This window comes from Macaca mulatta, chromosome 9 (assembly GCF_049350105.2).
Source record: "Macaca mulatta isolate MMU2019108-1 chromosome 9, T2T-MMU8v2.0, whole genome shotgun sequence".
Classification (NCBI taxonomy): Eukaryota; Metazoa; Chordata; class Mammalia; order Primates; family Cercopithecidae; genus Macaca; species Macaca mulatta.
In genome coordinates, this window is record NC_133414.1 from 116,125,385 (window position 1) to 116,413,742 (window position 288,358).

The following is a 288,358-nucleotide window of genomic DNA, read 5'->3' on the forward strand; positions in this document are numbered from 1 at the left end:
CAGATCCAGAATGGAGGCAACATCCGCTAGCACAATCAACAGGGTCCTGCCCACGGGGGCCGCTCCACCAAGGTCGTGGACTGACAGGATTTGGGCCTTGGAGGGCAAATGAGAAACAATCGTCAGGGACCAAAGAGCAAATGCGTCCATCACACGAGGCCCCCGCACCCCAAACCCGGTGCTCCGCTCACGCGAACCCTCGGGGACAGCCAGTCTGCGGGACCCAGCGCGCGTGCGCGGGGCCAGAGGGGACGCCCCAACGCGAGCGCGCGGTGAGCAGGGCGCGTGACCGGGCGGGCGCGCAGCCGGGAAAGCGCGCGGGCGCGCTACGGAGTCGGCGTCGGCGCGCGCTCCAGGCCGAGGCTGTGTGGGCTAGGGAGGGAGCCAGGCGGCGGAGGCGGCGGCGGCGCCCTAGACCCGAGGGGACGCGCGGGCCTTGCGCCGCGGGAGCGGACGGCGGCGGAGGAGACCCTAGGCTCGCAGCCCGAGGCGGGAGGGCTCGGCTCCTCGACTGCCCGCCTCCGAGGCCGCCGGCCGCTTCTCTTTCCCGGAGTAGCCGCCGCCCCTGGAGACTCGCCGTGACACGGGCCTAAGCCGCCGCCGCCGCCACGGGCGTCCTGACCGCTCGGACCCGTCGGACCAGGCCGAGTGGGAGCGAGCTTGCGGGCAGGTGCCGCTCCCGGAGGGTGGGCCGGAGGCGAGGTGCCCACCGCGCCGCTCGCGGGCCGGGCTTGGCGGAGGGGCCGCTCGCGCAGCACCCCCACCGCGGGCCGGAGCCCGGGTCGCCGCCCCGCCTTCTCCCGGGACCGCCCGGCCGGAGCTGCGGGGGCCGAGGGACGCCGCGCCCGCCGCCGCCAGCCGGGCTCGCGCGGGAGAGCAGGGAGGAGAAACTTTGCCTTTTATTGTTTTTAGTCCTTAAGTGCAAGGAACTCTGTGTTGGGAGGAAAAATGTCCTTCTTCAATTTCCGTAAGATCTTCAAGTTGGGGAGCGAGAAGAAGAAGAAGCAGTACGAACACGTGAAGAGGGACCTGAATCCCGAAGACTTTTGGGAGATTATAGGAGAATTGGGCGACGGAGCCTTTGGGAAGGTGTACAAGGTAAGAAGGAGAAAACGGGAAGTTGTACTGCGAAGATAAAACAGCCACTGCCCTGGAGTGGCGGGAGGACTTCTGCTCCCCTAGTCCCTTTCCTGTCTCTTGCTCCTTCTTTTGACTGTTATGGTTCGATGCAACTTTACTTGGCTGGTCATCCAAGGAGTAGGTAAGAAGTCGGGTTTACGGAACAAAATGGGGCCTGGATGGAGTTTAAAGAGCGATTGGAAAGGGAGACAGGGTTATAAAGTCTACTCTGTGGAACTTCAAAGGAAATGAGAGTGTTCCTTAATTTATAGGAGGGGTCTGGTTGTGCCCTTCAGGTATTTTAGAATGAGAAACTCATTGCACTTTGCAGTGGATTTGTCTACTGCCTGCATTCGCGTGCATGCTTGTAGTGTAACAGTTCCCTTTTTAGGGTCCAGGGTATTTTTCTGGTTGTATCTAGAGCTAATACAGAACTAGTTGGGATCAAAGTGATTGCTACTTGCGGTCTCTTCTTGAGTTGGTTGCTCTACAGCATACTATAAAATGGAATGGAATTTCTGACAAAATTTCCAAAAGAAGACCTTCATGTGGTACTAGTTTTAAATATATTTATAGTAAGCATTGACTAGAAGTATCAGCGCTTAAGAAATTAAAAACACACACGCATATATTTATTTCAATAGGAAGAAGCTTGGCGTTTCAACCTGAAGGCACTAATGTTAACTGTTTACTATCTCCTAGTAATATGGTCTCCTAGTAATAATATATCTCCTAGACATATGAATGATGTCATTGGAGTATTTTCATCCTGAAGGGCGAATTTTTTATGAGACAGCGTTTAGGGGAAGGACCCACAGGGTTGCCTAGAAGTGAAAACGTAAGAAAATAACTTACGTTTATACAGGGCTTTGAAGTTAAGTACTTTCAAATAATTTGGCCCCCATAAAAATCTTGTGAGGTAGGCAGGTCAGTATTAGTATCCACATTTCACAGATGAAGATATTGAAATTGTTCACAGCCACATGAGTCTCAGCCTAGACTTGAACTCAGGTCTTCTGAGCCCATATTTAGTATTGTTTTTTATTTTAACAGTCACTGGAAGAAATGAGAGCATTTTGCCCACTCCTTTTTTTTTTTTTCGCTCTTTGCCCAGGCTGGAGTGCAATAGCGCGATCTCAGCTCACTGCAACCTCCCCTTCCCGGGTTCAAGCGATTCTCCTGCCTCAGCCTCCGGAGTAGCTGGGCTTACAGGCATGTGCCACCACGCCCGGCTAATTTTTTATTTTTAGTACAAATAGAGTTTCTCTATGTTGGTCAGGCTGGTCTCGAACTCCTGACCTTAGGTGATCCGCCCGCCTCGGCCTCCCAAAGTGGTAGGATTACAGGCGGGAAGCCACCATCCCCGGCTGCCGGCTACTTTCTAAGCACCATTATACTTCTGCCTTTGCCCTGCCTCAAATGCATCATGTCAAAACCCCAGTCCTCATTCTTTATCCAGGCTGAAGTATCTACTCCTCTCTGTGTGCTTTCAGAACACATTGTTCACATGGCTATTATAGCACTCGTCACTTATTACAGTTAATATGTTTATGTTTCTATAATAAAATTAAGGGCCAAAATTTTGATATGTATTTGGGTTCATCCACTGCCTTAGCATATAGTGATGTATCTGTTTACTTGTTGAAATGAAAGAATGTGTTTTATCTACATATGAATGCTATCGTGGAAGCTATCATATGCTGTGGAAGTTGGCAAAATAAGCTTTGTTATTTGTGTGGAGGGTAGAGTATGGGTTTCAGCAAGAGCTACATAAGATGCAAGGCTTCAGTGTAGTGGGAAGATCACTCCTAGGAATCTAGCGTTGTGTTTTAGTGCTGGCTGTCAGAAACCGGCTTTGTAATCCTGGACAAAACACATAACTTCTCTGGGCCTCCGTTTTCTTAGCCATAATACTGACTTTCTTAAGAGTTGAGATTCTTTCACCCATTAAAGTTCTGTGAGTATGTACTTAGCCTGGAAAGGCAAAAATAAATCCTCAAGGCACCTAGAATCTTGTAGTTAGAAGGTGGTAGGTGATTATGGGCAGTTTTCATGGTGTAAATATGTTTTATCGAATATAAACAGTTTAGTAGTAAGAGCACTGGCTCTGAAGTTGGAATATAACAGCTCTCTCACGCAATAGCAGCATATGACCTTGAACAAGTTTCTTATTTGTCCTATACCTAACTTTGCTCATCCGTAAGATATCCTCAGTGTGAGGATTAAAGAAGATAATAAATATAAGGCACATTGAAAGGGCTCAGTAAATGGTAGAAATTACATTTAGAGCTCATAGATGCAAAATATCAGGTGAGATAGGAAAAGGAACCAAGAAGATAATAAACCATTTTGTTGGTTTCTAATGGCATGGGCAGATTGTGTGGAGATACTAAAGCCCTGTGTTATTCTTTCACGACACTTTCTGCAAAATGTGATCTATCTTCCTATACTGAGACATTAATTGAAAATTTTCTGAAAAACAAGAGTCTTATTTCATGTAGTTATTTGAGCACTATAAAATCGTGTCAAGAAGAATTTCTGTGGTCTTGATGACTGTATTTTAGCATGATATTTGAAGAGCGTGGGCTGGCACTATTTTTTCTTTTTTCATTTCACTGCTGTCTGCTTCTAAGGAGTAGGGTGTGAGTTTTTAAAAAAATAAAATTTGAAATTAAAACTTATCTGACTTCTTATGGCCTCTTTTTTCTAAAAGTTTTTGTTTTTCAAGATTCCGTAGAAATTGAGGATTTATAAACTTCCTTATATTTGGGGGAAAAAGCTGTGGAACCTTAACATTGTACATAGTAGTATGTAGTAGAAAACTGTTTATAAACTTGATTCTATCATTTGCTTATGGAAATTGGTAACTTACAAAGATCATATTGTAAATAGAGATGAGGTTGAGTATCCCATTTCCCAAATGCTTGGGACCAGAAGTGTTTCGGATTTTGGAATTTTTTGGATTTTGGAATATTTGCATTATACTTAGTTATTGAACATCTGAAATTGAAAATGCTATAGTGAGCATTTCCTTTGAACATCATGTCATGTTAGCACTCAAAGTTTCAGATTTTGGAGCATTTCAGAGTAGATTTTCAGATTTGGGGTGTGTAACCTATAGGTAATCATGTTGTGTATTTAGTTTGTGTCATTCTTCCATGGTATACTTGTATTCCTTCCACTCAGTCCAGCACTGTACACATTTAGCAGTTACTTCCTTGCCTGAAAAAACTTCACTACTTTAAATTTATTTTCTCTTTTAAAAATAGTATTATTTGATATATAAATGAAGATAGGTCATATCCTTCACAATTTTTTAATCTTTGGATTTCTTTTTTTTTTTTTTTTTTTTTGAGATGGAGTCCCTCTCTGTCGTCCAGGCTGCAGTGCAGTGGCGCAATCTTGGCTTACTGCTATCTCTGCTTCCCAGGTTCAAGCAATTCTCTTGCCTCAGCCTCCAGAGTAGTTGGGACTACAGGTGCATGCCACTGTGCCTGGCTAATTTTTTGTATTTTTAGTAGAGACAGGGTTTCACCATGTTAGCCAGGGTGGTCTTGAACTTCTGACCTCAGGTGATCTGCCTGCCTTGGCCTCCCAGAGTGCTGAGATTACAGGCGTGAGCCACTGCCCCCTGCTCCCCCCACTGGATTTCTTTTGTTTTTAACAGAAAAAAAGAATGACATAAGATATTAATTGAATTGCATTTCTGGAAAGCTATATTATCTATTAAACCAGTTGAAACTAAACTCTTGGCTGTGTGCTGGATGAAAGTGATTTCTGTATGACAACTGATGGCTTTGTGTCTTTTAAAAAATAGTAAAATATATAATCTTTGTATTAAAAAGTATGGAAACATATACATTTAGCAGATAATGAAGTGAATTAATTATTAACAACCATCAGTGTCAAGGAATTCTGCCAACATCCCTGTTGCATCCCGAGAATCCCTGTTGCCTCCTTTCTGTGTCTAATACCTTCTCTCTCCCTAAAGGAAACCACTATCATATCTTTAAATTATTCGTTTTTTTGCTTTTCTTAATCATTTACTGTCTAGGTTTATATCCCTAAATGTTATAAATTTAGTTTTGTATGCACTTGAGCTTTATATGAATGGAATCATATTGAGCATATTCTTTTGTGTCTTGCTTCTTTCAAAGTCAGTATTATGTTTGTGAGGTTCATCTTTATCACATAGAGCTGTAGTTCTTTTTTATTGTAGCATTGTATTCTGTTATATGATGATATCACCAATTATTTACTATTGTACTATTAGTGGATATATTGGTTGCTTTCAGTTTTTGGCTCTTACACAAAATAGTAGTTGCACATATGCATGAGTTTCACTAAGTGTTAATCCAGGAATGGAATTGCTAGGTTATAGGGTAGTGTATCTTTAATTTTACCAGATGATGCCAAACTAATTACACAAGTTTACATTCCCACCAGCAGTTTAAGAATTTCCTTGCCCTGCATCTTTGCTAACATTTAGTGTTGTCAGAATTTTAAACTTTTGACAGCCTGATAATGTGTTACATTTCTTATTGTGTGTTTAATTCACCTTTCACAGATTACTAAAAATAATTCTTTTAATATATTTTTGGTAATCTGAATTTCTTGTGTTCGGGTCTCTTACTCATTTTTCTATTGATGTCTTTTTGTTTATATGTTGAGTGTGTGTGTGTGTGTGTGTGTCTGTACAATATATGTGTTTTGAATTTTAACTGTTTGCTGGTGATAGTTATTGCAAGTATATTCTCATTCTGAGACCTGTCTTTTCATTCTCATTGTAGTGTCTTTTTATGAATTCTTTAACATGGTCCAGTTTGTCAGTTTTTTCCTTTACAGTTGATGCTTTTTGTGTTATGTAAGACATTTTTTCCTAGCCTGTGATCATGAAGATAATTTTCTATATTATCTTCTAAAAGCTTTATGGTTTTGCTTTTCTTTGACAATTAGATCTACAATCTACCTAGATTTTTGTAAATGGTGTGAGGTAGGGGTCCAGTTTCATTTTTTTCCCCATATGGATACACGATTGTCCCAGAACTATTCACTGGAAAGAAAAATATTTCCCCACTGCTCTGCAGTGCTCTGTTGTGTAGCATGTGTCTGTTTCTGCATTCTCTGTTCTCTTCATTGATCTATTTGTCTATTCCTGTACCAGTATCCCACTGTCTTAATTAGAAAAGCATTAAAATAAATGTCTGCTGTTTCTTCAACATAGTTTAGTATTATTCTTGGCCCTCAGGGCTTCTGTGTACATTTTCGAGTTAGCCTGGTTGAGTGCCACAAAAAAAAAAAAACCAAAAAAACAAAAAAACCCTGTTTTTTTGGGAGAGAGCTCATTGAATTTATAAATTAGTTTTGGAAAAATTAACCTCTTTTTGATATTGAGTCTTCCCACCTGTGCATGTTTTATCTCTGTTTAGGTCTTTTTTAGTATCTTAATAATGAGTTACAGTTTTTTCCCTAGAAATTTTGGGAACACCAACTACTTCAAGGATGTTTTAAACACTTTGTTTTTCCTGTTCGTATTTCCTCCTTGTTTTTGTTGTGTACAGCCTTTAGTAGCCTTTTGAGAAAGGATCCATAGAAAACATAGTTTTTAAGAACTTGCCTGTCTAAATATGTCTTTATTATAAGGTCACAACTTAATATATATAATTCTAGTTTAAAAGTAAGTTTTTAAAGAATTTTTAAGATTTAGAGTCTGTTAGTTTTGAAGACTTTCTTCCATTCATTATCTTCTGGCTTCAAGAGTTGCTGTTGAATGTCTGATGCCATTTTGCTTCCTGGATCCTTTGCCATCTTTTTCTCTTAATAGCCTTTAGGATTTTCTTTTATCCTCTGTTCATGGTGATGTACTTTGATGTAGGTCTCGTCATCTTCCTTCGTTTTGCTGGGCTCTTGGTTAGTCCTTTCAATCCAAAGACTTACGTCCTTCAGTTCTGTGACATTTTCTTGTATTATTTATTTGACAACCTCCACCCACCACTTCCCCCAATAATGACTCTTGCCATGGTCTTAAGATTCTTCACGTCCCTAAATTCAGGGTACACTTACCATTCTTACTTGACCTATCAGGACCATTTGAGATACTTGACCATTCTTTCCTTTAAAAAGTTCATCTTTTGGCTTTTAAGTCACCATACTCTTGATTTTCCTTCCACCTCTATGTCTGTTCCTCACATTCCTTTGCTGACTCTTCCTCTTTCTGTCTTTAAGGTGTGGGAATTCCACAGGGCTTAGGTATAGGCCGCCTTCTCCTTTTCTTAAGAGAACCCGCCTTCTCCCATGGCTTCAGTTACCATCTAAATGCAATTTCTGTCTCTACCCTAATACTTCCCTTTTGAACTCTAGATCTACACATCCAACCGTCTGTTAGAGATTTCTGCTTAGATATCTCACAGATACTTTAAACTGCAAGTCCAAAAGATGAACTAATTCAGCTCATGATGTCAGCCACAAATTTGCTCCTTCTGTGTTCCCATTCAGTAATTACCACTTCCATCTACCAGTTGCATAGGCCAGAGACCTAGAGGTCATTTTTAACACCTGTTGCTGCCTTCCCCTCCAAACCTAATTAAGCACCAAGGCCTGTTAATTCTACCTACTAAATATTTCTCAGATCTACTTGTTTCTTTCTTCACTGTCATTTCACTAGTCAAAACTGCTGCAGTCTCTTACTCAGACTACTGCAATCTTATTGGTGTGTTTTTGGGCTTCATATAATCATTTACATGATTCTTTTAATCCTGTAATCATTTAATATATTCCTTTGTATTGGGCTTCTTTTGCTAAACATTATGTGAGTGAGTTTCATCCGTGTCGTTGCATGTAGTAATCATTTGATCTTTTTCTTTGCTTTGGTATTTTATGAAATATTATAATTTATCCATTCTGTAGTATTTGGATTGTTTACACTTTTTGTATATTAAGAATATGATTCATGGCCCGGTGCAGGGGCTCATGCCTGTAATCCCAGCACTTTGGGATGCCAAGGTGGGAGGGTCGCTTGAGCCCAGGAGTTCAAGTACAGCCTGGACAACATAGGGAGATCCCATCTTTATTTGTTTTATTATTATTTTTTTCTTGAGACAGAGTCTCACCTCTGTCATCCAGGCTGGAGTGCAGTGGCGTGATCAACTCCCCGGGCTCAGGTGATCCTCCCACCCCAGCCTCCCAAGTAGCTGGGACTGTAGGTACCTGCCACCATGCCCAGCTAATTTTTGTATTTTTTGTAGAGATGGGATTTTGCCATGTTGCCCAGGCTGGTCTCAAATTCTTAGGCTCAAGAGATCTGCCCACCTTGGCCTCCCAGATTGCTAAGATTACAGGTGTGAGTCACCGTGTCCAGCCTTAAATTTTTTTAGTTAAAAAAAAATACGATTCATGAATATTCTTGTGCATTTTGGTGCACATATGCCATTTTTTCTGTTGGTTATATACTGGGAAGGAATTTTCTAGGTCATAGGTTATATGTATTTTCAGCTTTAGAAGATATTACCAGTCTTCCAAGGTGGTTGTACCAATTTACACTCGTGTCAGTAGGGTATGGGAGTTTTCCCAGTTGCTCTCTGTCTTCACTTACACTTGGTATTGTTACTAATATTATCTTTAATGTTTTTTGTTAGCCATTCTGTTGAGTGTGGTGGTTTTATTTACATTTTCCTGATGACTAATGAAGTTGAGTGCCTTTTTATGTGCTTATTCAATATTTGCGTATCTTTTTTTGTGGAATTCCTGGTTATTTGCCCAATTAAAAAAAAAAAACTATTTTGAGGTATAATTTATATACCACAAAATTCACCCATTTTAAGTATATAATTTTGTGAGTTTTAGTAAATCTGTATAGTTTTTTTTTTTTTTTTTTTTTTTTTTGAGGCGGAGTCTCGCTCTGTCGCCCAGGCTGGAGTGCTATGGCCGGATCTCAGCTCACTGCAAGCTCCGCCTCCTGGGTTCACGCCATTCTCCTGCCTCAGCCTCCCGAGTAGCTGGGACTACAGGCGCCCGCCACCTCGCCCGGCTAGTTTTTGTATTTTTTAGTAGAGACGGGGTTTCACCGTGTTAGCCAGGATGGTCTCGATCTCCTGACCTCGTGATCCGCCCATCTCGGCCTCCCAAAGTGCTGGGATTACAGGCTTGAGCCACCGCGCCCGGCCAAATCTGTATAGTTTTGCAACCATTACTACAATCCAGCTTTGGAACCTTTCTGTCACCCATAGAAAGTTCCCATGTGCCTATTTTGCAGTTAGTTTCTATTCCCACACCAAGCTCAAGATAGTCCTTACTTGCTTTCGAAATGACTCTGTAATTTTGCCTTTTCTAGAATTTTTTAATAAAGGGAGACATAGAATATGTGTTCTTAACATGTGTGACTTTTTGCACTTAGCCTAGGGTTTCTCAGTGTTGGCAGTACAGCCGTTTTGGACAGGATAATTCTTTTTTTATGGAGGGCTGTACTATGCACTGTAGGATGCTTCCCTGACCCTACCTCTTTGTGACAACCTAAAATACCTCCAGACATTGCCAAATGTCTCCTGGATGGCAGAATCAGTACCACTGTTTGAGTGTAATTTTTCAGGATTCATCTGTGTTACTCATTTGTCTATTAACATTTTTGGTTATTTATTTTTTCTTTAATGATTTGTAGGATATGAGGTCCTTTTTCTACAATGTAGATTGCTTTTCATTTATTTAATTCTTTTTCCTGATCCATAGAGGTATTTTAAAATTAGAAAATAAATTTATTAGAAAACAAAGGTTGAAAATAAACAGAGTGAACAAATACTGCTTTTGCTTGCCCCAAAACCTCAGTAAAAACTGTTATCTGGCTAGGTGCAGTGACTGATGCCTATAATCCCAGCACTTTATAAATTTGAGGCAGGAGGATTGCTTGAGCCCAGGAGTTCAAGAATAGCCTGGGCAATATAGCGAGACCCCATGTCTACGGGAAGTAGTAAAAAAAATTAGCTGGGCTTGATGGCACTCGCCTGTGGTCACAGCTGCTGGGGAGGCTGAAGTGGGAGGATCCCTAGAACTTGGTGGAGGCTGCAGTGAGCTGTGATTGTGCCACTGCACTCCAGCCTTGGTGACAGAGCAAGACCTCGTCTCAAACAACCTCAAACAGCTATTATCCCTTAAAATTTTAATATTTTTTCATACGAGTTCTGCATTTCCTTGTTAAATTTTTGCCTTGATATTTTATCTTTTCAGCTACTATTTTGAATGGGATAGTTCTTCCATTATGTTTTGCAATTATTGTTTGGATATAAGAAAGCTATTAATTACTATTCTATAATATCTTAACCTTATTGATTGCTTTTATTGTTTATTTTCCCCTCAACATTGAAATTTTTCAATCCTATAAAAATGTTGACATGTAAAAGAAGTTGTATGGTGAACATACATGTATCCACTACCTAGATTCTACAGGTGTTCATATTTTGCTATACTGACTTTATTACACACATCTATCCATCCATTCATCCATTTATCCATTCATTATCTGTTTCTCTTTTTCATTTTCTTTTCTTAAGGATTTTCTCCTTTCAATTATTTGTACCCTTGTTTTTTTTTACTTGTCTAATTATGTTAATCCTTTCTGAACAATTTTAAATAACCTGACGTTGGAAATGTTAGTAATTTAGTGAATTATTTTATACTATATTTTCTGGCACAATTTTAAGGTTTTAAACTTTCCTTCTTAGTTTTCTGTTTTCAACCAGAAAGTTATTGTTTATGTGCTGACATAGACTTCTAGATAAAGTGACATGCTACTTTATTCCCATGTTTCTTCTTTGTAAATCTGTGTTTAAATTCACACAGATCTTTAACACAACTCTGTAACAGAAGCAGTTAATTCTTATTTTGCCACAGTAGTGTCTCTATGCCAAGGTACACTTCTGCTTGAATATAAGATGCTATTGTTGTCACTGTATGAAATGTTGCCTTTTTATTATAAAAATCTGTCACTTTTATGTACCAAAATGAGAACTGAGATGGTTTTGAAATTTCAGAAAAAATTTTAACGCAAGGAACTAATCGATTCAGTGAATTTTTTTTTTTCTTAAAGAGGAATCATTTTCAGAAGTAGTTTTTAAGTGATAATCTCATCTCAAGATAATGGGAAGAAAAATGTCAAGACCAGGGCAGTTATTTTATATTCCTGTGTTTCTTACTAACCTTCTGTTTTTTATCTGTAAGGATGTAACTACTGAATGTACGTATGGAGTATAAAAACAATATTTTATTGTTCTTCTAATTTATAAGATGATCAACTTTTCCAGCTTACCAGCTTATCAGCCCACACTTCTTCCTATAAATTAATGCTGAAACATTAGTTAATTTGAGTGCTTTCTTTAGAAAGGGAAGGTATTTGAATCATCCCTCCTTCCATCCCTTCCTCCTCTCTTGGAAAGTGTGAGCAAAGTTAATTTCATTTATCTTTGTATGTTGTCATTTTAGCATCTCAATTTTAACGAAATGTACTGGAAATCAAGATATTTTATTTTTTAATTTTAATTTTACTTTTTTTTTGAGACAGGGTCTTGCTCTGTTGCCCAGGCAGAAGTACTGTGCCATGATCTTGGCTCACTGCAACCTCCGCTTCCCAAGTTCAAGTGATTCTCATGCCTCAGCCTCTGAAGTAGCTGGGATTACAGGCATGTGCCACCACACCCGGCTAATTTTTGTATTTTTTAGTAGAGATAGGGTTTCGCCATGTTGGCCAGGCTGGTCCCCAACTCCTGGACTTATGCTATCTGCCGGCCTTGGCCTCCCAAAGTGCTGGGATTATAGGCATGAACCACTGTATCCAGCCAAGATATTTTATCTTTGCTTGTAAAGCATGTTTTATTTCCAGTTGGTATGTTGTATGGCATGAGCTTTATAAAGTCTCTTAAAATTTTAAAGGTCTGTGTTATGGCTTATTAACATTTAAAGATAAAGTAGAGCCAGGTGCGGTGGCTCATGCCCGTAATCCCAGCACTTTGGGAGGCTGAAGCGGGCGGATCACGAGGTCAGGAGATCAGACCATCCTGGCTAACGTGGTGAAACCCCGTCTCTGCTAAAAATACAAAAAATTAGACAGAGCTTGCAGTGAGCCGAGATCACGCCACTGCACTCCAGCCTGGGCGACAGAGCGAGACTCTGTCTCAAAATAAATAAATAAATACAAAGTAATATTACTTAATTTATTTCAGAGTATCCTGTCAAAATTTTATAAAGAACGGCCGAGAAACTACATACCGTGTCTGATTTTGGATCTTTAAATTAACCATGATAGAATCTTTTTTCTGGCTCCCTTTTTTTTGTCTGTGCCCTGATGGATGTGAAGTGGTGTCGTCCCTGATTACTAATGAGGTTGAGTTCCTTTTCATATGTTTATTGGCCATTAAGTCTTTTGGGCTCTCTCTTTTTCTCATTGATTTATGGGGGTCATTATATATTTTGGATTCTTATCCTTTGTCAGTTATAGATGATGTACATATTTTCTTTTGCTTTGTGGTTTGTCTTTAGGATGTTCTTTTTTGCGTAGACATTTTAAGTTTTAATATAGTGAAATTTATTAACTTTTCCCTACGTGGCTAATGTTTTTGTCTTTAGAAATTCTTCCCTACCCAAGATGGTGAAGATATCCTGCTGTGTTATCTTTGTAAAGTTTTATGGTATTGCCTTCTACATTAGGTCTGTAAATAAATGGGTGTTGATTTTTGCTTATAGAGTGAGGTAAGGGCCGAATTTTATTTTTTCTATGTAGATACCCAGTTGTCCCAACACCATGTGCTTTAAAGACTGTCCTTTTCTTACTGCTTTGCAATGCTTCCATCATATAATGGATGTCCATATGCACGTAGTATATTTCCATGACATTCTTTTAGGTTAAATTTTTAGAATTGTTAGAGCAAAACAAACGATTATTAATGCTTAGTTTGAAACTACAAAATTTGTGTGAATTTATTTTCCAATTTTTTAATTGTAGTAAAATACACATAAAATTTACTATCTTGACTATTTTTTAATATCCTATGAAGATTCGCCATCTTCATGATTTTTAAATGTCTAGTTCAATGGTATTAAATACATTCATAATGTGCAACTGTCACCACTGCCCATCCCCATGCCTCTTATGTTTTAAAATGAAACTCTACCCTGTTAAACACTAACTTCCTATTTCTTCCTTCCTCCAGCCCTAGGCAACTGTTCTACTTTTTGATACTATGATTTTGATTCCTCTAAGTACCTCATTAAATGGAATCATACAGTATTTGTCATTTTGTGACTAACTTAGTTCATTTAGTGTAATGAACCTTAAGGTTCATCCATGTCATAGCGTATGTTAGAATTTCCTTCCTTTTTAAGGCTGAATAATATTTATGGTATATATACACATTTTGCTTATCCACTCATCTATTGATGTCACTTGGATTGCTTCCATGTTTTAGCTGTTGTGTGTTTAGCTATGAACGTGGGTGTACAAGTATGTCTTTGAGACCCTGCTGTCATTTTTTTAGGGTATATACCCAGGAGTGGAATTCCTAGATCTTGTAGGAATCTATTTTTAATTTTCAGGGGGAACTGCCATACTGTTTTCTGTAGCTGTACCAATTTTACATTTCCATTGATTTGTGCACAAAACAAGAGTTCTAATTTCTCCATGTCTTTGCCTATACTTGTTCTTTTCATTCTTTTTTAAAATAGTCATCCTAGTGGGTGTAAGGTGGTACTTACTATAGTTTTGACTTATATTTCTCTAATATTAGTGATGTTGAGCATCTTTTCATGTGCTTATTGGCCATTTGTATATCTTCCTTGGAGAAATACCTGTTCAGCTCCTTTGCCCGTTTTTGAATTGGGCTAGTTGTGGTTTTTGTTGTTACTGTTGTTGTTGGGTTTTAGGAGTTCTCTGTATATTCTAGATATTAATCCTCATCAGATATATGATTTATAAAGATTTTCTGTCACACTGTAGGTTGCCATTTTACTCTAATATTGTCTTTTAAAATGTATAACATTTTACAATTTCATCAAGTCCAGTTCTGTGTTTTCTTTTGTTGCCTGTCCTTTGGTGTCATATCTCAGAATTCATTGTCAAATTCAGTAATATAAAGCTTTTGCCTCGTGCTGTCTTCTGAGAGTTTTTTATAGTTTTAGGTCTTACATTTAGGTTTTTCTTTGGTCCATTTTGAGTTAATTTTTGTTTATGGTGTTAGGTAAGGGTCCAACTTCACTGTTTCACATGTGGATATTCAGATTTCCCAGTACCATTTTTTGAAAACACTGCCCTTTTCTCATTAACTGGTCTTGGAACCCATGCCAAAAATCATTAGACCATATATATGCCAGTTTTTCTTTCTGGTCTCTATTCCATTGGTTTATGTTTCAGGACTGCACTGTTTTGATTACTGTAGCTTCTTAGTAAGTTTGAAATCAGGAAGCGTGAGTCTTCAAGCTTTGTTCTTTTTCAAGATTATTTTGGCTATTCAGGGTCCATTGAGATTTCATGTTAATTTTAGGATAGGGTTTTCTATTACTGCAAAAAATGTCATTGAGATTTTGATAGGGATTGCATTGAATCTGTAGATTGCTTTGGGTAGTATTGACATTTTAACAATATTAAGCCTCCAATATATGAGCATGGGATGTGTTTTCATTTATGTCTTTAATTTCTTTCAGCATTGATTTTTTAGTTTTCATTGTACAAGTCTTTCACCTCGTTACTTAAGTTAATTCCCAAGTGTTTTATTCTTTTTGATGCTATTGTAAATGGGATTGTTTTCCTTACTATTTAAAAGTCTTTATTTTTCTTGAATTAATTTCCAGACGTGGTACTTTTTTTTGTCTTATTTTAAAATGTTTTTGAAATTGTCTTTTTGTGTTCTGTTTTTCATCTTTTCCAACTATGTAATCTATGCACATTTCCTCGGCTTCTTTATTACACAGTTGTGTTTGTTTCTGCATATTCATGCTGCTCAGAGTCAATAAGTCCTTGAAATAAGCAGGAAAACTGTGTGATCTGAGAATTGGTAAAACATTTTGGAAACTGCAGACTTAGCCAAGTTTAACTTATTATTGACACCATTGTTGATGTATTTTGACCAATGACTAAATTTTGAATACATAACCAGAACAATATAAATAAAACAGAGTTTGGGAATGTGGAGAAAATATAAGGATAATATAAAGTGTATTTCTTTGTCTTTTGCAGAATTCAGGAAATGACATAATCTTTGGATTTCTGTAATATTTTACAGAAATTATGGAAAGAATATGTACAGTTGATCCTCATTATTTGCAGATTTTGTATTTGTGAATTTGCCTACCTGTTAAAGTTTACTTGTAGTCCTAAAATCTATGCTTGCGGCACTTATTTGGTTATTTGTGTGTGTGCGCAAAGCTGCAAAAAAAAATTGAATCCTCTGACAAGCACGTTCCCAGCCGAACTTGAACAAGGTGACACTGCCTTGATTTCACCTCTCATGGAGAGATGACCAGAGGATGGAGACAGCAGAGGGCAGTGTAGTGAAGTGCAAGAAGGTCTGGCTGTGGGGCCAGTTGGACAGGATTTGAATCCCAAGTCTGACATCTGTTTTTGGGATGACCTTCCACAAGTCAGTTAACACTTAAATACCTCATTTCTCTTTTGTAAAATAAAGAAAGGAGAATCTCCCAGGATGAATTGTTTTCAGGATTTAAGAATATGGTAATCTATGTGAGGGGTGTGTGTATGTGCATGGATTTCCCTATGAACAATGTTTTAGTAGTTGCTAATTCAGTGCTTGCAGCGACTTTATAGAGCATAACTACCACAAATAATGAGAGTTAACTCTGTATCTTTGCTAAATGATGTTGAGTAATTTTATTCTTTTTTAATATTGATACTTGTTCCTACCAAAATCCTAGCAGAACTGAAGAGATCATAATTTGCATGTAATTTAAAACAGGTAACAGTATCAACAGCCTAAAAGTATATGCTTCTTTCAGTGCAGTTTCCCCTCTCTTCATTTAATAGCTTTTTGTAACTTTGGATATTTATTACCCAAACGTTTACTCTACTCTGTACCTTAGCTCTCCCATCTATGTTGCTCGTAGGTTTTAGAAGGATTATGCCAGTTCTTAATCTCAGTTCCAAGTACTCCCTTCTATACTTTACTTTGTGATGCTGGTTCAAAGACTGCAGATCACATTTCTGCCTTGCTAGCAGCTCATTTCTGTTTCAAAAGTATAGAGCACTAGAGGGAGGCTGCAAGGAGAAGGAGGAAGAAATGACTTATACCTTTGTCTTGTTTCCTGTGAACTTCCTGTCTGCTTTCTTGTTACTTTGACCATCACCCTTATAGAAGTTTATTTTTTGCTCCAGCATCAGCAGTTTCTTTCTGTAGCAGCTGTTGAATACAGTTTGTAGGTTTTCCAACACTCACAGAACTAACCTCATCATAAACCTTCGTAACACCAGCACCAGTTAGTTGGTACCCTGTTCCTCAAAAGTTTGGGTTCCAGTCTCACAGGACCCCTCTTCAGAGACAACAGCACCAGCTGAGCAGCACTGTCTCCTCAGAGGTCCGTCTGAGTTTCAGCTCTGTGGAACCCTTCCTCTGAGCTTCTGAGTTTTAATAATTCCAGTCTTTTCCCTTTGTTCCCATAGTCCTAGGGGTGGTAGCTTTTGCCTGTAGTTGTTACCTCCCTGATCCTTTGTATTATTTTTTCAGTTAGCAACAGAGTTAGTAATTGTTTTTATTCAATTTTCTCTATTAAAATAATCAATGTGATTTTCCTCCTGTCTGGACCCTAACTGATACAAGGATTAAATAAGTTATAAAATGGAAAGTGCAGAGATCCATACCTCTTCTAATAGCACGATGGATATTACTATGTAGGATAATATACTTGAAATAATTTGAGATTTTTCTTACTGATATCTTTGTAAAATACTAAAAGTTCCAATTTATATAGCTAAAAACATTAAAATAATCATTGAATTTTATTGATGTTAATATGCTCAAATATCACCTCAGTTAGACCTAACTTGACTACCCTATTTAAGTTGTAAACTCTTGGCTGTGTACTCCCATACCCCATTTCCTCATCTTATTTTATTTTATTTTTTTTGAGATGGAGTCTCACTGTCAACCATGCTGGAGCGCAATGGTACAATCTTGGCTCACTGCAACCCCTCCCTCCCAGGTTCAAGTGATTCGTGTGCCTGAGTCTCCTGAGTAGCTGGAATTACAGGCATGCACCACCACACTCTGCTAATTTTTGTATTTTTTGGTAGAGATGGTGTTTCGGCATTTGTCCGTGCTGGTCTCAAACTCTTGGGCCCAAGTGATCTGCCCACGTTGACCTTCCAAAGTGCTGGGATTCCAGGCATGAGCCACCACTCCCAGCCTCCTCATCTTTCTTATTAGTTTACTTTTTTCCCACAGTACTAATTGCTAATATACTAATTTATTTGTTGAGTGTCCACTCCCCAAAATTGTAAGTACCCCAGCACAGAGATTTTTGTTTGTACATTGTCAGCATCTGGAACAGTGACCTAACATACAGAAGGCACTCAGTAAGTATTTGTTGGAAGAATGAATGGGTTTCAGCAGATCAACTCTTTTGGTCAAGATTTGACCGAGATTTTTAATAGATTTTTATGCAGTAGTTCCCCCTTATCTGAGGTTTCACTTTCCATGGTTTTATCTACCTGCAGTCTGAAAATAGGTGAGTACAGTACAGTAAGATGTATTGAGAGACCACATTCACATAATTTTTATGATAGTATATTGTTACTATTGTTCTATTTTATTATTAGTTATTGTTAATTTCTTACTGTGCCTAGTTTATAAATTAAACTTTATCATAGATATGTATGCAAAGAAAAAACATAGTATACATAGGGTTTAGTACTATTCAAGGTTTCTGGCATCCACTGGGGGTCTTGGGATGTATTCCCTGGGGATAGAGGGGGCGGCTGTATTGCGTTTCTTTTCTAGAGCACATTTCACTGTGTTGTTTGTCTTTGTGTTTTCCACAGCTTGGACCAGTGCCTTGTAGTGGATGTTCATGAACAGCAATTTGAGTTATTTAGTTTTTACATTTTATGGTTAAATGTTCTTACACACTGGACAATTAGGCTCTTCTTCTTTTGGTAGGGGAAGAATACCTCAGCCTTGAGATGAAATCATCCAGATTGACAGAATCAGTCCCAGTGATTATTTTTTCTTTTTATTCCTTGTTTTTTTAGATTCCTTTCATATTTATCTGATGTGTTTTTTGTTTGTTGGTTTGTTTGTTTGCCTTTGATTGACTAACACCTCTTTGGGACTGAAATTATCTCTGTTTTCTGTGCTGGTCTTTCAGTTTCCAGCTGAAAATTTTATTAAAATATATTCTTCACTATGAAATACTATATAATGTTAGAAAATGTAAAAATATAGAAAGAAAATAAATTAAGATTTAAAAATTATTCCTGTACTCACCACGCAGGGAATACCTTCTGTTCAAACAAGAGTAATATGAGGGTGTAATTTTTTTAGGAAGTGAAGCCAGTATGGAACATTGAGACAACTTATGTTTCCCAGAATCCCTCATTTGTTTATGTAATGTGGCCAAGCTCTATTGATGATTCATGAAAATAAACACAGTGATTTTAGGTGATCATGACTGATACTTGAAATCTTTTTATCAACAGAAGTTATATTTTAAAATTAAGATTGGGTATTTGTTATTCCATTCTTGTTTTTAACATTTGTTTAGTTCAGTGGTCCCCATCCTCTTTGGCACCAGGGACTGGTGGTCGTGGAAGACAACTTTTCCACAGACTGGATGTGGGGATGTTTTGGGGATGATTCAAGTGTGTTACGTTTATTGTACACTTTATTTCTATTATTATTACATTGTAATATATAATGAAATAATTATACAACTCACCATAGTATAGAATCAGTGGGAGCTCTGAGCTTGTTTTCCTGCGACTAGATGTTCCCATCTTGGGGTGATGGGAGACAGTGACAGATCATCAGGTGTTAGATTCTCATAAGGAGCGCATAACCTAGATCCCTCGCATATGCAGTTCATGACAGAGTTCACAGTTCACAATAGAGTTCATGCTCCTCTGAGAAGCTAATGCTGCTGCTGATCTGACAGGAGACAGAGCTCAGGTGGTATTGTGAGCAATGGGGAGTGACTGTAAATACAGATGAAGCTTTGCTCACTTACCTTCTGCTCATTTCCTGCTATGCATCCTGGTTTGTAACAGGCCATGGACTGGTACTGGTTTGTGGCCCCGTGGTTGGGGACCCTGGGTTTAGTTATTTCATTAAGCCTTTATGTGAAGATTTTTTTTTTCTTTTCCCTGAGACAGAGTCTTGGTCTGTTGCCCAGGCTGGAGTGCAATGGCATGATCTCGGCTCACTGTGACGTCTGCCTCCTGGGCTTAAGCGATTCTCCTGCCTCAGCCTCCCAAATAGTTGGGTTTACAGGCATCCACCACCATGCCTGGCTAATTTTGTATTTTTAGTAGGAATGGGGTTTCACCATGTTGGCCAAGCTGGTCTTGAACTCCTGCCCTTGTGATCCACCTGCCTTGACCTCCCAAAGTGCTAGGATTACAGGTGTGATCCACCGCGCCTGGCCTATGTGAAGAATTTTTATGCCTTTAGATGTTAGGTAGATAAGCTCTTTTTTTTTTTTTTTTTAAATACTTTATGTCGCAGTTATATTAGTGTAGAGAATAGTGTCACACACTTATAAAAATACTTATTTCAGTTTTGTTTTTTTAGAGTTTTTTAGAACCAGATCCTGATGAGTAATTATTTTCAAGCAACAATTTGAGGGACTATTCTTTCTAATGTAACTTTTATTACTTATATTAAACCAAATGACATCATTGTTGGTATAATCAATATATGATAGAATTTGTTACTGTGAGGAATTTTAGAGATTATCTAGTGTGAATTATTTTTCTTCCTTCATGCCAACCCATTCACAAGTATAAAAGACACATCTTTAAAATCTCTAGGACATCAGTCAATTAATTTTAGTGGCTGCATAATTTTCCATTGTAGAACTGTACTGCATGATTTAAGCAGGTTCCTGTTAATGGACATTTAGGCTGATTCACTTTTTCCCTATTGCAAATGGTGCTTTGATGAGTATTTTTGTATCCGCGTGAGTTCTATTTTATGAAGTTATCTCCTTCTGATAAATTCTCCAAAGTGAGATTTAGACATTTATTTATTGAAACATTTGTTAACTTAAAAAAATTTAGTATCTGTTTTTAATGTAATAAGTACAGTTTTGCTGAAGTGATGTTAACATATATCATATTGAAATGTCTTATAAAAACAACCTAGTTAGCATTTTAAGATATGATTCCTAACGTTAAAAAATGATCCTGGTATCTACTACATATTTGGAAACCTTTCATTTGTAATAAATGGTGGTGAGAAGTTAACCAAAGAAAGAAAACGGGAAAGTTAAAGTACTAAGAACAAGGAAAAATGACCAAATGATAGAAATATGGGGAGACTAGAAAGGGTAAGAGGACACAAAACTTTGCCTCCACCCTCTTAGGGTCCCTGCTGGGCCCAAGAATTAAATTGACACCAGATAGAGTAGAAGAGAAAAGCATAGAAATTTAATATAAGTTTTATGTGACATGGGGGCCCTCAGAAGAAAATGAAGTCATAGAGAAATGGCAAAACCTACATGCTTTTGTGTTAGGTTGAAAGAAGAGAGGCGATTGTGGAAAAGTAGATATGTTATATGGGGAGGCTAAAGGAAGACATTTAATTTAATAAGGTCTGTTTGTACACAATTCTCTTGACTATGACCCCCTATCAAAGAATGTTTCTTTTCTCCTGGGATAGAGAAGACATCTTTCACAGGAACATTTTATTTCCTATTTTCAGGAAGAAAAGGTGGAAGATTAGGATGCCCTTCTTGCATCTGCTGTTTTTCAAGTGCCTTTCACTCAAAGTGATCCTTATGTCAAAGTGGCATGTTTGAAGTGGTGTATTCTGCCACCCTTCATGGGTAATGATTATGCCTAGTGTTCCATTATTGGAGTGCTAAGCTTGTGGGAGTTTTTTATATCCTACTGCCCAAGGTAATTGCCAAGGTCTGATTTTTCACACACAAAAAATTTGCAACCTCCAGCATAAATGGGTTAATTTCACAAAAAAGGTTTTTGCAACCTCTGGCATAAATGGGTTTCATCCTCCAGCAAAAAGGCCTTTGGAAACAAACCTGGATTTAAATTCTGTTTTGGCCTTTTACTAGCTACATGACCTGGGGAAGCCTTTTAACCCCTCAAAGCTCATTTATATCCTCCTTTAGAGATAATAATATATCATGGGGTTGTTGTGAAGATTAAATAGTAATAGAAATTACAGCTAAGATTTTTGAATCCTCCTATATATGCCAGCTACTATATTAAATGTTTATTTGTGTTTTTTTTTTCACTTGGCAGATATATGTTATCTTAATTCTCATGAACTTGTGAGGTGTAGGTATGGGTAACTTTTACTGATGAGGAAACTAAAAGAGGGATTTTGTAAATTGCCCCAAGCAACACAGCCAATAAATGGCAAAACCACCAGAATTTAAATCCTGGTGGTCTGACCCCCCAGAGGCTGTGATTCGAAATGCTGTCCCCTGTGCATGTGAGCGCTTAGTGCAGCGCATAGCCGTAGCATGCACTCATTCATATTTATGTTTAGGCTGTCTTTTAAAAATAGTGTGTCAAGACAATGAGAAGACAAGCCACAGACTGAGGAAATACTTGCAAGACACATATTTGATAAAGGAAAGTTATCCAGAATATGCAAAGAACTCTTGAAACCTAACACTTAGGAAATGAACAGCCCAGTTAAAAAATGGGCAAAAGATTTCAACAGACACCTCGCCAAAGATTTGACAAATAAGTATATGAAAAGATGCTGAACATCATATGTCATTAGGGAATTGTAAATTGAAAAGATACAAGTACTACTATATAGCTGTTAGACTGGTGAAAGCCATGCTTGCTGGCAACCCCAAATGCTGGTGAGGATGTGGAGCAACAGGAACTCATTCATTGCTGGTGTGTATGCAGACTCTTTCAGCCATTTTGGAAGACAGTTTGGCAGTTTCTTAAAAAACTAAACATGCTCTTACCATATGATCCAGCAGTTGTATTCCTTGGTTATTACCCAGATGAGTTGAAAAACATGTCTACACAGAAACCTGCACATACATGTTTATAGAAGCTTTATTCATAATTGCCAAAACTGGGAAACAATCAACATATCCTTAAGTAAGTGAATGGATAAACTGTGGTATATCCAGACAATAGAATATTATTCAGTGCTGAAAAGAAATGAGTTATTAAGCCATGAAGACATTAAGGAACTGTAAATACGTATTACTAAGTGAAAGAAGCTAATCAGAAAGGTCTATACACAGTCTGATTACAAGTATATGACATACCGGAAAAAGCAAACGCAAAACTATGGATGCAGTAAAAAGATCAGTGGTTGCCAGGGGTTGGAGGAAGGAGGGGATGAGTAGGCAGAGCATGGAGGATTTTTAGGGCAGTGAAACTATTCTGTATGATATTATAACGATGGCTACATGCCATTACACATTTGTTGAAACCCATAGATGCAAAAGCAAGCTATAATGTAAACTTTGGACTTGGGGTGATAATGATGTGTTAATGTAGGTTCATCATAGTACCAGATGTATCACTCTGGTATGCAGTGTTGATCGGGGGGGAAGGTTATGCATGGGGTACGAGGGAACTTTCTGTACTTTCCACACAATTTTGCTGCGAACATAAAACTTCCCTTTATCAAATATGTGTCTTGCAAATATTTTCTCAGTCTGTGACTTGTCTTCTCATTCTCTTGACACACTATTTTTAAAAGACAGCCTAAACATAAATATGAATTAAAAATTAAACTCTATTAAAATAATAAAAAATTAGAAAACGATGCATTTGAAGTGTGACACCTCGATACTTTCATTTTCAGGCCCAGAATAAAGAGACCAGTGTTTTAGCTGCTGCAAAAGTGATTGACACTAAATCTGAAGAAGAACTTGAAGATTACATGGTGGAGATTGATATATTAGCATCTTGTGATCACCCAAATATAGTCAAACTTCTAGATGCCTTCTATTATGAGAACAATCTTTGGGTAAGTATTTTCTCTTGATCTAAAGGAGTAGCCAAAATGAGTTAATTGTCCTAAAGAGATGTTTATGAATTGTTAAAACCTATTTTATGTCTTATCTCTTCTATTTAGTTGTGTCACTTGAATGAGAGTTGATCTGCCAATAAGAGAGTAATAACAAAGTTATTCTCAGCTTCAACAGATGTTCAGATTTATGTTTCAGATTGTACAATTTCATCGTGATTGTTTGACATTGGATCCGGGTGGAAACATTTGGTTAAGAATAATAAATTTACTAAAATATGAAATTAGATGTCCTTGTTTATAATTTAAATTTAATCATTTAAAAGTTTTAAAAGTTTCTCTTAGAAATTGTTTATAATTTTTTATCCTAAACTTTTTGTAAATCTTATTTACAGAAATATTTACAGAAATATTTACAAATATTTACAGAAATGTTAAATATTTATCATATTATCAGGTTCAACTTTAGTGCATGATGTGATGGCTAAAGCTGTATGTATAAATTCATTTTCAGAAAATATTAAGGCACGAGTAGATATAGAAATAAAACTTTCATATTCATTGTAATAATCTGTCAATCACTTGTTCCGTACCAACATTAGTTTAACCAAGAGGGACTTTTTAAAACGGAGCTTCAGTCTTTCTTCCTGAAGGAAGAAGCAAAGTTTTATGAGAGAGAAGAGTAAGTAGTATAAGGAATACCTGACTGGATGCCTAAAGGTCTATATTTTTTTATCCTAGTGCTGCCACTTACGGAACTTGGATAAGTCAGTTAACTTTTATGAGTCTGTTTACTCATCTGTAGGATGAGTAATGATCTACCTCCCAAATTATTTTCTGAATAATATAATGAATTTGAAAACAATTTCTAATTGGCAAGCACCTGTAAAAAAAAGTAAAGCATTATGCTGAGGTAAAAAAGGCAGGAAGCTACCTAATTAGTTAAAAATATGTTATTTTTAAAAATTATAGTTATTATTAATGTGGTGTTTTCTGAAATTATTGTTCAGGGCTGTGGCAGAGTATTTCCAAAGTTTATAATGCAAATGAACACCTAGACTAGTTAATAAACAGATAAGACCTTTACTTGGGACTATTGCACAATTAAAATTTAGACAACTGTGAGGGGAAGTTTAGTGGGAGACATAAATGTTAATTAATCAAATAATCACAATAAATATAAAATTACAACTGTGGTAAGGGTTAAGAAGGAAAGGTACATGGTGTTATATCTTACCAGGGAAGTCAAGATAGTCACCTATCAGCAGGTAAAATAATTGAGCTAGGATCTGAAGCTTTTGTATGTATGTATTCTGTTTTTTGTTTTTGTTTTTGTTTTTTTTAGCTAAAAAGTCTCTGTATAAATATTTTCAGAATTTATTCCTATTTAATACAGTTTAAAATAACAAATGTATATTTGTTCACTTAAAGCACAAGTTGCCTTTAAAAATATAAGTAATAAAATCTTTCATTGGTGACCAAATGGCTCTGCAGTACTATACCAAATGAAAATTCTGTACCTGATAATTTTAGAGAAGCAGGGACACTAAACATGTCAATGAACAAAAATGCCCATACTTTCACGATGAGCTTTCTCAAATGTGTATTGTTTGAGATTTGTAACTCTTTTGACAAAATCTTCGTTTAGTATATCGTTTCCGTAACCCAGATTATTTGATAGCTATTTCTTTATCTTTTTTGCTAAGCTGAAGAAAAAATACTGAAACTCAAAACTCAGTGTAGTTTTAGACACACACTTTTGTTTTTGTTTTTTTTTTGCATGCAGATCCTCATTGAATTTTGTGCAGGTGGAGCAGTAGATGCTGTGATGCTTGGTAAATACCTTTTTGTTCTTTATGTTCATATCTTAAACTATACTTAATAAGATTAAAGAATTTCAAACATATATAAATATATTCAACTATATAAGTATTGAGTGAAGTTCAGTAAGTTAAATCAACTCAATTATGTTTTTATATTCTTGGAAATTATAGTAAAATTCTAAAATGAAATGTTGAGCGTGTCAAGAAAGTAATCTTTGTAGATATTTAGTTCTTCTAAAATAAATTCACTGCATATGATCTTTGACAGTGATGATACATACAGAAAGGCATATAGCCTGCTAATACCTTTTCACTGCATAAAAAGCAGATTTTTTTTTACTTTCTCCTTATAGAACTTGAGAGACCATTAACTGAGTCCCAAATACAAGTAGTTTGCAAACAAACTTTAGATGCACTGAACTACTTACATGATAATAAGATCATCCACAGAGATCTAAAGGCTGGCAACATTCTCTTTACCTTAGATGGAGATATCAAATTGGGTAAGTTATTCACTTAAATAAAACATTTGAATTTCTACTCTGAAATTTCCCATCTTTATGTATGTGACTTAATGTGGTTTTATTACTACTTAAATATGTGAAACATGGAGAACTAACTCCATTCTAGTTTTTAAAAAACACTTTCTTGGATAAATACTCATTTTTCTATAATTCCAAAATATCAGCACCTAATTCAATGTTTTAAAAAGAAGATAAGAAAGAATGAATTTTTATTTTCAAAAAGGCAAGCTTTTTAAAGACCAGTTTCAAGTTTGTACCCTTAAATTTTTGTATGTAGACTTAATACTTGTAAATGTTTTATGTTTAGAACATAATATAGTATGTAAAGCTGCTAACTCAGTTTTTTTCTTTATTTCCAAAGCTCACGTCGAGTGAGGTTTTTCCCCTATGTTTAGTTTTCTATTCTATTTTATTGATAATGGTACATTGACTAAACTAACAAAGTAATCTTAGTTCTGAAGAGAATACCTAAATATAAGGACTAGAATTTTTAATTTTACTCTTTATACTGAGGGAAGAAATGTTACCTTCATAAGAAGAATTAGATGTAGGTTTTATGGAAGTTATAGCCCTCTTTAAATTTACCCAAGATAGGAATTTTTTAAAAAGTCTAGAGATGAAGTCCGAATTTGTATATTTTGAAAGGCTATTCAAAGGACAAAATATATTCAAAAGCCAAGTTGATACCAGTGACTATAGTCATTTCACTTTACTTTGTCAAGACATTTAAACAGATGGTGTACTAAATTTTATTCTTTTTAATTTTTATGTTTAATGGAGTCTTGCTCTGTTGCTTAGGCTGGAGTGCAGTGATGTGATCATAGCTTACTGCAGCCTTGAACCCCTGGGCTCCAGGAATCCTTCCACCTTATCCTCCCTAATAGCTGGAACTGCAGACATGCACCACCACGCCTGGCTAAGTTTTAAAATTTTTTTGTAGAGATGAGGTCTTGCTCTGTTGACCAGACTGGTCTTGAATTCCTGGGTGCAAGTGATTCTCCTGTCTTGGGCCTCCCAAAGTGAATTTTAATCTTTTGATTGCGAAATAAATACAGATATAGAAAACCACACCAGAAATTGTGTAGCTTAACTTTAGTACTTTGTAGACATAGCTTTGTAGTCACTACCTAGATCAAAAAGTAGAGCTTCGGCAGGTACCCCAGAAGCTCTTCTGTATGCCCATCTCAGCCACTGCCCTTCTCTTCTCCACATTTTATCCTGACTTTTATATTATTTCCTTCCTTGTGTTTCTTTATGGCTCAGGCACCCAGTATTCATCTCTAGATGTTAGGGTTTAAACTTGCCGATATAAAACTTGGGTTTTTGAAGTCTCTTAACTTACAGGCCTTCCCCCATTCCTTTCTTTTATTTATATTATGGCATGTATAATGGGGGGGATGAGGGCAATATCACCCACATGGGGGCTAAAATTAGTCCTTTAGGGGCAAAAAAATCCTTATACATTACAATGGTTTGTTCCCTTCCAAAGGCCCCAGTACGTGAAGAGATATAACATGTATCTGTGGCATTAAAATTTTATGGGAGGAGGGGCGACTTGAAAACAATGTTTACAATGACTCCTTAGAGGGGCTAATAATGAAAGAAACACTGATCCATGGAACCTGGGCTGTTTGGCCTGTAGTGTTTCCCTCAAACTACATTTTGCTATTGCATACTCCTGATGATTGAGGTTCCTCTCTGTATTTCCTTCAGTTTGGCAGATGAATCCAAAGGCTTGATCATTCTCAAGCCTGATCCTTTGGCAAGACTTACAGGTGGTTTTGCATTCTTTCACTGGGAGGCACACCATGTCTGCTTTGTGCCCCTTTTTGATGTTGCAGCTATTGAGGCTTAATGCCTACACATCTGTCTTTTGGGGTTGCAAAACGAATTCCATTATTTTATTTTCATTATTTTTGATTTTGATATAAACACCAATTATTTCATTATTTTCATTCATTATAAAGTTAGTAATGAAGATAATGACTTGGCTCTCTCTTATCCTCAATTATGACCAATGTTTTAGAAAATATTGTTTGTTTGTGGATTTAGTTTTATTTGGTGGGTTTCAAATCCATTGCAGTTTTTATTCTTATTGAAGCTCACGTTCCATCTTTAGTCAGTGGGGTCTTCTTTGTGTCAGCTTGTTAATCTTCTTAACAGGACTAGTAATCTTTGATAGCCCACTTGACAGTTCTGAGATGTTTCGGGCTCATCTGTGTATTTTCTGTGTCAGACCTGTAATTAACCATTTCTTTTTTCCTTTTTTTTTTTGAGACAGAGTCTCACTCTTGCCCAGGTTGGAGTGCAGTGGCTGATCTCAGCTCACTGCAACCCCCACCTCCTGGGTTCAAGGGATTCTCGTTCCTCAGCCTCCTGAGTAGCTAGGATTACAGGCATGTACCACCATGCCCAGCTAATTTTTGTTTTTTCATAGAGATGAGGTTTCACCATGTTGACCAGGCTGGTCTGGAACTCCTGGCCTGAAGTGATCTGCCCTCCTCAGCCTCCCAAAGGGCTGGAATTATAGGTGTGAGCCACTGCACCCCGCTAGTCAGCCATTTCTTCGAGAAGCCCTGGTTTCTTTTAAGACCACAATCTGGTGTAAGAGATTTCAAGACCACAATCTGTTGTAAGAGATGCTTACAGTTTTCTATATAGGCCATTGTTCTAGGACTTTTCAAAGGACAGAGCTAGACCCCTCATGAGTTCATATATATTTCCTATTCAAATTCGGGATAAAGGTTTTTAAAATCTAACTTCTGTAATACATGTGCATCTCCTTTCTTCTATATTGAGAGTTCTGGTTCTCAAGGACATTGATAGGTTTAGGATACCTCATAATTCATTTTAACTCTCATTTCTGTATTTAATGCTCACCACCACTCCTTATGTTGATGTGTCTTTGGTCGTGTTGGTTATCTGAAGCTCAGCTTTTGGTAGATTCCTCTGAAAGGGCTCTCTGAATTCTTTTTTTTTTTTTTTTTTTTTGAGACGGAGTCTCGCTCTGTCACCCAGGCTGGAGTGCAGTGGCCAGATCTCAGCTCACTGCAAGCTCCGCCTCCCGGGTTCCCGCCATTCTCCTGCCTCAGCCTCCCGAGTAGCTGGGACCACAGGCGCCGCCACCTCGCCCGGCTAATTTTTTGTGTTTTTAGTAGAGACGGGGTTTCGCCGTGTTAGCCAGGATGGTCTCAATCTCCTGACCTAGTGATCCGCCCGTCTCGGCCTCCCAAAGTGCTGGGATTACAGGCTTGAGCCACCGCGCCCGGCCCTGAATTCTTACATAGTGATAACAGTTGTACCATTATACTTCAAGGTTAGTTTTGCTGGATAACAGATCCTTGGCACACATTTCTTTCCTTCAGCATCTGAAATATGTTACTTTGTTTTCTTCAGTCATGAAGTGTTGCTGTTGAAAAGTCTGATAATCTGAATTTCTTCTCCATTGTAAGTCATGTGCTCTTTTTGCTTAGATGCTAAAACTTTTTTTTTTTTTTAAGACCGGTAGTTTGACCAGTCTTTTCTAATAAATATTATGGTCTTATAATATTCAAGTTCTTTCTTCCCCTCCCCCTGCCCCCCCAGGAAGGTTTTCTGGAGTTACAGATCTGAGCATTTGTTCCGTTCCTTTGCATTGACTTGCTTCTTTAGAGACGTTTATTGTTTGTTTGTTGGGTCTTTGCCTATTGCCCATGCTGGTAACTTTTTCTCAAGTCCTTTTTTAGCTTGCTTTGTTTTTTATTGTAGGAAAATATACACAACATAAAATTTACCTTTTTGATCATTTTTAAGTGTATATTTCCATGGTATTAAGTACATTCCCATTATTATACAACCATTACCATCACCTATCTCCATACCTCTTTTCATCTGGCAGCAGTTGAAGTCCATACCCATTAAACACTTAGTCCTCATTTCCCACTCCTCCCGGCTTCTGGCAACCACCATTCTGCTTTCAGTTTCTATGATTTTGACCACTCTAGGTATATATGTATGTGGAATCATACAACATTTGTCCTTTTGTGGCTGGCGTATTTTACTTACCATAATGTTCTCAAGGTTCATCCATGTCGTAGCATATTTCACAATGTCTTCCCCTTTTGAGACTGAATAATATGCCACTGTATGTGTATAACACATTTTGTTTATCCATTCATCCATCAGTGGGCACTTGGGTTGCTTTCACTTTTTGGCTGTCGTGAATAATACTGCTATGAATGTTGGTGTACAAATGTCTGTCCTACTCCCTGCTTTTAATTCTTTTGAGTATGCACCCAGAAGTGGAATTACTGAATCATACGGTAATTCTGTTTAATTTTTTTGAGGGACCGCCATGCTGTTCTGCATAACAACTGCACCATTTTACATTTCTAACAGAAACGTGCAAGGCTTCCAGTTTCTCCACATGCTTGTCAACACTTTTTTTTTTATGCTTTTTAAAAAATAATAGCCATCCTACTGGGTGTGAAGTGGTAATGGGTATGAATTTGTTGTATTATTTGCTCTTGCTTTCCCTAGTTTAGCCTTTGTTTCTAAAGTGATTTTTTTCTTAATTTAAAATTTTTTTCTTGAGTTCTGTCACCTTTCAGAATTTTTCTAATTCTGATTTACATGGCTCTTTTGTTTCATCATTTTTTTTTTTTTTTGAAACGGAGTCTTGGTCTGTCGCCCAGACTGGAGTGCAGTGGTGCAATCTTGGCTCACTGCAAGCTCCGCCTCCCGGGTTCATGCCATTGTCCTGCCTCAGCCTCCCGAGTAGCTGGGACTACAGGCGCCCGCCACCACGCCCGGCTAATTTTTTTGTATTTTTTTAGTAGAGACGGGGTATCACCGTGTTAGCCAGGATGGTCTCGATCTCCTGACCTCGTGATCTGCCCGCCTTGGCCTCCCAAAGTGCTGAGATTACGGGCATGCACCACCATGCCCGGCCTGTTTTTCATCATTTTTAAAAGTCTCCTAGCTTAATTTGAAATAGGATGTTACAGTTTTGATCAATTTTGGGGGCATTTCTTTTTGTAAATATATTGAAATTTTATTTGAATATAGGGACAAACTTATGTAAAATAATGTGTACCTTAAAAATAAATATACTGAAGGTTTAGGAATTCTAAATAATATTTAGTTAGTTGACAATTAAAATATTTGTAATTTCTGTTTTATTAATTTACAAATACATCCAAAGAACCTTCCATTTCTGCAACACAGATATATAGAACAATCTTATCCCTAAGAACCATATAATAGATAAAAGTAATTCAGGCAGAATTGCATGACCTTTAAGAGTTCTGCAACAAAAACAACAAAGGTTAGAATTGTGAATATGGCTAATAGTAGCTACCATTTATTGAGTGTATACTCTGTGCTAGGCATGAGCATCAAATACTGAATTTTTGGTATTCAACTTTGAGAATTGTGGCGTCCAATGTGAAACTTAAAAATTTGTGCATTTATGGCATGAGATAAATTATGCAACAATAGCAATTTTATGTTGCTATTAATGTTGTCTGAACTCCAAGCTGAAAAGGTGAGATTAATAACTGAAAAAGCTGTAATGTTACTGTTCTGTATAATTTAAATCAGAAAACATAAGGTTCCCAGTTTTTTCTTGGCAATATCATTTTATGAGGAAGTTAGCAAGACATACACTGTCATAAAGGTTGCTTTAGTTTAATTTCTATTTTTCACACTATAGAAAAAATGTTAATGACTCTTAATTTCATTGTGCCACATAGCACTAGTTGGCATTTGTTTTGAAGTGGATAGACTGGTCTGCTTTTAGAGTTACCATTTTTTATTTTCAATTTTGAAGGATTTGTCATCTGAAGACATGGTGGTATTAAATGTATTGATAATGGGATCTTTAGCAGGTTTTTTGGGGGGATGATAGAAAGAGATGGTCAAGATTAAGATGGGAGAGACATTTTTTTCTTTCTGTTTTACTTTTTATTATAAGATTGGCCTTATTAAAGACTTAAAATGCTTTTTTCTCCCCATTGAATACAATGAACAATGCTTAAAAGTTCTCATTAATGCTTTTGTGTGATTATTTCAAGCGGATTTTGGAGTATCAGCTAAAAACACGAGGACAATTCAAAGAAGAGATTCCTTTATTGGTACACCATATTGGTATGTATTCAGTTTTATGAATTTATAGTATTAGTCATGTCAGCAGTTATAATAACTCATTAATTTTTCCACATAATTGATTATACCGTGTGGTTTGCAATCACTGTTATTAAACATGTTAACTTTTAATTATCTGTCTTCATAGGATGGCTCCTGAAGTAGTCATGTGTGAAACATCTAAGGACAGACCCTATGACTACAAAGCTGATGTTTGGTCCCTCGGTATCACTTTAATAGAAATGGCTGAGATAGAACCACCTCATCATGAATTAAATCCAATGCGAGTGCTGCTAAAAATAGCAAAATCTGAACCACCTACATTAGCACAGCCATCAAGATGGTAAAAATATTATTTAAAAAGCTTAATAAGAAACAAACGATATTAGGAAGCAAAACCTGATGTTGCATTCTCATAATTTTCCAAGAGTATTTAAAATTGGGTACATGGTACGAAGATTATATGAATTAGAAAAGTGATTTTTGGTATATTTCTCTTAAGGACCATTAAAAATCTTCGAGCTCACTTTTCCCATATATCTGAAAATATGAGTGATTTGAGTTTTGCATGAGAAAGGTATTTTCTGTACTATGAGGAAGTGAGGCATATAGATTGATCTATATTTGTGAAATTTATTAGAAATTTTGTGCTTTTTGGCATACTTGTGAGTATATGGCTATGTCTCAGTGATTATGTACCTACTTACATATATGTCTAACATGTGTTTACAAATGAGTAAGTTTTATAAAATCTTAATAGTCTCATTAACTAGTTTTTTAAATGTTGAATTAATGCTATTACATACATAATGAAACTTAAGCATAACTTATCAAAGAGTTTTGTTTGATTTGATTAACAAGAAAGTAAAATAGAATGTTACTGTTAAAATTTATTTTAAAGGTCTTCAAGTTTTAAGGACTTTCTAAAGAAATGCTTAGAAAAGAATGTGGATGCTAGGTGGACTACCTCTCAGCTACTACAGGTAAAAGAGTATGACAACAGCAAATAATATAATTATTTTAACATCTCTGTAAGAATATAATTTCATATTGAGTGTGCTTTCTTTCCACTTAAGTTTTCCTGTGGAGAGTCAAAATGGCAGTAGTTAGCATTTGCTTTACAAAATAAACGCTGCTGTTACCAACAGGCATTTAGCTTAAACGTTATTCCGCCTGTGCTTTTTTGATTCAGTTTAATTGTTCTTTTCATTTTGGTAGTTATTGCCATTACGTCTCTCCAATTACTAGAAAGCAAGCTCCTTGGGGACAGGGGCCGTGAACTAATTAATTAAAAAATGTCTTACAGTGAGGGTAAATAGTAAATATTGTTGACTTAAAAAAAAATGTTGCTAAAGTGGTTGGGTAAATTTAATTTTGCTTTATAGAAGGACTACTTGTAACATATTAAATAAAAATTTGTCAATTAATTTTATAGGTGGGCAAATAAAATGACAAATCTTGAGGCAGTTGCTGTTAGGTTGAGTTATTATGTAACTCCATCATAGTGTTTTAGGTTGACCTATTTATCTGGGGGAATAAAGCAGGAAAAAAATTGCTTTGTTGTGTGCAGCAAGTATACCCCTGAAACACACTTTCTATTATTTTGTTACCCCACACTTGAAGCCCTGAGTCTGTGACAGACACTGTTAAATGTTGAGTATACAAAGATGAATAAAATGTCTTCTTAGTCTCAAGAATTTTAGAACCATGTCAAGAATACAGGTGTTTGTAAATACTTTTAACAGAACTCTGAAGATTTTTATAATTTTGAGGCTTTGATAGGCTTTATAGAGGTGGATACTTTTTAAGAAGTAATAATGAGGCCGGGTTTAGTGGCTCATGCCTGTAATCCCAGCACTTTGGGAGGCTGAGGCGGGTGGATCACCTGAGGTCACGAGTTCCAGACCAGCCTGGCCAATATAGTGAAACCCTGTCTCTACTAAAAATACAAAAATCAGCTGGGCTTGGTAGTGCATGCCTGTAATCTTACCTACTTGGGAGGCTGAGGCAGGATAATTGCTTGAACCTGGAAGATGGAGATTGCAGTCAGCCAAAATCGTGCCACCGTACTCTAGCCTGAGTGATACAGTGAGACTCTGTCTCAAAAAAAAAAAAAAAAAAAAGGAAGTAATAATTTAGTGACCTGAAGTTTGCTTTAAATTTCAGTTAAAATTTTTGATAATGAAATTTTCAAACATACAGAAGGTACATGTACCTACTACCCAGATATAACAATTCTTATCATTTTTGACAAATTTGCTTCAGATTCTTAAAAATGTACAGATCCAGTTCTAGGCAGTCCCTGCTTTTGCTCAAGCCCCCTCCCCTCTTTCTTTCTCAGATGTAGCATTATCTGAAGTTGTCTGTCGTTTTCCCGCCCACATGTTCGTAATTTTACCACATAAGAATGTGTGTTGTGTGTGTTTGAAACTTAGTTTAGTAGTATTCCAGTTGTTGAGTATGCTGTTTTTAATGTTCAACAGCATCCTTTTGTTACTGTTGATTCCAACAAACCCATCCGAGAATTGATTGCAGAGGCAAAGGCTGAAGTAACAGAAGAAGTTGAAGATGGCAAAGAGGAAGATGAAGAGGAGGAAACAGAAAATTCTCTGGTCAGTATTTAGGAAAGAAATTTCATTTAGTTAATTTTTAGAGTTGGGTTTTGAGGTGTAGTTGTACCTGTATGTAAGGATTGATGGGTGGCAATACAAAATCTTTAAATTTAGACCTGAAGATTAGTAGCAAGGTTTCTCCTTGCTGCACATTTTTGTTACATTTCCTTTTTTTTTTTTTGAGATGGAGCCTCGCTGTGTCACCCAGGTTGGAGTGCAGTGGTCACCACAACTGCTGCCTCCCGGTTTCAAGTGATTCTCTTGCCTCAGCCTCCTGAGTAGCTGGGACTACAGGCGTGTGCCACCATGTCCAGCTAAGTTTTGTATTTTTAGTAGAGATGGGGTTTCACCATGTTGGCTGGGCTAGTCTCGAACTTCTGACCTCAAGTGATCCGCTCTCCTCAGTCTCCCAAAGTGCTGGGATTACAGGTGTGCGACACTGCGCCTGGCCCATTTTTGTTATATTTCTTATGAGAAGAATTGTTAATTCTTTAAATTCAGCAACATTCACTGAATAAAGATCTTAAATCATTGTATGTCTGTAAACATTATTTTGGTCACTCTTAGGGTCATGTTTTAACACTAAAAATATATTAAATCTTTTTTAGCCAATACCTGCAAGTAAACGTGCATCTTCTGACCTTAGTATTGCCAGCTCTGAAGAAGATAAACTTTCACAAAATGCTTGTATTTTGGAATCTGTCTCAGAAAAAACAGAACGTAATAACTCTGAAGATAAACTCAACAGCAAAATTCTTAATGAAAAACCCACCACTGATGAACCTGAAAAGGCTGTGGAGGATGTTAGTGAACATGTTACTGATGATCAGTTAGAAGCAATGACTGAACTCTATGACAGAACAGCAGTAATCAAGGAGAATGAGAGAGAGGAGAAGAGGCCCAAGCTTGAAAATCTGCCTGACACAGAAGACCAAGAAACTGTGGACATTAATTCAGTCAGTGAAGGAAAAGAGAATAATATAATGATAACCTTAGAAACAGATATTGGACATAATCTGAAATCTGAGGAAGAAAAGGATCAGGAAAAGCAACAGATGTTTGAAAATAGGCTTACAAAATCTGAAGAAATTAAAGATACTATTTTGCCAACAGTAGATTTAGTTTCTCAAGAGACTGGAGAAAAAGAGGCAAATATTCAGGCAATTGATAGTGAAGTTGGGCTTCCAAAGGAAGACACCCAAGAGAAATTGGGGGAAGACGACAAAACTCAAAAAGATGTGATCAGCAATATAAGTGATGTGATAGGAACATATGAGGCAGCAGATGTGGCTCAGAAAGCAGATGAAGAGAGTGCTGAGGATACGCAGAGTAATGATGGGAAAGAAGTGGTCGAAGTAGGCCAGAAATTAATTGATAAGCCTATGGTGGGTCCTGAGGCTGGTGGTACTAAGGAAGTTCCTATTAAAGAAATAGTTGAAATGAATGAAATAGAAGAAGGTAAAAATAAGGAACAGGTAATAAACAGTTCAGAGAACATAATGGACATCAGTGAGGAACCAGGAACAACTGAAGTTGAAGCAATTACTGAGTCAAGTGTCACTGAAGAAATGGAGGTCAGAAGTGTGGTAGCTGATACTGACCAAAAGGCTTTAGTAAGTGAAGTCCAGGATGCTTCTAAAGTCACTACTCAGATAGATAAAGAGAAAAAAGAAATTCCAGTGTCAATTAAAACAGAGCCTCAAGTCACTGCAGTTTCACAGCCCAGTGAACCTCAGCCCATTCTAATACCCAGTATTAATATCAACTCTGACGGTGGAGAAAATAAAGAAGAAATAGGTTCTTTATCAAAAACTGAAACTATTCTGCCACCAGAATCTGAGAATCCAAAGGAAAATGATACTGATTCAGGCACTGGTTCCACTGCTGATACTAGCAGCATTGACTTGAATTTATCCATCTCTAGCTTCCTAAGTAAAACTAAAGACAGTGGATCAATATCTTTACAAGTAAGTGTGCATGAGTCATTGTTTGGAATTTCCTTTGTCATTTTCTCAATTCAGAGTTTATGTGAAATTGATGTCTTGAAAATAAAACAGCATTAAATCAATGTAGTATTAACCATATAAATTCTTACAGCCTATGAAAGCAGTTAAAGAACTAAGGAGATTCTGGATGTAATCTTTAAATTTTGTGGTAGGATCTACCTATTTTTGCAAATCTGATGCAGATAAACAGTATAATATGGTTGCTTGGTGTGATTAGGTTCTTTTATTGGACATATCTAGATGCAACATTAGCAAGAGTTAACAATATATGAGAGAATTAGAAATTGAAAGAATGATCTCTTTTTAAGCACATTTAGGGTATAAACAATCCTTGATTTACCATTGGCCCATGCAGTCACAGATATTGCTACTGCCATGAGAACCATTGTGGGGAAAACAAAACAAACACTACAGCCCAGAACATGTGGAGCTTTGAGTGTAATTCTCAAATCTTAGTGTGATTAGGAGTTACTAGGGGCTATGTAGAAGTCTGGAATGGGTCCCAAGAATCAGTATTTGTAACAAAAGATCCCACAGAATTCTGATGCAGGTGATCCATGGGCCACCCCTTGGAAAATACTTCTTTGACCCTCTGGGTTGATAGTAGCAGAAGAGAAGACAGAAAAGCAGGAACAACCTAGGAAAACTGACTTAGATGGATCTCCAGGGCATGAGTGATCAGTCTGCCCATCTGCCCCAAATGGTTACATGTATTCTTCTTTTTTCAGTTTACTTTCTTTCACTGACTGAAGTAACCACCACTCTGAAATTCATTCACTGACTTAATAGCCTCTTTTTAAAATGCAAATAACTTGTATAAGAATGAAGGATATATTAATTATTGAACTTTTAGTAGGAGCTGAAGAAATGTGAAGTTTGGAGGTTAAGGTGTAGGTAGGTGTATTTTTTGGAGTGTGCCATCTTTAGATTTTAGAGGAGTCCTGGGCAGGATACTGTAGTCCTGGACTCAGGAAGAAGAGGATCCTGGAACCCTGGGGAAGAGAACAGTAAGAGGAGAGGATGCAGAAAGGTGATTGGAAGGTGCCAAAGAGAAATATTTAAAGAGAGAAGAGAAATATTTAAAGAGAAAATATTTAAAAATCGGATGCATTTTGAGTTTAGTATTTTCACATTCCATTTTTGCTCCTTCTGCCTTCTAACTCTTTCTTCTATATCAAAACCCAGTAAGTATCTGCCCTGAACACTTAATTTGTTTACCAAAATGTATTTGTAGGAGTCTTATATGTCTGTTATTTCTGTTTGCATTTAAATGTTTTTGGATACCAATTGAGAAATGAAGAGTTTAGTCTTGATAAAGAATTTTAGGCCATAGCTAGCAGCCAAGTCTGGTACTTTTGGGATGCAGTGGAGGCACTGTCTTTGTAGTAACCCTAAAATCATACATGTATCTCTGGCCTTGAGATGGAGGAGGGGGCTGTTGGTATTATTGTTACTGATTAAGTAGATTTTGATTCCCAGTGCTGGCAGTGTTTAAAAATTACTGGAGAGCTTTTTCAAAAAAATAGATTTCCAGCTACCCCCAGACCTGTCAATCTAGATTTTTTTAAGAGATGAGCCCCACAAACTCATTTTTAATTGTTTTGTCAGTGAAAAAGCAGAGATATCTGAGAAACTACAAAGTGAAAAGATGAAAAAAAGAGAACATATGAAAGTTCTACTGATTATGTGAATTGCTCATGATCACTTGTGCCTAATTATAATGTGTCATAAAAGCTATATGTGAACATGATGAAAATGCATGCTTTGAAAAAATTTGATTTCATCTGTGAAGACATGTGTAAGTCAGATGACATTTAAGGTGTTATAACTGGTTCCACAGATGAGTCTGTTGCTTTATATTTATACTTTCTATGTGTAGTCTGCCTGGCTGTTCAGTTGTTTTGTCTTAAGAAAGAAAGAAATGTTAAAAGAAGAAGAAAATGTTTCCTATCTCCAGTATTCCCTGTACAAAGCTTAACTAAAATAAAATCTCTCTCAGGAAACAAGAAGACAAAAGAAAACATTGAAGAAAACACGCAAATTTATTGTTGATGGTGTAGAAGTGAGTGTAACAACATCAAAGATAGTTACAGATAGTGATTCCAAAACTGAAGAATTGCGGTTTCTTAGGTGAGTAGAGAAACAACGTAATAAAAACTGGTTTGTGACTTCTTTTCAGTCTCTGAAAAGTCAGAAGAATAGAGAAACAAAGGTAAATTACTGGCTAATTTTTTATTATTCTTTTACTATTGTTGCACTTGAAAGACAATTTTTAGAGCTTAAAAAAAGTATTTCAGAGGTGTAATTTTTGCTGTCTTCTCTGTCATCACCATTAAATTTTGTCAGACGTCAGGAACTTCGGGAATTAAGATTTCTTCAGAAAGAAGAGCAAAGAGCCCAACAACAGCTCAATAGCAAACTACAGCAACAACGAGAACAAATTTTCCGGCGCTTTGAGCAGGAAATGATGGTAAAGTCTGATTTTTATACCATTTTATACCCTTTTGTGTTAATAATGACATTTAGTGCATTTAAAAAAAAAAAAAAAACACAGGTTACAGAACTTGTTCTCTGATTGCCAGATTTCTCTAGCTTTGTGATTTATTTCTGGCATTTTTATCGTTTTGGTGTTCTGGATGCCTTTTATTGATTTATTCTTTTTTCTTGAAAGGATTTTCTGTCCTAGTCTACCTCAAGCTGTTTATGTTGTGATGTTTTATTTTTCTCTCATGAAAACTTAAAATCATGAAGTCAGTGAACAACGTTCCTAGATTTGCCTATTGCTGGATAATTTTTCAGTGCTCTAATTCGATCTTTCAGATTTGGAATCCAAGATTTTAAGCCAGTTTAGAGCAGTTGCCTTCAAACCTAGCTGAGCAGTAGGACTCCTCAGGGGCTTTTTAAAAATGTGCTTTATTCTCTGGCTTCTACAGTTAAGCCTGCACATCTCTCTTTCCTGCTGCTAGAGGAAATAGTGCTTACTAGTCCCAGGTAGCTGTCACTGAGTCCTTCAGTTTTTGCCTTGTGTCCAAAGTTGGAAAAGGAATTAATAATGTAATATAAATTTTTGTAATTTATGTTGACTATCTGCCTTAATGTAGGTTAGAAAAAGTATCATTTGAAATGTTATAGTACTCCTGTTTTGAATATAGTCCTTGTGTTGACTTGTAATTTTAATTGATAAAGATTGTTTTGTGTAATTAGCCAGGTGAGGTGGCGGGCGCCTGTAGTCCCAGCTACTTGGGAGGCTGAGGCAGGAGAATGGCGTGAACCCGGGAGGCGGAGCTTGCAGTGAGCCGAGATCGCACCACTGCACTCCATCCTGGGCGACAGAGCGGGACTCCGTCTCAAAAAAAAAAAAAAAACTTTTGTGTGTGTGAACTGTGCATTGTTGATTACATGAACTGGATCATAACTGAGATTTCCTAAGAAAATAATGAACTTTTTTTCTCATTGAGTATTTTTATAGTACTTATATTGTTTTCTAAAACCTTATAAAATCTGTATTTCTACCCCACCATACTTTCTAAAATGTTTTACTTTTCAGTTTTTTTAAAAAGAAAATATACATTACAAATAAGTAACTATACCTGTATTCAAAAACAGTGTTACTGAGTATTATATAAACAGGAGTCTTGTTGAAAGCATAGATTTATAATTCCAAAAGATCTATTCCAATAGAATAAGATATTTATTGTAAGAATCTTAATGTGGAAGAGTAAATCTGAAAATGACAAGTAATCTTATTATTAAATAATAGTGATGTTATTAATAGTATTATTTTATTAAAGTAGACTTCAAATAAGCCCTTTGATTTATCAAAAATTTTATTGGATAAATATTGAAATTTTTCTAATTTGCTTTACTACTTCACAACAATTGGCTATTCTTCTGGATAATCTAAAAACTTTGAACATTCTACTAGTATAATAGAAAACAAATTTTGGGTCGGGCTCAGTGCCTTACACCTGTAATCCTGGCACTTTGGGAGGCCGACGTGGGCAGATCACTTGAGGCCAGGAGTTCGAGACCAGCCTGGCAAACATGGTAAAACCCTGTCTCTACTAAAAATACAGAAAACGTAGCTAGGAAGGGTGTCACATGCCTGTAATTCCATCTACTCAGGAGGCTGAGGCATGAGAATCATTTGAATCTGGGAGGCAGAGGTTGTAGTGAGCAGAGATTGCGCCACTGCACTCCAGCCTGGGTGACAGAGGGAGATCCTGTCTCAAAAAGAAAAGAAAACAAACAAAAAACAGAAAAGGAAAAGAAAAAAAAAAAAAGACCAGGCACAGTGGTTCATGCCTGTAATACCAGTATTTTGGGAGGCCAAGGCAGGAGGATTACTTGAGCCCAGAAGTTTAAGACCAACCTAGGCAACATAGTGATAGCCCCATCTCTCCGAAAAAAATAAATAAATAAATAAAAAGATAAGCTGGTCATGATGGCATGCACCTGTAGTCCAAGCTACTTGGGAGGCTGAAGCAGGAGGATTGTTTGAGCCCAGGAGGCCGAGGCTGCAGTCAACTGTGATTGTGCAACTGCACTCCAGCCTGGGTGACAGAATGAGACCCTGTCTAATAAATAAATAAAATAGAAAAAAATTTTCCATATTAGAAAAAAATGAACTCATTTTTTTGAGAATTTTCATAACATATTTTACTGCATTTGACTTTTTATTGTAAAGGTTATAGCACATTACTAAATTTAAATACTAGTTGTGTTCTCTTAGGAAACATCTTTACTATAACGAGTTAATATGAGTGATGGAAAAATTATCATCTTGAGCTGTATTGTTTTACAGAGTAAAAAGCGACAATATGACCAGGAAATTGAGAATCTAGAAAAACAGCAGAAACAGACTATCGAACGCCTGGAACAAGAGCACACAAATCGCTTGCGAGATGAGGCCAAACGCATTAAAGGAGAACAAGAGAAAGAGTTGTCCAAATTTCAGAATATGCTGAAGAACCGAAAGAAGGAGGTAAGTGTACACCACTGTTTTTAATTACTAAAGCTTTTTTTTTTAATTGTTTTAAGACTATCTAAGGAATTAGGAATACTAATAATACTTGATAGTTAAATAGCACTCATTCATTCTTTCATTTGGTCTTCTCAGCAGTCATATAGAGTTGTAATAAGGTCAGTCATTATTCCCATTTTACTGCCAAGAAAACTGGAGTAAGAGAGGTTTTAGTGACCTGTTCACAGACTACCCCTAAATGTCCAGCTAAAACTTGAATCAAGTCTTCAAATTGAGTTTAATCCATTTTCCAGTCTACCATTGTCCTTAATGCAACGCATTTAAGTCCTTATACAAAAGTATTTTTTAGAAAACTTACTATGTTGTGTTTGCCAGTGGCAGCAGTAGTTCATTTTATTATTTATAAGTTGTCATCTTTAATTCATACTTTTAACAATTTTGTTTGTTGATTAGCTTCATTGCCTTTCATGGATATTGTGCCAAACAAAAGCTGAATAACCTGAAATTTGACATGCTACCTATAACCCTCAAATTGTGAGGTACTTTGAAGAACTAGAAGTGGAACATATCTGTAAAGTCATTTGATTAGATTGAGTTTTTTCATTGTTTCCTGAAACTGTTTCATTTTGTTATAGAATCTGTCTGCAGTATAACAGATTGTCATTGCTTCAGAAGGAAGGTTTACATATTAGCATCTCTTTTTGTCCCAAATTAAAACTAAAAGAACTTTACATGTAGGTAATTTTCCAAGATAATTTTATGATTTATTAACATCTTCAGTATAGGAAGATAATTTGCCTTTTCATGATATAAAAGACACCAGAGGCAATGATTATGATCAACTTTATTAGGGTTGGAACAAACAGAAACCTCAGCCAAACTAATAAATGCATTTTCACTTTTGTTATACATCTCAAATACCCAGATTCATTGACTTTAACATTTAAATTGAGAAGAAAATTGAATGTCATATTACTGAATCTTAAGGATTTGCTTTGAAAAGGATAGAGTCAAACATTAATACAGTGATTTTATGATTTCTTTAGATAAAGATGAATGAAATGATATGTAATTTTGTTTGATGTGGCTTCCATTTCTAAAGATCACTATTATTACTATTTCTTATGTTTTATGTAGAATTGCTGTATATACTGTTAGGTATGACATTACTGGGGCTGCATGTTAATTTTCTCACAAATAGTTTTTGAGATATTCTTTATATCAGTTAAATTTTAAAAATTTTACAGATAAATACATGGTTTAATCCTAGATATAAAAGTCTCAGTTATTGTTTTTGTTTGGGAGGTAGGAGGGTTTCAGCCGCTGAACATGTTTGAGATCATGATATGCATATTTTAAATAATTACATTATGTATTTTTTTTCCTTATTGCTAAACTTCTTGCATTTGGCGAGTCTCTTCCTTTTAATGGTGATTTGGTTTCATGAGGGATTACTGATGGGAAATTTTAAATACACGATGTTAAATCAAAATCAGTCTCTTTCACGGACCATCAATAGCATGTGGTGATTTGGAATCTGGTTTCTTTTGGTGCTTCTACTTGTAAACACATGATTGTTTTTCATAGTTGGATTACAGATCTATTGTTAGATGGAATATACTTCTAGGATTTCAAAATGATTAAAAGAAGGAGCTCTGAAATATACTTCTTTCTATATTTTATCTGCTATAATAAATCATAGCTTACTAAACTTACTTTTAAGAGTACTCATATTACCAATTTTTAAGTTGACAGGCTTGGCTTAACTTGTCAGCAAAGGGGAATGTTATCCTAATCCTATTCAGATACATTCATTTTTACCACACCATGTATAAAATGGTGTGCTTATGAAAAACCTTAGTATCCATTTATTTCTCCTTTGTGTGTTCTAAGACTTGCTTTCCTTTTTTCTTTTTGGCCTCATTAAGTAAACTTTATTTAGCATTGTTTCTTTATCATGATTAAGCCAATTATGAAATTTTGCACTTTTATAAATGGCATTAGCTTTCCTTATGTTCAATATTTCCAACTATGTCAGTAGGTACATTTGTAATTTTATGATCTTTCAACAAGGTCAGTTGAGTTTATCCCTTTAGTTCAGCATCAGTGCTGCAAGTAATTCTTCGCTGATTGTCTTTGGACCTTTAAGAGAGAGAATGATGTATAGGGATATTTAGCAACTAATTAACCTTTGTGTGGTGTAATGTCCCTTTCTGCACTGAGATTATGCATGTTCTATTCTTTCATTCTTTTTCACCAGACTAACACCTATGCTAATGCATGTTGAAAGGAACTTTTTAACAACTTTAATATTTGACTTGTAGCTTATCTGCTCTCATAAATGCTTGCTGTGGAGAAAGTATTATTTCCCCACCTCCTGCATGCTTATACACTGTAGGTTATAAATGAAGTGGAGAAAGCACCCAAAGAGCTGAGAAAAGAGCTCATGAAACGCAGGAAAGAGGAGCTTGCACAAAGCCAGCATGCTCAGGTAACAGCAGCAGCTTAATGCTACTAAAAACAGAAAGCACCATTTTCTCACAGCTTGATAAACCATGGTTGAAAGGGTAAATTTTAAGTGTTATTATTATATGATGTTGACTTCTCCCCATTCAAAAACTCCTGGAATCTTCTTTATTTAATACTAAATTCATACTAATGGTGACATTTAAGTTGCTAATATGAAATTAAGTAGAATGTTTGGAAAGTTGACTCCAGATGAAATAAACAAGTATATGAATGTATAATACACTGTTATTGGATTTTAATCTTGATGGGAGGTTAGAGTTTTAAGTAGTAATGCCCATGTTTGATAGAAAACTTTTAGGACATAAAAATAGAGGATGGTATATAAGCTTTGTGCTTACAAAAACTATGCCCATTAAAACGCTATTATTTCTATAAAGTTCAGTTAGAAGAAAAATAGCAAATGGTAACTTTAAATGGTAGTTCAAACATTTATTACTTTTAAGCGTGACAACATACGCAACTTTAAGACCAGATTTTAAATATTAAGTACCTTGTTTTTCTTTTTGGTTCAGAATCAAGCAGTTAAACAAGTAGACTATTTTTTACATATATATAGTTTAAAGCAGCCTGATCTAGGTTATGATAAAGTTGAGCCTTGTCATAAGATGGGTGAATTCTTTTTTTTTTTTTTTTTTTCCAAGTCGGAGTCTCGCTCTGTCTCCAGGCTGGGTGCAGTGGTGCGATCTCAGCTCACTGCAACCTCCACCTCCCGGGTTCAAGCGATTCTCCTGCCTCAGCTTCCCGAGTAGCTGGCACTTACAGGCGTGCGCCACCATGCCCAGCTAATTTTTTGTATTTTTAGTAGAGACGGGGTTTCACCATGTTGGTCAGGATGGTCTTGATCTCTTGACCTCGTGATCTGCCCACCTTGGCCTCCTAAAGTGCTGGGATTACAGGCGTGAGCCACCGCCCTTGGCCGGGTGAATTCTTTACAAAATGAGATAAATTAGTATTTTTAACAGAATTTTCTAGAATTATCTCTCATAAGTCTTTTATATGAAGGAAGATAAATCTTCTGATTAAATTTATCCTAAGCCTGGAGGCAAGGATAAATGAGCTCAATTTTCCATTACATAAGTCAGTGAAAGGAAGAAGAGATGTGCATCATGTATTACTTGTTCCTTTGGATTAGCTTTTTAATGTCGTTTTATGTGGTTTAACAAGTGGTTCCTAGACTTGTGGATTTTATAGACCCATAAAAAGAAACATAGAAACAATAAAAACCACTGGGGACTGTGACATGGGCTGCCATTAAAAATTTTTTTTTTTAATTTTGCTAAGTAAAGATGTTTTAAAACTGCCATTTACTTGTCACCATCATTTCAAAGGAGAGAATATTTTTAACACCATGAAAAATAAGGAAAATATAATCTTAGAATTTAAAACTTAAATCTAGCTTGTCTGAATAAATTTAGTTTGCTTTTGTTTTTTTCTTGCCATGAGCTGTTGAAACATTTTGTCTTGGCGTGGTGTGGGGATTCCTAGTTTAAGGTAGTTAATAGCAAACGCAGCATTTACTATGTGTCAGGCGTTGTTCTAAATGCTCTATGTGTATGAACTTATTTAATCTGAGTTAATTACCCTTGAGGTAGTCTTATTACCCCCATTTTACAGTTGAGGGAACTAAAGCACAGGAAGGCTGAGTGACCCTGCAAAGGTCACACACCTGGGTAATGGTAGAGCCAGGATTCTCATCCAGATAAGTGTGGGTACGTGTTTCACACACAGATTCACTGCACCATACTGCCTCTCATATTTAAGCTACCTACTCGTGCTGCAGCTTAAACTCTCATCAGCTTGACTCAGTGGTTCTTGGCCATGTCTTGTTACCAAGTGAAGAGGAAGTCCTTGCTGGCCACACATGTACTTTTGGTTAATTTGGTTTTCAAACCAGATTAGAATAATATGATTTTTGCCTTGTAAAGGAATATAGATTTTATTAATTCCAAAAGGCCATATATCAAATTCTAAAGTCGAAACTGAGAATTAGTGTTGAATGAATACTATGTTTTAATAAGACTTTGTTGGTAATTATTCGTATAATTTTGGGAATAGGCCAGTATTTTCTGAGTAGAGCTGAAAGTAATCATAAATTCCTTCAGTAAATCTAATGAGGAATTTAATAATCTAACAGATTTTAAAAGTATTTCTGTCTACTGCTTTAAGCGAAGGTACAAAAGCTTTATAACTTTACAGTCTATTTCAAACTTTTTTTGAAAATTCGTAAGTAATGGTCATACAGTCATGCAGCTAGAACATATTTGATCATTTAAGTCCAGTGGTTTTCAAACTATACTGACAGGAACTTTTGAGAAGCAACTCTGGGAGTCCCTAAGAAGGCAGGTACTCTGGGCTGTGAGCCCCTGCTTCTGCTTCAATTCAAGCAGCATCACTTTTGCTGTTTTGTAAACTGGGATATTTTTGGGGTGAGTTTTACAAAAGGAGGTTCTACTTGCTTAAAAAACAAGAGCAACACACTAGAGTTTGGAAACCACTGATCTAGTTCAAATCCTTCATTTTACAGATGAGAAAGAGGTTCCTCTATTAAGTGACTTGTTCCAGGCCTCAAGAAACTGAACATTTGTATAATTATTCTTTTTGTTTACAAAAAGTAATTCAGATATATTCTTACCTGGGAGGTGCATTCTATTCTGATCCACAGGGTGTTGCTCAGGTCATGATTCAGTCTTTTCAGTTGTCATCATGTGCAGTCTTCAACGCCCAAATGCAGGACGTAAGTCCCACGTGCCTGTGGGAGGATGGCTTCTCCTGTTTTACCTGCCTTTTCACATGTGCTTTTTCATTGTTGGCTTATTTGCCAAAATCTAGATGATTGATACATGATAATGTTTGTAATGACAATAGTAGCAATAACCTGACTTTAGAGTACAGTATTCTTCAGAATTTTCACATTTGATTCTCATTGCCACCACCCTAATATAGGGATGGAGTCACATAACCATTTTACAGATGAAGAAATTGAGGCACAGAAGACTGTGATCTGCCTCAAGTCACATAAGAGATTAACAGTAGAGCTGGAACTAGAGCACTTTTAACACAGTGTTCTGTCTACCCCGCCACAAATTCTAATTTGGGATGTTCATATTTTTCAAGAAAATAAAATATCCTCTCAGTAGTATAAGCTTTGCACATGTGAGAAATTGAATGCTGTGATTAGATTTTTATTTTCGTGTGAAGTGACATTTTGATTGCATATATGTTTATGTAGATGTTTTAATTATGGATATGGTCAGAAAAGCCATATTAAAAATAGTGATTTTCATTCCATTTAACTCTATTTTCCATTTATTCAAGTAGTCAATAATGAATAGTGAGTTGCTATTCTCCTTATTGTAGTTTTAAGTTAAGTCTAAAATTCCAAGCTGTATTCTTTCTTGCAGTTTCCATAGGGAAATAACTAGCTCATTTAACACTGTAATTTTTGTTTGTGATGTTTGATATATACAACAGGAGTAGATAGAATACAGCTTGATTTCAACCCCTCCTTTTTTCCTCTGCTGAAATTAGACTTGTTTTTTATTATTGGCAGCTGTTTGACTCTTTTTACAGTTTTCTAAGAGAGTAAGTAAAACACTGATTTTTAAAAGGAGGGGGAGAAATTATGAATTACGATCACTTTTCTGATCATTACCATTTTTAGCCTTTCTTTTCATTTAAAATGATCAAATTCTATACAAATAGCCCAATATATCATAACCCTTTCTTACAGTTTTCTAGACCCCAAAGTTGTATTTTTAATGTTTATAGTTATCTGATTAATATGATAAAATTGTTTATCCAAATTTAAACTTGTACTTTTAAAGGGCACTCATTTTACAATTTATGTGTTTACTTTAAAAAATGATTTTTGGCCTTAATAGTTTAGGTTCTTTTGTTGTTGTCTTTTATTTGTTAATCCAAGTGATTAAGTCCATCTGTTTTATTTTTTTAAGGTGAATGTAGTTTGTGTAATCTTTTTGAAATGTGAGTGCTCTTTTTGTACCTGGAAGTAATTTCTAATTATAAGTTCCATTGTGAATGTTACTGTATTTGGTTTTTGAAGTTAGGAAATTTAGTAAATGTGTAATAACATTAACATGTTGTTTGTTTTGAGGTAATGAAATACATTGATTAGTGTGTAAGGGACCTTTTCAGATAATTTTTAGCTTTAATATAAAAAATTCTTTATACAGTATCTGACTACATAGTTATCCAGATTCTGCTTAATTTTTCAAGTCTATAGCTCTGTAAGGCAGCTGCATTCTTTGCTAATTCTAATTGTTAGGACTTGTATGCATTGGACTTACATCTGCCTATCTTGATTTTTACCTGTTGATCCCTATCTTACTTCTGGAGCCACACAGTGCTAGTTCTGCCTGCTTCAGTATATAGAACAGTCATAGCTCTTCTTTACCCTGTATGAGTAGCTGCTTTAGGAACACTTCTCTGGTTCTTTCAGGCAGTCATTGTGAGGCATGGTTTCTGAACCCTTTATTCCCAGCTTTGAGTTTTCTGTGGTTTACTTTTGAGCTTTTAAAAATGTGATACCAAGGGAAGAGACCCACTACTCTTTATGTGGACTGAGATCAAGACTGTTGATACTTGGGACCAACTGAGTGGAAGCTCCTTGAAGGCAGAACTGTCTTTCATTGATTTTAGGAACCTTCTAAGTAATATAGTGCCCACCATTTACTAAGTGCTTAAAAAAGGTTTTCTTTGAATTGAACTCTTACCTTGTTTAATTTAGACATAAATACAGTAATATGAATGAAAATTGCATAGATGAGAAATTACATTTACTGTTTTAGTGGCACTGGCTTATATTTACCTTTTTTATTTTCCCATAATTATTTATTCACCCCATCCTTTACTTTTGCGTTCAATTTTTTTGTGCCTAAATGTAAGATTTATATTTATGCTAGTTAATTTAGACCCATTGTTTCTGTCTACACAGATTTTTTTTTAATCCTGTATGTAAACCAATGATAAAAATGTTCAACAAAAGAAAACTCTTTGATATTTTTGCAGGTTACGTTGTTTATTGAACAAGTTTGTATATAGAAATTTTACAATTGAAATTAGAGAAACAATTTTGTTATAAATAGTTACTAGGGAAAAGAAAAGCTTGAACAACTTTGTCATAACTTAAAAGATAGGCTTGGAGATTTCATATTTCTTTAAATAAAACTCAGAAGCCTTTATTCTAGATAGTTGAATTTAAATATTCATTGAAAATGTTTTCAATGGTAATTGCCTTAATGATAAAGTTTTACAGGTGATTGTAGCCAAGTTGGTAGTTGTATTTTATAGAGGCATTCATTAGTCTTTTCTTTCTGCTACTATGTATGTATTTATGCTAAAATACAAATGATGATGCAGATGAGACAGCAGCATTTACGACACCAAATTAGTTCACTCTCTGGCATGAACTATGTCACCTCCAGAGATTCAGGATGGTAGCAAGGCAGCCATCCTGAGGAGCGGAGTGAGACTCTCTGTGCATTGAGGAGCTGCCTGGCAGTGAGCCAGATCCCATCAGACTCTAAGGCCTCAAGAATAGTTCCAAAATGCATATTAGGTTTTGATCTTCTCAAGGATGTGCAAGCAGGGAGATTGCAAGTGAAATTCTGCTTCAATTCTAAATTCTAAATCCACACGAAAATTGATTGAATACTCCTTGAGTCAGTCACCACCTGCTGTAACTGCCAAGAGAGGGATGGACAGATCCAAATTTACATTTCTTCAATTTGGATGTTACTCCTTTTCTTCTGTAAATGTATGATTCTAGCAGAAAGACCATCAGTCACTTTAACATTTCTTTTTTTTACACAATAATCGAAGAATGTTTTTCTAAAGCAGAAATTTCGCATTTGGGTATATAGTGTGTACTCAGTAAATATTTGTTGAATGAATTAGTGAATCCCAAACATGTTTATGAATTCTATGATTATACACATTTTCTTGATAGATTTATAGTATGTAACTCACTTTCCTATTCCCAGTTTGCGTTTCTCTAGCAATGCATTACTTCTCATTAATTTCTCAAACTATTGTTCTTCTTTTTAGGCACATGCTGTAGATACAGAAACTATCTTCTTCTGTTAGGATAGCCATGGTATTTCTTCCTAAAATTTATCTCCTAAAATTCTTCCTCCTTAGTTCCCCAAATTCTGGTATCTGTTCTACCTATTAGCTCTTAATTGCCTTTCTTCCTAGAGGACATTTCTTTTCTTTTTCTTTTTTTTTTTTTTTTTTTTTTTGAGATGGAGTCTCGCTCTGTCACCCAGGTTGGAATGCAGTGGCATGATCTCAGCTTACTGCCACCTCCGCCCTCTAGATTCAAGCAGTTCTCCTGCCTCAGCCTCCCTCGTAGCTGGGATTACAGGCGTGTGCTACCATACCTGGCTAATTTTTGTATGCTTAGTAGAGATGGGGTTTCACCACGTTGGCCAGGCTGGTCTTGAACCCCTGACCTCAAGAAAACCACCTGTGTTGGCCTCCCAAAGTGCTGGGATTACAGGCATGAGCCACCACACCCGGCATCTAAAGGGCATTTCTTATTTATCCTTGTTTTAGTCATACCATAGTGGAATGAGTAATCAGTTTTAGAAGCTGCAAATTTATTGTTCTCTCAAAGATGCTAGTCTAATAGGGCACTTTAATTATGAGTGGGCTATATGCTTATTCTGTATGTATCATTCATAGTGAGTTTATAATATTATGTATTCTAATGCTTTTTTCTTAGATTGAATTGGATGACTAAATACATTTGTACTATATAATGTTGGTGATTTTAAAATCCAGCTAACTTTGCAAACTTGGTTTGGAACTCTTGTTAACCACTAATATATACAGTCATATAGATAAATGGATGTTTAGTTCATTAGATACTTGTTAACTGACAATTAACTTTTTAATAGGAACAAGAGTTTGTTCAGAAACAACAGCAAGAATTAGATGGCTCTCTGAAAAAGATCATCCAGCAGCAGAAGGCAGAGTTAGCTAATATTGAGAGAGAGTGCCTGAATAACAAGCAACAGCTCATGAGAGGTAACTTTTTAAAAAATACTGCAAAATGTAGAATTCCTTATGACAGTAGCAGTGAACTTAAACATATAACCTTTAAAATTTCTTCTTGCCCTGATGATGCTGGAAATATATCTGAATAATTTCGTGTACTCGTTATGCCTTATAGTTGTTAGTATACCTGATGGTCTCATGTTAGAATGGGATTTAAAGTACTTATTTTCCCTAACAAATTAGCTTAGACTTTTTTTTCTTTCTTATTAAGATGATTAAATAGAATTTTGGTGTTCAGGGTAGGACATTCTCTGTTTATACGACATTAGAACAGAATGGAAAGAGGTGATAGATATTGCCTTACGTTGGTTAAAATTGCACTTACAGCTCAGAATGTCAATATGTGTGTACAAGTTAGTGTATTTAGAATACTTTTATGTAAATATTAAAATGAAGAGCAAAGTACATTAGTAAAAAGAGCAAAGTGACATTTTGAAAACTGCTGTCTTCTAGCTCGAGAAGCTGCAATTTGGGAGCTCGAAGAACGACACTTACAAGAAAAACACCAGCTGCTCAAACAGCAGCTTAAAGATCAATATTTCATGCAAAGACATCAGCTACTTAAGCGCCACGAGAAGGTTAATGAAAGGAAAATTTCTTCATTTTTTTGTTCGTTTTAAAATTTGCAAAGCTGTTTAGTTTTGAAACTTACTTTTCTTAGACAATGAATTTTAGATGTCCTTTCTGTCTTTTTTTTTTTTTTTTTTTGAGATGGAGTCTCACTCTGTCGCCCAGGCTGGAGTGCAGTGGCACGAACTTGGCTCACTGCAAGCTCCGCCTCCCAGGTTCACGCCATTCTCCTACCTCAGCCTCCCGAGTAGCTGGGACTACAGGCGCCCGCCACCACACCTGGCTAATTTTTTTTGTATTTTTTTAATTGAGATGGAGTTTCACTGTTAGCCAGGATGGTCTCGATCTCCTGACCTCATGATCTGCCCACCTTGGCCTCCAAAAGTGCTGGGATTACAGGCGTGAGCCACCACGCCCGGCCTCCTTTCTGTCTTTTATCCTACAATTTCTTGGATGAAGTTTGGAGTAATTAATTGTATCTTGATCATGATTGCAAATTTCTTTTCTACAGATTATAAGGAAAGTAACTAATTAAAATGCTTAAAGACGTTTTACACATTGTAATCTTCATCTTGGCTCTCAAAGGTAGCTATTTTGGCTCCATTTGTGGTTAAAGTATCTTGAAGTATGGACTCCTTGTGCTTATTAAAAGAGTTTCAATATAAGACTCTTATCACTAATAACTTTCTTTTCTTTTTATTCTTTTGAGACAGAGTCTTGCTCTGTCACCTGGGCTGGAATGCAGTGTCACTCTATCATAGCTCACTTAACCTTGAACTCCTGGGTTCAAGGGATCCTCCTCCCAGACTCCCGAGTGCATTCATGTACCACCACACCCTGCTAATTAAAAAAAAATTTTGTGTGTGGAGACAGGGTCTCACTGTGTTGCACAGGCTGGTCTCAAACTCCTAGGCTCAAGTGATCCTCCTGTGTCAGCCTCCCAAAGTGCTGGGATTACAGGTGTGAGCCACCAGATGTGGCCTAACTTCTTACAAGTTATTTTGTGCCTACTATTTTGCTGGTCACTGCAACAAGGAAAGGGGTAATTATAGGAAACAACAACAACAAAATGACATATTTGAGTATGTGTGTCGGTACTGACTATTGTTTCTATGTCACTGGATTCTATTTAAAACTTTCATAGGAAACAGAGCAAATGCAGCGTTACAATCAGCGACTTATTGAGGAATTGAAAAACAGACAGACTCAAGAAAGAGCAAGACTGCCCAAGATTCAGCGCAGTGAAGCCAAGACTCGAATGGCCATGTTTAAGAAAAGTTTGAGAATTAACTCGACAGCCACACCAGATCAGGACCGTGATAAAATTAAACAGGTAAATATGCAAATTAGTCTGTCCTCTTTTAGGTTTTAAAGTTTTGAATGACCATTAGAAGTGCTATGAAATTCCTTTCTTTCTAAACAATTAGAGCCACCTTAGGCTTGTTGATGTTCACTTTAACTCTGAGGTCTGGGGCTATAGATATGTGGCATATGCCAATTAGTCTTCCCCAGGATGGTGGTCACAGAGAGCGAAGCCCTTCCTCCTATACCCCATACCAGCTCCTGAGCTACACGGGTCCTAAGACCAGCCCTGGGAATGAGATGACTTGGACAACTTTTCAAGTCAAGATATATGACCTCACTGTGATACTTCTGTAGTCACGGTCACACACACAAATTAACTCAGGTCACTAAGCAGATAGAAGGATCAAGGTTTTAATCAGAAGTTCCTGCTCCCCCCTGAAGCTGTGATGTGGGCTCCAGGTTTGAGTCTCAGCATATTATTACTTGTAGTTTCAGTTTATTGTGCCTTATTTTGTTAAATTCCTTTATATCTTCAGAATATATAGAAATCACATGCTTCTAAACTATAATTTATCTTTTTTTCTTATTTATAGTTTGCTGCACAAGAAGAAAAGAGGCAGAAAAATGAGAGAATGGCTCAGCATCAAAAACATGAGAATCAAATGCGGGATCTTCAGTTGCAATGTGAAGCCAATGTCCGCGAACTGCATCAGCTGCAGGTCAGATACAGAAGCTGACAGCAAAGCCCATAGGATGCAGCAGCACAAGTGGCTGCTTTTGAGAGAACGGTAGCTAGCCAAAGTCAACTGCACCTCACTTACGAACATGCTGGGGTTGAGAGGTTCTGTTTCTGTACAGATCCAAATGAAGATCAGTTTAGTATCATAGGTGCTTGTGTAGATTATATATAACCATGATTAATGTAAACATGAAGCTAAATTGTAACCTAAGAAATTGAGTCTTTCAAAAGCAGTATTGAGTATGGTTTTTAGTATATTTTGCGTGAAGATATGGAGAGTTTCAAAATGATGTAGACAGTTTTGTTGTCATATTCTGAATTTTTTGTCAGATTCTAAATTTAAAATTTCTTTTCCTTTTAGAGGGAATAGTTTATTTTCTTCTAGGTTTTTGACATAAGCAATAAGTTAAATATATGGGAATTTTTCTCCTAGGAAATTTAAAGGTTACTTGAGAGAGGGCTGATTTAGGACTTTACATAGAGTGTACAGCCCATCTAAAATGTTTAAGATTTCGGAGTCGTGTATAAATGTGGGTATCTATATATTTGCTTTATTTACTACAGTAGAACAGATCCTAATAGATTGTCCTAATAGGCCAATAGATCTGTTAGAGCAATAGATCTATTAGGCCAACCCGTTAGTACCAGATCCCACATTCTGTACTCACGGGTAAAATGTATGCAAGCTGCCTTCTGAATTGTCAGTTTTATGAGCAGATCTTCTTGAAAGGAAAAACAAAAGCTCAAGCTAGTTCTTTTTAAGTTCTTTTTATATGGTATGTAATAGTTCTAGCTTATAAACTTGTAAAAATGAAGCTGTGATTCATTTCCTAATTCATGGCCCTTGGTTTTTATAGAGAAAAACTTGAATCTCAGTAATAGCATAATATTTGATGAGCAATTTATTATTTTGGAAGGTAATTGTATTTGTGAAAAATTGCTTAGTTGATCTGAAATTTTTTAAAATCCCAACTTTATTTTCAGAATGAAAAATGCCACTTGTTGGTTGAGCATGAGACTCAGAAACTGAAAGAGTTAGATGAGGAACATAGCCAAGAATTAAAGGAGTGGAGAGAGAAATTGAGACCTAGGAAAAAGGTAAATAAAAGCTTTAATTAAAATGGTATGTGTGTACTCGTCCGTCTACCCAGCTATTGGCTCGTTACCTACTGTGTATCAGGTACAGTGTCAGGGGCAGAAAGCATAGAGATGAAAAGACGAAGTTTCTGTCCCCAGAAGGTTTGGAATCTAGTGACAAGCAGTTATAAATTGGTAGGGTCATTGCTCTGAAGGAGGTAAGTACAGGACACAGGGGAAAGGAACAGAATGTATAAGAGAGGAGGAAGAGAGCTTAAATCTGCCTGGGTAAGTCAGGGAAGGTCTTCAAGAAGAGATGCCTTACAAGCCAAGTGAGTCTTGAAGGATGAGTAAGAACTTGCTGAGCGGATGGGCTGATTGGAGTGGAATGGGATGATTTGAGTAGAGAGAAGAGAATGAGTGAAAAGGAAGTGTACAGAGAATTGCAGATCGTTCTGTATCATTAGAGTATAAGAGGGGGTGTGTGCCGGTGTGTAGTCATTAGGGAGGAAGAAAAGGAAGGAAGGAAGCGATGACAGCTGAGTCTGAACAGGTCAACCGCAGCCATATTATAAGGCCCTGGTATTCTGTGTAAATTTGAAATCTGGTAAAATAGGGATGGTGTCTTCTCTGTCTCCCTCCTTTCCCTTGTTTGTACTTGACACCCTATTCACCTGATCTTACCGGCTAACCATGTCACCTGAGTTTTTGCTATCACTATATGATCTCTGACCCATTGCTACTCAAACTTAAACTTTGTTTTGGGGGGTGCTTCCTGCCTACTATACATTTCCACCATTCCTTTCTTCCATCCATCCAATCAGTCAGTCAAGGAAATATGTATTTAGCTATGTGCCAACGGAAGTGAAATGACTAAATGAGTTCATAGTGTGGCTTTTTGTTTGTTTGTTTAGACAGAGTCTCACTCTGTCGCCCAGGCTAGAGTGCAGTGGCGCGATCTCGGCTCACTGCAACCTCCACCTCCTGGGTTCAAGCAGTTCCCCTGCCTCAACCCCCTAGGTTTTTGGGATTACAGGCATCCACCACCACACCTGGCTAATTTTTATATTTTCAGTAGAGACGGGGCTTCGCCATGTTGGCCAGGCTGGTCTCGAACTCCTAACCTTGCGTGATCCACCCACTCCGGCCTCTCGAGGTGCTGGGATTACAGGCCTGAGCCACCATGCCCGGCCCATAGTGTGGCTTTTTAATTTAAATTTTATTTATTGTTAAAATTTTTGAATAGGTAGTGTATTCATGTAGTTTAGAATTCAAAAAGTACAGAATTGTAAACGGTGACAAATCTCCTTTACCTCCTTGCGGCCTAACATCTGCCTCAAACACCCCAGTTGAACTTGTTGACAGTGGTCACAAGTGAGTTGCTAATAATCAAATTCTATGACCTTATCTAACTGTTCTCATTAAAAGTCTTGTTTCTTAAAATTCTCCTCTCACTTGGCTTTTGTGACACAGCTCTGCTCATTCTCTGTGTTCTTTATCCCCTTTTGTCTCCGGAAATGTAGACATTTCTCAGTTTTGCCCCTTTGGTAAAGAACAGTCTTTACCTGGATGATTTTATTGCTAGTCATGGCTTCAACTGTTGCATATAGACAACTCCAAAACTTAAATGGTAGCGGTTGTATAGAGCACGAATTGTGAAGTCATACAGATGTGGGTTCAGATCTCAGCACTGACATTTACTGATTAATTTTCTCACTTTCCATTTCTAGGCCTAGTTTTCCTAATTTGTAAAATGAGAATATACTACCTACCTATTTGGTGTCGTTTATACAGCAGTTATCTAGTGCCTGAGCTATAGTAATGGTTCAGTGAATGATTGCTATTGCTATTATTGTTTCTTGTTTTTATTATCAGTTTGAGCACTAAGTGCCCTTTTTCCATCAGGATGTTCTGTTCCTCCTCATTTCACCTAGGCCTTGTGGTTCCTTTTTTTGGTCACTGAATCTCAGTAGCACCTATACTTAACCTCAGACGTTCTGTATCTGCTCTCCTTTCTTTGTTTTTCTTTGTAACAATTCATCACCACCAGACCCATTTGTTTTTTGTCCCCTCTTGTGACTGAGAATATAAACTCCTTAAAAGCACGCCATGATCGCTTCGTTTATTGATATGTACCCAGTTTCTAGAACAGTTCCTGGCACATTGTACAGATGACTACATACCTGTCAATGTTGACTACGGATTATAAACTCAGTAGAGAGAAAACCAAACTCAGCATCCTTTTCCTTCATCTCCGTCTCACCTTTCCCCGCTCGCTGCAGGCTGCTCACCGCCAGATGTTCTTTTCTACATTCCTGTTCTCTTCACTGACATCTACGCTAGAAACCAGAATTATTTTTCATTTCTGTCACACCCTTCATTCAATCAGATGCCAATTAATTTGGACTGTTTTTCGTAACATGTCTCCTTTCTTTCTCACTGCTATCCTAGTGCTTGCTTAAATTGTTCAGGAATGGCCTAATGGGCCTTGTAGTTTCTAATTCCCTTTCCTTTCTTCCCACTCGCCTACCATCACCAGAGGATTTATCCTCAAGAACATCTCTTGACACTGTCATAGTGATGTTGAGAAATCTTCAGTTCCATCAGAGTAAAATGTAAATTAATGATTCAGTTTGACTGTGAAGCCTTCATAGTGCCACACCTGAGTTACAGTCACCCTTTCTGGCTTCCTCTCCCACTAGCCACTTTGTTCCCAGTCCATGTTCCAGCCTTGGGTATAATGACCAGTCCTCACACCAGCTCCTCAGCTTCCTGCCTTTGTGCTGTGTTTCAGCTCTGTCTGGCATGCCTTTCCCATATTGCCTATCAAATTCTTATCTTTCCTTCAGCACTAAGCTCATGTTCCACCTCTTTTGAGAACCCCTCCTATATCCTTCCTTCTTTTCCTGTGCTTTGTACCTCTACAGCACCACTTATCCCTGAATCACGTCTCCACAAAGTCATTGATACCTATAACAAAATGCCATAAACTGGAGGCTGGGGAGTCTGAGACCAGGGTGCCAACACGGTCACGCTGTGGTGAGGGTTCCAGACTGCCGACTTCTCACTGTGTCCTCACACGGCAGAATAACAGCTCTCTTTAGCCCTTCATGAAGGCACTTACCCATTTGGAGGGCTCCACCTCATGACCTCATCACCTCTCAGAGGTCCCACCTTCTGTGCATAGTGCCGCACATTAGGGATTAGGTTTTTATATGGATTTGGGGAGCACAGACATTCACATCACAACGGTGCCTCTTGTATTTCTCAAGCGCTTACCTTTGCTCTGTATTATGGGGGTTAGAATGATTCTGGTTTAGATTGTGCCTTTAAACAGCTTATCTTACAGCGTAGTGTGAAAGAAAAGACAGGCGCTTCGCAACTCAGATAACAAGCAGGCAGGGTAAGTGCCATGTGGGAGAAACAGATAATAGTTAATAATAGGTACCGTATATTAGAGTGCATAGTATGTGGAAGTACATCATTATCACATTTAGACTTCACATAGCAAATTATCCCTATTTTTACAGCAGAGGAATTGAGGAATTAAATGGTTCTCTAATATAGTGAAGGTAAGTAATGGACCCAAATTGTCCATTTATGTGACTGAGCTGGACTTGCACATAGGGCTCTGCAAAGCTTATGATCTAAAAAAAATTGAGCAGACATGTCTTCTTGAGGATAATACACAAAGAATGTGTTTTGGACAAGCAGTTTTATCTGGACTGTCAGCATAAATTCTATATGTAATACCAGCACATAACAATTTATTTTTCCCTTTCTTTTTAAGACACTGGAAGAAGAGTTTGCCAGGAAACTACAGGAACAGGAAGTATTCTTTAAAATGACTGGGGAGTCTGAATGCCTTAACCCATCAACACAGAGCCGGATTTCCAAATTTTATCCTATTCCCAGCTTGCATTCCACCGGATCATAACAATGGGAAACATTCTGTGCGTGGGTTTGGCTCTTTCAGTGTGTCATTCTGTTCTCATCTTCTGCCACACTCTCTGTCAGATAGCTCACGAAGACAATCACCTGCCTCACCTTCTAGGTGTTTTCCTTTTTTTTTTTTTTTTTTTTTTTTTTAAAAAAAAAAAAAGCAAAGATGAAGGGAAAACAAACTAAGACAGATGCTAGGCCATGTTGGCAAAGTAGCATCTTGGTGACTAAGGTGACTTTGTATATTCTTCTTAAAAATTATGTTCTTTAGACACTGCTACCTGAAAACTGTTGGAGAAATAATGTTTAAAGTTATTTAAGAAAAACTGTTACATCACTAAGTATTAATAAATTCCTTTTACCTGACGTAACTTCTCATTGATGCCTAAATTCTGTAGTTGAAGCTCTGCTGTAGAGCATTGGGATAATTTTCTTTTGGTGGATCAGCTCTCATAAAAAAGCTATGGTTTGCTCAAATATGCTATTGACTCAGTAAATGAATATATTTTTTCTTTAAATAGGAACAACCTCTTTTAAAAGAGAAAAATTATTTCAGTGATTTGTCAAAACGGATGACCTCTTTAGGCATGAGCTAATAATCGAGGGTGCTAATGTTCTTAAGATAGTGCCTGAAACACTACATTTCAGTCAAGTCATAAGTAGGATTTTCTTTTTGATCAACAAGGACAAAAACATCCTTAGAATTACACATGGTTCTTTTGGAATTTTTGCTTCTCTTACCATTTGATAGAAATTTTCATATACAAAGTTTGGAAAGATGAAAAAAAGAGGTAGCTTTTAGATTGCAAATTGGAAATGTAAAACTCATGAAACTTAGGCAGTGTAGGTTTAGCTGTCTCTGTTTATTTTCTAAAATAATACCTGAGCTGGTTAAATGATTTCTCTCCATCTTAGCTAATTCTGTTCAAAACTCTGTCAGAGGCCCGCAGGCTGTGAGTTTTATTTATAAATATATCTTTGGAAATTAATCTTAAAAGAGGCATTTGCTCAAAATACTTTTTTAAAAGTTTAAATATTTAGGCACATGTCAGAAATTACTTTTCCTTATTTTGAAATGAGGCTACTTATGTCTTGGTTTTATTTTGTTCCATGTTTAAATCATTCACTTTGATTTGAGTGGGAAAAGCCTGAAGCCTTTATCATGTGGTTGCTGATGTGTATAATTATTAATGAAATGTTCACTCCTAGTCCCTTTTGAGGCTTAGAATTTCAACCACGTGTCAGGCCAGACAGTATTATAAACTGTGCTTTGCTGTGTGAGACAGCACATTTGTAAATGATGCTTGCTGCCTGCCATTTTCAACCTATTCTCTCTTAAGAGTGCTAGGTACCAAATTGTCAAAGTTTGTTTTTAGTTATATTCCTTTTGAGGCTGGTAAAAAATTTAAATGTAACTTTGTGGGAACCCTGATTCATATTTAGAAAATGTAAATGTCTGTAGCACTTTCTTGCAGTTAATTTGAAAACTTTGGATGCTGAACTTTGTTTTGTCAGTGATTTAGATGATTTAAAAATGCATGTGTGATTTTAATTTTGTAATTGTTTTGACAAGCATAATTTACTTGGACAACTTTGTAGGTAGCCTTAACTTCTGGTCAAGTTTGTTTTTCATATAAATATATATACATATATATATACATGTTATGTATGGTTGTAAATTCATACACTTATTACACGAATGTGTTACTGTATACAAAACTCTTAATGCTTTATTCTCAAATGCTGGGTTGAAAAATGTTTTGAAAGCCTTTTAAAATATATATCTTTATAAAGTAATATTCAGGATGATGATAAAAATTGTTTATATTGTTATGATAAAAATGACAGTATAATGTTGCCCAGTGTATTTAATGATTTATTTGAAGAGGGATTGGGAAGGAACATTTTCATAACACTTTCTCCTTTGAAATTTTCAGTTTATTGACTTAAAAAATGAATACCTCAGGCAGTAGACTTTTTTTTTCCAGTATCATTTAATTGATACCCTGTGTGCTAAATAGTGTGTGGTGCCTGATTAATTTGGTCTGAATATTTGATTCTTTCTGTTCCTTTCAACTTGACATTCAGAGTATTGATTCAAGGAGAGAGGCTCAGAGTAGAATGGTTGACGCTGTGGGTAAGGTTGCAGCAACTCTCGGATCTCCCTCAAAACTGCCTTTTGGATTCAGTGTTCGTGCTTGGGTTCGCTTTCAAGTATGACCATATTCGTGTGGGTGCAAGACTGTGCAGTGACACATATGTAGAGGTAAAGCATTCATTTTAATGCGTAAAGTTATATAAATCTTTTCAAAAAGTGTTTTGTTATAAAATATGCTGTTTGTACCCATACCAGCCCCACCTCTTGTGAGACCCTGTATTCAAATAGATGATAGTGATCTATCTTTCTTGCATGAAGTGTGGGTGGGGAGTAGGCGAGGGGTACAGACTTCTTTGAAATGGAAGAGTACAGTCAAATCTACTCCTGATTTGGCTTTTTGTTGCTGTGGCAGAATATGCCATGAAACACATAAAAACTTCTCCAAACGTGCACCCTTACCAGCCACCTCCTCCCCTCTTTCCCTGAGTGCTGTAAACACAGCAGACCTGCACACTTCTGCAGATCCAGCTCCTAGAGCTTGGGGCACCAGGCTGCCTTTCCTAGTCCTGTCAACAACCATACGGTGTGAATTGCTGAATTAGCTGCTATTCTATGTGGAGTCACAGTAAGCTTTTTCTTATCTTTTTCTATGGGGAAGCTATAGGGTGGGTAAGGAAAAAATGTTGAATGCTTTTACTTTGCTGAAAATATTAGAACTCTCTTGTGACAGGATACAGCAAATTATAATTAAATATAAATTACCAGAACCAGAGCTACCTCTAAGTCATACTTCCTCAAGCACAAAGCTCTCAGGCATATGAGACCCACTTTAATGAAGGGTCTCTGATTTCTTGAGCATCAGCGAGTTTCAGAAGTGACTATTTTTTTGTACTCTTCTAGTTTCCTTGTAACTGTACACTTTTTCCCATTCCACACTGTGCTTAAATGACAAAGACTCTTCTGAGAAGCCAAATTCTTTCTAAGTATTAACTAGAGATATTGTTGATTAAAGAAAATCTAGAACTGAAGTGAAAGAAGAGAGTTCGAGTTCTAATAGTCTTTTGATGAACAATTCTTTTCTGAACAATGCTTTTCTTAAGTTGAAGGCACAACAGTTAATGGCTGTATTGTTGCTGTTCTGTTGCTGACATGTTTTTGATAAAGCTTTAACATTCCTGCTACTAATCTTGGCGGAGAGTGTTTGCCAGGTTTCAGTGTGGGCTGCAGCTTTTTGTGCTCCTTCTCTGGTTTGTAGTGTAATGAGTTCATAAGCTAAATTTTCAGAAATAAGTTTGTTTCAGATTATGTCTCTTGTCTACTTGGGAGCAACATGTCCTTTCAATCATGGGATTGACACATGAAAAATAAAGTTATTTCTTAATCAATTTTGGGAAGCAGTCTTTATTGAGAATCTTTGAAACTGGAGTGTCCTGCCTGAGAAACTTTGCAGTTGTTGGTCCCAGTTATACTGCAAAACTTGCAGTCCCCCAGGTCTTCTGACCCTCCCGGAGTTAGTATTCCTAGCTGTCTGTAGTCCACAGCACACACGCACACACACACACTCAACTGTAGGTTTTAGTGGTAACTGCTGGGGGTTGTCTTTCAGCATGCAAAGCCCTCCTTTGGGAGGTGCTTACAACATTTCTGTCAGCCTATGTATATATGTGTATGTTTTTAATTTCTTTCCCCCTTGGGATAGATGATTTTTCTCGCCAAGCACTTCACAAATCATATGACATCACTTCTGCAGAAATAATCTCTTCGTCATTGATAATGTTCATGCAAGATTCAGTAGACACTAGGCAGCATCACTTGGCATGTGTCCAGCTGGAGGGAGGCATGGAGTGCCATTTTCTAATCTGGGAGCGTTGTGCACTATTGAGCTCATTCTTGACTTAAAAAAAAAAATGAAACAAAAGAGGCTCACATCCATTGCCATCCAGCTGAGGATATAACCTCATATCTGCCCATCCTCCTTCTGAGTTTTGTCCAGAGAAGGTCGTATGTTTGGACTTATACCCTATTTTACTTGAGCATAAAACTTTATGAAGACTTTCGGTGTCTTAGGTAAATCTAGTAACAAGGGAAAAACTCCTATGTCTTGATTAATCAAGATAAGGATCACTATTAAAGGGGATATAATACTTGAACCCCTAAAGCTACTTTTTTAAAAGGGCCAAAACATATTTTCCCCCCCTTTTTTTGGAAGTTACTTTTAATAAGTGTAAAAGCTACAATTAAAAAGTAAAAAATTCAGCCTTTGGGTAAAAATAATTCTAATGAAAAAAATTATTTAAAAGGCACAATTCCTTTATTATACACAATAGTTTTCATTAGACAGTAAAACTCAAGTTGTTTGAAGTCTAGAGGCTGTATGAACTAATTTTTATTTTTACTTTTTGAGATGGAGTCTCGCCGGCTGGAGCGCAGTGGTGCGTTCTTGGCTCACTGCAACCTCCACCTCCCAGGTTCAAGTGATTCTTCAGCCTAAGCCTCCCTAGTAGCTGGGATCACAGGTGCCTGCCACCACGCTGGCTAATTTTTTGTATTTTTAGTAGAGATGGGGTTTTGCCATGTTGCTCAAGCTGGTCTCGAACTCCTGGGCTTACGCAATCTGCCTGCCTCAGCCTCCCAAAATTCTGGGATTACAGGCGTGAGCCACCGCACTCAGCCTCATTTAAAAAAAAATTCTCATTAATTCATAGCAGGCAATTATCAGGATATAATAAAAGAGGCAAAAAGACCATGTAGAGTGTGTAGTGCTTGACTGGTTGTTGCCGTTAGGGGTTGATATAGAGGAAACAAGTGGGGCATTTTTTATGGGATAATATGAGATACTCAACAGAGACCTTATGGAAAATAAACAGTCTTTATAGAAGAGTAGTGGTGTAGAAGTAGATGTAATTTAATCCCATTTTTAATTATCCAGCAATTTGAGACTCACAACTTGTAACAGATTCACAAAGTGGCCAAGTATAGTCTCTTCTGAATTGGAGTGTCTGATTTTACTGTGCATTTCTTTGGGGCATTTGAGATTTGTACATTTTTCTTTAATAGAAGTTTTTATATTCCATATATTACTTACCCTACAATCATAACTCCATTGCCCCAGGATAAAGCACTACCTAATTGCAAATAATCTTCTTGCTCAGTTCTTATTTCAGATAACTTATGCTTAGGGAAAACTTTAATATACTTCGTAAAATCCCCAGATTGAGTTCATAGTTGGCAGGTATCTAAAGATTTGCCTTTAAAGACTTCAGGGATTGAATGAAATACCAGAAGCTGTGCCCCAAAATACAACCATTTTTGCTTTCTTGTGTTTGTAATAAACAGTGTTAGAGTCATACCCAATTAACCCAGACTATTTTTTTGACGTTTCTTTAGTCAGATGAATCACATTAAACATGATATTAAAAAAGAAAAAAAAATTTAATTGGAAATTTTACAATTGAAATGATGTTTCATCTTATGGACCACAAACAAATGTTTTTAGACATTGAAAAGTGGTTAAAGACCAACTGCACCCTGTCCCCCAAGTGCCATTTTCTGAATGCAGAACAGAGGGTGATGTCTTGAGCTGACGCTGTGTCCCCAGCATCAGCTATTCTGTCCCCCCCCCCTTCTTCCTTCCTTATCCATTGCCCTTCACCCTTGTTTTTCTGTTTGCTCTGGCCTGGTTCAGTATAACATATCCATGAACTCTAGCATGGGCCTATGGAAAATCATGGCTGCAATCAGACTTTCTAAGCAAATGGGAATGTGATATACATATATGATAACCATTAGAAACCCTATCACCTCCTAGAGAGGAAGTGAATTTCTTAATTTTTTTTAGTTGCAAGAGTCACTTCTTAGCCAACTGACTACAGAATGCAGAATGAACAGGGGAGGAAGGAGCTGATGATGGCACAGCCTTGCAGCAGTCACCAGAACACACCCCCGTCAAGTGTCACTTCCAGGAAGGCACCCCATCCCCATCCTCCCTTTTCCGGGCTCATATTTAGGCAAAGCTCTAAGACTCCTGAGCCAACTTTTATGTAACTGGCTTTCCTAGGCTGGGGCTTGAACTAAGTAAAGAAGCCAAGGAGTTCAGATCTAGATAGCAGAGAAGTAAATCTCATTCTAAAACATTGCAACTACTCTTACTAGAGTCCACCCCATGAAGCTGTTTCAGATTGTGTATCTTCAACTGAATTCTATAAGTATATGTTGTTCAGACTAAAACAAACGTTGCTAGCTAGGTTGGCTATGCTGTCTCAGTAGGACATTGACAGACTCCAGCTTTCACCCTCTAGAGAGCTTGGACCTAAGTGCCATATGCATGATGACACCTGGTCCAGGAGCTGTCCTGCCATGGCTAGCTCATGGCTTGACAGCAATACTTCTTCTCCTTCTCCGCCCAGCATAGATTTGGTCACCTGAAAGTTAGAAGATCGGGAGGAAGTTAAAACATCTTGTGGCCTGTGGGGATCTTGGCTTGGGCAATTATGGCAACTGTGACTACTGCAAAGATGGCTTCAAAGGTGAAATCTTTTGTAAGACTATACATTTATTTAACTTGTTTGCCCCATTTCACCACCAGCTTGGTTCTCCTTTTCCTCCCTGCTTTGGCACTCCCCTTTTCTTCCTCACTGTGAATGGGATTGTTATGCAAATTCTGCTTTTGGCAGTGTCTGCCTGGAGTAATTGGCATTTGCCTGAATTTCTCAGGCTTGCTCTGGAACAAATCACCTGCTTCTCTACTGAGCGTCAGCCTTGCAGCTCTCCAGAACATGCAAATCATGGAGCAGTCAACACTTACCTTTGTCTCCTTTTTCTCCCTTGTGCCCTCGAGGGCCAGGTGGCCCACGATGACCTGGTGGCCCAGCAGGGCCCCTGTCACCTGGAAGGACAAATGGGGCATAACTAATACATGAGTCTGGGGACTTAGGGCACAGGTAGCTGGTGTGGCACCAGCACAGGAGCTCTTTTCAGTAAGAGGTGGGTGTTACACAGGATCCGGGGACTGGCTCTGCCACCACTTACCTTTGGGTCCTGGAGTACCCATCTCTCCTTTTTGCCCAGGGGGTCCTTGAATGGCTCCATAAGCTGCAAAAGCAGGGAAACACTGGCCTTAGAGTCTTGATTTCCTGGAAGCTTGGGACAGCAAGTCATTTGTTCAGAGTAACACAGAGAGATAGTGATGGAGTTTGGATATATAAGAGGAAACAAAGTTCAGAATTTATAGAATTTGTCTAATTTTGAGCATCTCAAATGTTAATAACTGGAGGTTTCTCATGAGACTAGTGTCTCTGGAGCAGACCCATGGGAACCTATGCAGTGAGGCAGGTGCTGGGGAAGCAGCTGGATGCCCTTACTTCGGAAGAAGTCCATGAGGTCCGCAGTCACGTTGCTGTAGGCAGAGAAGACCTTGCTGATACCGGGTGGCCCCTGCGGCCCAGGCTGGCCTGGTGGGCCCTGGACAGTGTAGGCCATCCCTTGCAGTAGGCCCTGACCTGTAAAACACCAGAGCATGGGCACAGGAAGCAGGGGTCGCCCAGCACCCGCTTCAGCAGGAGCACAGTGCTCTCCGAATATCTAACTCCCAAAGCAGTTGAACTAGATCAAGCCGCAGCAAGGGTGAAGCCCTCCAACTTCCTTTGTATTCCACTGTGTGACCGGCACAGTTCTCTTCCTGCTGCGGGCCGGCATCAAAAGCTTGTTGACTGTGTAACTGTGCTGTTAAGCTGCACAGGGAAAGGACTCTTAGCCAACATCCTTCTCTCAGCCCCAGCAGAAAAACCAGTGTGGTCATATGACTTATCTGGGTCCCACAACGAATTAAGTCTTGGAAAGCAAAGTACAAAGCCCCCGGCGTGCTCTGTTCCCCACAGCTCAGGTCCCAGGGCTGGGGCTCCTTGAGCTGAGCGGGCTGAGAACTAGGCTGGGGCTGCCAGTCCCCTCCAGTCCCTGCCTGCCTGATTCTGTCTTCACAGCCTGGGGGTTCCACAAACAAGAAAGCCAGTCTGGAGATGCTCCCACGCTCCTTCCCCCCAGCACCAAGGCCTAAATGTCCCCACTTACGCTGCATGCTCTCTGACACTCTCACAGCCAGCTCATTGTAATCCAGACCTCCAGCAAAGTCAGCCCCAAATAGTCCGCCATTGCCACCATACATGCCGCCTTCTGCTGCTGCCCCATAGCTTCTGCCTGGGCCGGTGTCAGTGCCATAGGGGCCTCCGTCTCCTGTAGCTGCACCGAAGGCACCCCCTGTACCCAGGGAGCCTGTGCCAGCTCCTGTGCCCGTGGAAGAGCTGTAGGAGCTGCCCCGCCTGACAGACGAGCTGTGTGAGGAGGAGCTGCTACCCCGACTGTGGAAGGCGTCCGTGGACAGGAGGCGGCTGTCCCCAGGGGGTCCCTGCGGCCCAGGAGGGCCTGGGGGGCCAACAATGAAGCTGCGCACATCAGGACCTGCAGGGTGAGAAGCTGCATGAGTGGGAGCTCAGATCTCGGTGGAGAGAAAGACTTGGGAGTTAGGGAGTCTCTCCCAGGGTGTCAATGCCCCTGAGAGACCGGAAGTGAACTTCAGGGTTCTCGTACCCGAGTGGCAGAATGCTGGTGTGGAAGGAAATCGGGCTTACCCCACTAGTGGCTCTCATGTGTGGCCTCCCTGTCCCTTTAAGTGCCTCCCTGCCCCACTTACAGGGAAAAGCAAGCCCTGCGGGGTACCTGGTGGGGCATCACCATCGGGGGCACCTACTTGTGAGGTAGCTGATCAGCTCGCTCCGGAAGCTGTCGCTGTTTTCAGCTGCGTAGGTTGCCAGAGCTCCTGAGACACCCGGGGGCCCTCGAGGACCTGGGGGACCAGGAGGTCCTGGAGGGCCTGGGATGAATGACAAACCTGCAGCTGGGCAGAGGGGGGAGAAAGAAAGGTCAGGGTAGTGCTGCGGAGGAAGGTGAATTTCCAGCTTGTGCTGGGGGCGCTGTGGGCCCCACCTGAAAGGAGGGGATAAGGCTGGGCCTCCCAGGTGATGGGAGGAGAGAAAAGCAGGAGGCCAGAGCCTGCTGTTTCCTGGCATCATCCAGGAATGGCTGTCCCCGTCAGGCCCTCCCACTCCCAATTCTCAGCCTCATTCAACTCAGCCCTCCAGTCACTGAGAGGTGGAGCCCCAGGTCGGCCCTAATCACACACCGGGCTGCACCTGGGAAAGCCATCGCTCCCCATCTCTGTTCCTGCCACAGCTGAAGGCCCCTTGCCAGCACATGTGGTGCTCTCCAGGGCCCCGCACCCAGCCCTGTACAGACTCCAGGAGCACTTGGACTGCCCTTGCTAAAGCCTGTGGGAGCCCCCAAGGCCCAGCTGCATCCCCTGCCCTGCCCATCCCACTCCGCAGTGCCCTACTGTGTAAGTAAGACGAGAGGTCCTCCACGCTGATGCTGGACCACACATTGCCTGGGATCCCTGGTGGACCCGGGGGACCTGGGGGTCCAACGATGCCTCTGAATTCAGACCCTGAGACACCAAGGGAGGGCACGGAGTCAGTCCTGGCCTGTGCCAAGGGATTCTGCTTCCTCCCCAACCACTTGGACAGATGTCCCCTTCTGGGCCTTACCTCGAAGCAAGGAGAGGAGCTCCTCATAGGAGGTTCCCGGCAAGCCAGGGGGCCCCGGGGGACCAGGAAGCCCAATGCTGATCCCAGAACCTAGGGATGTGATGGAATCGGATCAGGCAGGGGGAGGCAGATGGAAACACCCTGTCAGAGAGGAGGTCGGACACAGAAGAGGTTTGGACAGAAGTGGGGTCCAAAAAAGAGAAGAGATGGTGGCAGGGAGAGAGAGAAGAGGGCACCAAGGGAGGAGGGGAGGGGCCCGCGGGGCCGGAGAAGCAGGTCCAGGTGCCCATGTGCTTCATTCTGTGAGCGTGTGTGTGTATGGGAGTGAGTGTATGTGTGAGTACAGGAGTGTGTGTGTATGGGAGTGTATGTATGGGAGTGAGTGTGTGGGAGTGTGTGTGGGAGTGTATGGGAGTGTGTGGTGTGAGAGAATGGGAGTGTATGGGACTGTGTGTGTATGGGAGTGTGTATGTATGGGAGTGTGTGTATGGGAGTGAGAATGGGAGTGTATGGGAATGAGTGTGTGTGTATGTGTATGAGAGAGTGTGTGAGAGAGTATGGGAGTGTGTGTGTGTATGGGAGTGTGTGTGTGGGTGTGTGTGTGTATGGGAGTGTGTGTATGTGTGTGTGTGAGTATGGGAGTGTGTGTGTGTATGGGAGTGTGTGTATGGGAGTATGTATGTGTGTGAGTGTGTGAGAATATGGGAGTGTGTGTGTGGGAGTGTGTGTGTGGGAGTGTGTGAGAGTATGGGAGTGTGTGTTTGAGAGTATGGGAGTGTGTGTATGTGTGTGAGTGTGAGTGGGAGTGTGTGTGTATGGGAGTGTGAGAGTATGGGAGTGTGTGTGTGTGTGTGAGAGAGTATGGGAGTGAGTGTGTGTGTGTGTATGGGAGTGTGTGTGAGTATGGGAGTGTGTGTGTATGTGTGAGTGTGTATGGGAGAGAGTGTGTGTGTATGGGAGTGTGTGAGAGTATGGGAGTGTGTGTGTGTGTGTGTGAGAGTATGGGAGTGAGTGTGTGTGTGTATGGGTGTGTGTGTGTATGGGAGTGTGAGTATGGGGAGCAGATGTGTGTATGGGAGTGTGTGTGTGTGTGTATGTGTGTGTGAGAGAGAGAGAGTTGTATGTAGACGCCACACGAGACTGGGACCTCCGTTTTGGCTTTCCTTGCCATGCTGCTTGAGGCATACAGGTTTACAGGTTTGAACAGCTCTGAGCACTGCTCATTGCTGGGGTTGGTGCAGCCTGGCAGGTGGGGGTCAGTGGGGCAATCACAGGGAAGTTTACGCTGGGAGTCCTCATCCCAGTCATCCCAGGCCCTTCCTAACCAACCCTCCTGCAGACACTTACTCGACATGTAGCTGAGAATGCGACTACTCAGCTCTGCATAGTCCAAAGACAGGAGGGACCCATCTCCACTGGCTCCTGGTGGCCCTGGCGGACCCTGAGGGCCCATCAGGTACTGACGTAGGTACTGACGCACGTCATCCCCTGGAGAGGAGAGGATGTACTAGCAGGACCCACCCAGGACATGGGGGTCCCACCCATGGTCCAGCCACAGCCTGGGTTCCCCTACACAAATTGACTCCGGCATGACATTTGTGAGTTCTGGGTCCGCAGGCCCACAGTGTTCAGGGGGAACACCAGCAAGCTGCCAGGTTCCTGAAGGGACAACTGCCAGCTTGCCTGGCATGGGGGCTTGGGAGGACATTTCCTGCCCCCTTTCCAGCCGGTTTGCTGACTCAGCAAGCAGATCAGCGCCATAAGTGGCTCTTTGTCTAAAGGACTCTGCCTACCTCTTGCAGCCCTCCCCAGGCTCAGATAAGGACAAGGTTTGCCTGACGAGTGAGGCCAGGAGAAAGCAAAGAGAGTCCCACTCTCGATCCCCCAACAGGTGACTCACGCTGCAGCACAGCCAGGATGTCTTCAGAAGAGATGGAGGACGAGAACAAGCCGACGTTGTACCCCGAAGCTGTCGGGAAGAAAACCTCAGGTTACCTGCTTAGCAGGTACTGAAGCACCACTCTCATTATTCCAGAATCTGAAAGGCCCGGTCACCGAGCTCTCTGTCTTTGGGGGAAATGGATGAATGGAGTATTATGAGGGTATTTTGAAAGCATAACAAAGTCAAATATTGTTGTTGGGATTTTTTTTTTTTTTGTGAGAAAGGAAGTTTACTTTCAATAACATGCTTTAGCCTAATGCCTGCCAGATGCTGCCAACCTTCATGCACAGGTAGGAAGAACCTATAACTAGGAACACATCAGTCGATTGCAGGACGGCTCACTCGGTGGCTCTCCAGCGTGGCCGCCCTGAATCTGGACAGACTCTTGTTGACACTGTATCCCAGTGGCCCAATTATTAGGAATTCAGAATTACAACTCATATTCCAGAGAAGGGCAAAGCAAACAGCAAATGAGGAGATGAGGCTCTGGGAGCAGAAGCAGAGCCACAGGAGGAAGGTGCCAGGTGCAGGGCATGGGGAGAGGCTTACTCCGTAAGTAGCTCACAACGTGGTTTGCCAGCTCTGAGTAGTTGAAAGTCTCGCCTGTGATGGTGGTGACAGGTCCTGGGGGACCAGGTGGGCCTGGGGGACCTTGAACTCCGGATAGGTAAGACCTAATACTGTCACCTGCCAACCAAGGAACAAAGCAAAGTCAAGACTGTCCCAAGAGGACATGTTCTCCCCACAGAGGTGACCAGAAGCACATGATAACATGCCTGCCCCACCCCACACATGGGCACAAGGCTGGGCCAGGAGGGAGCCTAGACTCCCCGTCACTGTCATTCCCTTAATTACAGATGGAGAAACTGAGGCAGAGGCCTGAGCTGGGTCAAGTGGCCCATGAGGGCTGTGGGCCAGCAAGACTCCAGCCAGCCACCCATTTGACAAATGAGTACATGCAGGGTGTGGTGTGAAAGCGCGTGTGTGCATGGGAATGAGCGCGCGCCAGCCTCCTCCCAGGGTGTGGGCGAGGGTGAGGTTGTGTCGGGGGCAGCTACGAGAAGGCTGGTGTTGGGGAGCTCACAGGCCTGTAGGCCTGGCTCTGCAGGGGGAAGACCCAGGCCCGGACACACAAACTGTTTTCCTCGATGCGCACACGCGCGCACGCACACACACACACTCTCCCACTGCCCGACATCGTCCCATGTCTCTTAGCACCATTTCTGTGATGATACCACAGCTCCCTTGCACAGAGACTGTATCTCCGTGTTCTTGTCCCCACGGCTTGGGGCGGCCGGCCACTCACTCTGCATGTACTCAGAGATGTACTGCTGAATCTCCCGGCCAGAGCTGCTGATAGAGCCCGGAGGCCCAGGGGGCCCAGGGGGGCCTGGTGGGCCTGACACGTACATGGTGCTCGATGATGATCCCCCTGCAGCAAAGAGAAAGTGTCCTGTGTCGTTTCTCCACCCTACGGTCAGACAAACAGGCCCAGGAATAGCTTCCATGGTCTGAGGAGGGAGGGTCTTCTCAGGGGGAGAAATAGGATAGTGGCAAGGTGAAGGATCCCCAAGAAGAGAAGAAAGGAGAGCCTATAGCAGCCACTGTCTGAAAGTGGCACGGAGCTAGGAAGCTGCCCCAGGCTGAACTACCCTTTCCTTCTGCAACCTGCTGAAGGACCCCCAACATGGCATCCGCCTTCTCTCAACTCCCCAGCACCCAGGGTCTTTCCGTTCTCCATCATGTGGAGTCTGCATTGTTAGTTATCATTATATGTGCCTGGGTCCTTCCCTCAACCCCATATCTCATAACCTCCTTAAAGGCAGCTCATAGGCCCTAGCACATGGAGATAGTCAACAATCAATCATGGAAAAATGAATGAACGAATAGAGCAACATCCTCACTGGAATGATCAGCCTTCACCAGAAGAAGCAGAGAGGAACTTTGGTCACTTTCAGTTCTTACCTTCAGAAGGACCACTAGGAATGCCAAGAGCCCCTGGGACACCTGGATCACCTGCAATCCAAAATGAGAAGTTTGCATCACCTCCTCCAGGAAGCCTTCCCTGGTTAAGCCAAATCACACTTATTAGTGTGTGTCTCAACAATTGTCCCATGGCTCTTGGCCTCATTTTTGTAATAATACCACAGCTCCCTTTCACGGAGGCTATATCTCCATGTCCTTGTCCCTTTCTCCCTCTGGCCTTTCCTTCCTCCAGCCTCTTCTTTCTCCCAAGACTTTACACTGATAAGTACTTGCTGCCATCTCTTCAGGCTCTGGGCTGTGGGTGCCAGGCTCACCCCTACTCCTCATCACCTTCTCGCTGCTCCCTCACTGACCTTTGTCACCTTTGGGTCCCTGGGGGCCAGGTGGGCCTGGTGGTCCCTGAAGGTTGAGTCCGAAAGAACTGGACCCTGGAAGCCAACAACACACACAATGCAGTCAGCCAGGGTTCGGACAGGCTCTGGCCAGAGCCAGAATGGGGCGGGGCTCAGCCCTTACCTGAGGTTGAGAAACCTGGGAGGCCTTGCTCGCCTGAGGAACACATCAAGAGAGGGACAGTCAGTCTCATTTTTCTCACCCACTAACAGCCCCGTAGAGCCTCCCCAAGATCCATGATTGCTGGGGCTGCATTGCCTTTTGGGCAGTACCTAGAGATGCCACACACACACACACACACACAGACTTGCACCACACCCATGCACATACTCAACCATTCCTAGAGACATGCTGCTCTACTCTTGCTTATTTGCACCACGTGCCTTTCTGTCAAGCTCAAAGCTCTTGGAAGGTGAGCTTTTGCCACCCCCACCGCTACCCCAGGTTTTGTTTGATGCCAGCTCTACTGTACCTTGGTGTCCTCTGGGGCCTGGGGGACCTGAGGGAGAAAGGCAGAGAGCTATGAGACAGGTACCAGCCAGGCATTGTGGTTTCAGTGGACCCATGGAGGAGGGGATAGGGGTTCCAATGCTGGAGCTGATATAGAACTTGGGGTTCCTTGTGCCTCTCTTTTCACTAGGCCAATGTTGGGTGGCTATCCTTTGTAGAGTTTCTGACTGTTGTGCGTCCCTGCTACCTTTGCTCCAGGCTGCTGAGCTCCCAATGGGATAAGGCAGAAGGATGCAAAAATGCCCCAGCTCATTCAGCTTCATCCAAACCCTCCTGGCAACCAGCAGGTAAACAGAGGACACATACTGGCTTCTGGGTTCCCTGATACACTGTTCTCACCTTGGTCTCCCTTGGGACCTGGGGGGCCAGGTGGGCCTGGGGGGCCAGAGAGGAAGGTTTCTGCAGAAGAAAGAAATAGTTTGAGTATGGACACTGATGTTTGTGAGGAAGCAGCACTTAGCACAGCACCTGACGACATAGATGCTCAATCAATACTTGTCAAATGGATGGATGGGTGGGTGGATGGATGAATGGGTGGGTGTATGAGTAGGTGGGTGGGTGGATGGATGGATGGATGGATGGATGGATGGATGGATAGGGGGATGGATAGGTGGATGGGTAGATGGGTGGGTAAATGGATGGGTGGATGGATATTCCACTAGGAACAGGTTCTGGCCTAATGCTTGCTTTAAAGTTATTCCCATAAGTTTCTATGTTGTACTGTCAGCACTTATTCATGTGCATGTATCCTGCCTACTTTATCAGACCTGGGCTCCCCAAGGATAGGAACCAGGTCTCCCTGGTTAGGCCAGAAGCTCCCCAAGGGCAGAGCTGGCTCCCTCCCTCAGGCCAGACTACCAGGGTGGTTGGGTTGACATGGTTATTCCCTCCATGTGCAGCAAGCAGGAAGATTATATAAACACATCCCCAAGGAAGTCAGGAGCAGGAACCCTGGTGAGTAGGTTGTGGCCACAAGGCTACAGCCACAGTTCATGGCAGGACAAGGGCTGAGGTGGAGAACAGGTGTGCCTTGACTCCCTGACAAGAGGGGAGGCCCTGTGTCATGGCACAGGAACCTGCAGCACCTCATCTGCTAAGGGTGCCCCCTCACTCAGAGGCAGGGCAAGACCATAGTCAAGTTCCCAGACAGCAGATAAGAGCATGTGGAATGACGGGGATACACTGGATTTTGGTGTCAGAAAGTCTGAGTTCAAACCCCTGCTCCCACATGTCTAGCTGGTGACTTTGGGTAAGTTCTCAACCTCTTTCAGCCTCAGTTTCCTCCTCTGTAAACCAAGGTCAAAAAGATCTACATCACAGGGGTGTTGGGAAGACTCGGTGAAATACTGAAGACCAAGCTCCTAACACAGTGATAGCTCAGAGTGAGCGCCGGACCGGGTGGGCTGAAGCCTTTGCTGTTCTGCACTTCAGATGTCCAGGTGGGAGGCCCGGCAGTCTCCACCTGGGCTCCTTAAAGGGCCTGGGAGTCAGTCCTCTCAGCCTGGGCCTGTGGCCAAGAACCCACAGACCCCTGTCATTGCTCCCTGGGTCAGTGGTGCACTCCTGCCAGATACTCATCTTCAAGGCCAAGTCTGCCCCTGGTCCTCTTGGACTCCCAGAACTTCTATGACAGCTGCCCCAAGCTCCAGGGAATCAGCTTGCAAGACCCTGGTGAAGAGCCCTGGCCCTCTCCTCCTTTTCCAAAACACATCTTTCACGTCATCTAGAACAGAGGGGCCCATGTCCACCCTGAGAGGAAAGTCCTCCCGACCTGGCTCATCGCCTTGCGTTCTTGCAGGGTGTGACCTACCTTGCGGTCCTGGGAGACCAGCTGGGCCGGCAGGGCCTGGAAATGGGGTTGAGGAAGAAAAGGCTAAATCACGCGTGTAGGGTCATAAGAAGAACTAAAGGCATAATTCCTCCCAAGGCATGGAACAGAGACCCAAAGAGGCCACCTTGCTTATTTGAGAGCAATAAGCAATCTGAGACCAGCTCTGTGGTCCAGTTGCGTGAGAACATCTCTGACAGGTACGAGGAGCCCGGGGCAGGCAGGACTGCCCTCTCTGCTGCTGTCCTGTAATGGTTAGGGACTTCTACGTGCCTCTACGTATTCCTTGTCACTGGAGCTTGTCAGGAGGGAAGGCTGGTACATTCTGGCATTGGTTGTGATAAGTTGTGCACTTCATTTGTACACACAAATTTAAAATAATTAAAAATACATATAACAAAAAGGCACTTTGGAAAGGTAGGAAACAAATTGTCCATAACTCTTCAATTTGTGGGCATTTTATTTTATTTTCTTCCAGCATTTTTTCTTTTTTGCATCTTGTAAAAAATACAGTTGAAACCACAGAGCAGGCATTGAGTGTCCTGCTCTCTCAATAAGTATTTGTTTTATCTCCTAACAACTTTGTTCCGAAGTTTTCATATTTTTGTCACCATCCCATTTGGGGATATTTTCTTCAAATAGATACCTAGCATTTTTGTTGCCCTGGATGCAGAATATCAAATCGTTTTCCAGGAGGAAACAAAGGGTTCGAGGACTGGGTCTTCTGAGTGGCCACAGGCTCTGGAGGTAGACTGATCTGGGCCAAATCTTTTGTCCTGCTGCTTATTGGCCGTGGGACCTTGGGCAGGCCATTTACCTGCCCCAAGCCTCAGCTTCCCCTTCTGTAAATGCTGAGAGAACATTCGCCTCCTATGCTGTGAAGTAGGATAACTGATCTAGTTCATTGTCTGACAATGTAAGAGTTTGCTTTTCTCGGGCCAAACTCCTTATTCTGTTTACCAGATTCAGTTCCTGCCCTGGGTCTCAGGATCTGAACAAATAGGGCTAGTCACTACCACCAAGACCTACTGCTGATTTGGGGCAAAGCAAGAAAACAGACTGACCTGGGGCACCTGGAGGTCCCGGGGGTCCCATGGCTCCAGGAGGCCCTGGGGGGCCTGGGACAGTAAGCATTGATGACCCGTCTGAAAGCAGAAGGCACATGGAACATTGAGCCCTACTCTTCTCACTCAGAGGTGCTGGGACTCGAGCCAGGCTGTGGTGGACTGCCTGCCATCTCTTCTCATCACTGCTAAATTTCCCTCCTCCCCCTCTACTGATCCAAAAAGCTGCCTGCCACATCCTGCCCAGAACACTGCGAGCCAAGGTAGGTGCCCAGGATAAGAAAGACACAGAAAAGAGGGTCCCTCTAGGACCTGCCTACCTGAAGTCACGATCTTGCCTGGAGCTCCTGGTTCACCTAGAAAGAGAGGAAAAGGCCGAGAGTGGTTGTTCTGAGGATCAATTAGTGGCTCAATAAGCCATTTTCAAGGCTTCTGATTGCGTTTGGGACCCACTTCTGGGCCTCTCAGCCTCAGGCTAAAGGCATTTTAATGAACTGAAGGCAGGCAAGCAAGATGCATTAAGTCCTTTCAGCCGGAGCCCCTGGAGGCCAGAGCATCCATCTTCATTCAGGGAATTGGCTTCAGTTGAGGATGTGGAAAGCTTGCCTTTCAGTGAGCCCAGAATGAGGCTGACTGGAGAGTCCTTCACGCTCCCACATTCCACCACTCTGCCTGGGAATCGCCTTAGGTGGGAAAATTACTCAAAGGTCAAAGGACAGAGGCAGTGAGCCTCCCAGGCAGAGCAGGATTCCCAGAGTGCTCTGTGGGACAGCTGTAGGGCTGTGCAGGATTAAAGGGGGCTCTGCGGTGGGTAAGTCTGAGAAGGTATGAGTTATGTAAAGGTGAACAAGATCTCTTTTCTGCCTTGTGTCTCAGAGCATTGAAAATGCAAGTGTGCGTGGAGGACTTTTGAGAAGAGGACATTCCCAAACGTATCAACTGGATGCAGTGCTGAGAACTGACACTCCATGGACTCACTTGGGGAAACCATTCTTTAGGGGCCCCTTTTTTTCATTTCCCAAGTTCTGTGAGCAATTCATTCATTCACACAATGAAAGGAGACTATTGCTGTCTCCCGAAGGGAAAGCAGAGGGGATGGTCTCTGCTCACCATCCTTCAGCCAGGGCTCATGAACAAGACAGGAGAAGCACTTGAGTTTGTTTTGTTGGGATACAATCCAACATTGGGTAAAAAGGCCCTCTTGTGCATGTTGTCCAGTCAGGGTCTGAACTCCCCCTTGGACAGGAAGTCATGGGCCCTCAAAAAGGGAGGGTTTCTGTTATCCTTGGGAATTCCAAAACCTATGAGACTCTTACAAAAGGTACCATCCATTTGTGAACAGATCCATGGACCTAGTGTGGTCTGCCTGGGATCTATAAACTCAGTTATCATTATTTTGGAATTACATTTAGTGAGCCCTAAAGAACTCCTTGGCCCAATCAGTCACTGGAAATGATTTCTGGAAAGTGGTTATTTTAGGTTCCCACCAAGAGTGACAGTGACTGCTCATGACACAGCACGGCTCGATAGAATGTCAAAGTTCAGGAGCGTGTTGGGGTCACAGGAACAGAAGGAGAAAGACTGTCCCTGAGCACTGTGGATCCCTGAACTTGCTCGGGGTTGAGGTCTGCTAGGCAGAACTGGACAAGAGGGTCACTGTGTGTATAGGCATCACCACATTGCCCCAGTCAGACCCCTGAGGATGAGCTCCCCTCTGAGTACCCCGACTTGCCCTCTCAGTAGCATCTTAACACTCCTCTCTGCCTGTACTAAAGCCACCTCTCAGGAAAGGTCTGATTTACTCATTCACACTAAGGCTGATGTGAATGATAAGGGCAAAGGGAGCTCCTGCCCCAGGGGAAGAGACTTGTTAGGAGGGGACCAAGCCTACATACCAGGGGGATGAAGCACTAATAGGGGCATTCAGAGGCAAAACAGGGCATGGAAAGGCTCTGGGGAGGGCAGTGCCCTTCCAGAACCTCCTGCAAGGCTCAGGTTGGTGGGGTGGGGAGGTGTCTGGGGAGAGGTCGGGCTTGAGGACTCAGGGCTTGGTTCACAAACCCCTGGGCTCCCAGCCTCATAGCCCTCTGTTGGAACCACTAGATGCCACTGTTGATCCAGGCTCTGGCCAGAGAAAGGCCTCTTCCTGTCCATCCCTTCCTTCCACAAAAATGGCCAGTGAAAAGAAAGAAATCTCATTTGGAAATTTGCTTACCTTTTATTCCTGGTCGGCCAGGGGTACCGGGAAGTCCTGATGTGATTAGAACAAGTAAGTCAGGATGATGAAGACCCAGCACTTCCAGACACCCTTCGGTAGTAACTAGTGCTCTGTCACTCAGCACAGCCACACTGCTGATTGAAACCCTGGGCCGCACCAGCTTTGCCTTCCGCCTTAGTCTAGACAGTCCCTGGGGAGCCTCTTGCTCTGAGCCCTTGTCCCTCTTTGGGAAATGGGGCAACAGCGTGGCTTGGAGCAGGCAGAGGCCCATGGGCTCAGCTTTGGAGGGGTTCCATCCCTTGGGGTTATGAGCCACCTGGAGCCTGCAGAGCAGCCTCTGTCTCCCCTCTCCCCTGCAGGGGCGGGGCTGGGTTTCCTGTGTCCAATGCAGCATCACCCTCTTGCCTTTAACTACTGAACTCCTCTGTGACAGCATCGGAAGCATGTACCTATGCATTCAACTGCTGGGGGGCTGCTGCCTGATTTCATTTTCAATCTTTGCCTAATTTCTTTCAGGAAATTAGGGGATGGATGTAGTAATATGGGGGCACAATGGTCCAACTACAGGACAGGCTTTAACACTGAGGCTGTCCCAGAGAAACTAGACTTTCCTGAACAAGGGTGAGCGCCCATGTGCTGCCATGCCAGTGGGGGAACTTGGGCCTCTGGAATAACAGCTCTCCTGGCTAGCAGGAGCTCTGCTATGAGCTTGGGGTTCCTCTCAGATTCCTGCACCCGAGGGGAACAGGGCACAGGCAGACAGAATTGGTACACAATCTAATCTCATTTCTACTAGAATGGTGTTCTAGATTGTTCTGTGTCTATTTTTCCTTCCTAAGGTGCTTCTCAAGACTCACAGTGAAAGGCAGTGTGTGCCAGGGAGTTGGCAGAGGAGCGAAAACTCTGGTGACTGCAGGAAAAGCCCTGGCCCAAGCAGTTACCCCAGGAGAAGGTAGGAGTGATCCAGCGACTCACCCTGAGGTCCCTGGGGTCCTATGAGACCTGCAGAAAATCAGACACAAGAGGGAACAGTAGAAGGGTTGAGGCCATCCCTGGTAGCCACACCCACACCTGCACAAACCAGTGGACATTGCAGTGGAAGGGTCAGTGGGTACAGAAGGACATGTCTCTTGCCGGGGCAGCCAGCATCCATGGACCTCTCAGCTCTGGATGGAGAGCAGTTCTTTGGGCTTTGCAGTGAAGCGACCCACTGCTTTCTCAGGCAATGGTGCTGAGCCTATTAGGGTTCACAGACCCTTTTGGAATCTGAGGACAGCCACAAACCCAGAATGCTCAACACTCATGGATCCCAATGCTGCCCCAGGTTCCCCCTCTATGGCTCCTGTTTGGGCACCCGCCAAAGGAGACTGAGGAGGCCCCTATACTCTCAGAGGCCCCCGACGAATGCCCACCCGCCTTGACCACACAGCTTTCTTGGCTGGTTTTCATTTGTTCTTCCTGCAGCCCTGAGAAGTTTGCTCTTTGCTCTTGGTGGAGACTCTAACAATGGCTTCCTCCTCTGCCCGGTGGGTGTTGGTGAGGGCCCAGTACAGTCCCAGGAGAGGACAAGAGGGGAAGGGCTCAGAGGAGCAAAATAGTGAGGTGACCTTCAAGTCTGCAGTTTTCAGAGTGTCCTTGCCCCTTTCTAGAATTCCTTGTACTCAGTTGTTAATCCCACTCTTCTGAATTGCCAGACTTAGTTACCCAGAGGTGCCAGGGCCTACAGCCACAGCACACAAAACAACCTAACACTACGGCAGTTCCCTGCCGAGCTGCTGGAGGAAAACGGGATAAGGCACACATGGGTGCATTTGTGCACACCTGCAAGAACACACACACAACCATGCACACATACACCCCTTCCCCCACAACCTGCACACCTGTGCATGCACACGCACACACATGCCTACATCTGCACACACAAAGCACACACACACTAAGCAGGGCCATGGCTCCCTCTTCCGGCTCTGTTACCTGGCTTTCCTGGGTCTCCAGAAGGTCCTGGTGGGCCACGGATTCCAGGCATCCCTGTAAGACCTTGTTCACCTAGGGAGAGAATGGCCAACGTGGAAGTGTTTACATTTAGGAAAGCTAAACTGGTCATCACATCTGAGCTGATAGTTTCTGAGAGTTTTCCTAACTGACTTGCTGGCAGGTGGGAAGGAGAAGGGGAACAGAACTGGACACTGCACACTTCCACATGCCGTACACTCCTCTGCACTATGGTTAAGGGGACTGAGGGCTGCATGCTGGAACATGGGCTGTGATGGGAGTGAGGCTGGGGCAGCAGATCAGTGACCAACCTCTTGGGCCTTGGTGTCCGTCTGGGCCAGCAGGACCTGGTAAAGTAGAAGCAAGGTCTCTCAGTTGCTCCTGGAGTGATTTCTGCGATTCCTCCCTCTCCTGTCCCAGTGTCCTTGAAGCACATTGTCTCCCAGCAGCCCACGCAGGCATGAGCCAGGGGACAGCCTTGTCTGTCACACTCTCTGGATACAGTACTCCCCCTGCCCCTTCTCCTAAACCAGCAATTGTCTCTTTTCCTGTTGAGAATTTTTCGGTGCCTTCCCATTGCATCTCAAGAAGCTTGATGCTCAATGCTTGTCGTATTTACTTGAGGGCCTAGAAGTCAAGGTCCTCCATGTTCTTGTCTCCTCTGCTCTAGGCACTATTTATTGTAACCTCTCTCCAAAACAGTGGCCTTCTGGAACCATATCTTGCTCTTTCCCATTTCTTTGTCTTTCCCTGCTCATGCCGTCATCCCTGCATGGAATTTTCCAAACTGATCATGATTAAAATCTTTCTAACTTTTTGGGACCACTTAAATGCCCCTTCCTCCATCCTTCCTGTTGGAAAAAAATCTCTCCTTTGACTGTATCCTCACAGCACTCTGTACCTCGCATGACACTTGTCACCTCATGCAAGTCTTATCTCCCCTTGAGGGAGGTCAAGCATCTCACTTGCCTAGCAGTGTCAGCACTAACAGCTGGGGAACTAAACGAGCGTGCAGATGCTTCATCTCCACAGGTGAGGTTTAAACCCTTCTTGGGTTTGACCCTCAACACTGGCCTTTATTTTTAGAAATGGATTCTTGCTCTGTCACCCAGACTGTAGCGCAATGGTGTAATCATAGCTCACTGAGCCTCCAACTCCTGGGTTCAAGCGATCATCCTGAGTCCCTGGGATTACAGGCGTGAATCACTGCACCCGGCTACCTCTGAGATTCTTGGTCAGTTTCTGCAGCCAGGCTGACAGGCACCTCAGGTGAGCAAAAGGATAAAAACCTGGATTTGGCCATGAGACTAGCCCTGGGATTCCTGGAGCACTTGAGGTTCCTAAGGACTTCAACACTATCTTCCCCAGGGGAATGGGGAGCTTACAGGCAGCTGTAAGGCCTCTCCCAAAGTGGAAAGAAACCCACAGAGGTAACTGCAGCTCTCTGAGCCCCAGAAAGGATGCCCAGACACAGAAATGACTGGTCAAGGGAGACTCTACCAGGGGTGGGCAGATTAGAGAGCAGGAGAGGCAGTTCTAGAAGACTGCCTCCAGGGTCGTGGTGACCCCTCAAATGGGGAACTCACTGAATCCATTCCTTTGGAACACTTACCCATTGCTCCTTTAGCCCCGGGCTCACCAACAGCACCAGGCAAACCTCTCATGCCAGGCTCGCCTGCAATGGACAAAGAACTAGCTGGTTGGACACTTGCAAGCTGTGTATGCTTCAACAATAGTAGTCTGCTCCCTCCTCCAAGAGGTCAAAGAAGCAGCTTCTGCTTTGATTCCAAGGTCAGGGCCACTTGGTACCCCTGGGCAGTGGCATGGGCTCACCCAGAAACCACACCTAATCAGAACCATGGGCATGTGCATGAGTCTTATCTCCTTGGAAACTGAAAACCACCCCTTAAGTCACAGCTCTATTACTATCAATTTCCTTTATAATCACGCCAGTTGGCAGGAAGTCAGTGGTTGAGAGGATACCAGTGGTGCAAACTTTCTGCTGCTTCGGGAAGAGCTTAATTTTCTCAACTGTATTCCCCAAAATTATCAGAGACAACCCTACACTTTCTTTTTTGCTCCAAACATTTACTGTTTGGACTATATATCTGGATACCTCCTTATCCTCCATTCCAGGCTTTATTTTCTCATCTTGTGTTTTTTCTAGATCACAAGTTCCCTGAAGGGTTTCAAACAGATTCGGTCTCTTACTTCTGGATTTTTTCCAACCTAATGACTGATGGATTTACAAAAGTCATGGATGGATTAAAGTAGATTCCCATGACAGACTGACCTGTGAGGCCTCGAGGTCCTTTCTCACCCTGGTCACCTAAAACAAACAAGGGGGAGGCGGAAAAACCACAGCTGTGAGCAAGGAAAACACCCTCACCCAGTAACAGGCCCCGGCTGCAGGTCAGTTCTCGCTGTACTGTGAGCTCCTGTCAGCGGGTGTCGGTGAGGACACAGCATTAATGCAGCCAAAGGCGCACATCTGATCTTTGGCAGAGTCAGTTCCCCCCACAGACTGAACCCCCAGCCCCTGCTGTTGCACAAATTGGTGCCATGGACACAACAGGTCAGATGCCTTGGAATGCTGTGTCTTCACCACCCCAAGAACCATTCACCACCCCAGAATTCAATGTGACATTAGTGCTTTGTTTCCCTTCTTTGTGCCCTAGTTTCCCTGAGAGTTTGGATGAGAATGAGATCCTGGTCCAGGTCCTGTGCACCCTCAGACCCTGCAGTGAGGGTCCCATCTGGGCTCCCAGGAGTGAGGCAGGCCCTGGTAATGACCGAGCAGCAGTGAGTGGCATACCTTTGGGTCCTGGTGGTCCCATCGGTCCTTTGTCACCTAAAAAGGAAATGGACACCTTGGTGTAAAATGCCCTACAGGGGACAACCAGGAAGGGGCAATGTCTGTCTCTGAAGACAGGCTCCCCCAATCCTGACTTCTCCTTCCCCTCTTGCACTTGTCAGCCTACACAAGCTGTGGGTTGTGTCCATCAGATCCTCACTGTCCCCCAGGTCTCCCTCCAGCTTACCTTTGACACCAGGAAGTCCCACTTCACCTCGGAGCCCTTGGAGACCTACAGGACCTGCCCAGCAGAAGAAACCATGCACAGATGAGTATCCCTAGCTTTGGAATGATGAGACTTGTATGCACACACATGCACACATACAGGCACACACACGCACACACCCTATAGTAAAAGTCAAAGGATGCTTTCCATGGACTCCTTCCCAAGTCCTTTTTAAGTCATTTTGGCCCAGCTTCCTTGCCCCTGCTGATGAACAGGCTTTAGAACACATTGTAGAGCCTTGGCAGAGGCACTGGCCACAGCTCAAGATTTTCAAGACAGCAGGACGAGCTCTGTGGCCACAGGGGACAAGACAGAGGCAGGTGCTTGCTCAGATGGAGGCAGGGTGGGGACTTCCATTTCTGAGGCTGCCGGAGGGTCTCAAGCCTTAAGCCAGGTCAGAAGGGATCTGAACAGGACACATCAGGGAGCCCAGCCTCTGCCATAGAGGACACACAAGCAGACTTGAATTCTGTATCTCTGGGAGGCTTGCTTTATAATTGCTTCTTTGGCTTTAAAAATATTTAGTTTTCCTTTTAACATTGCCACCTTTGCCCCAGAAATACAACCTGTTTACAAGAAGCAGCACACTGACCTGGAGGGCCCTGTGGGCCAGGAGAGCCGCTGGAACCTGAGGAGGACGAGACAGCAGTCAGCAGAGGGGCAGGTACAGGTGGGGACATCTGGCCCCGGTGAAGGGCAGGTGGGGGTTGGGGATGCTGTCTTCCAGGTGAGGGCTGTGTGAGTGTATTGCAGGCCGGGAGTGACCCCAGTGCATGTCCTCCTTAGGGAGGGGGCTGCAGCTGGGTGGGATCAAACTACCCCTTGCTCTTTCCTGCTCAGAGTAGAACATTTGGGCTGGGGCAGTAGAACATTTGGGCTTTGAGAAGGGGCCCACTCTCCCTGGGTTGCCCAGACATGTTACTTTTGATGTGTGCATCTGGGCTGCAGTCAGTCAAGGAAATGGTCTAATTTCCGATTTCCTGAATGATCCATCGACCTGCCTAGGGATCACATAACGGGGCCATTAAAGAGAGATGGAAACATGGCCCCAAGCCCATTATGGGGCTAAACTTACAGCCCCAGTCTTGACTCTCCAGGGACTGCTTTTTTGGGGGATGCTCTTTGGACCCACCCACCACCCCTGCATAGGCCTGGGGCAGGTGGTTAGGGCTGTCTGGGGTCCCAGGGCCTCTTCTCTGTGATCCATCCTGAATGTGCCTTCTCCTCTGGGAAACTGATTCCTCCCTGCACACTGGACTTACCTTTGGGACCCACAGAACCTGGGACACCAGGTGGGCCGTGAGGACCTGGTTCACCAGCGGCCCCTGAAGAGAAATGGAGGGATGAGCACTTTAGGAGAGGCCCCAGTGTGGCTGCCCCCTACCCTGACACTGTCATTTGGAGGGGATGCTTCCCACCCTGCTAGTGGTCTTGGATTCAATTGGTGCCCCAGTGAGGCCACTTATCAGCAAAACTCCTCCAGTTCCTACCCCCAGATACTTTATAGTCTATAGAGTCTGTCACCTAGTAGGCACTCAATAAATTTTATTGTCTGGTTCAGCAATATTTTAAAGAGAAAGTAAAACTGAAAATAAAGCTTCCTGCTCACAGTCTGTTAGCATTAAGAGGATTTCTGGTATCTGTCTTGGTTTCCCCTGACAAAAGCAGTCTAATAGTTAAGGATGGAATTGCAACACCTTCCCCAGTCCCTCCAGCACTGAACCTACATCTGGGGCCTTCCCTACCTCCCTCCTGGCCTCCTTCCAGCCAGGAGAGGTGAAGGGGTGGCCTGCACCTCCACACCTGTGGGTATATCTCATCAGGTGGGACGAGAGACTGAGAAAAGAAATAAGACACAGAAACAAAGTATAGAGAAACAACAGTGGGCCCAGGAGACCGGCACTCAGTGTACCAAGGACCTGCACTGGCACCAGTCTCTGAGTTTTTTCAATTTTTATTGATGATTATTTTCATTATCTCAGAAAGAGGAATGCAGTAGGAGAGCAGGGTGATAATAAGGAGAAGGTCAGCAAAAAAACATGTGAGCAAAAGAATCTATGTCATAATTAAGTTCCAGGGGAGGTACTATGCCTGGATGTGCAGGTAGGCCAGATTTATGCTTCTCTCCGCCCAAACATCTCAGTGGAGTAAAGAATAACAAAGCAGCATTGCTGCCAACATGTCTCACCTCCCGCCATCGAGAATTGAACATATGTACAATCGGGTTTTATACCGAGACTTTCCGTTCCCAGGGGCAGGCAGCAGACAGTGGCCTTCCTCTATCTCAACTGCAAGAGGCTTTTCTCTTTTACTAATCCGCCTCAGCACAGACCCTTTACGGGTGTCTGGCTGGGGGATGGTCAGGTCTTTCTCAACCCACGAGGCCATATTTCAGACTATCACATGGGGAGAAACCTTGGGCAATACTCGGCTTTCCAGGGCAGAGGTCCCTGCGGCTTTTCTCAGTGCATTGTGCCCCTGGTTTATTGAGACTAGAGAATGGCGATGACTTTTACCACGCATACTGCTTGTAAACATTTTGTTAACAAGGTACGTCCTGCACAGCCCTAGATCCCTTAAACCTTGATTCCATACAACACATGTGTTTTTTTGTGAGCTCAAGGTTGGGGCAAAGTGGCTGGGGCAAAGTTACAAATTAACAACATCTCAGCAAAGCAATTGTTTAAGGTATAGATCAAAATGCAATTTCTTATGTCTTCCCTTTCTACATAGACACAGTGTCTGATCTCTCTTTCTTTTCCCTACAGAGAGGCTCAAAGGTCTGTGCACCACTCCACCTTACAATGAACTCTGCTCTGCCCTGCCCCCTGAGCCCCACCCTCCTTACCACCCAACTCTGGGAAGGCTACTGCTCCTATGACCACTTTCCCTGTGGATTCCAGGGGTGTCCGATGGGTCCTCAGCCCTAGGACTGGCCCTGCAGCCCAGCCCAGCCCATGCCGAATGTCTCCGCAGGGCCTAGCACAGACCCTGACTCAGGGTGAGCGCTCAGTAAATGAAGGAAGGAGGGAGAGAGAGACAGAATGAAGGAGGGATGGGTGTTGACACAGAGAAGGAAGCACAGGCATAGCTAACTCTGCCAGGGAAGGAATTGCCTCTTACCTCTTTCCCCTTTCTCTCCAGACCCAGGAGGCCCTGGCTCACCACGAGGTCCCATGGGGCCTTCTCGCCCTCTCTGGCCCATGGGGCCTTCCATGCCGGGATCTCCTAAAGACAAGGATGGCCAGCCTCCAAGTTAGGATCCCGTGCCCCAGCTAAGGGCTCCACAGGCAGCCTTCCACGGCAGACACTTGCCTGGAGCCCTTCCCTGGCCTCCCCGTTTCTCTCCTGGACCCCATAGCCTTGGCTCAACCTGGAAGCCAGAGTGGCTCTTTGAAAATGTGAGTAGATCATGTTCTACCTCTGCCCCAAACCTGCACATGGCTTCTCAGCTCACCCAGAGTCAAAGCCGAAGTCCCCACACTGGCCTCTGAGGCCCCACACAGCCTGCCTCCTCTCGGCCCATCCCTTTGGACTTTCCAGCTCAGAGGTCTGCTCCTCCCTGATGCTCCTTGAAAATTGCCCTGGGGCCTTGGCCTTGGCTGCTCCCTCTGCCTGGAATGATTTCCCTAGATCTCTCCTGCCTGGCTCCTTCTTGCCCTTCAAATCTTTGCTCAAATGGCGGCCTCTCAGAGAGGCCTTCCCTGACTTCCCTGTGTAAAATTACCCTCCCCAGCTCTCATTTGCAAAATCCCTCCAGGCTCTTCTTTCCCGTGTCATTCGTCATCCCAACCTGCTACAGACTTCACTGTTTTTTCACAGTTACTGTCTTTCTCCCCAACCCAGATCTCAGCTCCACAGCAGCAGGGTTTCTCTGTCTGGTTCCCTGATGTCTCTCCAGAGCCTAAAACAGGGCCTCGCATACAGCAGGTGCTTAATGAATGTTTATTAAATGAATGAAAGAATGAGGAATAAATGAATAAAGAAAAATGTGTTTCTTACCCACACTGCCTTTTTGACCTTTTGGTCCTTCTGGACCTGGGTGGCCCAAGGGCCCAGGGATACCTGTGGACACACAAGGGTATCTCAGCCCCTGTTTTCCTCCCAGAAGCCATCAGCTAGGATTGAGCAGCTGCAACACCAGCAGCCCTGGAGGTCATCAGAGAGTACGTACCTGGAGTCCCAGGGAACCCTCGATCTCCTGCAGGAACAAAGGCAAAAGAGAGAGTGGTCAGTCAGAGGACTGTGCCCAATTCCCCAAAGAAGTCACTAGTGGGATTCGGGTAGGGTTGCCAGACTTAGCAAATAAAAATGCAGATGTCCAGTTACATTTGGATTGCAGATAAACAACACATATTTTTAGTTATAAGTATGTCCCATTAAATATTTGGGACAAGTTATAGTGAAAATTATTTGTTGCTTATCTGCAAAGTTAACTGGGAGTCCTGTATTTTATCTGACAACTGCAGGTTCGGGCACTCTGGCAGCATCAGTCCCCATCCCTAACTTGGTCAGGAAGGGTGTGCAGGCTGGAGCCTTGGGGAAGGAGCGCTGCGACAGTGACCCAGGTATATGCGAGGGTGTAGGTGGCAAGGATCTGAAGGGAAAAAAGAGACTCGAGGGCCCCAAAGTGGAAGAGCTGACTTCCTGGACTGGGGTTGCCTAGGAAGTGAGGGGGGAGCTGGAGAGAGGTGGGATTGTGTCATCTTGAACGTGGTGCTCAGTATTCTTCTGGCTGCAGAATCACCGAGGGTGACTAAGATAAAGACTCCTGCCCACATCCATACCCCCTGAGTCAGAGGCTCGGGGAATGGGGCTCAAATTCTTTTGGAGATTCCTGTGCACACGGAAGCTCTCCAACTCCGGTCAGCTGGACCAAGGAGAGCTGCTCTGTGTCCAACCAAAGGTCCCTGGGATTGGAAACCTCTCCTCCTCACACGCCTGTCCCATCTGTTGTCAAATTACTTCTTGGAGTGCAAGGTGGGTTTTCTGACACTTGCTGATTGTTTGAAACAATTAACACTTGCTAATATTTAAGGTAAAAAATGCCCATGTTATAATTACCTTTAGGTCCTGGACTTCCCATGTCACCTGAAACCAGAAAGATATGAAAACTGTGAGACGGGGCAAGAACCCAAAGGCCATACTCTGCCTTGTATGGCAGAGTAAACTGTATTTCAAGGTGAGGCGACATGCAGCATGAGTCCCTCCCAGTCCCAGTCTATGTCACTTGGGCCCATTGCTGGGCTTCTCTTAGATGCTTCCTTATCTAAGATATTCTGACTCTAAAACCAAATCTCAACCCTCCCAACAGATACCATAAGATCATTCAACTCTTCATCCTCCCATTTAGAACAAAGAACCAACAGATACCATGAGATCATTCAGCTCTTCATCCTCCCATTTAAAACAAAGAAAAAGGTTTCTAATCCAACCAGAAAACTCGCTTCCAACTGCAGGAAATGAATCAGAGACAAGGTTCAATCCATGGCAATACCTTTAGGGCCAGGGCTTCCTCGGAGATTTCCTGCAAGAGAAAGCAAATCCTGAGTCAGCTTCACATCTCCTGTCCGTCACACACACACAAGAAGGGGATCATGGTATGGGAAGAAGAAACTGAAGCAAAGACTAGAGATCAGATTCTAAATTTGGCTAGTCCGGTGATCTTGGGCAATTCTTTCCAGAACTCAGTTTTCCCAGGAGTAAAGTGGGACCACAGTCTTGGTCCCACCTACCTCTCAGGGCTATTGAGAGGATTGGAGGAGGAGAGAGGTTGAGAGTGGGCTCGATGATGGTGCCCACAGCACATGCCCACATACCACATAGATGCAAAGAAGAAAGGGACTCAGGGGAGCTGGCCCTCTGCCCGGCGATGCTCTCACCATTTTCCTGTTCCGTCATTAGCTTGTTCCTCACGAACATCCAGAGCACCTCCTGGTCGTTGCTGTTCAGCCCAATTTTGTCCAGGTCTGCTCCCACCGTGGGTGCCATGCCCTGGAGGCGGGCCTTGCTGCTTCTCTCCAGCTTCTCGTCGGACAGCATGCTGCTCCTGAACCTCTCCAGCTCGTCCACACGAGCCTTCAGCTTCCTCACCTCCTCGGCTGCAACAAACAGACACAGACTGTGTCACTGAAGGCCCGGTCCTTCGCCTTTCACACACTCGCTCCTCGTGGGGGGCCTGACACAAGGGACTGGGGCCTGTGGTGACTTCTTCATGCTAGAATACTCATGCAGAGACAATCCGCCGTGGCCACCAGCAGGATTAGCTGCTCAGCATCACAACAGAGCCTTAAAGAAACCTGGCCTGGGAGTCAGTCTTCTCATATGAGCTGGGTGACAAAGCTTGTCCTCACTCTCCCTGTGAGGTGGTGTGAGCGCTGATAGAAATAGATACGGCTGGCCAGGCACGATGGCTCATGCCTGTAATCCCAGCACTTTGGGAGGCCGAGGGGGCCAGATCACGAGGTCAGGAGATCGAGACAATCCTGGCTAACACAGTGAAACCCCATCTCTACTAAAAATACAAAAAATTAGCCAGGCGTGGTGGAATGCGCCTGTAGTCCCAGCTACTTGGGAGGCTGAGGCAGGAGAATCGACTTGAACTCGGGAGGCGGAGGTTGCAGTGAGCCAAGATTGTACCACTGTACTCCAGCCTGGGCGACAGAGTGAGACTCTGTCTCAAAAAAAAAAAAAAAAAGAAAGAAAGAAAGAAAGAAAAAAAAAAAGAAAAGAAATAGATATGGCTGCTTGGAAACAGCAAAAATAAAAAAGACTAAGAAAATCCTGACCTTGTTACTACGGGCAGCCAGGTGCTTAGAGCGGGGCCTACAGGTGCAGCGAGGGTGGGGCTGGGTATCAGGTGCTGCATCCAAATTCAGCTCCACCACTAAGTGGCAGCATGTCCTTGGCCAGGCACCTCCTGGGGCCTCAGATTCCTCATCTGCGGTAACAAGGGTCTGCACCAATGCATTCAGGTCCCCTCGTCCCCTAACACGTGGGCCCACTCACAGATTCCTGCCCTTCTGACTGGCAGTGGGGCTGGCCTGCCTCCTACCATACAGGCTGCCCTGCTGCCTTTGCCACATACCTAGAGCAATGAGGCCGAAGAGCAGCCCCAGGAGGAGCAGCCAGGTGAGCAGCAGGCCCAGCAGCCACTTCCACCAGCTGCAGCAGGAGCCGCAGGGGCACCAGGCTGGCGCCGCTCCCCAAGGGCCACTGCCAGCACCACCAACATTGCCACCTCCTCCAGTGCCACCAACACCACCGCTGCTGTAGCTGTGGATACCTGTGGAAGAGACAGGGAAAATGAAGCAAATGCAGGCGGCTCCTGCCTTTTCCCTCCAGATTCTCTGACTTTTGGTGACTTTCTGACCTGAGTGACTGTGAGTGGGGGCTTTGAAGTTCCTGTGCTGTTCAACATGGGACAGGGTTGGCTCCCGGACTGAGCACAGGGCCTGGCTGGTGCTGACCAGAAGTCTGGCAATCCTGGCTTCAGCTATGTGACCCTGAGAAGGTCACTTCACCTTTGTTTCTGTTTTTATAACATGGGGTTAAAGGATTGCCTACTTCCTGGGAGGGTTGTTGAATGAAAGGGGACAAGGCATGTAAAATAGTAGAGGAGTTAGCAGCATAGCATGAGGCTTAAACATCTTTATTTTGAATATAGCATTGATCTGCATCTGATTGGACCCAAACCTAAAGCATTGCCATCTCCGTGCCTCAGTTCACACAGTGCTTTCTTTAATCCTCACAGCGCCTAGAATTATACTCAGCTCTTCAGGGGTGCCCAGTGAATTAAAACAATGTTTTTTTTGTAATGAAAAGTGTTTTTAGTTCTCTAAAATGGGGTGGTAAGACCTGACCTGCTTCTATCAAAAGGCGGTGGAAGGAAATGAGGAAAGGCTAAGGGGCTGGAGGCGTGCATGGCTTAGTCTCTTCTTGAGCTGCTGTGTAAAGACACAGTCGCACTGTTGTGTTAGGAGACAACCTAATTAGCAAGTGTTAATTAGGGGCAGCTGGGGGTGGGGGGCCTGTTAGCTTCGTCTCCTGAGCTAAGCTCCTTCTGCGGCCACCTCTGACCCACAGCCTGCCACTCCCCTGACCCCCATCCTGCTCCCTTCTGAGCCTTTAGGGAAACTCTTTAGAGTCTGGTGGCTTCTGTGCACTGCTTCCAGGCGAGGGACTGTCATCTGGTCCATTAGCCACAAGCAGCACCATTGGATCCTGTCACTGCAGGGTTCGTGGTTCTCACCTACCTGCAGTGGTGGTCTTGCCCTTTGTGGACACAGTCTTCAGGTCTCCTGAAAGGAAAAACAGGTTTTGATCTGAGTTTTTAAACTGGAGGAGCTGGCTGCTCTGCCTATGGAGTAGCCATTTTTTAATTCCTTTACTTTCTTAATAAACGTGCTTTCAATGACGTGCAGGAACATCCAGCAGCTCAGTCCTCACTAATCTGATGTTTGTGATCATTACATCCATGAAGACATGGCTTGGCAAACAATTAATGGTGGGAGAAAGTACCATGTTTTAATTCTCTTATGACCTTAAACCTTTACACCTCAAAACATTTTTGGAACACCAAGTTATGGGTGCCACTTGCATTCCAACAATAAGCGTGGTTGTGAGAAATGACTCTGATTTCTTGGTTAAGGGACTCTGAACACAAGTTCCCGACCTGGGGTGGAAGGAATCGGGAATGAGAAGGATGAGCTTGGAGGAGGATTGTTCCTCAGTCCGTGATGCTATCTGAAAGTTGAGTGTTTGGCTGGGCACAGTGGCTCACGCCTGTAATCCCAGGACTTTGAGAGGCCGAGGCAGACAGATCACGAGGTCAGAAGTTCGAGACCAGCCTGGCCAACATAGTGAAACCCCATCTCTACTAAAAATACAAAAATATTAGCTGGGTGTGGTGGCATATGCCTGTAGTCCCAGCTACTTGGGAGGCTGAAGCAGAAGAATTGTTTGAACCCAGGAGGCAGAAGTTGCAGTGAGCTGAGATCACGCCATTGCACTCCAGCCTGGGCAACAAAGCGAGACTCCTCAAAAAAAAAAAAGTAAGAAAGTTGAGTGTTTGTGGGCATGTGTAGAATTTACTGGGCAATTTGTTCATACCTTTCATCAGATTCTGAAAAGGATCTTTTGACTCCACAGCCCTAGACCTACCCCTAAAATGTCAGGAACTGCTAACTTTAAAGACTTACAGTCAGGCCGGGGGCGTTGGCTCAGGCCTGTAATCCCAGCACTTTGGGAGGCCGAGGTGGGCGGATCACAAGGTCAGGAGATCGAGACCATCCTGGCTAATACGGTGAAACCCTGTCTCTACTAAAAATCCAAAAAAATAGCTGGGCGTGGTGGCGGGCGCCTGTAGTCCCAGCTGCTCAGGAGGCTGAGGCAGAAGAATGGCGGGAACCTGGGAGGTGGAGCTTGCAGTGAGCTGAGATCACGCCACTGCACTCCAGCCTGGGTGACAGAGCAAGACTCTGTCTCAAAAAAAAGACTTACAGTCAGGTTTCAATCTCTTACCTTGTTAAACTGATAACTGATTTGATTGGCATTTATTTAAAAATGTTCTATGACTTAACATTTTCCTTCCTTTACTGACCTCCCTGAAATCAGTGATTTGGAGAGTCCTACAGGGCATCATGAAGAAATGTGGTTATTGGACAAAGAACGCAGATATTTGGGAAGAAAAAAAATAAAGCTAACAAGTGCTTTGCAAAGCATTTTTCTATTAGTTCTGAAGATTATGGAGAACAAGTAAAATGAGAAAACAGATGCCATCGTAGACGTGGCAGAGGCAGGCCTTTGCTCCAATAATGCGCACACGCAAATCACCTGGGAAGCTTGTTGAAATGCAGCTTCTGACTCAGTAGATCTGAGCTAGGGCTGGGCTCCTGCTTTTCTAACACACTCCCAGGTGTGGCTGATGCTGCTGGCCCGTGGACCACACTTTGAGTAGCAAGGTCTCCAAAGACAATGAAATGAAATGTGGCCTGGCTGAAGTCAAGGTGGACAACAATCATATTTGTTCTTACCATTAGCTTCAGCTTTTAGGCCTGAGTCAGCATTGTAGGCAGCTTGCTTTTCTTTTTTTAGGGTGTCTTCTGAAAAAGAAGCTGTGGACAGAACGCATTATAACGTGGCATATTTTCTTCTCAACCTCTCAACTCTGGCCTATGTTTCCCCGGCCCCCCTCTCACTACCCTGCTTGGGAAGGTCAAGGTTAGACTGGTAAGAAAAGCCCCTCTTTCCTGGGATTCATCTGCCCCAATCTGTGTTTGCCGTTAGGCTTGCTGTCACCCAAATGCCTCTCTGAGAGCTCTTTGCCTGAATTTTCTCAGCTCATCTGCATTAAAGGCAGACCCTGGAACATACTATTCAGACAGGTGCTTTTCATTAGAATGGGATGGCTGTGGTTTCATGACTCATAGGGTCCCAAACCACCATGCTAGGACATTTGTTCTCCTACACTATTTGCCTTTCTTCTGAAACCCAAGCCACACGGGATCTGACGCACTCGCAGCGATGCTGGCGGGGGAGGCTGTAAAGACCTTCCCGCTGTCCTTGGTCATGATCAGCAGCTCCATCTCCTTCTTGGTAGGTGTGTTGTCTTTCTCTAGGATCAGGAACTTGCAGTCCTTGTGCAAAAGGTCATCACTCTGCACACTTGTGGTGCAGGCTGGGGAGGAAGAAAATGGGTGAGAAGGAAGGACATGTGCCAGGAGAAGGGAGAGGGGAGAAAAGACAAGAAGAGGAAGGAGAAGAAAGAGAAGGGGGGTGGAAGGTAAATTAGTAGGTGTGTATGAGGGTCTCCTGTTCTTGCTGACAGTGGTTACTACGAAGCATCTTGGGGACCAAGGACACCCTCTATGCCTGGCTGGGCCTGGCCACCAAGAGTTTGGGTCAATGTCAGAAGCTCTGGATGGCTGGTTTATGGGGGCTGCCTCCCCTCCTGGAGATTACAGGATCTTTATTGAATGGGAAAAAGTCCCCCAGTCAGGCAAGTCCTTCCTTAACTAACTTGGGTTCATTTTTATCCTTTAGGTCTTAAGCATTGCCTTCTTGGGGAGGCTTTAGCTGACCACGCCATCTAAAGCACTTCACCCTCATACACACACTCCTATCTCTACCGCATCACTTATTGCTGTCCTTAAAATCTGTATCCTTTTCCGTAATTATCTTGCATACTTTGTGTGTTTGTCATCTGCCTCCACCACTGACGTCAGCTTAGTGAAGGCAGGAATCTATCCTGTCATGTTCACCGCTGTACTGTCAGCACTTAGAACAGTGTCCATCTGACACAAAGAAGGTTCTCAGTAAAGGCTTTCCAATAAATGAATTGTCAAATGGAAGACAACACACCAGAATTAGAACAATGGAGGAAACAGCTCACTGCATGGTGCTGAAATATGTGGATGAAGTTGATATAGATTCTATAGAAAGTAGGGAGGGTGCCAGCAGCTTCTGAGGGCTCCATGAGCTGCATGTAACAGGTAAGGGCCCAAGGCTTCCAGTCAAGGGCAGTGGCTAATGTGCAAGTGCCTGGCCCTAGGCAGGTATGGAGGGTGGAGCTTCCTGCCGCCTTCCGATAGGAACATTCATGGGAATGTTCAGCTTTATTCACTCATGGAAACATCTAAGAGGCCTTTGGGGCAAGTTGCATTTGCAGGTCTAAGACCACTCATGGGTCCTATTTCCTCTTCCAGTATACCACGTGTATTGGAAGGATACACAGGCAGGATTACTGCAGAATAATCCTCCCTGTGCACCAGCCTGACCCCCGGCAGCTGGGAGCAGCACTCACCGGCAGAGGTGGAAACACCAGTGTTCACAGCCACAGGGCTCTGGGGCATGTTTTTCTTCACCCCATATGCTGCAAGAAAGGAAGCTGGGTCAGCATGGGAGGGTCGTTCCAGGCAACTCAGGAGAAGCCTGGTCACCCCTGGCAGAGAGGTGCCCCCGACCCTCTCCAGTGAGAAGCAGATGATGAATCAACTCTCTCCAGTCATGGGAACAGTAATGAGGGTTTAGATGGAATGTTCTTAGGTATAATCCTTCTCATACTTCTAGCTGCTTCCAGGAAGTCCTCCTAGATCCTCATGCATCTCCTTCTCTCCTGAACTCCTACAGCCCTTAACACCTGCTCTGCATGGCCTATCACTTATTCCCATTGTCTTATAGAGCCTCTCATTGTCTCCTGTGTGTTAGACTTCCTCTGCCAATTAAGTAGCAGGCAAGTTGGGGGCAAAGGCTGACCTAGGTTTCATGTCCCCAGCCACCCCCAGGTTTGCACAGAGGCAGCAACCTGTAGGGGGCGCATCATAAAATCAACCAGATGATTGATTTGCAGTGACAGTGGGTTGTCAAGGAGAGCAGTGAGCTGGCGAGACTACCAACCTAACAGTTCGACTGTGAGAGACACAGGAACATACAAGTGATGCCTCACAAGGTGATGCTGTTGACGGGACAGACTTCCCTGTGTGCTTGACTCATGTCTGAGCCAGTTAATGATCAAGATTGATATCTCAGGGCAGGAGGTATTGTTTCTTTGGTGGGAAAGGTTGACTGATTTTCAGGGACATTTTGGGTCTCCTAATTCAGTGAGTTGTAGCTGCAAAGAGGTGTTGCTTCTCAGCCCTTAAGCTCCAACCCTAGCCTACTGACCTGTGGAGGTTGTGGTGGTACCATGGGACAGGGTAGTCGAGCTGGGGGCCAAATTGTTCTGCATGCCAAATACTGTGAAAGTAACAGAGGTCAGGTGAGTACAGGGAGCACGGGGGATGCCCCCTGGCTTAGGACGGCCCCCAGAGTCCCAAACCACTTTTATGATCAATACTTTTGTTGACAGATTCCAAAACTTCCTCGGTTCCCACGCTCTTTGTAACATAGTAATTTTGTTAATACCCCCACCTACCTACCCCAGGCCAAAAATTACTAACAGTTCTACTTATCACGTAGTTAGGTCCCTCCAAGTTAAAAGCAGTAGTTTGCACAGGGTCTGACAGATGTTGCTGACAGATCTCTCAAAATTTAAAAATATCGTAGGGGTTCCTGTTTCCTGTGGTGCCTTGGTGCACAGTGTGGGAACTGTAAGCATAGGATATGGACACAGACACCTCAGGTGCTGAGAGGCACTAACTTGGCAAACTCCTAGTATTCCAGTTAGCCCTTCCTTCTCCTGACACAAACACATAAAACTCCCTCACCTCCACTATGATTTCAAAGGCTCCTTGTTTATTTGATTGCTTGTTTGTTTGTTTTCAACAACGTGCAGAAACTTATTCCTGCTGGCCAGCAGCTTTGCTATTTGGGGCACAAGATCAAGGATCTGATATCAGCCCACCTTCCCTTGGGGCCTGGTTTTTATCAGGACTTTGCAAAGCAAAATAGCAAAGGCAGAAGAAATAAAACATGTAGCCAATGTCTTCTGGATTTGGTGGGCCTCTAGTTAACTGGAGGAAGGTGCTGAAAATCTGAATGCAAAACTTGTACTTGTCTCTATATCAGTTAAGTAAATAAACAAGGCTCACATCATTATATTTATTAGTCACATTATCACAGGGAGAAGGCAGACTCCTTTAAAAAGAAAAGATGTAGGCTGGTAACATTTACATATAGGCCTTTAAGATGTATGTGGAAACATAGCAAATAAATATTTCTTTAAAATTGTTGTATGTTTGCATTGGAAGCTAAGTAGTAACATTATTTACCCCAGTGTAGTTACTCCAACAAACTTTGTGCTATATTTATAGAAAGATCTGAAAGCATATACTCAATGAATTACTATTTCTCTTTAAAAGATCTGAAATAAAATCCTTCTAAATTAACAATGCCTTTACCCTGAAAATGTCCTACACTATGATTCCATTAGACTCTTCATTTCCAATCCTCCAACTCTTCCAGAAAAGAAAGGTACCACCTTAGAATACGCATGTCAATGTGGGCTCACGTCTCCTCGCCTGAGACCTTTCCCTTGAGGTCTAAGTTCTCCCTGTGGTTGAGGGCAGGCTCTGTGCAGCCCTGTGCCTCTGCTTCTGGGCTGCAGTATGCATAGAAGAAAGTCCTTCATGCTCTTGGGTGAAGCATCCTAACACTTCTATGCAAATAGCCTGGAAAAGTCATCTCAAGATGGTGACACTGACCTGAGGAGGATGTGCTGAGTCCAGGGTGCAAAGTGGATGAGCAGGATGCCATGTTATTTGGAACTCCGAAGACTGCAGGGGCAAGGAGGAAGGCTGGTGAGAGGGACATCTGGCCCAGACAGGGATAGAGATTCGGATACTATAGAAGCACCAGAAGAAATGCCAGGATTGGGTTTTTATATTTTGGGAAATTTTTGTTCTTAGGAAAAACAGGCTCTTGCCTTGCAGCAGAGAATCAAACACTAGCCTGCACTGTACCTTGGGTCATAGCCAACAGGTGATCTCAGGTCTGTAAGACCTGGAGTGGACAGTGGGTCCAGCCAAAGTCTCTCTTGTGAGTGACCCCACTTTACAGAGATGGTCCCTGAAGCTCAGAGAAGTCAAATGACTTATTCAAGGCCCCACTGTCAATTCATATGAAATGAAACTAGATCTTCTACATCCATTTTCAGTGTTCTTTCCAATTTTTCCTGATACACTGTGCTATATGTCCTAAAGGGGACATACCAGAATACCTTCTAGATTGAATTGAACTGAAGTTCCAGGGGGAGTCTCCTGGGATGTTTGGCCACAGAAAGCCTCTCCAGGAGGCCCTGAGGATGGCAAACGTTCTGAGGGTCATTCATCTCTAGGATAGAGGCATGCCGAGTTCAGGGTGACAGAGGGTGTAGGCTGCCCTCCAGGTACCTGATCCTGCAGAGTAGGCATTGGTGTTGAGGAGGGATGAGCTCTGGGTTGTCATGTTGTTGTGATAGGTCCCCATGGAGGACCCCGCTGGTAGGGTGGAGGACCACACATGGGAGGGAAGGTTGGCATCCAGGATCGTTGCATCGTAGGTGCCTGACACTGGAAACAGACACATGCACACACCCCAGTGAGAGACAAGTCAACACTCCCTGCTGGGGAATCTAGTCACCACACTTTTCTGGGACTTTTCTGGTTTGGGCATTGGAAGTTCCACATTTCAGGAACTCTCTCAGTCTGGGAACCTGGGGTAGTTTCCATCCGAAATCTCAGAGCTGGTGAAAACATTATCTCTTGCATTAGAAATTTTTGCTGGCTCCTGGTGAAATTTGAGGTAGCCATATTTTGCCTTGGGGTCCACCCATTTCTCCTTTTAAACCTGGCTCCCCATCTCCTGGTGGGCTGTCCCACCAATGGCCTTCCTCTCCACCTGTTGCTGAGTGCTCCATCTTCAAAGACACTGAGAGAACAGTTCTTTCACGACCAACAAATGAGACCCCGAAGCGAACCTCTTTCAGTAGAATTCCAGGCACCATGGCCATTGCAGGGCGCATGCCTGGGCAGGGGAGCCCTTGGTCTGGGGCCACATGGCATGCATGGCAGCCTTCTCTGGTTCCACCCTCCTTAAACATCCCTATGAACCAGCCAGACACTGTGCCCCCAAGAGGGGATTTTCCTGCTTCTTCATATCTGGGGCCAGTTCTGCTTATTTGTCTGTGAGAGGGAGCCAGTCATGCAGGTCAGAAAGTGCCTTGACATTTTGGTTTTAGGGTGAAAAACAAGAAAGATCACAATCTCTAGGCTTTTCTCCAGTAGTGAATGGGAGGGAAGTTTCCTATCACAGTAGATCTGGCTTTTTCCCTCACCTACCTCCACGACTTTGCTAATTTATATTTCTGCCTCCCACAGAACCTACCTTGCACTTGGGGGGCATGTAATATGGAACTGCTAAACAATGCTCATCCTACTTGACCGGGACATGTTGGTTTTCTGACTTCCTCCAGAGACCCACTGTCCACAAGGGCAGTGACTGTGTCTCTCTGGTCCATTGCTTTTCCTCAATGCCTGGTGCTTGGCATAGAGGAGACATTTAATAAATAGTCACTGAATGAATACATTAAAACTCTACAAATTTCCCCAATATTCTTCATTTGGGGGACCTGGCCAACATACTGTCCTGGGAGACAGTCTCTAGGATTTAGGGCTGGGCTGTGCATGTGGAATAGGTGACCAGCCAGGGGTAGGATAGGTACAGCCCACATTTTTCACTGCTTGAAGAGCAGATGCTCAGTGCTTTTCAAGGTCTCTGGCAAAGCCTGAAAGGCCTGCCAAGACGTGGTTGAATCCCCAGGCCAGGATAGATCTGCCACCTTGATGCCTTCCCTTCTGAAGAAAATAATGTATACAGTGGTCCATTTCCAAGACAAAGTGTCTTAAATTGGCTTAGGTCAGCAAACTACAGAAGAAACAGAATATACTAGGCCCCTGCTTGGATAGCTAATGCCTGCTTATTGGTCTCCCCTCCCTCACCAGTTCCTCCCCGCCCCCCACCCTGCTTAGTTTCCCTCACTCAAACCAAATAAGTTTAGTCTAAGATAAAAGTTTACTCGACTGCAAAATAGCTCATTTTGTCTGTTCTTATCAGCTTGCTCAGCTACTTAGGTCATAAGTCAAAAACTTGAAGAGCCCCTAAGCTAACTAGGATTGCAATGCATTGTGGACTGCAACAAAATGCAGCAAGACAACCCTAAACAAACACCTAGAGCCCCTGCCCAACAAAAGAGGGAACTAAAAATACACCTCTAACATTCCCCCAAATAGTCCATTGGGGAAAATGCTGCAGGGTTTTAAGGGCTAACCCTCGAACCAGGGACAAGGAAAAGCAAAACATGATAAAGCATTACTGTTTTATCTGGGCCAAAGAGCCCATTCATCAGCCTTCAGTCTTTTGGCCTAAGTTTGGCTCAGATGAGGACTGGGTGTGCCAAGCTTTAATTCGCTATGTGAATAATAAAACCCCATCCTCACAAGAGGAGATGGGTTATGCTCTTTGTTAAATTAGTGAATTAACCCCCATACTCCCCCTTCAAGAGGAAAAAAGGAGCATAGTAAAAAGCCCTTGCCCAGTAAAAAGCCCTGGGATCCCATAACACGCTTAGCTCCACCTTACATCTCACAAAATAGAGGACAGGGAGATCAGGGGTTAACAGGAAGGCTGGAGGAAGAGGAATCTGGGGGTCATAAAGAAGCTAAACCCAATGCTCCCGTAAATCCTTATCCAAACTTAAGGAAAGAATTAGAACAACGTAAGAAGGACATTGAGAATTTCCCTAGTCCTTCTAAACAGCAGATGTCTAATATGTACCCTCTTAGAGAAGTCCCTATGGGACAGGGAGAAGTTGGATATGTAAGTGTGCCTCTAACAAGTACTAATGTTAGAAATTTTAAATAGGAAATAAGGCCGCTCTTGGAAAAATTCCTCAGTTTAGCAAAGCAGCTAGATCAATTTTTAGGACCCAATTTTTGTACTTGGGCTAAGATGATGTCAATCATGACTATTCTGTTTACTGGGGAAGAGAGGGGAATAATTAAAAGGGCAACCATGAGCATTTGGGAGAGACAGCACCCTCTCGGGCAAGGAGTCCAGCCAGCTGGGCAGAAATTCCTAAATGCAAATCCCAGATGGAATAACAATAACCCCAAAGATTGGACCCAAATGCAGGACCTAAGGGAAAGAATAATTAAAGGGATTAAAGAGTCCACTTCAAGGACACAGAATGTCTCAAAACCATTCGAGCTCCAACAAGAAAAAGAGGAGACTCCCTCTGCATTTCTGCAGAGGCTCAGGGATCAAATTAAAAAAAAAAAAAAATCAGGATTAGATCCAGAGGACCTAGTAGGGCAAGGCTTTTTAAAGGTTAATTTTATGACCAAAAGCTGGCCTGATATTACCAAGAAACCGCAAAAAAAAAAAAAAAAAAAAAAAAAAAAAAAAAAAAGAAAAAAGAAAAGATGGATGGAATAAAAAGTCAAGTAAGGAATTAGAAGGTTTTTGTTAAAAGTAAGAAACGAAATTAGAAAAAGAGAGAGAAAGCCAAAGCTGTCCATCTTGCAGACAGACAGAGGGGAGCCACAGCATGGCTTATGCTGGTGCCCAGAGAGAAAGAGTTAAGCTGCTGACCCTGAAGGCAAGGGGGAGCCAGCTGTGCAGCTGCAGGTGTGGGGGCGCCAGGAGCCGCAGAACCGAAGCATGAGATAAAGGTGGACAGTGTGAGAGAGCTAACGTAAGTAAGCTGTTAACATGGCGAGTGTGCTGGCGCCCAGAGAAAGAGGAAGAAACTGAGTGTGAGGGAAAGAGGAAACAGGGATGACAGAGACAGAGAGATAAAAAAAAGAAAATAAGCGAGAAAGACACTGGAAAAGACAGAGATCAAAGACACAAAAGGTGAAACTGGGGAGAGAGATAATGTAAAAGGAAAAAAGAGTATGAGAGGAAGAGAGAGAGACAGAGAAAGAGAGAGGGGCCATGGAAGACGGGAGATGGGGAGACAAAGGTGCAGGTAGACAGTGGCTGCCACGGCCCTGCTGGTGGAGGGGAGTCGGAAGCTGATCCTCTGCAGGGCTCTGGTAGTGAGCACCCCACATCAGGTCAGGAATATATTAAATCAAAGAGTTGGGAGATGGTAAACTAATTCCCAAATTTTAAAATATGAAGCCATATTATTAGAAAAGATAATTTAGTCTTGACAACATGTATTTGCTTGAATCCAGCCAGCGTCTTATGAAAAGGAGAGGAGAATAAAGAGGCATCAAATCATAACTGTTTGGATATCATAGAATGTCAAACTAAAGTGAAACCAGACCTTCATATCAAACTAACGTGAAGCTACCCCAGTACATGATGGGATGAGAGTGTTTGTAAATGGGTCATCCCAAGTAATAATTGTGTAAAAACACAATGGCTATGCTGTCATTAATGGAAACAATCCTTATGTGAAAAAGGGAGATTACCCAATAATTGGTCAGCCCAAACCTGTAAATTACATGCTCTTAACCAGGCCCTAAAGCTTCTAGAAGGCCAAAAAGGCACTGTATATACTAATTCCAAATATGCCTATGGAATAGTACACACCTTTAAAAAGATCTGGACAGAGCGGGGCCTAATAAACAGCAGGGAGAAAGAATTTGTACATGGGGAACTGATCAAACAAGTTTTAAAAAGCCCCTTGCTTCCAGTAGAGATAGCCGTAGGAAACACTATAGAAGCTGTAGGGAATAGGCTCACAGATAAAGCTGCTAAGCAAGCTTCCCTGGAGGAAGAAGTTAGATTGTTTAGCCTAATCCCAAATATCCCTAAGGTGATAAATTTTCTAAAGAGGAGGAGGAAGAGCTGGGCAAGATAGGGGCCACTCAAACTGAGGATGGGAGGCGGGTGCTCCCTGGTGAGAGAGAAATGATAAGCAAACCCATGATGAGAAAACTGATGTCCATACTGCATAAAGGAAGTCACTGGGGTCCCCAGGCCATGTGTGATACAATACTCAAAAATGATGGGTGTACAAGTGTGTGGGTGTTGTGTGACCTGCCAGAGAATAAATTAAAAAGTAGTTAGAAAACAGACTACCGGAGGAAGACCTCGTGGGTCAAGGCCGTTTCAAAGCATTCAAGTAAATTTTACAGAAATGCCCAAAATAGGGAGACTGAAGTATCTACTAGTACTGGTAAACCACCTCTCCAGCTGGGTGGAGGAATTCCCCCTCCCAACTGCCACCGCTGGGAACGTGGTCAAAATAATCTTAAAACAAATTATACCTAGATTTGTCTTGGTAAAAAATATTCATTCAGACAATGGGAGCCACTTTACCTCAAAGGTGCTAAGGGGAATTATGGAAAGTTTACACGTTAAATGGGATTACCACACCCCTTGGCATCCCCCTTCCTCTGGAAAAGTAGAAAGAATAAATCAAACTCTCAAAAAGCATATTATTAAACTAATCTTTATAACTAAAATGCCTTTAATGTCTCCCAGTAGCACTCCTTAGGATTAGAACAGGCCCAGGCAAAGACTTGGGACTGTCCCCTTACAAGTTATTATGTGGACTCCCACATTTAGATAGGACTACTGATCTTCCTTCTATGGAAACCAAAAACCAATTTTTAGAAATTATATACTGGCCATACCCTCCACCCTGTCATCCTTTAGGTTAAAAGGACTTCGAACTCAAACCCCGCCTTTTGAATTCACAGTTCACCACTTCCAGCCTGGCAACTGGGTACTAATTAAGACTTTAAAAGAAGATAAGCCCCACCCAAGCTGGCAAGGTCCCTATCAAGTGGTCCTAACCACTGAAACGTCAGTGCAAACAGCTGAACGAGGGTGAACTCATTACTCTCAAGGGACTGGTAAAAGAAACCCCAGAAGGAAGGGAAAAGGACAAATGGAAAGTGTATAAATCACCTAAGTAACATTTAAAGCTAACATTAAGGAAAACCTAGAAGAGAGCTATAAGCAAACCCCTTCATTAGGGGTGGATATGGTTAGGATTAATCTTCACACAAGGGGTAAAAGAAGACCTGAGTATCAGATAGGGCCCAGTACTAGGGGTGGAAAGTAGGGAATATCCAACCAATCTAATAATCAACATAACTAAAACCTCTATCCCCTAAACCATAAAATTCAATGCCTGCCGAGTCTTACATTGTGGGAACTTAGGAAACCAAAGGCAGCTGTCACAAGCAAACAAATATCTATGCCCTAAAACAGGTTGCTATTGGGGAAAGCCCTGTGCTAGCTGGAATGAGGTTTGGTGGGCCCCAATTTCAAGTCTCACTTTCACTATTCTCTGGGTCTCTGAGTCCATTCTTTGGGTTTGGAGGGGTAAGTTTGTTTCTCACACTCCTCAGCAGCTGGGCTGTCAGACTTACCCGACTGGGAGCTCGCTGTCACAATTTTGGTCTCCACAGTGCCTTTCTTGGGGATGGGGAGTGTGTTGGAGGAATTCCGGGTGGGGCTCACACTTGCGGATCGACTCCCTTTGAGCAAACGCTTAACATCATCCAATTCTGTCCCTGTAAAAGAATCCACAGATGTTTCTGTTAAGTCCAGTGTTCTTTCCTGAGTCCCTGTGCAATTTGGGGAACATTTGTGGCATTCTGACTACTAGGGAGAATGGCATCTGTCTCACACATTGGGACTTTTTGCTTGGCTTTATAATATTCACATTTTACTAACGAATAGCACTTATCAACTTGGTACTTTGTCATATTAGCCTCATAAAACTTCTGCATCTCACAGGAGGTCAAGGTGCCTGGGAGATATTTCCTAATTAGACCGCATCAAACATCACAGGAATGATTCTGTGGCTAGAAGACACTATCATCTAGGATCAGGCAGTTAGAGAACCAGGTCCCTTGAAACAGATGCTTCAATAGCAGTCTCATCCCCTGTGCAGGATCCTGGATGTTGGGTCCTTGACCTTGTATGCTTGGGGCTGTCAAAAGGAATTTGTGGTCCATAATTCCTAAACATTATGCTGTGTTCACGTGTAATTTAATTCCAAGTCTGTCTGGCTGATTTAATTTGTAGCAAGGTGAAAAGTGGAGCAAGCTCCCTGTGCCTCCCACACAGGAAGCAGGGAAGCAGGAGAGGTGGGAGACACCATGCATGAGTAGTGCATGAGAGGAGACACAGGTTTGTAGACACCGTATGCTGAAGGAACTCTCAGCCCCAACTCCCTTCGCCTCACCAACCCTAAGCCTGGAAGGATTCAGGTGAGAAGGTGTCAGGCCTGGAGTCAGATTCCACAACCCTAGGTACTGAGCTCTCTGGACAAGCACCCATCTCTGTCCTGAGCCACTGACCCTACTCTTTCTTCTCCTACTCCTTTTACATGATTGCTGTCCTAAAGTTGAGCTCATTTCAAAACATTGTCAAATACCTCTAGCAAGAACATCAGGTATCTAACATATTCCATCGACGGAGACTGGGGGTCTCTGACATTTGAAATAAAGTTTGAATTCTTACACTCTACTACTGACCCTTCTCTAATTTATCCCATTGTGTCCTTACTTTGAACCTTACTTTGAACTGTTCCTTCGATGTCTTGTGCAGGCTCCTCCCTTTGAGCCGAACTGATCCACTCTTCAGTTTCCCTTCAGGTAACACCTATCCCCGGAAGGTTTCTCTGGCCTGATCTCCATGGGCTGCTGTGGAGCTGCTCCTCCCTGTTCCCTCACCACACTGAGTTGTGATGGTTGGCTGACTTACTGTCTCCCTATTAGTCTGTGAACTACTACACAGCAGGAACCACGGTTTACTCAGCAGCTTAACTCCAGCCACCTAGCCCAGAGTCCAATTCACAGAAGGCCCTTAAAGATGTTTTATGATTGCATGCATGCACACACACACGCATGCACACACACACACAGCACTAGCCCTGGATTTCTGGACCCTTTCTTTTCAGCGAGATCATGACCACTTACATCGCGTGGATGGGGACGCACTCTGCAGTCGAACTCGAATTTCGCTCTCTGTACAAGGGAAGAGATAGAGAAGGGTGTGAATGAAGGAGCTTAGATCACAATCCCTGACACTGAACTCCTAGCAGCAGATGACCCTTTAGGCTGCTCTGACATTTCTGAGTTCTGGAAACAGGAAATCTAGGTGTGCCCAAGAAGAGTGCTGCTTAAAAAGGGAGACCTCCGTACCTCCAACAATTCCCCATTCTGCCAACTGCACACCTCCCAGGCAGCTGCAGATGTTCTAATAAAATTCCAGGCTGAGCAAGGAGGTTCCAGTACAATCAGCAGTGATCAACCCTCTCCCCATCATCCACCTCACGGCTGCCACAACCAAGGTTCTCTCCTGCCTCCGTGGTCTCAGGCATTGGCAAAAGATTCTAAAAACCAGTGTTTACTTGCCATTTTGGCTTCTTCAGAGATGGGAGGGGCAGGAAGCTGGTAGTTAACATTATTAGTTAGCTTCAGGTGGAGAATTTGCATCTTTCAACTATCACACTAAAGTTGTGGGTGGTTGGCATACTCCTAACTTCCAAGTTATTGATGATAATAAGGCCCATAGGAAGTCTAGGTGGGTCATTGTGAAGAATTCTGCCTTCAGCTCAGCCCTAACATGCTGCCCCCAACCCTGCCCAAAGTTTAGCAAGGGTTGCTTCTCCCAGGATTATATTTCTCTCCTGTATCATTGTCTAGATGACTAGATTACAAAACTGTCCTGGAGCTGTTTATCTCCTGGATGAATTTCGAAAAAAAAAGGTTGGGGGGATTTTGCTCATCTTTTGATGTGTAAAGGCAATTAGAGCATATCTTGTTAAAGTCAGCCAGGAGACCAGAAGTGAAAGCAGATGTGGTATCTGCATCTTCAGATGATCCACAGCAAGACAAATGATGCTCCACATTGTTATCATGTGTTTTGCTTCCTGCCTCTATGTGCTTGTTAGATTAACGTCAAAAGCTACCCTTCCCCTCCCGATAGAGCCGGGCGGAAGATTCCCAGGATTCTCTCAGCTCCTTGAAAGCAGAAAGCATGCCTTGTTTATTTTTCTGTACCCCTTACACTCCCTGGCTCAAGGCTGGACACACATTAGCTGCTCAGAAAATACTTGTCGAATGAATTGGACTGAACCCAGTGACGGCACTCACCTCGTGTTTGACTCCGTCCTCTGGTTGAAGAAGATGCTGAGAAACAAAGAAATGCAATTTTAGGCATATGTAAGAGGTGGCATGCTAAAGACTTTTGACATGGAGGTAGATATATTTCGTGAGGGGTTACTTTCATAGTGGGTCTAAAGCCAGATAGAGGCTTTTCTGAATAGCAGTTGCTTAATAAATGATGATCACTTAGCAACAGCAGAGAATGTTTTGTAATGCCCTAGTACATTTATGATGTTAAATTAGCTAAATGAATATTAAGTTAGCTAACATTTTGAAAGTTAAGTTAGCTAAGGTAATCTGTTGGGGAGCATGATCCATTTGGACTGGCTGACTACACTGATCAAATGTATCAAAAAGCTCCCAAGTCTTCCCTTTGATTTTTTTATTCGAGACTGCCATGGTTTCCCCACTGTAAGCAAATACATAAAATTATAATCATTGTATAATCAATGATCCTGGTATTAATTCATATGCACAGTGAGATTGCAAGAACATGGAACAAAAACTTAAGGCCAAGTGAAGACACAGCCTGGAGGTTCATGAAGCACACACAGTTCCCTTGAAAGCAAGCAATAGTGGAGGTGCCGGGATGCCTAGCACTTGTGTGTTCTACTCGTTGCTCTGCCTTGTGGGAGGCCTCTGTGCATCTCCTGGAAAGAAGAATCCCTACAATTATTGCTTGGCCTTAGGGGCTTATCTATCCAAGCCTGAGCCTTATATATAGCTTACCATTTCTATAGTGCCACGAGCAAAGGCTTATGACAGCAAGTTTATGTGGTTGAGAGTCCCCTTAATATGCTTCAGGATAAAGAGCAAGGGAAAAATAGGTCAGCAGGGGTCAAACTCCTTTAGAAGAATCCATTTAACTCATGATGTCCCCTACTCCCACCACTTCATCTCCCCCAGGGATTTTCCTAGAGCCTCGTTTGACCATTTCTTTAGAAAATGAGGAGAAGACATACCAAATTCCTTCCGAGGGTACTCCGGAGAAGAGTTGCCACTGGAGCTCCCTGGAGAGGGGATAAAACACTTAGAACAAATGGCCTCTTAGGCCCATAGAGCTTCCAAAAGGGGAGGCAGTGCCTGTTACTTCTTTCCGGACCTCCACAGCCCTCAGTGTTTCAGGGGGGATGAGGTATGCTCTTCAGCATGCATGTCAAAGGAGCCAGGCTCATGATGTAAACACGACCCATCATGGCCCTGGTCGCAGCACTTTACTCTGGTCAAGGACCTACTTCAGATGAGGCAAGGATGAACAAAGGAGAGCAGCAGGTTTTGATTTCTTTCTTTTTTGTTCACTTCCTCCACCGGGCTTGCCCTGTGCCTGTTCTAGAGCAAGTGATCTGCCCTGATCAAGTAACCTGCCCTCAGCACCAGGAACCTCTCTGACCTTGTGAGGCTTGTCCCAAACGTGGACCCAATTAAAATGAAGGTACAAATCCCTGGTCAGGCCCGACCTCAGAAAGCACTGTGATGATGCAATCCACCTCACCTGGATTTGGGGCTTCCCAATGGCCGGTAGCTCTCATCCTGCAGCAGCAGGAGGGAGTCTGCTGTGTGTGTGGGATGCCAGCCTGCTGTAGTCATTCACTAGAGTGTGTGGGCCTTACTCCTGCTTCTCCAATACCAGCACCCATCTCTTCTCACCGTTAAACTCCTTGGCCACCTGGCTGGTCAGTTTCCCACATAAAACTGCTACTGCAGATCACCAGGAACTCCAGGAACCTTAGTAATGGAACCCAGGTGTCTTCTTCTACGACTCCTTCTTGACCCTGAGCACTCTCTTGTGTTGACCTCAGCATTGTTGCATGTTCCTGGTCTCCCCATGTCCCTAAAAGACTCTTCCTCCTCTCTCTGTTCTCTGGCTCTTCTTTCTCCTTATTCCCTCCACTTTATCTTTCTTTGCTTCCTTCAACTTTTATACTCTCCTTCTTGGCAAACTCCTTTAGTCTTCTGATTTCCTCTAACACCTCTCTGCGAATGGCTTCCACCTGGGTATCTGGGCCCTGACTTCTTCCCTGAACTCAAATCCTGCATCACCCACTGCCTGCTTGCTACCCTCGCCAGAGAGCTGGGAAAGTGGCTGTACTTCAGGATGAAATAGCTGGATTCATCAAGTGGAGTCATCCACCTAGTTCCCTGTTTCAGTTGTTGGCACCACCAAGAACCCAACCTGTGTGTGAGGCCTTCTTACATTTAATCTATTGCCAAACCTGTCAATTCCACTTCAGTGATACCTTCCACCACTTGCTCCTCACCTCCATCATTACCAACCTGGTCCCAGCCAAAATGTCCCTTCTCTGGATGACTGAGGAGTTCTTTTTAACTTGTCACTGTGTTTAGTCTCTTTCTCACCAATTTTTCCAACATATGGCTTCCAGAGTTCCAGTCCTGGACCTCAAATATGATTGTTTTGCTAAAAACTGTCTGTGGCTTCCCATTGCATATGGAATAAAGTCTAAACATCTTATCCTAGCACTGAATCTGAGTCCCTCAAACCTTTTGCACATAAGTACCCCTGAATTTCCAACTTAAGCCCTGGGCTCTCCTGGCTGTCTTTGCTTATGCTGCTGCTCTCACAGCTTGGACAGCCCCATCTCTCCATCTTTGGGTAACAAACTCTTACTCATCATGAGGACCCAGCTCAGATGTCACCTCCTCCATAGAATTTTCCCTAATTTCCTCAGCTTAAAATGATAATCTCCATCTGCTTTACACAATTGTATTTTATCTGTCATCTTAACTTGTCTATTAGACTATAGGTCCTGAAGACAAGATCCATGTCTGATTCATTTAAGCATTCATCAAGCCTTTCTACACAGTGTTAAACACATAACAGGTGCTGGATAAAATACTAGTTGGAAAAGTAACTAAATGGGTGAATGAATGAATAAATGAGGTAGTGAATGAATGAATGAAGTCTTCAAGTAATGAAAATCCATAAAAGAAATGAAGGAGGAGTGGGGAGAAAGGTGAGGGGCAGACACAGGTGCCCAGGATGTAAATCTTCAAAGAATGAGTGAAGTTTCTTGGGGAAGAGAATGGTTCTCTTGTATGGTTAGTAGGACTGATACCTTCATACGCATGGCGGGTAACGTGAGTTTTCCTTTCAAAGGTTGAGCCTGGGGAGTTGGGCAGAGTGGAGGCAGGTGAGTGAGCCCTCCTGTAACTAGAGGTGGAGGGATGGCCTCGTGTGCTTCCAGCTGCAAGAGGGGAAAAGCATAAGTTTTCAGTGCTTCAGCAGAGAGGTGAACCAAATGGTTACTGTGACCCAACTATATTAACCAAGTACACTCAGGGAGGGCTTTCGGGAGGGCACAGCTGAAAGGGGCCACCTCAGCATTCCCCCAGCTGTTCATAAATGGAAAGGTGGAATTATTGCCTGGGAAAGTCCTTCCTGTGCATGGTTACCATGCATGGAAATGGAAAGGATTTGGCAGCATTTTTCTTGTAGACACTGCTTGGAAGGACTAGAATATAATCCAGCTTGGAAGTGTGCCTCAACAGGTAAGGGCAGGTGTTTCTGTTGGTCAACCTGGCTGTTCTTATGCCTTGGGGCTTCCTTTTTAGTTTTACTTTCAAGTATTTTAAATGGCTTCAGGGGATATCTGGGTGCTTCTTGTTTTTGTTTTGTTTTGCCTTGCTTTGCTTTGTTTTGTTTTAGTTTGAAAGAGTGCTTCACTGGGAACAATAGGCCTGTGTTGGATGCTTGCCCAGTGGAATCTTGCACAGCATGGGATCGCATGTCACCAGCTTCCCTTAGCACAGTAACCCAATCGTTAAGTTTCTTTTGTTGTTGTTAATTCAAATTGTAAACCCTCAGGCGTGCACATCGTTCTCTAAAGAGATGGCTTAAAGAGAGTGATTTAGTGGGGAAATAGCTATCTACCCATGAAGTCTTCTTAATTAATGATAGTTATTTATATTGTGGACTTAATGAAAATGGATCTGATTTTAAGCAGGCTTCAAATGCTGATGATTTATAATTTACACTCCCATTCTCCACCCCCGCCGTCCATTGGCTGTGTGTTATTTAGGTAACTCTTGGGGGCATTTGGAATGGATGACAGGTGATTGTAATTGTCCCTCTTGTGCACCGATTCAAAATCGTGTCTGCCCTGTGTCCTGTGTAGGACTTTCTTGGTGTCTCTCTCTTTGTCACCCATTCTTCCCTGACCCGTTGCACCAGTGGGCACTCACTTGAGTTTATGTAGCCGCTGCTGCCATGAGTCAGGCTTTGTTTCTCCAGCCGGCTCCCTCCACCAAAAGAGCCTATTTTGGCATAGCCATTGCTGGTCCCGCCTTCTGCCAGGAACAAAAGCAGGTGACAGTTTCAGGGTGGAGTCAGGCCAGAGGATCCCCTGTCCCCCACCATGTGGAAGCCTTCCCTGGTTTTTCACCAGGACCTTCTTAGTTTGGGGTCCCTTTCTCACCTACATTATAAGATGCAAGCTGCCATGCTCCAGTTTCATTGTTTTTTGTTTTGTTTTGTTTTATACAAATATCTAGAGTGAGTATTCCACCTGATTTAAAAGAAAAGTCTCCTGGGTGGAATATAGCAAGTTGCGTATTAGGAAATTTTAAATATTAGAAAAGGCTGAGCGATGAAAGCTCCTTGAGTCCAGGACCTGGTTGGGCTTGCTTTTTCTGAGTGCCTGGTCAGCACCCAGGCATGACAGCCCCTAGAAGTGCTGGAAGGGCGTGTGGCAGCTCTGTGTTGCTGGTGTTCCACCTGGCAGCCCATCACTGCTCCAACTTCACCTGCTGGTGGGTGGGCTCTCCTCATCCCCAGGGAACAAGGCTCCCTGGAGATGGGGGCAGGGGGTAGGTTTTGGGCTCAGATCAATATTACAGGAGTGATAGGAGCTCCTGGACAAAAAAAGTAGCCTCAACAAGAAGCTTGACTGGTAGCCCCCAATCCCTGCTCAGGATAGATGAGATATCCAATATTTTAGCATCTGGAATAGGCAAATCTACAGAGACAGTAGATTTCTGGTTTCCAGGGGCTGAGGAGAGAGGAGGGAGAATAAGGAATGACTGCTAATGGTCACTTCTTTTTGCGGAGCCATGGAAATCTAAAATGGTTCTGTAACCATGGCTGCATAACTTGGCAAATATACTAGCAATTGCTGAATTATACACTTCAAACTGGTGAATTCTGTTGTATAGAAATTAATGTCAATATAGCTGTTAAAAAAGATTTCAAAAATTTTGGAGCTCCCATGGAGAAGGTTAGAAGTGTGGGGCCCTTCAAATGTGACCTACTGAAAAGAAAGCTATTGAGGTAGTTACTTACTTGGTGGTAAGGATGTAAGTCTTGTGGTTACTGTTTCAGTGACAACTAGAAAAAGACAAAGAAAAGGTGAGTTCTTATGTAATGCACTGACACCTCTGGATCTTGGCAAGGTCTAAGCTCTGCCATAGGCTAAGCATATTAAATTAGGTTCGACGTTGATTTTTCTATGCTTGTGCTTTAAGGTATATGATCTGACCCACTGTGCAAAAAGATATGAGCAATAACAATGGGTTTAATATGCTTGGAAAATAAGTTTATATCTCTTTGGAGCCAAAAGAAGTTAGCCACTGTTTGAAACATGAGTAGTTTTGGTATTGATGTCTCTCCTTAGACAATTAGATCCAGTCCAGACCTGGTCTGAGGTTGAAGGAGGACCAGGCCCTCTTGTCTCAAGTCACTCTGTTTCTCTGAATTGCTCCTTCCCCATTGTCTCTCAGTCCAGCTGAGACCAACACCCTGGCTGACTTCACTGTGTACTTCTTCATGAATTTGGAGGTGTTCAAGAATATTATGTTTTGTTCTAAAGTCTTCAGGGCAACCCCTGAAGTTGTGGGAAGGAAGGGGGCTCCTGGTAAGTCACATTTGGGGTTTGGCAAAATCAGTGATCCAGGCGCATCACAGACAAACTTGACGAACCAGCCCCTTGGCCTCTGAAATTTAGTTCCTGTAGTTCTGAGAGATGGTGAATCCATCACTCATGCTCTGACTGTGGCCCTCACTGCTACCTCTGTCTCTGGTGGGTATACAGAAGCCCCTACCTATCTGGGGATTTTGTTCTTTAAAAGCAAGTTTCCAGTGTGCGTGCTTGCATGCATGGATGCATGCATGCATGTGTGTGTGTGTGGCATGCATGGGCACGTATGTGTGGGGAAGGTGGTGAAAGGAGAAAAGAGTAAAGGAAGATGGTGCAGGATCATTTTATGCTACTTTCACCTGTGCCGCTGACACCTGCTCCATCCCACACAACTCTTATTCACACTGTCCTTCTTTATACTGCATTTTGCTAATTAGTTTGGTTGTCCTAGCAAGAAAATGCACTTATGGACATGCCAGAAACAGTACTTAATGCATAAAAGGAAATGTTGGCTGGGCATGGTGGCTCACGCCTATAATCCCAGCACTTTGGGAGGCTGAGGTGGGCGGATCACAAGGTCAGGATTTGAGACCAGCCTGGCCAACATAGTGAAACCCTGTCTCTACTAAAAATACAAAAAATTAGCTGGGTGTGGTGGTGAGCACCTGTAATCCTAGCTGCTAGGGAGGCTGAGGCAGGAGAATGGCTTGAACCTGGGAGGTAGAGGTTGCAGTGAGCCAAGATTGCACCATTGCACTCCAGCCTGGGTGACAGAGCAAGACTCCGTCTCAAAAAAAAAAAAAAAAAAAAAAGGAAATGTTTTTCTAGAGTACAGTGGTAGCTTGATTTGAAAAATAGTCCTTGAGCTTTCACTAAACCTCTCATTGTACAGACCTTTGGTATTCTTTGACACATAAAAATAAATTATTTCCTAACTAAAAGTTTCAAAAGTTTCAAGTCTATGGAGCCAGAATTTTTTTTTTAATTGGAGATATATGAAAGTCATGGAATAAGTGAAAGAGTTTCCTGACTTAAAGTTGGTAGGAGGAGAGTTTAAATGTCTCTGAATTTATTATTTGGGCAGTTTCACTAAATAAATGTATCTGTTTTCAATTTTCAGTGTAGAGGTCAACTATGATATTAGTTTTATTTCAACTTTGTCTCTGCAATAACTAGGATGTTATTCGTTTAGATTTCTGTTGCCCTGTACCCCTAAATTTGGAAATGATAAAATAAATTATGGTGAATTCATTTAGCATAATGCTATCTCATCATTAAAAATGAGGGTTATAAAAACTATACATGGAAATGACAACCTTCATCATTCAAGAAAAAGCAGGACATCTTTTGACATAAAAATCAACAAGAACTATCTTATGAGAAGGATTAAAGTCCATTTAGGAACACATTTAAACATGATACAGCGGTTGTGGTAAAATTATAAATGAATTACTTATTCTGTTTCCAAATTTTTGTTACTTTTATAATAAAACACATAAATTTAAAAATTCTGATGCTCTTACTTCTTTCAGTGACTTCAGTACCATCTCTGTTTTTCATGGTTACATCCATACCATAGCCACCTGCAGGAAAAATCAGAAACCAGGATAGTCATATTTATCATTGTTTTTCGTAAGTATAGGTCCTCACTGTTGAAGCTGATAACCAAAAACATGATTTCAAGAATTTAAAGCATGATTCTTTCATGTGAGTATTTTTTACAAGATCATTCCCATTTCTTATAACACGTATAATAGAGATTAATTTAATAGTTCCACTTTGGATTCTATTTCTTTATGTTGGGATCTTATTTTTCAGTCTCTAGTTGATCAGCCTGCCCCCTGCTGAGCATCAAGAGGCTTACATAGCAGATTAGGTGTCCTGACCTTTGTTTGACTATAAAATCTCCATTCTTTTCCATGGTAATAAATAGCTGAAGGGGATCTGTCAAGGCACTTAGTGCTATCAACTAATTCATTTTAATGTCTCCCATAATGTTCATTGTTCTATATAGAACTCTATGCATATGAGACATTCATGCTTCATTATTTTCGAGTCTGGAGGTAAGAATGGCACTTGATGGATTTAAATCAGGATAAAAATAATTTTATTTGTCGTACTTGTATGGAACTTTACTCTTTCCAAAGTATGAAACATTCACTATAATCAGCTCTTGCATGCTTATCTGCAGACATAAGTATGAAAAACAGTTGAACAAAGCCTGTAAAATCTATAGAAGCATGTAGGAAAATACATATTTGTATTTTTTATATACTCCCTTCATTCTTACTCTGCTTCTGAAAAAGAAAACCAGTGCAATCTTGTCCACCGTGTCCCTCAGCATGGATGGTATGAGGCAGGGCTGTTGCCAGAGGGCAGTGGGAATGAAGGCTCAAGTGTTAAACACACAGGAATGCACAGCAAAGGTTCCATCCCAACTGGGCTCTTCTCTTCTTGCTGTGCTGCCTGGCCGCAGGTTCTGAAAGGACCTGAAATCTGACTTTCCCTGTGATTCTCTCCCTTCCTCTAACTTTCTCTTCCTCCAAAAGTTTATCTTTTGGTTGTAGTTCGAACTGGGTTCTAGAATGCTGAGGCACACTGCTTCTGCCAGGTGCCCCTTGCTTGAAGAGCTCTCCTTCCAGTCTCTGCCTAGTGCCTTCAGGCTTGACTTACCCAGTAGGCAAAGCGGTCACAGTGCCTAGGCCCACAGCACATTTTGGGGCCCACAAAATGTTTACTTTTAACATCAGAAGGAAAAATGAACAGAATCTAATCTGGATTATGTCCTTCTTTATACCAATGCAGTTGTAAAATAGAATTTTAAAAAGTTTTTTGATGGAGGAAGGGGCCTACAAAGGCAAAAGTGTCTAGGGACCATGAAAGTCATACTGTGGCTCTGGGTGACTTCCTTGATGAAAACCAAGACCAAATGAGACCAGCTGATCAACGATCTGGTGGTATAACCAAGATTCGTACACTTAGCTTCAGGGCCTGGTAAATGTGCCAACTTCTTGCTCATTGGTGTTTCTCAAACACAGCTCAAGGCAAGGAATGAGGCATCATGGAAAAAATCCTAGCTGGATCTGAGAAGCCACAGAATGTCTTTATAGGTATGTTTCCTGGAGCTCAGAGGAGGGGCTCCATACACAGTTTAACAAAGGAGTCCAGCCTCATTAAAGGACAAACCTGGCCAGTGAATCTGTCTGCATTCCAGCTATAACCTATATGACTTATGTCATGCAAACCTACGTGCAACTGGACACCTTCTTTGCAATCCTTTGTTTAAGCATTAATTTGATACCTCTGAAACCCTTCTCTGACTTTCTTTTTAAAAAATAGACAATAAGCTGTAGATCAGGAGGCATTTGGGGAGATTAAACCTTTAAATGCACCTGGCAGTCAGTGGGGAGGTGACTAGCTTTCTAGGATGGTACCTGAATTGATATGAAATATTACCATGAAATGAACTGTTTATAACAATCCACAGAAACTTTTACTTCCTATAAGTTATTGCTTATTTTGATCTTTCAGTGAAAGTTGCTGCTGACAGCTATACTTTTGGGATTGGCTGGATGGGTTCCACTTGCAGTCATTTAGGAAGATGGATCATGACTCTGTTTGCTAAGAGTACAGTCTCCAGGCAGCAAACCTGGAAAGTTTTGCTTGTTCTTTCTTTATCCAGAAAAATAGCAGGCATTTCTAGGCCCTCCATCTTTTCCCTGAATCCCGATGACAAAGGATTTCTGCAGTAAAAAGCCAAGGGTTCCCCACCTTCCAGATGGCGTGAAGTGATGACCTACTTAGAAATTAGATGCCTTCCTTCACGGCCTGGGAGCTCCTCATTGGAAGGTACTTTGTGGATGTAACCGGCTCTAGGCAGGTACAGGTAGATGCCTGTCTCTCAATCTGAAGCCACCCCAATGTCTGTGTGTCCCACTGCCAATCTGAGGTGTCAGGTAAGTGTTGGGAGACTGATTCCTTTAAACCAAATATAAGAGGAAACTTTCTATAAGTGAGTTATATTAAATGGAGAATGATGGCGTGGCGCACAAGCCTGGACTAGGATCTTCCCATGGAACCTACAGTATATTCCCAGGACTTCTTTTTTACACATTTTAAGTGCTGATAGTTTTTTAAAAGTGTAACATTAGGAAAAGGAACGTTTCCTGCCCAGGTATGTGCCTGCGCCTGCCTATCCTAGCAGGATTCACCAGTGTGTTCATCTTCCCAAAGCCCTACTTAATGGAAGCACTGTCAAATAACATAATTTTTAACTTCTCAGATAGTTGGGCCACTTCACTAGAACTAAGGATGAGCAGATCATTCAAGCTCTCAATTCCAAAATTATACTAATTTCCATCCATAGTTCTAAAGGGTTGCTTTGTGGTTATTTTATAGTTAATGTTTTTGTGAAGGTGTAAAAATGATCCCATGTCACTTTTCTAGGCAAGAAGACACAATTTTAAATCATTTTTCTACTTTTATGAGCTTTTTCCTTTCTATTTTATTTAAATGATGTCACATCTACCTAAAACTATTCAGACGATGCTGCTGTCTAACATACACACATACACAAGGACAAACCACTGTTAGTGACAGTGAACCATCACGTTAACTGTTTACCATCATATTTGGGTTTAAACCATCACGTTATCTTATTCTAATGACACATGAAACACTTTGTTCTTGATACAACAAAGATAATGAAGAAGCTAAGTATTTTCCTCTCCATCTTTTGTTTTAGGAATGTTTCTATACTCTGTTAGTGAATTGCAAGTATTTTTATAGCTTCTATTACTCCAATCTTTATACACTTTAAGTTTTAAAACAAAACAACAACAAAATTGCCAAAGTATTAGAAAACCATCCACTGGCTATTGACCTGAGAACACAGAAGGGCTCAGCAGTTTCACTCCAGGAAAGCCAATGCCCTGGAGTTGACTGTCTCGGAGGCTTGGCTTTGTCTCTATAACACCCCGGAGATGGGTTTGCCGCTTGCTACAGTTGGCATCCTGGATTGTCATGACTGGGGGTAGGTGGGATAGGGCACCAGCTTTGTGATTATGCTGGTTTGTTTACAGTTGTGTCCTGCCACTGTTAATAATGGCAAATGAAACAAACAATGTAAACACAGACTTCTTTTTGTTTTTCATAATCTGAGAAGGTAGTTAGTTCTTAGTTCTGGTCAGTTTCACCAATCTAAGGAGTTTTTTCCTGTTCTTTTTTTTTTCTTTTTTGAGACAGAGTCTTGCTCTGTCGCCCAGGCGGGAGTGCAGTGGCGCAACCTTGGCCCACCGCAGCCTCCGCCTCCTGGGTTCAAGCAATTCTCCTGCCTCAGCCTCCCAAGTAGCTGGGGTTACAGGCACGCACTGCCACGCCCAGCTAATTTTTGCATTTTTAGTAAAGATGGGGTTTCACCATATTGGCCAGGCTGGTCTCGAACTCCTGACCTCAGGTGATCCACCCACCTCGGCCTCCCAAAGTTCCTATTCTTTTTTAAGACAGAATGTGGCTCTGTTGCCCAGGCCAGAGTGCAATGGTGCCATCACGGCTCACTGCAGCCTCAATCTCCTGGGCTTAGGTGATCCTCCCGCCTCAGCCTCCTAAGTAGCTGGGACTATGAGTGTGCACCACCATGCTTGGCTAATTTTGTATTTTTTGTAGAGTTGGGGTTTTGCCATATTATCCAGGCTGATAAGTTTCTCTGCAAGCTTGAAGCAGAGCTGTTCATTTTAATTTTTCCTGTGTAATCTCTGCTCAGACTCATGTGGATGTTTTGCAGGGCCTAAGAGTAAAGCAGGACCCCTCTGATTCTCTGGAGTACGTCTGTGTGGGGATAGACACCTGTCTTAAGTTAGCTCTGACAGATCTGTGCCTTAGCTCTAAGAGAGAACATATGGAGGTAAGAAGAAACTATTCTGCTTTTCAAATGAATAACTTTTAAAAATCTCACTACGTTTCACAAGTCCACTATTAGACTACTGATTAATTGCTTCTCAAAAAAAGGAATGTGCCAGAGGTTTTGCCTCCACTTCAAAAAGTAAAGTGATAATTTGTCAGTTACCAGTTAACGTCATCCACTTAGGTATCTAAACTGGTAATTCTCATCTCAAAGTGAATTTTTTTTGGCAGGGGGAAACCCAAGTTGACTCGTAAGAGTATATATACAGGAAACAGTTTTCTTCCTTTTTTTTTCTTCTTCTAAGTTTGATCCTGGAAAATTCCTGAATTAATTAGATCATTTCAAAGATCACACTTTTCTTTAGATTAGAGGTAATTTTACAGCATGGTAAACAGCAATGTTTACCATGTATGGCTTAATCAGAGAGGCCCAGTCAGCACAGGGTTGTTTCTAGAAGGCCCCTTACCTATACTTTAACTTCACCTCTGAGTTGTTTTCTTTGTCCAGTGGAGAGAGAGAGACAGAGGGAAGAGGAGAGCAAGATAGCGAGAGGGGAAACTGAGATTGGAAGAGAAGGAATTATAAGGCCGTATCATATTCTAAATAAAACAACACAAGTCATTTTACAATGCTGAAAACAATACAGAAAGATCTTGCCTCTAGACCCCGCTATATTTTAACCAGCCTTCTCCTTTTCCCCACTTATTTCCTTTGAAAGACCTATCCTAAGCAGAATGCATACAACAAAGTCATCTTTTATAACCAATTAATCACTTTAACCAGAATGCTAGAAACTGCAGAACTTCATCTTCTTTTCTCCAATAAACACTTACTTTCTAAACAGCAAACCTTACATCAAAGTCTCAGAGAAAGGCAGAAAGGTCAGTCTTCCTGTTTACTTACCTGGTTTGAGGTTTTGAAGGAATTGGAAACAACTTTGAATAAATCCCCCTCTCTCTTTCTTCCCCTGATGTTTTCTTCTAGAAATTTGCAGTGCTCACTTTTTTTTTATCCAGACCCAGCCAAGGTGTGTTAAAGCTGAGTGATCTTTCAAAAATGTTCACTTCTCTTTCTCTCCACCTTGTTTCTTTCAACTCTTTGCTTCCAAACAAGTCCTGACAAAGGTGTGTCGTGGTTTACAGCGTTACTCCACCCTTCCAATTATCTGACACTTGCTGGATTTAAAAAAAAAAAAAAATCTGCCTGCAGGAATCAAACTTTACTGGAGGCAGAAAGCTTCTCCTTCCAGAATTCCAGATTAACTGTTTATAGGCCCATGGGGAAAAGGAAACAAAAGACCAGCATAAAGGAAATGCTTTTTTATTGCCTACCTTCTATGGCTGGAGAACTGCCACAACTTTGTGGCAGTACCCTTTCTCAGTGCCATGGGTACTGGAATCCCACTGCATGATTCAGGAGTGGTCTAGGCACATGGATGGCCTGTGGTCATAGTGCCCGAGCCCTAGAGAAACTGAAGTTGGCAGGATTTATATTCAAGGTCTCTTTCCCCTATAGATGTCTTTGTCCTCTTTCCACTCTTGTGACTCAAGGCAGGTCAAGCCCATCTGGAGAAAATAGTTGGTGAACTAATTCATAATATGCGAATGACTGAATGTACTGAGCAATTGGTGGGGTAGGGGTTCATTTTACAAAAGAGGCAACCAGATATAGTGATGCTGACCTAAAAGAGTGACATGTTAGTGATGGAATTTTAGGCATTTAGCCACCTAATAATGGAGAGAGGTGCTGTTGGGGAGTGATAAGGACCTTCCTGTCCTTCAAATCAGGTGACCACATAGTGTCCATACACCTAAAGACATGTGTGGGCTTCCAGATGTCCTGCAACTCCAAGTATATCCTGGGGACCTTTAGATTTCCCTAGATGGTCTACTTGCTTCAATCAGGATAATTTTTATGAATACCTGGATAGCATCTGGCTTTCCAGGGGGCCCAAAGACTAGCTTAAGACCCTTGGTGTTGGTAAAATGGGAAGTCTGACCCTGGAACTCACTCAGGCAGTCCTTTGAGGCCATAGCACATTCCTGGCACCCAGCACCACAATGGGATCCCTAGTTCTGAGGCATCATCCTAAGATACTGGAAGGGAGCAGTGGGGCCCCTGCGGCATAGCACTGACGTACGACTGCACCTTGCTATTGTGGGCACTGCATCCCATGGAAGGGTAGCAGACCATGGCAACACCTGCGGGGCTCTTGCTCCTAAGCTGCCCATATTCCACACTGGAGTATGCATTTCAGAACCCTTTCAATGATGCAGAATTTGACACTGCTTTCCCCAAATAAATACTCAACATGTCTTCCATCAGTCCTATAGGAGAAGAACACTGAAGGACCCAGAACACACAAAGCTTTCAGCATAAAATAGACATGACCCTGCATCATTTATTCCTTTATTCATGAGTTCAAGAATTAAACAAAAAGATATTGGCTCCTGCTTGGAGCCAGGCATTAAACTATGTGCTAAGAGTTTGGTGGTGAAATATGGACATATTTCCTGTGCTTATGGAGTTCACAGTCTAATGGAAGAAGACAGGCCTTACATAATATATTAGTCGGTGAGGGTTCCCGTAACAAAATACCACGAACTGAGTGGCTTAAGCAACACAAATTTATTTTTTCACAGTTCTGTGGGCTGGAAGTTGAAGATCAATGTGTCAGGAGGTTTGATTTCTCCTGAGACCCCCTCTCCTTGGCTTGCAGATGGCTGCCTTCTTGCAGTGTCCTCACATGGCCTTTCTCTGTGCATGCACATCCCTGGTGTCTCTCTCTCTGTGTCCTAATCTCCTCTTCTTATAAGGACACAGTCAGATCGAATTAGAGGCCACCCTGATGGGCTCCTTTTTACTTAAATTTAACTACTTCTTTAAAAACCCTATCTTCAAATAAACTCACTGAGACACTAGTGATTAGGGCTTCACATATGAATTTCAGAGGGACGCAATTCAGTCTATAACAGTTATGTACAATATATAATTGCAGATTGTATATATATATATTATAAGAGCAACTGCAAGAATGTGATAACTATTATAAAGAAAGTGTACCGACTTGAGGCCAGGAGTTCAAGACCAGCCTGGGCAGCATAGCAAGACCCTGTCTCTACTGAAAAAAAAAATAGCTGGGTATGATGGCATATACCTGCAGTCCCAGTTACTCGGGTGGTTGAGGCAGGAGAATCACAAGAGCCTAGCTGTTCAAGGTTACAGTGAGCTATGATGGCGCCAATGCACTCTAGCCTGGGTGACAGAGCAAGATCAGAAAGAAAGAGTACTGGGTACTATGAGAGCATAAGAAGAGACATAATCTTGGAGAGGAGTGTTAGGGAAAGTCGTGCTACATAAGTGATAGGTGAAGGTTGAAAAGAGATCAACACAGGTGAAGGGCAGGTTGGAGAGTGTTCTAATATCTAGATGGGGCAAGAGTCTCTGAGACGTCTCTCAGGTGGAAGCTGCATGGTGAGATGGGGGAACAGTGATGAGGCCAATTTGCTCAAAAGCATCAAGTGAAGGGAGGCAAGCAGTGAGCGAGAGGCTGGCAAGGGAGGCAAGACTAGATCACACAGGGCCTCACAGGCTGTGGAGGGACGTGTTTTGGGTTATGTGACAAATGTTCTTAAGTTGACATTAAGGAGCAACTCGCTACGGGCACTGGGTGGGTGTTCGGATTATTGATCCCAGGAAAGAAGAGCAACTGCAACTAATGCTTTCTAGAACTACTGTGAGCCAGATATTTTACATCCATTCTCTAACACAATCCCCACAATGACTCCGAGAGGTATGTACCATTATTATCTTCATTTTATAGCTGAGAAAAGTGAAGTTTGACTGAGTAACAGGCTAAAGGTCTTCCATCTCGTAAGTGGCAGAGTCTAATAGATTCCACTTGACTCTTGAACCTTCATTTCCTGCCTTGTGTATTATTAAAATTTAAGTCTGCTCATAACTGTGAACTGAAAGAAAATAGGCAATATTAGAACAGATCAGGCTGAGAGCAAATTATAACTAAAAAAAAAAAAAAACCCCAAACCATCTGAACAGTGAGGATGTTTTCAGTTAACAGCAGTATGGTATTGGAATAGTTTATTGATAGTTTTAGATAGAAATCTGTTTATAGAACTCAGCAACCACAGACCAATCAATTATTCAGCTATAACAACTATATAAAACCAAACACACAGGCCAGGCATTGTGGCTTATACCTATAATCCCAGCACTCTGGGATGCCAAGGCAGGAGGATCTCTTGAGGCCAGGAGTCTAAGAGTAGCCTGGGCAACATAGTGAGATCCCATCTCTACAAAATAAAAATAAATTAAAAAATAAAATAAAACTAACATGCTAAGCAACCATCAGAATCAGCATGGATGGTATTTTCCTTCCCTTGGGTTCCTATAAAAATATTGGTATTCTCCAGGTACAATAAAACAATCAGATCTATAACAGATAACCCCTGAAGTTAATCAGTCAAGGATCCTCTAAGCTAACTCAACAGCTGATAAGACTGCACGTCTGTGTGTGCACATGCCGGTTCTCACATATTCAGATGTGCATGTGTGAGTAGTGTTTCCAGAGTCCTATATTAGGCACTTTGGGGGAGAAGAAAAAAGAATTCAAGTACTCACATTCTAGTTATTCAGTGTTCATAGTTTATTGTACTTGGCAAATCTGTGAGTAAGACATGGTACATGGAGTGAAAGAAACTTCATTTAACATTTATATATTAAGTTCCTACCATATGCCTGGTAGTAAGGGAGTTGTTTTTTAAATGTTTTTAAATTAACCAGAAAACAACAAAATTCTTGCCAAAATGAAGAAGCAGAGTCAACTTTAGGAAATAGAAGTGACTAAGACACCGGAAAGGTGTTTTTTGCTCTCTGTGTTTGGAGCTGCGTTAATGAGTCACAGTAATCCATTTTTGATGGACTAGAAAGGAAAGTACCTTAAAAGGCAACCTGGAAAAATAGTTATACTTCCAAAATTATCGACTGACTTTTAAATACGCTGGGGAGAAAGAGTGTCTTTTCATGTGTGGCCCAGATTGGCACCAAGTGACCAGACGCATCACTCTCTGAGCAGCGTGAGTACAGGCAGACTCTGCTTTATGTGGCTGATGTGTTTCTGAAAAGGGATTTGTTTTTGGTGACCAGACTGAGTGCTTTTGCCAAGTGACTATTCCCTACCTTATGGAATGTTTGTAGACGCATATTTTCTTTATGTGTTTGGTTTAAAGGGGTGTACCCAATAGGTGGATTTCTACCTACTCTATGATTCTTCTCTCATAAAAACAGTATCACATGATAGTGCCATGATGTATTTATGATACTTTCACCAGGTATCCTATAGCTTTGGGACAAACATTTTGCCCTCCATTCTCAAGAGATAATAAGAAATAAAGTTATCTGAGAAGGAGGTGAGAGAAAACAATTTTATATTTTCTGAGGTAATTCCAGTATCTATAATTGCTGATTCAGCTCTTTTGTTGGACAGTAAATCCACTGATTTTTTAAAAAAAACCTAATTCTTACATATTAAATAAAAATAATACAACAATTATTTGTTACAGTTTTCTACTACTGTTCGAAGACTGGAAGACCATCTTCCTGTTTGGCTTCTTTGCTTAGCATGTGCTACTAGATAAGACTTCTTTATACACAATTATGACAATATCATATGTCATGGTGTGTGGAATTGTTTGGCTTTTGGAAGGACATAGCTGAGTAGTACCAACTCCTGCCCTTCCCATGTGGGCTTGTTGAATTATCGCCAGTTGTGTTCCTTGCTGCCTTGATTATAATAACAAAGCACCCTGGTTTCCTTTTCTTCCATTCCCAACTTCAGATCTATTCATTCATTTTTCCATTCAAAACTCATATTTGTTGAGTGAGTGGACTACCACCTATGGAGTGTCTATCATGAGCAAGGCATGAGGTGTATAAATACAATTGAGGGTGAAATATAAAACCTGCCTTCCAGTAATTTACAACATAAAAAGAAAAAATATATGAACACAGTCACCACATATACCAATAATTACAACATACGGAAGAATATAAACCACAAGAGAACAGTTAAGGACTATGAAAATCCACTCTCAGCTGTGAACATCAGTCAAAGCTTCACAAAAGAGGAGTCATTTGAGCTGGGCCTTAAAGGATCGGGGGTGGTGAGAAGCCAAGGCTGAAGAAGATATTTCAAGCACAGAGTCCAGCACGAGAGGCACAGATGCAGGACAGAGGAAGGCTTGGGTGGAGAGTGGTGGAGCATAGTGTGAGAAAGGAGAGAAGGAGGAGAGGTGGGAAGGGTAGGATGCACCTACCCTTCAGAGAGAGTCTGACGTGCCAGTCTGCAGCATGTCGGTGTCATTCTGAGGGTGAGGGGGAGTTGCCGAAGGTTCAGCTGGGCTGAACAAAGATAAATTCGGTGATAGTGTAGACAGTGGAGTAGAACAGAAAGAGGCAAGATAGACTGATGGGGACGCTCTGGCAGTAGTTTAGTGAAGAGCCTGAGCTTTAGCAAGGCAAAGGTGAAAAAGAAAAAGGAACTGAGCAGCGCAAGATCAGCCAGGTTGGACAGAGACAATGATATTTAGTGGTTGCTGTTAAGATGAGGGAGACTGCAGGGCCTAGGATGATGCTGAGATTTTTCCAAGCCAACCACTAACTACAGCACTTCCCTCCCCTTCTCTGCCAAGTTACCTTTCTCAAAAGTCCCATGTTAGAGATTACTTTCTGGTGGAGGATATAAAAACAATAACAACAACAAAAAGTGTATTCCCTTTGGTTTGCACTCTTCCCTGCTCCCATTTTGTCCTGTGTTCACCAGCTAACATTATCAATGGGAGATGCGTTAAAAAAAAGAAAAAAAAAAAAAGATTCCGTTCTCTGGACTTGAAGAACTTAGACATTAAGAATATAGGATTATATTAGAATATATCACCTATAGATGATGCATTTAATTAAAGCAACCATAGGTTATTTCTAACACATGGCCTACTAAATTATTTCTAACTTATTTCAAGTAATTGAACAATTATAAATTAGCTTTATCAAAAGACAAAAATGAGCCAAAGAAAAATCTGTGCAGTGTTAGCCTTAGCACTTGCTCCCCTTTTGCTAGAGTTTGAATGTGTCCCCCAAAGTTCATGTGTTGGAAACTTAATCCTCAATGCAACAATGTTAAGAGGTGGGACCTTTAAGAGGTGATTAGGTCATGACTCTACCCTCATTAATAGATTAATGGCATTATCTCAAGAGTAGATTTGTTATCTCTGGAGTTGGTTCCTTATAAAAGGATGAGTTTAACCCCCTCCTCTCTCTCTCTCACCCATATGAGGCCTTCTCTTATGTTATGACATAACAAGAAGGCCCTCACCAGATGCCAGCCCCTCAATCTTGGACTTCCCAGCCTCCAGAATTGTGAGAAATATTTTTTAAAATAAATTACTCTCTGGTATTCTGTTATAGCAGCACAAATCAGACTAGGACACCCTTTATAATCAGAGAAAAATATCCTTTTGATTCCAAAAGATTAGCAGAAGAAATGAAAATCTTCCCATCAGGATGGGAAGTGACTTCTAGTTTTATGCTTGGCAGTGTTTACCTACCCACCCTGGTAGAGTTAAGCCTCTCTAAGAACTGGGGCAAGCCAAGTCATCTGCACTTTATTTGCTCAGAAATGACATGGGAGGGATGTCAGGAGCAGCAAGAAGAGGAAGAGTTTAATACTGCTCACAGAAAAAGATAGGCTCTCAAAATCTGATTATTTTATATAAATAGACCAGTTATTTGAAATTTGTGTTAGGCTTGATCCCTATTAGGGGGGCAACAAAAAAATTCAACAAAACAGCTGGAAGCCACCTGATAGATGGATTTGCCAGAGTGCTGAAAAGTCTGCATAAGGATGAGCATTCTCTTATGCTGCAGGCCATGATTCAGGAGATGGGCTTAGTTTTCACAAAACATGTCTACACAGGACTATCTTCATTAATATAAAGACCGCACCCTATTACCTGGCTTGTGGTTGCCACTATTTTCCTCAAGGATATATCTGTAGTACATGAACTCATGCTGAGAATCAGGTCTCATTGCCTGACATACTCACTGACTTAACATTCTACTGATTATAACAGTCATCTAAAAGTTTTTGAACTGTCATTATGCCACTGGTTTCTAATATGTGTTTTTGAGGACCCTGGTGTCAGCAATTTGCCAGAATCAGATGCAAATCAGAGAACTCACATTCCAGTAAAATTCACTTTTTAGTGGTCTAGGAGCTTTGACAAATGCATATAGTCATGTAACCACCACCATATTTAAGATATAGAACAGTCCCATTGCATCGTAAAATTCCTTTATGCTTCATTGTGGTCCACTCCCATTTCCAGCCTCTGGCAGCTATCTCTATAGTTTTACCTTTCCAAAATGTCATATAAGTGGAATCATACAATATGTAACCTTTTGAATCTGGCTTTTTTGATCTAGCATTGAGATTTATTTATGTTGTTGTAAGCATAATAATTTACCTCTTTTTATTACTGAGTAATATTCCATTGTATGGAACTATAATTTTTTTATACATTTATATGTTTATAGACATCTGGATTATTTCCCATTTTGTCAATTATGAATAAAGTTGTTATAAAAATTCATGTACATATTTTATACGAACATAAATTTTCATTTCTCTTAGGTAAATGCCTAGGAGTAAAACGCTTGCCTGAGTAAATGTATGTTTAACTTTATAAGAAACTGGCAGTTTACCAAAGTTTTATACCATTTTGCATCCCTACTAGCAGTGTATAAGAGTTCTAGGTGTTCCACATCCTTGTCAGCTTTTGGCATTATCCATTTGTTTCATTTTAGCAATTCTAATAAGTGTGGAGTGATATTTTATTGTGGTTTTCATTGGCATTTTTCTAGTGACTAATGATGTTGGTCATCTTTTCACATGCTTATTTGCCATTCATATATCTTTTTTGGTAGTATCTGTTCAAATCTTTGCCAATTTTAAAACTGGGTTGTTTTCCTACTGAATTTTGATAGTTCTTTATATATTCTGGATACAAGTCCTTTATCAGATAGGTGTTTTTGCAAATATTTTATCCCAGTCTACAGCTAGATGACTGTTTTCTTAACAAGGTCTTTTAGAGAGGAAGTCCAGTTTGTCATTTTTTTTCCTACTATGAATCATATTATTGATGTCATGTCTAAGGAATCTTTGCCTAACCTGCATTCACAGGATTTTCTTTTCCTTTTTTTTTTTTGAGATGGAGTCTCGCTCTGTCGCCCAAGCTGGAGTGCAGTGGTGCGATCTCGGCTCACTGCAACCTCCCTCTTCCAGAGGTTCAAGCAATTCTCTTGCCTCAGCCTCCCGAGTAGCTGGGACTACAGGCGCGCACCACCATGACTGGCTAATTTTTTATATTTTAGTAGAGATGGGGTTTCACCATGTTGACCAGGCTGGTCTCAAACTCGTGAGCCCTGGCAATCCACATGCCTTGGGCTCCCAAAGTGTAAGTATTACAGGCATGAGCCACCCTTCCCGGCCAAGGATTTTTTAATATTTTTTTTCTAGAAATTTTAATATTTTCAGCTTTACATTTATGCCTATGGACATTTTTGAGCTAATTTGTGTATAAAGTGCAAAGCGTGGACCAAGGTTCATTTCTAAAAATTTAAAAATTTTTTTTAGAAAATGAGATCTTCCTATGTTGCCCAGGTTGGGCTCAAACTCCTGGGCTCAAGTGACCCTCTGTCCTCAGTCTCTCAAGCAGCTGGGAGTAGAGGCATATGCCACTGTACCTGGCTCAAGGTTCATTTTTAAATATAAGACTATCTGTTTGTTCTAAAACCATGTATTTAAAAGATTATCCTTTCTCCATTGAATTATCCTTCCAAATTTGTCAAAAATCAACTACTCACATAAGTAAGGATTTATTAAAATTGATTTATCAACTACTCACGTAAGAAAGAATTTCTTCTTACCTCTGTTATGCTCCATTGATCTGTGTGTCTACCTGTCACCAATACCATACTGCCTTAATTGCTGTAACAATATAATAAGTCTTGAAATCAGAAAGTACAGACCCTATGAATGTTTTCCATTGCATAATGGTGTACATTCTGGACTCTGAATTGAGAAAGTGTAAATCGTTCAACTTTGGGGTTTTGGCTATTCTATTTCCTTCGTTTTTTCATATTAATTTGAGTTCCCCAGAAAATCTTACTTGTAAATATATTGGGATTGCATTGAATTATAGTTCTATTTAGGAAACAAATGGCATCTTAACCACAGTAATTCTTTTAATCCACAAACATGGCATATTTTTCCATTTACCTATATTGTTTTGACTTCTTTTATTAGTGTTATAGTTTTCAGCAAACAGATTTTACACATATTTTGTTATGTTTGTACCAAAGTACTTAATATTTTATGGTGCTATTTAAAATTCTTTTTTTAAAAAAAATCTTATTTTCTAATTTTTTGTCAATGATATATAGAAGTACAGTTAGTTTTTGGCCGGGTGCGGTGGCTCACGCCTGTAATCCCAGCACTTTAGAAGGTGGAGGCAGGTGGATCACCAGGTCAGGAGATCGAGACCATCCTGGCTAACACGGTGAAGCCCTGTCTCTACTAAAAATACAAAAAAAATTATCCCAGCATGGTGGTGGGTGCCTGTAGTCCCAGCTACTTGGGAGGCTGAGGCAGGAGAATGGCGTGAACCTGGGAGGCAGAGCTTGCAGTGAGCTGAGATCGCACCACTGCACTCCAGCCTGGGCAACAGAGCAAGACTCTCTCTCAAAAAAAAAAAAAAAAAAAAGAAAGTACAATTAGTTTTTATATATTGACTTTGTAATATTGCTAAACAATGGTTCTAGTACAATTTTGGATATTCTTTGAAGTTTCTTACATAGACAGTCATGTCATCTGTGAATAGTTCTATTTCTTATTTTCTAATAAAGAAATACCCTTTATTTATTTTTTGCACACTGGCTAGAATCTCCAATGCAATGTTGAATAGAGTAGTAAGAGAGGACATCTTTGATTTATTCCCATCTGGGAAGAGAAGCACTTAGTGTTTCACCATTAAGTATCATGGTAGCTATAGGATTTTTGTAGATCCCCACTATTAGGTTGAGAAAACTCCCTTCATTACTAGTTTCTTGAGAGTTTGGTTTCTTAAAATCATGAATGCATGTTGATTGTCAAATGCTTTTTCTGCATCTATTAAAATAATTACGTTATTTGTCTTCTTTGGTCTGTTGATATGGTGGTTACATTGATTTAAAATTTTCTTTTCTTTTTGTTTCTTTTTAACTATTTACTACTACATCTCACAGAGCTTACAGATCGGCACATTCTTTTTTTATTATTATTTTTTATTTTTTTTGGCTGGACACAGTGGCTCACACCTGTAATCCTAGCACTTTGCAAGGCCAAGGCAGGAAGATCACTTAATTCCAGGTGTTCAAGACCAGCCCAGGCAATGTAAGCAAGACCATGACTCTACAGATAAATTTAAAAATTAACTGGGCATGGTGGTGCACACCTGTAGTCCCAGCTACTCAGGAGGCAAAGGTGGGATGATCACTTGAGCCCAGTTCAGGCTGCAGTGAGTGGTGACCATGCCACTGCACTCCAGTCTGGGTGACAGAGTAAGACTCAGTCTCAAAAATTTTTTTAAAAAGATTTACCATCTTTACTACTTTTAAGTGTACATTTCAGTGATAATAAATACATTTATATCTTTTTTTTTACCTTTATACCCCCTCCCTCAACAGAATTTGGTTCTTTTTCATAATTTCTCTTTGTTGATATTTTCTGTTTGGTGAGTCATTGTACTCATACTTTCTTTTAGTTATTTAGATACGGTTTCTTTTACCTCTTTGAATATATTAAAATAGCTGATTTAAAGTTTGTGTCTAATAAATCTAATGTCTGGACTTTTTCAAAGACAGTTTCTATTAATTGATTTTTAAAACTTTATGTGGGTTATAATTTCTTGTTTCTTTGCATATCTCATAATTATTTTGCTTTTGAAAACTCAACATTTCAAATAATATAATATGGCAACTCTGAAACCAGACTCTCCTCCCTCTGCAGATTTTGTTGTTTTTATTGTTTGCTACTTTTTCTTATATTTTGGCTGTGATTTTCCTGGACTAATTCTGTAAAGTCTGTATTCTTTGTTACATGTGGCCACTAAAGTCTTTGCCCAGTTAGCTCAGGGGTCAGCTAATAATTGGACAGAGATTTCCTTAAATGCCCTGAACCAATAAGTCTCTGAATCTTTGCCAAGGGATTCTGTGTGCATGCAGGGGCACACATTTAAGATTCAGCCAGCCAGTTGACAGCTCTGCCTTGGCCTTTACTTTCTGCTTTCACAGAGCCTCAAAGTCATCCATAGGGCCTTCTTAGGTCTTTCCTGAGCATGCACACAGCCCTAAATATGTACACATGTCTATGCATGTACATGGTCTTCTAGATTCCCAGAAATATGTTAGAACTTTTAAAAGCCACTATGGATATCTTATCCCGAGTTTTTCCTTTTAAGCTTTTTGGTTAGCCTCTTATTTCCCTCAACTGTTATCCATTTCCTTGGGTAGCCACAATGTTAGACAATTGCATTGAATTGTTTTTGACAAATGCCCCACAGAAAAGGCTTTTCACACTGAATGAGCTCCGAGACAGGTCAAATAAAGACAATCTTGTAAGTGGAATCTTCCAAAGAACCACCAGAAGGGTCAAATAGTGACAATGCTCTGTGAATACAGCTTTGAAGGAACTCTGACTTCATTCTGTCCATTCCAGTGGCTGCCAGCCTCCAGCTTCTCACCATGATTGTGGGATGTTGGTTTTCAAAGATACCACAGAGTTGGGAGGGGATGGAATAGGGCAAGTTAAAATGCCACAAAGCTTGCTGCTCTTACTGAGCCATTTTCCTGAATAAATACTTCCCAGGTTGCTACAAGACTTTGGTTAATTTTCAGATTTCTGAAAAAGTTGTTCTATTTTTTCCCAGTTCCCCCATTACTTCATAGAAGAGAAAATATTAAGAGGTCCTTGGCCAGGTGTGGTGGTTCATGCCTATAATCCCAGCACTTTGGGAGGCCAAGGCAGGTGGATCACCTGAGGTCAGGAGTTTGAGACCAGCCTGATCAACATGGTGAAACCCCGTCTCTACTAAAAATACAAAAAATTAGCCAGACGTGGTGGTGAACGCCTGTAATCCCAGCTACCTGGGAGGCTGGGGCAGGAGAATCACTTGAACCTGGGAGGCAGAAGTTGCAGTGAACCGAGATTACACCATTGCACTCCAGCCTGGGCAATAAGAGTGAGACTCTGTCTCAAAAAAAAAAAAAAAAGAGGTTCTCACTCCATCATTTTCACTGATATAACTCCCATTGATTTATTTACTTTGTTTATTTTTATTTTCTGGAGATGAGGCTTGGACATGACATATTTTCCTTTTAATATATTGCTGAATTTTATTATTGATGTTTTACAAAAAACTTTTGTGTCCTTGTTTATGAGAGATATTGTTCTGTAGATTTTTCTTTCTTGTAAAGTTTTTGCCTTATTTTGGTCAGGGTAATAATGGCGTCATAAGATAAGCTGGGAATTGCTCATTTTTCCTTTATTTTCTGGAAGAATTTGTGTAGAATTGGTATTATTTCTTTCTCAAAAGTTTGATAGAATTTTCAGTGAAGCTATTTGAGCATGAAGTTTTATTTTCTAGAAAGATTTGACCTACAAATAAAATTTTCTTAATAGATGTAGAATTATTCAGGTTATCTATTTCTTTTTGAGTGAGCTGTGATGGCTTGTGTCTTTCAAGAGCTCGTCCATTTCACTTAAATTATAGAATTGCATCATATGTTCTATTTGTTGCAATATTTGAGATGTATCCTCTAGGAAAGACATACACACAAGTTAGGGTGATTTACTTCAGAACCATTAATTTCATTTTTTCCCCACAGAATACAAATCACTAGTAGTGAAGCAACAGTAATGGACTTTGGTCTTAGAGTGAGGAATTGGCCAAGAATTTCCAGAATGTTTGGGAGCAGAAGTGTTCAGTACGTGTAGCATCATGGCAAGGAATCTGTGCGCAAGCACTATCTATGGACTACGAAAATATTATATTATACATTATTGCGATCATAGTGGTTACCTTCCCATTCTGTAACCAAAATTAATTTTCACCCATTCCTCTTAGTGGTGGATTTAGGAAGAAATGTGACTCATTTTTTGGCCAATGGTAGATGAGGAAAAGTTTTTTCAGGACTTTTAGGAGAAGTTTATTGCTTCTAAGGAGAAAAAGAAGAAATAGCCATTTTCTTTTTCAGGACATTGGTACTTCTGCATGTGATGTCGACGTGCTAATGTATTTCACTCACAAGGGTATCACCACAGTGAGGAGATGAGGATTGGAAACATCCTTGCTCCTCAATGACAACATTGAGAGCCTGAATGTACCTCTGGATTCTTTGTGTGTGAGAAAATAAACTTCCTTACCGTTTAAGTCAATTTGAGTTGGTATTTTCAGTTATTAAATTCAAAAGCATCCTCACTGGTTCATAATAATAAGTAATAGTATCTCCAAATATATGTAGGCACTGTTATGAATAATAAACAAATTCATTTAAAGTGTTACTGGAGTTGGAGGAGCGCCCTGGTATTGCCTAATTTTTCAATAAATTGATTACAGAAGTACAAGTTACATCAAGTGAAACTGCAAAATATTTTGACTTCATAGAGAGGTATTCACATTTACAAAGGGTGAGAGTGATTCACCCCATATATAAAGACTATAACTTCCTCTTGATAAAGGCCACGTAGACACCCAAGACTTAAAAGTACTATGAAGAGATTACTCTCAGAAGATGGTAGGAGCTTTGAGAGTAATTTTAGTAAAAGTGGGCATAATTCTAATATTAATATCATAAAATCTTAGAGCTCAAGGAGACCTTACAGATTACCTAGTCTGGGTCACCTAGTTTGCAAAATGAGAAGGCAAACTAAATAACTTGCTGAAAGTAGTTAACGGCAGAGTTAACTACTAGTATGCGAAGCTTTTTGTTTGCTTGATTGTTTTTCCTATGCCATTCTGTAAAATTGTTTAAAATAATTTTCCAGGCTCTTAACTATCCTAAATCATGAGGAGCTTAAAGAATTATCAAAAATTTACAGAACAAATCATTGAAAATGCTGTGCAAGTTTCAGCAATTATCAATGAAATGTGATAGTGATGATGAACTTAAATAGAATAACCCTGTTTTGTTTTTTTGTTTGTTTGTTTTTTGTTTTTGAGACAGGGTCTTGCTTTGTCAACCAGGTTGGAGTGCAGTGGTATGATCATGGCTCACTGCAGCCTTGACTGCCTGGGCTCAAGCAATTCTTCTCCCACTTCAGCCTCCTGAGTAGCTGGGACCACAGACCTGTGTCACCATGCCAGCTAATTTTTTAAATTATTTGTAGGGATGAGGACTTGCTATATTGACCAGGCTAGTCTTGAACTCCTGGGCTAAAACGATCCTCTTGCCTTGGCCTCCCAAAGTATTAGGATTACAAGCATGAGCCACTGCACCCAGACAGAATAACCCTATTCTTGATGGTCTTTACCATCCACTCATTCCTCTTGGAAGTAAGAAGTAGGCTCAGCTAGCCTATATACTTATAGAATACTTGGCAGCATAGTTAGGATGGCATGTAATACAATATACTTCATAAGATAATGTTTTTTGCCATATACCATACGTTAATCAGATTGTGTTCATTTCATCAATGTTAGGTGAAACAGCAACAGCAGGAAGAGTACCTGAAATAAGATATTAACATTTAAAAGCAAATGTTATTATTTTGGAATATCTCAAATCTTCCCTCTATTGGCCTGCAGATAGCATGCTTAATTAAATTTTTAAATGAGCTAAAAATCATAAACGTTCAATAAGCAATTCTTCTCTCTTCCTAGAACAAACAAGATGCAACATTAACTTCAAGGTAAGTATTTATAATCATCCTGTGGAACTTGCAAGAATACCCTAAATAAGGTTCAAGAAGTGATTCATACCATATGACCAGAATTTAAATTACACATTTTAAAAGGTAATTTTTTTTTTTTTTTTTTTTTTTTTTTTTTGAGACGGAGTCTCGCTCTGTCGCCCAAGCTGGAGTGCAGTGGCCAGATCTCAGCTCACTGCAAGCTCTGCCTCCCGGGTTTACGCCATTCTCCTGCCTCAGCCTCCCGAGTAGCTGGGAATACAGGCGTCCGCCACCTCGCCCGGGTAGTTTTTTTGTATTTTTTAGTAGAGACGGGGTTTCACCGTGTTAGCCAGGATGGTCTTGATCTCCTGACCTTGTGATCCGCCCACCTCGGCCTCCCAAAGTGCTGGGATTACAGGCTTGAGCCACCGCATCTGGCTTTAAAAGGTAATTTTGAAACCAAGCGAACAATCTAAATTGAAAACCTGGAGAAACAAACCCAGTCATCACTGGGAAAAGATATCCCAGTTGACTGCAGCTGTATAGATTTACCCCATGTGGAATTCCATGCCAATGAGCAAAGCTGTCTGTTTTTTTAGCAATAACTTGTGAGTAGAGGACAATGTCCTTGCCACAGAAAAAGCACAAAAGGGGAGTTTTCCTTTAAAGGGCTAAAAATGCACCAAGTATTTGCCCTTTGGGTTTCCGTTTTTAGTTTGTCTAGGTTAATTCAGGCAGCTGAGAAAGGACTGGGAGAACCAAGTTGTTTTTGTAAATCTTAATTTACTTAATTGGCTTATGAGGATTTTTTAGGCTAGGAGGAATAGACACAAATGGACGCCTGATGAAAAGCATGGGAGTTTTCTCTGATGCTCACACAAATAGAGTTGGGGTGGGGTAAGGTGGGAGAATTTCCATTAGCTCCAAGATCTGATAAGTTAATGGTCAAAGGGATTTCATCATAAAGACTGAAAAGTGTTTCTGAAGTAGAAAGTTAATTTCATTAGATCTCACAAGATGGAAAACTCCATGGCAACGATCTACTTATTCTCTTGGAAAATTTTTGCAGCCAATCAGACTGCCAAATTTATTTATGCCTGTATACTTATCCTAGAACACTCTTGGGTTTATTCTTGGGTCTATAAAATAGGAAGAAATGTAAGAGACCGTGGGCTATTTTGCCAAATCAGCATAATGTTAAGACTCATGGGAAGGAGGCCTTACAGGTAGCCATGGGTTTCCCTTCCCCATCTAGAAATGGAGACTGTTCTGCTAAGGGAAGATCAATATCCAGTTAGAGAAAAGAGAACACAAATCTGAAAAGCTAACACTCCATGGGTAAGCCTGGCTGGAACAATTTAGCATCAACACAGCTAAAGTGCCAATCCCATGCATAATGCCTACAGAGACCTTCCTGGCTGATTGGCTCTATGAAGCCAAGGGACTGGCTGGCTCTTCCCATTCCCTCACTTCAGGTTGATCTGACTGCTTTGCTTTGTATCTCCTCAGCACCTGCCCATGCTTTTATCTGGGCACCTCAAACACTTTAATGCTCTTGCTTGTTTTCTTAAAGCCCTTGGAAAAATTGACAGGTTTTATCTTTTCACTGTATTCCCAACTCCAAACACAGTACATACAGTAGTCAATAAAACTTCCTCTTTCTTGAACTCCTGCTTAGCATTCCCAACCACTATGTCTACCTCCATAGATGTCCAGGAAGTACTTCAAGCTCAACGTGTTAAAAACCAGACCTGTTACTTCTTTCTCCTCCTTCCTCTCCTCCACTTGGCCATGACTCTAATGTTGTAGCCATTTTTGTGTCTGCAGGGCCTCTCTGTAGTGGGCTCACTATAAGTATTCATTGAAGGTGGAATGAGTAGAGACATGAGGAAAGGAAGGACAGGAAAAAAAACGAGAAAAAAACAGTAAAATAAAGAAGTCATGAAGGCCAGAAAGAGGGAAAAGGAGAAGAGGAAGGTGGCTAAGAGTAAGAAGACTATTTTAGGTTGGTTTTCCCCAAACCAGGAGGGGTAGAAAGAATCTAGAGCCCTCCAAACAAGAGTTCGATAGAAAAGAACAATTTTTCATTTCATTCCTCTTCCCTTCCAGTGTTTTCTTAACTGCATGCAGTTTGAGTTAGACTCTGAATGTTTTGTGGGTGTGATGAGAGAAAGGATTTATGGGCACACTTCCACCCTTTTCAGCCACTCCTGCAGATAGTAGCAGCTGAGTTCTTTTTCGCTATGAACTCTTTTTCACTATGAACTATGACTCTTTTTAACAGTGGACAAAGTAAAAAGTATGATCAGACGCCTCATTCCTAAACTCATAGTTCCTGAGATGAGGCTCTGAAATGAGCCTGGGACTGGGGTTCATTTGTCTTTGCCATGGGGAACAATCCCCATTTTGCTTTAGGTAGGTAAAGGGGCAAGCCCTGCCTTGCTCTTCTGGTCCTGGACTTTTTACAATAGTGTTAACTTACTGTATGTTTTCTTTTTGGGGTTCTGTTGCCAGCTTATTTTAAGTTTGATGCTCTAGTCTCCTTGAGTGATGACATGTCATAACTGTAACCCCAAGACATTTTCAGGTAAAAGCAAGGTGTGGGCACTCCTTGATTTTATCTGTGGGAGGAACTTTCTAGCCCATAGGGAAAACTATAAGAAATATTCCGTCATTGTAAGGAGCTTGGCATGCTGACATCTGGTGGTGTGAAAGGGCGCTTAGATCTATGAAAGGAGCATTTTCCAGAGAAATTATCTTTTTCAACACTTGTTCTGAAAAGAAGCTTAGAAGACTCCTGTGATTTTTTTTTTTAACCCAGTGAAAGCCCCTGCTATTCTTAAGTTAGCTGTCGTCACATGCTATCAATCTATACACCACAGCTTCTGGTGTCCTTGGGAGAGCCTTTCCTATTGGAATGAAGAATTATACTAAAATGTAAATGGCAAGAGTTTGTGAACTAACTCCCTCAGTCAGCAACAGGAGGTCTCTTCTTGCCGAAACCTCGGATGACCCAGAGACTTGAGGCATATTCTTTTTTTGCAATCTTTTAAGCAAACAGTACAAGTACTCATAGAAATAAATTATTTACACTGTTCAAACTCTATCAAGACTTTTCTTTAGGTTTCTAGTCTAAATGAATATTAAAAGTACAACACAACTTCAGGCATGGTGCTCACAGGAAATATGGCAACTGTGTAGTTTAGGACACAGCAACCCCATACAACTCAGAGGATTGTCCTAAAACATTGGAGTTCAAAGGCAAGAATTATTTTCATATAAAAACAACATATCCTTTCTTAATAAACCAAACGACACCACAGCAAATAGAATGAGCACAGAGCTCACTTTTACATGGGTCCTGATAGTCCACAAATCATGCTAACCCCATGGATAAACCCTGTATTCCATTGCCAGTGTCGATATTTGTGCAGCTCTATTTACTTAAACATATCTGAGAACTCCACCCTGTAGAAAGCAGCTAACGGCATTTAGAGAGCAGACTCAACTTGGCCTCATAATGGGAAACATGTTGGTATCTCAAAGACCCTTTTAGCTACACCTGAATGCGCAGGTCATGATTTACCATCAGGTAAGACTGTGTTCTGAAAAGAAGGATAATTTTATATATTTACCATTTTAAAACAAGACTTGTGATACGGTGAATGTAAATCTCTACATAACAGCAAAGATGACTGATAGAGGAGGCTACTCTGAGAGCTCCTGTGAGCTTCATGCAGAGAAGTATGATATAGAAGAAGATCTGAATTAACCAAGGTCCAGAGTTTACTTTCTGACTTTCTGTTTTGTAGTAACTGAAACTCAGGTACCACCCACATTGCTTTGGAACACTGTTTTACTGAGTAGGTAATTATCACCATGATTGTAGGTGTATGAATAAGTGTTTAATGATAATTTCATTTTCTTAGAGCTCTATATAATTCTCCATAATCTTATTGTTTGAATATTTCCATGAAGAAAAGCTAATTAAGCCTACGATAAACATCAATCTAACCCTTCCCTTTGATTTAGTAAGGTGCTTTGGTTTAGTAAAGTTAGCATTATGAAGTGACTGTGCTAGTGGTCATTTTGATATCATCTGGTTTAAAATGTTGACAAGCCCATCTCACGACAACTTTGAGCTGCCTTGATGTTTTTCTTGACTTTAGAATTCACAGTTCTATTTATGGACTGTGTTTGTGTGACAAGGTTTTTGGTTGTGGTTTCATTTTGTTTTTGTTTTTGTGATACGGTCTCACTGTTGCCTAGGCTGGAGTTCAGTTTTGGTTGTTTTAAACATCTTTGAGTATATCTGCTTTCTCTTCTTCCAACATATAATCAACACTCCCTGTATGTTGTTATATTTAAGGACTAACAAGTGGGTTTGTCTCTTATCCAGTGCTCATAGTTACAGGTCCAACAGAGTTCACTCTAAGACTAAAATGCAGTCATTAGAGTTTTTTCTTTAGTCTTGAGTATTTATTAGAAGCCACCACTACCTTCTTCTTCTTTGTGAACTAAGACAGGTAAGAATAGCTGTCTTCCTTTCCTTTCATAGTGTTAGTCATTTCTGAGATGCTTCGAATACAGAGTGAGGAACAGGGGAAGAAGTTTGCTGTGAGACCCACTCCAGGTTGGGTGTGGTTGATCTTCGCTTATTAAAGTGTGCTAGGCCTTTTGAGACAACTGTGTTGCAGCAGGACTTATACATCCTGTCCTGAGTCTTATGTTGATTCAGAGCGTGACTCAGTGATCCCTAATGTGGGGGCCAAGGGTAGAATGGCCCATGGCAGGTCTTCCTTGAAGCATTGTAATAGAATCTTTCACTATAATGTTGACACATCTTCTAACTGCCAATGATAAGTGGAAAGTCGGCTATTCTAGAAATTTTAGGCCTGGGCAAATCTTTTGCCCAAGAACTTGGCCTTAAATCCTTATCTTGATGTTACTTGACTTAAGCCATTGGCTAACGGCATAAAAAGAAATGTGCATCCTCTTTCAGAAATAGTACTAATTATAAAGAAGATAAAATCAATCAGTGATGTGAAGGAATAATTATTATGGAAATGGTATGAATTTAGGAAACCAAACACTAACAAATTAAAAATAAATTAGAAACTCATTCAATTGTGATGGTAGATATGTATCATTAGGCATTTGTCAAAACCCAGAGAATGTACAACACAAAGAGTGAACCCTAGTGTAAATTATGGACTTTAGTTAATAATAATATATCAATATTTTCTCACCAGTTGTACCACAGTAATGATGCTAGTTGCTATTAGTAGGGAAAACTGTGTTTGGGGGTAGAGGTAAAGGGGTATATGGGAACGCTTCGTACTTTCTGCTGAATTTTTCTGTAAACCTTAAACTACTGTGCAAAATAAAGCCTATTAACAAAACAAAGAGAAAAACATTTTATATGTAAAATATGTATATAACATATATTATTGTTGCTGCCTCAAAAAACCTAAGTTCAAAAAAGGAATAAATCTTGAGACATTTTAAAAATACTTTTTTAAATATGGAAGAATAATACACATACAGGGAGACATTTTAGTCATAAGTATAGAGTTTTATGAATAATCACAAAGTGAACACACCCACATAACCACCACTTAGGGCAAAAAATAAAACGTTATCAGCACCTCAGAAGCCTACTTTTTAGAAGCATTTAACACCATAAATTAATTTTGTCTGCTTTTGAAATTAATAAAATGGAATCACATAGTGTGTAATCTTTGGTATCTGGCTTCTTTTGCTTCACATTATGTTTAGAGATTCATCCATGTTGTTGTGTGTAATTTATTTTTGTTGCTGTGAAGTTTTCTGCTGTATGAATGTATTACATTAAATTTATTATATATTCTATGTTGTAAACCAAAAGTATCTGAGACAGGTCACAATCAATTTAGAAAGTTTATTTTGCCAAGGTTCAGGATGTGTGCCAGGGAAGTAGGCCTGTACCTTTCTCCAAACATGATTTTCAGGGCATCAATATTTAAAGGGGAAAGGGTGGATACTGAGGAAAGGAAAACATTTGTAAAAGATGCGGGTAGATAAGAGAGATAAATGGTTGCATTCTTTTGAGTCTTTGATCAGCCTTTGACCAAATAACAATTTACATGTGAGAGGTGGGTAGAGAAACAGTCACTTACACATTCACCTAGCTCAGTGCATCTGCATTTTACATTAGAGGAAGCAGTCAGATAATGCATTTGTGTCAGGTGAGCAGAGGGATGATTTCCCAGTTCTGCCCCGCACCTGTGAAGATAAGCAATCAATATACATTGTTAGGGTAAAATTCAACAGAACCATTTTAGGGTAAAGACCTCAGGGCCCACAAGGAATTTCCTAGTGGGCAAAATGTGGGGAAAGCACATAGCTTTTTTTTTTTTTTTAATCTTTATAGCTCTTTTTAGGAACAAAATGGGAGGCAGGTTTGCCCGATGCAGTTCCCAGCTTGACTTTTCCCTTTGGCTTAGTGATTTTGTGGTTTTGAGATTTATTTTGCTTTCACAATGTCGATGGCATTTGAGTTAGTTCCAGACTTTGACTATTATGACAAATGATGCTACAAACATTGTTGGACATGTCTTTTGTTGAATATATGTACGAAATTCTCACTGGATTTATACCTAGGGGTATATTTACTGAATATTAGGGTATATGTATTAACTTTAGTAAATAATGCCAGATTTTCCACAATAGTTCTAGTTGCTCTACATCCACATTAGCACTTGTTATGGTTAATCTTTTTCATTTTTGCCATTTGGTGGGTGTGTAGTGGTATTTATTTGTGGTTTTAACTTGAATCTCCCCGATTATTAATGAGGTTTCCTTTCTTTTCATACATTGATTAGCCATCATTTGGATATTCTCTTTTGTGAAGTGCCTATTCAAGTCTTTTGGCCATTTTAAAGTTGGGATTGTTTGTCTTTTTTTTTTTTTTTAGTAGAGATGGGGTTTCATCGTGTTAGCCAGGATGGTCTTGATCTCCTGACCTCGTGATCCGCCCGTCTCGGCCTCCCAAAGTGCTGGGATTACAGGCTTGAGCCACCGCGCCCAGCCGATTGTTTGTCTTTTTCTTATTCGTTTCTTTTATCAGCTATATATGTGGTAAATACCTTCTCTCAGTCTGTGGCTCCCATTTCAACTTTTAAAAAGGTCTTCAATAAACAGAATTCTTAATTAAAAAAAACTTTTTTAAGATGAGGTCTTGCTATGTCACTTGGGCAGTTCTCAAACTTCTGGCCTCAAGCAATCCTTCTGCCTTGGCCTTGCAAAACACTGGAATTACAAGCGTGAGCCACTGTGCCTGGCCCAGAGTTCTTTATTTTAATACAGTCCACTTAATTAATTCCTTAATGATCAGTGTGTTTTGTGTTCTACTTTAGAAATCCTTCCATCTCCCAAAGTCATGAAGATATTCTTTTGTATACATCTTCTAAGTTGTCACTTAATTTTTTTTTTTCACATTTGGGTCTAAATCCTCTTGGAACTGATTTTTGTGTATGATGTGAGGTATAGGTCAAGTTTCATTTTTTTCCATATGGTTATTCAATTGACGTACAACCATTATAAAAAGATAATTATTTCCCTCATTTCTCTGCAGTGCCACCATTATCACAAACGAAGACCCTACACATGCAAGGGTATGTTACTGGACTCTGTTTGTTTCATTGCTATTCATCGGTCTTTGCTCTAATTCCACACTGCCTAGGTATTAAGATATCTAGTAAAGCAAGTTACTTCTCTTTGTTCATTTTCAAGACACGTTGGCTGTTCTTGGGTCTTTGCATTTTAGTTAAACTTCAGAATCAGCTTGTCAACTGCATATGTATACAGACACACACACACACACACACCTGTCAAGAATTTTTAAAAATTGAAATGGCACAAAATCCATGTATCAATTTGCGGGGAATCAACATTTTTTTTTTTTTTGAGACAGAGTCTCGCTCTGTCGCCCAGGCTGGAGTGCGGGGTGCGATCTCCACTCACTGCAACTTTCGCCTCCTGGGTTCAAACGATTCTCCTGCCTCAGTTTCCTAAGTAGCTGGGTTACAGGTGTGTGCCACCATGCCCGACTAATTTTTTTATTTTTACTAGAGATGGGGGGTTTCACCATGTTGGCCAGGCTGGTCTTGAACTCTTGACCTCAAGTGATCTGCCTGCCTTGGCCTCCCAAAGTGCTGGGATTACAGGCACGAGCCACTGTGCTCGGCTGGAATCAACATCTGTAAAACATAGAGTCTTTCAATTCGTGAACCCTGTCTATGCCTCCATTTATTGGGGTCTATAATTTTTTGTAATAATGTTTTAGTGTTTTATGTATTTTATAGTTTATATGTGTTACAAACATATATTTTACATATTTTAATGTTTATCATTTATATACTTATATGTTTTATAAATACATAGTTTTTATGTTTTATAGTTCATCGTTCATAGTTTTCTGTGTAGAGGTTTTATGTCTTTCCTAGGTATTTCATGTTTTTGATGCTACTGGAAACAACTGTCTTTTGAAATTTTATTTTCTTTTACAAGTCTAATAGTTTTTTTTACTATATTCACCTTGTATGTAGTAAACTTGCTATGCTCATATGTTACTTTGAACAATTTATTTGTATATTCTTTCAGATTTTTTATATACTCAATCATATCTCCTGCAAATAATGAGTTTTATTTTTTCCTTTCCAATTCTTATTCATTTTGTATCTTTTTCTTACCTTACTATAATTTGTAGGAGCTTCAGTACAATGATGAATAGAAATGATAATGACAAGCATCCTTATTATCCTCAAGTTTAGGGGAAAAACTTTCAACATTTCATTACTATGTTTATCGTAGATCTTTTGATTAAATGCTTTATCATATAAAGAAGTTCCTTTTAATCACTAGTTTGCTGTTTCAAAAAACATGAATGAATGTTGAGCTTTATCAATGATTTTTATTAACCATCTATTTGGATAGTCATATAGCTTTCAATTTTTTTATTCTGTTAATATGTCGATAATCAAATATTAAACCAGCCTTGCACTCCTGTAATAAACCCAGTTTGGTCATTCTTTTTATACATTAGAGATTTGACTAGTTTTTTTGTTTAGGAATAAAAAATGTTAAGATTCTAATTCCTTAAGTACAAAGCTGATAAGGTGTAGAAAAAGATTTTGTGGACTTAAGAATTTCTTTGTGGTATATTTAGCAGTATCAGGGTTCACACAACTGCAATAAAGAAGATGAGTCTTCCAGGAAACTTTTCCAAAAGTGTTTTGAATTCTCCTTGTTTCAAACCAGAGCTTACCATCTAGATTTTTAAAAGTGAATCCAACTGTGGTCTAGGTACAGAAGCATTAGGACGATGGGTTGCCATTCCTAGCTTTTGATTGCAGTAAAGCCAACAATTGAGACAAGCAATTAATAAAAATACAAATTAGCTGGTTGAGGGGGCTCACACCTGTAATCCCAGCACTTTGGGAGGCTAGGGTGGGTGGATCACAAGGTCAGGAGATCGAAACCATCCTGGCTAACACAGTGAAACCCTGTCTCTACTAAAAATACAAAAAATTAGCTGGGCGTGGTGGCGGGTGCCTGTAGTCCCAGCTACTTGGGAGGCTGAGGCAGGAGAATGGCATGAACCCGGGAGGCAGAGCTTGCAGTGAGCCAAGATCACGCCACTGCACTCCAGCCTGGGCCACAGAGCGAGACTCTATCTCAAAAACAAACAAACAAACAAATTAAATTTATGACTATGATAGCTTCCTGAATATAAATAACTACTTGCTAGAATGAAACTTCATTTAAACTGAAGTAAGGTTCATCCAGACCCTCAGCAGGGTGAGACTACCTGGAAAAGCTGGACTTGGGTCCAAAAATGTATGTCATGTCCTTTGAGTCTTTCCATTTGTGTCTGGATAATGAGCCTTCCCAATCTCTTATCTTCCATACCTCTGAATAAACATAGAAGACTTACTAGGATAAACACGGAAGAAGTAACACTGAGCCATACCATGATATGAGAGCTGCCCAGGGTCATTTGACAGATTGGCTCCCTACAGTCCTCAGAAATCCGTCAGGCTTGTCAACACATAAAAATGTTCTAGATTCATTCACTTATCAAGAACAAGCAATAGACAAGTTACTCAGAGTCTCAGAGGATTTCTGAGAGGAAGATGAGTCAAGAATTAATCATTTGTGTTTTCCAAACCTTGTTCAACCATTAGCTGTGAACAGCTTGGTTTTCTCTTCTTGGGGATGACTGGTACAGGGTATGGCTGGAGCAGGGCATGTTTTCTATTTCCCATGTCTTCTTATTCCAACTATTTGGAATATCCCAGTGGACAGTGACTCCAGGAGGTATAGATGTACTCTTTTATTCATGGTAGATGGCACAAATAATACAAGTGTGCAGCAACCAAGATTTTCTTTGTTTTTAAAATCTGTATCTGTAAAGAAGTGCTCCTCTAATGTAAGAGGAATGAGGAGAGGAATGATTGGGCTCTCCATAGAAATTGCAATAGAAACTTAAGTATGTCTTAAAAACCAGGGCTCCAAAGCTTCAGACAATGGGATGATGGTTAGCAGATCACATACTCCTGGTCAAGCATGGGGATGTCATGGTGCTCTTTGTAGAACAGCATGAAATGCAGCCATATTTGGTTTTGTTGTATGAACTAGAAGCAATAATACTAGCAAGAAAAATGACCAAACTACATGTGTATGAATCTTTACAAAACAGATACACACACACACAACCTTTTAAAAAATAAATATTTGTTGAATGTTGAACAAATGTTTAAAATAAATCAGGCTAGACATGGTGGTTCACACCTGTAATCCCAGCACTTTGGGAGGCTAAGGAGGGAATATCACTTGAGACCAGGAGTTTGAGACCAGCCTGGACAACATCGTGAGACCCCATCTCTACAAAAATTTTATAAATTAGCTGGCATGGGCCAGGTGTGGTGGCTCATGCCTGTAATTCCAGCACTTTGGGAGGCTGAGGCAGGCAGATCACTAGGTCAGGAGTTCAAGACCAGCCTGGCCAACATGGTGAAACTCTGTCTGTACTAAAAATACAAAAATTGGCTGGGCATGGTGGTGCATGCCTGTAATCCCAGCTATTCAGGAGGCTGAAGCAGGAGAATTGCTTGAGCCAGGACCTGAGAGGCAGAGGAGGCAGTGAGCTGAGATTGCACCACTGCACTCCAGCCTGGGCTACAGAGCGAGACTCTGTCTCCAAAAAAAAAAAAAAAAATTAGCTGACATGGCAGCATGCACCTATAGTCCCAGCTACTTGGAGAGCTGAGGTGGGAGGATTCCTTGAGCCTGGGAGGTTGAGGCTGCAATGAGCCATGATCGTGTCAGTGCAGCCTTGCCTGGGTGAAAGAGTGAGACCCTGTCTCAAGAAAACAAAAACTAAAACTAAATAAATCAGTTTACTGATCTTTCTTCTTAATATTTATTTGTAACCTGTTCATTGTTATCTGCTGTCATCCACTTGCAGACCCTAAAGTTTTAAGGAAAGGACATCAAAAAAAATTAAAATGAAAACATTCTACTTCTTTTTAATTTTTTCTACAAGCCTGGAAAATATCACCTTAATTTTATTTTACCTATAAAACACCTTAGATCAGTTCATAGAACCACTGTGCCCCTGGAGCACAATTTGAAACATTGTGGCTAAATGAAAGAGATAAGAAAACTCTCATCAAGCATTTCTCTCTTGTACTGCCCCATTCACCTGTCTCCATCCCTGGCTTCAAGGTAACCACCATCTCTACCACCATGACCTTCACCACCATTATGTTGAGTGTCACTATATGCCAAGTTCTGTGTTAATCGCGTTATTTGCAGCATCACATTTAATGGAGTAGATATTATTACACTGTTTAATATATGAGGAAACATTTAGGGAGATTATCATCAATAGACTTTATAAGGGCAGAGTTGAGATTTAAATCCAGGTATGTCTAACTCCAGTGTACATTCCCTTAACTGCTATCTTGTGCTTTCTTCTCTATGACCCACCGAGAGTGGAAAATACCAACCTATGATGTCATATATACCTGTCAATCAGCCCTCAGGAAGGTGTTTAAAAAGCTCTCAAGCATAAATCTATTACTATACCACCCAAGGGAGATCTGTGTTCTGTAATCAGGTTTGTATATTCATATAATATATTTGACAGAGTTAGTTTTAACTTTTTTTTAAAAAAAAATGTTGATTGAAAAGCAAAAAGATTCTATCGAGATTGTTGTGAAGACAATAAAATACAACTCAAATACCATTTTTTTCCATGAAGTTTTCGTTGACTCAACTGTCTCTGAACTCTCTTAGCACTTTCCCTGTGTATTCTTAGCACTTCATCTTCTGCTTGAACCCAAACACATCTGCTAAGCTTTTTGTTGTGGGAGTTGCAGATATAGAGATCAAAGACACAGTTCCTGTTCTCAAGTAGCTCATGGTAAGTATATATTATGACACCTATAGGGTACCATGGAAAAGGAAAGGCATCTAACTCTAGCCAGAAGATTCTGAGGAGGAAAGGAATAAAATGAGAATGTGGGCCACTGGGAAGCAAGTGAGAGGGAGTGGGGATTTTGACACAAGATCCTAATCTTGAGATGGGAGTAGACATTAGCCAGGTGATGAAAGCGTGTGTGTGTGCATGCACGCATACACACGTGCACATGCATACACATGCCTGTGTCTTCCAGGCAGAAGGAAGTAGCAAGATGATAAGGAGAGGAGCTTTATCCATTCTGGGAATTTTAAGTACATAATTCAGCAAAGCTGGTGTGCAGGGTGGGTGACAGGGAGTGGCACAAGATGAAGCTGGAAAGATATGTATGAGTGATTTGGTAGGGACTTTGGATTTATCCTAAAGAGAATTGACAGTCATTGGAAGATTTTAATATCTTTAAAAAGATCATTCTAGCAGCAATGTAGAGAATTGATGGGCATGGGAAATGGGATGGTATAGGAAAAGTGGAAGAAAAATCTAGAAGTCAGAAAACCAGTCAGGAAGCTATTGTAGGCAGGCAGGCCAGACCTGAGCTCAAACAGCAGCAGTGATGTTGAAGAGGAGTGAAAGACAGGACATATTCAGGCAAATAAAGTGGAGAAATGAAGCAAATCAAATAGTAACCTCAACTTTTCAGATAAAAAAATTAAACTTATTTACCTTGTTATGTTATCCCTGAAAGGATGCACATTTCTCTACCTTTTTCAGAAGTTGTACTACAGGTATACAGCACAGTTTGCAGAATTAATAAAATCAGGATTCATTTTTAAACTTTCATTTTATTTTAATTGACAATAATTATATATATTTATGGGGTACCATGTGATATTTTGATACATGTATACACTGTGGAATAAAAGTCAGTATTCTTTGTATACCACCCAACATATATCTACTTCCTGCTATAGTATCTGACTTTTTTCCTTAAGCTGAAGTTATGGTTGGTTTCCACAAACTTGATTTACTTTCACTCTATTTCCTGGCTACATAGACTAAAAATTATACTACTTCTCACAGAAGATTTGGGTAAGAGGGAGAAAAGACAAAGCTGTTAAAACCCATTCCGTCGTGAACAAAAGTCACCACTTTCAAAGACGGCCAATATCATCATCTGGAAAGGAACTACATGTTTCGTGTATGTTTCTACTCTGATAAAAGTAATCTTCCTTGGTCCAGTGACAGAATAATACAAAACAATGATAAGAAATAATTAGAAAACATACAGCTGAAAGGTTTATATTAGATTTGAGGAACAGTTTTCCCCTTAGAGAAGCTGTTCCACAAGGTATCAGTTGCATCAAAAATATTCTTCTCTGGAGACTGCTACAGCATCACTTCCTCTTCTTATTTTGTTTGGGATGCTCACTTTCTGAATTACTGATTACATAATTATTCCATTCATTCTGAAATTCATCCATTCAAAACATTTATTGAGCACCAACTCTATGCATCCAATATTAATAAAGATAGGGGCATGAGTTCTGGAAGATGACAGTACAAGTAAGTAAAATAACTTGGAGTATGCCCTGCAATGGCAAGAGGTGGTTGATGAGAGTTAGCCCAAAACCCTGGGCTTGAAAGGGCTGGATTAGGATAATGTGGGAGGCCTGCGAAGAGGAAAGAAAGGTCACTGGAACAAAAAACCAAAAAAACACCTCTGGGTGCTAGTTTTTCCCAGAGCTGACTCTGGTTTAATCAATGTGATAAATACTGGTGTCCACTTGTAAACTCCTAAAGAATATATTTACTTTTCCATCTACAGCACCTAATACATCTTCTATCATATTATCATAATGGTTATTTTTATAGAGAATTTTTACCCGTAACTTTATTTAACAATCTGGTGGGAAGTGGTAATTTCAGGTGTTCCAAAATGACCCCACCTGGAATTGTAGGAACTAACTCAGAGACAGGGAAAGATAACTTTTCTCTTCACAATTTATAGATGAGGAAACTGAATTGAAACCCCCAAAGTCAATACAGCTCGTTAGTTGTTAGTGACAGGGTCAATAAATGACTCAGATGCTCTGACTCAGGCCTATCCCTTGCTGCAGCCATATTTCCAAGAGAATGAATGAATCAGAGAAAAATGTTGTAAACATCAATGAGTGTCATTTTTATTCACTAAAACTTGTATTCAAACAAAAATTCCAAAGATTTCCCCATTTTCCTCAATTTAAACTGACAACCCATGATTATCTCATGTTTAGTACAGATATAAGCAATCTTACCTTCACAGTTTGTGACCACAGCCCATTTCATCCCCAATTGACTCTATACAGCAACAAAACTCAAAAAAGACAAGATTTGGAATGAAAAACAAAAAAGAACCAAAAAAAAAAAACCCAAATAAGTAAGCTCTGTGGCTTTATGGCTTTACCCATTCAAATTTCACCTACTGTAAAATGGCTTATCTAAGTTACAAGGTATAATCAAGTTTAACCTGATCATTATAATATTCCACCAGTGCTAAGAAAGTACACATGTATCTGTAATGCATGCTTATACGTTTATTAAACACAAAATCTTGAACTTCCATAATCCTTTTAATTCAAATGTATCAAAAGGCCTTAAGAACATGAAGAATATATTTCTCATTAAGAAAGAAGTCATGACTTTGTCAGAATTTAGCCCAAATTAAGTGTGCCCAGGATTCTTGATGTTTGAGCTGATGCTTAGGCCTCAAAACACAGGTCAAATCTGCAGAATAACTTTAGTATGGAGTAAACAAGCCTAGTAATCAGTAATTTGTTATGAAAAACATCATTTTGGAGCACTAGTTTTTGTTCTGCTTAAGGGCAAGAAACATGTAGTAAATACAGCTCCCTTCCCTCCCTTCCTTCCCTACTGCCCTACCTCAATTCTTCCCTCTCCTCCTGCATAATTCTTGGCAGAAAATATTTGAACACTCATGACAACTGACTTCAGTTATGAATGCAGTAGTCCAAGAAAGCTTCCTGTAATCTCAGTTTGAGCAGTTACTGATTGGAAGGTGAGGGATTTCTAAGACTTGCCTTGAGAACTGCTATTTAGTATGCAAATGTTTAATTTCAGCTTTGTAAGTGTTCTCATTAGTCCATGTAATTCTTACCTGTAGTGGTTCAAACCTGTGATAACATGCTATTTTTCACCCATCAAAATCAAGTCACTATAGGTACTGGCTTACTGCATCTACTGTTTGATATGTCTGAATTTCTCTTTCTCACATTTGATTTGGGGACTTAATCCCATTCTGAGCATGAAGGAATTTTATCTAGATTGAGGGGAACAATAAAACTGATTCTTCTCAACTATAAAAATGAAAAGTATTCATAGAGATATTGGTGGGCAAATGTGGTTGATTGACTCACTCCAAAAACTAGCGACTGAAAATAAACTGCTATCCTTGCAGACAATTATTGAAATAAAACACAGTCAGCTTTACATCTCTTCAAAACCTGTGGGAAACGGCTCTGAGTGAAAATAATACATACTGGTAAAATGCTTTTTTTAAAAAAGACATCTTGCAAAAGATTCAAACTCATTCTTTTCAGGGCAACTTAATTGCACAAGCTTTATGCTAATTATTGTTACATTAAAGATTTGGCAGCTTTACAAAAATCCTAAACTTGTACATGCAGGTTTGAAATCTCTATTTTAATGCTCCAGAATTAGACTAGGAAAGCATTTCAGACAATGCCAACCTGTAGTAATGCTTGCTTTTTTTTTTTTTTTTTAATCTATGAGTACCTTATAATTTATAGTTTCATAGGAATTTGCTTAACAAATGTGGACGTGATTAGTTGCCTGGCCTCTAAAACCCAAACCTGTATTCTTTGGTATCATGGGATGCTGTTTGCCAAATGACAGGTCTCCAAAAGCCTAACCATGCTAAAGACCATCTTTGCTGGTGAGTGTTATTCCTGTGCTTAGTATGAATTCCCTTCACACCAGACCTTCAGCAACATAGAGGTGTGTTTTCAATATCCAGCGTTCATAGAAGGGTGTAGATCATGTCATATCAGAGCAGAAGAAAGGGAGTAAACAGTAAAATGGAGATGTATTAAGCCATCATTCCCATGTAGTAGGGAGTATTGGAAAACAATTGTTTAAATCACCCTTCTCTTGATTAAAATAATAATAATAAAAGAGAGGTTTGAAAGTGGCTGTAAGAAGAGGACAAGCTGACTCAAAGGTAGGTACTTAAATCAAGTGAAAAATGCTTATATAATGTGCTTGATAGATGATATAACAACCAGAGTGGAACATAAGGGGAAACTTTGTGGGGTGGGACAGTTTGGAAAGGTTTGAATTAAAGGTTTACATTGTTGAAGGAAAAGTATTATCTGTCTTAATCTTGTGCTAATAAAGTCTAAATAGCTGGGTGAAATCTTAGAGGACTATGTCAGAGTGAATGATTTTTTATTCTATAATTCTTTTCCACGATCCTACCTGTAAGAAAGACATATTTTTAGTATCAAAAAGTAATAATATCACTTGCCAATTGAGGATCACCAGCATCATCATTAAACTTTATACATTATTTGTTGGTAGCCACAGATGTGTCATGGAGGTGGAGAGCTGAGTGATGTTGCTGTCACTCACAAGTGGTATAATTTAGACACAGTATGGGGGACATGAGCACTTGACACAATCTTGAAGGTGGAAGGGAGAGGATCCATGAAGAGGTGCCTTTGCTCAAGTCACCTCCCCGATCTTTGATCATGCCTCTCCACCTGGTCCTCACTGGGGTTTCAGACATCCTGGTCAGAGGCTCTGCATTCAGCGGGTTTGATGCTGCTCCTAAAGGTTGATGGCGTTAATGTAATGTTACCTCACCTTTGGGAGTGGAGACTTAGTGTTTTCTCCTGATTGGTAGAGTGGTGGGAAAAGGATTAAATTTCAGTCTAGCTGTCAGCTCCTGATGTGAGCCAGAAAATTTCTGGTTAGGCTAAATTCACAGATTTTTTTCTACTACTATACTTATCATCTAAGTTTGCCAAGAGGTGGAAGAGCAGAAGCACGAAGATCAACGGTATCCTAGAATATGGTCTCTTAATTCCTTATTTTCCTGGTACCCTTAGACACCCTTGCCCCGATCTAAAAAATACCACCAAGAAGAAACCTTTCATACCCTCAAGACTGAAACAGGAATGAGAGGCAAGGGTAGAAAACTGAGTTGACTTGTTTGTCGGCACTTTAAACAGAATTCAATTCTGTGAAATTATCTTGGGGGTTGTTTCTTCAAACGTCAAGGTGGTTAAAGATGATTAAAAGACATGTTCTCTTGCTTAAGGATTTGCTGACATCTAATGCCTTTTTTTTCTCCAAATAAATGCAGGAGTGACATTTTAAAAAGAATATGAGAAGAATGTGGCCCTGAGCAGTACTTTTATTCCCATTACCTTTTAAGAATCTAACTCCTCTGCCACTATCCCTCCCCCTCCACCCACTTGGCCCTACCTTCTCCCTCACCATTACTAATCTAACCTGAATCACTCTATTCTTCTCCAAGGGAACACACCCAGTAATAGCAGTGAATCATAGACACTATTGCCTCTCTAGTCTCTGATGGATTTGACAAAATGCCAGATCTGAGAGAATAAAAGGACAGGAAATTCAGATGAAGAGAGCTTTTTAGGTTCTTGTGTAGTACATTGTCCTGAATATTAGTTATTAGATACATTTACTAGCTGCCTGGTGATGGAAAGGTTTCATTGTGCTAATAATACTGATCCTCTCCTTATCTAAGTAACCATCCTACTCAGTGAGGCAATTACTGTGGCATGCCTAACAGCTATATCAATGGCCCTTTTATCTTGAAGTTAAAATAAAACCCACTCTTGAATATCTTGGCTAAAGAATATGAAATAGTTAAATCATAAAGATCGATGTTTGGTAACAAAGTCTCTACAAGTGCAGGCATTACACATTATGTAATTCCATACGAGATCTTCTAGGTAATAGAGAAAAAAATAGAAATATTTGTCAACTATTCTCAAAGGGAAATTTATGAAATTACAGAGCACTAAAATATCACTTTACCATGGATGGGTCTAAAAGATGCGACTTGAATTCATGGCAAGAGAAACCCAGAGAAGAGTTTTTGAAGGGTATTTTCAACTTATGTACAACTGTCATAAGAAGTGTTGAAAGTCAGCTAAGAGAATTTGGCAGATTTTCCGGTGTTATAAATTTGTATTAAATTTAGTTTGTTTAATTTGTCCTAATGGACATTATAAATCAACTGAATCATGTGGATTTTACACAATTCCTCACCCAAGTGGATGTTAATCCTAGTTTCAGAAGTGTGTATTTTTATCTTTCTTTTTTTTTTTTTTTTTAAGGAGTCTCTGTCGCCCAGGCTGGAGTGTAGTGGCACGATCTCAGATCACCGCAATCTCTGCCTCCTAGGTTCAAGCAATTTTCCTGCCTCAGTCTCCCAAGTAGCTGGGACTACAGGCACCCACCATCAGGCCTGGCTAATTTTTGTATTTTTAGTAGAGACAGGATTTCACTATATTGGCCAGGCTGGTCTCTGACCTTGTGATCAGTCCACCTTGACCTCCCAAAGTGCCGGGATTACAGGCACGAGCCACTGCGCCCGGCCTATGTCTTTGTTTCTTTAAAAAAACCTATGGATACTAGTTATGTCCACATCACACAGAAAATGTTGTCAATACAGAAAAGTCTATGGGAATATAATTTAGGTTACCTTGAGACTATTGTTAAGATTTACAAAATAATACTAAAGCTGAGAATTTAAAAATTAACACGAACATTTTAATTGTGGCTAAAAAGTACGTGTGTTTGTGCGTTTGTGTGTAGGTAGAGAGAGACAGAGAAAGAGAGGCTATTTACTATTCTTTTCTGGCCGTTAGACAAGAATAAGAACAAAAAAAATTAAAAAAAAAAACCTCATAAAGATTTTAGGTCTACATCATCATCCCACCAATAATTACAGACAAGAACGAAGCATTTTACCACTCCCTGATGAGTAACAAAGTAGCCAACAGTAGCCTTGGGGACTGAAGAAATTTTAAAATACATGGAAAGCCTGACTTGAGTTGATATTAATTACTATTATTACTGGATTCTATTGCTTAAATTGTTCTCTGTGGTAGGGTAAGGAGTCTTTACTTCCTGGCTCACTGGGCCAGTATTTTTTCCTTCCTGAAAAGTTTCATAGGAAACATACAATGTCCTGTGTCAGAAACACCAAAGTCTTCACAGGCTAATAGATTTCAAGTCACTAAAGACACTGAAATGTATGATATGCATTATCTAAAGGTACAATTAAAAGTATAGGGGCTATATTCCAGATCTCTGACATGAAACCGAGGAAACTGGGTTTCCAATTTGTGACGTGAAAAGATTAAGTAAAATACAAACTTATGTATAGGGAGATAATTCAGTTCTAACAATGCATGAAAGCCAGAGAGGTAGGTCAACAAATGCACATTTCTGAAATACAGGTTTTTCTGAGTATTTGTTCTGAAGTTCTTTGAAAATCTGGCCAGATAATTCCATTTTAAGATACCAGTTCACATAATAAGCAAGTCAGAACATTTGCAAGGCAAGATGTTGTTTTCCTTTCTGCAGCCAGGAAAAACACAGCTCTAAGCTTAGGTTGTAAAGGTAAAAGGATTTGGGAGCAGCTGATTTTAGCCAGTCATAAAAACATCTCCCCCTTATGCCAGGAGGTATAAAGAATATGCAGAGTCTGCATTGTGCTTCTACTGTCAGGACAAATCATTATGCTTTTTCTTTGAGATTAACTGATGCCAATGAATGAGTAAAGGGAGAAATAAATGTACAGACTGAGACCTGCAGCTTGGTGAGATGAGTAACACCTTTATCACAAAATCATGAGTTCTGTCTTCCACTTTGTAAATTCCTTGGGGTTAACTTATGTAATTTAAAAAATTTTTAGGAGTGAAATATGTATTACTAATCATATGTGAAGCTCTGCATTTTCTGCCATTTATAGTTTACATTGTGTGGGATCTTACAGATAACAGCATCTTTTAAAAATATATGTGCTTTTTCGGGGAATGGGAGCTAAATCAAGGGGTGAAAGGTAAGTGAAGGTGATACATTCCTTTAAATCAGTTAGGGAATGGTGAATACACTTGAATATATAAAATAACTACTGCTTCCTAGATACCTAGCTCTGTTCTAGCTGCCTCTTACCAGTTCTCATTTAATTCTCCAATCCCATATTAAGAGATGAAGAAACTGAGGCACAACATAAAGTAGGGTGCCAGGATTTGAACCTAGACAATTTGACTCTAACGTCTGTGCCCCTAATCATTCCCTTAAGTAGTCCTCAGGTTCTGTAATTATTATACCTGACTGCTTAAGGCTCAGGTAACTCCCTTCTGGCCACTTCTAAGCCATTACTGTCAGATGTTATTAATAGTAAAGAGACGATATCAATGTTTAAAACGGCCATTCAATAAGAGGACTGAAAACACTAGCCCCTGGAAATTCCCAACTTCCACGCGACTCAGAAGTTACACAACTCTTTCCCTAAACCCAGTGCTCCACCCAGTGTAGCTAACTTTGTCGTCGCGTAGCAACAGAACCTCGCCACACTGGAAGCGTGGCGGGGGGTCGGGGGGGTGGATTTTCTCGACTGGGGATGCTGCTGCCCGGTGGCCGGCAAAGGCCCTATCGGTCTCAAACATCTGAATTTTGCACCGACACAATCTCATGTAATGATTGTTCTGTTTCCTGTGTTGCGCCACAACAAACTTCCTTGGGCTACATTTTCCCTCAGATTTGAGTAAAAGATTTGAGGTCACGCTAAGAAGCCTGAATACTGAGGTACAGAAACGGTTGTTTACAAAAAAAAAAAAAAAAAAAACCTAGCGACGGGACCGCCGAGTTTGCGGCAGCCAAAAAAGCTAGCGATGAGCTCAGCTAAAGTGCCAGGACTCTCGGATAGATTTCTAACATGTTTCATTCTCAACAGGCTGGAACCCAACGCTGTTCTTGTGGTCTCTGCCTCTGGGGAGTCCACAAGCTGTAAATCTAACATGCAGCCAGCCGTGCGGCTTCTGGCCGCGCCACATCTGAGGAAAGCCTTTTCTGTGACGAGCGGGGAGAGGAGACTGACTGGAGCCAGAGAATGGAGGCGGCGGGCTGGCGGAGGCAGGGGGAGGCACTTTCAGGCGCACTTCACAGACGCACAAAAACAAGGAAGCCTGAAGGGAAGGCGGTTGAAAATAAGACAAGAGAAGCCGCCAACGGAAGCGCGCCCCCCTCAGGATCGGTTGGTCGTTCCAAAGCTCAGCTTCCCCCGCCCCGAAGACCTGCTGCGGATCACAGCCGCGCGCGCGCACTCCCGCTGCCCTCGGGCGCTGGGCAGGGAGAGCCGCGCGCACCGGTTAATTCTGCCAATCACGCGTTTAGGCCGCCTATCGTGTGGCCAAGCCCCGCCCCAACCGCCGGCTGGCGGAGGCGCGCGCGCAGTCCCGCCGCTCTGAGTCGCTGAGTGAAGCGGCGTCTCGCGCGTTAGTCAGTCTGGCCAATTGCGCGTCTTCTACGCCAGCCGCACGGCCCCGCCCCTGCCACAGGATCGATTTACGGCCGCAGCTGCGCGCGCTTTTTGCTCTCGCTGGGAATGGCGGAGGGAGGTACTCAGCTGAGGGGAAGGGGGTTACCTGAGACCTGGGCTTCCCCGGGAGTGTGCTGTGGAGTCGAGTTGAGCTCCTTTTCCGGGTCTGGGGAACTCAACCTCACCTCATCCATGGGGTCTTCGGGGATCTAGTGGGCTTTCTGCAATGGGGGGAAGGAGGGGACTACTCCCGCCCCTGGTTTGCCTCTCAAAAGTTGATGCCTTTGTCGGAGAAAGCAATTTCAGTCCACTCTCCTTTTCAGTGCCTATTCGCTGCTTAAACTAAAAGGGCGTAAATGCATCTCCGCTGTGTTTCTTATGCCTCGGGCCGGCAGGGTAACGGGTTCTAGTCACAGCTTGTAGAGTTCAGGATGGGTGACATTCAGGTCCTATTGTTTTTGAGTCAAAGTTTCGGCTATATCTTCTTGAATTATGAAGCTGTCATCATAAAGAATTCCTGATTAAAGCTGTTATTCCCTTCTTCCAAGGCAGAATTTGAATATATTTTGGTGGATGAAAAGAAAACAAGGAGAGTTGTGACTATGAGATACTAGCTGGTTGATGTGTCATGAAAATCTTAGTGGTCCCTTTGTGGGAAGGTAAATGGAAAACTGCAAAAAGAGCAATAATGAATTACAAAGTGAAATTAGAAGAAATATCTGGCTTACTTGTGGATGCTTTGTACACCAATAAAATATATTCTTTGATAAAAATCGACTATGGAGAGGTGTGGCTAATTTGATTCTCATTTAATAATTTTTCTTTTTTAGAGAAAAACCAAGATTTCACTTTCAAGATGGAAAGTTCGTCAGACTCAGCTGTGGTTTTACCTAGCACTCCTCAGGCCTCTGCGAATCCATCATCTCCCTATACAAATAGTTCACGAAAACAAGTATGAAAATCTTTGTCCTTCCAGTGGATCCATTGTGTGTTTCTAAGTATTGTGGCAGTGGTGGTTTAAATTCTACTGAAGGTTGTTAATTAACATAATGTGTAGCATAAATAAGTAGACATTTTATTAAACAATTTTATGTTTTTCTTCTAAGGTCACATATATGACACCCACCAGCCCCTTTCCATATTTTCCTCTTGAATCAATTCATTTCAGTTAGTTTCAGATTAATGGAGAAAGTTAGAATCTGTGCAATATTGTGAAGGTCTTTAGTGGCAGGGTCTAGGTCTTTTCCTTACTCTGTAATTCTGAAGCACCTGGAGTACCGTCAGGCATGTGCTTGTTACTGAACAAATGTTCCTTGATTACTGGGATAAACCTTTCAACACTTTTAGAAAGGTGTTGATCTTGCTGAAGTAAAAAGGAAATAGAACAAATGGAGCTTCCAGAAATTAAAGACATTTTGTGATGCCTTCTTTAGATGTGGAGACAGAAAGCCATCTAGTGGTGTCTAGCACAGAAATGTAAGGCCTTTATTTCTGGTGATTTATTGACATCAAGAATGTTTTTCTTGATTCACATTTTTAATGTTTTATGCTCTTTATAGCCTATGAGTGCAACACTTAGAGAAAGATTAAGGAAAACAAGATCTTCATTTAATTCCTGTTACAATGTGGTGAAACGTCTTAAAGTAGAGAGTGAAGAAAATGATCAGACCTTTTCAGACAAACCAGCATCTTCCACAGAGGAAAACTGTTTGGAATTTCAAGAAAGTTTTAAACACATAGATAGTGAATTTGAAGAAAATACAAATTTGAAAAATACTTTGAAGAATCTCAGTGTCTGTGAATCTCAGTCACTTCATTCTGGATCATGCAGTGCTCTCCAAAATGAGTTCATGAATGAGAATCTTCCTAAACAAAGATTAAACGATGAAAAAGCCAAATTGGTGAAGCAGGTTCAGGAGAAAGAAGACCTTCTTCGGAGGCTAAAACTAGTCAAAATGTATAGATCAAAGGTGAGAAGAATTTCGGGACCATTGTATCATTTTTATTTTTACATAAATTGCAGGAAAGTAATTTCAAAAATAGAAAATAAGGTGTGTGTTTGTTTTTTTATCATAATAAGCAATAAGCCAAATATTCAGAAACCTGGCTTCCAACAACTTTAATTCAACTCCAGATTTAGAGTAGAAAAGGCCCTTAAACACCAGGTAAAACTTTTTAAGAATCTCAGCTCTTATTTAATATGCAGTTAAACTTTTCTTTCTAGTTTCTAGCCCACAGCAATATTAGAAGTATTAAATGTTAGATGCAAGTACGACGGGAACAGAAGTGAAAGCTGACAGTCAATTAGTAAAACTAAAAATGGGCTGTAGAGTACAATAAAAGGTATTTTATTTATGATCTTGTGTCTCCCCCAAATAATTAATGTGATTCAGCCATATTATTTGAGAAAAAAACAAATATATATTAGATTTTAGATTTCAACTCATATAGGTTGAATTAAATAGAACTTGAGTACATGGAAGGAGATAACCTTTATTACCTGGAAAATTCATATATATGCAATAGCTCATTTTCCCCCAACTATGTGGAATAAATGATGAGATAGCATATCTCATTTGTTCTCGTGAAATTTTAGGGTTTTTTAAAAATAAAATTTAGGAGTATTGAATGTATTTTAAAATTTAGGAGTAAAAAGTGTATTTTATTTATTCATTCTCTTTTTAGAGACATGGTCTCTGTTACCCAGCCTGGAGTACAGTGGTACAGTCCTAACTTATTGCAGCCTTGAACTCCTGGGCTCAAGTGATCCTCCCACCTCAGCCTCCCTAGTAACTGGGACTACAGGCATGTGCCATCACACCTGGCTAATTTTTTTAAATTATTTTTTTGTAGAGATAGTCTTGTTATTTTGCACAGTCTAGTCTTGAACTCCTAGGCTCAAGCAGTCTTCCCACCTTGGCCTTCCAAAGTACTGGGATCACAGGTGTGAGCCACCATGCCTAGCCTAAAAAAATATTTTTAACTAGAATTTTGTAATTTTAAAGAGCAGTTTTAGGTTCATAGCAAAATTTAGTGCAAAGTACAGTATAGTGTCATTTTTAAAAAGGTACAGTTGTAATAGAGTAGATTTTTCCCTGTATTACTGCTTCTTGACATAGTTTTGGCCCAATTTAATGATTTGATTTTTCCCTTATCATAAGGATGGTCCAGAGCGTGAGCCAACAAAATAGCCATTGAACTCAAGTTGAATGACATTGTAACCATTCTACATATGACCATCCTACTTTTTCCTAGATAGAAGTCCCATTCATCCCAGTGTATGTTAGCCTTTAAACCTGCACATCCACTAATTTAACAACTTTAATTAAGTTGAACTAGCATGACTAGTTATTGACATACATACATGGTTTTTTTTTTTTTCTGTTTCAGAATGATCTGTCTCAGTTACAGTTGTTAATAAAGAAGTGGAGAAGTTGTAGCCAGCTGTTGCTTTATGAGTTGCAGTCAGCTGTGTCTGAAGAGAACAAGAAACTGAGCCTTACTCAATTGATAGACCACTATGGGTTAGATGATAAATTGCTGCACTATAACAGAAGTGAAGAAGAATTTATAGATGTTTAATTCCTGATTTTTGCTCCAGAATATCTTTGAGAATGACAACTTAATTAAAAGATATTTAGACACTTTTTTTTTTTTTTTGGAGACTGAGTCTCGCTCTTGTCACCCAGGCTGGAGTGCGATGGCGTGATCTCAACTCACTGCAACCTCCACGTCCCAGGTTCTAGCAGTTCTCCTGCCTCAGCCTCCAGAGTAGCTGAGATTACAGGCACCTGCTACCACGCCGGGCTAATTTTTGCATTTTTAGTAGAGACTGGGTTTCACCATGTTGGCCAGGCTGGTCTCGAACTCTGGCCTCAGGTGATCCACCCGCCTAGGCTTCCCAAAACCATTAGGGCTCAGAGGAATGTATCCCGATGAACATCAATTAAGGGCACTCTAATATATAAATTATAAACTAACTTCTAAAAGGAAAATTAGTATTTTGGATAGACTTGCCAAAGAAAACTTGACATTTAAATCATGTTTAAAATGTCATTTGGGCAGTTCTGGAAACTAGTTTTAATACATTTGTTTTTTGTGGCAAAAAGTTTTATTTTAAATGTTAAACATTGTCCACTCTGGTAAATGTCTAAACCTAAAGTTTAAAAATTTCTGCCTCCTAAGTTTATGCACCTTGTTTCCATCCATTTACCACATATTTCCATCTGATAATTTAGCAGGTAATTAAACTCATATGTCCAAAACTATATTCTTCCCTGTCTCTTCAAATTTGTTTCTCATACTCATGATTTAGTGAAATAACCATCTATTTGTTCTTTTTTTTTTTTTGAGACAGAGTTTTGCTCCTGTTACCCAGGCTACAGTGCAATGGCACAATCTCAGCTCACTGCAACCTCCACCTCTGGGGTTCAAGCGATTCTCATGCCTCAGCCTCCCGAGTAGCTGGGATTACAGGCATGTGCCACCACCCTGGCTAATTTTGTATTTTTAGTAGAGACGGGGTTTCCCCGTGTTGGTTAGGCTGGTCTTGAACTCCTGACCACGGGTGATCCACCCGCCTCGGCCTCCCGAAGTACTGGGATTACAGGCGTGAGCCACTGCGCCTGGCTAAACCATCTATTTGTTATAAAACTACATTTCCTTATCTCCCGCCCACATCAAGGTATCATGGTATATAAGGTTCTTTACATTTGTTTGCTTTTCTAGCTTCATCTGTGAAATAGATTAAATTTAGATTGTTTATTTTGTTTATAAACCCACCTCCACAGGGGTTGGGTTTCTGCTGCCAAGTTATACAATTGTACCTATCATTTTGGCCATGTATGGAGATAGGACCCAAGCTGGGCCAGTCCCTGAAAATTTGGAATTTAGCTCAGGAAAAGAAAGCCCATCTCTTTTTGTGACTGCAGCTGTTGTATATACACCTGGAAGGAGCAGAGCTGACATGCTTAAGGGCAGTGAGTGTGCTTACGGAGAAAGGCAGAGGTGATAGAATTTTGTGGATCAGTGGCTTCCTGGTTTTAGTTGCTAGTCATTCTTAAGGGCTTTCTGGATTTCTGCTTTTGGGTCCTTTTAAGTGTTAAAACAGCTTTACTTAGCTTTTTCAAAAGCCATTCCCTACTAGTTTAGCACTCCTCTGAACCCCCCTCAAGTACATCCCACTTTCAGCCCAGTCCCTCCCCATAATCTAACCAGTGTTGAATGTTTGGCACAGCAGGAGACGCCAGACCCTGCTTTTGTGTCCATTCTAATTGTTGGTGCCATGCCAGTAAACTCTTCCCCTGCCCACATATACAAATTCCTGTGCCGCTGGCCTTTGTGAATCTGGAGACTGGCCCAGACCTTATCTGAGCCTCCTCTGGCACTGGGATTCCTAGATGGGCACCCCTGTGGACTTGTACTGTTCTAGTGCTTACCAGCCAGCCTCTTATCACTGCTTGCTGCCAACCAGGGGCTTAAACGTGGCAGAGGAAATTGCCCCTTGTGGTGGTGCTGGCATTTTGGTAGGTCATTATGGTACCTCTCCAGATCTCAGAGGCTGCAGCTGCCCACTGCTGACAGGCACATCACCTGGAGCCACCCATATATATCGACTTGTGGGAAACACAGCATCAGTGAGACTGATTCTGGGAAAGCTTAGGGGTGTGGTAATGGGGATTTCCAAGCATTGACTGGGTGCTGAGGTTCCAACAGCACAGCAGCTGCTCTGTTGAATTTAATGTGATGCATTTATTAAAAACCACTGACTACCATAGCTTTATTTATAAAAATGAGGGCTAATACAACATAACACTTGTTTTTAATTTAAAAAAACTAGAATACTAGTTCCAGTTTTAAAGAAGAAATTTAAGATAGTTATTTCAAAATTAGGTGGTTATTTAAAACTCAAGTAGCAGAGCCAAGACTTGAAGCCCAGGAATAGATCCTGTAATTTTAATTCCTATGCATAAAGCCATACTGTGTCTGACCCAGTTAATTATATCATTAGCTGATAATATAGATATTTTAAAGGACTATAAAATATGAATATAATTGCTGTTCAGCAGAAGCTGAGAGGAGTCAATACCATGAACAATATTAAGAGAGGAGTTAGTGTGCATGACCCATGTGTCCTTCCAAAGCCCCAAAACCAGAAGGTACCTCCTGTTGAAAGGGCTTCTGGAATGTGGCTTGACGGCAAAAGGTGCCCACTAAGCCCCACTCCATCCATGCCTCAAAGCAAGGCAGTCGAGCAAGGAGCATTGTGAGAGTCACCAAAGGCTGATGACTAAGAAATAGAAATGATGCCGGCTGTTTGGTTTGTTAAGACCTGGGATCCACAGAGCATTATCTAGTGAAATTTGTGGCACTGACCACTAGCAAGTGGAGTCTCTAGACAGCTAACTTAGGTGAAAATGGAGCTTGTGTCACCAGAAAAGACTAAAAAATCAAGTCTAGTACATCTATGGTTGACTCAAACCAACAGGACAGAGAACTTCTGGCAATACCATCTCAAGTATAAAGTATTTGCACCCCTACCCTAGGGTCTGTCCCTACAACTCTCAGGGATAATTTTGAAGGACCCCAGATGTAGGAAATGGTACCCATGGGCACTTCCCTACTGAATAAGCCAAACTGACTACTTCAGGAGTCAGTGTAGTACAAAGGAGGGGAGTCATCAAAATGTTGGTCCTATCATTTCCCTTACCATCCCCATCCAGCACAGATCACTATGTGGGTGATCAATTACATCTTCTAAAGGTTTTTTCTTTTCGAAATTAGAAGATTTTATAATAGCTCTCTTGCTTTATCTACATCAGTGTATATTGGATATGGTACTGAGGATTAAACTTAACGTTGAGTTCATAAACTGCAGAACAGTGAGACAGTCACACCACTTGGAGACTGTGGTCCATGATCCCTGTGGGCAGCAGTCCACAGGCTATGGAAGGGCAAAGCAGTTTTCTGGCCAATTAGTCATCTCATTATATAATTATCACCATCTACATGGGTAAAGTGATAAACTACTTCATGGAAATAAAGTATTTTTCTGCTTGTTAAACCCTATTGGGTAGAGCACAAAATTGAATTCTATTAAAATATAAAAGAAATGTAGATTATCTTTCTAAAATATATTGTAATTTTTTTTTGAGATGGAATCTCGCTGTGTCGCCTAGGCTGGAGTGCAGTGGCGCGGTCTCGGCTCACTGCAACCTCCGCCTCCCGGGTTCACACCATTCTTCTGCCTCAGCCTACCCAGTAGCTGGGACTACAGGCGCCTACCACCATGCCAGGCTAATTTTTTTACTTTTTATTTTTAGTAGAGATGGGGTTTCACTGTGTTAGCCAGGATGGTCTCGATATCCTGACCTCGTGATCTGCCTGCCTTGGCCTCCGAAAGTGCTGGGATTACAGGCGTGAGCCACCACACCTGGCCAAAATATGTTGTAATTTACAAATGATACAAGGCTTGGAAAAAGCTAACGATTTATCTTGTTCTCATTGGTGAGGCAGGGAATAATCTAAATATTCTTGTAATTTTTTTCTGATTATGAAAGAAATGCTTACTGAAGAAAATGAGAAACAGAAGAGCATAAAGATAAAAATTATCCATAATCTCAAAACTTTTCTGACAGTTTTATAAAATTAGAAATGTTTGGCAAAGAATTTCTTTTTAAGACTTTCTATACCATAACTATGAAAATATCTTTGATCTGACTCAGATTAAATGAGTAAAATAGATATTGAATACTTTCTGACTTCAAGTGTTTATTCTTGAATAAAAATAGCAATTCATGGTATTTTACACATTTATTCATGCAGGACAAAATCTGTATACAATTTAGGCTAAAATTAAACAATTTTTTATCTGAAACATGCAACTAAGAGGACATGCTAATTCAATTTCTCAGTAAGAAAGAAAAGGAAATCATTTTACCCAAATGAAATGATTTTTTAAATGATTGATTTGGCCTTGTGTTTTCCTGCCAGCGTTTTTACATTTGAACAAGAGCAGGAAACGTTTTCATCCTTAATCTTTCAACTTCAGTCTGTAGTATTGAAATCTGTTCAGCTTGTTGTTTTGAAATATGTGTTAACTTCTGCTGTTGCATCATGTTTTCATACCGTTCTTTGACAATCTTTTCGCAAGTCAGTTTAGACCCTATCCCAAAAATGAAGAAGGAATTAGATTATTTATCAATACTTTCAAATACAGAAGCAGCACTCAGAATCAAACATGTGGAAGAAAGGCTGGTAGCAAAAAGGCATATGCACTTGTATGTTTATTGCAGCACTATCACAATAGCAAAGGCATGGAGTCACCCTAGGTGCCCCATCAACAGTGGACTGGAAAAAGAAAATGTGGTACATATACGCCATGGGACACTACATGGCCATAAAAAAAAGAATGAAATAATATCCTTTGCAGCAACATGGATGTAGCTGGAGGCCATTATCCTAAGCAAATTAACACAGGAACAGAAAACCAAATACCACATGTTCTCACTTATAAATGGGAGCTAAACAGTGGGTACTCATGGACATAAAGATGGCAACAGGAAACACTTGGAGGCCAGGTATGCTGGCTCATGCCCGTAATCCCCGCACTTTGGTTAGCTGAGGTGGGTGGATCACTTGAGCTCAGGAGTTCAAGGCCAGCCTGGCCAACATGGCAAAACCTACTCTCTACAAAAAATACAAAAATTAGCCAGGTGTGGTGGTTCCTGCCTGTGGTCCCAGGCACTTGAGGGGGCTGAGGTGGGAGGATCACTTGAGCCCGGGAGGTGGAGGTTGCATTGAGCTGAGATCATGCCACTGCACTCCAGCTTGGGCAGCAGAGGGACACCCTGTCTCAAAAAAAAGGAAAAAAGAAAAACACTGGGGACTACTAGAGGGAGGAGGCAGGGAGGGAGGAAGGGCTGAAAAATTATTGGGTACTATGTTCAATACCTGTGTGACAGAATCATTCCATACCCCAAACCTCAGCATCACACAATATACCCAAGTAACAAACTTGTACATGTACTCCCTGAATCTAAAATAAAAGTTGAAATTATTTTTAAATGATCTATTTTTAAAGAAATGCTGGTAGCTTTTTAACTATTGTATACATTTTAGGATTACTGATTACTTTTAAAGAAACTTACAGTTGGTTAAAGAAAAAAAAACATGCTTACCCATTGCATTACAGATATCTTTTCTCTCTGAGACAGCTACCAACTCTTCTCGTAGATTGCAGCTTAGGGTGTAATTTGCTATATCTTTTTGATTGCTGAACTTTCCAAGTTTTTTGAGTAGTTTCTTGCAGTTTTCCACATTCTTTTTGTGGGTCTGAAATTTTTGTTCCCATGATACCCCACAAAATTAATTTTGAAAAATGTGATTTATCCTATAAAGACATTATTCTTATATTTTAAATACATTATCATCATTAAGATAACATCTTACCACCATATCTGTAGTGCCTGGCATAGTAGGCACTCGAGTTATTTGTTGAAAGGTAGAATGGTAGGTTAATAAAAAATTTTAGAAAAAAATTTTGTATATTCTTAAACTGAGAGAATATTTTAAAAGCTTGAGATTGCTTTGTTTCTAATGTATACTACATAATAAAAACTGACCATTTTTATTCAGTTATGATTAAATAAAACCTTTCCAATGCCAAGGAAAGACTACCAACACTCCCATTACATAAATCCTAACCTAATGTGAAATAGAAAATCCACTTATACTCAGATATGTCCCCAGGGGTTAATTCTAATATTAAAGGAAGTGCTTAATTTTATTTCATTGGTTACGGTTGCAAAGACACTACTTAGCAACTTCGAATTACCTCATGAATACTAGTAAATAACCAAGATTTTATTAGGGTCTAGGTAAATTCATGATTTGAAACACTATTACTTTGCTCAAATGATTTACAACTGTTAGGATATAATAACCAATGTCTTTGAGACTTACCTTATCTAAAACAGCAATGGTTTGTTCCATTATTCCAATCTGAATACTAATCAGAGCCTCATAGTTTGGTTCATTTAGGTACTTTGAGATTAAAAAAAAACAAAAAAACCAGGTAAGGATATTTTTCTCTCTTTCAATAGACAACTTTATAAAGATTGTTTTAGTTTTGAAAATTACTGTTTTTCATAACAAATATCTATGTAAGTTAAGATTGATTTGGCTTGGCTGAGTGTGATGGCATATGCTTGTAATCCCAGCACTTTGGGAGGCTGAGGCAGGTGGATCACCTGAGGTCAGGAGTTCGAGACCAGCCTGACTAACACGGTAAGACCTCATCTCTGCTAAAAAATACAAAAAATTAGCCGGCATGGTAGCACATGCCTGTAATCCCAGCTGCTCAGGAGGGTGAGGCAGGAGAATTGCTTGAACCTAGGAGGTGGAGGTTGCAGTGAACAGAGATCACATCATTGCACTCCGCCTGGGCAAAATGAGCAAAACTCCATCTCAAAAAAAAAAAAAAAAAAAAAAGATTGATTAGGCTTTTGTGCCATAATATTTCCTTGTATTTAGCCATCAATATATTCATGTACACTAATTATTACATCAAAGCACAAATTACAAATGCCTACTTTATTTTCTCATTCATTCAGTCATTTATTCAACTCACCAAACATTTAAGTGTTCCACTTGAGTCCCACATAACAAAGTCCTAGTTAAAGACACTGAGGGAGATACAAAGATAAATAATATGTCCTAGTCTTCATGGGAAGATGATCACATAGATATGATTGGTTGCCAGAAGACATGTAGAGTGTCATGCTAATTCAAAGGTGGTTTGTAATGAGATGGAATTTCTCCAGGCTTGGAAAATCAAGAAAGGTTTTGTGAAGGAGAAGGTGGTATTTAAACTAGACCTTGAAAAGTAGATTTGAGATGTACAAAAAAGGCAAACTAAGAAGAGCTGCTGGGAGGTGAAAACTATAGAAATGGGGCATGGCTTGGAAACCACAGAACTTGCATTAGTTTGTAGAAGTGATCGTTGAAGTTAGAAAAACAGAGGACATCACCCAGGGAGAGGTATGGAAAGAAACACAAACATAGCTAAGGGCAAAATCTTGAAGAATGGCTACATTGAAGTGTTAGAGGCAAAAGAGAAGCCAGCAAAAGAGGCAGAGTGGTATGACATGTTGGAAGAAAAATTAATTTGGGGTGATGAAAGTCAAAGGAATGGGAAATTAAGATGGTTAAATGCTACAGAGAATTGAAGGACCACTGGGTTTGACAGGAAATCCTTAGTGAGCTCTGAGTAGAATGATCCTACTAAATGGGTCATGAAGAACTGGAGGCTGCAAATGTAAACTATTGGAAGAAAAATAACTTACAGATATATTTTGAAACACTCCTGGCTTAGAATATGCTTGGTATCACAGAGGCTTCTTATTAAATACTGGTTAAATGAATAAATACATTAATGAACAAAATTAAAACTATGTAAGGGGCTAGGGAGAATTTACCTTTTGGCGATCTCTTGAAAAAAATAGCATCTGAATATCCCAAGCCTTCTGATTTAGATCTTCCCTTTCCATCTCCATTTTCTTATGTTCCCACTCAATCTGAAGTATTCTTTTGTGTACATCTTTAGTTTCCATCATGCTAGCAATTTTCTTTTGTCCTTGAGTCTTTAAAAAAGCACATTAGATATCCATATAATATGATTCTGTATATAGAACATAGAATATTTGAGGCTGAATGCTATTTTTAGAAAACACTTGGATCACAGAGATAATTCCATCTTCTTTTTAAGAAACAGACATTAAGGCCAGGTGTGGTGGCTCACACCTGTAATCCCAGCACTTTGGGAGGCCGAGGCGGGCGGATCACGAGGTCAGGAGATCGAGACCATCCTGGCGAACACTGTGAAACCCCGTCTCTACTAAAAATGCAAAAAAAATTAGCTGGGCGTGGTGGCGGGCGCCTGTAGTCCCAGCTACTCGGGAGGCTGAGGCAGGAGAATTGCGTGAACCCAGGAGGCGGAGCTTGCAGTGAGTGAAGACTGCACTCCAGCCTGGGTGACAGAGCGAGACTCCGTCACACACACACACACACACACACACACACACACACAGACATTAAAAAATGGCTTCTTGGGCAAAATCTGATCACTATAAAGCATGATACTCATTAAACAGAAGGGATTATAAGATACATTTAAATAGCAGAGCCAATTTACTTTATATGTCAACAATTAGGCAGGAACTTTTTTTTGCTGTCACCCAATCTACCAACCTGTATGCATTTGTATTCCTACTCATTGTCCTCACACCTGATGCTGGGTGTGGTGTCTTATGCCTGTAATCCCACTACCTTGGGAGGTTGAGGCAGGAGGAATGCTTGAGCTCATGAGTTTGAGACCAGCCCAGGCAACAGAGCGAGACCTCAACTCCATGGAAAATCAAAAAATTAGCCTGGAATAGTGGTGCACACCAGTGGTCCCAGCTACTCAGGAGGCTGAGACAGGAGGATCACTTGAGGCCAGAAGGTCAAGGCTGCAGTGAGCCGTGTTCATGCCACTGCACCCCAGCCTGGGTGACAGAGGAAGTGCAGTGGCACTTCCTGTCTGAAAAAAAGGAAGAAAGAAAATAGAAAAACAATAGTCAATCATGAAACCAAAAGTTGGTTCTTTTAAGAAATCAGCAAAATTGACAAACCTTTAGCTAGACTGACTAAGAAAAAAAAAAAGGCTCAAATTGCTAAAATAAGAAATGAAATCAAGAATATTACTACCAATATTACGGAAATTAAAAGGATTATAAGAGAATACTATGAAAATTCTACACCAACAAATTAGATAACATAGATGAAATGGAAAATTCCTAGAAACACACAAACTATAAAAACAGAAAATTTTAATAGACCTAAAACAAGTAAATAATTGAATCAGTTATCAAAAACCTCCCCAAAAAGAAAAGCCCAGGACCAGAAGACTGATGAATTCTATCAAACATTTAAAGAAAAATTACACCAATACTACTCAAACACTTCCAAAAAATAGGAGAGGAGAGAACACTTTCTAATACATAATATGAGGCCAGTAGTACCTTGATACCAAAGCCGGAGAAAGACATCACAAGAAAATTATAGACCAATATCCCTTATGAACACATACACAAAAACAAAAACGTTCAATAAAATACTAGCAAACTGATTCCAGCAGCACATTGAAAGGATTATAACTATGATCAAGTGTCATTTATCCTAGGATTGCAAGAGTAGTCCGCATAATCAAACAATATAATATACCTCATTAATAGAACAAATTTAAAAACCCACATGATCATGTCAATTGATGTAGAAAAAAATTTGACAAAATCCAGCACCATTTAATGATAAAAACAAAATATATGCAACAGACTTGGAATAAAAGGGAACTTCCTCAACATGGTAATGGGAATTTACAGAAAACCCATCATAACTTCATACTCAATGATAAAAGACTGAAAGGTTTCCAACTAAGATCAGGAACAAGACAAGGATGTCCCACTTTTTGTCACTTTGATTCAACACTGTAATAAAAATTCTAGTCATGGCAATTAGGCAAGAAGAAGAACTAAAAGGCACCCAAACTGAAAAGATGTAAAACAATTTCCATTCACAGATTAATGAATCTAAATATAGAGAGAAAGTCATATAGAATCCAAAAACCCTACTAGAGATAATAAATAAATTTGGCAAAGTTGCAGAGTATAAGATCAACATGCAAAAATCAATTGTATTTTTATACATCACCACTGAAAAATGTGGAAAATAATTAATAAATCAATTCCATTTACAATAATATCAAAAAGAAAAAACCTAGAAATAAAGTTAATCTAAAAAGTATGTGTACAAAGAAACCTACAAAATATTGCTGTAAGAATATAAAGATTAAATAAATGGAAGGTCATCCCATGTTCTTGGATCAAAAGACTTAAGACGGTACTCCTCAAAGGAATCTATAGATTTAATGCAATCACTGCCAAAATTTCAATGGCTTTTTTTTTTTTTTTTTCAAATCCTCAAATTCATATGAAGCTGCAAAGGATCATGAATAGCCAAAACAATATTGAACACAAAAAGTTGGATGGCTAACATTTCCCTACTTCACAGAAGAAAACAGGGACTGAGGCCAGGCTCAGTGGCTGATGCCTGTAATCCCAGCGCTTTGGGAGGCTGAGGCAGGTAGATCACCTGAGGTCAGGAGTTTGAGACCAGCCTGGCCAACAAAGTGAAACCTTGTCTCTACTAAAAATACAAAAATTATCTGGGAGTGGTGGTGGGTGCCTGTAAATCCTGGCTACTCGGGAGGCTGAGACAGGAGAATTGCTTGAACCCGGGATGTGGAGGTTGCAGTGAGCCAAGATTATGACACTGCACTCCAGCCTGGGAGACAGAGCGAGACTCCATCTCAAGAAAGAAAAGAAAGAAAAGAAAAGAAGGAAAGAAAAAGAAAAGAAAAGAAAGAAAACAGGGATAAATCTTCATGACTTCAGATTTGATTCTTAGATATTTATTTATTTTATTTTTTGAGACAGAGTCTTACTCTGTCACCCAGGCTGGAGTGCAGTGGTGCCATCTCACCTCACTGCAACCTCTGCCTCCCGGGTTCAAGCGATTCTCCTGCCTCAGTCTCCTGAGTAGCTGGGATTACAGGTGTCTGCCACCATGCCCGGCTAATTTTTGTATTTTTAGTAGAGATGGGGTTTCACATCTTGGCCAGGCTGGTCTTGAACTCCTGACCTCAGGTGATCCACCTGCCTCAGCCTCCCAAAGTGCTGGGATTACAGGCATGAGCTACTGCACATGGCCTGATTCTTAGATTTAACACCAAAAACATGAGACAATCCATAGAAGGGGATAAAATATTTGCAAATTATATAAGGGTTTAATATCCAGAACATATAAAAAACTCTTATAACTCGACAACAAAACCCAATTTAAAAATGGGCAAAAGACTTCAGTAGACATTTGTCCAAAGATATACAAGTGGTCAACAAGCATATGAAAAGATGCTCAATGTCACTAGTCATTAGAGAAATTTACATCAAGAATAAACCCACTAAGATGGCTGTAATTAAAAAGCAAGCAAGCAAAGAACAAAAAAGAGAGAAAATAACAAGTTTTGATAAGGATGCAGAGAAAGTGAAACCCACATGCTTTGCTGGTGGAAATATGAAATGGTACAGCTACTGTGGAAAACAGTTTGCAGCGCCTCAATCAGTTAAACATGCAATGACCATATGATCCAGCAATTCCACTTCTAGGTATATATCCCCAGAGAACTGAAAACAGGTTTTCAAAAACTTGTGCATGAACAGTTATAAGCACCACAATAGCCAAAAGGTGGAAGCAGCCCAAATATTCACCAGCTGATGAATGGATAAACAAAATGTATATCCATAAAATGAAATATGATTTGGTCATAAAAGAAGAATGAAGACTGATACATGCTACAACATGGTTAAATATTAAAAACATGCTAAGTGAAAGAAACCAGAAAACAAAGGCCACATATTGTATGATTCCATTCATACAAAATACTAAGAATAGGCAAATCCATAGAGACAATGCAGATTAGTGGTGTCCAGGGGCTGAGGGAAGAGGTGAATGGGGAATAACTGCTTCATGGGTGTGGGGTTTCCTTTTAGGATGATAAAAAATGTTCTGAGGCCGGGTGGGGTGCCTCACTCCTGTAATTCCAGCACTTTGGGAGGCTAAGGCGGGAGGATTGCTTGAGCCCAGGAGTTTGAGACCAGCCTGGGCAATATGGTGAAACCCCATCTCTACCAAAAAAATATAAAAATTAGCCAGGTGTGGTGGCACATGCCTGTAATTCCAGCTACTGAGGTAGGAGAATGGCTTCAGTCTGGGAGGCGGAGGTTGCAGTGAGCTGAGACCATGCTCTGGCACTCCAACCCAGATGACAGAGCCAGACCCTGTCTCAAAAAACAAAAAACAAAACAAAACAAAAATATTCTGGAACTAGATAGAAGTACTAGCTGCACAGCTCTGTGATGTACTAATTGCCACTGACTTGCACACTTTAAATGGTTACAATAGTACATTTTATGTGATGTGTATTATACCACAATAAAAATAGCTCTAAAAAACTAAGTTACAAAGCAATCAACACACCTAGATCAGAGATGACAGGTGTTAGAACTATCAGATGGGAAATGTAAAATAATTATGACTAATTTCCTTATAAAGAGTAGAGCATGGAACAGTGGAGAAAAGGTAACTTTATAGTAATGAAGCCTGACAAACACTACCTCAATTCAGGTGGTCAAGATTCAATAAACAGTGATGACATGTTGATAGCATGTATCCTTGAAATCATGTGCTGAGAGGGTATTTTACCTCTGTGGTCTCTGTCTCCATACTCCAGGTGAATAGTGATAAATACATCAGAGAAACCACAGTTGAGGCACATTCTACAAAATAACTGACTATTACTCTACAATAAACTGTCAAGGTCATCAAAAACAAGACAAAACTGAGAAACTGTCACTGTCTAGAAAGAAATGACAATTGGCCGGGCGTGGTGGCTCACGCCTGTAATCCCAACACTTTGGGAGGCCGAGGCAGGTGGGTCACCTGAGGTTGGGAGTTCAAGACCAGCCTGACCAACATGGAGAAACCCTGCCTCTACTAAAAATACAAAATTAGCTGGGCGTGGTGGCGCATGCCTGTAATCTCAGCTACTCAGGAGGCTGAGGCAGGAGAATCACTTGAACCTGGGAGGCGGAGGTTGCGGTGAGCTGAGATTGTGTCATTGCACCCCAGCCTGGGCAACAAAAGCAAAACTCAGTCTAAAAAGAAAAGAAAAAAAAAAGGAAAGACATGACAACCAAATAAAATGTATCCTGATGAGATCCTGGAACAGAAAAATGACCTTAAGTAAAAACTAAGGAAGAGTGAATAAAGTTTGTGCTTTAGTTAATAATAATGTATCAATATTACTTCAATAGTTGTGACAAATGTACCATACTGATGGAAAACAATAAAAATATAAGGAACTGGATAAGGAGTATATGAGAATTCTGTGTACTATCTTTACAACTTTTTTAAAACAAAATTTTTGGAAAGGATAGACAACATGCATGAACAAATGGGGAATTTCAGCAGAGGGATGGAAACTGTAAGAGTTAAACAAATACTAAATATAAGTCTATCTATCTATCTACAATAATATGGTAACAGATATTTTGCCTTTGATGGGCTCATTATTAGACTAGACACAGCATAAGAAAGAATGAATGAACTTGAATATAGGGCAACAGAAATTACCCAAACTGAAACATAAAGAGGACAAAGAGTGAAAAAAATGAGTATCGAATATCTAAGAGATGTGGAACAATATCAGACAATCTGACACGTGTGTAATGGGAATCCCAGTAGAAAAAGAGAGAGCAAACAGGGCAGAAGAAATATTCAGAGATAATCAATGAGAATTTTCCAAAGATAATGACAAATATCAAATCACAGATTGAGGAAGCTCAGAGAACCTCAAGAATCTCACGCACACCGCCCACCCCCCACCTAGACACATCGTGTTCAAACTGTTGAAACCAAAGATAAAAAATCTCAATGCCAGACACATTAAATTCTGAAGAACAAAGATAAAAAATATAGCAGAAACCTTATCAGAAACTATATAGATGTTCAGAAGAAAATGAACATCTTTAAAATGAAAAGAGAGAGAACAAATGAACGAACCTGGCAATCCAGTGAATCTAGCAAAATATCTTTCAACAATGAAGGTGATTAAAGACTTCTTCAGATAAAGAAAAACCAAGATAATTCATTACTAGCAGGCTTGTACTTCAATTAAGTTTAAGGAAGTTCTTTAAGCAGAAGGTAAATGATACAAGATGGAAATTTGGATCTAAACAATGAAATAAAGATCTTTTGAAATAGTGAAAATTAAGGTAAATAGAAAATACCTCTTTTCACATTTTTATTATTCTAAAAGATAACTGTCTAAAGCAAAAATAATAGCAATATGTTTTGTGTTTATAGCATTTGTAAAAATAAAATGTACAGTAGTGTTATCATCTAATTCCCAAATAGCACAAAATCCCCAAATATTTAGAAATTAAATAACACACTTTTAAATAACCCGTGAATCAAACAGGAAGTCACAACAGAAATTAGAAAATATTTAAACGAAAATAAAATTAAAACACAAAATATTAAAATTTGTAGAATACAGATAAAATAAAGCTTATAGGGGATATTTTTTTAGGACTCAATTATACCTAAAGCTTATAGGGAAATAACATTAAATGTTAATATTAGAAAAGAAGTAAGGTCTGAAATCAACTAACCAAGCTTATCTAAGATTATCTTTGCCTGAGTAGGCTGGGCCTAACAAAACGATGGCATACTAGAATGGACATTTAGCTCTGTGATCCTTCTTGAACCTTAAAATTATGGAGGGAGCTTTTAAAAAATACTCATCCTGGGGATGGGGTCCGGGAACATTTATAAAGTTCTTCAAATGATTCTAATGTGCAACCATAGTTAGGAAACCACTGACTTAACTGAATTAAAATTACTTATGAAAATGGGAGAATAATGTAAAATATTCAATATAGCAGGCAATATGTTTTGTCTTTAAAAAAGTATAATTGGCCAGGTGCAGTGGCTCACACCTGTAATTCCAGCACTTTGGGAGGCCAGAGCAGGAGGATCACTTGAGCTCAGGAGTTTGAGAACAGCCTGGGCAACATATTAAGACTCTGTTTTTACAAAAAAATAATTTTAAAACAATTAGCCAGGTGTAGTGGTGTGAACCTGTACTCCCAGCTACTCTGGAGGTGAAGGTGGGAGGATGTCTTGAGCCCAACCTTAAGGCTGCAGTGAGCCGTGATTGTGCCACAAGACTCTAGCCTGAGGAACAAAGCAAGACCTTGAATAAAAATAAAAATAAAAAGTATAATTACCCGAATCACAGAATTCAAGTCTTCAATTATGTTCCTGTTGATGAGAATTGCATCAGAATACTCCAGCACTAGCTGGAAATTTTCTAGTTCTACTTGTCCTTGTTTAAGAAGAATTTGGATTGTCAAATTCAACTGGAATCTCACTTTCTCTTCCTGTAATCTAAATTGAAAAGCACTTCAAAGCAAGTAGTTGTAATATATTTCAAATTTCACCTATTATCTGAGAATATAAAAATCAAACATGCTGGAGATTAGTGTGGAGAATATTTTCCTGATGATGAGCTTTCCTAGAGGTCTCTCTGAAACCTCTTCCTATTGATGCAGAATTACACCTGGGTTGCTCAAAGAATGGTATGGACAGAAATACATTTATAGATTTTTACTTTAGGATTAAGAAAAGATTGTATAATTTGGACTGTAATAAAAGTAAAGTAAAAATGAAGAAAATAGAGACACTTTTAAATAACAAATCTGGCCGGGTGCAGTGGCTCATGCCTGCAATCCCAGCATTTTGGGATGCCAAGGTGGGTAGATCATCTGAGGTCAGGAGTTTGAGACTAGCCTGGCCAAAATGGCGAAACCCTATCTCTACTAAAAATACAAAAATTAGTGGTGACAGGCGCCTGTAATCCCAGCTACTTGGGAGGCTGAGGCATGAGAATCTCTTGAACCTGGGAGGTGGAGCTTGCAGTGAGCCAAGATCGTGCCACTACACTCCAGCTTGTGTGACAGAGTGAAGCTCCATTTCAAAATAAATAAATAAATAAATAAATAAATAAATAAATAAATAACTCTATTAAAATTCTGAACTTATTTATTGATTTCTGATACTATATTAAGAATATTTAATATGTAAGTTACTTAACAAATCTATTTCTGGGCAATTCATATTCCTCACTATAGCCTAGATCTAAAAATGATGTGTAACAATGAATTTGGGAACATCAGAGAAGTATTTATCGATGAGGCTATAAATATAGCCAAAAAATGAAGCAAGGACTTAAATATCTTAATCACTTAGTCAACAACAAGTTCCCCTAGAGAAAAATATATCAGTTGGCTGTGTGTCTACATGGAAAGTTCTTAGATGTCTGATTAATTTTCCACACGGTTAGCTTATATGCCTCGAGCCCCAAAGTACTGACTGGAAGAAACAGGTTCTTTGTGTTTTTATGTGGAAGGGGCTGACTTAAAACAATACTAAGATTTTTCTGAAACTTGCTTATTTGTAAGAAGAGCAACAAAACGTGGGAAAGTTCCATCCTGAACCAAGGTCTTATGTAACAAAGCACGCTTTTTAAAATGCAAATTTTAAAGCACAGTGCTGGAAGGGAGATAGCTGTAAAGCAGTCAGTAGGCCTTCTCCCGGGTGATAACACAACCTGACTTAGCCCTAATTAGACTTTGAATAGGTGAACATGAAAGAAAACTTCAAATTACAGGATGAGTTCATGGAACACTCTCTCAATCTCCTGTTGCACCTTCTCTTCCTCCTCAACTCTTTTCCGGAGGAAAGTTGCCATTTCCAATAAGTCAGCTGCTTTCTGCTTTACCTAAAGAAACCGAGCCAGAAACATGTCAGAACATATGGAGCTTCAATTTTAGACAACATACATCTTTTAACTTTTTAAACTTAAAAACCTTAACAGGTCTATCTTTCAAAGAAAGTAATAAACATTTAAATTTAAATGTCTAAAACTTACATGGCATGTAACAATTTGAACAATTTGAAAAGTATCAAATTTGCTTCTTTGTGAAAATCAAGTATGCAAGCAACTATAAATTCTTTTATATCTTATTTTTAAAATTTGTTCTCATCACTTTAAATGAAACTATAGAAACAGGTACTTTAACAAAAATATGCCAGCCTGATGCATGTGGGCACTAAATTTAGGGAATTTGGGGGAGTGGTCAAGAAGCAACAAAAGGAAGGATTCTCTTCCCAAATAAACACACTCTTAAATTTTTACTCATTGCTACATTCTAGCAAAACTATAAAGTTGGCTCTGCTGAGCCAAATATAATTCTAATCTATGCAAAATGAGATAACCTACAACAGTGCTGTCCAAGAAAAATATAATGTGAGCCATAAATGTAAGTCACATATGCAATTTTAAATTCTGTAGTAACCACATAATAAAAAGTGAAATCAAAGAGATGAACTTAATTTTACTAATGTATTTTAATTCATTGTGTCCAGAATATTATCACTTCAACCTACAATCAATATAAAAATATTAATGAGACATATTTCTTTTTGTTCATATTAAGCCTTCTAAATCTGTGTATGTTACAGCACATGTTACAGCACATCTCAATTAGGACTGGCAATATTTATTTCAAGTGCATAGTAACCTTGTGGTTAATGGACACTATTTTGAATGGCACCAGTCTAAAAGCAACAGGCCTACACTTAGCCTTCAATAGCACCAGGGTTAATATAGTATTTCATTATCTTATTACTATGACCAAATACTACCCTAGCAGGGAAACCTAAATAATTAGCTTTTTTGGTTACACTGACCAATGTAAACTATGTATTTGATATTAGTACACTAAAAATTAAATTAAAATAGTATATACTTTCTGTTCATTTTCCACTTTTGCTCGTCTTGTCATGCAGAAGTGATTCCAGACCAAAGGGTTCAAGCCTTCTGGCATGTTACTAATATTGTCCAACTCATCCATGGCTTTCATTAACTGGGCAAAGGCATCCTTACTCAACTTGCCAGATCCTGGTAGTTCTCCAAAAGGGACAGCACTGGTTGTTTCTGAGTGCGTTTTCTGTTTGGAAATCCTGGTATTACCAAGAAAAGCCCATCAACATTTCACATTCTCACAAAAACAGCAATGTGAAACAATTAGGCCCTTAGCACAGGCATAACACATTGTATGACTCTTCCCTTTGGCACGTGAGGGCTGGTAGGTGGGTTATTCCACAGATAAAGGGATCCACTTTGCCCTGCTTCCATACTCTCCAGGTTCTCAGACGTGACCTTGGCTAGACTACAGATGTCTCCAACTACTGTCAGCACTGACAGACAGCTGTACCTGTGCTAGGAGATATTTCCTTTCTGTATACTGTAAGCAGGCAAATAAATCAACCCATCATTTCACCTCAGCCTCCCAAAGTGTTGGGAATACAGTGGTGAGCCACCACCTGGCTAACTCTGTTTCTATCTACATTAATAGATTAGTTTCATTTCCCTTTGTTTCAGCTGGAAAGGGAAAAAGGGTACAAAGATTTGGGCAAGGCACTCACTATCAAGATGCTTTACAATACACTGAGGTTCAAACTATATTATCATCCCCATTCTCTAGATGAGGAAAGTCAGCCTTGGAGAGAAGCTCATGGCCCAAGGCTATCGGTCTGACAGGTGATGGAGTTAGGATTTAGAGTTGATTCTGTATGACATGAAAGCTTGTGCTTTCCCACTGCTGCAGGAGGTCTCACTTCTTTTTCCACAAGGAGAAGGTATATAATTGGGCTAATTATCGCTCACTCTTTTAAAAATAGGAAAACCGCCGGGCGAGGTGGCTCACACCTATAATCCCAACACTTTGGGAGGCTGAGACAGGTGGATCACAAGGTCAGGAGATCGAGATCATCCTGGTCAACATGGTGAAACCCCGTCTCTACTAAAAACACAAAAACTAGCTGGGCGTGGTGGCAAAAGCCTGTAATCCCAGCTACTCAGCAGGCTGAGGCAGGAGAAACGCTTGAACCCGGAAGGCGGAGGTTGCAGTGAGCCGAGATCGTGCCACTGCACTCCAGCCTGGGCGACAGACAGAGACTCCATCTCGAAAAAAAAAAAGAAAACCAAAACAATAGGCATGTTCTAGGTTAAATTTCCTAGGTTGCCTGTAACCTGTCTGAGTCTGTATCTCAAACACAAATTAGCTGACTATATCTTTGTGACAAACTCCATGATTTCTAGATTACATTTGATTGAAAACTATGAAAATCTGCATTTATAATGGTGGAAGTCAGTGATACTTTCTTAGAACTCTTTTCAAATGGCTATTTTCAACCATTTATACTGGCATGTTTCAAACTTTGAGCACAAGCACATGAGATACTCTGAGGAAAAGCAATTTGTGGTCAAATAAGTTTGGAAAACACTGCTTACTCTGTACCTTATACTTGGAGATCCAAAGGCCAACAATAAATTCTGCAGTAAAAGAAAAGCTCCTTAACTTCCATTTTTTAACCCAGTATCTTCCCGAAACTTACTTAGTCCTGGAAGCCTATTACAAGTAGTTCCAATTTATACATCAGGGAACTTGTGTTTGTTTGAATGCACTTTAGAAAAAAACTGTTTTTAAATCTGTGTGCCAACTATGATGTAAGAGGAACTTCCTTAATGTATAAAGCAGAACCTACAATAGCACTATGCTTACACAGATCCTTAACTGTTTTTAAATAATGAAAATAAATCATTATTCTCTACCTTAAGATATAGACTTAATCTCAAAAAATACTGAATTATGATCAAAACCCTTAAACATCTCCACCTAAAAGATATTATACTGAATAATTCCATTTAATTGGGAGAAAAAAGCTGAAATCTAGTAACACTCCTCTTTATTTGCAAACTTTTTTTCTCAGAAACACAATAGTGAAGGAGAAACAAACCTTGGTCGGCGTTTAAAAAGTTTGTACAGTATATCCACTTGATGACCGGGAATTTCAGAAAATTCCTTTTTAAAGCTGCGATCCATAACCTAAGGACAAACATGTCATTCTGAGGATTGCAACTTGGTCTGGAAACCTTTTATTTGCTGACAATACTCTTCAAAATACAGGTGGTAGCACTTTGGTTTTAAAAATCCATGAAACCTTGATTTATAAAGTTGTTAGACATTAACCATTCTCTGTGCGAAGATTTGTTTTGATAAGAAGCATCTAAGTGTATTAAAAATATTATTTCATATAACAGGTCTTAGAAATCATCCATAAGTTTCCCAAAGAAGTGTCCCAAAAGATATTTACCCAAAAAACATGCATGTTACTCTATTTTTTTTCTTTTCTATTCCATTCTGTTCCATCTGTCTTCTTTATGCTAGTCTATCCTATTCTTTTCCATTATAAAACTGCTGGTCATAACCTACTAAATCGATTTCATGGCCAAGTAATGGGGTCCGCAACCTAAAGTTTGAAAAGCCTTAAAGGCTAGATGATTGCCCTGTATTTTGTATAAGAGAAAGCTTAGACCAGAGAAGCTTATAAAAATTCATTTTGGCCGGGCGCGGTGGCTCAAGCCTGTAATCCCAGCACTTTGGGAGGCTGAGACGGGCGGATCACGAGGTCAGGAGATCGAGACTATCCTGGCTAACACTGTGAAACCCTGTCTCTACTAAAAAATACAAAAAATTAACCAGGCGCGGTGGTGGGCACCTGTAGTCCTAGCTACTCGGGAGGCTAAGGCAGGAGAATGGCGTAAACCCGGGAGGCGGAGCTTGCAGTGAGCTGAGATCCGGCCACTGCACTCCAGCCTGGGCGACAGAGCAAGACTCTGTCTCAAAAAAAAAAAAAAAAATTCATTTTACACATGGATTTTCAAAAATATACAATGCCATAGAATGAAGTTCACCCATAGCTGAGAATTAAGTGGGAGAAAAATCTGTGAGAAAATTATATTATATCCCCTTTAACCTTCCTCCAATCCAGGCAGCAACAACTCGACTGCACTGTCGAGTGGGTAAGACAATGACTCTCACTTTATCTTCTGCCAGTAAGTTGTCATAGTGCTCCTTGTACACATCCAGGTCTTCTCTTGATTTCCGAACAGCTTCTGAAGTCTGGCTCTATAACAGCATCAGGAATAGTGGATTGTAACTGGAGACTTTGCAGCATAAACAAAAATCTTGGGGATACTAAAAAGAGCAAGGAATTTCCCAGTACAAGAGAAATATGCCTGTGAAGTATTCATTATAGATAAGATTTATAGAAGAAAATAAACCAATTGGGGACTTTGAAAGAACACCCAATCACCTGTTTCTAAGTACAGCCAACTCTGTGTATGAGTGTGTGAGTGTCTGTGGAGCACACTGCAGTCTTGGTAGGTCAGCGTGGAGGATGAAGGTGCATAGGCTTCGAAATCACATGGACGTGGGTTCTGAGAGACTGGATATACATGCAAACAAGGGCCAGTCCATATGCAACAACAGAACTCTGACGTACAACCTCTACAATCATCAGCTGGGAAACGAAATAACCACAGCCTTCATAAGGATTGGCCTCAGACTTTCAGGGCTTGATCATAACCACCAGCTTCTATAATTTTGTCCCCATTTCCAACCTAGGACCATCCAGAGAAAGACAAATATGTTCCCTAAACCAGTCAAATGAGTTGTCCCGCTTCTAATTGGTTTGCCTCTAGCTTCCTCATGCCAACAACTTCCAATCATGTTGCACCTGAAGCCCTCCCTTCTTTGCACTATAAAGCTTTCCTACTCCTTTCCTGACTTTGAGTCTGCCAAAAGCAACTGACGGTGGACGAGTCCCTTGCTGTGCCAAGCTCTGAATAAACAGTGTCTGCTCATTTGCATTTGGATGGTCTTCATTTATTCCCACAGTTCCAGCTACTGCTCTCTTACACACCAGTGGCTGACTTAGGCATGTTACCCACGCTCTCTGAGATGGTATCCTCATCTGTGAAAGAAATCCAGTATGCTGCAGGGTCGCTATATGTAAAGTTGTATTTAGAACGTGCTTTGCATATACTGTTTAATAGGCTCTTAGAAAAAAAGTTGAGTTCATGTCATTTATAAGTCACACATTCATAAATGCTCTTTACTAATACTACTAATAAAAGCTGACATTTGTTGAAACTTATTATGTGATAAACATTTGGTATTCATTGTCTTTTTGAGCCATATCTATCCATGCTCATATTTAGAGTTTTTCATAATACAACAGTTTTTCATTCCATACGCGAGCCCATTGCTTACATCTTAGTAAATCTTAGCGTGTCAAATGGCCCAGAGAGAAAAACATTCCCTAAATAAGAGCTTGTAAGCAGCTTAAAAGGTTATATGCCTTGTCCAAGGTCCCACAGCCAGTGCTTTCAACCATGAAGCTATATGGCCTCATTTTATAAACCATGTCATACGAAAGCTACACAGTTCTTTTGGCTACATGATTGCCGATGCAGAATCAAATAACTTTATCAAACAGATTGGAATGGTTACTTTCACCTGGCCCTGGAGCAAAGTTGCAGACAGGGAGTCAAGGGATGCACATGGTTACATAGGAATGGTGGAAGGAAGGAAGGGTCTAGACACGTGAGCTCTTGCTAAATGAGGGGCATGTCTATCAGAAAATGCTTGTATTCAGATTTCAGACATATTCTTACTTTCTCGAGCTGTTTCCTTGTAAGGTAGTTGTTCAGGAATTTTTCTCTGGAGCTTAATTCTTCATCCAACAGTAAAGAAAATGCAAGGTTACTTATTTTCAATTCCTCCTGTAGAAATATTTAAGAAAAAGGTTGGTGGAAATACTTCTACCTGAGACAATATTTTCTATAGACTTGGCACTAATCAAGCAAGTTTATGACATACAGATAAGAGAAATATTTCAAAGAAAAAGGGAATACAGCTTATTGAAATAACTTTAGTTATTTTGCCTTTTTCATAATTTCATTGTAAGGTAATCACATATACAAAAAATACATAACATGAACATATAATTTAAGGGATTATTATAATATAAGGCAAACACCCTTGTTAGCACCACTTATCGCAAGAAACAGAACCTTACGACTGCAGTTGCTTCTTCCAGGAGTCCTCATCAAAATCTCAACCCCAGTACTAAACACTGTTTTGACTTTTATCATACATTGTGTTTCTTTGTAGTTTTATTACCCAGGGGTGTATAATGCTGTAGTTTGGATATTTGCCCCATCCAAACTGCATGTTGAAACGTGATCCCTGGTGCTGTAGGTGGGGCCTAATGGGAGGTGTTTGGGTCATGGGGATGGGTCCCTCATGAATAGATCAATTCCCTCCCTCAAGGGTGAGTGAGTTTATACTCTGTTAGTTCCCCTGAGTGCTGATTGTTAAAGAGAGCCTGGCACCCCCCTGCACCCTCTCTTGCTTTCTCTCTGACCATGTGATTTCTGCACACGCCAGCTCCCCCTCACCTGCCATAAATGGAAGCTGCCTGAGGCCCACATCAGATGCCCAATCTTGAACCTTCTAGCCAGCAGAATTATGAGTCAGATAAACCTCTTTTCTTTATAAATTATGCAGCCTCAGGTATTATTTATAGCAACACAAAACAGACTAAGACAGAAACTTAGCCACTACAGTAAAACTTATTCATAATTTTTTTTCGTGTCTTTTAAATCTCTTACTACCTGGATGATGAAATAATTTGTACAACAAACTCCTGTGACTTGAGTTTACCTATATAACAAACCTACACATGTACCCCTGAACTTAAAATAAAGGTTAAAAATAAAATAAATCTTTGATAATCTTCATGTTCCCTTTCATTTCTTTTCCTCACATTTGTAGTTATCAGCAGTCTCTGTAGCATTGCATAGTCTGGTTTTAATGCCTGTATATTCATGGTGTAGTTTATCAAGGCTTTATTCTTTTTATTTATTGAAAAATGGCAGCTGGGTCCAGAGGCCTGATCAAATCTAAACTTGATCCTTTTAACAAGACTATAGGTGGTATTGTGTTCTTTGATCAGGAGACATGTATCATCTGATTGTCTGTCTTTCTGTGATGTCAGCAGCTGCAGGTAGTCAATGCCCGGGTCCATTAATCCGTTGAGAGATGCAAAATGATGAAAATCTGGATTTAGTTTCCCTTTTCACTTATTAATGGAAATAGTTTTATAAAGAGATGCTTCTCATCATCTACTATTTGGTTTCCCAGTGGTACACTTCAGTTCATATGGGAAAGGCAGGCTAAATACTTGATACTTTCCCTTTATCAGTTTTTAGATAATGAATTTGCTGTCATCCTCTGAAAGTGACTGATTGGCACTTCTCTTTTTAAAATATCACAAATTCATAAATTTAAACAAATATGATGGGTTTAATTAATTGCAACTATTATCGTCTTTGAATCTTAAATTGTCTAATTTAAGTGAAATGTTTTAAGTTAGCTCCTGAATTATTTTGATATTACTGAGTAGTCTGATAGTTTCCTCATTATCTTACATGGCGAGAGGATCTCAGCATACCTTTAAAAAAACAATAACTTTGTTGAGATGTAATTTACATACCATACAATTCACCATTTACAGTGTACAATTCAGTGTATTTTAGTATATTTGCAGTGTTGTGTAATATAATCAATTTTAGAACATTTCATCATTCCCTGAAAATCCTTTAGCAGCCATTTCCCATCTGCCCCTCTGTCACCTCCTAGAGGCCTCCACCTCCCCACAAAAGCAACAACTTTCTAATTTCTGTCTTTATAAATTTGCCTGTTCTAGAAACTATATGATTCCACATAAATGGAATCATACAATATGTGGCCTTTGTTGTCTGGCTTCTTTGACTTAGCATGTTTTCAAGGTTCGTCCATGTTGTACCATATATCAGCACATTCCTTTTTATTGTGGGATAATACTCCCTTGTATGGATACACCATATTTTACTCATTTGCGCTCAGCTGTTGGATATTTAGATTGTTTCCACCTTTTGGCTATGACTAATGCTGCTGTTAGGCTGGAGCATTCATTCCCAATCTTCCCCCTCACTCCCAGTATATCCATACATCCCCTCCCTGCCAGGCCAGTGATTACATTCTTCTATCTGTGGCCACAACTCCCGAGAGCAGCCCCTTTCCCAAGGCTACAGGTCTTGCTGGGTTCTGGGAACAGCTCTTTTCCCCTGCCTCTTTAGCTCTAGAGATGGTACTGACCTCCCATTGTTTCTAATTACAACATGTTTGCCACTCTTTGCTGTTTCCCTTAACTCCGCTCATACCTTTGTACAAAGTCCCCTCGCTGAGGGAATTTAAATGTAACCCTTTCAGTGTACCATTCCTGTTGGGATCCTGGGGATATAGTCATCCTCCTGAAGATTCCCTTCCCATCTCTCCAGTGTTGCACTATCTTTTCTCATTAAGCCCCCTGCTTTGGTCAGACACCTCTCAAAACCTCTCATCAAACGAGTGCATGCAAATTTGGGAGACCTGGCATTTCTCAAAATATCATTATTCTTTTTTTTTTTTTTTTTTGAGATGGAGTCTGGCTCTGTCGCCCAGGCTGGAGTGCAGTGGCCGGATCTCAGCTCACTGCAAGCTCCGCCTCCTGGGTTTACGCCATTCTCTTGCCTCAGCCTCCTGAGTAGCTGGGACTACAGGCGCCCGCCACCTCTCCCGGCTAGTTTTTTTGTATTTTTTAGTAGAGACGGGGTTTCACCGTGTTCGCCAGGATGGTCTCGATCTCCTGACCTCGTGATCCGCCCGTCTCGGCCTCCCAAAGTGCTGGGATTACAGACTTGAGCCACCGCGCCCGGCCTCATTATTCTTTTTTTTAACTTTTATTTTAGGTTCAGGGGTACATATGCATGTTTGTTATCTAAGTAAACTCGTGTCATGGGGGTTTGTTGTACAGACTATTTTGTTACCAGGTACTAAGCCTAGTACCCAATAGATATTTTTTCTGATCTTCTCCCTCCTCCCACCCTCCACCCTCAAGAAACCAGACACCCCAGTGTCTGTTGTTCCCCTCTATGTGCCCGTGTGTTCTCATCATTTAGCTCCCACTTACAAGTGAGAGCATATGGCATTTGGTTTTCTGTTCCTGTGTTGGTTTAATAAGGATTATGGCCTCCATCTGTATCCATGTTCCTGCAAAGGACATGATCTCATTCTTTTTGATGGCTGCATAGTATTCCATGGTGTATAATGTACCACATTTTCTCAATCCAGTCTATCATTGCTGGGCACTTAGGTTGATTCCATGTCTTTGCTATTGTGAACAGTACTGCAGTGAACATATGGGTGCATGTGTCTTTATAATAGAACAATTTATATTCCTTTGGGTATATACCCAGTAATGGGATTGCTGGGTTGAATGGTAGTTCTGTTTTTAGCTCTTTAAGGAATTGCCATACTGCTTTCCACAATGGTTGAGCTAATTTACATTCCCACCAACAGTGTATAATAAGCATTCCCTTTTCTCCACAACCTCACCAGTATCTGTAATTTTTTTACTTTTTAGTAGTAGCCATTCTGACTAGTGTGAGATGGTATCTGGTATTTCATTGTGGTTTTGATTTTCATTTATCTAATGATCACTGATGTTGAGCTTTTTTTCATATGTTTGTTGGCCACATGTATGTCTTCTTTTGAAAAGTGTCTGTTAATGTCCTTTGCCCACTTTTTAATGGGGTTGTTTGTTTTTTCTTGTAAATTTAAGTTCCTTGTAGATGCTGGACCTTTGTCAGATGCACAGTTTGCAAATATTTTCTCCCATTCTGTAGGCTGTCTGTTTACTCTGTGGATAGTTTCTTTTGCTGTGCAGAAACTCTTTAGTTTAATTAGATCCTATTTGTCAATTTTTGCTTTTGTTGTGATTGCTTTTGGTATCTTCATCATGAAATCTTTGCCAGTTCCTATGTCCAGAATGATATTGCCTAGTTTGTTTCCCAGGATTTTTACAGTTTGGGGGTTTACATTTACATTTAAGTAAATCATGATTCTCTTCTTAAACTCAATGGATAGTTTGGCTGGGTATAAATCCAAAGCTAGAAATAATTTTTTCCTCAGAATTTAAGGGCATCACTCTTTGATCTTCTTGCTTTTAGTTACTGTGTACTTCATTTTTATTCCTACTGCTGGAGATAATTAAGACAGATTTTTTTCTTCCACCTGATCTTTTGGGACATGAGGATTACTTTTTCATTCCACATACACTTTGAACAAAGCCCTTTGCTATTTGGTGGAGATACAGGGATGAACAAGATGCTCTACCCTCATGGAGCATCTAGTCCTGAAAGCATTAAAAATAATCTCACATAAATTACAATTCAGTAGCAATGAATGGTAGAAAGGAAAAAATACAGTATATAATAGGAAGATATTACCTAGTCTGAGGAACTGGTTTTTGAGCTGGGATCCAAAGGATGAATGTAGTTCAGGAAGCAAAGAAGTGTTGGCAGACAGTATTACTGGCAGAGTTGGCAGAGGCATGAGGAGGGAGGGTATTGGGTGTGTTCAAGATGCTGAAAGAGGAAGTGTGGCAGGTAAAGGGGAAGGTGCACAAGATGAGACTGGAGAGGGACCCAGGGCCCAGAGCATACAAGATCTTCGTACCTGGTAAGGATGTTGATCTTCATCCTAAGAACTATGGAAGGGCCCTGCAAGCTCCTTAAAAGTCACATAAGTAAAGCTTTTATTTACCTGGTTGGTAACCAACTCTGCCTTCACTCTCCTTTCAAAAAGTCTTTTCAAGTGTTCATCAAAGGCCTGTGTGCTTTCTTGAATAGAGTTTTGAAGTTTCTTCAGTTCTGCTTCTAATGACTAAAAGGAAGACAACAGTCAAGTTAACATTTAGGAGTATTAAAGGCTCCTAGGAAGTGATGTTTAAATTTCACCACAAGGCGGGGCAGATGGAGGGCAGCCCTTGCAAGGTGTTCTGGGCCCTGTACTCTCTTAAACCAGAGATAGTCCCACTTGGATCTGTTTAATACACTGTGTGTTGAGATTTTTGCTTAGAAAAGATTACCTTGGGAAAAAAAGCTTAAAATTACTGATCATGGCTAATGATACAGGCAGAAGTAGGATAGGAAAGCAAATTGCAGCAAATCTTTCCAGAAAATCCTCACTCTTTACATAGCACAGCAATCTCCAGACACATGATTTAGTCCAAAAAATTTTTATTTTTTTCAAGCACTGGTCATTTTCACGGCATTATTTCTATTTTAAGGAAGCAAGAAGTCAATATACATATATGTATATTTATATATTTGTACTCTCTTGTTTTCTGTATGTTTTGTCTCTCCAAACAGTTCTATATCAAAAGGAAAATGTTCCCTTGCCCTCTCTTTTAAAAAAATTCCACCAGGACATAGGTGAAAAGCTATAAATTTATATTTTTAAAGAGAACAACATTAAAACATGAGGTATAATTTTGATTGCACAGCAGGGTGACTATAGTCAACAATCACTTAACTGAACATTAAAAAATAACTAAAAGAGTGTAACTGGATTGTTTCTAACACAAAGGATAAAAGCTTGTGAGGATGGATACCCATTCTCCATGTTGTGATTATTTCACATTGCATGCCTGTATCAAAACATCTCATGTAGCCCGCAAATATATACACCTACTTTGTACCTGCAAAATTAAAAATAAAAAAATACAAAGTAAAAAACATGTAAAAAGGAGGTATATTGGTATAAATCATTTTTATCCTTTATTTGTTTGTAACTTTTTATTTTGATATAACTTCAAACTTATAGAAAAGTTGCAAGAATAGTACAAATAATTCCCATATACCTTTTTCAAAGTCACCAACTGTAGACATTCTACCCTATTTGCTTTATCACTTTTCTTTCTCTCTCTTCTTTCTCTCTCTCTCTCCCACCCACTCCCTGCCCCCCACCTATCTACTTTCTTTCCTACACTTTTCTGAACCATTTGAGAATAATTTGCAGACACTTGAGGACAGGCCACTTATTTTGTAGAATGTCATTTTGTTTAGGTTTGTCTGATGTTTTCTCAACTGTACACCCAGGTTACACGTTTTTAGCAGGAAGACTACATAAGTTATGTTATGTGCTTCTGTGTCTACCTCATCAGGAGATACATGATGTTGGTTTGCTTCATTATTGGCGATGTTAACTTGGATCACTTGGTTAAGTAGTGTCTGCCACTTTCTCTATTGTAAAGTTAGTTTTTCCATTTGTAATTTATTAATTTGTGGAAAGATACTTTCAGACTATGTAAATATCTTGTTTCTCATTGCACTTTTATCTACCAGCCTTAGCATCCATTGATAATTCGTATTCAAATTAATTATTACTATGATGGTAATAAATAGTTTAAATATACACCAGTTTAAAAAGCCAAGTTCTCTCTACGCCAGATTAATAAGGAAAGTAACTGATTCTGGGAGGATAATGGAGAAAGAGGTTTAGCAAAAATAATAGAGGCATATGATGCCAGGAGAAAGACCATCCAAATTAAGTTACCTAACAGTGAGGAGATATGAACATAAAACAAACAAATATGAAAAAAACACATCTCAGGGTCATTGGCTTATAATAGTTTATATCACTATCTCATAGGCATGGAAAAGTCTCACAGATTGTGTCCTCCTGGTGGCCCTTTATCAAGTTCACCTGTTCCTAGATGATGAAAACATCAGCAATGGCAAATGGCCACAGACCCAGCTGGCTGAGGCCAGATTGTCTACATGTCTTAGATCCAACCTTCTTTAAAAACATTGAGATTCTGGGCCTTTTGAGGGTCTCTGGTCCAAAAGAATGTTTTTGTAATGTAAAATGGTCCTTTGCCTTTCTTCTTCAAATGCCCCAAATTCTTCCCATTGCAGGTCCTTCTCACATGCTCTTCCGTCTGCCTATGCTTCATTTCCCACTCTTCGGCCTCTTCAGTCTGTCTCACTTTTCCAATGCAAGCATAAATGCCATGTTCTCAAGGAAGAGTTCCTTGGGCCCTGTCTTAAGTCTCAGAAGCAAGGCCTGAAACAAGATTCCAGGGCACATGATTTCTGGAGGGGGCGCTCTTTAGGAGACACCTGTAAGTGGCTGAGGGAAGCAGGACAGGCAAGAGGCAGGAGCTGAGCAATGAAGCCATCTCAGGTGGCCCAGCCTTGGCCTGATTCCCAGGGTTGGTAGAAATGAAAGGGACTCTGCTGAACTGTCTCATTTTGGGGTGAGGAGGCTGGGGTTTTGTACCCCCTTCCCCTTGGGCTCTGTCAGCAGGTCACTGGCTGCCCTGGGTGAGGGCAGTGGTGTAAACTTGGGGATGTCTCTGGACAAGGAGGCTCCCTTGATCATACAAGGGCAATAACATTCCAGAGAAGGTCTCAGGTGTCAGCCTCTACCAGGAACACTCATAGCAGAGAGGGGATGGGCACAGAAGCCTGCAAAGGGGATCTGGTAGGTACCAGTGGCTGATCTAAGTCAGTGCCTGTGTTCACCATCATAGATGGCACCCTGAACTTGCCCTTCTAATTTATCACATTGCAGTTAAATAATTATCTTGCGAATGCACAGTTACTATATAACTGTCTCCACTCCACATAATGGTCATGGTGAAGGGGGTGGGGGAGGAGAGGCTGTGTCTGTCTTATTCATGCACATCCCTCAGGACCTGCCATTGTACCAAGCCCATAGTGGGCACTCAAGGAATATATTTGTAAAAAACATGAATGTCATTTTTCTTCAAACATTCCTAGAAAAGTCTGATTTTGCCTAAAAATGTCTGCATCAGATGCTGAGAAATGAGATGCAAAGTGAAAGACCAAGTAGGAAGTTTATATGAACCACGCAGAAATCCATCACACCTAGAATTTCTCCCAGCTCTGAAACAACAACGACAACAAAATAAATGGTCTGCCATTTAAGAAGGTATTATTTTCGCTGACCAGGCTGGTGAAGGTAAAGGCTTTATCCTTTAATCTATGAATCCCCAGTACTCAGAAGAGTGCCTGGCACATAATAGGTATCAACAGATTCATTCAATAAATTTATTCATTCAATAAATCTTCCCTAAGTGCTTATTATGGATGGAGTATAGTTCTAAAAACTGGGAATATAATATTGAACAAAGACCAGTTCTCCTCCCTCATACTGTATTCTAGTAGAGAAGACTGATAATAAGTCAACAGGTAAAAATGAACTGAGCCAGGTGGTGATAAGTATTATGGAGAACCATAAGTCAGGGAAAAAGGGACACAGGGCAGGATTGAGGAGAAGCAGGGATTTCCACCATCATAGGAAGATGAGGTGACAATTGAGTAGAGATCTCAAAGTCGTGAGAATGTGAGTCATGTAGCTAAATGGGGGAAGAGCGCTCCAGGCCAAGGATACAGTGTGTCAAGGACCTGCAGCGAGAATGAGCTATGGGTGTTTGAGTCAAGAGTTTGCTGGGTATCTGAGGAACAGTAAGGAAATCAGTGGAACTGGAGGGAAAGAATGACAGGAGATGAAATGAGATGGGATATAGGGATTGGGGGAGGAGGCAGGGGGCAGAGGAACTAAGGTAAGAAATCCTGGGAAAGGTAACAGTAGTTTGCATTAGAGTGGTAGCTGTAGAGGTGTCAGAAAAGCAGCTACTTTGAAATAAAAAAGAAGGGACTTAAAAGGGCAGAGGTGTGGTCTCAGGGTACTGCTTTGGGGAGAAAAGGGCAACTCGAAAGAGGGAAGTACCCTGTAGAGACTCGGGAGTAAAGAGAAAGAAGGAAGAGATGGAAATTAGGGGGTCGTGTAGAAACAAAAGAAAAATCATAAAATTGGAAGACACACCAGCCTCTTCCCCATTGCTTAAAGAAGTCAACTGTATATCAAGCTGATAATGTTATCCTCACAGAAAGAGGAAAAAAAGAATTAGTCAAAGTAATTCTTAGCATAATATGTTGGTGTATTCTTAGTGGGATATAGTCTAAAACCAAAAAAGAGCTACTAGGAAATCTGAAAATTGCTATAGTATTTGTTTTGTTTGTTTGTTTGGAGGGACTGATTCTTTATTTCCAAAAAGATACCTATTAATATTCACTATCAAAATGGTTGCACTATTGGTTTCGCTTTCTCCCAACTGGACCCAAAGAGACTATATCAAAAAAGAGTACATTTTAAGCCAATAAGCTTCAGGATGTAAACCTAACAGACCTTACACAAAACACTTACCAAAAGTGGGGATTTAGTAGGGAAAGACTCTTGAAACGATCAGCAAACTGCCAGCCCGCAGACTGTAGAGAGCCCTCACAGCCAAGCAGGGTGGCCCAGATGCCACAAACCCAAAGAAGCAAAGTTCCAAAATAATATAACATTTAAAAGGTCTTGTACATAACCTGTTCAAAATTTCTCCAGGACCAACCGAAACCAAGCACAGTGATATAGAGCTTTAGAGACAGCAGCTTGAAACCCAGAAAAGGGCAAGGAGATGGGGTTTCTATGGCTAAATCGGTGGCACAAACATAATCTTCTTTCTTTCTTTCAAGGAGGCAGGAGAGCAGTTAAGTGATCCCCTCAACATAAGGGGCACATGATCCATCCTGTGAGCAACTTGGAAGCGGATAGGGATGGGACAAAAATTTGGTCTCAGAGGTCTCACCATCTTAATTTTGGTCACTTTTAATGAAAAAAATAAAACAAGTAAAAATAACATTGTCCAAAGATATCTTAAAGCTGAAAACCTGAACTGCACCTTTTTGTTGTTGCTGCTGTTTGGCTAACCCCTCCTGGAATCACCTTTCTGGTTTGGCTGGTACTTTGTAGAGAACAATGTGGTTTCCCACTGGGGAGTCTTTCCCTGGAGTCTGTTTAGTTCTCAGTAAGGCTGGCCCATACCTTTGTCCTTCCTCTACAGAGAGGGCAATGTGCATTAAGATGAAAAGTCACCTTCCAAAAGTGACAAAGGGATTAGATTGCAGAGCTGTAGAAGTATTTGGAATGTTTTACATATGGTTGCTATAAAACAACAAAAAAGGTAATTACAAAATGTGCACATCACAACACGCTTTTAAGGACATTATGCATTGTGCTCATGTTCCCTTAAATGTTGTTACCAAAGGGGCTCAGCCTCTAGCCCAGCTGGAAATCTCTGGGAAGAGGCAGAGACAGTTTGGCGAAAAAAACATAGGCGGTAGATGGGACAGCATGTTTGATAGAGGTATTTTATACACATTGTAGGACTGAGCAAATCAGTAAGTATATTTATATTTTGGGAACGAGAGTTTTCACTGAAAAAAGGAGACCTACATATTTAATGAAGGAAAGAGAAAAGAACCCTGTGCTGTTGAATTGGAATTGAGTTGGAATTGGAGCTAACTGGATGTGTGTGTGTGTGTGTGTGTGTGTGTGTGTGTGAGAGAGAGAGAGAGAGAGAGAGAGAATGACTCCTAACCCCTATAGCAAAGAGCACATCTAGTACCCAGATCTTGGTCTCTAAATACCAATTCCCAGTAAAAGGCATCCAGGATTCTCTAAAAAGAAAAATGGCTGATTCTAGGTGCCTAGAACATCTTGCTGTGTTAGAAAGGGAGAAAGTGCTCAAAAACTGATGAAGACACATGAAAAGGACACAGATAACAACTTGAAGAAGCTCCAAACACTTTGAAAAACAGAAATAATAATGATAGTCATGGATTAAAACACATTAAGTTAGAGTATGCCTCTGGTAGGGCAGAGGAAAAGTTCTTCTTGCAGAAGAATACTAACTAGTAAATATAAAATAAATGATAAAAACTAGAAAGGCACCATCTTGCAATCACTATAGTAATAATTGATTCAGGCAAGGGTCATCAATGGATGCCAAAAGACAGAATGAACAGAGAGTCAGATTCAAAATATCATCCCCCACAAATGAGTTATTACACACTAAGGAGAAAGAGAACTTCTATAATAAAGAAATCTGGAGAAACCTTCTGTCCAGTGATCATACTTAATGTTACCAATAGTGGGACTGACTAAAATCAGGAGCCTCCTGATACGATGCACCGAAGACACAGTATCATCTACTTAGTATGATTGTCAGAAATATTGCACCTAAATCTAATCATTAGGAAACAATCAAATTCAACTTGGGGGACATTCCACAAAAAAATCAGCTTCAATTTTTAAAAAATGTCAATGTCATGGAACACAAACACAAAGTTGTAGAACTGTTCTGGATTAAAGGAGACTAAAAGAACATTAAAAACTAAGTGAAATTGATTAGATTTTTAGATAAACAGCAACAATAAAAGCTATGAAGCACATTACTTGAACAACAGGGTAATCTGAATACGGACTTAATTAGATAATCATATTAATATTAAGCTTATTTTGTATGATAATTTTACTGCGGTTATGTAGAAGAGTATTTTTGTTCTTAAGAGGTTTATGCTGTATTATTTAGGAATATCATGATACCTGTGATTTATCTCTATTCAGGAGAAAAAGAGAACAAACGTGGCAATATAAAAAACTGCTGTGCTCAGGTATATATATAATATAACATATATATAATATATATGCTATTGATACAAATATATGGTATATAGATGGTACTATTCATGTAACATTTATGTACATTTGAATAATTCTAAAATAAAAATTGGTGAAAAAAAATCCAATGTTAGGGAAGTAAGTGGAGGTATAAAATGAATTAAGATTGGCCGTGAGTAGATAATTGTGGAAGCTGGACAAAGGAGTCATTATACTGTTCTCTCTATTTTTATACATGTTTGACATTTTCCACAATACAAGTTTTTTAATTGAGAGAGAGAAATTGAAAACCATCAACACAGATTTTTTTGAGTTTTGCCGTAAAGGAGAGCAGAGACATTGAGTGATCCAGGGGGAAAGACAGGTCAAAGGAGTTGGGTTTCTTCTTTTTACTTTTTGTTTTGAAATAAATTTACACTGACCCAAATATCACAAGAACAGTAGAAAGACTCTAGCATTTCCTTCTAGGAAGTTTTTCTTTAATAAGATGAGAGATATATACAATTATAGCATGTGTCTACACTGATGGGGAAAATCCACAGGGTGGGAAAAATTGATGATGCAGGAAGGAAGAGGGTAAATTGATGAGTAATGACATGGAGTAGGTGAGATGGGATGGCAGCTAGTGCACCAGGAAAGGACCAGGCTTAGGTGGATGCAAGGCCATTTCACCCATAAGAAGCAGAAAGGCAGACACCATGGATTCAGTGCAGGTGGCGGGTGGATGCAGCAGTAGAGGAGTAAGGGAAATCGCTTTTAGTTGTCTCTCTTCTCTTAGTAAAACAGAAAATAAGGTGAGAGTGAGTTGAGGGCATCAGGTGTTGAAAGTTTGGGAGATGAGCAATGGGTGTGAAATGGTACTCTAGGATCCTGCCACTTAAAGTAGGGTCCACTGGCCAGCAATAGCCTGTTTGGAGCGCAAAATCTCAGTGTCCTTCCATTTTCCCAGAGCAACAATGCAGTCAGAACCTGCATTTTTAACAAATCCGCCAGGTGATGCAGACTTGCATTCAAGTGTGAGAGCACTTGGCTAGGGGAAAAATGGGGTAGCATTGCAGAGCAGCTCTAAGGACCCAGTTGAGATTAAGGTTATAATTTTGAGTAAACCCAGTCAGTAGTTTTTCTTTAGCCACTTCATGGGTGTAGGTGCAGAGAAGGCAGAGTACCGGATTTAATCAAGGCTGGGGTTTCAGCAGGTGAGTACGAAGAAGGTGCAGGGACGTGAGGGTGCAGGAAGTGAACTATCTTACAACACAAAACTGTGGAGTAAATGTAGTTGATAGGTCACCAGTCTTTATTCTTTAGGCATCTATACTCCCTAACTCTTTGAAATCTTTACTTCTTTCAGTATTACTGATTTTGGCTTTGAGTAAGAACCATTTTAGGTTAAAATATAAGGGACCCTACAGGGCTGCAGTGAATAAAAATGTGGACAGGTTCACAACAGACTCAAAGAAGCTCTTCATGAGCTATAGTCACTAGTAAGCGGGCAAGTTGTCCCACCCTGAATGATGGTAGGACTTTACTTCCTTCATAGAAGAATAAATATTATTTACTTGACTGCACATCATCATCTTTTATATCTCTACTGTAATTGTGAGCAATTTTAATGTGACAGTGTTTCCTTCCAATGCATGGGGATAAAAGTAGCAGAAGTGCACTGTAAAAACCTTGAATTTGAGTTGTAAATAATGTACTGCATTGACTGTGCCATTTGTTCTTCAAACCCTTTTCTCAAGATGGAGAACAAATCAAGCAAAAGTATCACTGAATTCAAATAAATGTACACAACACAGAGCAATACCTTGCCGTGACTTGAACATGCTGTATTAGGTGTTCATTGAACACCTGAAGAATGAATGAAGGGCCAAATGAATTGTAATGACATGGGAAATGCTGAAATCAATAAGAGCTTTTTAAAAAAACTATTGCTATATGTTTTTTTGCTTTAAAATTGTTTTAACTCCTTAAATTTATCTCCACCTACTTCTCTAAATTCTCTTGAGAATTTAAGCGGAAACACTATTCTTAAACTATTAAAGATATGGGAAAATAGAAAACATTTGAAAAGATATTTAAACAGCACTCTGGATATGGTAGGTTATATTAATTCTTTGCTCTTCTGACCTTTCTATACTTATCTCTTTCTTCATTTAACTCCTTTACTTTTTTCTCATAATCTTTGAATTGTTTTCTTTCTTCTTCAGTCCACACAGCATCAGGTTTTGCCATGAAAGCAGGTTGAGGAATCACCTGAGGATATGAAGAAAAGCATATATTTCAGCTTAAACATAAATGCAGTAGTACAGTAAAAGCTCAGAGGTTTTTTTTAAAAGCCCTTTAAAAGGATACAGTCCTTCACATTGGCAAGGACAATGACCTGACATCTTGGGCGAAAGGCATTTTAAAATTTTACAACAGTTTTTCTGTGACTTAGGTGAAGGTGAGCAGGGCAGGATATACCTGGACTCTTAGGTGACAGACTCAGAGGGGTGTGTTGGGATCTTTATAGCGAGAACTACCCCTGAGCTCCAGGAACACCTATGTCAGGTATCAAAGAAAATGTTTCCTGGTATATCTGGACAATTACCAATGAAGCAGTATTCCTGCCTTCAGTAGAGACCAAAACCACTGTAGTTACTTACTTTTATTGATTTGTTTGTGTCTTGTCAGATTGGAGGGCAAACCTGCATTTTCAAATTTATTATCTGTCTAATGTGGTTCGTTTTTGGTTTTCTGAGACAGGGTCTTGCTCTGTCTCCCAGGCTGGAGTACAGTGGTGTGATCACAGCTCACTGTAGCCTTGAACTCCGGGCCTCCTCACTTAGCCTCCTCAAGTGCTGGGATTACAGGCATAAGCCACCATGACAGGCCCTAATGTGGTAGGTTTATAAGGTACTACGGAGGTTGTATAATATTTGTTGCTGGAGAACTTCTAAAACCCAGGTTTATATAGGACAAAAATGGTAAAACTTAAGTAGCTCTTTCCACCCCATTCCACCTTCCATAAGGATGAACAGAAATATCACCATTCTCAAAATATCTTCCTTCTTGACTTCCAGAACTCCTCCCATCATGTCCATCAGAGCTCGGAGTCTTGTATTGGCACCCTGGGAAAGAGCCAGAATCAGAGAGGAATGCTGAGACAGAGACCTGACATTCCAGTGGCTCCAGAGGCAGCTTCCCACCCAACATTAGAATAACTGCATTTGGGATTGGGGAAGGTGCCTAGAGGAGAGAAGGGGGAAGGAGACCAACTGAGCTTCAAGTGACTTCTGACCATGACAAATGTGTTGATGGGTTATTAAACCAAACTAGGAAGCAGTATCCCTAAAGCAAAGAGGGTCTTAGGTCCTGTGTAAGCAAAGCTGCATGCCTGTATCAGAAGCCAGCGCTCCGTTTCACGATTCACAATCAATTCTTCTCTGGCTTTGTGCCACGGCATAACGTGTTTGTGGGCTGTAATCTGAAAGAGAAAATGTCATTTCCTGCTATTATTCTTACAAAATTCAAACTAAACGTTCCTGCCACATACTGGCAGGAGGCTAGAAGATACTCAGGGGATTAAAGGGACTCTGCAGACTTTGCACCCAATTTTCTGTTTTGGAATAAGATAAGGTCTAAAATGAGAGAGTTGGAAAAATAGATCTTTACTTCTCTATTAACTCTCAAAGCTTATGTTCACCACTAAAAAGATTATAACAGGGAACCTGATAGATTAAGGAGGGGTGGGAGCGGGGCTCAAAGCAGTGCCATCTAAGCCAAATTCTGAAGGATAAGGGGTCCTAAGAGGTTGAGAACTTGGGGCATTCAAGGGACTGTATGAATGAAATTGTGACCAGAATGGAGCCAGGTGGGAGAGCAGTTGGGCAAGAAAGGGGGTGGGGGTGGGCATTCAGGAGGAGGCTTGTAGGCTTTATCCTAAGTGAAGTGAGCAGCCACTGCAAGGGGTGAGGCAGAGAAGGGACATAGTAAGTTTGGCTTGCAGCAAGAGCACTCTCCTAAATGTAGGATGGATTACAGCCCAAGGAGAAGCAGGTACAAAGTGACTGCCCCAAGCAGGGCCCTCCAGAGAGCAGCAGAGTGAGGTCCCTGCTGTCATCTTGCTCCAGAGTTTTAGGTCACATAGTGAAAGTCTGGTTTAGGAAAAACGACCTGCTTAAACAAATACAGCAGAGTGCACAAGTTAAGAGGATGAACTGTAAGGCATGATGGTTTGGGTCCAAACCCCCAACAATGACACTTACTAGCTTTGTAACTGTGGTCAAATTACTCAAACTCTCTGTGTCTCACTTTCCTCATCTGTAAAATGAAATATCAGTACCTACCTTATAAGGACTTACAATGATAAATTCACTTCAATCCAGCCAGCATCCAGCAGAGACTGTAAAAATATTTTCTATTACTTCTAAACACCACTATTATCTTTTGCCCCCAGAAGTCAAGTTGGTTTTATGTGAGAAAAATTCTTTGAATATTCTTTAGCATCTTTTTTTTTACTTTAAAAAAATGAAATATTGTCAGATTTTAATTGTTTTCTTTAGGCATTTATTTTCAACTGCCTCTGTGCCAAAATCTTTAAAGAAGGCTGTCCCGAGAGCCCCTTTCTGTGGGATCCACACTGCCTGAATGACCTAGATCACTACTGGAGCTCCACTGGCCTCGTTCCCGCAATGTGACCCAACCACTCTGGGTACAGGCACTGGACCCAAGCTGGGCCAAGGAGCCCCTTCCCAAATGAACTGGGAATTGGGACTAAGAGATTCTAATTCAGACCAGCTACTTTCTCAAGTGGAGGAGATACAAAGTAGAAATTGCCAGAGGAAGTAGAAATGCAGAGTGATGTGAACTAAGAGATGAAGAAAGAAGGCTTCTGGACCTCCCACGAGGCTCCAGCTTTTGGTTTCTGCTTCTTCCTGGGCTCAGTGTCCGAATCTTCCCTGGACTCCATAGGATTCGTAAAAGAAATTCTCATTATTGCTGAGGCTCTATCACCTCTTTCTGTTATCTGCAACTGAGAGTGCTACCCAGTACAATCACTTCCCATAGAGTAACCAAGGTGAACAAATAGGAGCTGGGGAAAGTCTTCTGAGAAAGAAGGGAAGGGAGAACACAGCTAGCCAGTACCTCCTCATCTTGCACAACAAGCGTTCTCTCTGGCTTCTCACAGTCTTCAAATTCTGGTTGCCAGACTGCTTCTTCCAATTCCAGATCGACAATAATTTCTCGAATTCGAACATTTCTTTCCTTCACGCGTGTAATTTCAAACTCTTTTTGTTTATATGCAGCATCAAACTCATTATTGAAAGCAGTTTTTACCTTGTAAATGATATCCTGAAATATTAACATGTTACTGAAAACACATCACTTCTTATGTCTTTACCGGTAACATGATCCCACAATTATACTTTCCCTCTAAAATCATTCCACAAATTATCTTTTAAGATGGTAAAATGAATCTTTCTAGAATACTACTTACATTAAGTCATTCCTTGGCTCAATAATCTACAGTGGCATCCAAGTATGGGTAGGATTAAGGCTACCACATAATTGTTAGACCATAACCTACTTCCTGAAATGTAAATTGTAACTCCATGTGCAGGTTGACAAATGCTGAAGTGGGTGATGGGTACTTAGAGGCTCATTGGGCTATTCTCTCTACTTTTGTACAAAATCCACTATAAAATATCTAAAAAGCAATATATAGGATTTAAGTTGGCATGTGTCTTTTCTTTGGAACCTGGGTTGGAGTAGATGTGGAAAAGAAGAGATAGTTTGTAGAAAGTATTTGGAGAGCCTGCCAGAGAATCACCACCACACACAATACTCTTCTTCTATACGAACACATCATTCTCAGGTAGGAAAGACAGCTGCGCTAGCCGACTGGAGTATGCAATTCCTAAGGTGCCAGTGGGACCAACTGGATTGCCCCACTCCTGCTGACGGGTCAACCCAAAGTGGCCTTTGAGTTATCATGGGAGTTTAGTCTATATGTCTATCCTACTGAAGACGAAACCATTAAAGCAGGGTGAAAAAATGATCTTAACAGCTAGCATGAGAATTTCTCTTGGGCCGAAATTACCTCCTTGTAGGCAAACACCTTAATTAAAAGCAGCAAGAAGGTGAGACCCTGAAGGCAAAAACTGAGCAACAAATGAGGTAACTAAATAGCCCTGAGTGTTAATGAACAGAAATTTCAGGGGTTAGAGCAGAAAAAGAAAAGGATAGGAAGAGAGAGCTTAAGAACATGGCAGGAGACTAGAACTCAAATAGAAGACGTGGCTGGAGGGCTTTCAGGGCTTTCAGGGATTGCCAGCATTCAATTTCAAACTATCTTCATTGGCACAATCTCAGTCACTGCATTTTCAAAAACCTTCAGTCAGGGTTTCTACATGTATAGACATATTCTGAGACTGTTTGGTGGAAAGTTAAGGAGTAGGAGCTTAGAGCCAGAGGGACCTCACACCTTATCCTTGAACCCCAGAATTTACAGAAATTTAGAGGAAATTGTCTTTCCCCAGGTTAAGCAGATAGATAAACAATAACATCTTGATCTTACAAGGAAATCCTAATTGACATTTGGGTATACTGAGAAAACGAAATTCTAGTGTTTTCTTTTCTCTTTGAGCTTACTGATGTTCAAAGCAGAATGGTTTGTGGTGTCAGCTGTTGTGGAATGCTCTTTAGAAAACTTGGTATCACAGTAACCTAGTCCAAATGGTTGAATGCAACTCTTGTACACAAGATCTGTCTAAAGGACATGGCTATGTATTGTTATTTATTTATTTATTTATTTAATTTATTTATTTAGAGACAGAGTCTCGCTCTGTCGCCAGGCTGGAGTGCAGATCCAGCTCACTGGCATGATCTTGGCTCACTACAATCTCCGCCTCCCCAGTTCGAGCAATTTTCCTGCCTTAGCCTCCCGAGTAGCTGGGATTACAGGCATGTACCACCATGCTCAGCTAATTTTTGTACTTTTAGTAGAGACAGGGTTTCACCATGTTAGCTAGGATGGTCTCGATCTCTTGACCTCATGATCCAACTGCCTCGGCCTCCCAAAGTACTGGGATTACAGGCGTGAGCCAATGCGCCCAGCCTCCTCTATGTATTTTTAAATCATCATTTGATTGGCATTAGTTTTCAATGTGAGGCCTTGAAAGCCACGTAATGTATTCTAGAGATTTTTGAGGATAAAAAGAATTCACCCACTTTCAGTAATATAATTTGGTTGATTTTCTCTTCTCTGGAATGAAGCTGCAATTGGCTTGACAATAAAGAGGTATCTACCCCAAAATCAGTACTCAGACTACCAAGCAGGTAATTGGGCAAATTGCTACATTTTACTGTCTTGTCCTCCTCTTCCTCTTCTTCATCATCCTCTTCATGACGCTTTTTAACCAATATAACTCCAGACTGAGCCTCTACAATTTCCTTCCGTAGCTAAATGTAGAAAAAGATGACACAGAAGTTATGCAATAACAAGAATCCTCTAAAGGGAAATTTTGTGACAACTTAATTATTTCAACAATCATTTTAATTTGTTGAATTGTCTTGCCAACAACTGAAATCAAAGTGACGAATAGATCCCAGAACTGCTGCAGAAGAGATTAAAGCTTCAGAACTGACAAACGATGGATAAATCAAAGGAGTAAAAATTGTCCTTGAGGGTGTGTAATGTTTGTATCTTTCTGTCAGTATGACACCTGCTTGTAAATATTTTGAGTCTTTCTTGGTACTTAAATATTAAGAAATATATATTGTCTTTATATTTTACAAAGAAACCTGTTCACAAAGGACTGGTGGGTGAAGGTTAAGAAGAATTAAGCATGCCTTCTTTTTGTTTCAGAAAAAGAGTGGGTGCACAGTTCTGACCAAAACAAAACTACACTGAAGCAGTGTTTTTTTTTAGTGGTTTGACAGAGATTATTGTTTAAAAAGTGGGATTTAGGAAAACCACAATTCTATCAAAACAAATTCTACTTTATCCTTGATCAATTATCTTAAAAACAATCCCTAGTGACAAGGGAGGATGAAAAGGATATCTGTGGATGAAGACAACCTCTGTGCAGGATAAGAGCAAAACCCCAAATCTCATTTTTTAAGGTATACCCTCATATTTGAGGGCTAGCCAGTGTCGTATAAGATATAGGTTCCTTGATTTATTGTGTGGATACAGGCTCCTATAGTCATTAGAATATATTCTACAAATTAACAAGAAATAAAAATATAAATACATACAATACCTAAACTTAAATTATATCCCAACTCAAATCTGAACAAAGGAGACTCTATAAAATAAAGCACATCACTTATATAAACACACATATATTTAAAATAGTACTTTGAGACACTCTGCTTCAATCTTCTTTTGTTGTAAAACTCTTTCCAACTCTTTCAGCTCTTCAACCGTGCGTGCTTTCATCGGGAAGTTTTCAACCACACAGGGGATATGAAAACACTTGGGGGAAAAAACGCAAGACAAAATAAACTCATTTGTAGAATAATTGTGCATTTCTGGGGTTGAGTAGGGGATGTTTTCTGTGATTAATCATGCATGGGTAAAATTGTCAATGGAAACCTTTTTAAAAATAAAACAATGTATTCCATGAGTATTGGTATAAACTTCATATAAAATACTGTGCTTTTGTGAAGGGCTGATTTTTAGGTCAGTAGTTCTCAACTAGGAGCGATTTTTCTCCCTCCTTCTTTCCCCATCCTTTTCCCCCAAGACATTTGGCAACATTTTTTATCTTAATTAGTGGAGGCAAACAATGCTACCGTCTCCAAATAGAGGCCAGAGATGTTGCTACACATCCTGCAGGGCATAGAGCAGCCCCCACAACAAGAAATGATCCAGCCCAAAATGTATGGCTCATGAGAACCCTGTTTTAGAGCAATACTCAAATCATACAAAATGTAGGGTGGCCGTATACTTCATTGTCTACTTTTGGAGCATATTTGAAAGTGAAAGGGATGCTGATAATAGTTACTCTGGGATCACAGACATGACCTGAGACTTTTGGTCACCCTACACAAACAGGGAAATTTTACTTGAGGGCATTTCAATGAGGAACAGCTCTTTAGAAAATGCGAAGGCAGGCACAGGCAGAAACATGAACCAGATTTCGTCTACCGTTCAATCTGTGTGAAATGTGAGTGAGCAGACATCTATTAAGATCCAGATGCAGAGGGTGTCTGCGAGGAAAGGAGGAAAAGAATGCTAAGACGGATCTTCAGAAATGATGGCTGGGAAGCACATGGGGACTGAGCACAGAGGGAAGGAGCCAAGAGACAGGGACATATCCAGGTGAAATTCAGTATAGGAAGGGGCAAGTCATGCTCTCAGTGCTTTGCTATGCCTGAATTTTCTTAAATTTATTTTTAAAACTTTCCTGAGCTTTTGATGACAATTCTCATCAGGTTTTGTACCTAGGGTTCTATCTGTTACCTTAAGAGCTCGACCTTTCACAGCCATCGAATTCCAACATTCTTCTTTGATAAGTTCAGCCAAATAGCTCTTGGCTAGGTTATGCATCTCTACATCCTTTATCATCTTGAAGAACGCAGACAAAGGGAAAAGATAAAAATGAAAGTGTGGCCTCAGAAATAATAATCTCCATTGTAAACTCATTAACTGCACCTTCAGTGGTAGAGTCTGGTTGTCTTTCTCCAACACTTTGAGCCACCTTGCACTGAGATGCACTTTTGGGAAACACATCTCTGCCTTTGAGAACATCTCCTGAAGTTTATCTGTAGACTTGGATTCTCTTCCTTGAGGACACACAGTACCTCTAAGGATGGTCAGGTTGCATACACAAGTGAAGCGGGGTGTGAGGATGGATGCACTGTAGTGGTGAGCTGCATGGTTAATGTGCACAAAGTCTGCTGGTTGGAACAGCAGTGAAGCAAAACCACTGAGCAAAGTCTTCCTGTTTTATTAGAGAGGTCTGGAATTCATATTTTTATGTGAAACTGCCAGATATTTAAATGTTGGCTTAAATCTCGCCAACACACATTTGAAGTGCGTTTGTGACCTCTGTCTGGGAGTCTTTACTGTACTTAATTATTCTATTATTTACGTCCACAATAAAAAAGAACCCTCTACTACTCTTGGGGATCATACAATTTGTGTTATTTTCCACTTAAAAACATGTTACTTCAGTTAGTTTTACTTGCTTACGTAATCCCATTGCTTATTATTTAAATAATTAAGTATTCCTATTTTAATACAGTTTGCTGAAAGACCTGGTGTGAAAGTGAGACCTAACAATCTTTAGTCCTTAGGATCCTTTTCAGGATCTCTGTGCACTTCTTTTTTTTTGGCAGAATTATTAGCAAACTAGCTAAGAATAATATCTCGTAGATTTAAAATGTCTTTTTTAGTACTTCTTGTGAATTTCTATTTATTTTATTGTCTGATTAAATGACTTTAATTTGCAATTCATTTCTTTTTGATTCTGACCCAGTAAGTTAATAGCTAATATAGTTTTAAATTATTTCTTTCTAAATAGACAGCTGGCTTGGCATATCAGTTGTCAGGACCTGCCTGATTCCCAGCCCACTCGGCCCTCCTCTCTCCACTGCTGAGGCTGTTCATCAACTCCTCCAAACTCAGTCCCTAATACTGTGTCCAGGTTGTCATTATTGGGCTTTGGTCTTTTTCCTATTATTGAGATCCTGGCCGGGGCAGGGTAGTAGCCTAGTCTCTCATTCACATCCTTGACTGGCAGGTGCCACTAACTCCTCCCAAGGACTAGTATTCTGATCCTAAACATGCTGAAAGCTCCTAAACAGCTGAGTTTATGGTGCCATTTGCTAACACTGTTCTCTACTGGACCACTATTGTGCCTAATCTGGTGTTAATATCTCTTCAAAGGCACAGAGCTCAAGAAAAATAATAAACAATATGAGGGAAACTAGCATGTGGAGGGCCTTTCTCTGCACCAAATCCTGCCTCAGAGGATCAAGGAGAACTCTTGAGGGATGAGCATGAATTTGGTAAGTGGCAAGTAGGGGCATCTGGGGCAGAGGCACAGGGTGGCAGTGGGGGAGGTAGGATGAGTTTGGCAATGGTAAATAGTTCAGTGGGCCAGGGGAGCAGGTTCACTGTGTCAAGTAGTCATATACAGCTTGGAAAGAGAAGCAAATATACAGTGAGGGAGGGGGCAGGCACCGAACCCACACACATTGCTGAGTGGTCAAGATGACTTGGCTGGGAGAACCTGGTGCAGAATAGCAGGGGGCATTCTGAGCCTGAGCCAAGCCAGAGCCAAGGAGGAAGAGCCTCCTAGGAGGAACAGCCAGGATCCTCCTGGCTCTGATCTTAGCCAAGTGGCTCTAGCTCTCTAAGCCTCTATCTAAGCCTCAATTTTTTCAAGTGGGGCAAACTATCACCTACTTTTTTGAATTGTGATAATCAAAATAAATAAATTCAAAAAGCTCCTAGATTGGTGCCTACCTCTTGTGATAAGAAAATGGGACTTTTTTCATAGCTTCCTGTTGCACAATCAATAAAAAAGCCAAATTCTTTACCACAATATACAACGTCTTCAGGGGCTAGGCTCTGCCTACCTCCCCTACCTCATTCCATGAGGCTCTCTCCCATCCACCATGCTTCAGCCTTTCTGGCCGTGCTGTTCCTGGAATACTGCAAGTCATTTCTGCCTCTTGTTGCTCCCTGTGCTTGACATTCACTCCCCCCCACATCTTTGCACAGCCAGATGTCTCTCTTCCTTTAGTTCTCAACTGAAATGTCAGCCCTTTGAAGTGGCTTTCTTTGACCACAGAAGTAGATCTCCCACATCTATCAGAGCATCCAGTTTGTTTCCATCATATACTATGTAGAGATTTGTTTACGACCGGTCTTCTTCAGTACATTACCCCATGAAATGTGTCTGTCATCATTATTGTATTCCCAGCACCTAGATTAATGTCCCTGGGACATGAATAAATGTTGCAGAATAAACGAAGGAATGATTATCCCAGGTAAATTTTATTGTACTAAATCAGTCTGTTGAGATACTCTTGTCCTAATTGTTATCCACTACATTTCCTCAACTTCTCAGTCTCATGTCATTCACTAATTTGACAAATCTCCTCATTTCTATATCTTCACCTCAGTCATTAATAAACATGTTTATCAGGACCAAGTCCTGGGGCACATGGTGGAAACCTCCCTCCTAGAGGCATCAGTCAAATAATCAACCTCCTCTTGGTGTAGTTGTTTAATCTATTATAATCCACCTTAACTGTCCTTGAATCCAGCTATCTTTCATTCTCCTGTGTTTTTATATTTGCAGATTCAAAAAATTAACCTGTACTAGCAGGTTGAGAAAGAGGAAGCTTCAGAATATCCTGTGTAAAACACACTTAGGGCTTTTATTTAAAATAAAATCCATATGAGCAAACAATTTGATGTGACTGCCACAAAATAATACAAAGGCTGAATTAATAGAAGTATAGTATGAATGGAAGTTTCAGTTTATGCTTTTCTCTACACTGGACAGAAAATAATTTGAATTCTTCTGTGGGTACAATATGCAAATATAATTAATCTGGAGGAAAAGGGCAAGATGATGACGAGGCTATTGAAACTATAATACATGATGGTCATAGGAGCTGGGATAATTAGCCCAGACAGGAGAAGATCCACAGGGAACATGGAAATTTCTAATCCTCTACCACTCTCAGAGGGGCCATAGAGTAGGAAGTGCTCAAAGAGTAGAAGGATCAGTGAGTACAGGAAGAAAGATTTCCACTCTAATTAAGAAAGGGCTTACTAAACCAGAAGCGTCCAAAGTTGGCATGAGGTGGCTAAGAAGACTTCCAAAAATGTTCAAACATATGGCTGGCAGGAATGTCATGGAGGGGAAGCAAATGTCAGATGTCTGGCTGGCCTAGATGTTCCCCCTGCTCCAAACCCCCAAATTCAGTGACCCTCTGATTCATTACACTTACATGCACTACGTTTGCTTTATTCACATTACACTGGAAAAGGTTTTGCCATATTCACATTATTATGAAGAAGTTCCCTTTCCTATTATCTTTTTACTTCTTTCATCATAACTTTATGATGCTTAAATTACACTTTTTCATACCTTTGCCACTTCTTCCTGACTTTCATCATGAAGCCTTTCTAATTCCTCAAGATCTAGACCAAATTCCTGTTGGTCTAATTTTGCAATATTTTCTAGTTTGTCATTTTCTTCCATCATATTCAGAATCTGAATGTTGAAATAAAAAAGGGTGGTGACAAGTAAAGAATTAAACTGTAATAAGATAATTTTCTTAGTTTCTTTTAGGCAGCAATCAATAAAAAATAGATGTTTTATTTATCTAAATGTACTACTAAGTAAATAATTAGATTATGGGCTTATTGTGGTTATTGTAAGTTTTAAGGTTTCATCCTTAAAAACTCATTCATCTAATAAGAAGAACTACAAAAATATGTAAGCTCATCATTTCATTCTATGATATTAAAGCACTGTTGCTAGTTTGAGGTATACTAACAGCATTGTGGTTATGTGTTTTAAGAGTCTTTATCATTTAAAGATACATACCGAAATAATTAGAGATGATATGGTGTTTGGGATTTACTTCAGAATAATCAGGGAAGGGGTAATGGATGGAAGCATTGGTGAAATGATATTGGCCACTGGATGTATTATATTATTGTCTTCAATTTTGTACAAATTTGAACTTCTATACAATAAAAATTATCTTTAAAAGTTTATAACTTCAAAAAATTCAGGGGCAAAGGATACACACTGCAACACATATGACAAAATATTCATGTCTTTAATATATAAAAAGCACTTACAAATAAACAAAAACGAGGCAGACAACATGATAGAAAAAGTGGGACTTCAGTTTCAAAATGATAGACTGAGAATGAGTTCAACGATTTTTCTTTTTTGCCCCAAAATATAAAAAAGTTAAGAGAAAAGAAGTATAGCATAGATAAATCCATTACTACAATGAAGAGGAAAAAAGAAATAGAATCCTTCAGGAGCATGAAAACTATAACAACTGAAAGATGGAAATCAGATGGATCAGCAGGATGCATCATAGCCCAGAATGCCCTCAGCACAGCACTCAACAACAGGTGGAAGCTACACCAGATACAGGAACAAGGGTTTACCTGCTGGCAGGTTGATTAGTAGGGGCTGCTGCATCAGAAACAGACAGTAGAACCTGCCTGTACCCCAACCTGGTGAAGTTCCCTAGGGTCCAGCAGTAGTAGCTGGAGTGTTTGTCTCCAGGTAGAAGAAATTGGAATGAATATTTGGATGGGAGAAACAAGGCAAGGCAAGACCCAAGGAATCTGTTAGTGGCTAGAAAGAATAGAGAACTCCCCCACCACACAATGGGCTGCCAAGACACTTCCCAACACCACCCACCCCTTCTCTTTTCACTGAGAGCAGACAGAATACCTGCTAAAGTCAGATCTCCTACACTTCTTCCAAAGCAGACTGAGCTGGTATCATGGAATTATAACAGGGAGTTTCAATTATAAAGACAAGCATGAAATAATAACAATAAATCACTAAATATTTGGGGAACAACAAGACCACTGGAGAGAAACAATAAATTCAACAAATAGAAGACTTGTTGCCCAAAGGAAAAGAGTTAATTAAGCAAGAAAGTTATAATTTTACAGCAACTAGGGGTGCAAAATATTGTATTTCATAAAAAGAATCACAAGACAAGAAAAATAAATGAAGGATAACGATTGATAAGAGATAAATATGTTATTTTCAAAAGATATGATAGTCTACCTAGATAATCTAAGACAATCAAGTGACAAAATAGTAGAACTAAAAAGAATTCAACAAGGTGGTCAGAAAAAAATCAATAATATTCACATATACCAATAATATATACCAATATATAACATATACCAGTTGTATTAGTCTGTTTTCATGCAGCTGATAAAGACATACCTGAGACTAGGCAATTTACAAAAGAAAGAGGTTTAATGGGCTTACAGTTCCACATGGCTGGGGAAGCCTTACAATCATGGCAGAAGGTGAAAGGAAAGGCATGTCTCACATGGCAGCAGACAAGAGAAGAGAGCTTGTGTAGGGAAACTCCCCTTTTTAAAACCATCCGATTTCCTGAGACTTATTCACTATCCCAAGAATAGCATGAGAAAGACCCGCTCCCGTGATTCAATTATCTCCCACTAGGTCCCTCCCACAACACATGGGAATTATGGGAGCTACAATTCAAGATGAGATTTGGGTGGGGACACAGCCAAACCGTATCACCAATGTAATAGAAAAATATTCCATTCACAAAAATGGTATAAACTATAAGATACCTAAAATAAACCTAATAAGAAATTTATACAAAGTCACTTTCGGAGAAACTATAAACTTTCACTGGAGATTATATTTTTAAAATTGAATAAAGAAATAAATATATAATATACACATATGTAAATATTACATATTTATTGAAAATATAACTTTCAAAGTTATATATTTTAAAAGAAATAAATACATAGGCCTAGTGCAGTGGCTCATGCCTGTAATCCCAGCACTTTGGGAGGCCAAGGAAGAAGGCTAGGAATTCAAGACCAGCCTGGGCATCATAGGGAGACCCTGTCTCTTCAAAAAACTACAAAAATCAGTTGGGCATGGTGGTGCATGTCTACAGGCCTAGCTTACTTGGAAGGCTGAGGTGAGAGGATTACTTGACTCCAGGAGTTCAAGGCTGCAGTGAGCTACACTTGTGCCACTGCACTCTAGCCTAGGTTACTAAGCAAGATCTTGTCTCTAAATAAATAAATGAAAGATGTAAATATATAAATATACAGATGCTCCTCAACTTATGATGGGGTTATGGCCCAACAAACCCATTGTAAGATGAAAATATCATGTCAAAAGGGGCATTTGTAGACATGATGGGCTGCGAAAACATAAAACACGATATCCAAAAAATGCTGGCAACACAGTACACTTCAGAGTATTCATTGTTTACCTTCATGATTGCATGGCTGACTAGGAGCTGTGGCTTACTGCCACTGCCCAACATTGTGAGAAAGTATGGTACCACATATTGCTACTCTGGGAAAAGACCAAATTCAAAATTTAAATCACAGTTTCTACTGAATGTGCATTGCTTTTGCACCATCATAAGGTCGAAAAATTATAAGTTGAACCACTCTGAGGTGGGGACTGTCTGTATATATCTTAATTCAATTTAAAAAATATTCTTCAGTAAAGTTTTATCATATATATTGATATATATACACTAAAGTTCAGAGCTGGCAGATAAATTCTTCTCCAAATCAAACTATAAGCAATATACTCGCAATCAAAATCAAATCAGAGTTTTTCATGGAGTTTGACAAGCTGATTTTAAAATTCCAATGGAAAAGTAAGTATACATAAAAAGGCCTTTTTTTTAAAAAAAAGAAGGGCAAAAGGAGAATTATTCTCAAGATACAAGAACTATTATAAAGCTATAGTAATTAAAATAGCTTGGTATTGGCTCAAGAAAAGATCAATATTCAATCTTAGAACAGAGTCCAGAAACAATCCTATGTCCAGGGATTGATAGAGGAGACACTGCAAATCAGCAGAGAAAGGATAGTATATTAAATAAAACAGACTTGGGAAATGGGCTATTTGTTTGAAAAAAATAAAATTAGAACCATATGACATACCATTCACAAAAATAAATTATAGGTGAAATCAAAGAGTATTAGAAGAAAATATGTGTGACTTTGAAAGGTCATTTAAAATCAGATGTAAAACCCAAAAGTTATAAAGAAAACGATCAATAACTTGGATCATGCCATAATTTTAAAATTCTGCTTTATAATAAAATTATTTAAAATTTGGCACTTCATAAAAGTTAAAAGACAGAAAGTATTTGTAGTAGGATGAGCCATATATTTTTCTAGAAAATATTTGTAGGTTGAGCCACATAAAACAGCAATTGCATGAAGTTCCACCTAATAATAAGGGCTACCTTTAGATATGTCCCATTCACACTTTCATGCTCTTTACCTTTCCAACTGACTCAGATGAGATCAAACAAGGCAATCTTTGAAGCCCTGAGTTGAAGATAGCAGGGTCTCTGAATGACTGCATGGAACAGAACAGCTGCTGAGCTGAATACCTACCCAGGATGGTTACATGGGAATGAAATAAACTTCTCATCACTGTGCCACTATGTTTTTTTGAGTTTATGTGTTACCATAGGCTAGCTAACTCTAATTATCATAAATACATACGAATAAAAAATAAAAATAAAGAACTCCTATAATCAACAAGAAAATGACCAATTATCCAATAAGGAAATAGGCAAAGAATATAAACAGGAAATTCACAGGAGAAGAAATACAAATACTGTTTAGAGTTATGAAAAGGTGCTCAGTCTTATTAGTAATTAGGAAAATAAAAACAAAGGGCCAAGGAAATGATTTAAGAACTTTTTCTAAAACCGAGAGACAAAGGTTTCCTATTAAAATGCCCATCAAAGTCTAGTACATGAAAGAAGAAAACACCTAGGGTCCTGGTAGGAAAAGGTAACACATTCAAATGGGAAAACTGAAGAGAGAAACTTAAAAAAAAAAGATTTGGCAGAGTAAGGAGAGCCAGCAAGACATGATAAAGCATTAGGCTTCCAACTGCGGGAAGCCATCTCCGCTCCTAGGTCTGAAGGGCAAGAGCTGGGAGTGGTTAACGAACCTGGAGAGACCCATAAATGTAGGAGAGAGATGGCGGTCATTGCCAACTCATAACCCTACAGGGAGGAAACTGGGAGAATGAGGACCCTGGTCTTAGTCTCCTGCCCCGCAATCCATGATCTGAGCCCTACAACAATGGGGTTCTCCTGCTGATGCCACTTATTGCCTAAACCCAAGAGAAAGTCAGAAGGCAAGACAGTGCATTGCTATTATCCATAAAGGCCAGCCTCTTGGGGCTCAAAGAAGAGTGGAAAAGGGAAGAGAGTCTTGGTTTGCACCAGCAAACCAAGAATACCCATTGAACATATCAAGGTGCATACCTGTACATTTCCAAACACTGTGGATAAAGACAAGATCCTATAAGTCTCCAAAGATAAAAATCTGGTTACCTACAAAGAATTGGGAGTCAGGCACTGGAGTCTCTGAAGGAAACACTGGAAGTCAGGAGACAATGGAGCAAGCCTTCAACATTCTGAAGGCAAACCATCAAATGGATATGAGTGTAGGATAATTACATTTTAAGAAAAACGACATCTCACAAAATGTACCTCCCATGTACCCTTTCTCAAGAACAGAGCCAAAGCATCTGGCAGGTCTAGCAGCAGGGCACCATTCACAGTGGTACCACTTGGATGGTACCCCAGAAGCACAGCTATGTTATAAAGGATGTTCCCAAGCATGGTGCAACACAGCAGTCCTGTGTAGGAAGCTACTGAAGGACACACACCAAGAATACAAAGAAAATCAAGTGGGATTCAGGAAATAAGAGCTCCAACTTAAGAGGCAGGTCTCTAGGACAGCAGCCATACACCTGGTCTACAGAGCAAGAGCAAGAACAAGGTGCTTTGACTGGAGCTGGAGGATGGAAAGCTCTAGAAGGGAGGTTGCCCAAAAAATGCACTGACAGATTGATCACTTCAGGTATTTGATTGTATTGAGAAGAATTTGTTAGCATTTTGAGTTTGAATAGGTCATAGAAAGGCTTATCCAAAACAAAGGTTAACTATTAATTCTAAGAAAAATCAAGTTGTAAAAGCAGAAATGTAATAATAATACACCGTGTGGCTCAGCTTTGAAGAATATTCAAATAACTATCATAGTATGTATTCCAAGCATGGATTTATATGTGTGCTATAGTGGGGATGGGGAACAGTAACAAGCATAACTACTCATGTTCCATACCAGGAAGCCCATAGTTAGCATCAAAACAGAAATATCAAGAAATAACAACAGTAGTAAGAAGACTATTTAGACAGAAGTAAACAGACCAAATGAAAAAGTGGAAAGAAGAGAAAACAGTTACCTCAGGAGTACAAGTATCAGTCAAGAGAAGTAGGGCAGTGGCTGCTTAAAAAAATATTATTTTTAACTACACAACTCAGTATTATTTAATCTGTAAAAATATAAATGCATAACTTTGGTAAAAATCAGTATTATAAAAACAATTAAGATGGTAATTTGGGGGAAGATGGGGAAAACCACTGTTGATATGAAGTGGGAATTGGTGAAACTTTTATCTTATTAAAGAACTTCAGAAAACTGAGCTTACAAGCAGAGAAAGGGAGGTATAGTTCCTCAGGGTAGAACAAAATTAAGTTCAAAAAGTAATTTTAGAATAAGAGCCAAATGTATTAGAATATGAAATTACAACACTTACAGTTTTGGAAAGTGATTTGATTCCTTCTTTTATCTCTTTCCTTTTCTTGGAAAACAGATTAACCTCCTTTTTGATGGCCTGAAACAGAACAAGTGTATCACTTAACAAAGCAAGAGAAATCAGAAAGAGAGAGAGAGACAGAGAGATATATAAAGAGATACATAGATAGCAATTCTCTAGAAACAGAAACTAAAATGTGTAAAGAGTAATATAAAGTGTACATGAAGTAATACCACTGCAATACCTTGCTTAAATCTAACTGCTACTATGTAAGTGACATTAAAGCTACATGAAACACATGTCAATTATATGGCCAATGGAAAGAAAATAAGTAGTGAAAAATTAGTGAACAGTTGATTAAGGAAAACCAGTATGCACTTTTATTGGGAACTTGAGACTAGATCAATAGGCTAAATCCAGGCACGAGCTGTAATCAGTCGGTCACCTTTCTGAACAGCTGCAGCCACAGCATCCCTTCCCCTGTTCCTGGTCCACAGGACAGAGGTAGCATCCCCTAAAACTCACTCCACAGTGGAGTACTGCAGTTCATGCTTTGCTGTGGTTTACCTGGACACCATTGTTGGGTTGCATGTCAGCCTACGTACAGTTCTTAAAGCTCATATAACTTGATCTAAATGATTGGGCTGTGTTTAGGGTGTTTATTTGCTTTCAGAAAAGTTACACCTGTATGTTGTAGTGCTCTGCCGAGTGGTGTCTCATTCCATCTTCTAACTTTCCAGTACGTTTCCATAGGAAACTGATCTGTTTGGTGCATCTACAGAGCACTATTTCAAACCTACCCCATGTTTCACAAATACCTCTTGGCTTTTTTGTTGTATCCAAGGAATTTCCTTCTTAACATCAGTTGGAACTAATTCATCCTGCGATGAGTCAATGCTTGCCTTCTGTTTCTGATACACGTTAGAAAAAGACAGACAAGTCTTAAAGTTAAAATTCATCAAGTTTTTCCCCTCCCACCCTACCATATGTAACTGCTTTGAATTCCTTTGCATTTGTTGCATTTTTGAAAATAATCTCAAACATTTTGTCCCCAAGATGTAACATTTTATTCATGTAAGTCCTATCAGTCTGCCGTTATATTAGCCACAGCTTCCACCGAGGAAGCAGAGGTGATCAGACCAGTCACACTGCCACTACTCTTTGCCTTCTTTGTTACTGTGACCCACATGTTTCTGCCCATCAAGGCCTATGCCACCATCTGTGCTTAGGATCTTTTTTCTTCTTTTTGAAGTCTTAGTGCTTAAAATATTTTTTTCAATGCCATCTCCTTCTGTATCATCAATGTCTCCCTTTTACAGGATCTTCACCAACAGTATCCAAACATGCTCTACTATCTCCTGTCTTAGGAAAATTACTCTCACTTGACCATAAGATTCTTCTTCAGCCACCACCCTATTTCTATTTTTTTTTTTTTTTTTTTTTTTTTTTTTGAGACGGAGTCTCACTCTGTCACCCAGGCTGGAGTGCAGTGGTATGATCTTGGCTCACTGCAAGCTCTGCCTCCTGGGTTCACACCATTCTCCTGCCTCAGCCTCCTGAGTAGCTGGGACTACAGGCATGTGCCACCGCAATTGGCTAACCTTTTGTATTTTTAGTAGAGACAGGGTTTCACCATGTTAGCCAGGATGGTCTTGATCTCCTGACCTCGTGATACGCCCACCTCAGCCTCCCAAAGTGCTGGGATTACAGGTGTGTGCCAACCACTGCCCCCGCCAGCCCACCACCCTATTTCTGTGCTCCCCTTTGCAGCAAAATGTCTTGAAAGAGTTTGGGAAGCCACGCTCTCCTGGCTCTCCCGTAACCTCACTGGCTAACCCTCCTCAGGGTCCTCTGCATCCCTGAACTCTTCTCCTGGCTCACCAGAAGTTGCTCTGTCCTGGTCCTCTTCTGCTTCTTGCCATTCATGCTTCCATGATGTCCTTGCCTAGTGTCATGGCTTTAAATCCCATCAGCATGTCCTTGACTCAAATCAACATATCCAGTCCCGACCTCTCCCCAGAACCCAAGGTTCATCTATCCAACAGCTGAACTGGCATCTCCACTTGGGTGTCTAACAGGCTTCTTGAGCTTAGCATGGGTAAAACTGATTTTGAATTCCCTTCATAGCTGCCCCCTTCCCCCACAGTCTACCCTATCTCCATGAATGACACCATCTTCTACATAAATGTTCAAGTAAAACAATCTAGGAGTTCTTGGGCCCTTTCTTTTCCTCTCTCTCTATGTCCAATTCATCAGTGAGTTCTATCAGCCCTACCTCTGAAACCCACCTGGAATCCACCACTTCTCTCCTAGGCACAAGACTCCTCTACCTCCATCATTGCTACCTGAATCTCTGCCTTAGCCTCCTGAACAATGTCCCTGCTTCTTATCCTTCTCATCCCCTACAGGAAACATTCTCCTCACAGCATCAAATAATCATTTCAATAATGTCAATTATACCTTGTTAATCCTCTGTTCAGAACACCTGACTCAGTTCTCATTACATGTAAAATAAAATTCAAGCTCTTTACCTAGTTTACAAAGCCCTTCATTACCCGGTCTCCTCCTGCTTTGAAGACCTCACCTCCCACCACTTTCTCCCTTGCTCACTTCAACAGCACAGGTCTTTTTTAGGTCCTAACATACCACACGCCAAGCTCTTTCTTTCCCCCTTTGCCCTGAATACTCTTGCTACCCTCCCATTGTCTTTGCATGGTGGTGTTCTCTTTTAATTCAGATCTCAGCTTAAATGTCTTCTTGGAGAGGCTATCCAGTCCAATACTATCACATCAACCTATTTTTATTCACTGAGTAGAACTTGTTACTATCTCATTGTTTCCTCTGCATTTGCTTGTTTATCTGTCTCTCCCTGCCCATCCCCAACGCCCAATTAGTATGTAAACTCCACGGAAGCAGAAATTTTTCTATCTTGTTCACAGCTATATCCTCCACAGCCTAGCACTCTGTAGGCACTCTATAAATATTTGTTAATTGAATGAGTGAATGCTGCTCTTTAGCTAGACACTTCCTAAACAACACCTGTAATACGAAAGTATAGAGAGACCATTTTGACCAAGCACGAGTGTGGGTAGAAGATTTTTTTTCCAAGCAAGCCTGGATTTTGTACTATGGTTTAAATGAGATCTGAAATGTACCATGTGCAATTGCTTTGAGAAAGGCTAAATATTTTCTCTCAGACATAGCTTATTCTCTTTTTTAAAATCATGGGATACCTGGAAAAAGAGAAATATTACTAAATATCTGCTTAAAGAAACCACAAGCTGAAAACCTCTGATTTACAAACAAAGAAATGTAAGCAAGCAAGCTAGTCATATAGGAACTCAACTGTGTGTTCAGAATCGGATCCCAAATCTATGCAAACTTTTGGTGTTGTGCTTAAATAATCATTCTCCTCGCCCATGGTGCTGCTCAGGGAAATTAATAGTTTTTGGTAATAGTCCAGAATTTCACTGGCTAGGAGTCCTCCAAACCGCCTATATTAATAAAAAAGAAAACACAGAGGCTGCAAAAATCATAATTTAAAAAAATCACATTTAGCTGTATTATTTTCAGGTAACTAACCATTTCAGTTTATAGATAAGTAACCAAGGAAATATGTGGACAATTCTTCACAGTGCCTTGTGGAAACTTCTTCTTCAGTGCCTACTTCTTTTTTAGAATTTCTTTTTTAAAAATTTTTATTTTTTTAAAGAGAAAGGGTCTTGTTCTGTCACCTAGGCTGGAGTACGGTGATGTAATCACAGCTTACTGCAACCATGAACTCCTGGGCTCAAATGATCCTCCCACCTCAGCCTCCAGAGTAGCTGGGACCACAGGGGTACACCACCATGCATGGCTAAAGGACTCTGCTTCTTACAGGAGAACCTTTCATGGGCTCCAGGCCATGACAAGCTTCTTGACCTTTCTAGGGTGCCCTCTCCTCACACTGTCCTCATACCCTTACTTAACATGCCCTCTGTACCTGCCCTGGCCATTGCACAGAAGAGCCAGTGCACTGGCTGAGCTCTCAGAATACACCAGGCAGTATGCGGCTTCACACACATAATCACATGTGGCCCTCATCACCCCACGCTGCATTGAGAGTGGTATTATTACTTCCACTTAATTCACCAGGGCACTGCAAACTTTGGACGCATCAGCATAACTGAGAGGGTTTAAAAACAGATTCCTGGGCCCCACCTGCAGACATTCTGACTCAGAAAGTCCAGATGGGATCCAAGAATATGCATTTCTAACAAGCTCACAGATGCTACAGATCCCCTACCTTGGGTAACATTGATATAGATGATTTAGAGCGGTTGTCATATGCCAGCGTCACCAAGTCATTAGTCCTAGACCATGGTTTCAAACCCAGCTTTGTTTTGAGTCAGAAGTTTGGGTGATTACCAATGGATCAAAATGTCCTTCTTTTTGAGCTGCATAAATAAGGCTCCAGCACTTGTTTGTTGTTGCCTGAGATAGTATTTGTTTGCTGGTTATAAAGAATATGTTAGGACTTATATAGTGAGATAAAAGTTAATATTCTATTCAGAATCCCATGTATAAAATGGGCATGATGATGCAATCCTCAAATGAGTCTTTGTGATAAATGGCTAGCAAAATTGTTATGATACAAAATCTCCACAACATTGAACATTTTCACAATGTTGCAGAGAAGGCCCATATTTCATTACTGCTTTGATCACAGGAGGTATCATGAAATATTATTTTTTCCAAAATGAAGTGCATGATTGAAACCACCTTTGCAAAGATTACGGCAGTGAAAGAAGTCTAGCATGGCTGACTCCATCTTGTTTCTAGTCTCACAGGCTGGATGTTCTTGTTCATTCCTCCTAACCATGGGAGGAATTTAGTTTATAGCTTAACTTGGAAGCAAGGATGGTAATAGTTCCTCCCTAAAACTGATCCCCTCCTTGTCTGGGGACTGAAACTGTCTTTGATATAATCTAAGCAAAATCTAATTAGGAAAGTATATGTATACATATACACGTGTAGGGGATAAACAGGAGTTTTTAAAGTTATCTGAGGGTCAGAATTGTCCACATTTCTTATGTTATGAGAGATAGGACTGATCACTCTCAGATATATATTAACCCTGTCTTTTTATTTTTATTTTTTGTATTTCGGTGCTCTGGTATCTGGGGCCTTGCTGACTTCTGGAGGCTAGCCAGTCTCTAAAGATAGTAAACAATTTGCTCTGGAGCACGCTTTTCAAATGCAAACCGATCAATCCAGAGACCATATCCCCAACCACTTCCTCTAGTGGGCTTTCACAATCAGGGCCACCATTTCCCCACCCTAATCACCCCAGGGCCAAGTATGAGACGACTACAGCCAGCCCCTATGCCTCAGAACCCACTGATACTAGTCAAACTAGCCAATCCTAAACCTGCCCAATCCTCCCTGTGAAAACCATACGAGAAGATCTCATCTACGTTTTCCTCCCTCTCTCAGCCTCCTGACCCACCCCAGGTCTGCCCCATGTGGTCCCCGAGCATGCAGTGTACTCTTCTCTTGGGATCTGTGAGTATAACAAACTTTCTTTGCACTGGCAGTTGTCTCCCAGCATGTTGGCCTTGCTGTACTTAAATAAAAATAAAATCTCTATTTTAAAACACTATACTACATGGGGTTACTTACTGAATACTGTACATACTTCCACTTTAGGTAGACAAGGGTGCCATCATCTCTCCCATTCACCAGAATGTTTTGTCCATCCATTGAAATTCTCATTGACTGAATCCCACGACCCTGGTGAGAATTACTCCGACACCGAGCAAACGTTTCCTAAATAGTTAAGAAATAAAGCAGAAAAATTACAAACGCAATTCTACCACATGGCTTTTCTAATGGGGTTATATGCCCCTTTTTTGTGGAGAAATCATTTTCTATTTGCTAACAGCATTTTAATTGGTATGGAAGTAGCCAATTGGCAATACATAGCATTTAAAATCCCCAGTCCAAACCACATTCACCAATACTAATTTGTTCTTCCACTACCTTTGTGTAATATGGAAGGACTGGGATTATTATCACCAATTTATAATAGGAAATCAGACACAGAGAAGTGAATGAATTGCAGAAGTCTATAAAGCTAGGGAAGGGGCCTTCAGCAAGCAGAGATGGTGAGTTCCGATGGCTTCAAGAGTCAGGCAGGTTCTATTTATGTGTGAAGTAGCTGAGTGTAATGAGCGAGGGTGACAAGCACTGTGAAGAATGGAAGATAACATGCTCTGAAGGATGCTAACTAAGCCAGTTTGATTGGAACTCAAACAAAATGCCTCACCAATTTGGTATATAGGGCAACAATTTAAAACCTGAGATTTCTGAGTCATACTGGTTCTCAACCATGATGCCTTTTCTCATTTAGTTTTTTAAATAGGCAGTACGTTCAAATGGTTCAAAATTCAAAAATTATGAAGGAGTATTCTGTGAAATCTTCTTGTTCCCATGACCTAATACTTCCAATGGCAAGCAAGGTAATTAGTACCTTCAATATCTTTTCAGAGCTTTTATGCATATATAAGCAAATTTTTATATACATATAAAATGTTTCTCTATATGAGATTAATATATACACCCATAATATTTTTTTAAGAAAACAGCTTACCAAAGTATAAACGTCTCGGATACACAGAATTCCACATTTAGCTATTGTTATGAGCCACAATCCATGTGAAGACAGATAGAGCATTCCAGGTCCATACTGTCTGCTTTGTACTTTTTTGTATGGTTTAAGAATGTAGATACCCATATGTTCCTGCCAATCAAAGAAAATAACCACATTATAGAAAAGATCAGGTAAGCAGCACCTTTGGGTTTGCAGATGTACATGCCTGTTGTACATTGTCATTGTAAATAAACTGATATGCGATAAAGTGGGCACCTGCGTTTGCATCATGTTTCCCATTTTTGCAAATAAAAGTTTGTTTCTGCCAACTAAGTCAAGTCTTCTTTATTTGTTTACTTGCCATTAAAAATCCTAGCCTACACTGATAATCTTTACTTTTACTAATCATTTCATATATCTTCATGCTTAAGTCAATATTCCCCATATGTTTCATGCATTCCCACCTCCAAGCCTCTGCACATGTCCTTCCTTTTGTCTAGAATGCCCTTCTCTGCTCCATCCCCACCAGTCCTGCCCTGCCTCCCTATATGAGCGCTGCCCACCAAAATTGTATGCAATATCTCTCCATGTTTAAATCTGACTTATTTTTCAAAGTCCAGATCAAATATTACTTCCTTCATGAAACTTTTCTTGAATCTCTCTTGTCACTAATCATTTCTTCCTTCTCTGAATTTCTATGTCTAATCCTGGCTACTCTGGCAAAGAAGAGCTTTGACTGAAGAATTTAGAGGAAGGAAGGTAGACCTTATCAAAGTGGGTAGACAGACATCAAGGGAAACTGACAGGTCAACAGGCAGAAAGCAGGAGGGTACTGGGCCATTATGTGCAGCAGGAGGTGACACAATGCATGAGATGTCTGAAGACAGTGTAATGAAAAAAATGCCAGAAACGCAGTTTAATTATTTTTTGCAATTTTTGTTATGGCTTAGATACAAAGTTCCACTGCAAATCAAATCATCTACCTTGTAGCCCTTGGCTTATGTAGAATAGATTTCCTAATGCTAGGTTGTTTTTTAAGGCATTAAACTAATATTGTTATCATCTGCATGTTTATCTGACAAAGATGATGTATGTGGCACAAGTATCAGGTTGCTCAAATATATTGTATGATGGATTAACAAATAACACTATATACCTAGCTCAAGGGAATTATATTAATATAATGAAGGCATTTGTTAATTGAACTATTCTGTTAACGTGGTCAAGAGGATCACATCTAATCAGTACAATGTGTCAATCTTGATTGCTAAGACAAATGAGAGCACACTTAAGTGTTGACATACTTCTTTAGGAAGAAGGTAGCTACAGATGTATGGCACTTGACTACAGAAGCCATATATTTGTTTACTTTGAAAGTCCAAGACTGCAGAGGACAGAGTGTGCTCCAACTCATACAGGTACTTATGAATGATTTCATCTTTCAGCCTTCCTCTTTCATCAGCAAAAATTGTGGAAACTATTAGATTTGGAAAAAGAAGAGAAATCACTTGCACCATATATTAGTTTTGGTTTTTTAAAATTATGAACAATTATGAAAAGCAGAATAAAATTTAAATGCTCAATTAATATTGCGGAAGCTAGTAGGTGACAAAAATGATTTAAAAACACTTGTCTCCCTAGAAATACTTTGAGTATTAAATGACTGATAGTGGGTAAAATATTTCTGTAATGCCTTGATGAAATTTTAATCAATTAACTTAGAGACATATTAAAAGAAACCCATGGTGGTACAGAGACTCTTATAAAAACATAAAAGTACTTTGAGGTTGTCAGCTCTCTTCTGCTCTATAATTATATATTTGTCATTAAAACAAGGAAAGAGTATCTATTTTCTCATACCTTTTTATCCAGAAAACTTTATAATTTTGTCAGTGAAGGGAACTACACTGTAATCTATCTGAATTTAACCATGTCTATTCAAAGCTACAAAACAAGAGACATCACAAAAATAACAAATCAATTTGATGTGTCCATTCATCCTATCTCTTTTCCTATGGTAATAAAGCAGACTCATGAGTCAGGAAGCCCAAAGGAAAAGTCCACACTTCAAACTGTTTAGCATGTTGGTTTTACTCTGTAAAGGCAGACAAAAGGTAGCCATTTTACCTCTTCACATGCCAAGAGAAAAATAAAACAAACCCAAAAAACAATAACAATGATGTATCTGGGCTGAGGAGCAGAATTGGTTGCTTGTGTTTTCTTTACCTTGTGGCAGTAATGTAGGCAGTGTGAACATCTCCAACCTGCTTCTCCCTGCTTCCGGAAGCGAGGAAAGCACCATCACTTCCACTATGTCTGTTTCTGAAAGAGACACTGTGGATATCTGTAAAATGTCTTTGGCCACTTCTGAAAGCAAACAGAAATCAACACCACAAGTGGTCATTGATAAGTTTAAAGAATCTTTTACCTTTCCAATTAAGATATCACCTGTGGACTTGCCTTCACTAAATCTTTAGAATCAAATTATTTGCTGGATATTTAAAGTGACCTTTAAACATAAGTTACAGGGACATTTTTGATGAATGGATGAGGGATTCTCCTGATTAGATGTCTAGACCAGCAGATTCAAACCAGCCCAGTCTGTCTGGGTTTCTTTCCCAGTCAGGGTGGCCCGAGAGTGTATCATCTCCAACCCCTATCCCTCCAAACCAGCACCTGCATGCGCTGGTCCCCAGAAGTCCACTCCAGCCAGGTTACCTGCTCCTAAGATTGGTTAAACTCAGGCATCGGCCTTCTTTGCATCTGTGCCCAAGGACTGTGGGTGTGGTGGAAACATGTGACTTTATGAGCTTGCTCCACTAGAAAGCCAGCTGATCTAACCTCTGCAAGGTGTGCCAGGCCTGGAGCCCACCTTGGATTTGTTCCAGATTCACTCTTCCACTCTTCATGGGACTGTGCTGCAGGTGCCCACTTTCTCAGGCCCTTCCCCAGGCGGTCAGCCGATGACCTTCTGTCTTCCTTAACAACGAAGACCAAGGACATCTACATAAATTCAACCTCAACTTTCTTATCCTGAGACTCACATTTTCCCCCTGTCTGTTTCCATTTTCTCCCTTCATTTCCCGACATTGTTGTAGGAACAAAATGTAATCCCTTCCTGTCTGTGATTTTGAGCCCATTCCTCCAATCTCCTATTAGACTGTACATTATCAATCACCTCTTAGCTTCTTGTGTCCCTTATGGTTCCTTTTATTCAGCCCTCATGACTCCCCTGTCTTCAAATAAGAACCTTACTCCAACTCTGCTGTCCCACAACAGTTACCATCTGATTCTCTTTTCTCTACCGCAAACTTCCTAAAATAGGTTTAGCACTTTCTGACTTAATTTTCTTACCTCTATTCCCTCCCTAACCTTCTTCATTCCAAAGAAGTAGCTCTCTCAGGGATCACCTGCTGACTGGCAAATATATGAGAGCCTGTCCCAGCCCTCACCCTACCCATACTTCAGTGTCAGCCTGTATTTTCATCCACCTTCCTTCTTTAGGCTGTTTCTGGAGAGGATGACTCCCAGTTCTCTTATTACTCTGGCCCAGCCTCAGTTTTCTTCACTGCCTCATCTTCCTCTGTCCACAGCTTCCATATAAAATGTGGACCAGGGTTCTATTCCCAGTTTCTTCCATCCCACCCTCTGGCCAAACAGATACATTAAAAAATGGGGCCAGGAACAGTGGCTTATGTCTGTAATCCCAACACCTTGGGAGGCTGAGGTGGGAGGATCGCTTGACTCCAGGAGATCAAGACCAGCGTGAGCAACACAGGGAGACATTTTCTCTACTAAAAAAGAAAAAAAGAAAAAAAAAGTAAACAAAAACAAAACAGAAAACAAGCCAGGCTTTGGGGCACAAGCCTGTAGTCCCAGCTACTCAGGAGGCTGAAGCAGCAGGATTGCCTGAGCCTAGGAGTTCAAGGCTATAGTGAGCTATGATTGCACCACTGAACTCCAGCCTGGGTGACAGAGTAAGACTCTAGAAAATAAAATAAAATAAATGAAACGGAATATTTAGGCAGGATATACATCCACTCTGAGGTCAGCCACAGGCCCTACCACACTCAGTGCCATCTAATTTGCATATTTAGATGCAAATTGCAACTTTACCTCTTTTGCCCCGTTAAGCATCTAGGTTTACTTCTACTCTTTTGAGCTATGTCATCAGCTTCCATGATTTCAAGATCAGAATTCTATCATTAAGCTTTGAACTACATATCCTGATTTCCAAACTTATGCTAAATATGCCCAAATGAAGAGTTTGTTGGCTTCAAACCTATGGAACTTATCAGCTCAACCTATTCCTCAACCTCTAAAACTTTGTTCTTCAACTAATGACATCGCAAACTTCCAGTACTCAGGCTAGAAATTCTTGGGTCATCGCTGATCCCTTCCTTTCGCATCAAATACCAAGTCCTACCCATTCCATCACTCATGGTTGTGCCCTCTTTTCTCTTTCCATAACTGCAGCATGAGTTTGTGTATTGTGGATAACAGCACACGCCCTGAAACTGGACTTTCTTAATTTGGCTCTGCCACTAACTAGATGTGTGGCCTTGAACAAGTACTTAGCCTTGCTGTGCCTCAATTGCCTCATCTGAAGGGATAACAGTAGTATCAATTTCATGAAAGTTGTCTAAGAATTCAATGGGTGGAGACATGCAGAGGGCTTAGAATACTGGCTACCACATAGTCAGGCATTCCTCAATAAGTGTTGGCTGTTGTTATGATTATGACTATTATCATCTCTTGCCTTGGCTAATATTATAGCTTCCAATCTCATCTTTTTAATTTCTTTCTTTTGCCTTTCTACTCCATCCTTCACACTGGTATCAGAGTCAGTCTCTAAAAACCAAGTCAAATCATGCCAGCTCCATCTTGAAACCATTGACGATGGCTCATTAACCACAGAACAATTCCAGACTCTTTGGAATGATATTCAATGTCCTTCCTCTTTCAGACTTCATTGCCATAGTCATCTTCTAGTGAACTCTTCCATTTACCTGTTATACCAGACTTTTTTTTTTTTCCATTCCAAGTACCTTTGTTTGGGTTATGTTTTGAGCAGGAATACTAATATGTCCTATCCCACACCTATGAAAATCCTTTAAACCCACTACTCTAAGCCCTTGGAAAACTCTCTTCCAATGCTCCACATCCCCTGACCAGTACCCACCTTCACCTCCACTCCTCTCCTCACACCTGGCAGAATGAATTGCTGCTGTATCTGAGCCTACGCACCATTCTGCATTTTCCTCCTCTACTAAATTGTCTCCTTAATATTTTCATCCCCCTACAAGGCCTAGGTTTGGCATTTTGCACCTAATAGGCACTCACTAATTTTTATAAGTCAATGATAAACAAATTAAAAAATTTAGGGGTGAGACTTGGCAAAGTGTGAGGAGCAAAAAAAAAAAAAAAATTTAAGGAGAATTAAAAAAAAATTATGTGTGGGGGGGAAACACATATACAATTGGCATGTAAAGCCAGGGAGAAAACAAAGAGAAAATTCTTTATTAGAGATAAAATATTAAAAAATATTTTTGAGAGAAATCAACCCAACTTCTCTGTATGTTAATATTAGAAATGTTTAGCCATTTCATTAATTTATTCAATAATTGGTTCAAGAAAATTTGTTTAGCATCAACTATGTACCAAGCAGATAACTCTAATATTTCAAATACATCAAAACATAATGTGAGAATTCTCCTAAGTAACTTTAGTTATTTAAAAGTTACTCTTTCAGAAAATATGCCATAAATAATTGTTTCAATATAACTCCATTTTCATAACCTTAAATTCTTTGAAATAAAGAATTTTAAATGTTTTAAATTAATATATTTTAAATTAATCAGCATTCTATGTTGTACCTGTGAATCCAATAATCCGAAATGACCTTGAGGAGCTGGCACAGATAATAAAGACTTTTCCTTCTGATGTTCCAACTAACAGAAATATTCCTCGCTGATCATAACTAGAAAAGAAGAAATCTGATGATCAAATCCCAATTGTTTCACCAGCTAGATGGTGAACAAGTTTATTGAATGGCCACAGAGATATGTTCAAAGCCAGTCATTTTTACGGTTTGCGATTTTTAATATTCTCTGACCTTATAAAAGTGGAGTGATTACATGTAGATATAATCATTGTACTTTAGGCCAATGCTATTTCCAAATTGCAACTTTAATAAATACAGTCAAGAAGATTCAGTAAAGATGGGCAGTTGGTTCATCATAAGTGAATGAAACATGTTGGTAGAGCTTTCTTGATGTTTCAAGTGCAAATAAGCAATTCTCAAATTAGCGGTGGGTGTGACATTTCATTACCCTGTGACTGGTACCTGGCAGTGGGAGGAAGAATGTAGTGAAACATGTCTACAACTTTATCAAATTAGAAAAAGTGGGAAGACGCAAATTAGAATAAGATGATCTGAGAAAGGAAAGGCACAAAAAATGACGGTGCAGAAGGGCAGGGGGTAAGGAGGTTATCCCTCCTTCCCCACTGAGCTAGGGTGATGGAGCTGGGCAGTCCACAGTGGCAGGACCAGCTCCCAAGTGCGCTAGCTGTGTAATGTGTAATCTTGGGCAATGCTTCTCTTCACCTCTCTCACCCTGAATTCCCTAATTTGTCTAATAGGGATAAGAATAACATCTCTCTGACTGGTGTTTTGAGGATCACATTCTACAAGCTACAGTGATCTCAAGCTGTAAAGCAGAATACAAATGTCTGTTCTTATTAATACCTAATAATATAATAAATTAAAAACAGTAATAATGATAGCAACTACAAGTCCAAATCTAATGTCTCTATATTGTCATCTCAAAAGTATTGTTTCGAAAGTTTTGAAATACTCTAAATGTTCATTAATATACTGTTTTTAAAAAATGATAGTATATTCATATAATGGAATACTATGTGGCTATAAAAATAATAAGGCTGGTCTTTATGTATGGATATAAAACATTTTCCAAGATATACCATTAAGTGAAAAAAGAAATGAGGCATTGTACATAGTTTTCTCATTTTAAGAGCAAAGGCAGTGACTCTGGAGCCCAACGACCTGGGTTCAAATCCCAACATTTGCCATTCACTAGCTGTGTACTATTGAGCAAGTTATTTAAAATCTTCGTGCCTCATCTTCCTCACCTGTCAAATAGAGAAAATAAGAGTGTTTACCTCATGGAGTTAATACAGCAGAAGTGCCTGGCACACTATACATACTTGATGGCCATCGATACAAATAAAAAGAAGTGCTTATTATGTTTTGCTTGTTCATGGATAAAACATCTCAGGAGACATGAGAAGTTGGTACCAGGCTGCCTGCAAGGACAGACCTGGGTATGGGGGGTACTTTACTTCACAGCCCTCTGTACCTTTTGAGTGTTGACCTGAGTGAATATATTAACATTCAAAACAAATGAAACATGTAAAACTTAAAATTAAAAGAAGGGATGGCTTCACTAGAATTTTCAACAGACGGTGACACAGAGCCGCTCCTGGAAGCAGAAGGGACTTACGTGACATGCTGCACGGACGATTCCGAGAGAAAGGCTTTGTCCACGACCTGAGGGGATTCCTTATCGTATACGCTGATGAAGTAGACAGAACCACCCTCCGTGCCCACGGCTGCAGAGAGGGAGGATGGACAGCAAGCCAGAACCGTCGCCTGTTTAAAATAAACCCCAGATGCGTATCTCCATTGTGCCTGCTCTCCTGCATGTAAGAATGCTATTATACAATGTATTTGAAAAGCCTACAGGATGAGAAGAGTGGCAAGTGTTGTGTGGTGGGTTCTTTCAAATTATAGCCTCAATGTTCCTGAGCTGATCAACTGCATAAGACGGCACAGGAATCTGTACATCTTATTCTTTTATCCTAAAATTAGAGTAATAAAAATTATAGAGAGATTTCTTGAAATTTAAATCATGGCTTCGTTTTTATCTCTAAATGATGATGAAATGATTATGCCAACAATCTATCTAAGTGATTGTGAAACACTTAGACCAGTAATAGTGAAAAATAAAACAAAAAAAGGTAAAAGAAATTCTTAGCATCTTGTAAACATTTTAAAATATTTATTTATTAGCGATGGAGTCTTGCTCTGTCTTGAACTACTGGAGTGATCCTCCTGTTTCAGCCTGCCTAGTCGCTGGGATTACAAGATCAAACCACCACACCTGGCTTTTAAAACATTTTTATAGATCCTGAGATGCTGGTATGACTAAGGAAGACTTAAGAAAATAACTATATCACTGAAAGATGTATTCAGTCACCAAAGAAATGCATGACAGATTCCCACTTATCTCACAGTGATTTATACAGAATATGATGTCTAAGAGAATAAATTGACTTTCATAATACTATAGAAATTAGTATTCTTTCTCTATAAATACTTTGTAGATTGTTTTGAATAAAATCATGGAACTTAGGGCTGAAAAAGAACGTTAAGAGATCATTTTGCAAAATAGAAAACGCAGGCCAAGGAAGTCCAGCAGCTTACCCAAGGATCCCATATGTGGCGACAAACTTCAGAAGAAGCACCCAGGTGTCCTGCCTCATTAGAATGCACACAGTCTCCCAACTGAGTGGGCTTTTTGTAAAATTGAAAACCTTTATGGGAAGTGTGTGTGTGTGTGTGTGTGTGTGTGTGTGTGTGTGTGTGTTCCCAAAATAAAAATAATCAGCTGAAATTCTCCTTCATTCCAGGGCAATGGTGTGCTAGTCTGAAAATGTACAGTAAGGTCCAGAGGAGTCTTATGTACCCTTGCAGGTACCATCAGGAGACGCTGCTAGTGTCCAGGTATCTTGACACTGTGGTGCTGGACTGGGATCCCCCAGGACCACTGCCTGAAGGAAGGCAACACAGTTCCGGACACAGGCAGAGAGACCTGGCATCAGCATTACTGTATCTGTATCAATTCTCTGTAGGGTAATGGTACCTGTATCCCTCGTTGCCCAAGAGGAACAAGGTATATCCTGATTATATGGGCCCCTGGGTGGTTGTTAAATGTTTGTAAGCCTCTAATGTGTGAAAGGACATGTCATTAAATGCACTTGTAAGATCTCTCCTAGTTTACTATTTCTAATAGAAATGAATACATATAACCTTTTGTCACAGAGATTATGGAGTCTTTTCATATTTCAAGTTTTCTCAGTAAGAAATTTTATCTTTACTTTTGTGGGAGAGTTTTATTTATCACACTGAATTATCTATCTTTTGCATCTTATGTAAAATATGATGCTTAGTCTTCTATAATTGAGATTTTAGTTTTATAAAAGGGAAGGATTGAAACTCCCTACCTAATACCAAGATCCATTTCTCAACTAGAACTGTGTAATGCAGCAAATAATACTACTTTTTTTTAAAAGACAGCATTACCATTGTTTCTTGGTCCTTTTGAAATGTTATTTTATGCAAAATGCACTGTGAACATGGCAGAAATAATGGTATCACATTGTGGTAGGTGTTGCAGGCAGTGTGGTTTGCAATTCAGCATCCATATGTCCTCCTTCTGGAAAATCTCTTGAATATTCACTGAGAAACTATCCTTCCCCTATTTTCAGGGACAAGTGGAATGAATCTAACTCCCATTTCCAGGGCTGAGTTGGTGCATTAATTAGGCACTTAATTGCATTTCTCATCTCCTGTGCATATGATTAGTTCACAGATGTTATTAAGACATTAGAAGACATTTACTGAACCTTCTGGAAAGAAGAAGCATCTTTGTTCTTGCTCCCCCTACAGTAGGAATTTTTCTTCCCTCTCTGACAGTATGATGTGAGGTTGGCACCTGTGGTATCTGGGTGTACCTCAGTGAGGCCTAAGATGAAACTAAAGGCATAGTGTGGAGACAGAAAGACAAGGTCCTTAGTATATCATTTAAACTGATGGACTGAGGCACATATGAGGCCAGACAAGTTCTGTACTTTATAGTTGATTGTGCCAATAACACTCACTTTTTAATTTTTGGCTTAAGCTGGTTAGAGTGGCAACTTTCTTTCATTTCTAATTGATTCCCATTAAATGGGACCATTTAACCAGTTATGGCCAAAGGGATATTTCATTTCTGAGAAAAAGCACTTACTTGCTGATTCAGGAGCACCCCCTCTCCCTCCAAAAGACCTTTCAGCACTCTCTTCCTCTCCTGCACACAGCACAGAGTAAGTATTCTTTGATGGAGCCCCCATCAGCCTGGCTCCCTGAGAGACTGTGCAAGAGGGACCCCTGCCAATCCACAGTGAACTTCGACATGAGATATAAACTACTGGGGTTTCAAAAACAACTGCCGCCATAGAAAACCTACTGCTTTCTATAACCAATATGGTTCTATCTTGTTTTCTATAACCAATGCTATGGTTCCACTCTTGGGGCTGTGGCATATACTTTACACACAGGGATTACTCTAAACCTAGAAGGCAAAAATGCAGTGAGGCTTCTGTAACAAGTATTTCTACAGACTATTGATGTGTGAATATGAAAAGGTAGATTGGATTAGAATTCAATATATTTTTAAAACTCCATTTATCAAGTATACTTACTGGGGTATTCAGATAAATCTTGCTTACACAAGAACAATCCTCCAGCCACCAAACACAAATTTCCCCTGAATGTGTAAGTGTCTGTAACAAAAAGAAAAACAAAAACTCTACATGGAAAATAAGACTTTCCTATGGAAGCATGTTCTGCCTCCCTTTCCAGTGTGTCGATGATTTAGTATAAAATTTCATTTTATTTATGTGGATTATAAATACTTATTTTTATCATTTCAATGCCAATGCTTCATTTCTGAACAAATATTAACTATTATCTTTAATGCAATTTAAGAAATACATAATAACTAATTAGTATTAGAAAAGTAAAACAAAGATTTTTCATGTAACATATTAAAGATAAAAGTTGCTTATAAAAATCAGTAAAACTATTGCCTAATGAACAAATGTAGAAATAGGAAGCTATACATTGTTCTTTTTTAAATTACTAGAATTTATTTTTTTAGAGCAGTTTTAGGATTACAGAAAAACTGAGCAGAAAGCACAGAGAGTTCTCCTTCCCCTTCCCCTCCACACACCTACTACCCTACTATTAACATCTTGCATTAGTGTGGTACATTTGTTACAACTGATGAGCCAATACTGACATATTATTATTGACTCCTTAGACTGAATTAATGTATTGCACATGGCAACTATTTCATTTTCAACCTCAAGTGGTGCTGGTGCATTACACAGAAAAAAGATACTAAATAAATACTAACAGTTTACTGAGTGCTGACGACTCATTAGCAATGAACGTGTTTTAAAATGTGTTAAAGCCTGGCTTGCAGAGCTTGGGTGGTGAAAACCAAAAGATGGCTCCTAAGATCTAAATTGTGTTGGCTGTTTTCAGAAGATGATATTATGAAGTCACAATATGAGGGTATCATTCTAACTGGGGGGTAGATTTGAGGATGGAAGTGTCTAGCATCTCCACCACAGCCTTCAAGGACAGCCTCTGCCTCCTATTCACATTGCTTTGCCCATGAACTTTCAAAGTTACCCAATAACATATAAATAGGGATTTAAATCTCACAACATCATCATATCTTTAGTCCTACTGTGACACAGTAAAATATTCTTTACCATGAAGTGTTGGGTTCCAGGTGTGATAAAGTCAACTGCCTGAAATTTCCCATCACAAGCATCTAGGACTTTATTTAAGGTTGGCTCCTCACCAAAAGTGTAGATATAAACAGATCCCTGATAAATATACAAAAGGAAAGAAACATATTGTAATTGTTGTGTATATAGTTCAACAAATATTTATTAAATGCCTACTGTAACCAAGGCACTGTGTGGAAACAGATGATGGGAAATCACAGATCAACTCAGTAAGACCTTGACCCTGAAGGCCTTAAAATCTAGACACTTGATTTGTTTGTTTGTTTATTGATTGATTGGTTGATTCATTCATTCATTCACTTATTTATCATTTTATTTTAATTAATTAATTTTTCGAGACAAAGTCTTGCTATTGTTGCCCAGGTTGGAGTGCAATGGCACAATCTCAGCTCACTGCAACTCCCACCTCCCAGGTTTAAGCGATTCTCCTGCCTCAGCCTCCTGAGTAGCTGGGATTACAGGCATGCACCACCATGCCCGGCTAATTTTGTATGCTTACTAGAGAGAGGGTTTCAACATGTTGGTTAGGCTGGTTTCAAACTCCTGACCTCAGGTGATCCGCACGCCTCGGCCTCCCAAAGTGCTGGGATGATAGGCGCAAGCCACCATGCCTGGCCTCATCATTTTAAATAACCATAAGACTTTCTTCTTCAATTTCAGACATTCGTGTTTGTTTTGGTTTGTTTTGTTGTTATTGTTTTTGTTTTGTGACTGAGTCTCCCTCTGTTGCCCAGGCTGGAGTGCAATGGCGGGATCTTGGCTCACTGCAACCAACCTCTGCCTCCTGGGTTCAAGAGATTCTCTTGCCTCAGCCTCCTGAGTAGCTGGGATTCCAGGTACCTGCCACCACACTTGGCTAATTTTTGTATTTTTACTAAAGACAGGGTTTCACCATGTTGGCCAGGCCGGTCTCAAACTCCTGACCTCAAGTAATCCACCCTCCTCGACCTCCCAAAGTGCTGGGATTATAGGCATGAGCCACCACACCTGGTCTCCCAGACATTCATTTTTTTAATTTACAAAACATAATAAAACATTTTTTCCTGTTTCAAAAATAATATCTATTTATGTAGAAAATTTGGAAAATGTGGAAAACCCAAAAAGTTGTTAAGATGTACTAAATCCTACCACATGCTAAATATAATGGAAAGAACATTAAACATTTAAACAAGCCTTTGTAGAAATAGTTGAGGTATGGCTGAAGCTGTCACTTCATGCTTATTATTTTCAGCTCTCAAACTCACCTCTAAAAAAAAATCTATTCTGTAATGAATGCATCTCTACCAAGTAGCTGGTAATATAATATGGTCATTTAACCAGCAATAAGAAGTCTGCTTTCAGCTAATCACAAGTTCTTCATGTTTACTTGAGTTAAACATAAATATTTCTGGTCTCATTTATCTAAAAAAATATGACTTTATAGGAGTTCAAAATTTGGTAGGTATTTACAAATTTTATCTTTCTGTCATTTCTTCAATAAATATTAAGTGGATACACAATGCCAGTCACTGCTTTAGATGCTGGGGTTATAGCAGAGGATAAAACAAAATCCCCTGCCCTCACGGAGCTTACCTTCTGCTGGCAGATTCAGATGATAAATAATATAACCAAATAAAACATACTGCAAGTTAGACAGTGATAATTGTAAGAAGAAAAAGAAAATATAACAGAGGAGAACATTATATAGCAAAATAAGAGGGTGAAATTTTAAAGTGTGTGTTTAAGAAAGACTTCAGTGAGAAGGTGTGGCAGGCCAGATCTCACTAACAGCTGAACAGGCAGGCCTCCATGACAACTGTTTCAGCAATGGCTGAGTGATTAAGTTAAATATTAAAAGCTAATAGAGCCAGTGCCCTTATACACATGCTTGAATGTAACAAAACCTCACCAAGAGTTTTGCCTAGGCCTTTCCTGTGCCTTACAAGATAACGAAGATTCCTTGTACATATTTTAAGTATTTATATATTCCTGATAAATTTAATATTTTGTTATTCTGAAATAAGCCCATTTATCTTTAGTAATGATTTTTACCTCAAAGCCTATTTTGTCTAATATTAATATATTTCCACTGGTTTTCTTTGGGTTAATGTTTACATATCTTTTTCTGTCTTTTCATATCTGGGTTTAAACATAGGTTTTAATTTATGCTTTTTGTTTATGTCAGTTGTTTTGCATTTCATTTTCTTTCTCTTTTTTACCTTGTTTTGGGTTAAACTTTTTTATTTAACATTTTACTTTCTCTAGTTTGGAAATTTCGTCTACTGTTCCTATTGTTTTAGTGGCTACCTTTGAAGTTGTAACATGTATACCTAATTTATCAACATCAAAGTTACTTAAAAGCTTTATTCTCCTCCTGGGTCATATGGGATCCTTGGAACACTTTGTTCTATATATCCTGCTCCCCCGCTCCCCCCAACTTATAGTATTGTCATTTGGGATTTTAGTTCAATATTATTTTTAAACCTACTTCCACATTTTTTTTTCCTGCTGTTGTATGCAGTGTTCATTTACTGTACATCTTCTACAATATGTCATTCTCTACCCATTACTACTGCTCTTTGTTTTTGTTGCATCACACACCTTACATCTGGGATAATTTTCCTCTGCCGGAAGTAAATTCTTCAGAATTTTCTCCAGTGATAGTCAGCTGCTGACATACTCTTAACTTTGGAGTGTCTAAAATGTCTTTTTTTACCCACACACTGAAAAGATGTTTTCATTGGGTATAGAATTCTAGGTGGTAATTACTTTTTTTCATTACATCAGGGGTCATCAACCTTTTTCTATAAATAGACTGATAGTAAATATGTTAGGCTTTGCAAACCATGTAGTCTCTGCCACAACTATTTAATGCTGCCATTGTGGTGTGAAAGAAGCCATAAACAATACATAAGTGGGTGTGGCTATGTTCCAATAAAATCTAATTTGAAAAACATGCAGCAGGCTAGTTTTGCCCCATGGAGCTACAGTTTGCTGACCCCTGCAACACATTGAAGGTATTATTCCACTATTTCTTACTTACATTATTGCCACAGAGAAGTCAGCTATTAGTCTAATTGAAATTCCTTAGAAGTAATCTGTCTTTTCTCTCACTGCTTTGAAAATTTTCTCTTTGGTTTTCAACAGTTTCACTTTGGTAAGTCTAAGTGTGGATATCATTTTATGTATTCTGTTTGGGATTCACTGGATCCCTTAAATCTGTAAATTCATGTCTTTAACCAATTCTGGAAAATCCCCAGTCAGTATCTCTTTAATTATTGCCTCTGTCCCACTTTCTCCTCTCTGGACTCTAATCAAACATATGTTAGATCTTTTCACTGTATTGTTCTTATATCTTATGTTCCCTTCTGTATTTTCTACCCTTTTGCTTTTCTAGGTGACATTCTGAATAACTTCTTCTGATCCATCTTCGAATTCATTTATTCTCTCTTTGGTTATGTCCAACATTTTGTCAGACATGTTCATTTAATTTTTACTTTGCTAGTATATTTTTCTTCTTTAGAAGTTCTATTTGGGTCTTTCCTCCTTCTTTTATGGTATCTTTTTCCTAGTTTCCTGTTCTCCATAGATATTTTCAGTTAGTCATTTATTTATTAAAACATAAGTTAGCACAGTTTTTTTTTTAAAAAAAACTTCTGTTAATTATCAGAAACAAAAGTCTGTCCATATTTAAATTTAATTTTCTTTTAGGCAGAAAATCATTGAATTTTATTTGTAATTCATGTAAAATTATTGTATAACAATATAAATATCTGCTAATTTTGATGCCTGATCATTCCATTAATTAGGAATCTTCCTAGCAGTATAATTGAAGTAATAGTTTGTTTTAATCTTGCAATAATTCATTTTTCTTCTTCTCTTATAGAACCCACATTGTCTTTGGAGAACAACCTATGCCCCAATCTCAGTTCTCATTTAAGTCAGTTGACTCTACCCAGCATCCAAGGCTATGCATGTGACTTAGGCCTGGCCAGTCAGAGCTTAGGATTCCTATGGTACAAGTGACACACCCAGGGGAAGACACATGATTCAGTTAGTCCACTGAGTCTATATTCCAAGACTTTTTTTCTAGCTGGTATCTTTCCACCAGGGACATCAAGCAGGCAGAAATATAAGCTAGAGCTGCATATAACTCTTAACACCACAAGGGGAGAGTCAGCATGGAAATGGAGGCAGCAGAGAGGAAACAGAGCCAAGAGATGGAAATAAACAAGGCTTGGTGGCATCATGGCAGCTCTCGTATTCAGATTCACTCCTTGCCCTTTCAGTTACATGCACAAAAATAAACCAATAGCTCTTTGTAATTTAAGCCTTTTAAACTGGGTAGTTTTTCATTTACAACCTAGAGTCTTGACTAGTGGAGTACCACTGTGTAGCACACTCTGCTCCTCATTCCTGTCATGTAATGACGATAATAATATCATCTGAAAATCACATATCAAGAAATTACCATCCAACATACCTTGTCTGTTTGAATCAGCAACATTGTATAATTGGGAGAAAATGTCATATGTTCTACAGGTCTTTCAATCTCAAGAAAATCCTTGATCATGTAACTTCCATCTTTAATAATAAAAGAATACACAAAGCCATCCTAGAGATGAGTGAGATAAATGTAGAAAATCAGTCTTAGTCAATGCATAGTATACTTGACTCATCAGACAAGTTAAGGCTTATTGATTACTTCTACTGTTTATTTGGAGTCATCATCTATGTTTGCATAGATGCACTGTCCTCTCATCTTTATTTAGACGACTTTTAACTATGTTCCCTGGTCAAGCTTCAGTTTGATCTCTTTTGTGATACATTTTTCAATTACCTAAAACTTTACTGATATCTCCTTTTTTTGAGTTTCTCTAGTATCCCTCTTCTTACTACATTCTTCACTACACAGGCGGTAGGAAAAATGAAGTAGAGTTTGTGTGGCTTGTATATAGCAGTTTCTTTGCTTGAAAGGACACTAGCCTTCCTGTATGCTCTTTCATCATTATTATGTGCATTTCTTATCTCCCTAAATGACCCAAGGGTAGGGAGTGTGCCTTTTATTCCTTTGGATCCTCTTTTTCTCTTCCTCACACAGTAGTAGAACATAGCAAGGATCCAATATAAATGGGCTAGTTGATTGGTTGGTTTTGAATAGATTTAGGTTAACTTTATTATTCTCAAGAGAAATTTGAGTTATTTTTACAATAGTGAAAACACTTGGAGGAAATTTATTTATCATTTTCTAGATTAGACATCTCATAACTAAGAGCGGGGACTTCAGGTGGCTGGGTTCAAATGCCTGGGCCCTGGAAGGGAAAGCAGGCAAGGTGCTTTTTTTGAGCTCATCTTTATTCTCCATCACTCACCAGAGCAAATGCTATAATCATTCCCTTAAAGGGGGTTAAATAAACATCAAGGGTGGTCTTGAAGAAGACAAGAGTCATAAAAGCCCACAAATGCAGACTAAATGGAGGAGGAGGGGATAGTCCACTGCAAGGTTGGGGGAGCTAAGTGTAGGTGTATGTGCTCCAGATGGCTTCCTGAGGGTAGAATGTCTCTCACCCTGATGTCACTGCCTAGCTACCCTCAAAGTCCTGCAGATGTCATCTGTGTCAGTGAAACGGACTATGCTAACATCTGGGATAGTTACAACCAGACCTGGATTTTGGTATAGGTCAGTTCCACACCTTAGCATTGTTTACATTGATTATAATGGCATGGAAAAACATGGTCTTGGCCGGGCACGGTGGCTCAAGCCTGTAATCCCAGCACTTTGGGAGGCCAAAGGGGGCGGACCACGAGGTCAGGAGATCTAGACCATCCTGACTAACACGGTGAAACCCCGTCTCTACTAAAAATACAAAAATTAGCTGGGCGTGGTGGCAGGCGCCTGTAGTCCCAGCTACTCTGAAGGCTGAGGCAGGAGAATGGCACGAACCCAGGAGGCGGAGCTTGCAGTAAGCAGAGATTGCGCCACTGCACTCCAGCCAGAGAGACAGTGTGAGACTCCGTCTCAAAAAAAAAAAAAAAATAGAAAAGAAAAGAAACAGAAAAAGAAAAACATGGTCTGACACCTTTTATTACTTACTGAGACTGAGTTCTAATAAATGACAGCAAAGACTTTGGAGTTTAACACACCTATGTTCAAGCCCTAACTCTTCCAATTACTTGCTGGTGAACTCTGTAAGATTAGATTCCTTGTCTGTTAAAGGAGGATGTCAATAGATTCTATTTGATAAGGTTGTTGTAAGGACCTATAAGATAATACAAGTAAAGTACTTAGCTTGGTGCCTGGCACAAAGTAAGCACCAAGGAAATGGAGGCTATTAATACTGATTTAAATATCAACAATAACATTATGATACATGTAAGCTAAATGGGCATTCACCAGAGTCCAAGCTGCAGCTTAGACAAAGGGTTCCAAATTCGTGTCTGATAACCTAATACATTAAGTGTAGAAACAAACATGGAATTGGGTTACAGATATTAGGTAGTTTTTCATTGCAGAAGGGCAATGGATTTTTAAATTCTATTTGTGTTTGTTTGCAGTAATATATGGTAGTTCATTATATTGTTCCCTCTATTTTGTATAGATTTGAAGTTATTCAAAATAAATCTTTTTTAATAGTACCCAAAGAGGAAACCATTTTAATTAATAATGTGACAGATCTGACATCCTAAAATATGGCTCATAATAGTAAATGGCAACACATTGGAATTGTGAATTTTCTTTAAACCAATTAATTTTGAGAAAAAAAATACATTACAATTCCAGAAGCCAGCACGCCCTCCTTCTGATACACCAAGGTTACTGGACTGATAAAATTTCTTCTGCCTTTTGGAAAAGAAAAACAAGGTAAAGCAGGTGACACATAATTAAAAGTACAATGTAACAATGAATAATAAAAGCTGCTTTTACTGATGTAAATCATATAAGTTGTTTTTGAATTCTCTATCATCAGATCTATGTAACTAACATAGATGCTAGATTAGAGGAGCAAGGCTGGAGGGTACAGTAGGAGTAAAGGGAAGAGAGAAAGGGAGTAGGGAGGGAAGTCAAACCTCATGGCCTCAGTTTTACAGGGAAAGTGAGTCAGAGAAAAGGAAAAAAGGCAGATGAGGGACACTGCAATGGGGAAAACTTACTGGAGGGGGTGGTATTGGAGCTGGGAACTGGCAGATTCAGAGACAATAAGTGCCAAGGGAATGGGCTAGAGGCATGTCTGTGAAATGGTGAGAATAAACGACTGGCTCAGAAAACTCATACTAGGGCATAGTTGGAAATAATACCAATGGAGTAGGTAGGATCACATTAGGGAGAGCGTGAAATCAAGGCAGAGCAGTTCTTGAGCTGGGTGTTAAAAGCAGCCTTCAAAAAGGCAATTTGACAGAGATAAGCTGCCTAGTTTGGGTCAGATGTATATTAAGGTCAGTGAAGTCCATCCTAAGGTTGTTACAGAAATCAAGGTGTGAAATAGTAAGAGCAATGGAAATAGAGAATGCTTTGGACAGGTTTGAGGAGCTTGCCCTGGCAAGGCCCCCTCCTCCCAGGGTCTACGTCTACTGCTCAATGAGTAGACAGTGGCTCCTGTGACCCAGGCCCAACCATGGCCACAGCTGATGGGGTCAGGAATAGACACTATATCTAAGGCAGAATAGATCAGGTTCTCTTTCAAATTCTAGCTGAGCAATATGGCAGGGTGTGGTGGCTCCTGCCTGTAATCCCAGCACTTTGGGAGGCCAAGGTAGGCAGATCACTTGAGGTCAGGAGTTCAAGATCAGCCTGGCCAACATGACAAAACCCCACCTCTACTAAAAATACAAAAATTAGCCGGGCGTGGTAGTGTGTGCCTATAATTCCAGGTACTTGGGAGGCTGAAGCATGAGATGGCTTGAACCTGGGAGGCAGAGGTTGCAGTGAGCCAAGATTGCACCACTGCACCCTAGCCTGGGTGACAGAATGAGACTCTGTCTAAAAAAACACACAAAAAAACAACACTTCTAACTGAGCAATAGAAAGGTAATTTTCAAGATGGCTTTTGGGCTTAAGAGATGATCAGCCTGGAGAAAAGGGTTGGGATAGGGGGCAGGAAAGTGTAGGATTAGCAGACTAAGCAGAATGGGCATATGTATAGAAACAGATACAGCACAGTAGCCAAGAACTTGGACTCTGAGGTCTTATTGCCTGGGTTCAGGTGTTAGCTCCACAGTTTATGTGGACTGGGCCGTGTTTCCTAACATATCTCTTCTGTATCATGGAGATTAATGTGTCTCCCCTTACAATGTTGTTCCGAGGATTACATGAAATATGCATATAAAGTGATGGTAGAATGCCAAGAGCATAGTAACAGCCAGAGGATTAAGAAGAAGGAGGAATCAAAGATGTCTCCAGGCAAGAGAAATATAGGGAAAACCAACAAAACCAACACCCATGGCTATACGGGAATATGAAGCAGGACAGTTTCTCACCCAGTGGTGATTCCTCTTCTATCTTATTAAGCACAGTCACTTTCAAGGTGTCTCCATTAATCATTAAAAGATGACCCTCTTCACAGCCAATGTACAAGTCACTTGTTGGAGTCCAGCAATGCATAGTCGGGTGAAGCAAAGGATATAGATCATCTTTAGGCTTCAGGGAGAGAATAAAACCTTGTGTTAAGAAAACATCATGGCTAAGAGCCTAAGAAATGCCCACCAGAACAACTGACAGAAAGGAACCATCCCTAACCCCACAGACACAGAAAACATAGGAACATTGAGCATTCATCATAATAATTTTTTTTAAAGGACAGATTGACTTTAATTTATTATTTGTATATTTCATGCCCTCATAGCCTTAGATAGTTAGAAAATAAATAGTTGGGTAACAATCTGGTCACCCAGTGGATCAAAAAAAAGGAAAATCACCTTTCCCACTCCAAAACATTAAACTACAGCTGAATAATGACACTTCTGTGGTGTCTGATTGAGATTTGACTCACAAGGAAAAGAGTTATTCACTGTTATCACCATTATTGAAAAGTTTCCTGAGTTTTTTTTATGACATCTAACCTTAGAATATAAATCACAAAAAGACAGACTTATCTGGAATGAAAATAGGATCAAAATATTAAACAAAACAACAACAAAAAAACACCATGTCTCTCATTTGCACAATACCAATGAATCTGTGCGTATAAAACAAAATGTGAAGATTAAAATTTGAAATTTTCTGGCCTTGGTATGTTAAACTAGTATTGTATGTGGCTTTTTTTTCTTTAAGACAAACCTCGGCTTGTCTTCCTATTACTTTTTAATCAATAAATATATTTGATGACATTTAAAAATGAATGTGAGTATATGGATTATGTAAGCAGAAACAGCTTATAATTCTGAGATATTTAAAAATAAAAGGTACCAGTAGTGTTTAGAAATGTTTGTTGATAATACCATCTCCTTTTTCAGTCCTCTAGAATCAGAAATAATTTTGATCACATGATGACAAAACATGAAAAATTGCAGTCCAATTTAATTGTGCTTTAGAAAATGTAAAAATCCATATATGTTTCAAAATATTTGAGTTTCTAAAAGAGATTCCTATTTAGCAACATCTGTTTGAAATAATTAAAAAGGTAGATGGAAAAAAGAAATTAGACACTTGAGATTAAGTTCATGATCTTGGATCCAATTTCTGCCAGATAACATCTGCCTTTGATTTCCCCTATGCTATGACTTAAAATTGGATACATTTCTAATGCCCTAAATAAGTTGTGTAATGTGACTCAGGGCTATTTAAAAGCCTGTAATGTACCCTTCTGGCATTACCTATGAATAGATAATGGGATTATTTAATGTTTGTAATTTTTTAAAAGTCCACAACTCATCCATTTTTAAGACCTTATAATCGAATCATTATTGATTCCCTTGCCATTGGTACCCAGATCACAAAAAATGACATTGAAGGAGGGAATAGAATCAAGACATTTGAGATCTATTTTTGGTTATGCTTTCACTCATTGTACAGACATTAATTAATGTTTTAAACATTTTCCTCACTTTATTATGCTACAAAATGAAAAAGTAAACTGCTGGGAAAATGTCTAACTTAAATACAAAATATATGGCTTTATTAATAATCCCTGAATGATTTACAGATGTCAAACTATAATATTACATTTCTGCTTTCAGAAAAATTTAAAATATACTGAGTACACAAGTCCTAGGAAATAAAGATGTCTGCCCAGACAATATATCCACATAGCAAAACTGCATGTGTACCCCTTAAATTTATATAAATAAAAAAGGTTTTAAAATAAAGATGTCTATTATGAGCATTTAAAAATAGTAACTCCATATCTGAGTATTTAAAGAAGGCATTTCATAGCATTTCTCAAATGACAAGGACAATTGCCTGAATTTTAAACGTTTTATGCAGAGTTCATTATGTTTGTACAAAATGTGAAATATAAGGGCTCCTACACATATTTTCTGCCCAGAAAAACCCAATTTGAGATAGTACAAATTTAGGGGCTCTGAGCACCAAATACTAAACACAGAAAAATTGGAGCTACAAACCTTGATGGCTGATCTCTTTGTTCTTACTTTGCTGCCCCACTGTGGCTGAATGCAGTTATATCTCCAAGGTTGAGACCTGTGCTATAAAAGGAACTACAGTATCCACAGGGGATGGGCTCCAGGACCCTCTAGCGATACCAGAATCTGTGGATGCTCAAGTTCCTTATATAAAATGACATAGTATTTCCATATAACCTACATATATCCCCCACATATTTTTTCTTTATTTTCAATGTTTTTATTTTATTTTTTCTCCCATATACTTTTAAGACATCTCTAGGTTACTTATAATACCTAATACAATATAAATGTTTTAGAAATAGTTGTTACACTGTATTGTTTAGGCAATAATGAGAAAAAATAAAAGTGTGTATATATTCAGTACAGATGCAACCATACCACTTTTTTCTGAATATTTTTGATCTGCAGTGGGTTGAATACACAGAAGTGGAACCCATGAATGCAGGAGATTGACTATAATCTCTTTCCATAATTTAAAAAGGTGAATCATTGTGATTCATTAAAGGAAATATTAAGGGCATGTAACCCTTTCTCTTGCTTGCCACAGAGATTTTTTAATGAACTAATCCTCATACTGAATTATTTTTATTTTATTTTATTTTATTTTTGAGACGGAGTCTTGCTCTGTCACCTAGGCTGGTGCGATCTCAGCTCACTGCAACCTCCGCCTCCCAGGTTCAAGTGACTCTCCTACCTCAGCCTCCCAAGTAGCTGGGATTACAGGCATCTGCCATCATGCCCAGCTAATTTTTGTATTTTTGTAGAGATGGGGATTTCACCATGTTGGCCAGGCTGGTCTTGAACCCCTGACCTCAGGTGATCCGCACGCCTTGGCCTCCCAAAGTGCTGGGATTACAGGCATGAGCCACTGTGCCTGGCCCACACTGAATTATTTTTAACAGTCATAGCTTAATTCCATGCAGTAGTCAAAAACATTCAGGAACCTCCACCTCCTCTATCCTCTGCTGAGAATTTAACACAAGGGTAAGCATAGCAGGTTCAAGAGGGCCAAAAAAGTGGAGCTCCTCCCGTCATCCCAAAGGTCTTACAGGTGCTGCCCTCTGCTCCCTGCCTCTCTCTTGAACAGCACCCCACACCTCACTTCCCCTTCATTTATCATGCTCCAGCCATATGCATCTTTTCTCAGTTCCTCACACATACCAATTTCTCTTTTTCCCTTAGGGTCTTTCACATGCAGGTCCTTCCACATGAAACGTTCTTTATCCTGCTTGTAACATGAGTAATGCCTCCTTGTCCTTCAAATCTCAGCTTAAGTGTCATCTCCCCAGAGGCCTTCCTTAACCAGCCCATCCCTTCCTTGCTGCCCTGTCTCCATTTATTCTGTTGCGATAATTATCACATTTTGTAATGATTTAATATATCATTGAAAAATGTGATAATTATTACAAAAGAACAATACTCTTTACTTTTGTTGTTGTTGTTCTGTCTTCCTGACAAGAATGTAAGCTTCATGAGAATTACATGGCGCCTGCTTGGCCACCATGAGAATCCCATTGCCTAAAACAGTGTCTGCTACACAGAAGAAACTTGATAAATCTCTGTTGAATGAATGAATGGGTGTGTAATATGTGGCAAACTCTCCCTTTTGACGCTTTCTTCTGCTGTTTCCTATGGCCTTGTTCGTCCCTCCCAGGTTTGCTCCTACTTCTGTGACTGCGCCTTCTCAGAATTCTCTTTCGCCCCTGAGTTCAGCAGTCAGCTGGCTCTGGCTCTCTTCTCTTCCCTTGCACCCTTTCTCTCTTTGCTCATCACATCCGCTCAGTGCTCCCACCATCCTATCTGTGAGAATGACACTGACAGTCCTACTTCTCCTCCCTAACACTAGGTCCACTTTGCCAACTTCCACCCAGCATCTCCACCTGGGTGTCTTCCCTGCACCGCAAATTGAGTATGCCCAAAATGGAAATCACACCTGGGCCCCCTGTTTCTGTTAGCAGCCACCATCATCCCAGTCATCCAAACTCAAAACTCCAGAGTCTTCATCTCTCACAGTTTCTGTGGCTAATCTATATTAAAAACCAAGATGATCCTCTGTATCCTGCATTTCTCATGGGATGGTTATGACAATCAAATGAGATCAGGCTTCCTAGACCTCAACCCATTAGGCAAACAGGAAGAGGTGCCAGGTACTTACCCGGAAAGTCTCTGCCTCTTCGCCTACTAGCCCAGCAATGGCTGACAGTGGCAGCACAGGTCCATAGATGAGATCTTTCGGCAACGACTGAGGGAAAACGACATCTGTTTCATTAAAAAATGACCCATCTTCTAGAGGTAATTTTACTGACCTGTAGACAAAAGAGGCATCAGAACAATCAGATGAACAGAAACTTCTTTTTGATGCAACCACTGCATATCAATGTAAGTGAAGTGGGGAGGTATTATAACTTATAAAAATCAAGTAAGAAGATAAAAGCCAAATGATAGATTTAAAAATAGATAACAGGTTGTAAAAAGACAAGTTATACAGTTTTAAACTAAGTACTGAGGGATTATAAACATTTTTGAAAGCTAATATCTAAAGCAGGAGTTGTAAATTTGAATACTGGATGGGGGTCAGGCAGGTGATATGTGACTGTTGAGGATGGTGGAAAGTGGGAAAATATTTGTCCCTCCTCTAGGTGGCAGGTACCACTCAGTTCAAGCCAAGAGGGTTGTTGACATGTGAGAATTTTGATTCCAAAATTTCAAGAGAATACTATAACCTGGATATTTATGAGAAATCTCTCAAACTTTAAATGTTGGCAACTAATTCAAATGAAAAACACTGTAGGCCAAAATAAATATATATTTAAACACATATTCAGGCTGTATTCAGCTACTTTTATAATCTCTGATATTGAGTTCATTTTCAAATTTATTATATACCTACTTTTAATTTATAATATGGTTATAAAGGTTAATTTGGAGAATTGGTGGTTTCATGCATTAAATTCAAAACTTCCTTGCCTAGATTTTATGAATGATAAACAATTTTGAAAAACAATTGAGGGCGGTTCCAAGATGGCTGAATAGGAACAGCTCCAGGCTACAGCTCCCAGCGTGAGCAACACAGAAGACGGGTGATTTCTGCATTTCCAACTGAGGTACCAGGTTCATCTCATTGGGGCGTGTCAGACAGTGGGTGCAGCCCACCGAGCAAGAGCTGAAGCAGGGCGAGGCATCGCCTCATCTGGGAAGCACAACGGATAAGGGAATTCCCTTTCCTAGCCAAGGGAAACCGTAACACACAGCACCTGGAAAATCGGGTCACTCCCACCCTAAAACTGCGCTTTTCCAAGGGTCTTACCAAAGGGCACACCAGGAGATTATATTCCACACCTGGCTTGGAGGGTCACACGCCCACAGAGCCTCCCTCATTGCTAGCACTGCAGTCTGAGATCTAACTGCAAAGCAGCAGCAAGGCTGGGGGAGGGGCACCAGCCATTGCTGAGGCTTAAGTAGGTAAACAAAACAGCTGGGAAGCTCGAACTGGGTGGAGCCCACCACAGCTCAAGGAGGCCTGCCTGCTTCTGTAGACTCCACCTCTGGGGACAGGGCATAGCCAAATAGAAGGCAGCAGAAACCTCTGCAGATTTAAATGTCCCTGTCTGACAGCTTTGAAGAGAGTAGTGGTTCTCCCAGCATGGAGTTTGAAATCTGAGAACGAACAGACTGCCAGCTCAAGTGGGTCCCTGACCCCCGAGTAGCCTAACTGGGAGGCACCCCCTAGTAGGAGCAGACTGACACCTCACATGGCCAGGTAACCCTCTGAGACGAAGCTTCCAGAGGAACATTCAGGCAGCAACATTTGTTGTTCAGGAATATTCACTCTTCTGCAGACTCCACTGCTGATACCCAGGCAAACAGGGTCTGAAGTGGACCCCAGCAAACTCCAACAGACCTGCAGCTGAGGGTCCTGACTGTTAGAAGGAAAACTAACAAGCAGAAAGGACATCCACACCAAAACCCCATCTGTATGTCACCATCATCAAAGACCAAAGGTAGATAAAACCACAAAGACAGGGAAAAATCAGAGCAGAAAAGCTGAAAATTCTAAAAATCAGAGCACCTCTCCCCCTCCAAAGGAACTCAGCTCCTCACCAGCAATGGAACAAAGCTGGATGGAGAATGACTTTGATGAGTTGAGAGAAGAAGGCTTCAGATGATCAAACTTCTCTGAGCTAAAGGAGGAAGTTTGAATCCATTGCAAAGAAGCTAAAAACCTTGAGAAAAGATTGAACAAATGGCTAACTAGAATAACCAATGTAGAGAAGTCCTTAAATGACCTGACAAAGCTGAAAACCATGGCACAAGAACTACGTGACAAATGTACAAGCTTCAGTAACCGATTCGATCAACTGGAAGAAAGGGTGTCAGTGATTGAAGATCAAATGAATGAAATGATGCGAGAAGAGAAGTTTAGAGAAAAAAGAGTAAAAAGAAACAAACAAAGCCTCCAAGAAATATGGGACTATGTGAAAAGACCAAATCTACATCTGATTGGCATACCTGAAAGTGACGGGGAGAATGGAACCAAGTTGGAAAACACTCTGCAGGATATTATCCAGCAGAACTTCCCCAACCTAGCAAGGCAGGCCAAAATTCAAATTCAGGAAATACAGAGAACACCACAAAGATACTCCTCGAGAAGAGCAACTCCAAGACACATAATTGTCAGATTCACCAAAGTTGAAATGAAGGAAAAAATGTTAAGGGCAGCCAGAGAGAAAGGTCGGGTTACCCACAAAGGGAAGCCCATCAGACTAACAGTGGATCTCTCGGCAGAAACTCTATAAGCCAGAAGAGAGTGGGGGCCAATATTCAACATTCTTAAAGAAAAGAATTTTCAACCCAGAATTTCATATCCAGCCAAACTAAGTTTCATAAGCGAAGGAGAAATAAAATCCTTTGCAGATAAGCAAATGCTGAGAGATTTTGTCACCATCAAGCCTGCCCTACAAGAGCTCCTGAAGGAAGCACTAAACATGGAAAGGAACAACCAGTACCAGCCAATGTAAAAACATGCCAAAATGTAAAGACCATCGATGCTAGGAAGAAACCACATCAACTAATGAGCAAAATAACCAGCTAACATCATAATAACAGGATCAAATTCACACATAACAATATTAACCTTAAATGTAAATGGGCTAAATACTTCAATTAAAAGACACAGACTGGCAAACTGGATAAAGAGTCAAGACTCATCAGTGTGCTGTATTCAGAAGACCCATCTCATGTGCAGAGACACATAGGCTCAAAATAAAGGGATGGAGGAAGATCTACCAAGCAAATGGAAAACAAAAAAAGGCAGGGGTTGCAATCCTAGTCTCTGATAAAACAAACTTTAAACCAACAAAGATCAAAAGAGAGAAAGAAGGACATTACATAACGGTAAAGGGATCAATTCAACAAGAGCTAACTATCCTAAATATATATGCACCCAATACAGGAGCACCCAGATTCATAAAGCAAGTCCTTAGAGACTTACGAAGAGACTTAGACTCCCACACAATAATAATGGGAGACTTTAACATCCCACTGTCAACATTAGACAGATCAACGAGACACAAAGTTAACAAGGATATCCAGGAATTGAACTCAGCTCTGCACCAAGCAGACCTAATAGACATCTACAGAACTCTCCACCCCAAATCAACAGAATATACATTCTTCTCAGCACCACATCACACTTATTCCAAAATTGACCATATACTTGGAAGTAAAGTGCTCCTCAGCAAACGTAAAAGAACAGAAATTATAACAAACTGTCTCTCAGACCACAGTGCAATCAAACTAGAACTCAGGATTAAGAAACTCAGTCAAAACCACTCAACTACATGGAAACTGAACAACCTGCTCCTGAATGACTACTGGGTACCTAATGAAATGAAGGCAGAAATAAAGGTGTCTTTGAAACCAATGAGAACAAAGATACAACATACCAGAATCTCTGGGACACATTTAAAGCAGTGTGTAGAGGGAAACTTATAGCACTAAATGCCCACAAGAGAAAGCAGGAAAGATCTAAAATTGACACCCTAACATCACAATTAAAAGAACTAGAAAAGCAAGAGCAAACACATACAAAAGCGAACAGAAAGCAAGAAATAACTAAGATCAGAGCAGAACTTAAGGAGACAGAGACACAAAAAGACACAAAAAAACCTTTAAAAAATCAGTGAATCCAGAAGCTGTTTTTTTGGAAAGATCAACAAAATTGATAGACCGTTACCAAGACTAATAAAGAAGAAAAGAGAGATGAATCAAATAGATGCAATAAAAAATGATAAAGGGGATATCACCACAGACCCCACAGAAATACAAACTACCATCAGAGAATACTATAAACACCTCTATGCAAATAAACTAGAAAACCTAGAAGAAATGGATAAATTCCTGGACACATACACTCTCCCAAGACTAAACCAGGGAGAAGTTGAATCCCTGAATAGACCAATAACAGGCTCTGAAATTGAGGCAATAATTAATAGCCTATCAACCAAAAAAAGTCCAGGACCAGATGCATTCACAGCCAAATTCTACCAGAGGTACGAGGAGGAGCCGGTACCATTCCTTCTGAAACTATTCCAATCAATAGAAAAAGAGGGAATCCTCCCTAACTCATTTTATGAGGCCAACATCATCCTGATACCAAAGCCTGGCAGAGACACAACAAAAAAAGAGAATTTTAGACCAATACCCCTGATGAACATCGATGCAAAAATCCTCAATAAAATACTAGCAAACTGAATCCAGCAGCACATCAAAAAGCTTATCCACCATGATCAAGTGGGCTTCATCCCTGGGATGCAAGGCTGGTTCAACATATGCAAATCAATAAGCATAATCCAGCATATAAACAGAACCAAAGACAAAAACCACATGATTATCTCAATAGATGCAGAAAAGGCCTTTGACAAAATTCAACAGCCCTTCATGCTAAAAACTCTCAATAAATTAAGTATTGATGGAATGTATCTCAAAATAATAAGAACTATTTATGACAAACCCACAGCCAATATCATACTGAATGGGCAAAAACTGGAAGCATTCCCTTTGAAAACTGGCACAAGACAGGGATGCCCTCTCTCACCACTCCTACTTAACATAGTGTTGGAAGTTCTGGCCAGGGCAATCAGGCAGGAGAAAGAAATAAAGGGTATTCAATTAGGAAAAGAGGAAGTCAAATTGTCCCTGTTTGCAGATGACATGATTGTATATTTAGAAAACCCCATCCTCTCAGCCTAAAATCTCCTTCAGTGGATAAGCAACTTCAGCAAAGTCTCAGGATACAAAATCAATGTACAAAAATCACAAGCATTCTTATACACCAATAATAGACAAATAGAGAGCCAAATCATGAGTGAACTCCCATTCACAATTTCTTCAAATAGAATAAAGTACCTAGGAATCCAACTTACAAGGGATGTGAAGGACCTCTTCAAGGAGAACTACAAACCACTGCTCAATGAAATAAAAGAGGACACAAACAAATGGAAGAACATTCCATGCTCATGGATAGGAAGAATCAATATTGTGAAAATCAATATTGTGAAGAGGTAATTTATAGATTCAATGCCATCCCTATTAAGCTACCAATGACTTTCTTCACAGAATTGGAAAAAACTACTTTAAAGTTCATATGGAACCAAAAAAGAGCACACATTGCCAAGACAATCCTAAGCCAAAAGAACAAAGCTGGAGGCATCATGCTACCTGACTTCAAACTATACTACAAGGCTACAGTAACCAAAACAGCATGGTACTAGTACCAAAACAGTATGGTACTAGTACCAAAACAGAGATATAGACCAATGGAACAGAACAGAGCCCTCAGAAATAATACCACACATCTACCACCATCTGATCTTTGACAAACCTGACAAAAACAAGAAATGGGGAAAGGATTCCCTATTTAATAAATGGTGCTGGGAAAACTGGCTAGCCATATGTAGAAAGCTGAAACTGGATCCCTTCCTTACACCTTATACAAAAATTAATTCAAGATGGATTAGAGACTTAAATGTTAGGCCTAAAACCATAAAAACCCTAAAAGAAACCCTAGGCAATACCATTCAGGACATAGGCATGGGCAAGGACTTCATATCTAAAACACCAAAAGCAACGGCAACAAAAGCCAAAATTGACAAATGAGAGCCAATTAAACTAAAGAGCTTCTGCGCAGCAAAAAACAAGCAAACAAACAAAAACAACAACAACAAAAAAAACAACTACCATCAGAGTGAACAGGCAACCTACAGAATGGGAGAAAATTTTTGCAATCTACTCATCTGACAAAGGGCTAATATCCAGAACATACAAAGAACTCAAACAAATTTACAAGAAAAAAAACAAACAACCCATCAAAAAGTGTGCGAAGGATAGGAACAGACACTTCTCAAAAGAAGACATTTATGCAGCCAACAGACACATGAAAAAATGCTCATCATCACTAGCCATCAGAGAAATGCAAATCAAAACCATGATGAGATACCATCTCACACCAGTTAGAATGGCGATCATTAAAAAGTCACGAAACAACAGGTGCTGGAGAGGATGTGGAGAAATAGGAACAGTTTTACACTGTTGGTGGGAATGTAAACTAATTCAACCATTGTGGAAGACAGTGTGGTGATTCCTCAAAAATCTAGAACTAGAAATACCATTTGACCCAGCCATCCCATTACTGGGTATATACCCCAAGGATTATAAATCATGCTGCTATAAAGACACATGCACACATATGTTTATTGCGGCACTATTCACAATAGCAAAGACTTGGAACCAACCCAAATGTCCATCACTGACAGACTGGATTAAGAAAATGTGGCACATATACACCATGGAATACTATGCAGCCATAAAAAAGGATGAGTTCGTGTCCTTTGTAGAGACATGGATGCAGCTAGAAACCATCATTCTCAGCAAACTGTTGCAAGAACAAAAAACCAAACACTGCATGTTCTCATTCATAGGTGGAAATTGAACAATGAGAACACTTGGGCACAGGAAGGGGTGCATCACACACCGGGGCCTGTTGTGGGGTGGGGGGAGGGGGGTGGGGGAAGGGGGGAGAGGGGAGGGATAGCATTTGGAGATATACCTAATGTAAATGATGAGTTAATGGGTGCAGCACACCAACATGGAACATGTATACATATGTAACAAACCTGCATGTTGTGCACATGTACACTAGAACTTAAAGTATAATAAAAAATAAATAAAATAAAAAAGAAAAACAATCACATAAAAACAGCATCTACTACTCAAATGTAAGCTGAAGTGTGTTTGAATTCTGCTTGCTTTGTGAACTAGGACAATCCACTCATTTTATCTCCCATTTTAGTTGCTTATAGAAAAGACACAACTCAGTATTCAGAACTTGAGTAGAACGTTTGAGGGAGGCAAAGGGAGAGAAGGGTGTGATAAATTACTTGTCTGCCCTCACAAGGATCTGCTGGAGATACCACCCACTTTTACTAAAAGGTGCAGTGTTGTCAACTCTCACTAGAGACAGATTTGGCTATTCAATAGGTTATTGTGAAAAAGAAGTTGAGACATAAAGAGCACTGAGCAGAAAGAAGTGCTTCTCTTAAGGCTCTCCATTTCGAAAGCTTTATTCACTAGCTTTAGATTCTCTCAAGGCGATTTATCAAAAATTGCAATTTCAAGGGAACACTTTGAGATCTCTTAAAATCAAAGGATCCAACATCTCTCCAACTGTGACTTCATAAAGTACACTGGAAATGATCAGCTCAGTAGCACCTTGAGTCTCCGAGCTCTTTCTCAACAAAAGCACCCATTATCACCAGGGCATTTGTCACAGAATTTCACTTTGACCCAGTTCTATTTAAACAGGTAACTCCCGTGGCTCCACTATACACAACTAACCTCTTGCTTGTGGATAATGTGGCTGAATGTATAATCTGCATACTTTCTTTTTTTTTTTTTTTTTGAGACGGAATCTTCCTCTGTCCCCGGGCTGGTGTGCAGTGGTGCGATCTTGGCTCATAGAAACCACAGCCTCTTGGGTTCAAGTGATTCTCCTGCCTCAGGCTCCCGAGTAGCTGGGACTACAGGCGGCTGCCACCATGCCCAGCTAATTTTTTTGTATTTTTAGTAGAGACTGGGTTTCACCGTATTAGCCAGGATGGTCTTGATCTCCTGACCTTGTGATCTGCCTGCTTGGCCTCCCAAAGTGCTGGGATTACAGGCGTGAGCCACCACGCTCGGCCAATCTGCATACTTTCTATATCTAACCATTTCTTATTTTTGAAATTCCAGTAGGGCATCCAAATAATAGCAAAAAGTCTTAACTCTCCTTTTTATACAACAGGCATGTTTTAAAATAGTAAGGACAAATCAAACTTTAGAAAATTAGATCATGTTGGAAAAAGCTCTCAGAGAACTTAATATTTTAAATAAATTCATTGGGAAACAAGTCATAGAGAATTCTTTTGAAACGCAAACAACCACTCCAAGGTAATCACACATGTAGAAAGATGTTATAACAAGATAAGCTGAATGTATATACGTGTGTGTGTGTATGCATATATATGTATGTATAAAGCCACTTAATTCATCAAATTGACCCAATCACATTACATGAATGCAAACAAGGACCATCGTGTTGCTACTGTTGTAACAAAGCCTCCTACCTTGCTCTGAAATGATGCTCCTGGTTACTTCTTTCAATGGTCCACACGCTCACTGCACTTGGACTTGATAAGCACAGCTGGCGCCAGTTCATGGGGTTAAAAGACATTTGGTTCACATCCATTCCAGGCTGTGATTTCTTGCACAAAATGATATTCGATTCCCAGTTCCTTAGAGAAAAATAGCATTTGATGAAAAAAATTAATTTGAATTTAATGTATTTAGAACATTTATCTATTTTTTAAATTTATATAAATTGGGATATAATTTATGATATGATTGATATAATCGATGACCTTAATGTCAAATTTATAAATAATTATGCTTATCATTGTATTGTATCCTAAGAAAGCAAAATAACTGTATATTTTAAAAACATTATACTGTCATATGCTATACCAAGGCTATTTTGTCCTCTTTAATAATTTTGCAATTTAACTCAGCCAAACCTAGAAAATGACATATATCATCACATTTGCTACAAAACAAGTGTAAGTGCCTGAATCTCTAAGTATTACATGTGAGTACTCCATGTGGATCTCGGGGTACTGTTCTCATTCATGCCAATTGATCATTTATTGAGTTTTTAAAATTAAAGTGGTGCCAGGTGCAGTGGCTCACACCTGTAATTCCAGCACTTTGGGAGGCCAAAGTGGGTGGATCACGAGGTCAGGAGCTCGAGACCAGCCTGGCCAATACGGTGAAACCCAGTCTCTACTAAAAATACAAAAATTAGCTGGGTATGGTGGTGCATGCCTTTCCCAGCTACTTGGAAGGTTGAGGCAGAAGCATTGCTTGAACCTGGGAGGCGGAGGTTGCAGTGAGCCAAGATCATGCCACTGCACTCCAGCCTGGGCGACAGAGCAAGACTCCATCTCAAAAATAAATAAATGAATAAAGCGGTGTATTTTAAAATGGATTTATTCATTTACCCATTTAAGAGACTATCCTGAACTCCTACCATGAACAAAGTCCCTTGCTACATGAAAGAAAAGGAAAAAATTAAATGTGAGCTATGCCCTTAAATGAGGGGCCAGAACTCCATTCAGAGCTGTGATTAGGAAACTGGAGCTAATAGTTATTGAACTTAGCTTGTCTTTCACTCCCTCCTGACCTCGTCCTTCATTTCCTATGACAAATGCCCTGCCCATCACATCAACCACACTCTTGCTGGAATCTCTGGTTCCCTTGATCCTTTGACTTTTTGCATCAGGTACCTGGAAAAGACCGTCAACCCTGAATGGAGAAAACTGAAAGCCTGGGCTACTGGAGACATGGGAACAAAGACTACAGGACTGTACATGGCAGTGACACCATACATTTGTGGTTGCCACCCCCACCAGACCCTCAATAGGCTCTCCAATACTGCTGTTTCTCTGGCCAGTTCTCTCTCTCTCATTCTCTAAAATGGGCATTTAAAATATTCTCCCCTCTCCTGAATCCTCTAGCCCCTCTACTCCCTTCTCAATCTCAGTAAATGACCTTGATTCTCATGAATAAAATAGAGGCCATCAGCTGAGAATTCTTGCTCTCAAGTATAACTACCCATTCAGGTTGGCATGGTTCTCTCCGCCTCCTCTTCCCTTACAATGGAAGGTGTGTCCTTCCTCCTACCTAAGGCCAGTTTCACCTCCAGTGCTCTGGGTCCCACGGTCTTGCCTTCTTAGGGATATTGGTTTATCCATGATAACTGCATCTTCAACTCTCCCTGTCTCCTGACTTCTTCCTGCCAACACACAAGTGCTCATCCATATCATTCTCAACAGAAGCCTTCCCTCAGTCTCACCTTTCTATGTCTCTCCCCTCTCCTCGGAGTCAAACTTTTTGAGCAAGCTGTTCTAAAGTCACCACCATGGCTTCCTCAGCTACACTCTCCTCATCCCAGGATATCTGCATCCTGTCACCACCATTCCATTGACGTAGCTATATCCACAGACACCTGCCTTCATCCTAAATCCAAAAGGCACTTCTTGGTCATTGTCTAACTTTACCTCTGCAGAACTGGTCACTGTTCACCACAACCACCTTCTGGAATCAGTCTCAGACTCGCTGTCACACACCTCTTATGGGACACCATAGATCCTCTCAATTGTGTCTGGGCCCTTGACCACCTCTTCTGCCTGGCTGACTCAGTGGCTGTCCAACTCTGTGTGCACTTTGACTAACTTCATGTAGGCACACCCCACCTGTGCCTCGCCTCACACCCACTTCACATGCCCAGAGGCTTCACTGGGGCTTCACTGGGGCTCCTGGGGACAATCACGACAAACCTGAAAGTGTGAAGGAGTTACCACCCTGTGCAGTGAAGCTTTGATCGATGGGATACAGGAGTTGGAAGATAAATTCTCATCTCCTCCTCTCCCCTTCCTCACTCACAGTCTGTCACTGCTTGAGGACTGTCCTGATTCACAGCAGTTCATAGAACCTCTCAGAAGACCACCTTCAGGATAGAGTAACCAATTGCACTTGGAACCAAGTGGTGGCCAGCAAGGTAATGCACCCTCATACTGGCTCTCCTGCCCTGGGATCACACACCCTGCTAAAGATGGGGTGCATGAGTTCTTGCCCCAGCCTCTGCTTTCCGTAGAACCCAGGCTGAGGCACATTCTGGAACCCTCCCTGCCTAGTGTCCTTCCTCCTTTCATAGCTACTCCTATGAGTCTCGTAGGTGGGTCCCTTCCATTGATATTCCTCTAGGTTCCACCCTAGGCTCTTCTGGAGGTGTTCTTACTTACATTTAGCATGTTGGCTATCCATTGACTTAATTATTCCCAAATGTTTACCTCCAGCCCTCGCTCCTGAGCAACAGTCCTGGATATCTGTGGCAAGGGCATGTGTCCCTCAACATTTATTCTCCATTTCTCCCTGTGAGTAACAGAACCCCCGAATATTAGCCAGGCACATATGGCCACTCACAATGAGGACCTAATATTACCCAGCCGCCCTAGAAGCTGGCTGTGGTTTATAGCCGATCCAGTCAATGAATGTAAGTGGCAGTCATGTGTGTACCTTCTACGTCCTGCATTTCCCTTCCTTCCTTCCTTCCTTCCTTCCTTCCTTCCTTCCTTCCTTCCTTCCTTCCTTCCTTCCTTCCTTCCTTTCTTTTTGAATTATCATTACTTTACTGTTGCAGGCATTTTAAATATTCATACAATTGCCTTATTTCAGCAGTCATTTCCTCTCCAGTATAGATTTTGTGTCCAGGATCAGAGCCATGTAGATCACTGAATAAGCACCTGCAGGCTACATGGGACCCACTCCGGTGCCCATGTCTTTGCTAGTAGAGCCTTTCACCACACCCACAAGAGGGCTGGACCTTCCCTTGCTTGACATCCTCCACTGCAAATGAAAACACACTTTGTAGATTCAATCCCAGTACATTTCCAGCACTCCCAGGTGTTCCATGTATGTGGCAATCATCCTGAGAGCTACTGATACATCATGTCAGCTGGTACCTATGCCAGCACCCACTCCACTGTATCATACAGATGCTGAGGCACTTAAGTGTTCTGGGTAAAACGGAGTCCATAATTGCCATAGGAGTTGAGTGTGGAAGAAGGGGACTTTCTCTCAATAATGAATACCATTAATACAAATTTAGCAGATTTATAATTTTACGTCTGTTTACATTTATTGTCAAAGCTTCACAAACTATTTACATAAATGAAAGCATGTTCAAGTTTCTAAATGCCGCTATGATAAGCAAATAGAGAAACTGCTGAGACAACACTTGCTTGCGCCATAAATACATATGGCAACATCTGGTCATTCTTAAAGAAATGCTTGTGTTTCCAAGGCCGGGCATGGTGGCCCACGTCTGGAATCCCAGCACTTTGGGAGGCCGAGGCAGGCAGATCATGAGGTCAGGAGATCGAGACCATCCTGGCTAACATGGTGAAACCCGTTCTCTACTAAAAATACAAAAAATTAGCTGGGTGTGGTGGGGGCACCTGTAATCCCAGCTACTCTGGAGGCTGAGGTAGGAGAATGGTGTGAACCCGGGAGAAGGAGTTTGCCATGAGCTGAGATCGTGCCACTGCACTCCAGCCTGGGTGACAGAGTGAGACTCCATCTCAAAAAAAAAAAAAAAAAAAAAAAGCTTGTGTTTCCAAAAAGAATTTTTTTTCAAGTCATAAGCCTTATGCAATTCTTCCAAGGTAATAATGTGTTTGTCCTTCCTTCTCAAGCAATGGTTTAAGGCATCTCAAGGCATATTGCTGTCTGAGGTTCCGATTTAACTGGCTGGGGGGAGAGGGAGAGTGGGCACGAACATTTTTTAAAAGCTTCACAAGTAATTCCAGCATGTAGTCAGTGTTGAGAACCTTGGTACTAAAGGCTCTTGCATCTTCCTACTGTCACTTGTCCTCACCAAAAGTCCTTGAAGTAGTCCCTGGGTCAGGCAATGATCTCTTTCATGCAAGCTCTGCATTTCAACAACAGGTTTGTGCCCTTCCCCTCATCCCTTTCCCTCCCCATTGGCTCCCAAAATACACTGGTGGTTTAGGGTTCCTCTGCTGTTCCTAGGCTGTTGCCCTCATCTCTACATTTACCCCATTATAGACCAGAGATGAGAGCAACACCCTAGGAAAAGCAGAGCAGCACGACAGGGGGAGACTGGACGCTGATCCCAAGGAGCCACCACACCATTCACAGCTGCTCATGCCCAGGCAATTGCCTGTGAGAGAAGGAAACACGTGTTGGTGATTTGGGTTTCTGTGGCCACAACTGAACCTAAGTCCTAACTGATATATCAGCTACCAACTAGACATCTCTGTTTGTTCATCTCAAGCACTCTCAGTTCCGTTTGTCCCCCAGCTCATCTTCCCACATTGCCTCCCCTAAATTCCCTGTCCCCAAGCCCTCAGTATCTCTCTGAATAGCACCACAGTGTCCCTAAGTTGCCCAAGTCACACACAACTCTGGGTATAACCCTAGACCCATCCCTCTTCCTCAGCACAACATCCAACATTTAGTCAGTTATAAGTCCCATGATGCTACCTCCCAAACACCTCCCAAATAGCTTCACTTCCCTCCATCCCTACTCCCACCCTAGTCCATGCCACAGTCATCTCTCACCTGGACCACCACAGCCTCCTAATTGATGTTCATGCCTTGTTTCCTTCCAATATATCTTCCACAATATGAAAGTACTGGAGATACTTTCATTGGAAATAACTGGCTGAAAGGAGTCTTCTTAAATGCAGATATAATTGTGTCACATCCCCGCTTAAAACCCTTTAGTAGCTCCCCACTGCCTTAAGGATAAAGAATTTGTCCATTAGCACAGCTTATATGGAGTGTGGGTATCCTTCCCAGTATGCCTAGGAGAAACTCAGTTTAGGCTGAAGTGCCCTGCATTCATCAGCAACACCCTCTTTCACTCTCAAAAGCATCCTGATTTGGATGATAAACCACATGGTCACCTACTTATATGGCTGCTCATGAGCTCACCTCTGACTGTCCCTCCAAGCTTGCGTCTCTCATGGCAAATCTCTTGTGCCCATTATTATGACCTTTTCATTGAAATCTGCTGTGCTTTTTCTACTTCATGGCCTTTGCACATGCCGTTCCTGTGCCTGGGATGTTCTTTCTTCTCGTCATAAAGCTGATTCCTGCTCATCCTTTAGGTATTGCTATGGGTTGAACTTTGCCTCCCCCAAATTCCCATGTTAATATTCTAACCTCCAGCACCTCAGAATGTGACCTTATTTGGAAATATGGTCTTTACAGAGGGTAATCAAGTTAAAATGAAGTCATTAGGATGGGCCCTAATCCAATAAGACTGGTGTTCTTATATAAAGGGAACATTTGGAGACAGACACACGACAGGAAGAATGCCATGTGAAAATAAAAGCAGAGATCTGGGTGATGTGTCTGTAAGCCAAGGACTGCCAGCAAACAAGTGAGCAGAAGTTGGTGAGAGGCGTGGGGGCAGATTCTCTCTCACAGCCCTCAGAAGGAACCGACCCTGCTGAGACCTTCATCTCAGAATTCTAGTCTCCAGAACTGGGAGGCAATACATGTATGCTGTTTAAGCCACCCAGTCTGTGGTACTTTGCTATGGTAGGCCTAGCTAATTAATACAAGTATCTGCTTAAACATTACCTCTCCTTCCAGGAAGCCTTCCCTGACCATTCCCCTCCACCATCAGACTAGGTGAGGTGCCCCTACTACATGTTCCCATTGTGCCTTAGATCAATGAAAGCTATAAAAGAGCTTAGAAACCAAATGAGTTTAAAGCCCACTCAGCAACTCACCAACTATATAAGTTTAGGCAAGTAGCTATAAGAACAACCAAAAAATGAAACTTGGAAACAAGAAACATTGTGTTGGCTTGATTTCTCATATCATGTTGGGAAGCATTTTCCAACAAGCCTCCTTGAACAAAAACCAGACTTTGTACCTTGCTTTGCCCCATATCTGACACTCCTGGGGAATGTAACTTTGTTGTCATAGTATATACTGACAGCCCGATGTGATAAAGGCAGGCGTGCTTTTACAGGTTAAACTCTAGAACACGTAAAATGCTATGATTGTATACCCTGGTAGAATAGTTAAGGTTAAGGTGCTAAGGTTTTAGAGACCTCTGGAAAGTTCATCATTCATATATTAACCTAGAAATTTTATTTAATCACTCCTTTTTCTAACTCTATCTCTATGTGAGTAAGCGTGTGTGTGTGTGTGTGTGTGTGTGTGTGTGTGTGTGTGTGTGTGTGTGTTTTGAGATGGAGTCTCGCTCTGTCACCCAGGCTGGAGTGCAGTGGCACGATCTCAGCTAACTGCAACCTCTGCCTCCCAGGTTCAAGTGATTCTTCTGCCTCAGCCTCCCGAGTAGCTGAGATTACAGGCACCCACCACCATGTCTGGCTAATTTTTGTATTTTTTGTAGAGATTGGGTTTTGCCATGTTGGCCAGGCTGGTCTTGAACTCCTGACCTCAGGTGATCCGCCCACCTTGGCCTCCCAAAGTGTTGGGATTACAGGCGTGAGCCACCGTGCCCAGCTGTGTGTGTGTTCTTTTAAGCACTCAGGAATTGCTATGGTCTGTTTGTGCCTGCCCCCAAATTTGTATGTTGAAATCCTAACCCCAATGGTGATGGTATTGGGGTATTGGGACTTTTGGGGAGTGATCAGGTCAAGGGTGCAGCGCCCTCATGATTGAGATGAGTGTCCTTATAAAAAGAGATCTAGCTCATCCCTTCAACCATGTGAGGACATGGTGGAAATTATCATCCATGAATCAGGAAGCAGGCCCTCACCAGACACTGAAGCTCCTGGTGCCTTGATCTTGGACTTTCTAGCCTCCAGAATTGTGAGAAACATTTCTGTTGTTTATAAGCCACCCAGTCCATGGGATCTTGTGACGACTTACTAAGACAGGGACCAGCTTCTTTCGTTTTCCTGCTGGTTCCATTTTTAAGGAGTTATATAAAACCATCTTACATCTCACAATCTGTTTGAAAATTCTGCTTTAACATCTCATATCTCTGAAGTTTCAGTCTCTTTCTTTAAAATGAGGACCATCATAGATGTCTCATGGGGGTTGTTGCAGCGGGGAGGCAAGGATTAAATGCACTAACCCATTGGAAATCTCAGTGAATGCCTCTCTAATGAAACTGCTGGTGGTAGTATGGCTGGTGTATAGCACATTGTCTTTGCTTATGAAGCCCAGATATCCCAGACCCCACCAGCCTGGGACTACAACCATGAGACCATTCCCCACCTATTTTAGATTCTTTTTCAAAGTCGTTATTTTTAATTATACAAATAATATATGAATCCATTCTGCTCTTTTAAAACATTAGAACACAAAGGTAAAGTCTTTTTAGACCAATTTATTTCCAGGAGTCAAATAATGGTACTTGAGCTCCTCCTGGTCTGACTTCCAGAAGTTCACCTCTTTTGAACTTTTACTAAATTATTTCTGGGAGTCCCCAGGGTCCACAGACTAACTGCTGTCACCAAGTGAGATGCATCCTATGCCCTGTTCATCTTCTAGCTCCCTCGTGTTTAGGCCCATTGCTGGCAAAGCTACTTGGTGAAGAGGACTATTGGGCCTCATCACAGGATTAAATCCCATTCACATTTCTATGCAGCACCCGAGGGTGCCATCAGGGTTGCTCCCAAAGCTTCTGATCTTGGGTTTGCAGAGCAGAGGCTGGAGGAGGGTCTGTCTCACAGCTCTGTTCATACTCATTCTTGGGCCCCAGGGCACCTCTGCTGCCACAGGGCCTCACTGAGAATTTTCTCATGATAGAGCAGTGTCTGGTCCTCCCCACAGCATCTACCCTATCCTCCCCTGCCCTCCTCACTCCTGCCCGCTTGTCTCTCCCCCTGACTCAAATTTCTTAAACAGAAGTGCACATGAATATTAAGACATGCAAACAAATCTAGGGGAAGGGTTGGGACGGAGAGGAGATACTACCTACCCATAGTCTCAGTCTCACTTCAGCTTATCAAAAATGCCCCCTACAAAAGGCTCAGATATACCTAAAATGTACCTAAGAAGAGATACATTTTATATCCAGCAGGAAGCAGGAGATACAAATTTACTGAACGAATTAAATCCAGTGAGCAAACTCAAATGCTTACAGGGGCCAGGAAGTTAATGTAAATGAACGAAATGTACTGAGTATAAACACTTCTAAGACAGGGGTTGGCAAGCTCTTTCTATAAAGGACCAGACAGTAAATCTTTTTAGCTTTGCAGACCATATATGGGCTCTATTACAACTCAAGTCTGCCATTATAGAGCAAAAGCAGCCATAGATAATATATAAGCAAATAAGCATGTTCCAATAAAACTTTATTTACAAAAACAGGCGGTGGGCCAGATCTGGCCTATGGGCCATCGTTTACCGACCCCTGCTTAAGGTGGTGGGCATCTAGAATGAGTACCTACTTACTAGCCCACACCAGACTGTGACCATGTGGGAATACAGGTCCAGGGTTGCCTGTATTTGAGAAAGGCTATACAGATAACTTTTTCTCTAAATTTTTCCAATTTTAAAAATACTTTATGGCCAAAACAAAATATATTGGTGGCCCAGAATTAGCCTAAGAATCATCACCTTTGAAACTCAGACTTAAATAAATATAATATAATAGACACTATTAGGTATGATGCATACTTTTAGTCAATGAATTATTAGAAAAACCATATTTAGGAGATTTTGATATATCCACTTTACAGAGGAAGAAACGAAGGCTCAGCCTTTCTAAGATCACACAGCTAGTAATTTGTGGAGCCAGGATTCAGGTCTAAGTCTGTTACACTAACACATTTGTGCTCATTCCACTTCACTGCTTTTTTAACATTCACAGATTGCATTTAGGAAGGACAATTGGAGCCTTCTGCTTTTGGAACTATCAGAATTTATGCACTTGTCGTCTCTCCCCAGCTGCTTCCTATCTTATGTATCCAGAACTGTGAGATGATACGTTTCTGTTATTCGAGACACTCAGTTTGTGATACTTTGTTACAGAAGCCCTAGCAAGCTAATACAGTACATCCATCAGCAGGTGAATAAAGTATGGTATATCCATACCATGGAATAGAAAGGAATGACTATTGACACATATATGCAGCAACATAAGATAATTTCAAAATAACTATGCTGCATGAAAGAAGCCGGACAAAAGAATATACACTGTATGATTCCCTGTATATGAACTACCAGAAAATGCAAACTAGAGTGACAGAAACCACATCACTGACAAAGGCTAATAAGGAAGCTCTGAAGGAACATAAGGAAACTTTTGGGGTGATGGATGAATTTATTTATTTATTTAGAGACAGAGTCTTGCTCTGTCACCAAGGCTGGAGTGCAGTGGCGCCATCTCGGCTCACTGCAAGCTCCGCCTCCTGGCTTCACGCCATTCTCCTGCCTCAGCCTCCCAAGTAGCTGGGACTACAGGCGCCCGCCACCACACCCGGCTAATTTTTTGTATTTTTAGTAGAGACGGGATTTCACCATATTAGCCAGGTTGGTCTCGCCTCCTGACCTCGTGATTCGCCCGCCTCAGCCTCCCAAAGTGCTGGGATTACAGGCACGAGCCACTGCGCCTGGCTGATAGATGTATTTATTATCTTGATTATGGTGACATAAAAAAATTTTATGGCTGGGCATGGTGGCTCATGCCTGTAATCCCAGCACTTTGGGAGACAAAGGTGGGTGGATCACCTGAGGTTAGGAGGTCAAGACCAGCCTGGCCAAAATGGTGAAACCCGTCTCTACAAAAATTAGCCAGGCCTGATGGCGGGTACCTGTAATCCCAGCTACTCGGGAGGCTGAGGCAGGAGAATTGCTTGAACCCGGGAGGCGGAGGTTGCAGTGAGCTGAGATCGTGCCACTGCACTCCAGCCTGGGCACCAGAGCAAGACTCCGTCTCAAAAAAAAAAAAAAAAAAAAAAAAAATTGCATAGACTAAATGTGGCTCCCTGAATCTAGGTACTTACATTTTTGTATAAGAAATGTTCCTATGTTATCCTTTAGTCATTTCTGGAATATTCTGTACTTCCCCTTAATAAGAAAAATATCCTCTTGAAGGGGCTTATATCATGGATAGAAAACGGAGTACAGCCTTAAAGTTGGTCACATGGAATGATCCAGGAAACACAAGAAATGTGTCTTAACCACAGGTATTTCCCATACAGCAGGCAAAAGTGGTATTATGTTCCACTCTCTGAATTGTTCTAATGTCTCTAACAACAATTATGTTAAACTGAACTCTAATATAGAGACCATCTCAATTTCAATATTAGCAGGAAACTTGCGAACAACTCCAAGATGCCATTTATTTTTTTAAGTGAAACTTTATGTATTTATAAATATATTCTCTATCTGATAATATATAAAGCATGTTAATAAAAGAGAATGACAATAACTAATTTAGTTCTTATATAGTTTTTGCTCTGACTGCCAAATTTTATGCCTAAACATAGCAACTGTATGAAAACTTATGATTGGGATTTTTTTCCTTCATATTTCCTTGTTTCAGATTTTTTTTTTTTTTTTTTTGAGACTGAGTCTGGCTCTGTCGCCCAGGCTGGAGTGCAGTGGCCGGATCTCAGCTCACTGCAAGCTCCGCCTCCCGGGTTTACGCCATTCTCCTGCCTCAGCCTCCGGAGTAGCTGGGACCACAGGTGCCCGCCACCTCACCCGGCTTGTTTTTTGTATTTTTTAGTAGAGACGGGGTTTCACCGTGTTAGCCAGGATGGTCTCGATCTCCTGACCTTGTGATCCGCCTGTCTCAGCCTCCCAAAGTGCTGGGATTACAGGCTTGAGCCACCGCGCCCGGCTTGTTTCAGATTTTTGATGTCTATTTCCTTTGATAAAATCCAGAAAAGTAAGAGGAAAATGTAATGTAACCCAGTAAAAGGAATTCCACAGGATGCTGAAACTTACCAAAGGGCCAGTTCAAATTCTGGGAGAGAGGAGTAACTAGCCAGGTAGGTGCCACAGTAACTGAATGAAAGCAAAGTGTAGTCCAGGAGAATGTTGCCTAAAATATAAAATCCATTATCAGGATTTGATTATGTTAAGACCATGTTCAGTTAACTATGATCTTACAGTTTATTTTCCTTTGCTAATGATTTTCACATAATTCAAAAGCATTTAACTATTAGAATAAGAAAGATCCTGGCTAATTTCTAAGACCATGAACAGAAAGCTTAGAGCAAAGCTAAGACCCATTTGTAAAAGATATTAAAGTGAATTAAGACCATGAGGTTACTATCTCTAGACTTCAATGCAGAACTGAGCATACTGCACCATGCATGTCCCAGTATGGTTTGAAATGACCCAAGAATCATCTCATAAATATATGAGACATTGTAATTAGAATAGTTATTTAGGCATCTTTAAATATCTTGGGGAGTTGTAGTAATTCTAGCTTACTTCCTTATTTCTTTTATCTTAGGCCATATCTGGCCCTTAGCTTAATATCTTCCAGCTTATGGAATGGCTATAAAAAGTGACCTACTCCTTTGTACCTATAGTTGATGAAAAGCAACATGAATTCCAAAGTCTTAGCAACAACATGTTTTAAAATGCATACCACGGGGAGGCCAAAACAAGAAGAGCCTGTCTGTGCTTCCCAGTACAGAGTGGTCTGATTTTCCCTCTTCTTCATCCGCTCTTCAGTGGGGTTGCACAGGTGCAAGCTTTGCCCTCACCTCAGTCTGTCTTTGTATGTTTATGTCTCTATTGCTTGTTCTGTGGATTTTTAATAGCTGTTTTCTGCTTTTTTTCTCATTCTCATTTTAATTGACCATAATATAATCCTGAAATTTTGCTTCTGTCATTTATTGAATATATTCAGCATAGTCTAATCAACAAAGAAAAAAGTGTATTTATTGAGATTCACTATAAAAACTAGTTTTTCTGTAGGCAGAGACCTTAATGATTTTTAAATGCTTGCTAAACAGATGTTTCCCTCCACAATTGAAGATGACCAACTTTAGATATTCTTTAAATCTTAGAAAATATGGTATTTGAAGAAAATGCCAAAAAAAAGAGAGAGAAAAATATATTCTCTATAATCCTACCACCAAACTTGGTAAATTTCTTTCTAGAATTTTCTTCTGTGTTTACTTGAAAAAATACATACATATATATTTTCTTTAAATATAACTTTGCTTTTTATAGCTATACTAGCCATAGATTAAACATTATATATGAGGATGGGAGAGAGAGCTCACGCCTGAAATCCCAGCACTTTGAGAGGCCAAGGCAGGTGGATCACTGAGGTCAGAAGTTCGAGAGCAGCCTGGCCAACATGGTAAAACCCCGTCTCTACTAAAAATACAAAAATTAGTTGGGCGTGGTGGCAGGCAGCTGTAATCCCAGCTACTCAGGAGGCTGAGGTTGGAGAATTGCTTGAACCCGGGAGGCAGAGGTTGCAGTGAGCCAAGATTGCACCACTGCACTCCAGCCTGGGTGACAGAGTGAGACTCTGTCTCATAATATATATATATATATATATACACATACACACACACACATATATATGATAATCCATTTTTAAATGGAATTGGATTATAGTGCTACCTCAAGTTGGTTTTTAATTTACGTTATATTGACAATTTTATATTATCTTAACACTTCTTTAAATGTGTGATTTTTAATGTTTGCATAATACCCCTTTATAGTATATTTTATTTAACTATATCCACAATACTGGAGATGTAGGTTGCTCCAATCTTGTGCTATTATGACAGTGCTTTTTAAACTCTTTTGCATGTAAATCTTTGACTATATTTGTAACCATTTCCTAAAAATTGAATTCGTCTTGAAGCGAGTATACTGAGTCAAATAGAGTAAATATTTACTTCACAGAAAGACTCTACCAATATATAGTCCCACCTTCAGCAAATAAGAGTGCTACCAGTTTCACTGCATTCTACCTAGCAATTATGATCTTAAAAAAGTTGTGACCTTGATAGGCAGAAAAATAGCATCTTGGTTTAAATCACACTTTTTAAAACAAATCTTGAGACGAAACATTTTTTGATGTCTTTGGTCATTTGTAGTTTAGTGATTTGTCTGGGTTAATTTCTTTTCCATTGTTCTAAGAGGCTGTTTGTTTTGTTCTTGTTTCATTAATGCTCTGAAAATATTTGATCACATTTGTCCAAATATTTTACCCAGTTTATTATTTCCCTTTTAATTTTTCATGGTGTTTTGATGTTAATCAGTTTTAAATATATATACAATCAAATATGTCTGTCTTAAAGGTTTTGTTTTGTGTGAAAAGTTCTTCCCCTTCCTGGAATTACTCCTCTATTCTACTGTATTTTCTCCTCTCTCTCTCTCTCTCTCTCTCTCTCTCTCTCTCTATACATATATATATATATATATATATATATTTTTTTTTTTTTTTTTTTTTTTTTTTTTTTGAGACAGTTTTGCCATGTTGCCAGCCTGGAATGCAGTGGCGTGATCTCGGCTTGCTGTAATCTCTGCCTCCTGGGTTCAAGCAATTCTCCCACCTCACCCTCCTGAGTAGCTGAGATTACAGGCACATGCCACCATGCCCAGCTAACTTTTGTATTTTTAGTAAAGACAGGGTTTCACCATGTCGGCCAGGATGGTCTCGATCTCCTGACCTCATGATCCGCTTGCCTTGGAATCCCAAAGTGTTGGCATTACAGGCAGGAGCCACCGTGCCCGGCCTGTATTTTCTACTATGTTCAAGCAGATTTGTTATTTATATTGAATGCTTATTTTCATCCGATATAGACCATGAGTATCTAACTTGATACTTTTGTTAAAATATGCATTTTCTTAACACTACTGTTGAATAATCTATATTTTTTCTTTTTCCTTCTTCTCCTTATTCCTCCCTCCTCCTCCTTTTCTTCTTCCTCCTCCTCTTCCTCCTTCTTTTTGGTGACAGCCTCTTTCTTCATTTACTCAGCTTTTATATAATTTAGATTCTGTCCCAAGTCTTCAACTCTCCCACTGATCTGGTGATTCCTGCACCAATGCCACACTTCTAATTACTATGGCACCATAATATTAAAATGCCTTGCCATCATTCTCTTTCAAATTATTCTCATTCTCTATGTTTTATTTTCCCAGATGAATTTCGGAATCATTTGAGTACTCCTTGCTGTCTAAAACATATGATAAACCTACAAATTACTTTCTATGACAAATCTCAGAAATATATTTATAATAACCAGGCTTTCCATCCAGGAATATATTTCTATACATTTAAATATTTTAAATCAGTGATTTTTGTAGTTTTCTTCACCTAGGTCACTCACACTTATTTTTTTTTTTTTTGAATTATTTCTAAGTATGTGTATCTTCTAATGGGTACTTATTGGGTACTTATTTCTTATTTCTAATGGGTACTTATTTCAAAACCAGCGTCTTACTGTGCATTCTTTTGTTAGTCCTAGCAGACTATTGCATTATCCATCATCTCCTTTCCTATAGCTATATTTTTCTTCAGTTTTATATTTTGTTGCATTGGCTAGAACTTCCAGGTTGATATTAAATAACAGTGAAAACAGGTCTAATTAATATTACTGATTAATATTACTGGGAATTCCTTTAGGGCATCATTATTCAGTATGACTCTTGGGTATTGGTTTGAACTAACTTTCAATTGGCTCAAACAGAACTATAGCCAAATAACCAACCTGGGGAAATTTTTAAGATAAAGTGTAGTTATGGTCCACCTAGATAGTTCCCAACATGTGAATGGGTTATGTTTTAAAAGTTGTCTTAAACTGTTGAGAATGCAAATTTCACCACAAACGAAGTATTATAGTGAAGTTCCCTGACTTCACCCAAATACTTATTTGACCCTTAAGACTACAGAGCTAAGTCCAGCCTCAAGCATGAGCTTTCTGCCCATGGGGTGTCCAATGAGGGAATCATTAGCTGGAGGCTCCAGCAGATGTGCAGCAGCTCAGTATGGGTCAGCTGTATCTAAGGAGTCAGTAGGCCGGGCGCAGTGGCTCACACCTGTAATCCCAGCACTTTGGGAGACGGAGGTGGGTGGATCACTTGAGGCCAGGAGTTCGAGACCAGCCTGGCCAACATGGTAAAACCCCATCCTCTGCCACAAACATTAAAAAAAAAAAAAAAAAAAAAGCCAAACACGGTGGTGCAAGCCTGTAATCCCAGCTACCTGGGAGGCTGAGGCAGGAGAATCACTTGAACCCAGGAGGTGGAGGCTGTAGTGAGCCAAGATCATGCCACTCTACTCCAGCCTGGGTGATAGAGCCAGACTCTGCTAAAATAAAATAAATAAAATAAAATGAACAGTAATAATTCAAATGGTAGGCAACATTGAGCACTTGGCATACATACATATACAATATATTATATAATTTCATCTATCATCATCACCACAGCCTTCACATTAGACACTATCTTTATCCCTATTTCATGGATGAGGAAATTGAGGCTCAGAGACTTGACTTTAGAAGCTATACAAACATTAATTCACCTGGATTTTCAACAAATATTAGGAAAGAAGAAAAATCATTGTTCTGAAAAAGGCGATAGTCTTCTAGTCCAGTGCTTCTCAAAGTTTAATGTGCGTATGAATCACCTGGGCAATTTTGTTAAAATGCAGATTCTGACTGAGTAGATCTGGTGTGGGAGCCAAGTTTCTGCATTTATAACAAGCTTCCCAGGTAACACCAATGTTGCTGGTAAACAGACCACACTTTGAACAGCAAGGCTTTAGCTAACATAATTAAATCCTCAGTGATCAGCTTGATTCCTTCTTTAAAAATGTGTATTTAAAAAAAAAAAAAGGCCGGGCGCAGTGGCTCAAGCCTGTAATCCCAGCACTTTGGGAGGCCGAGACAGGTGGATCACGAGGTCAAGAGATCGAGACCATCCTGGCTAACACGGTGAAACCCCGTCTCTACTAAAAAATACAAAAACTAGCCGGGCGAGGTGGCGGGCGCCTGTAGTCCCAGCTACTTGGGAGGCTGAGGCAGGAGAATGGCGTAAACCCGGGAGGCGGAGCTTGCAGTGAGCTGAGATCCGGCCACTGCACTCCAGCCTGGGTGACAGAGTGAGACTCTGCCTCAAAAAAAAAAAAAAAAAAAAGCCAGACCAGGCATAGTGGCTCATGCCTGTAATTCCAGCACTTTGGGAGGCCGAGGCAGGCAGATCACTAGGTCAGGAGTTCGAGAACAGCCTGACCAACATGAAGAAACCCGCCTCTACTAAAAATACAAAAATTAGCCGAGCGTGGTGGTGCACACCTGTAATCCCAGCTACTCAGGAGGCTGAGGCAGGAGAATCACTTGAACCTGGGAGGCAGAGGTTGCAGTGAGCCGAGATCGTGCCACTACACTCCAGCCTGGGTGACAGAGCAAGACTCCATCTCAAAAACAAACGAACAAACAAACACCTTTCAAAAAAGAAACCTTCACATAATAGATTTAGTCAAATCTTTAAACAAAATCCTTCAATTATGGGCAGAAGAAGGGTTCTCCAGAATACCTTTCAATTTGGTCCTTCTGGTCAATCCTGGAAAGCTGTATATGTAGATGAGGGGTTTTAGCTTCCGGTCAGAAAAAGCCACAACTTCATAGGGGATGTTAGTTGCCACGACGCCCACAATTCCATTACTACACTGGAGTACAGTCTTGTTCTTGGTTTCAATATTAATAAATATTACATAGTTCCCACAAGGGTAGCAAATGGTGTTGTTGTTGACAAAATGAACATTCTGCTTAGGGAATCCTTGCACCCATCTTTGGGAAAAGATATGTCAACATCAATATAATACATTTCAAATACTTTTTTTTTTTTTAAACAAAGCAAAGGGTCATCAAAATCTTTGAAACATTTCTATTTCCATGTCCTTTCTGCCCCCAGTTTCTAAGATAAAAGAACACACATGCTGGCTGTGAGATCCGTTTGAGTCAATGAATTATAGAAATTTAAATGTAGACCTAAAATCCCATAGGTCTCCCAGGCCTTCTTCAGATAACTTTTTCAGCAAAGGAAACTCTCTGACCAAACCTGAGAAAGTCTCAGAAGGACTTCTGGGGTCTTGTATTCTTCGAAGACAAAAAGTGCAAATAACAGACAAAAGAGCTTGATCTCAACACAATGGCATTCTGAGCCATTCTTTTATAATTAGTTTGATTTTTTTTAATGAACTGTAAAAAAAACTTTGCATAGGACAACCTGCTTTGTGGTTGTAAGAGGAGTAGGAAAATTGCTTATTTACACAATAAAGAGTATGTGGCCATATTTTAGATTTAAAAATACAAATAAATGTAGAAAATAAAAGGAACGAAGTCGATGTGAATGAAAGGCTAGCACACAAAAAGAACATACTCTCAAGTAAGGAGTGTGTGCTAAGTGTGTGATAGAAGGAGAGGAGATGGAGATTCTATTTTTATTTAAATATTAAAGATACACTTGAAGATGGTGGAAAAGGCAAGTGAAGGACACTGGTTTGGTGGGAAACCTCGAGACATTAGAGTGTCCAGGACTAGCAGGGGATGCTCTATAGGGTGGAGGTGAGGGCTGGGAGGAACACCCTAGAATGCAGAAAAAAAAAATACCACCTATATCTGCGCAGTGCTTGATGCTTTTCAAAGGCCACTATAAATGCAAATAAATCCAAAGCTAGTGGATGGGAGTTAGAAGGATTCAAGGTCCTAACTTTGGAGGAAATCATCAAAGGTGGCAAGGACGGGATCCCGGCTGTCGCCGGTGGAGAGGGAGGGGGAGGGGGATGTGATCAGCGGACCCGGATCACTAGCGGGAATCCTGAGCCAGAAGGAAGAGCCTGAGCCAGAAGGAAGGGTGCAGGGGGCGTTGCTGGGTAAGGGAGGCGAGGGTGGGGGAGGGCGGTCAGGGTCGCAGAATAAGGAGTGGGAAAGACAACTGGGGACGGGGTCAAGGAACAAGTGGATGGGGAGCGGACAGGGGAGGTCACACGGGTAGGGAGGCTGCGAGAAGGCAATAGGGGCAGAGGGGAAGGGGTCGAAGCTGCAGGGAAAGCCGCCCCAAGGAACCGGAGGGAGAGGAAGGAGGAGGGGACGTGGGGCAGGAGGTTCCGCGGGACCCAGAGCGGTCGCGGGGCCGTGGACACCGCACCTCACGGACAGGGACGCGCCGCCGGCGGAGTGATAACCTTCGTCGCGCTCCCGGCCTTGCGCCATGGGCAGTGTTTTCCTCAGGCGGGAGCGGGCAGCGCACGCAGTACCCCAGGGCGGGTCGGTTACCTTTCCTCCGCCACCTGGCTGCCGACTGCGACGCCGCCACTGTGTACACCTGTATCCCGGAGACCGTAAGCCCCGCGCCCATTGGCTCTGTGCTTTGGCCCGCTCCCTCCTGGGCCGAGCAGACTGGTGGAAGGTCCGCCGCTCTCGGCCAATGAGTGAGCGACAAGCCAAGCGAGGGGCGGGCCCCTCCGAGTGTGGGCAGGAAAGGCCCAGGTCCGGGCCAATAATTGCAAGTAAGACTCACGCGTACAATCTCCGCGTTTTCGAAGGTCAGAGCGGGCGGATCCCTTGAGGCTAGGAATTGAAGACCAGCCTGGACAATAGAGCGACACCTGCCGCGCCCGTGCCCCACCTCTACAAAAAATTTTAAAAAGCAGCCGGGCGTGGCGGTGCACGCCTGTAGTCCCAGCTACTTGGGAGACTGAAGTGGGAGGATCGCTTGAGCCCAGGAGTTCAAGGCTGCGGTGCGCTGGGATGACGCCACAGCAGTCCAACCTGGGCGACAGAGCGAGACCTGTCTCTAAATAAATAATAATTTTTTAAAATTAATAAATTTCTAAACAGACTTGCATTTAGAGTGCAGACTGTGCCAAACATTGTTGCAATGGCTTCACATCTCCCATGATCCCCATTTTACAGACAAGTAACGTGAGGAAAAGAGAAGCACATAATTTGTCCATGGCTACAAAGTTGAGTGGGACTTTATTTATTTTATTTATTTATTTATTTATTTATTTATTTATTTATTTTTTTGAGACGGAGTCTTGCTCTGTCACCCAGGCTGGAGTGCAGTGGCCGGATCTCAGCTCACTGCAAGCTCCTCCTCTCGGGTTCACGCCATTCTCCTGCCTCAGCCTCCCAAGTAGCTGGGACTACAGGCACCCGCCACTTCGCCCGGCTAGTTTTTTGTATTTTTTAGTAGAGACGGGGTTTCACCGTATTAGCCAGGATGGTCTCGATCTCCTGACCTCATGATCCGCCCGTCTCGGCCTCCCAAAGTGCTGGGATTACAGGCTTGAGCCACCGCGCCCGGCCTATTTATTTATTTATTTATTGTTGAGACAGGGTCTCACTCTGTTGCCCAGGCTGGAGGGCAGTGGCTTAATCTTGGTTCACTGCAACCTCCACCTCCTGAATTCAAGCGATTCTCCTGCCTCAGCCTCCCAAGTAGCTGAGATTACAGGCACATGCCACCACGCCCAAGTAATTTTTTGTATTTTTAGTAGAGATGGGATTTCACCATGTTGACCAGGCTGGTCTCAAATTCTTGACCTCAAGTGATTCGCCCACCTTGGCCTCCCAGAGTGCTGCAATTACAGGCGTGAGCCACCTTGCCTGGCCCTGAGTGGGACTTAAATGCAGGTCTAGCCTAATTTAGAGCTCCAAGCCCGTAAGTACCAATAACACTTTGAAATGTACCCTCTTGCTTCCTCGGGGAAGCAGACAGCTCTGGAAGTAACCTGATTGAATGGTTGGCAGCTTGTCATTCCCTTTTCTCTCCCATACCTTCCCTTAGACTCCCTCCCTTACCCTTCTCCTTCCTTTCCCTCCAGTCCTCTTCCCTTCTCTACCCTTCCCTTCCTTTCTTTATGTCTTTCCTTCCTGTCTTGCTTTCTTCTCTCCATTTCTTTCACAAATATTTACAGAGCATCCCGCATGCATTCATGCATGTGCTAGTCACTTGGAAAAAATAGAAAAACAAATAAAATTTCTTTCTTCTTGGAACTTAGAGACTGGTGGGATCCAGGGAGTTGGGCTAGATATCCACATTGTCTCAGATGGTCTGTGTAAGTTGTGAAAGGATTTATGAAAGTGATTTTATACAAGAAATGTTGTACAATTCACAGATTGTTAGGCCTCCTAAATGCTTCATACAATGCCCTATGACTCTTACTGTACAACTTGCCTGCTTAAGTAAGGCTGATCCCTGTGGACATGTGGAGTTAGCCATGCTCTCTAGCTATGCTGGAGAGTCAGCTCTTATCTGCACTTCTGCCTGGCGTGTCCTAGGCTAGGCTTCACACCTAGGACACGATTAAAATCTCTTACTTACCAAGGTTTTCACCAAAAATAAAAGTTGCTAAGAGTTGACATTATAACATGTAATTAAAACTACTAAAGAAACAATTTTACATGCAAGGTGTGTAAAGAAAGTAAAATGTGTTTTTGGTGAAAGCTTATAAGAAGTCATGGGAATGTGGACTTTTTTTCTGCCTACATTTAAGTGTTAAAGGATTACTTTAAGTAAAAAAAAAAAAATCTAAAGGTTTAAATAAGTTGTGGAAGGTTTATAAAAATTAATTGTAAGAGATTCCGTGTGTGAACATATTGGCTAAAGTTACAGGGGTTTTATTCAGTTTTTCCATAAGTTAAACATTGGAATAAAAGCACAATAGGTTTTTCTTAGAGAATTGATCTGCTCTTTCACACACACACACACACACACACACACACAATTGTAAAGGGTTATACAAGGCTTATAAGACTCTTACCTTATGGTTAAACATTAAAATTGGGTAAATATTTCTATAAGGTTTTATTAAAAATTGGGTTTAACATTAATAGCACATTAATGTAAAGGTAAAATTTGGGTTATTTGGTATAACAGGCATACAGGAAGCATTATCAAATGTGAAATGGTGTTTTGCTTTTTTTGGACTATATTTGCATAAATGTGTTATTGGTATATGTTACAAAGTTATGAGAAATGCTTATAATTCTAATATGACTTAGTGTAGGTTATTAATAATTATAATTGTTATGTCAAATTTTGTGTGCCACAGAAGTAACCAAGTTTCCTTATCAATTGTAGCTTTAATAGTGGCTATCCTAAAACTTTTTATCAACCACAATTGTTTTCTTGTTCTAATCCTCTTTAGAAGGTGGTTTGTAATCCACTATAGAACTCTAGTGGGTGTTCCTAAATGCAGGTTTCTAATAACTTTGGAAATTGTAACATTAGAATAGAGGAAACAACTTTCAGAACCCTCATGAAGAGCTGGAATGTTCATGAATATCAGAGTCAAGGAAACTTTTCTTTTGAGCTATTTACAGCTTTTAGCAATTGAGTATACTTCTGTGAACAAAATTTGGAGTAGATTTGTTTCTCTCTACCTAATTTTTCCAAAATTTGGAAACTATTTGTGAGTATTCTTAATTTATGTCTACATAGTTATTTGCATACATGCAGTAAGGATCTGTTTTCTTTTGTAACAGAACACAATTGGATAATTGGTTATTTTACCAAAGCTTTAACTGGAATGGTGTGCTTTCCTTTAAGGAATCAAACTTGACTTGTAAAGCCAATAAAAACCCCTTGGAGAATTGGCCTCAGATCTTGTCTGCAACAGTCCCTGTAAAGGTAAGTAAAGAATGACCTGTGATAAGTAAAGAATGTCACTTTCTGACAGGTCCAGGAGTCCCAAGTTATCTTGGGACCCCAAGAGGACAGGAATTTACTCAAATCATAGATATTTGAGGGTACAAACACATGGCTGAGCTTGGCTTTACAAAGTCTTATCTAAGATCACTTCTATAGAGCAGAGTTCCATCAAAGCCAATTTAAAAAGAGCCTATGTGAAAAATAATTATTCTTGTTGCACTTTATACAAATAATCAGGCCAAGTATAACAAAGCAAATCAGTCTTACAATGATTTGTCTTTAGCAAAAATGAGAAACTGGAGAGAGTAATATTATGTTTCAAGAACTATGGTATACTTGTTATTAAATTCTAGTCTCATTAGTTGTTTTTAAGTTTATTTCTGCAATTTAGGCTAACCCTGCTTATTCCTGTAAACCAACCAATGATCTCTGACTGCTGCTCAGAAGAAACAAAAGGGATGGGTAATGTAAAACTCTGGATCAGTATTCTAATTCTTGGCACATCACATTCAGCTAATAACCCCATGTCAGCTTAGTTCCAACAGCTGCCCAATTCATGAAAAGCCTTCTAATTTAGCTTACTCGGAATAACTTTACTTATTTTGCTTTACACTTGTGCAATATATTGCTGTTATACTCTTTGTGTAGGAATACAGGACAAGCTTACTAAATGTTTTCTTAAACACGTATTAATCTTCCAGATATCACTTTTTGTCAAAACTCAAGAGTTTTGAATGGACCTTACCATACTGATGCTCTCTGACTGAGCTCCTCTCTACCCTGAATGCAAGAGACCCTCATAGTTAGGCAGGAATATCATCGCCCCCATTCAGCCTGAAGAAGTTACAAAAGATGGATCCTTGTCCCTCTGCAACCCTTAGGATTAAGGGTTCTCTTATAAAAGAGAGGTGGGAAATGTCAGAGGCGTGTGAACAAGAGCTTAAATAGGAGCTTAAATAGGAGACTCCAGCTTAAATAGGAGCTGGGTAAAATGAAGCTGAAACCTACTGGGCTGCATTTCCAGATGGTTAGGCATTCTAAGTCAAAGGATGAGATAGGAGGTCAGCACAAAATACGGTCATAAAGACCTTGCTGATAAAATAGTTTGCAGCAAAGGAGCCTGCCAAAACTCACCAAAACCAAAATGGCGACGAGAGTGACCTCTGGTTGTCCTCATTGCTACACTCTCACCAGCTCCATGGCAGTTTATACATGCCATGGCAACATCAGGAAGTTACCCTAGATGGTCTAAAAAGGGGAGCCATGAATAATCCACCCCTTGTTTAGCGTATCATCTTTTATTCCTTTACTTTCTTAATAAACTTGCTTTCACTTTGCACTGCAGAGTCGCCCTGAATTCATTCTTGCATGAGATCCAAAAACCCTCTCTTGGGGTCTGGATCAGGACCCCTTTCCTATAACAATATCATTACACAAATAGAATTATAGATTGAAATAAGAAAAGAAACATAATAGTATGAATGCTTATGTTAGGATCCTCACCTAGTGACAAAGATTCTCTGCCTGGCCAAACTTTCGTTGGGCTCCTGAACCTTTTCCTAGGCTTGTCTGTGCCCTTCCTTGTAAAATCCAGTTTTAGCAAAGAACACTGCTAAGTCAGTTTGGCAACACTGCTAAGTCAGTCCATCAGTGTCCTCAATGTCTGATCACCCTCCATATCTGATCAGGTTCCTTATTCTCTACTGTCCCCCAGGTGATGTCTGATTACCTTGGCTTATGTGAACCCAAAATATCTGAGACAGATCTCAATCAATTTAGAAAGTTTATTTTTCTAAGGTTAAGAACATGCCCATGACACAGCCTCAGGAGGTCCTGACATGTGCCCAAGGTGGTCGGGGCACAGCTTGGTTGTATACCAAGGATTTTTAGGGAGACATGAGGCATCCTACACAATATGTATAAGATGTACATAGGTTCAGTCAGGTCATAGGGAGATAAGAGACAAAAGATTACATTCCTTTGAGTCTCTGATTAGCTTTTCACTGAATACAACAATTTACATATGAGAGGAGGGTAGAGGAATAGTCACTTATGCCTAAGTCTGGCTTAGTGAAACAACAGGGCAGAGAAAGCCATCAGATGTACAGTTGTCTCTTGTGACCAGAGGAACGACTTTGAGTTCTGTCCGTCCTTTGTCCACAAGGAATTTCCTTGTGGGAAAATTATTTGATTGGGGGCGGGGGGGATATGTAGCTTTTTTATATTTGTAGCTATCTTATGCAGGAATAAAATGGGAGGCAGATTTGCCTGACACAGTTCCCAGCTTGGCTTTCCCTTTGGCTTAGTGATTTGAGGGCCCCAAGATTTATTTTCCTTTCCTACCTGTCTTCAGCAAGAAGCCCATTAGGTCAATTTAGCTAGAATCCTCCATCAGCCCTGATGGTTGCTATTAGTAATTTTCCTTCCACTGACCTGCTCCTTGGCTATAAATTCCCACTTGCCCATGCTGTATTTAGAGTTGAGCTCTGTTCTCAAACTTCCATTGTCATGGTTCCTACACCTTTCATGATGGTCCTGAGTAAAGGTGGCCTTACCATGCTTTAGCAAGTATCGTTGAATAATTTGTTCTTTAACATGAGCTGAACGGGCAGTGATAGGGATGGTCTCTGTGTGCATGCACCACTTTCACTGAGGGTCAAACGATGAGGAGGGATTGCTGGATGGGGGTGGGATGGGCTGAGGATAATTTTTATAAAGACACTAAGGCAGGGCCACAGATTGGATGAACTGGGAAGGGCAGTGTGATTGGCGCAGAGGGAGATAAGAAGAAAATACTTAAAATGAGGCTAGTGAAGGAACCAATGGCCAGGTGAAGGACAAGTTGAAAGTTCTGGCCTTTATCTTAAGAGCCATGAAAAGACTACTGGGGCTTAGAGCCCAGGAGTTCAAGACCAGCCTAGGCAACATAGTGAGACCTCATTTCTACTAAAAATACAAAAATTAGCTGGGCATGGTGGCATGTGCATATAGTCCCAGCTATTTGGGAGGCTGAGGCAGGAGGATCACTTGAGCCTTGGGAGGTCGAGGCTGCAGTATGCCATGATCTCACCACTGCACTCCAGCCTAGGTGACAGAGTGAGACCCTATCTCTAAATAAATAAATAAATAAATAAATAAATAAATAAATAAATAAAAGTAGGATGCTTTGGCATGCTGAATACTTTGAATTAAAGAAGATTGGAAGGCCTCAGAAGCAAAGTTTCTCTCTGACCTTTTTCTGTTCTCCTGTCTCCTGCCCCTGTTTCTCCACCAAAGCAAATCATAGACACCAGAATTCCTCTTCCCCAAGGTGGGTCATGGAAACTATTAATATGTATATTATGTATATTATAGAACCCCTCTCCCTCAAAGCAAAGCACAAAAACCTGGAAATATTACTCTAACCTTCCTCTGCCTTTATTTGTAGGAACTGGCCATAAAGAAATTCTCTGGCATGCCTGTCTAATGTGGATCATAAGCATCTTATTCCAGAGGAGTCCTGCTCTATACCCAGCAGGAAGGAATCCTACTCAGAGAGGTCAAGAAGAATGTAAACAGATAGGCTTTGCTGGGTTCCCCTTTCAATCTGTTACCATTATATCATACCCTTTTTGTCCAATCACATTTCTACACAGCTGTCCGTTCTTCATGGAGCCCAAGCATAAAAATACTTTTCCCTGGGTCTTTGAGTCTTTATTTCCGAAGCCTCCTGTGTGGTGTAAAACTTTGAGTTAACAATTTTTTCATGCTTTTCTCTTGTTAATCTGTCTTTTGTTATAGGAATGTCAGCTATAACCCTTATGATAGATGAGGAAAGGTATCACATCTTTTCCTTCCCTGTAAGACATTAAGTGGTTTTCAGCAGGGGAGTGACAGGATCAGGTCTATGCTTTTAAAAGATCATTTGGCTGCAGGATTATCAAGTGGCTGGGGTGGGAAAACAGGGAGAATTCAAATAGGCAGATCAGTCGGGAGTCTATTCCATTCTTCTAACAAATGGAGCCAACGCAGGATTTCTCAAATTCAGCACTGTCGATATTCTGGGCTGGATTTGGCGATTGTGGGTAGAGTCCTATGCATTGTAGGGTGTTTGGCAATGTAGCACCTCTGCAGCTGTGACAACCAAAAATGCCTGTGCACATTCTCAAATGTCCCCTGGATGGCACAATCACCCCCAGTTGAAAACCACTGGTAAGTCAGTGTATTAAAAAGTTATTTTAAAAGGTAAAAATCTATAGGATTTGGTGATGGATTGATAAAAAGAGGCAAGGGAGAAAGGAGAGTGAAGGATGTTCCTAGATTTCTAATTACCACAGAGATGGTGGTGTCCTTCACCGAGACAGAGTGAGGAGGAAATGGAGATGTGTTTCTATGCAGAAATGTGAGGGCAGACACACACCATGCTTTGTTCTTAAAACTCATAAAACTGACTGACAAAATCTCATGTTGCAGGTCCCAGGAAAAAGTAGCAAGGAGGAAAAGTCAAACTTTCTCTTGCCACCCCTGATGACTTTGCTTATTTGTGTTTTGACCAAGCCCTCCCCACCCACCCTCATACTTTTAACCACAACTAAGAAAGGCCACTATCCTTCTGCAACCTGGCCCGGTGTAGGGGTCAGGGAATCTCCTGAATATCATCTACGGGTATCCCCAGAAACCCAGCTAGAGACCTCCCTTAATTTTAAAGCCAACCCTAGAGCAGAAGAGGCCAGTCTTGCCCTGCTCCCAAAGTAAGTGACTGTCAGAGGATGAAAGGTAGGCAGGGAATATAGACTTCGGGAAAGAGATGCTGGCCTGGAATCAGCAGTGACCCTGGGAAGCTGAACTTACTCTGTGTTACAGCAAAAGAGGAACTGAATGGAATGAAATTGAAAAGGCAGTCTCGTGTGTATCTTACTCTTGAAATCTTGGTGTTATGGTTTAGATGGAAAGGGAAGTCTCTAGCTGGGTTTCTGGGGATACCAGAATGTTCTGATATGCAGGAGATTACCTGACCCCTAGACCGTGCCAGGTTACAGAGGGATGAGTGGCCTTTCTTTCTTAGTCTGGAAGGGGAAATGCGGATCATCGCAGAGAATGGACTCGGAAGGATAAGTTAGGGAAATCGGTTCCAGTTCTCACATTGAAAGATTTGTGGGTATTAGAAACAAAATCTAAGACACACAAGTTTTTCTAATAACCAGTGTGTTCCACCATTTTTCGGAAGGGCCCAACTCCCCCAAACCAGCCCTGCCCCTCCCAATCTTCTCTTCCCTGGCAAATCTCCACCTCGCCACCAACAGCCTAGTCCTGGACAGAATATGCCTAATCCTCAGTGTGAGATTTTATACCTTTCTGGAACTCAGCTTGTCTTAAAGGCTAAAAGAGCAGTGGTTAACTCAAGTTCATTGAGCAAGCCCTAAAACCAAACCGGGCCACAGCCAGTCACAGAACAAAAAAAAATCCTTATTTCCCACTAAGGGATCATTTCAGTCCTGGCTTCTGTAGGGTTCCAGCCAAATTCCAAGATAATCTGCAAGATGGACTTTCACTAAGTTTTTCTCCCATTAATTTTCTATGACCATTTAAACATGTGAAAAGATCATACAGCATACTAGAACTTATTTTATTAAGTCAATGAGTAAGTGGTTTCCTGTTTATCAGCTAATTGTTTGCTTTTTGTGAAATGCACCTTGTTTATGAGAAAAGTCAAAAAAAGAAGTTGGCATTGTTTCTCTGTGTAAAAAGAAATAATGTAAATAATGAATGTTTTTAAAATAAAGGAATAATCTGCTATGATAGAGAGTATCTGGTTATTCTATGGCAATTGACCCCTTTTATAGCAGTGATGACCACAATTTACTAAGCTGCTATTATGTGTTTGGAGCTCCATAGAGTCTGAGTCCTCCCACCAACTATGCTACATAAGAACCTGTGGCTCAGAGAGATGAGTGAGACTCAAAATTACACATTTAGTTAGTGGTAGAGCTGGATTCAATCGTGGGTTCACCTGCCCCTGAAGTCTAAGCATTTCTTTTTCTTTTTTTTGTAGAGATGGAGTCTTGTTATGTTGCCCAGGCTGGTCTTGAACTCCTGGCCTCAAGTGATATTCCCACCCTGGCCATCCGGAGTGCTGGGATTACAAGTGTGAGCCACAGCGTCTGGCCTAAAGTCTATGTCTTCTGCACAGGTTTTCTCTCTGCTCTGCTGCCGCATCCATGCATGTTTATATAATAATAGCTAACTTACATGAAGCCACTTCTCTGTGCCTGGCATTGTACATCCTTATAATACATGTATTATTTAATCCCTGTTGTAGAGACAGGAAAATCGAGTCTCAGAAAGTTAAAATTTTTTGCCCAACATCTCACAAGTTTCAAATGAACTTGAATTCAGGTAGTTAATTGTCTTAAAAGCACTGTTCTTTCCAGCAGACTTGTAAATTTCAAAGTAAATTGGACATTTAGTTTAAACTTTGCATTTTTCTGGAAAAAGGAAAAATAGGAAATCCTTCATAATTTCCAAAAGTTTTAGAATAAATAATATAGGAAGAGGCTACATTGTTATGGAGATCCTGGGCCAGTTAGTGAAAATGGCTGAATGTTATTATTTAGTGCATTTAATCTACAAATTCAGACTTCATTTTCAAGCTTCAAATATTTTGGAGGTATCTGTGGAGTATAGTTTTATGACTAAATTTTGTGTCCCAAGATGCTTCCTTTACTCTTGATGCTGAAATAACTACATTAGATTAAATACAGAAAGGGTTTGTAAGTCAACATTTAAGAAAATAACACACTGAACATGTGGTTTTAAATAATGTTTTAAAGAAGAATGAGAAGGTTATTTTGCAAGACAGAGGGGATTGTCACAACATGCCCACCTGGAATTCTAAGGCAAGAATATAAATGGAGACTCATAAATCATTTGTTCAATTATTTTCAAATTAGTTCTTAAAAATTTAAAGTCAAACACAAATTATAAGATTGAAAAGTAAAACTTCAAATCAAAATTGTTTAAAGCAAATATTTTTAATTTTAATGAAATTTTATTAAATATTTTTATATAAAAAATTTGCAATTCTAATATTTATTATTCATGTAGCTGTCAAAGAATTGGTATCAAGCTTCATACATGTTATATCTAGACCTACATACATACAGAAACATAGGACTAATACATTTTTTTCTATATTGCAAAACATTCTTCAGCATCCATGTACAGCTATTGCCAATACCACGCTAACCCATGACAACCCCTGGAACCAAACAGAGTTGGAATCAAAGAGAAGCAAGAAAATAGTCACTTGATTGTACTGGGAAACAATACTTAATTATTCACAAAGCAATACTGAATGAATGAATACATTCATGCTCTCTGAAAAAAGGACAAATTCCTTAATATATTTTTCTGAGATGGAGTCTCGCTCTGTCGCCCTGGCTGGAGTGCAGTGGCACGATTTTAGCTCACTGCAACCTCTGTCTCCCAGGTTCACCCAATTTTCCTGCCTCAGCCTCCCGAGTAGCTGGGATGATAGGCACATGCCACCACGCCTGGCTAATTTTTTGTATTTTTAGTAGAGACGGGATTTCGCCAGTTGGCCAGGCTGGTCTGTGACTCCTGACCTCAGGTGATCTGCCGACCTTGGCCTCTCAAAGTGCTGGGATTACAGGCGTGAGCCAAAGCACCCGGCCAATATCTTTTATCTTATCCAAGCATTCCCACCAGTCAGATCCTCCCCACACTCCTTAAGTAGTTTCCAACTCTGATGTTGAAAGAGGCACAACACACAAACCTCACAGTGTCCAAACACAGTAGCCTTTTGTTTCAAGGACATGGGGCAAATGTGAAGTCACGTGGCAGAACTTTAGAGTCACCGTCATGCTGGGGGAGTGTTGAGAGGTGGACCTCACGTGACAGTGGTGTGGGCCCTCTAAAGGGTGGGGCCCATGGCAGGGGCACACCTTGTGGGGTCTATGGGTGGCACTATTTTTACTGGTGGAAGGTGTTTGAGTTACAGGGGGCAAAGCAGAATGGGTATGCAGCTCAACTCTTGCCTCCTCAGAAGAAATAATTCGATTGAGGGAAATAAAGCAGAAAAAGAGACTGAGGCAAGTTTCAGAGCAGAAGTGGAAGTTTATTTTAAAAGGCTTTAGAACAGGAAAGATAGGAAAGTACACTTGGAAGAGACCCAAGCATGCGACTTGAAGAATAAGCACAATATTTAACCTTGATCCTAGGACTTTATAGGCTAGCCCCTTTCCCATAATTCTTCCCTTACGGGGGGCTGCCCACGTGCACAATGCCTCTTCTTTACCTTTGGGAACTGAGCACATGCAGTGTGTTCAGGAAGTTGTACCCATGACCATCTGAGGCTCTCTGCCCTTTTCTGGGGGAGTGCCCCTAGAAGGTCATACTCTACCACTTTGTCTCTTCTTTTTTTTTTTTTGAGATGGAGTTTTGCTCTTGTTGCCCAGGCTGGAGTGCAATGGCACAATCTTGGCCCACTGCAACCTCCACCTCCTGGGTTCAAGAGATTCTTCTCCTGCCTCAGCCTCCCGAGTAGCTGGGATTACAGACATGTGCCACCATGCCCGGCTAATTTTGTATTTTTAGTAGACCTGGGGTTCTCCATGTTGGTCAGGCTGGTCTTGAACTCCCGACCTCAGGTGATCTGCCCTCCTCGGCCTCCCAAAGTGCTGGGATTACAGGCGTGAACTACTTCACCCGGCCCATTTTCTCTGTTAATGTGTATGCCCAGAAATTTCCTTCTCTCTGGTGCCTGCATTCAATTAACACTTTAGTGCAATAATTGTGGACCATCAGAAAATGGCCTCTCCCTGGCTCCAGCTGCCAATTTATCACTTTTAGAGAGGCAATGTGATAATTGCTGAACCATCACCTGACATTCCTAGTGGGCGGGGGAGAGCTCTCTCCTTCCCTGCTCATGCCTAACTACCTGTAACACTATGGTACATGCTTGAGAAACTAGCACTTAGTGAAAGATAAAATAACACAGGAGGAGGAGGAAGACTTTGGAGGAGATGACAAAAGGGGAAAACAGTGGAATTTATAAGAATGACAAAATACATTGCAGAGTAATAAAAAGTAAGGAATCTACTGCCTGGAAGTACTTGGTTTGTGATGGACATGGGACTTCTGATATGTGCTGCAGTCTTGGATGCCAGGTTATTACCAGTTTTGCAGAACACTGACATCTATGGACTCGAACATGGACTCCATGTAAAGAACTACGAGGATGATTAATAAACACAAACACAAATCAATGTGCACTGTTGCCTAAATATCACCTAAAATAGCATGTTAGGAAAGCACCAAGTACCAAGTGTGTGATGACATGGTCTGAAGAAGTGTCTGAAGACCATCATTCCACATTCCACATTCAATAACATCATGAAGACTTAAGATCCTCTTCAAAAGCTTCAAAGCTCATCTTTACTAATTTCTCACAAAAGCAAACCTCCTTCCAAAGTATAAACTTAAAACCACTAATGTATCAATATATTCTATTTTATATCATCTCATTGGACTTCCCTTCAATTTCCTTGGCCTTCAGGGTTTTTCATATTGTTTGTGTTCCCTTAGACTAGAGACAAAGAAACAACACTTTCCAAAAAAATACATGTTCTGTGGCCTTTTTCACTGGTAAAACCCTGGTGTAACAATAAAATTGCCTTTGCAAAGATTATGACAGTGAAAGAAATCCAGCATGGCTGACTCCATCTTGCTTCTAGCCTCACAGGCCAGCTGTCCTCACTCATTCCTGGGTGTAGGTCAAGCTAACCATGGGAAGAATTTAGTTTATAGTTTAACTTTGAAGCAAGGATGGTAATAGTCTCTCCCTAAAACTGACCCCCTCCTTGTTTGGGGACTGAAAACACCTTTGTAAGACTAATGAAAAGCCACAAGATTAGGATTGTGGGAGGGGCCTGAATTCTGCTAAAATGTAGGCATTGGTAACCAATGAAAACCAACCATTGTTTTCTATAATCCCTGACTACTAAAATGTAGGTATAGTTAAGCAGTAACCAGCAGTTACTATTTCCTAGCTTGCTGTTCTGTAATTTCTTGCTGTTCAGGAGTCACGAAGTCAGAGGTCATAAGATTTGTCATTGCTTCTACAGATGACATCACTATTGTCAAAACCTAAGACTGGTTTTTGAAATACTTTTCAGACTTCTGCATTCTGGTAACTGACTAACTCCACCCAGACCCATGATTCGTATCAAGGAACCGACTCAACCAGTGTTCCCCACCCAGAATTGATTCAGCACTTGAAGACAGTTTGGACACTCCTATGATTCCATCCCCAACCAATCAGCAGCACCCATTCTCTTAGCCCTCTACCCACCAAATTATCCTCAGAAGCCCTAGCTTCTGAGCTCTTGTAGAGGCAGATTTGAGAATTAGCTCCTGTCCTACCACTTACCTGGCCCTGTGATAATTAAACTCCTTCTCTACTGCAATACCACTGTCTCAGTGAATGGCTTTATCTGTGCAGCAGGCAAGATGAACCCACTAGGTGATTACAATAAGTTTAGAAGTAGGCGTTTTGTTGCATTCTATGACAAAAATTTGAGTCAACATAAGAAAGTGAGGATGAAGTGGCGAAAATATTTGAGTTCAGATTAAACTCTCAGAGGCTATGTGGCATGGAGAAAAAAGCTCTTGACCTTAAAGTTCTCACTCATAGGTGGGAATTGAACAATGAGAACACTTGGACACAGGGTAGGGAACATCACACATCCCTTTGATGTAGGCATATGGGTGAAGTCTAACTACCAGTCCTCTCCGGGATAGTGACCTATTCTTTGTTCCCCCAAAGGAGCCTTATGATGGGACAAGGGATTAATCCTTGGGCACACCTCACAGGCTTTGACTACCTGTTGGATGGTCTGTAGGAGATTTGGCCCTGTAATAGGGATTTGGCCATTTGATGAGTGTTTTCAATACCCATATGAAAAGTTTGGTGGAGGGTATAAATACCTTTCCTTCTTCTGTCATTAACCACCCTGAGGGGAGAAAACTGTGCTCCAGTGAAAGTCCCCATTCTGTTTCAGTAGGGGAATATTAGGGCTTAATCTCTTGGAGGGAGTTGCTCCATACCAAGGGTCCTTCTGTAGGTATTTCTAATGGGAGGTTCCACCTGGCAGCAATTTTGGCCTCGGCATCTGCCCGATGGTTTTATTCTGCCTTTTCTTCCTCACCTTTCTGATGGCTTTGGCAATGTAAGACGCCACCTCCTTGGGTTTTTGCACTGTGTGCAATAACTCCATAATTTCCTTGTGGTATTTAATGGGGGTTCATTCCCCCAGAGGTTATGAACTCCCTTTCTTTCCATATTATAGCATGGACATGTAGGATTAGATAAGCATACTTGCTATCTGTATAAAGATTTACTCTTTTTCCTTTTTCCAGTTCTAAGGCTTGGGTAAGTGCCACTAGTTCTGCTAACTGGTCACTGGTCCCCGGGGGAAGAGGCTTACTTTCAAGTACAGTTACATCAGTAACTATGGCATAACTTGCCCTTCATATCCCATTCTCCACAAATGAACTTCCATCGGTATATAGATTAAGGTCAGGATTAGCTAAGGGGATTTCTAAGACATCATCTCGGGCAGTGTAAGTCTAGACTATAATTTGTTGGCAGTCCTGCTCGATTGGTTCCTCATCCTCCGGAAGAAAAGTGGCAGAGTTGAGGGCTGCATATGTATGTATTTGAAGCATCGGTCCCTCAAGGAGTAGCACTGGGTATCTAGGTAGGTGGTTTTCTGATAGCCTACTTAGGATGTAGCCTACTAGGATGCAATAAACTTCCTTTGGCACCTAGTATGCCATTTACATCATGAGTAGTCCTGGCAGTGAGATCCTTTCCTTGTATTATTTTGAGAGCCTCTGACACTAAGACGGCCACCGCCACAACTACCCATAAACAGTGAGGCCAGCCTTTTGCTACTACATCAGTTTCCTTACTTAGGTATGCTACTGGTTGTGGGGATGTCCCGCAAGTCTGAGTAGGGACTCCAAGAGCTATCCTTACTCTCTCTGTGACATATAAAGAGAAGTTTTGTCCTGTGGGAAGGCTTAAAGCTGGAGCTTGTACTAGGGCCAGCTTTAAGGTTTTGAAAGCTGTTTCTGCCTCTGGTTCCCATTCTACTAGATGAGTATTTGCCCTCTGGGTCTCCTTGTTTAGAGTATAGAGGGGCCTGGCTATCTCGCTGTATCTGGAGATCCATAGTCAGCAAAAGCCAGTGATTCCAAGGAATCCCCATGCTGTTTTAATGTCTTAGGGCGAGGATAAGCCAATATAGGCTTTCTACCATTTCTAGGTCCTGTGACAGCCATTTTGCTATTACTCGCCTTTGGGACCTGTATTTTTAACCTCCTTGTCAAATTTGTTTCCTCTAGAATTGAGGCCATGAAGCTACAGATGGTTTCACAAATGGAACCCCAAAAGAGCTCAACTACCAAGGACCCCTGGACTGACCTGCTGGCCGTTTCACTGGCTTAAAGAGTTCCCCTCTGGAGGTCACTACAACTGCAGGGCCCCTTCTTCGCCCCTATCCAGCAGGAAGTAG

General features: G+C 40.5%; 4 protein-coding genes, 2 long non-coding RNA genes and 2 other non-coding genes across 14 annotated transcripts; 4 read left to right on the forward strand and 4 right to left on the reverse strand.

Annotated features, from left to right (window-relative positions):
- Nucleotides 1–333: 333 nt before the first annotated feature.
- SLK (STE20 like kinase) lies at nt 334–62,085 on the forward strand. 2 transcript variants are annotated; one of them, XM_001114162.5, is made up of 19 exons: nt 334–1,098; nt 23,124–23,288; nt 25,075–25,123; nt 25,465–25,614; nt 31,689–31,761; nt 31,907–32,101; nt 32,660–32,741; nt 34,242–34,370; nt 34,979–36,337; nt 38,376–38,506; nt 38,723–38,846; nt 41,181–41,360; nt 43,759–43,851; nt 50,810–50,939; nt 51,423–51,547; nt 52,684–52,872; nt 53,438–53,563; nt 54,568–54,681; nt 58,451–62,085. In XM_001114162.5, exons 1-19 carry the CDS (start codon nt 949–951, stop codon nt 58,595–58,597), a joined length of 3,711 nt encoding a protein of 1,236 aa, XP_001114162.3. In that variant the 5' UTR covers nt 334–948; the 3' UTR covers nt 58,598–62,085. The 2 variants fall into 2 exon arrangements, with proteins under 2 accessions (XP_001114162.3, XP_001114185.3); XM_001114185.5 differs by lacking the exon at nt 43,759–43,851.
- A 2,028-nt stretch (nt 62,086–64,113) lies between these two features.
- On the reverse strand, nt 64,114–119,682 carry COL17A1 (collagen type XVII alpha 1 chain). Its single transcript, XM_077947985.1, has 53 exons — nt 119,542–119,682; nt 114,260–114,319; nt 112,163–112,207; nt 111,067–111,171; nt 109,941–110,069; nt 107,829–107,876; nt 106,855–106,890; nt 105,676–105,723; nt 104,119–104,262; nt 98,137–98,295; nt 97,450–97,521; nt 95,972–96,043; nt 95,112–95,180; nt 93,825–93,986; nt 93,343–93,423; nt 91,564–91,608; nt 90,396–90,593; nt 89,191–89,409; nt 88,806–88,835; nt 88,373–88,399; nt 87,483–87,509; nt 87,311–87,373; nt 86,432–86,536; nt 84,571–84,633; nt 83,901–83,936; nt 83,270–83,323; nt 83,044–83,079; nt 82,522–82,557; nt 81,841–81,903; nt 80,540–80,575; nt 80,211–80,282; nt 79,212–79,238; nt 78,234–78,269; nt 76,339–76,374; nt 76,019–76,099; nt 74,937–74,972; nt 73,466–73,594; nt 73,089–73,115; nt 72,740–72,772; nt 72,577–72,651; nt 72,203–72,253; nt 71,544–71,669; nt 70,787–70,924; nt 70,196–70,264; nt 69,643–69,783; nt 68,296–68,385; nt 68,085–68,195; nt 67,443–67,589; nt 66,767–67,153; nt 66,061–66,198; nt 65,729–65,791; nt 65,505–65,585; nt 64,114–65,121 (listed from the first exon to the last, which is right to left on the reverse strand). Exons 2-53 carry the CDS (start codon nt 114,306–114,308, stop codon nt 65,066–65,068), a joined length of 4,407 nt encoding a protein of 1,468 aa, XP_077804111.1. The 5' UTR covers nt 114,309–114,319; nt 119,542–119,682; the 3' UTR covers nt 64,114–65,065.
- Nucleotides 80,560–80,657, reverse strand: MIR936 (microRNA mir-936). Its single transcript, NR_032708.1, has one exon. It is a non-coding gene; the product is annotated as a microRNA mir-936 (primary transcript).
- Nucleotides 119,683–156,714: 37,032 nt separating the features above from the next.
- Nucleotides 156,715–160,976, forward strand: SFR1 (SWI5 dependent homologous recombination repair protein 1). Of its 2 annotated transcripts, none has more exons than XM_077947471.1 (4): nt 156,715–156,872; nt 157,539–157,660; nt 158,268–158,678; nt 160,099–160,976. In XM_077947471.1, exons 2-4 carry the CDS (start codon nt 157,565–157,567, stop codon nt 160,288–160,290), a joined length of 699 nt encoding a protein of 232 aa, XP_077803597.1. In that variant the 5' UTR covers nt 156,715–156,872; nt 157,539–157,564; the 3' UTR covers nt 160,291–160,976. The 2 variants fall into 2 exon arrangements, with proteins under 2 accessions (XP_077803597.1, XP_001114219.3); XM_001114219.5 differs by having other exon boundaries at nt 156,715–156,787.
- Nucleotides 160,977–164,461: 3,485 nt separating this feature from the next.
- Nucleotides 164,462–272,453, reverse strand: CFAP43 (cilia and flagella associated protein 43). 4 transcript variants are annotated; one of them, XM_077947455.1, is made up of 38 exons: nt 272,271–272,453; nt 270,657–270,910; nt 265,083–265,179; nt 253,679–253,846; nt 245,173–245,323; nt 240,912–241,071; nt 239,210–239,277; nt 236,920–237,051; nt 232,419–232,535; nt 231,339–231,419; nt 228,317–228,465; nt 226,670–226,773; nt 223,020–223,160; nt 222,098–222,270; nt 220,794–220,943; nt 219,840–219,970; nt 217,509–217,656; nt 214,981–215,073; nt 214,163–214,240; nt 207,902–208,027; nt 204,253–204,357; nt 203,146–203,262; nt 202,092–202,244; nt 199,929–200,135; nt 198,178–198,267; nt 197,831–197,911; nt 196,929–197,054; nt 188,028–188,147; nt 183,014–183,121; nt 181,377–181,463; nt 180,292–180,380; nt 178,239–178,452; nt 177,096–177,208; nt 175,656–175,815; nt 168,186–168,350; nt 166,672–166,752; nt 165,888–166,041; nt 164,462–164,872 (listed from the first exon to the last, which is right to left on the reverse strand). In XM_077947455.1, the coding sequence occupies exons 1-38, from the start codon at nt 272,333–272,335 to the stop codon at nt 164,706–164,708; spliced, it is 4,923 nt and encodes a 1,640-aa protein (XP_077803581.1). In that variant the 5' UTR covers nt 272,336–272,453; the 3' UTR covers nt 164,462–164,705. The 4 variants fall into 4 exon arrangements, 3 of the variants coding, with proteins under 3 accessions (XP_077803581.1, XP_001106544.4, XP_015003591.3); XM_001106544.5 differs by having other exon boundaries at nt 202,014–202,244; XR_001447280.3 differs by lacking the exon at nt 175,656–175,815 and having other exon boundaries at nt 202,014–202,244.
- LOC144331336 (uncharacterized) lies at nt 170,702–174,337 on the forward strand. Its single transcript, XR_013398393.1, has 2 exons — nt 170,702–170,835; nt 171,471–174,337. It is a non-coding gene; the product is annotated as an uncharacterized LOC144331336 (long non-coding RNA).
- Nucleotides 258,181–258,274, reverse strand: MIR609 (microRNA mir-609). The gene has a single exon (NR_032644.1). It is a non-coding gene; the product is annotated as a microRNA mir-609 (primary transcript).
- A 191-nt stretch (nt 272,454–272,644) lies between the features above and the next one.
- Nucleotides 272,645–280,707, forward strand: LOC107000260 (uncharacterized). Of its 2 annotated transcripts, XR_013398397.1 has the most exons (4): nt 272,645–272,667; nt 273,625–273,788; nt 275,679–275,759; nt 279,208–280,707. It is a non-coding gene; the product is annotated as an uncharacterized LOC107000260 (long non-coding RNA). The 2 variants fall into 2 exon arrangements; XR_001447281.3 differs by lacking the exon at nt 272,645–272,667 and having other exon boundaries at nt 273,150–273,788.
- Nucleotides 280,708–288,358: the final 7,651 nt, after the last annotated feature.

Bases quoted from the DNA above. Each gene is read 5' to 3' on its own strand.
- SLK (XM_001114162.5), top strand. From the start codon at position 949: ATGTCCTTCTTCAATTTCCGTAAGATCTTCAAGTTGGGGAGCGAGAAG. The intron at 34,371-34,978 runs GTCAGTATTTAG...AATCTTTTTTAG, and splicing joins AGGAAACAGAAAATTCTCTG to CCAATACCTGCAAGTAAACG. The intron at 38,507-38,722 runs GTGAGTAGAGAA...AAATTTTGTCAG, and splicing joins GAAGAATTGCGGTTTCTTAG to ACGTCAGGAACTTCGGGAAT.
- COL17A1 (XM_077947985.1), bottom strand. From the start codon at position 114,308: ATGGATGTAACCATGAAAAACAGAGATGGTACTGAAGTCACTGAAAGA. The intron at 70,925-71,543 runs GTGAGTGGCCGG...CTTGGTTGGCAG, and splicing joins CATCTCTGAGTACATGCAGA to GTGACAGTATTAGGTCTTAC. The intron at 66,199-66,766 runs GTAAGTGGGGAC...GGTGTTTTACAG, and splicing joins AGTGTCAGAGAGCATGCAGC to GTCAGGGCCTACTGCAAGGG.
- SFR1 (XM_001114219.5), top strand. The intron at 157,661-158,267 runs GTATGAAAATCT...TGCTCTTTATAG, and splicing joins CAAATAGTTCACGAAAACAA to CCTATGAGTGCAACACTTAG. The intron at 158,679-160,098 runs GTGAGAAGAATT...TTTCTGTTTCAG, and splicing joins TCAAAATGTATAGATCAAAG to AATGATCTGTCTCAGTTACA.
- CFAP43 (XM_001106544.5), bottom strand. From the start codon at position 272,335: ATGGCGCAAGGCCGGGAGCGCGACGAAGGTTATCACTCCGCCGGCGGC. The intron at 228,466-231,338 runs GTAAGTATACTT...TATTTTAAACAG, and splicing joins AGATTTATCTGAATACCCCA to GCGACGGTTCTGGCTTGCTG. The intron at 203,263-204,252 runs GTAACAGATAGA...TTTTCCCCCAAG, and splicing joins TGAAAGGTCGAGCTCTTAAG to TGTTTTCATATCCCCTGTGT.